The sequence below is a fragment of the Cupressus sempervirens genome, chromosome 4 (genome assembly GCF_028749045.1).
Source record: "Cupressus sempervirens isolate cs-2001-9-10 chromosome 4, ASM2874904v1, whole genome shotgun sequence".
Lineage (NCBI taxonomy): Eukaryota > Viridiplantae > Streptophyta > Pinopsida > Cupressales > Cupressaceae > Cupressus > Cupressus sempervirens.
This window is the reverse complement of record NC_143121.1, coordinates 488,159,238-488,447,595: the sequence shown is the minus strand read 5'-3', so window position 1 is coordinate 488,447,595 and position 288,358 is coordinate 488,159,238. Positions and strand designations below refer to the sequence as shown.

At 35.2% G+C, this 288,358-nt stretch overlaps 2 protein-coding genes across 3 annotated transcripts; both read left to right on the top strand.

The window, feature by feature from the left end:
• The first annotated feature begins 69,846 nt into the window (after nt 1-69,846).
• LOC149562077 (cactus-binding carboxy-terminal, cactin) lies at nt 69,847-273,633 on the top strand. 2 transcript variants are annotated; one of them, XM_089825616.1, is made up of 13 exons: nt 69,847-70,228; nt 70,294-70,385; nt 106,505-106,604; nt 175,345-175,416; nt 175,591-175,653; nt 175,924-176,064; nt 203,580-203,675; nt 252,721-253,005; nt 270,140-270,278; nt 270,520-270,665; nt 272,209-272,397; nt 272,564-272,830; nt 272,946-273,633. In XM_089825616.1, exons 1-13 carry the CDS (start codon nt 70,004-70,006, stop codon nt 273,063-273,065), a joined length of 1,935 nt encoding a protein of 644 aa, XP_089681742.1. In that variant the 5' UTR covers nt 69,847-70,003; the 3' UTR covers nt 273,066-273,633. The 2 variants fall into 2 exon arrangements, with proteins under 2 accessions (XP_089681742.1, XP_089681743.1); XM_089825617.1 differs by lacking the exons at nt 175,345-175,416; nt 175,591-175,653; nt 175,924-176,064.
• LOC149562078 (uncharacterized) lies at nt 177,409-180,899 on the top strand. Its single transcript, XM_089825615.1, has 6 exons — nt 177,409-178,261; nt 178,401-178,633; nt 178,749-178,901; nt 179,050-179,450; nt 179,588-179,993; nt 180,128-180,899. Exons 1-6 carry the CDS (start codon nt 177,588-177,590, stop codon nt 180,706-180,708), a joined length of 2,448 nt encoding a protein of 815 aa, XP_089681741.1. The 5' UTR covers nt 177,409-177,587; the 3' UTR covers nt 180,709-180,899.
• Nucleotides 273,634-288,358: the final 14,725 nt, after the last annotated feature.

Sequence of the window (288,358 nt, the reverse complement as noted above, 5' to 3'; positions counted from 1 at the left end):
ATTAATTTTATTTTTTCGGTATGTAAATAAATGTAGGCAATTTTTTTTTGAGTCATCAACATTTTTGTAATGTAAGAGGCGAATTAATTGTTTCATATACTGCAAAATATTAATATAGTTGGCTAATATGTTGGTTGCTATAGAGATATTTTTTAAATTTTTTTGGTGAATTTACAGAGTCACAAGTGGTCCATGACCCACATGCCAAGTGTACATGTTACATTGTACTTGTAGTCTGCCAATCCATTAAGATTCAATTAATAATGTATCATTTTTTATTGCCAACTTGGTCATCATCACTTTTCATGTTATCATTTTTATGGTGAAAGTAATTAATCTGAACCATTGATGTAAGATAGATCAATGGCCTTGGCTCTATTTTGAGCCTAATTTTAAAAACATTATAACATAAAATCTAATTCTTTTCGAAATAAAGGCATGTGCCCCAAAGCCCAAAATATAAAGTAGTTGGTTAAACGAGGGTAGTTGGAGACACACATCAGTAAAATGCTAGGCGATGCTCAACCCTGTGGAAAATATATTTTTATTCTAAGAGCGAAATATCATTGTCTAATAAGAAAAAATTAGGGAAAGGTTGGCGAAAAAAATTAAATAACTGTGTCCTAAATGTAGATTATATTGGCGATTGGACCAGGTTTTGGGACCAATCATGTGTAAACTAATGAGCGATTAGCTTGGGATTTGGACCCAAATTGTTTAATATCTTGGCAATGTGGTTGACCCCATATGAAGCTTTTATTCACCAAATTACGATTTCCCAAAGAGACAGAATCGCCAATTGGCAAATATTTGCCACTAAAAAAATCATTGTCACTAACCAAAGAAATAGTTTTATATCGACCAAAATGTCTAGCCAAACCTCCACCATGCTTCTCCTTGATGAGATTTTCCCTCATAGAACTCCTTAGAAGACACAAATGACTTCCTCTTAATGGCATTCCATCCTAGATGATGAGACACTTAGTTATTTCTAGGGTAACAAGTTATTGTAGGACTAGAAAATAGGTGGGATAACATACTATAAGCAACCACAAACTCAAACAAGAGACACAAGTGTCATAGTTCCTACCATTTAAATTTTTAGTTTAAACAAAATAAGAGCAATGTTCCCATTCAAGATATATTAAATGGTAACTTTCAAAAGAATTTTAGGTGCTCAAAAAGTACTGACTATCCAAAAGTCAACATTCATTACAACAGTACATGTCTATAATGTATGCAATCAAAATCTTAATTTAAATATTTTGTCAATGACATTGATAATTGTATGATACAATCTATGTTGAATCTTGATGTGTGTGACTTGCTATTGTTTGAACAATGTAAAACTGACTTACTTTGCATTGGATACAAAGTCTTATTGCAATTGGAATCTTAATTCATATATTTCGTCAATGGTATTGATAATTAAATGAGACGGTCTATGTTGAATCTTGATGTGAGTGACTTGCTATGGTTTGAACAGTGTAAAACTAGCTTATTTACATTAGATAGAAAATCTAGCTTCAGATAAGATGGTGCCCTGGTATATTAGCACCAAATTCACCTTATAATGTAAGAAATATAAAAGACAAATAAGTTAAAAGAAAATAATGCAAGAATAGAGAAAAATAGACAATTCACATAGTTCACAAATAATTGTAGGTGAATTAAAAGTCATCTTCAACATTCTTATTTACAAAATTTATTGTGTATGAATACAATGTGAGATTAATTAGATTATTCATTGATAATGAGTACGTAGAATGCTAAAAAAAAAAATGTATGCCTTTTATTTTGTGCACCCTTACAATATAACTATTAAAAAAAAATTAAAAATTAGAAAGTTAATAATATATTATTAAATCATTATTAAAAATAAAGAGATTATTTATTTACAAGTTTCTTGTGGATAGTTTATAGAGTATAAAAATAGGGATGCAGATAGAGGAAGAGAGAAAGAGAGAAGGTTAAAATTTTATATAAAATTCAATATTTAAGTAGAGATATTCCAAATTAATAAATATAAAAGACAAAAGACATTTGGAAGAACTCTTTATACAATCATTCTATATTCATAACAAAATATTTGAATTGTTGGTCTTTATATTGTTTAAAATTTACAAATATAATTTCAAATGTAAAAAATTGCTAAATTTTTATTTAAATTTCTTTGATTTTTTAGAATGTAAAAGTTTAATTCCTAAAGTTTTTATAATTTTCTTAAATAAACTTTAATAAATAAATGATTATAGATACAATAAAATCTAATAGATTTATATTAAATTATTGTCATTAAATATTTATATAAATATTCTAGTTCACAATCAATAATTGAAGAAGTAAAATTGAAAATTGAAAATAATAATATAAAATAATAAAATAAAAATAAAATAAAACTATATTGAAAAATATTAAGATTTAAGTTTTATTTCTTATATAAAGAAAATAGTCAACATGTCATGTCATTGATATATTACTATTTGATCCTTATGTTTCAAATAGTTCTAAAAATGATTTTCCATGGTAAAAGAAGATTTCTACAAAAGATGACATAAGCTACCATAATTAATGCATTAAAGTAGAGTGTACATTTGAAATATCTTATTTTTTTATGAAGAAAATTAATTTTATTCCTTACTATTATTGGTCTAAGCCAATCAGAGAAGAGATAAATTATTTTGTTTAAATTATTTAAATAGATGAAAAATTTAAAACTATAGTTTATAGACATATGTTTTAAAAATTCTTGACTTTGATTGGCTAGTTAAAAGTTACTATTGGATACTATTACATCTAATGGATGCAATAGTATCCTGCCCATGGCAAGAACTAACAAGGACGCAAAGCGTCAAAGTTCATGCCTTAGTATAGTTTTTGCATATGACATGTAGCAGTTTAGATAGTGTTTTATACATTGGATATGCAATAGGATAAAGCAAACTATGCAATTTTTATTGTATTTCAATAATAATTTACATTAGCAAAGCATGTACTCAATTATGCTATGCAACTTGATAGAGAAAAACTATGTCTTATAGCATATCAATGCATACACATTATTTCATTATACATATATGACACAGAGAGTGTACTTGGGTATGAGACTCATGTGTATACATTTTTTGATTGCACACCTTTCTTTGTATTGACTAGTGTCTTTTGTAACTACCATTAATTATAGCTTGATATGTCATTATAGCTATGCATGATACTTGCAAATTCCATTTTGTGCATGTTAGTATATTGTAACTATGTCTCATAATAAGTTGCTTTTAATATTTTAAATAAACGCTAATTTGTGACTAGTCATGTTTACCTTTTGTTCTGAGAAATTGTTCAATCTCCATTTGTCACAACATGAATGATGGCATTGTTCTGGTTTAATGTAAATTGACCTTTGACGGTGAAATCTCGAAGGATAAAGATGAACTTTGATTTGTCTTGTCTGTAGTCCTCAACTTTTGTGTCTTTTAGGCTTGGTAATAGTCGTTCAACAATGCACTTGTCTATTGAAGACTGGATAATTTATTTGTTTTCAGTTGTGATGATAGTCTTTAGGTATAATGAATATACATATGGAACCTCTTGATTGCATCTATTGAAATGAGCTATTTTGTCTTCTAACATTCCATAATCCTCAAATTTTAAGTTGCATTGGGAACAAAATGCATGAAATGGATTTGTGAATGCGTTGGCTACTTTGAGAACTCCATCAACCTGCAAGATATGTTTTGATATTAATGTAGCTTGTGTAAGAATTAATTAATAGTTGAAGTGTTGAATTGTTTAAGTTTGCTTACCTGTAGTGTTGTTTGTAGCAATGCATTCAAGGCATCCAATGTTCTCTTGTCTTTTAGTGTACAAATGTATGTAGCAACCCCTGTGCGAAATGTTCTATCCATGTCATTTCATCGTACAATGTTTCTAAACAACATTGTAGGAGTCTCACCTCTTTGTAATTGGATTGCTATTTGCATGGATTCTTGTTGGAATGCAGAGTTGATTTGTAGCTAGTAATTGACAAAACAATTTTATTTTCTACTTTTAGAACTCTGTACTTAATAAAAACATGACTACTATACATGTTGCATAAAAAGAAGAAGTATTTGGTGTGTTTTTTACCTGTACTTTGTCATCATCATTATTTCCGTCTTTTATGTCAACAACATATTGGGAGCCAGTCTGTCATCCTACAACTACTAATGCACCTATTGTACCAATGGCATAGGTACTTGTGCTTGTGAGTAGCTGTTTGATTATGGAGCTTGGTATGAATTTGTATTCTTGGCAAAGTTGCGGTATAGTTTCAATTGTGCTTGAATCTTGGAGCTTCAAGATGCAATCTGAATCTCCACGGTCAAAGGTTATTTTGTGTCCTAGTTGAAATCCTGACACTATAATGGATGTTCCTGGAACTATCTTGTGTTTGTACTCTTGTACTAAGTTCCCTGACACATTCAAAGTTATTGTCATTTCTCCTTTAGAGTCTGTCAAGTTTGTACGTAGCACCTCTCGTGTTTTTTTTCTCTATCCAGTGTTGTTGTATATATGACAAGTATGTCTCCTTCGAAAATGTTTCCTGCTTTTCTTGCAGTCAAGTCTTGAATTGATATTGCATTGGGGTTTCCTAGTTTTGACCTACACAAAGTATTATGGTGTTAGTCTAGTATTGTAGTGGTTTGATATTTAACATTTCTTCAAATACTGGAAATTCATGTATTGATTTGTTATTTTTCATGTGAGGATTCATGTTATTGGAAATGAGAAAATCTCAGTACCTTTTTGTTGTTTGCTCTTGCTTGACATGTGTTCCCTTTCCTGTTCTTTTGCTTCCTTCCATTATTGTGCTACACAAAAATGTATAACATTGAAATATATACCATTATATTAGAGTTATTGTGTTTGATACATAAAAATCTTAGGTGTAAGATGTATTTGCATTCTTGTATGTGTTCTTCTATTTAATTTTGTGTTTGGTTGTCTATGTATTAGCAATCTAGAGTGGAGTATGGAACCTTATGAATGTAGCAAGGTGATCAGTCCAGTATGCTTCTACTTTGTAACAACAACATATATTACTTGAGTTTGTCTAGATGTGATCAATTGATGGATTGTATACATTTTGTGTTTTTTCTGTGATGTAATTCATGTTGTGGTATTGCATATATTTTTGAAGATTTTCTTTCTTAGCATTTCTTGTTGACTTATCAATATTGAAATCACCTACAATGTATAGATTAGTCATTGGTTTGACATATGCAGTGACTTGTTGAATAATAGAGGCATATTCTTCAATGGGTGTGTTAGGTCTTGCATAAACATTACATATATTTAGTTCATTGCTTTTGATCAAAGTTGTTATTGTAATAGATTCTATATTTGTTGTGTTATATTGCTTTATCTTTGAAATGACTAGGGTTTTCTTGGCTAGTGTCATTATACCATGTATGTGGTAGGCGTTGAAGTTGTTGAAATGTTGGAATTCATCATTTATTTTAGGGATTTGCATGTGTACTTTTTGAATGCACATGATGTCAGATGACATTAAATCATAGTCATTAGTTATATCATTTATGTGAGGCTTTAAACTATGTGTGTTTAGTGTGCATAATAGCATGGATGGTGTGTTATGACAACATGTATCATCATTCTCGAATTGCCATTTTGCACTTGATTCTAGGCGGGACATTTCGAGATGTATTCTCTCTTTGATTTTAAAATTTTTTGGCGTTAGAGGTTTTAAAAGGAATAATGAGTCAATTGTTTTAGTTCGTGATAGTGTTGTGTATGTTAATTCATGTTGTCTAACACCTGTGGGGTCGAAAGCCATTGCCTCCATTGTAATTCCTTGTGACCTATGTATTGTTCTTGCACATGCTATCTGTATAGGGAATTGTTTTCGTACAATAATTTTATTTTTTACTGATGCCTTTTGGATAGGTCAAATAATGCGTAGTATCGGTACCCAGTCATTTTCAATTTTTTCTGTATAGCATTGTATGAGTTTCTTGCGTTGTTGTTGTCCAATTGTATTGTCGTTAAATCTTATCCAAACTATGTCAAAATCATTAAATATTCCATCTGATCCATTTACTAGACCATCTTTTGTGTTGTAGTTTCCTGCATATAGTTCTACCAAAATATTTGGTTTGAGATGAATTTGATGTGGGAGTGAAATTGTTCGTGTGTGTAGGCGTAATGCATTGTTATTTTCATCATGTTCATCAATGGCATTGAGGACAATCATTTCACTAGGAACTATTGCAAGCATTTTTGTATTATGAGCATCGACATCGATTCTTCTATAGAAAAGGAATGGCAGTGTTGGGTCCAATGGTGGTTTTCTCATGCATTGCTCATTGATATAGTGCAAATCTTCATTTGTTTGCATGCCTATTCGTATTTTGTTGAGAACATTAATGAATTTTTCATCATTTTGGCTTACTGTACGTGTTAACGAATAACATTTAACATTGTCTACCCAAAAATTGTAAGGCATCAATTCTGACGTAGTTGCTTTATTTTCAAATACGACTGCATCAAGTACTGGTTGTTCTTGGTACAAGTCTCCACAAAAAATTATATTGACGTTTCCAAAGTGTACGGTAGGCATTTGCGTTATCTCATGCAATCGTTTGTCAATGTAACGTAGGAATGTTGCACCAACTAATGATATCTCATCAATAAGAAGTACACGTAACTGATCATAGTGCTTTGACATTGCATCTAGTATGTCGCTATTGAGTGGCAAGAAGTCAAATGTGATAAAAGGTATGTGGAATGCTGAATGTAATGTGACTCCACCTACATTGTGTGTCGCCTTTCCTGTGTAAGCTGTTATTAGGCCTTTTGGTTTGTTGGGATCACTGTCGATGTACTTATTGTAGATCCGAAGGAGAGCTTGGTATATAACTTTTGCAGTGAAAGTCTTTCCAGTTCCAGCTCCGCCTGTCAAGAATAGATGCAATGGGTTCTTGTTGTTTTTAAATTATTTTTTAACAATATCTTTGATGATTGCTTGTTGTTCTCTATTTAGCATTTGCCTCAATTTGTAGTACTCATCGTTGTCCATAATTTGTGGATGGTGGCTTATTTCGAAAGTGTTATAACGTATGTTGCTTTGTATCTTCTGTACCTTGTGTTGGATGTCTTTTTGTATGTCATATTGCTCAATTTTCTCGTGTTTGTTGACTGTGAGGGTTTGGCTATCCATTTTTTCATTTTCAGTATCTAGATCCTTGATTGCTTTTTCCATGTCACCCCATGCAGGAGCTGTGTTATGGTTAAACTTTGCTTGATTTGTTATGATTATTTGCTGATAGTATAAATGTGCTTGTTCCCATGATGTAAAACTTTGTTTCAATGTGCTCTCATTGATTATAAATGGAACATAGAGTATTAATTGTTCTCTACAATAATTTTCTAGGTCCATGTGTTTGCTGAAGTTGATAAATCATATTATACTCAGTTTTTTTTTTGGTGTGTATTTTGTGCCCTTTTTGCTATACTTGGAGACAAATTTTGCAAGGCATATGCTATGAAGGATTGGAGATCAACTTAAATAGTAGTCCACTAAGGATTTTGAGAGGATATTTTTTGACTCATCAGGTTCTTTAAGAAATTTTTTATTTCTTTTCAGTATAAATGTGTGATTGTGATCATCTCTTGTGTCTATGAATATGCACTTTCTTGAGCTATGATTTAGTGGCAGTGATAGAACTATGTGTACTGCTGCTTGTGATGACATTTGTTGTAAATTTAGTAGCACATTTCCTAGCTTTGTTATCATTCGTATTGCATCAATACTATCTTGTTTGTGGTCATTACGTATTCTTTTAAATGTATTTGTCATTGTTTTGTCCACTTTTTTCATGTATGAGCTACAATACATTGTTGCAGCATATGTGTTCAGTACAAATTGTGCATCAGTATTGGCTCTCCATAGTTGTGGAATTCTCTTCGCAAAGTTGTTGTTCCAAATTTTTGATGGCTTTCGTCGCAAAAAGAGTGTTGATCATTGTAGAGTTGATCTTAGAGCCAAGATATATTCTTCTTCATTCATTCCAATTTCATCTAAGAACATTTGAAATGTGTATGACAGGTCATAGTTTGTCTTTTCTAATATTGCAAAGATACTTGTTGCTTTTGAACTTATTGCTTCATTCTTCTCTGACAATGGTTCAAGTATTTTTGTCCTTTGGAGGGGTGGAAAAGGAAAATTATATCTACATGAAATCTTTCTTAGTCTTCTACATCGCTTTGTGTGGTGGTGCTTGTGAATTGTACGAAGACTAGGCTTTATATGTTCAATTGCACAAGTAATGTACTTGTCAATAAAGTCTATGATGGATGTATTGCTATCTGTTCCATATGTTGGTGCATTTTTTACCCAGAGTAGGAAACGATCATGTTCATTTCCTCGATTTTGGAATTCAGTTACAGAGAAGTAATCCACAACATTTCCAAAGAATGATTCATCAGTTAAAATTAATTTCTTCATTGCATCTATTCTATGCCTATAGTATCGTGCACAAGTCACTGGGTCTTTCTTTATCAGATTGAATTTGTCACCTTTTGTTTCATACTCTTTTTGTTGTTCAATTTTTTACTGATGCACATTGTGCAATTATTCGAGTGCAGTTAATAGTGGATCCCAATTTTGTTCTACACTAGTAAAAGTAACAAAAAAATTTGGAGGCCCTAGTTGGCGTATCATTGCAAAAACATTCTTCTTAAGTTGGTGTACGTAGCTTGGTGATATTCTTATTCTTTTGAAGTCAATGTATCCAATGTCTAATTTGAGAATTCTTTCCAAGTTGGGTTTTTTCTTAACATCTTTTGCTTGTAATTTGTGTCCTTTCAATTGTCCCTTTCGTATTCTTATCCACATTGTAGAGAGTACCTGTTGCACCAATATCTTGATAGTCTTGAAGAATATATTTGTCGTGTGCTATGCAAAGTACCTTTTTGATTGTAGGAGTTCCCATCATGCAATCTTTTGGTAAGAAAATCTTTGAATAATGTCTTCGTCACGTGGTTTACCAAAGAATAATGTGGGAAAATTCATTTCTTCAGCATATTTGTCTTTGAATATTCCAATTGGGTGGTGCTCTTGTGCAAGTGCAACATCAATTATCTTGTCTTTCATTTTATGTATCGATCTAGATTCAGTGAATCCATGTACCAAGGTTTCTGAAGGCTCATTATGTTCTTCATCATCATCCGACTGTGTTGCATTTTCACTGAATGGAGAGGATGTTTCATCTTCGCAACTTGCATATGTCCTTTCATTCTCAACATTAATCTCAAGAGCTTCTTTCCAATCTTCTTTTATTTTAACATTTTCCATTATGTATAGTGGTGTACTTGTGAGTTTTGAGAGCGCTTGCATCACTACATTTGGCCGCACCATTCCTATTTGAAATGCATTTTTGTATTCTAGTCACCTTTTGAGAGCAACAACAATAGTTGTTGTGCTATTGGTTGTTTGTGGTAGTGCATTTTGTATGATATTCATGTTCACAGGAACATTGATAATAGAACCTGTCAATCCCACTTGTGATCTTTTGTATCCTAATTCCCATATTTGAGCAAATGCAATTCTCACTAACACTAGTCGTTCTTCTAGTTGTGACAATATTTGCACATCTTCTATTGGTTCATTAATTCTAATATTTTTTGGTGTACTATATGTTGGGAGCTTGAAGTGTTTCAATGCAAACAAGCATGTTCGACAAATGAAATTATTTGGCGCTTCATATTTTATTTGCATCAGAGTATAATAGTTGTTCTTTTCCTTTTGTTTCATTGGTTTGATGTCTTTCATGAAACATAATAGTTGACAAATTGAGCATGTTTGTTTTGGTGTATCCTGGACTGTTGTTTCAAATATCTCTATTGGTGACAATCCATTTTTATTTTTTTTACCAGATGACACTGTCCTATCTCTTTTTTTTATTCTTTGGATTCTAGATGTGCATGTTGACTTATTTTGAGTGTTCTTGCTCCGATTTGCATTATTCGTTGTATTATTTTGCGTATCTCTAATAAATTTCTTAAGATGACATAGTCGAAGTGCATTTGTTGTATTTTTTCTAGTATTACTTGGAGAATCTCTGATAAATCTCTTGAGGTGACATAGTTGAAGTACATGCTTTCTATTAGGGCTCTCTAGTTTGATATTTTTAATGTGCACCTTGTCATGTCCTATATTATTTTTGTTTGCAACTTCTACAATGTGTTGTGCGTTATGCTCTTTTATAAATCTCTTCAGTTTGTTGTACCGCATTTGTGCTCGATGAATGACTCTTCTAACTGTAATCTTAGTAGTGGTTCAAAGTGACCAGCAGTAGGATTTGTATCATGAAAGAGGATTGAGTATGCTTCTTCTTATGTTGATTCATTGAAGTGTAAGTACTTTCTTCTTGTTGTTGTTGACCAAATAACCACTTCGATAACCAATGAATGCAAAATATATCTCCTCATAGTCTGACTTCTCCATTGTGTATGTTTTGCTTTGCAGAAAGTCGCATTCTATGCAAATATGTTTCTGGATCATGTACTCGGTGCAATTCGTATAGAGTTTGTGGATGAAGTTATGTACTATACGAATGCAATGCTTCTAATTCACCTTCTCGTTTGCATTGTAAGAAGTAATCAATGGTTCCATTTCTTAGCTCAAGTGATGTATATCTATAATTTAGTAGGAATTCCAAGGCGTCAAATAAGCAATCTCCTATGTTGTACTTGAATGTTGGTACTCTGCATAGTCCTTCATTCTCTAGTGCAATGTCAATATTGCAAGTTCTATCTTGATGTGTTGGCTTGTAATGCTCTAGGTCTATAATTTCTATTTGATTTTGTATCATTTTATGTTTCAAGAAGGACTAGTACCACCTTGGTTTTCGTGTCACTTGTATACTTACACTATGTTTCTTTTCTACATGCGGATATTGCTTTCCTGCATGACAAAATGCATCTTTTCAATATACTATTTTTAGTTATCTTGGATTATTTACTTTGATTTTTCTATTCTTTAAAATTACACTTGCCATAAGAAATTATACTATAGATTGTAATATGTAGTCCCATTTTTTCAAAAGTATCTAGTATGGAACAATTCAACTTTCATAGAATGATTTAGATTTGCACTATGGTTGTCATGACAAGAAAGTGTGCTTCCACATTGATATTTTTATAGAGGAATAATTTCATACACTATCTCACAATGATAAATTTAACTTGAAGACATGTAGGGCATACAAAAACTTGTACTTCTTTCTACTATTGCATAGTAAAAAAAGATTTTTATGATACTAGAACAGAAAACACATAACATGTTGCATCATTAGAATTCCTTAATGAAATATTCAAAAAAAAACATGCTAATTATTTTATAGAGGAATAATTACATGCACTATTTCACAATGATAAATGTAACCTGAAGACTAGGCAATACAAAAACTTATAGTTCTTATATCTTCTACTATAGCATATTAGAAAAAGATATATTATGATACTAGACTAAAACACACATAACATATTGCATCATTAGAATTCCTTGATGAAATATTCAAAAAACATAATGCTAATAGAAAATACAAGTAGAAAATACACACATTGATACTCCTCTTGTTTTTTGGTCATGTCTCCATGTTATCTTTATGTTTTTTTTCATGTTTCCTCTTCACATTGCCACCTCAATATTAAACAGTCATTGATGAAGTAAAGAAAAATGCTAATACAAAACACAAGTAGCGAATACACAAATTGCTACTATGCTTTTCTTCAATCATGCCTCCATATTATCTTTTTGCTTTTTCCACCTTCTCTTCACATCTCCACATCAAATATGATATGTTGACTATGTCATCAAGCAATAGAAATAATGTTGAGATTGCTCTATGTCTGTACCATTTGAATCATAAGTTCAATGGTGAAGCTCAATGACATTATTCTCTGATGTCACATGGAAACTGGAGAAGTCAAATGTGTCATGGTTAACACCGCACATGTCTATATTGTTAGGATTGGCAGCAAGATTGTTTAGAAATGAAGGAACATTTTCACTGGGAACATTACTATCATATTTTTCTATAATTGGATCCATGTTGAGAATTGCAAAATTCCATTTTTCATGAGACAGGTGCATGGGGGAAACAACTTGTTCTAGTTGTTGCATTGGGCATGAGTTTATCAAATTTGAGGGATGTATATTCTGATAACTTGTTTCAAAATTGGGTAGTCGAATTGCAGTGGGATAGGTTGATTCAAATAATTGATAGTGAATTTTTGTGTCACTTTCTAAAGAATACATGCTATCTATGCTAGTAGCATATATGGAATTGATATGTTCTTTCGATGGAAGATCTTGTACTAGATTTCTATGAAAACTTTCAAGAATGTTAGGTTTCATGTGCATCATGGTTAGATAGTCCTAGTTCTCAGTGATGGGTATTGTTTGACCAAAATGATCATTTGTATAGACCATTGACATTGGACCATTTTTACCTATTTCTATTGGACATCGTTCAACTTGAAGGGTCAATTGAAGTTGATCTTTCTCTAAGTGAGAGATACTTTTTGTTTCATGTATCTCTATATCTGGATGCACAATATTTGTAATAGCTTTGTATCCTTTGAAGGATATTGCAGCCAGATCATATGTGATAGCAGCTTCCTCTTTGGTATCAAATGTTCCTAGCCATTTTTGCTTTTTTTGTATAGGATTCCACACTTGTGCAACATAACGGCCACTTGAACGTTTCCATACACCTCGATATGACTTTTCTTTTGAACAGATTTTAGATCCATTGCAAAATGACTTATGTCCTTTTTTTTCTTCAACTTTTTCAGAATGTTCTTGCAATTCAGACAATTTCATGTATTTAGTTTTCTTCCTGTTTGATCTCATTACATTTGAGATCTAAGTGCTCTACACATTGGAAGATTGATTATGAGGTGTATAGTTGACATGGCAAAAGTTGGTGTATGCATTATTGCCTCTCATTGACATGCTGGCCATATCATAGGCAAAGGCTGCTTGTTCTGCTATGTCAAATGTTCCTAGCCATTTTTGTCTTCATAGCTTGGGCAATGTTATCTCTGTTGAAAATCGACTAGATGCTTTCTTGCGAATGCCCCTATATGTCTTCTCCATTTCTTTTTTTGTGTTTCTATGGCACAATTAAACTTTTGTTAAGACATGTCTCAATACACACATGTTTACATTACACTACAAATGACCAATCCTCTTAAACAACAATTTCAATTATAAAGAAATGAAAACGATATGCAATTCCAGAAAATAGTAGGTCAAAAATGACTGTTGTCATATTGTTCATAATCATCTTTTGTCAGTAGTTACTTGTAGCTTATCTCCATTATAAACATTATTTCCATACTATGATCAATTAGAACACTACTAGCCAATAAATACTAATTGTCATTACTACTATCATGACTAGTGACATTACTATTATTGTATGTTGCTTGGTTACATACCAAATGCATACAATATGGCTACCGCACACAGTACAATTAACGTTACAAACCATGGAGTATTGTCCATTGTGAAGAATAGTGTAAAACCTACTAATGTTATCAAGATTAGTGTCATCCATGCTTTTATTGCAAGTTCTTCATAGGTAGGCACATGCTCAATTTTGTTCTCAGCCAACTTAGTCATCATGTTCTGTGGATATGCTCCATTCACTGCAAGGGGGTCAACAATCCAGAGACATTGTTCAAAAAGTGGAAAACAAATTGTTTGACTGTGGGTGGTCTCGAGTTACAAATGTATATATGCATTTTAATCTATTCTATGAGGTTCTGATTATAGATTTTGTAGTCAAGAAGACAATACAATTAGTAATTTTGCATCTTTGAGATCTATTCAAGCACACTGTGTCTTTGACTTCTTTTGTTGGCAATCATTACTTTGAAGACAGAAACTTATGCCAATAGAGATCTTATGAAATGCTAACATGGATTTTAAGGGAATAATACACAAAGAAACAAGCAAATTTTGGAAACTTGTAACTTTGAAATTTCTAGATTCTAATCAAATGTATAACTTTACTTACTATTTTTTCTTCACTCAACTGCCAAGCTTGTGTATTTGGTCCTTGTTGATTTTCCTACTTTGCAATCAAAATTTCGTATTAAGAAAAGCATAATCAAACCTTCACAACATTAGATGTAATTAATTAGGTCACTAGTTCTTATTCTACATATGTGAAAAATAATGTATTGTGTGGCATAATCATTGTCCACAAATTAAACATAGTAGATCAAACTTTTACTAGTTCGTAGTCAACTTTGCAAAAAATTGATTAGCTAAATAAAGCTATCTGCATGTTTGCAACAATCAAAGTTGAAAACAACTTCTAATATATTATAAAGTGAGATGGAAGTTACTAGATACATATTGTAATATATTTTTTGAAGCCTCAAGGGATACTTCACTAAGAAGCAAATGACATTGAAATGACCAGATACATATTATACTATATCATAGTAAAAAAAATTATAGCTTTTACATGCAAGTTGTGAACTTTCATTCATAGTATGCATAAACTTATACATATTCACTATATTCTTGTGGTAATTGTCATCTTGTAATCATTAGTTCATCAATAAAGAAAGTGCCATCTCCCAATATCTGCTACAAGATGAATGCCAAGTGGCTCAAAACTATTCTCAAATACAAACAAAAAATGACATGACTAATGATGCTTTATGGTCTTAGCTGCCAACGCTCTTGTATCATTATCATACCATTGCCCAATAATTTCTGTGTTGTCATGTCTTATAATCCATTCAAGTGAAAACATTGGATATGTTACCATAAGGTTTATTATGGAAAAAAGTGTTTCATCTTCAGCAACCGTGCTAAATGGTGATAGTTCGCAAAATAGTGTCTTGCATGCTGGATTGAAAATGGTTGTTAATTCTTGTGCAGTGTGATTTCCAGGAGGGAAATGTCTTATGATATCTTCACAATGAACTATGATATGAGCTTCCCTATATTGCCGCACCAAATGTTTTAAGTAAATCAATTCACCATTAGTCATGAATGGAGATAGAACACGAATTTGATTAGTGTGTGGTATTGGCTGAATGTCTCCCCATCCATCATATCTGAACATGACAACATGCTTATCATAAAAATATCTTTCCAATATTTTCCTTTGGCATTCCTCTGGAAGTTCTAGAATTTTTTCAAGAATACTAGATACTGGACTTTCAGAGAGGTGATATGTATCACGTTCCAATGAAAAAAATGCATCAAGAAAATCCATTCTTGTGTAATATGGAGATGAAAAACCTGTTTTCAATGAGGAACATTTCTTAGAATTTATCGAGCATCAGTTAGTTCTAAGATATATGTTGCACTTAGTGTCATTCTTTCATGGATATACTTTTTATGGCAATAATCATACAAATATCATTAATATAAATGATTCCATACATATTATTGAATAAATGTGCAACAGATGACTATCAATTACAATGTTTCATTTTTCATCAATGGTTTCCACTATTCATTGCATGTTAACAATATGCTTTTCAATAAATGTGCAACTGATGACTATCAATTACAATGTTTAATTTTGCATCAATAAATTCCACTATTCATTGCATCTTAATAGTATAATTAGTATTCAAGTTCTAAACTTCGCTATAGTAATAATAGTATCATAAGTTTACAACCAATTATATTCATAACAAAGCTCGAAGAGACATTACTTTAATAATCTTTTTATTCATATATCAATATAATATTCACATTACTTGTACATACTTGTTCATTCATAGCATAAAGTACCTAGATAGAGCACCTAGTCTCTGCACTATTCTCCATACTTTGTAGATACATGTAACAATACGCAAAGCACAATAGTCTATGTGTTATTTTTCACACTTCATACATACATGTAACCATAGGAAAAGGACGATGTGGTAATTGAACTTTGACATTAGTACTTCCAATTTATGAGCAAAAGTCAGTTTATAGTACTACTAGAAAATCAAACAGTTCATGAAGAGCTTGCAGTTGAAGGAGTTGGAGCAGTCAAATCTATAGTTGGAGCAGTTAGATTTGCTTCAGTTGGGAGTTGTTTGTCACTTGGATGCTTCTGTTCACATTGAACACTAGTTTCCTTGGGTAGATTTGTGTATAAAGACATGAATGCATTGTACAAGTTTGTCACTCTTGTCACAAGACGTTCACCCAAATGAGTAGCGTGTGCATTTAATGCATGAACTAGAACAAGGTCACATTCATTAGTAATAGCTAAATGCACAGCACTATAAATGCATGATGCAACCTCACACTCTTCAACTGCTTTATGAGAAAAGACGCTGCCAACGATAGATGCATGTGGAGTTCCTCGATATGCACAAATTGCTTCATGGTATCCTGTCGGTGGTACAAAGTACTCTCGTACATAAGCATTTGCTAGTTTCTCAACGATTGTTGCTTCTTGTACGAAGTCCATACAATTCGACAAGAATCGTGAAACAATATCAGCATAGAAAAATTTTCCTGAAGCATTTTTCAGAAAGTCCTCGCCTATCAGTGTCCTTAGAGATTCCTCGACACATGAACAATCAAATATGAAGACATGTCGCATTGTGGTTGATTCAATTGGTCCTATAATAGGACAGTCCCACTGCGGCCTTGGAATACATACTGGCTTATCCATTTTCAAGTTGTAAAGTCTGTTATCAACTTTTCAATTGTTAGATTCTATAGTGCTTTGAATTTCTAAAGCTAGTTATATTAGTCACTAGTATAATTCTCCTAGTAGAGAAAGTAATTGCTCAAGATTTTGAAAAACATGTTGCAAGTACTGTCTATAGCACAAGTTTTTTTTATTTAAAAGAAAAATCAACAAGATGCACAATAATACTATTTATTTTTCTGTTATTTTGCTATGTTTTATTTATTATAGCAATCAATTAACATAGAAACATAGAAACAAATTATAACATTTCAAAAAATTTGATATAAAAATCCAAAAACAATACTTGAAAACTTATTTAATTTTCTTTGTTTTTAGTGAATCATTATTATTAAAACATCTTAAATAGGTATCATAATGAAATGTAGTTATATATATAATAATAATAATATATTATACATAGTGCAATTAAAATAAAACAACACAAATATCTAATAATAATAATAATAATATATAAGTTTCACTACTACAAATTGCCACTCTTCTATGAGTGCTATTTCAAGCTCTCCTGTGGGGCCTTTTACATCATTATTAGCTCAAATGAATAGTATATCTTTATTACTACATGATTATATTTAACTGATAAATGAGTAATTGAAGAGAATACCAAGTTAACGTATGAATTATTGTACAATATTAAATCAATTTATATCATATATGTTATTGATTAATAATTTAAACATGATATAAATATATTGTGAAAATAATAAACATGATTTACTATGGTACTGTGAAAAATTATCAACAAAAAGAAATTCTACAAACAAAAAAGTTTAACATTAGCCAAATTGTTTCCTCATCTCAAAGAGGCAAAACAAAACGATTATAAAGAGGCATAAGCACTCAAAACACGATGATGGTGAAAGTGCTTAAGATTAATGCATCCTTTGATTTCCTCTTACATATCTGCAGTGGGTTAATTACTGCTTTTTCTTTTCTTTCTGACAGATTCAATATTGAATAGATAATTCCTCACAAAACCAAGGCTATTATAGAGCCTATAAGTGACATGTAAAATATGTATTGGCCAATGTATCTACTGAAGGGAATATGATAACTTATTCTAATATTTCATCCATTCATCATAAGATGAAGTATACTCTCAACTATCAACTCTCAAGTAAAAAAGCATTTGGTAGAATCTACTGAAGAACTTGAGTGTTTATATGAAAGATATTAAACTAGTACAAAACCAGCACATTGTTAGTCAGAACCATCTAGAACAAACTTTTTTCATCATGGCATGTATAGAATGGAATTCAAGTGTAGGTCAAAATGGTGTAGTATACATGCGAGTGACTTGGAGTTTTATATCCTCCTATTAATATAAAGATCAAGATCACTTGTTTTTTCCAGTCTCGTTTATGGTTTAATGAACGTGTTATGCAAAGGGTTGCATTTCAATTATGGTTGAAATCGAATCTATCAGATCTAAAAGGGCTTTCAATCTCATAGTCTTTGCCATTTACATTTCACTTATGTCAACTGACATAGTTCATATTAGAATGTTTCAGATTCTAACTATTTGTATAATATTTTTAATCATCACAATGAAACAAGGGAGATGCCATTCTTTATAAGTTTACACCTGACATAATACTTTGAACTCAGATACTCGAGAATCACTAAAATAATTACTTTTCAACAAACCTTCAACCATTATATAAGACAAGTTTTCCATATATGTTGTGCAAATATTATAAAGAAAACCTCTGAAGCTCATTTATATCATAAAATTTGAAGAGAACATTATTAAACAAAATGCTTCATTAAAACATTGATAATATTAGAAAACCATCTCGAACCTACAAGTACAATACTCAGCCAGGCACACAGGAGACAACACTCGTAATAAAACAAAATAATGAATAAAGATAACTTCTTGAAAAGCTCCAAAAAAGCAATCACTAAAAACATAAAATACTTAACAGATAAGGACTGTGATGGTGAGTATAGTTCTATATCTGCACATCCCTCATGTAGAAGTTATTTATTTAAGATCTCAGCAAGCTAGAGGTATTAATCCACACTAAATCTAACACATGGATAATCTACAAGCTGAATCAGATGTTCCTTTGTTGTTGTCTGATACAGGAATGCATACTCATATGGCGATAGGGCTTGGACCAGCATTCATAAGAGCAGGAAAATGAATGTAGGAGTAAAGATGCAAGAAGTTGATGTGTAAGATCAGATATGCTACCACAATCATTGATATGGTCTATGATAGATGCTACTGAGGACCACCTGCTCCATTGCTAAGGTGCACAATCATAATTGCATACAATCAGAGAAATACTGGCAGCCCATATAGGAATCGCTGATATAAGATTTACTCTTTTAAAGTATAACAAATGTTTTACCATCAAAATAAATAGTCAAAATTACTGATTCGTTATAGTCTCTTCAATTAAAAGAATAAGTTTTCAATATTTTATAAGTTCAATGTAATAAAAAGTCATTTTCATTTATCATTCTTCAAACTTAATATAAAATACTTTACTCATCTTCATGAATATATAATATAATTTTACAAAAAAATTCAAAGCGGTGAAATTAAAACAAAAATTAAGTTATGATGAAAAGGAATCCATTTTAATGAAAAACTAAAAGAAAGTTTACTTTCTGAACATGAATATATCTTGAGGTAAAAATTAAAGAGAGGTTTTCCACAGCAGATACAACTAGTCAAATAAGATTGCTAACAGATTCAATTCTAGATTTATCAAAAGATTAAAAAAGCATCCAAGTGTAAAGCATATGCCAAACACTAACAAAACAGAAGCATAATACACCTATCATTATGTAAAAATTACTGATATCCATAAAATTACTCACCACAAGTATATTTAAACCCTATAAACCCTTTGCTAAACAAACTCCCCAAAGTCTTATACACCTAAAAATTTCTAACCTCAAAACAAAGAACCTCCACTCAATCTATACTTCAAGCTTTTCCCAACTATCAAAGAAACAAAAGCAATAACTAAATTTATTTTGAAAGCAAAAAAAGTTATGGACTTACAAGAAATATTAGAGAGGCAAATAAAGAAAGGAGAACTTGTTGGGAAGGACTCAATAAGCAACGTATAAGGTTTTCAATTGCATAAAGCCCTCTTTTAAAGGTGATCTTCATTATAGGTCACACTTAAGGCGCATTACTCTTCTAGTCATGATGTATTTAGAACCATTGTAAAGCCCTCTTTTAAAAGTGATCTTCATTATAGGTCACACTTGTGGAGCACTACTCTTCTAGTCATGATGTATCCACAACCATTGGTTCTCATTTGTTTGCTATACTAGTAGTGGAATGTAGAATCTGTCTATTCTCAAGTCAACATATTTTAATGGAACTAACATTAAGTAGTGGAATGTAGAATCTTACTATTGGATATTGGAAACATATTTTAATGGAACAAACATTAAGTAGTGGAATGTAGAATGTTACTATTGGCAAGTCACAGCTTGGTTCTTTTGCTATAATTATGATGTCATCAACAATAATAGATTAAATATATGAATCTAATAAAACATTGGAAAATCTTAATGAGTAATCGCACTACTCTTCTAGTCATGATGTATTCACAACCATTGGTTCTCATTTATTTGTTATACTAGTAGTGGAATGTAGCATCTGTCTATTCTCAAGTCAACATATTTTAATGAAACAAACATTAAGTAGTGGAATGTAGAATGTTACTATTGGCAAGTCATAGCTTGGTTCTTTTGCTATCATTGTGATGTCATCAACAATAATAGATTAAATATATGAATCTAATAAAACATTAGAAAATCTTAATGAGTAATTGAAAGTAATACTATATTAAATAATATAATATATTATTATCACCTTTTATTTGAAAATCTCTTATTTGAATCAAAATAAAAGTAATAATATATTACATAATATAAAATATTATTATCACCTTTTACTTGAAAATCTCTTATTTGAATCAAAATAAAAATTCATACTTCAAAATAAATAATCCAAATTCTTTTTTAAACAAATAGAACATTATGTCATATTTAAACCATTTTATGTTTAAAGGTACTAAAATTCATTTCTAATTTCAATTGTATTCCTCATTTTTCATTTATTTATGTATTTTATATGAAAAAACATGTATTTCATATTTATTTGAGTACAAAACTCTATAGACATGCCTGTATCACTTCTCTATCCTCTACAAAATGATCTACTCTATGAACATTCAAAGGATAATATCATTAAACTTTTGACCTAGCTTATCTAGTATACCTGTCGAACATTTAATTACTTGCATCTACTTACCAAATTTGGTTGCCTTCTGCTCTAAAGTCGATGATATATTTTATACGCTTCCTATCACAATGGGTCAGGACCGTGGCTCCCTATCAATGTGCAGAGCACATTGATACACAATTGTTTTAATTGTGCAAACATATCAAGCAGTTGAACAAGTGGAACAATAATTGAAATTGAAAATGGAGGATTCAATTGGGATCCTTTCTCGCCAGCATCTAATTTATCTGTAAGTAGGTTGCAGGTGAAAGCTGGGATGAAAGTTGGAATCACAATAAACTTCTAGTGATGCTATATTAGTTCATTGAGTTTGGCTTTACACCCTTTCTCAGGGGACTTTCCCCAACAACTTGACAAGATCCATGTTTTATGATTGTGTTTTGGTAAACTCCTAAACCATTTTGTAGATTAAATTATAGAAATTATTGGGAATATGCATCTGAAGATTACCAAGGTTCATTCTATAGTAGCCAAGCTCATATATTTCAACAGCTTCAAGGCTTTTTCTACCAACACAACAAAGTTACAAAAAAACCATCAAACATAAAAAAAAAATCTAATAACATTTCATGCACAAAAGTATTTTGATCTAACATATCTGCACAGATCTTCGCAAAAAAAAACTCAAATTTTTACAACAAATTTGATTCTACACAATAGATCATCGATTTCAAATTTTGACCAATGGATCTCAAATTTTCAAACAAAAAACTCAATTATTTTACAAAAATCTAATTCTAAACAATAGACTAGGACAAGCTTCCATAGATAGATTTCATATAAATATGATGATCAAAAAAAACAATACAACTACAACACAATATGTTCTAAACAATAGATTTGGACAAGATTCCATGTAAACATGATCATCACATAAAACAATACAACTAGAACAAAATATAATCTCAAATAAAAAAGAATAGAGAAATCTCTAACATACCTTGTACTCTAGTAGAAAGAGACGAAAGCCAAGCCTTTAGAAATGTGAATTAAAAGTAATCAACCAATGCTATAAATAAGCAAATAACAATTCTAGAATTTCCATAATCAATGCTCACACATGAAAAATGTTGACTTAAAAATCATTTATAAGCCACAACTATAAAGAAATATATTCCCTGACATCCATAATCAATGCCCACAGGACAAATGTTGACCGAAAAATAATTTATAAGCCACAACTATAAAGAAACATCTTTTCCAAGGAAACTTATGTATAAGCCACAACTATAAAGAAATATATTCCCTGACATCCATAATCAATGCTCACAGGACAAATGTTGACCTACAAATAATTTATAAGCCACAACTATAAAGAAACATCTTTTCCAAAGAAACTTATGCAACACTACAATCATAAACGACAAGATATGTCATCTCTCTAATTGCTTGTCATGTCGTATTGTTTTGTTTGTTTGTGTTGATTTCTTAGAAATGGAATACAACTATAACCACAACAATAATAAACGACAAGAAATGTCATCTCTATAAATCCTTATCATGTTGTCTTGTTTTGTTTGTTTCTATTGATTTTTGAGAAATTAGATACAACTGTAACCACAATCTATAAATATTTGACAATACTAGTATTGATATCTAAAGTTTGGAAAAATAAAAAATTATTTTGTGTGCATAAAACAATAATGAAAAAAAAAACTTTCAAACTCATGACTGTAGCACACATAGACCAATCAAATTGCATGTAAATAAGCTTGACTAAGTTTGCAAAAGTGTCAAGAAAAAGATATGTCTATAGTGGAAAATGGATAAAAATAAATAAAGGCTCCTAATTGGACAAACTAATAAGATCATTCGCTTTTAACGAATGCATAAGTTTCCTGCCATGGCAGGAACTAATAACATATGTTAACTATTATAATCTACCATGAAAATCATTGAAAACAAAGAGACTGAAAACACTCAAACTCCTCTTTCAAATATAGTTTCCATGTTCTTCTTTCTTCTACATTGTTGATGTTGACGTAGCTTCAATTGCCTATAGTATCCTATAATTGAAAGCAAAATAAAATGACAAGATGATGTGATGGTGTGATGATGTGATGAATGATGGAGACAATACTAGAAGTGTGGTTAAGAGAGTGTCATTAGGAGTGGTTGAAGAGGCAAAAGAGTGCAAAATGGCATAATTTACAAAATGCAAGAAGTTGGACATAAATGAGGAGATGGACATTTGTCAATTTCAAGTGTGCAACTTGCCACAATATTCCTTGGAATATCTATGAAAAAATGACATAATATGCCATATGTAATATTCTATGACACATATGAGTCAACACAACTAAAAGTAAAAGAGAATCTATGACAAGATTATGACACATCATAGCCATGTGTAGACAAAAATCTATGATAAGTGTGGCTTATTATAGTCAGGTATATGAAAGAATGTATGCCAAACATCACACATATTAGCCATGTGTAGAAAGAGAAACTATGATGCATTATGGCCATGTGTCATGACTGGGTGGAATTTTGAAATAAAAACTCATAATTCCACACAAATGGAAATTAGTAAATTAGAAATTAGAAATGGGGAAAATAGGAATTGAGAAATTAAGAATTCCCATAATTCACAAAATGGATCAATCAATTAATAAATATTAATTAATTGAGAACATTGGTTAATAATAATAATTAGTAAAGTGGGATGAACAAAATGATTGAAATGACATAGGAACGGATTATGACATAGTAAATGATTAGCCAATTTGATTAAATAAATACATGAATGCACTTTTGATGAATTGTGATGATTATGCAGATCCACTACAATGATGGTGGTAGATCAAAGCCATGGTCAAATTGATTGGATGATTGGGATTGATGACATGTCAAGGACATATTACATTTAATAGACATTGTAAATGCCACAGGATTGAAGTTGATTTTTAAGATTGATCATAATAATATTAACAAACATCATCAATGTTATTAAATTGATTGGATAAGACCACGATCTAACACTGAGGGACTCGACAATGTCAATGATCAAATGATAAAAATGATAGGTTGACCTAGCGTTGAGGGACATGGAAGTGCTAAGGTCTAATTTGATAGATTTGATAGATTGACAAGACACTGAGGAATACAACAATGCACAAGATTGGATAAATAATGATTGATAAGGTATATCTGACATGTTTCAAATTTATTAGGGTTGACTCGAAACAGTTTAGGCTTGATTTAGGATGGTTTAGGGTTAATTTGGGATAGTTTAGGGTTGATTAGAAGGGATTCTAATGACATTGAAATGATTTAGAGTTGATCAAACGAGATTCTAATGATGTTGAAATGATTTAGAGTCAATTCTGAAAAGTTTAGGTAAAATAGGAACCGATTCTGAAATGATCTGCAATTGATTTGAGAAGGGGGTGTGAATAATGAAGAACATGTCAAAAATATACTTGAATGATGATCAAGGTTGCCAAAGGATCGAAATGATAATGGGATGTGTTAGTATGAAAGTGTGATTAAATAGTAGACGTGAACCATTATTGCGCATCTATAGTTATGTACAATCTTTTCAAGCTTCACCAAAATCAAGATCCTTTAGATACAAACTCTTGAGTTCTTTAAACCCAACCACCTCAATTAGCATCTTTTTCAGCAAAAGTTGTCTCCTACTAAGAACATATGCAACTCTGTTAGACTTCCCACTTCTATGATTCAAAAGGGTATGCGCAGGATCATGGGGTCCAAAAAATGGCGATGTGAAAAAAATTCACTTTTGGAATGTCCAAAAGCACTTCAAAATCTGACTTTTTCCTCATCATATCATCGTAGAAAATTTTAAGCATCTTGACCTTATTGGATACCCGATATATCGGGTATCCAATTTATAATTGGATACCTAAAATATCAAGTATCTGATTATTGATTGGATACACGAAATATCAGGTACCTGATACTTATGGTAATATATGAAACCTGTAGGCTCATTTTTCACAAGTCATAATAGTGATTTTGTTGTGTTTTTACTAGCACTTTTTGGTATGTGATTTTATTTTTGGTATCAAATAATGTCTCCCATTTGGCATCTCCGAGTAAGTATTTTTTTGTCATTTGTATACTTTTTTTTCAATCAAATTTGGTTTTTTTTGTCAATAGAGTTTATTTAATTTTTTATTGAATACATTTGTAATTTGAATTGCATTTCCAATCTAAAAGGCATGGCTAATAGAATTAATCCTAAAAACCCCCACCCATGAAACAACAAGCCTTAAAATGAACCACAATTACCTTCACCCAAACCACAACCATGGCTAAATGATCCACTAGTCCCTCAAAACCCTCTTCATTTGGAAGATTTGGCTCAATAGAATCTAAAAGAACTATGGGGGCTTCAAACCATATATCAAAGCATTTATGTATTATCTCTCATGCTATCCACTTTAAACTCCATTTTACAAAATATTGAGACACTTGTTGGGCAACATAATGTCACTCGTCATTGGTACGATGAGATGCATGTGCAGTTTGATGATGGGTTGGATTATGATGAGGTTGCAACCCTTAACATAGTAAAGATGACTTGAGAAACCTATTTGTAAACTCAAAAATTGTCATCAAAGTCAAAAGTACAAAACCAAAATTGTCAATAAAATGGTGCACAAATGAGGCAATGTGTGCCAACTTTTTATATCATTGGTGGATGGTTTTTGACAAACCACCACACAAAAATTTGGAGGTGCCCTTTTTTTTTTGACAAAATTGTATGTTGAATTTGTGCTTGGGAAGAAAGTGAACTATTGGAGCATGACATCCAACTAGTATGCAGGATTAGGAGTGCCCTAAGATAGATTGTTTGGATAGATGAAGAAAGTGGTCACCTATGCCCCCCACCCCCACTGATGTCTCCCCCCTCCTCCAGTGCAACATCCCGATGTGATCACAAAAGATACTTTGAAAGCTATTAGAGACATTCACTCATTGATTTCTTTATTGATTTCCCATAGTAGGTCAATTTTGCCTCTCTGTGTTGATAATGTTGGCACAAGTTCACTAGCGAACAACTCACATGTTTATGTGCCCCACACTTGCATTGAATGCAAGAATTTATGCCTAGGTCCCCTGATTAATTTTGATGCATATTAGTATGTATTTGGGGAAAGGATGCAACAATATTGGGTACATATGCTAGAGTGTCTCATGATGAGGTGTCTCACGTAAGAGGTGGGGAGGGGCAAGGTGAGTCATGGTCTTCTTGTGTCTGGTAAGCATATATGTTTTATTTGTCACAACATAGTTATTTTAAAATGATTTTTTTATTAGACTAATTTTAACAATTGTGTACTAACATGTACATTTTAATGTGATTTAAATGTTCATCTGATGACCAAGGAGGAGATGACATCGGTGGAAGATTCCATGCTCTTAGCCATTTCATTTAGCCTTGAGACCTCCATAATATAATTTTTTTTATATACGTTTATTAATTTCCTTATTTATATTAAATTCTATATGGCTTCTCATCTTATTTTTGTCTTGCAAGGTTCATCTATTGTTGGGAGACAATCTAGGGGGGTGAGGCATGTTGCATTGACAAGGGAAAGGTAATGAGGTCTTTTAAAGAGATTATTTTTAGATGCACACTTTTAGCTTTTGTGTACTAACAAAATGTTATTAAATTATTTATTGTAGAGGGTCTGACCATTAATGATGACTCCACATGGATTTAGCACCACATACGCTCAGACATTTCTATTTGTGGTTAGAGCCCTGTTGTATGTATATTTATCATTTTTTTTCAATTATATTAAATTATATTAAACTAATTGTCATGATTGTAAAAATTATGCTTTTGACCCTCGTGGGAAACACCCATGGTGATGGAGGGAGGGCGTCAGAGTTTTGTTTGCTAATGCAGCCGATACTTCCAAAGGAAACATCACCACAACTAAGTTTAATTTTAATTCTTGATTATGTTATAAATTTATTATGCTATCAGTAATTTAATGTTATACGATAACTCTTACATAAATATCACAAACTTGTATATATATATATATAGGTCAGAGTTGACAATGTTCATCCCTTGGTGAGGACATATGTAAGGATTCTTGATCACCCGAGGAAGACATGGAGAGAGGTATGTATAAGAGTTTCCAGTTGAAAATTCCATTAAATAATTTATCAATATATATTTGAGTAAATTTATGTTTGATATATGCACAAATCATATAAATTAACTAGTCTAACTTGGGGTTTGACTTTTTCATGTAGGACTTATCGAACCCAAAGAGCACATCAAAATGATGTTGTAGTATTTTTGAGATGCCTCCTGGTACTTTTTTAGATGACATACATGCCATGTTGTATCAAGAAACTAATATTGCAAACATATTTTGATGGCATGTGTCACATTTTGTAGTTTTGTTCGAGATGGAATATGCACCATATTTGGATATGGAGGTATTTTTATAGATAGTTGTGTATATATGACATATCTATAATATATTATTTTTGTTATATTATAAATTATTTTCATTTGTTGTGCATGTGTACATTATTCATGTTTATGGAATCTTGTCTCAAATTTAACTTTATATTGGATAATTGAATGTATGTTTAGTATTTTCATTTAAGTTATTTTAATTTGTTCATTGTAAACTAGAAGAAGCATTGGATTTGGAAAGCTACTATGGGGGTCACTTGGATGAATTAGACCAAATGAAGGTCAGAAGGACCTAAAAGGTTTTAAATCAATGTACTTTGGGTCATTAGTGCCTAACAAATGTAAATGGAGTCATGAAAAGTCTATGTATGCAGTGTTGACATGATGAGACAAATGACCCTATGAGGGTCACTATGTAATAGGATGAGGGGATGTAGTTTTTGAAAGGTTTAGATGGAGTTAAAGTATTTAATAAGGCCATTCTTGGTCATGCAAGGATGTAACAAATATCATTTATTCTATAATGGGCTCAATAATGTATAGTTATCAATAAGGCCTATGAGGGCTAGGGCGTAAGTTAGCAGTGATTCAATTGCTTTAAAGGAACATGAAATAAGGCCATCAAAAAATGTCTTAGTAAATTAGAAGGGTGAATAGGATCATACTTGTTGAGGCTGCCAACTTGACAATATTATATGTTTTAGTTATTCAACAGTTAATAGGAAGTTAAGAGACCACAGTCAGTCCAAGTAGGGAATGGACATTTTGTCAACTCGGTGACTAGAATAAGGTCATCACTAGGGTTCATTTGCCCATTTGAAGATAAGGGAGATGATAAATTGATCCGACAATGCATGGTTTGAAAGATATGCACTGCAATACCATTCATTTGACCTCTAGTGCAATTTTTGGCATCAATCAAGCAAGATTGTTGTGCCAAATGTAAACAGATTTGAATCTCCCAAAATTGCAAGAGGTTATTTTAGAACTTAAAAAAATGGTCTTGTAGCATCTGATAGTTTGTCAATACCCCTCATGAGCTTCAAGCTATGGCCCTCTGAATATCATTTCCCAATATTGTTTAGGGCACCTTGGGTACACTTTGGTCCAAGGTGGGCACAAACGTTCCATCAAATTATTGGTCAAAATAGGGTTGTCACAAAGGTTCACCCACCCATTTGGAGCTAATGGAGTAGAAAAATTGATGCCATGATGCATGTTTGAAAGATATGCACTATACCACCATTCAACTAACCTCTACTACAAGTTTTGGCATCAAGCAAGATTATTGTGCCAAATGTAAACAAAATTGAATCTCCCAAAACTGAGAGAGGTTATTGTAGAACTCAACAACACAGACTTGTAGCATCTAGTAGTTTTTCAATACCCCTCATGAGCTCTACGCTATGACCCTCTAAAAATGGCTGCCCAATATTGCTTAGGACACCTTGGGAATTGGTGCAGGAGCATGTAGGATTTAGGTTATCCAGGTTGTTAGCAAGCAAGAATATTTGAAAGACTTAGGAGTAGTCATTTCTTAGTTTGAGGTCCTTATGCATGTGGGGAAGCAATATAGTGCATTCTAGATAACTTCTTGTCAAAATATTGTCAACTAGGACAATTATTGCCAAAAGTTGTTGTAGAGGGCTAGTTTAGAGTAGGAGGGTAGCTAGTGGTCAAATGGCCTAATCATCGTCTAAATAACTTCCATTTTTTATTTGGATTCAAGATGATTAGCTTCATCATAAAGGTTAAAGTGTTAAAATGCCAAAATTGTTAATGTTGCAAAAACTACAAAATGACAATTTTGTAATTTTGCAATTTTTCTTGTCCAAGAAGTTGCAAAAGTGGTTGGAGAGGACAAATAGGTTGGCAAAGAGAAAGATTTGGTTGGGGTAGTTGCAAAATGATATGTTAAATCCCTCCAAATCAAATTGGAAAGGTTGGAAGTTGTAGAGAGTACAGATGTCAGTTGATCAATAAAGAAATATTAATAGATTTATGGGGAAAAGAACGGATTTGATGGAAATGATGTTCAACTAGTCTATTGTGTTTTTGACACTACAACATTTGGGGTCAAATTGAAATGGAAAATTGCGACAACAATCTAATTTGTGGTGGTTTTCATATTTTTTTGCAATTTTCCCTGATGTTGTCGTAATATCGACATGATTGTCGTAATTGCAACGCCCATATAAGTATTAAAAAAATATGTCATAAATCATTCCCAATTTGTTTTTATTGTGGAAAGTTATGCATGAAATAAAGTGGAGAGCTCTGAACATCATTGTGCCCTTGTGCTTAGTGCATTTTGTTCTTGTGATATATCTCTGTATTTCTTTGTCGTTCCCTTGCTCTGCGATTTGGTTGTCATGCCCTTGTCATCTCTATGTTTTGTTGTCATGCCCTTGCTCTATGATTTTGGTGTCATGCCCTTGCTCTGCGAATTTTTTGCCATGTTCTGCCCTTGCTTTGCGGTTTCGTTGTCATGCCCTAGCTCTGCGATTTTCTTCAAGGGTATGTAAATGTTGGTTTATTTTTCTTCTAAATAGGTATATCATTATATCTCCTTCTAAACTTGTATATTTAGAGATCTTTTTTAAGGTGCTTATTACATCTTAGCTACACAACAGAAAAATTGATCCAGCTACATACATATTCTAGAATCCAAATAATAATAAAATAGAACTCACTCAACCTGTGCTAACTGACTTATCTCAAGATCCTCCACAAAAAATAATGCAGACCAAGAAAAATGGGCAGAGTTCGCAAGAAATTTTACAAAAACATATGATAACAGATATTTTTAGAAAAAAACAAGCTATAACCAGTTAAATGGGTGTAGTTGTTGATTAGCTGGGTTGATATATATATATATATATATATATATATATATATATATATATATATATATATATATATATATATATATGTATGTATGTATATGTATGTATATGTATGTATATGTATGTATATTTAACTAGGTTATGGCTTCTGCAAGGGAATGAGCCTCGTGATTATGCATATGTGCTTCGTGCATTTTGTTCCTATGATATATCTCTGCATTTCATTGTTGTGCCCTTGCTCTGCGATTTTAGTGTCATGCCCTTGCTCTTTGATTTTGTTGTCATGTTGTGCCCTTGCTCTACAATTTTGTTGTCATGTTGTGCCCTTGCTCTACAGTTTTGTTGTCATGCCCTAGCTTTAAGATTTTCTTCAAGGGTATGTAAATGTTGGTTTCTTTTCCTTCTAAACAGGTATCTCTTTATATCTCCTTCTGAACATGTATATTTAGAGATATTTTTTAAGGTGCTTATTACATCACAAAAGAAAAATTGATCTAGTTGCATACATATTCAGAATCCAAATTTTTTAATTAATAAAAAAACTCACTCAACCCATGCTAAGTGACTTACATCAAGATCCACCACAAAAATAATGCTGACCAGGAAAAATGGGCAAAGTTTGCAAGAAATTTTACAAAAACATATCATAGCATATATTTTTAGAAAGAAAATAGCCATAACCAGTTAAATGGATCTAGTTGTTGATTAGTTGGGTTGACACGAATTCATGTAGAACTTTCATCAGATTAGGTAGAATAAAATGAATAGTTAACTATTCCCAGCTAGCAGGATCAAATACAGTTTTACAAGGTGATAAAATTGCATATGCATAGAATCGAAGAATAAGTTCAGTGAAGAGTTGAGTGTAAGGAGTTGAAGAAGCAAGTTATGGTTCTATGTAAATGCCATAAATATGATGCTCATTCCCTTTTATAAGCCTCTACCACAATGAAGTTACCTCTAAACCATGCAAAGGATGTTGAAACATTGTTATAAGCATTTGATATTTGGACTGTAAATTCTTAAAGACACTTGCAAATGATTCCAATGTCATAGTACCTACAACAACACTTTACTAGATTATATCCAGTGGCTCCCATAATATCCTCTATGTTTTCTAGATGTTGTTTCGATCATGTAGTCTCTTTCTAAAGCCACTCCTTATTCTCTTTCTAAAGCCACTCATTCTTCTTTGCTCTTGTGCCTTAAATTTTGATAATCAAACTTCTGAATATTTACCTCTACCTTATCTAAAATCAATTTCATAGTGTGTTGTAACTCTGGCATAGGTGTTTGATCATCGATAGCTTTCATTTCAACATTAAATTTTTCAAGATTGGTCAACACCCTCACTTGTGGACCTCTCATGTCAAGCACTTTTTGTACTATTTCAACACCATGTTCTTGCTTCTAAGCTAATAGTTTTTCAAATGCATTTTCTTGTAAAACATTAATTTTGTTGAGTAATTGTAAACTCTTAGAAAGTGCATTGTTTTTTTCATGTATGTATGTATATATGTATGTATGTATGTATGTATGTATGTATACAGAGAGATATTGTGGATTGTGGATTGTGGATTATAAACAAAAAAGAAAAGAAAACATGACATTAATCATTCTCCATTTGTTTTGACTTATTGTGGAGAGTTGCACGTGAAAGAGGCTGGAAATCTCCAAACGAGGGTGGAGAGCTCTGAACGTTGGTGGAGATCAGTGGAGATCTAGGATCTTGTTGTCATTCCCTTGTGATATTTGTGCCCTTGCTCTACGATTTTCTTCAAGGGGAGAAGAGGTACCTATGTAAATGTTCTTTTCTTTTCCTTGTAAACATGTATCACTTGTTCATATATAATAGTTTTGGTCAGATTCAAGGATAACTGATTATGTTGATTGTATGCATATGTGCATGTATGTACGTAAATCAGTTCACTATGTGAATTGCTTTACATGCATACATATACACCTACATAGTACTTGTGTTAAATTAAATTAATCATTCATGTCTTGAATTCATACAAGCAATTATCCTTGCATTCAATATAATTTATTCATACCAAACTAAGTTTGCAAAAATCTATACTTACAAATTATATTATCTCTTGGTGATTGAGTAAAGATCTCATGCATAATATCATCCACGTAAAGATCGGATGCATTCACATTAAGTCACAATAAGATCGAGTAGATGATCCATTTATGTTACTTCATACTTGTTTTATTGAACATTTTGTTTAACTTAATCAGTAATACTAGAATTATACAGTGACAACTGGTACTCTTGTTTATTTTATTTTATCATATGCATTTAAGACTATCATTTTTCTTTAAATTAGATTGTATATTTTTTATCACTAAAACACAAATATAGATCTCTTATAGTTATCTTTTATAATTTCAAGATCTTCATATTGAACATGGAGAGTTTCCACTATTTGACAATGAAATAGCCACAATGTGGAGCCACATAGCTCATGGCTTTTTCCACCAAATTATATTTTTATTATATTTTTGTCCTTCAAAAATATTATAGGCGAATGTTCTTCTGATTTTCCATATATTTAATAATTTTTCACTTGTCGTTTGAGGTAGTTTTCTTTATGAGATAGAGACATCTATCATAAGGATGGACATGCCAATTTTGATCATCCCACTTTCAAAGCTAATTCCCTTATCAAATTAATGAAACTACTTGCAACTGACACCCTAATTTTTTGCAACTTGCTTGATCATCCATTCACACAACCATCTTCCTCCTACCCCACCATAGCATGCAACCCTTGTTTAAGGTTTATATCTTAGTCCCACCATTTTAGAAGACCACGTCCAATGATTTGTATCTAGCAAATTGATGATATAGAAATTCAATATGGACGAGGATATATTGGCATCACAAACAAATCGTCCCATATCCATAAACAACATCTAATCTTATGTAAGTCTTTCTCCTCTAAAGACCCAATATATGGAGCCATTATCATCATGAGTAGGATCACTCTCCTCAAATGAATTCAATCGAAACTGTTCATACCAAACTAGGTATGCAAAAATCTGTACTTACAAATTATATTATCTCTTGGTAATTGAGTAAAGATCAAATATAGTTTTCCAAGGTGATAAAATTGCATATGCAGATGTATGTATGTATGTATGTGTATATGTATGTATGTATGTATGCATATATGTATGTATGCATATATGTATGTATGTATATATGTATCTCTACATTTTTTGTCATGCCCTTGTAATCTCTGTATAAGTATGTTTGTATGTATGTATGTATGTATATATGTGTGTGTGTGTGTGTGTGTGTGTGTGTGTGTGTGTATAAATAGAGAGATCACCATATATATACATATATACATACATACACACACATATGTGTGTGTATGTATGTATATAGACACATACATATAAATAAAGATAAGCTTCTCTATATATACATACATACATACATAGACACACACATATGTGTGTGTATGTATGCATATATACACATACATACACATAAAGAGAAGCTTCTCTAATCACATGTTGGGAGAAATATAAAGAGATACATGTATAGAAGGAAAAGAAAAGAACATTTACATAGGTAACTCTTCTCCCCTTGAAGAAAATTGCAAAGCAAGCACTACTACTTTTGAGCTCGAACACTGCAAATTACACCACCATCGCAAATTGTCATCACAATTTGACCCCAAATGTTGTAGTGTTGCAAAGGGCACAGAGATCACAAGGGCACCACATGGCAAGGAAATCACAAAGTAAGGCTATGATAATGAAATGCAGAGATCACAAGGGCATGACAACGAAATCCTAGATCTCCACTGATCTCCACCAAGGTCACGACAATGAAATGCAGAGATCATAAGGGCATGACAAAAAAATGCAATGATCACAAGGGAACAACAATGAAATCTCCACTAGAGCTCTCTACCCTCTTTCGCACACAGCTCTCCACAATCAAAACAAATGGGGAATGATTTATGTCATGATTTTTCTTTTCTTTTTTTCTTTAATATCTAAAATCAACTTCACATTGTGTTGTAACTCTACCATAGGTGTTTGATCCTCGATAGCTTTCATTTCAACATTTCAACATTCAAGTTTTCAAGTTTCCTCTTCATTGTATAGTCCTTTCCACCCTAAAAATCACTTTTTTACTTCATTAAAATCATGACTTGAACAAAACCAATGATAAAACAAAGCCCATATTCTAAAATCCAAATAATAAAACAATAAAACTCACTCAACCCGTGCTAAGTGACTTAACTCAAGATCTTGCACAAAAATAATGTAGACTAGGAAAAATGGGCAAGAAATTTTAGAAAAACATATCATATCAAATGTTTTTAGAAAGAATTAAGCTATAACCTAGTTAAATCAGTCTAGTTGCTAATTAGATGGGTTGATTATAAATTCCTATAGAATTGTGATCAGATTTGATACAATAAAATGAACAATCAGTTGTTCCTAGCCAAAAGGATCAAATACAGTTTTCCAAGGTGATAAAATTGCATATGTAGATGTATGTATGTGTTTATGTATATATGTATGTATGTATGTGTTGGCCAAATTTGCCTTCCAACCAAAATTACCATATTTGAATTCAAATGCTAAATGGTCACTCCTAATATTTAAATATTTAAATGCCATCGAAATACGAGATAAATAAATGAAATAAACTTTAATGTATTTCCTATTTTCCTAAGTTTGTTTTTCCCGGCCTCGCAACTTTTTGGACCGTTAGATATTGCGTAGATCCATGGTGGGCACTTTCTTGCATTATGAAAGTGCTCTATGTTTATGTGATGCAGGCAAGTGCCTTGCTACCATGTGGCGTATATGTCCTGTTTCATATGGGCCATAGACAAAGTAAAGATGTCAAGCTGAGGTGGCAGGTGTGCATTGGCATACAGATGGATTTTCATTGGTTATCACTTTCCCACATTCTATTTCTTGTCAAAATATTATACGATGCAAGAAAGTGACCTTCTGTCATGTAGATCTGTGGGTCAAGCTTTATTGCATGGGTCGCAACATGAAAAGGCGATGAGTCAAACTGAGTTGGCATACGGCAAGCATTTCATTGGCTGAAGCCTTTGACATGGTTAGTTCGATGGGCTCCATTCTCCAGATCAGAAAGGGTGAAAGTCAAGGCTATGATTATACGACTGTGTTTTGTGCTATGATCTTATGATCCAGGGTAAGATCGTAGAGTCAATTATCAAGGTCATCAATATTACAATATGTAGTTATCATAACATTGTAGAAGTGGATGGTTGTGACAGGTGATAAAGAAGGGTTATGATCTTACAACGTATGGTTGTCGTAAGATCGTAAGTGTAGCCGTAGAGGTCTTACGAAGGCACGAAGATAAAGGGATTGTCGTAGCATCGTGAAGATCATAGGATTGTAGATAAACTTTAAAGGGAGCTCGATGTTACAATAAGTTAATGATCATAAGATTGTAGAGATTATTGAGGGTGCCTCTAACCATAAGATAGGTTGACAATCAAATGATTGTAGAACCTAGATCAACTTGATAAGATGTTTCACTTGTCTGAACTGGAAAGGTAAAGGGTCTCCGACCAATAAAATTACAAGAAAGGTATAGGGTGAGCATTGAATATAATTGACTTGTTGATATATTTGACTTGGCGTGCTAATAACGAAGACAAAATGACTCTTTAATGGCAAATCAAATTTGTGATCATCTATTGATCACTTTCAGCATCTTCATGCCTAATAAATGCAAAATAAGCATGTGTGTATCATCTGGTTATCCATCTACCCAACTATGCATTGATTGGTGTCATTTTTATCACTTCAGGATTTACTCTAGTCAGGGTTTTTTTATGATTTTCGTGCCTCTGCAAGTGTACACAAATCAAATCTATTATTTGGATTGTCTTTATTATTCATTGAGCACTTAATGGCAGTGGTTGTAGAGTAACCTTAGTTAAAAATATCTATGTTATGTCTGAGCTATAAAGGAAGATTTTGTAATCGTTGTAAGGTTGATCTTTCTCTGATTCGCTAGTATTGCTTCTATGCATACTATTGTAATTTCTCATGCCTCTAAGCCATTTAATCCTCTGTCATGTCTCTTTTAGCCATTAACCCACTGTACAAGATCTCTTTGCCCCTAGTTAATGTTTTTTCTATATTCTACAATTTGCATGATTGTATCTACTTTTGGAATTTGAATGATGTTAAGTGAAGTCACTTCCTATAGCATTCTTTTGTTGTCTGATCTACATGTGATTGTTGAGTTAAACAAAGTTGAATTTGTATTCTTTGAGGACGTTATAACTGGTTAGTTGTGCATTTATGGGTAGAGGTAAGGTCAGACACTCTATTTTGGTGCATCACTGCTATAGATTAGATTAGGTAGTTTGTTTTTATGCATTCCTTCTCTCTTTTCCTCTCCAAGTGTAGTTAGGTGCACCCTGATAGTAAAGGAAGTCAGCCTTCTCTAGAGACTCAACCTCATAGTTCAAGTCCCACAGCTTGGAGGTTGTTTCCATGTTTCACAATGTTGTCCTTAGGTAAAAACATTGGATAAGGGTGCAAACTTTTGTGACAACAGCTTTTGGCACACCCGGTGGGAGCATATTCAGAAGATTTCAAAGCCTACTAGTGTCAAAAGAGAAGAATTCCAAGTTGACACTGAGGAGATAGTGTTGTTCTCAGTATTCCAAGCCTTCAAGAGGCTCATTTCCACAAAGCACTTGGCAACTCTACACCCTCCATATATGGTTCCAAACCAAAGTTGCTATGATTCATGCCTAAAGCTGAAACAAGAGCATCTTCTAGAGGTAAATTTTAGTATCAAGAGCTTTCATTTTCAAATCCTAGAAAGAAGAAGACTAGATTGTCTTTATCACCAGTTAGGAGTACTGAGGAAATACATACCCTTGCAAGATTAGTCTCCACTCCTCCTATTGTGTGATCTCAACCCAAAAAGCCATTAGCTCATATTAATAGACTACTTGCTTATATGGCTAGAGCTCATGCTTTTGCCACCTTTAATGGTAGAAGTCCTCTTTTATTAGCTCGGAGACATGACATATCAATGTTGCACTTAAAAGCACACCTGAATTTACTAGTGAAACTTCTATCTCTCCCTTATAACACATTCAAGAGGTTGCAAATGTTTGTAATATCATGGTATTATAGAAGATGATGTGGTCGTTAGACTCCTAGCTTCATCTTTGAAAGGGAAAGCCTGCAATGGTACAAGGGTCAATCGCATGGTTCTATAACGGATTGAGATGGATTAGTAGTAGGACTATGTAAATACTTTGAGGACAAAAGTGACTACTTGTCACTTTTAGAACAACTAACTACCATAAAAAGAGCCCCCCATGAATGTATGACTGATTTCAACAACAAATTTTAGAAGACATGGGACATAATACCTAGTTCAATGAAGCCTACCCCTGGTAATGCCTTCTTGCATTACCTCAGAGCTTTTAACAGTGACATTGCTACCACAATCCAAACCATGGGAGGAGATACCTTACCTAATGCTTATGAAATAGCAATAAGGGAAGAAAACATATTGACATAAGGAGGAAAGTTAGCTCTAAGGTGTCCTATGTGTTTCTTCCTCGATGTCCCAAATCACTGACCAAAAATGGCCCCTATTCCCACAACTTCCACATCACAATCCCTTGTTCAAGTCCCTCAAACCTCCACATCTTCAAATGGAATGGATGAAATCAAGGAGATGATGCAGTCTATGATGTTGAAAATAGATAAAAGCTTGCAAGGCCAAGAGAAGAAGTTGGAAGATAGCTTCTCTGTGATGCAAAAGGTGAGCAACAAAGTGGTAACTTTGGAAAGACAACAAGCTCAAGGTAATAAGGCTCATCAATTGCAATATCAAACTCCAAACAATGGTAGGCCTCCAAATCATAATTATGGGAATAATTCTTTTGATCAAAGGCAGAATAGTCACGCTTCTACCTCAAATGAAAATCAAAGTAGGGCCATAGTCCCTCAAAACAATATGGCTCAAGATCAAGATCTGTGTCCCTCCTACAACTACTCCTATGCATATTGCCTATGTCAAAAGGTTGAATCCTATTCAGCCCTCGCCACCCAAGAGCCTGCAATAGGATAGTTATATAATGAGAACCAACCCAAAGATGCCTCACATATGCAAAGACAAGGTGATTGCTCCTTTATGAATCATCAGATGGAGGAACATTGTAATGTAAACCAAGACTTCATTGCTCACAATACTAGGAGCAAAAGAAGAGTTGTTGAAGATGCTACCCACCTCCTCCTAATCAAGCTTCAACATCAAATGCAATACCTCATGTATAAGTGGTGAATGACCAATCCAATGCCTCTCAACAACAAAGACAAAATAATAATAGAGGAGATATGAATAGTCCCCAAGTTATCCCATCTCAATCTCCTACACATGCAGTTCCCAAGGCTTCTACCAAAGCACCGAATGCCTCATTCAGTGTGGTAGAATAGATGAAGTAGATAAACGTGAATATTTGCATGTGGGATGTTTTTGCTACTATACCCATGCAAAAGAGGCTGCTGCAATAGGAATTGGAGAGTATTGAACCAAAGCATCAGTAACCTAGCATAGAAAGTGCCACAAGCCTAGTACAGCCATCAAGGGAGGTAGAAACAAGTAAAAGGGTTAGACCTCCTCCATTTTATGTTTATCTAATTATAGGGGATAAACTAGTCCATAATTACATGGTCGATTCAGGGGCTAGTAGTTCAATGATGCCTAGGTGTGTTGCTAATGCTTTAGAGATGAAATATGAGCCCATTGTTAGGGATGTATTACAATTGGATGGTAGTACTATCAAGACTATAGGGATCCTTAGGAATGTTGAAATGGCCCTACATGCATGCCTTGGTTGTAATGTAACTCAAGATATATCAGTTGCTAAGGTCAAGCCACACTTTTCCATTTGTCTATCAAGAGACTTCACTACCCAAATAGGTGGTTACATATCTTCTAATTGGTCATAAATGTTTTTTAGAACAAGATATGGAACCAAGGCTTCAATCAGAGCAGAGCCTCTAGCCCTCCATCATATTGAGCCCTACACCCCTAATCTCATCAACATGAATTGCGCTATCCTAGAGATGGATGAGAATGACATAGTAAATGAGCCTACCACTTCTCTAAAAGAGTTACCTAATTTTCTCTTAGATGAATGGGCTAATGTATATAAATTTGATCCCATATTGGAAACCCTTGAGATAGGTCTTGGTACATACTGTGTGTTAGAGAAGGATGCTCTTGTCCCCAACCTTATGAGAACCAAAGAAGATATGAGTGGGATACAAAGTATGTATTTTGACGGGTCAAGGAATAAGAATGGGTTAGGGGTTGGTGTGATGTTGATTTCTCCTACACAAGTAAGGTACTACTTCTCTTTTAGGCTCCAATTCAATTGAACCAATAATGTGATTGAGTATGAGTCCTTGATCCAAGGTCTTCTACTTGCTCTAAAAAGAGGAATTCAATCATTAAGTGTATATGGAGACAATGAGTTGGTGGTCAATCAGCTAAGAAATCAGAATATCACCAAGAATGGCTTACTCAAGTCTTATAAACATAGAGTATGGGATTTTCTTGAAAGTTTCAATGCATTTAATATTCAGAGCATCCCTAGAGAAGAGAATATACATGCTAATAGACTTGTAGTAGTAGGTGCATCTTATGATATCCTAGAGAAACTTGAAGCTGAGAAGAAGCAACAAATCAAAATGGTAGTAAGGCCTGTTATTCTTGACAATAACACCAATTGTCAAGTGTTTGAATCTGATGCACAAATTGTAAGTTTCTTACAGAATGAGGCAGAATTCTTAGAGAGAAACTAATCTAGGTTGCATGACCAATATGGAGATTAGATCATCAACCTCAATTCCAACAAATTGCCTAAGGGTCTCATTACCTTAGAGAGTGTCTTCACCCCTAGTGACCAAGCAAGAGGAAGAGGCATGAACTTAGCTGCTGATAAAGGTGATCATACACCAGTTGTATTTGTTGATGGAAAGTCCTTAAACATGGGAAAGGTATGTTCTAAAATTGAGCAATAAAGTTTTATTGATCCATGGCAAGAATTTAATGATATATTTGCTTGGACATATGATGATTTAAAGGGTTTTTATGCAAGCCTATTTCAACATACCATAGATTTAGTAGAAAACGTCAAACCAATAAGACAAAAGTAGAGGTCAGTGAATCCTAAGATTAAACCACTAATGAGAAAAGAGCTATCCAAGTTGATTGAGACTAATATAACTTTCCCTATCAAGCACTCATCATGGGTAGCAAACCTTGTCCCTGTAAGGAAGAAGAATGGATAAATTAGATTATGTGTCGATTTCAGGGATCTTAACCAAGCTTCCCTTAAAGATCATCATCCCCTCCCTTCTATGGAGTAGATATTGTCTAAGGTCAGTGGTTCAGAGAGGTTCCCATTTCATGATGGATTCTCTGGTTACAATCAAGTACTGGTCAAAGAGTGATAAATACAAGATTGCATTCACCACCAAATGGGGCACCTATGCTTATAGTAAAAATTCCTTTTGGGCTAACAAATGCAGGTGCCACATTTCAGAAGGCAATGGAGATGGCCTTCAATAAATTGATTGAAAGGTTTTTATTAGTTTACCTTGATGATATCACAGTGTATCCAAAGAATATAGAAGATCATTTGGGTCATCTTAGGCAAGTGTTCATAAGGTGTATAGAGTTTGGGGTATCCCTTAACCTAAGAAAGTGTGTCTTTGCCACCAATAAAGGAAAATTATTAGCACACATTGTATCAAAGGATGGTTTAACCATTGATCTAGAAAGAACAAAGGAAATACTTGCTCCCTCCCTTCCTAGTCATAAGAAAGGTCTGCAATGTTTTCTTGGTAGAATAAATTTTGTGAGGAGGTTTATCCCTAATTTAGCTACTATGGCGAAACCTCTTACATCTATGCGTAAAAGGAATATGGTCTTTTCATGGACCAATGAAGGGAAGGTAAGTTTTGAAGAGATTAAAGCAACCATAGCCTCAGCCCCTACTCTCATCAACCCAAATATTGATAAGGATTTCATTCTTTATGCCTTAGGTGGTGAGTCGAGTATTTCTGCTATCTTGACTCAAACAAATGATAAGAATGAAGAGCAACCTATTGCTTTCCTTAGTGAATGGCTTAAGGAATATGAAGACAAATATAGTTATGTGGAGAAGGAAGCCCTTGCAGTCATAAGAGCTCTAAAGAAGTTCATGCACCTTCTATCACACAACAAGATCCATTTGCTAGTGCCTCATGCAAGTGTGAAGGACTTTATTTTAAGCAAAGATATTAGTGAGAAGAGAGCAAGTTGGATCACTAAGGTAATGGAGTATGATGTGGACATTCAGATTACCAAGTTGGTAAGAGGGAAGAGATTGTGCAAACAGATGATCTCATCTTAAGAGTCAAATGAGGAAGTCGCTATGGTATTAACAGAACAACAAGAAGCAAGAAATGATAGTCCAAGGAATTGGATGGATGACATGAAGACCTTCTTGTTAGGAAATGGATATCCTCAAGGATTGGATAGAACTAAAAGGAGACAGTATAAGTTGCAGTCAATTTTTTATGCCATAGTTGATGGTATCCTTTTTAGGAGGGATTTCAATGGAGCCCTATTGAGATGTGTTGATATAGACCAAGCTAAAAGAATGATCAAAGAGCTTAATGATGGTCCTAACGGTGGTCACTTTTCAGCAAGGACAACTACAATGAAGATTATGAGAGCTAGTTACTTTTGGCCATCCTTGTTCCATAATTGTCATAAGTATGTGAGGAAGTGTGAAAAATGTGCCTTCTTCTTTGGTAAGAAAAGAATTGCAGCTCTTCCTCTTAACCCCATTTAGGTAGATCAACCTTTCACTCAATGGGGGTTGGATTTCATAGGCCCTATCAATCCTCCTTCCAGCTTTGGTCACAAATGGATGTTAGTTGTTGTAGATTACTTCACCAAATGGATAGAGTCAATTGCAAGGAAGGATGATGTAGAATCTTCAGTTGTTGAATTCCTTGGTGGAATTATTACCAGGTTTGGTACCCCTTCAAAAGTTATTTCAGATAATGCAAAATCTTTTGTAGGAGCTCATATTTTTGCATGGGCAGTTGATCACAATATCTACTTAAGCACATCCTCAAACTACTATCCTCAAGGTAATGGATTAGCATAGAGGATAACTAGAGGTGTTGGCATCAAAAGTTGAAAACGACACTATGGACTAACATAATAACACCTAAGAGGGAAATTGGAAATTCACCCTTTATGTTGGTATATGGCAGGGAAGCAAGGCTTCCAATTTCATTAGAATTCTCATCTCTAGAACTGGCTCATTAGCTAGAGCTAATAGAAAGTGATACCATGAGAGTAAGACTGGCAGAGCTGATGGAGCTAGAAGAGAAAAGAAACTGGGCCAAGCAGACCCTAGAAACACATCACCAATAAGTGAAAAAGAATTTTGATAGGAAGGCTAGGGCCAAAATCGTTAGAGAGGGTGATCTGGTATTAAAATGGGATGCAGATAGAGTAAAACCAAGAAGGCACTCAAAATTTGAAACATTGTGGAGTGGTCCCTACGTGGTTGCTAGTTGCAAATAGGCTAATGCCTTCCAGTTAAGTAGGCCTAATGGTGAGATTCTGCCCATTCCAATCAATGTGATATATCTCAAACCCTATTTTTGAGATACACTGATGTTTCCTATGCATAATTAGGTTAGTTTCCTTCTGCTGGTTTCCTATTTTTCAAGAAGTACATGGGCACATGTGTTTTGCAGAGGTTGTAGAGGATTTTGGTTCCTGGTTGTAGTTGCAGAGAGGCAGTTTTGGGGTTTCCTGGGTATGTTTTCTATTATTTTAGGGTTTTTTTTTTCAAGTAGATCTTCATGATTTCTATGAATTTTTTGCCCAATGGATGCATAGGCTATTGGTCTATTCATAGATGGCTTCCATCCCCCTTAAGTTGCCAAAATTGTTGGCCAAATTTGCCTTCCCACCAAAATTGCCATATTTGAATTCAAATGCTAAATGATCACTCCTAATATTTAAATATTTAAATGCCATGGAAATACGAAATAATTAAATGAAATAATATTTATTGTATTTCCTATTTTCCTAAGTTTATTTTTCCTGGTCCCGCAACTTTTCAGACTGCTAGATCTTGCATAGATCCACGATGGGTGCTTTCTTGCATTATGAAAGTGCTCTATCTTTATGTGATGCAGGCAAGCACCTTGTTTCCATGTGGCATGCGGGTCTTGTTTTGTATGGGTCAAAGACAAAGTAAACATGTTAGGTTGAGGTGGAAAGTGTGTGTTAGCATACAAATGGATTTTCATTGGCTATCGTTTTCCCACTTTCCATTTCTTGTCATAATATTGTACGATGCGGGAAAGTGACCTTCTGCCATGTGGATTTGTGGGCTAGGCTTTATTGCATGGATCGCAACATGACAAGGTGATGATTCAGACTGAGCTGGCATATGGTGGGCATTTCATTGGTTGAAGCCTATAACATGATTAGTTTGGCAGGGTCCATTCTCTAGATCACAAAGGGTGAAAGTAAAGGCTATGATTATACAAGTATATTTCATGCTATGATCTTATGATCTAGCATAAGATTGTGGAGTCAATTATGAAGGTTGTTGATGTTATGGTATGCAGTTATTATAACATCGTAGAAGCGGATGGTCATGGCAGGTGATAAAGAAGGGTTACAATCTTATGATATATGGTTGTTGTAAGATCGTAAGTGTAGCCGTAGAGGTCTTTCAAAGGCACAAAGATAAAGGGATTGTTGTAGCATCGTGATGAACGTAGGATCATAAATAAATGTTAAAGAGAGCTCGATGTTACTATAAGTTAACAATCATAAGATCATTGAGATTATTGAGGGTGCCTTTGACCATAAGATAGATTGACGATCAAATGATTGTATAATTTGGGTTGACCTGATAAGATGTTTCACTTGTTTGAGTTGGAAAGGTAAAGGGTCTCTGACCAATAAAATTACAAGAAAGGTATAGGGTGAGCATTGAGTATAATTGACTTGCTAATATATTCGACTTGGTGTGCTAAAAGTGAAGATAAAATGACTCTTTAATGGTGGATCAAATTTATAATCATCTACAAATTGCTTTCAACATCCCCATGCCTAGTAAATGCAAAAGAAGCATGCACGCATCATTCGATTATTCATCTACCCAACTATGCATTAATTGGCACCATTTCTATCACTTCAGGATTTACTCCAATCAGGGTTTTCCATGATTTCCATGCCTCTGCAAGTGTACCCAAATCAAATATATTGTTTGGATCATCTTGACTGTTTGTTGAGCACTTAATTGGTAGTGGTTGTGGAGTAACCTTAGTTAGAAATATCTTAGTTATGCCTGATCTATAAAGGTAGATTTTGTAATCTTTGTAAGGGTTGATCTTTCTCTAATTCTCTAGTATTGCTTCTATGCATACTACTGTAATTTCTCATGCCTTTGAGCCATTGTAATCCTCTGTCAAGTCTCTTTTATCCATTAACCCACTACGCAAGATCTCTTTGCCTCTGGTTAATGGTTTTTCTATATTCTGCAATTTGCATGATTGTATCTACTTTTGGAATTTGAATGATATTAAGTGAAGTTGCTTCCTCTAGAATTCTTTTGTTGTCTGATCTACATGTGATTGTTGAGTTAAGCAAAGTTGAATATGTATTATTTGAGGTTATAACTAGTTAGTTGTGCATTTATGGGTAGAGGTAAGGTCAGACACTCTATTTTGGTGCATCACCCCCTTAGATTAGATTAGGTAGTTTTCTTTTATGCATTCCTTCTCCCTTTTCCTCTCCAAGTGTAGTTAGGTGCACCCTAATAGTAAAGGGAGTCGGCCTTCTTTGAAGACTCAACCTCACACTTCAAGTCCCATAGCTTGGAGGTTGTTTCCATGTTTCACAAGGTTGTCCTTAGGTAAAAACTTTGGACAAGGGTGCAAACTTTTGTGACAACGGTATGTATGTATGTGTCTATATGTATGTATGTATATGTATGTATGTATGTATGTGTGTGTGTGTGTATGTATGTATATATGTATGTATGTATGTGTATATGTATGTATTTATATATAGAGAGAGAAATCTTGTGGATTGTGGAGATCAATGGAGATTTAGGATTTCATTGTCATGCCCTTATGATTGTTGCATTTCATTGTTGTGCCCTTGTGATCTATGCATCTCATTGTCATGCCCTTGTGGTCTCTGTATATGTATATATGTATGTATATAGATATACATACATATGTATATGTATATAGATATACATACATATGTATATGTATATATATATACATATGTATATGTATATATATACATATGTATATGTATATGTATATATGTGTGTGTGTGTGTGTGTATGTATGTATGTATATAAAAAAAGAGAACTTGGCACAATAGAAAAACAATAAAACTCACTCAATAGGTAGCATGGACATGGGTATTGTCACAAGCTTTTAAACATAACTATATAAGGAGTGAGTTAGGACATATATAGGTTAACCTTACATTAACTATAAACTACAACACAAAGGTTGCACCAGGGTATCATAGTATTGTAATTATAGAAAACTGCCTGATTTGCCCGAGTGGGTGTATGATGGCAAAGAGTTGTATTAGGTGAGTAAAGCTCATCATTGGTTATAGGAATACAGCTACATCAAAACAATTAGAAACCATAATTACATATTCATTAGAGTGAGTAGTTCAAGGGTCTTGATCCCATGGATATAAGTATGTAGGCAACTTGGTAGGTGGAGTATGCCTCCAATGTGCAGATGCCTTGGACATAATTAGGTAGCACTTAACTATTTTAAGACATTATATGTTAACTCACAAGGCTTATATTTTAAGACATTATATGTACCTAGTGTACCTGGCTTCTGAAAATAGAAGGCTAAACTCTATGTTTTAGCATTGACTTGACTGGTCTATTTAAACCCATTAATTATTGTCACAAGCTTTTAAATATAACTATATAAGGAGTGAGTTAGGATGTATATAGGTTAACCTTACATTAATTGTAAACTACAACACAAAGGTTGCAGTATTGTAATTATAGAAAATCACATGATTCGCCCAAGTGGGTGTATGATGGCAAAGAGTTGTATTAGGTGAGTAAAGCTCACCAGTGGTTATAGGAATATAGCTACATCAAAAAAATTAGAAACTAGAACTACATATTCATTAGAGTGAGTAGTTCAAGGATCTTGATCCTATAGATATGAGTATGTATGTAGCCTAGTACGCAGAGTATGCCTCTAGTGTGCAGATGCCTTGAACATATTTAGGTAGCCTTGGACATAGTTAGGTATCACTTAACCATGTATGTATGTATGTATGTATGGATATGGATGGATGTAACTATTCTCTACTTAACAATGACATCCATAAGGGGGGGGGGCGGGGGTGCGGTGGCAGTTGATCTTGCACTTTTTGCAATATGCCATTTCCATTATTTGCGCTCTTGGAATCAAAGGTATATAACTTTATCACTTGTAATTATAATTTTCAAATAGTACAAATCACAATAGTTTCTTATAATTCTATGGTTCTCTTTGTAAGTTTATAAAATTAAAGTTTAAAAATTAATTGCTTTTATGTACATTTTTTTCAAGTTTGATATTTCTATTTTTCCTTACTCACAATCCAAGAATAATTTTTCAAAACACATACTGACTAGTTGGAGATTGAGCCAAAAAATTGTAAGAACAATTGTGCCAAAAGAGCTAAAAAACATGATTGGTGCACGATAATAATCTTTTTATGCTCTTTTTGGTACAATTGTTCTTACATTTTATGATTTTTGGTGAGTACAAAATTCCAAACTAATCAAGTAGGTGATCCAAAATTAAATCATAATTGGTTGAGGCATCTTTAAATACCTTATTTCACATGTTATTGAATGTTATGTGTTTATGTGCTACTGTTAATGAATGTTAAAGGATGAACTAATGTTAGATGTTAGCTTTAGACGTTATGAGATTATTTTATGGATGCTCATATATTTTTTTTACTTCATGTCATAATGAATGAATGCTATATTTTATTAATGGATAAATGTGAGATCCATCTCTTCTTATCTACTCTTTCTAAGTTGTTGTACTAGTTCTTAAGCCCACAATAGATAAATCATGATTTGAAATGCAAACTTGGGTGCAAAGACCTTGTGTGATGAAGGATTATATGATTTTCTACATATTTCACCACATAGTAGTGCATTGCAGGTTCTCATACATTCTTAAGCAAACATTTGTGAGCACTAGGTGTGTGAATGTGGAAAATGGTCATGATGAACATTTTCGATGACATGTTTGCCAAGAGTATACACAAGTTCCTCAAGTTGACTTCGCATTATTAAATTTTCATGTTTTCCAACACCACTACTCTTCCTCCATATCCTGCACAAATAAAAAATGTTGCCTCCAACATTGCAACCATATGATAAATGGGAATAACACATGCCCAAGCCATAACCTAGTTAAATTGGTCTAGTTGTTGATTGGCTAGATTGATTACAAATTCGTGTAGAACTATCATTAGATTAGGTACAATAAAATGAACAATCAATTGTTCCTAGCTAGCAAGATCTTGAGCTAAGTTTGCCCATTACCTAGCATTATTTTTGTGTAGGATCTTGAGCTAAGTCACTTAGCATAGGTTGAGAGAGTTTTATTGTTTTATTATTTGGATTTTGGAATATGTATGCAACTGATCAATTTTTCTTATTGTGTAGCTAAGATGTAAAAAGTACCTTAAAAAAGATCTCTCTGTATACATACATACATACATACATACATACATGTATATGTATGTATGTATATATGTATGTATGTATGTGTGTATGTATGTGGATGTATGTATGTATGTATGTATCATGTGCATATCTAGGATTTCATTGTCATGCCCTTGTGATCTTTGCATCTCGTTGTTGTCCTCTTTTGATCTCTACATCTCATTTATTTTGTTGTACCTAATATGATGACAGTTCTATAGGAATTTGTTGTCATGTCCTTGTGATCTCTGCATCCCAAGTATCTACTACTGTTGTTAATTTGGGCATCACTATATGATCCAAAATGTTATGAAGTACTAAAGCTGGTAGTAACTTCTCCCATGTCTCCAGAAAATGTAGCATAGGTTTAGGGTCACTTGGCTCCCAGGAATTTGTAGTAGCTATTCTCACTACTAGAAGAATAACTTTAGTGAAGAGTTGAGAGTAAGGAATTGAAGAAACAATTTTTGCTTCTATGTAAATGCCATAATCACAAGGCTCATTCACTTGAAGAAGCCATAACCCAATTAAATATATGTAACCTAACTAATCAGCAACTAGACCCATTTAATTGGGTTATTGATTGTTTCTTTCTAAACATATCTACTATGATATATTTTTGTAAAATTTCTTGCAAATTCTACCCATTTTTCTTGGTCTGCATTATTTTTGTGGAGGATCTTGAGGTAAGTCACTTAGCACCTTAAAAAAGGTCTCTCTCTATACATATACATACATACATACATATAGTATGTATATATGTATGTATGTGTGTATGTATGCATATATATATGTATTTATGTGCCCTTGTGATCACTACATTTCATTGTCATGCCCTTGTGATCTCTGCATCTTGTTGTTGTGCCCTTGTGATCTTTGTGTGTGTGTGTATATATGTGTGTGTGTGTGTGTGTGTGTGTGTGTGTGTGTGTGTGTGTGTGTGTGTGAATATGTATATGTATATGTATATGTATATGTATATGTATGTATGTATGTATGTAATGTAAGTATATGTGTGTATGTATGTATGTATATATGTATATAAATAAAGAGATCTTAGCACAACATAAAAACAATAAAACTCACTCAACAAGTAGCATGGCCACAAATGCGATGGCAACGCCTATTGGTAAGTAGATTCCTCTTTCTCTCTCTCTCTCATTTTTCATGTGTTTATTTCACTTGAACTATTATTTCTTAGGGGGCATTTTCTAATAATGGATTCATTTTATGCAGGACGCGATGAGGACATTCTTAAATATACCTATGTGATGAATTACTCATAAGCAATGAAGATGGACTTCCCCTACGAATAGCAGGCTAAGGTGATGAGGACATTCTAGATACTTTAAAGATTTATCCTTTCTTAAAGATTGTAGATTTCAAAGGGGAATTTAGATGTTGGGGGGAGGGGGCAAATGAGCTTCCACCTTTACATGCTTTACCCTGATTACTAGAGAATATTAAACTATTCTAGAAATCAAGTGAAGCTCAACATTAACCTGTGATTATATGACAACTAATTGTGTGAATCTCTTAGTTTTAGGCAATGCAAAAGGACACCATAGTTCAATATGCAATGTCAATTCATATGCATACAACATCAAGCGGAGCAAAAAAACACAATTGGTTTTCATTTTTGTTAGAGCTCTTTAATTAGGTATTTTAAGTTATAGACCATCATGAACATTGTTCATGATGGTCTATAATTTCAAAAACTTAATAGACCTATTAAATAAATATAATCATGTTGTGTTTTATCAGCTCTACATGTTGTCCATGCATTTGAACGTAGTTGCATGTGCATTCTCAATTTAGAGTGGCAGAATATTATTTTTGGATGCAACGGAAAAATGACATGCACCAAATGAGCTTCCACCTTCACATGGTTGGCCCTGATTAGTAGAGAATATTAAACTATTCTTGAAACCAAGTGAAGCTCAATATTAACCTATTATTCCATGATAATATTAATCTATGACTACATTATAGCTATACAATATTTGCCGCCAATTTTTTTTTATTAAAATAGCACATTGTCATAATTGTGATGGCTAGTCATAAATCCCATAGCATTCCTACCACATGACCATCACACTTGTGACAGATATTTATGACGGCTTGTCGTGGGGCCCATAACATTTCTGTCGCAAAAATGTCGCAATTGTGATGATGTCTTAGACATATTTTTTTTGCACTTGTGACGTTGAAAATTGAGACAATAGCCCTTGCTATCACAACTTGTGATAAAAAAATTCTGACGCCTAATTGATGGGAGCCAATTCCTCTTGATGTCGGTTGGGCAATGGGTTACCATCGTAATTGTGACAACCTGTCATTGTAATTTGGGCCCAAATATAGTAGTGTGATTTAATTTATGCATTCTTAAGCTTTACTTCTTGCATTAGTTTTAGTCTTTTAGTAATCTTTTTGGTGCTTTTAATAAACATTTTTGTGAATTGCTTGCTCATTGGCCAAAATAGGGAAGACTTCACAAAATGGTGTCTACCAACATTCTCCATGGTTGGAAACTTTTGAAACCCTAATAAATGTTAGTAGACACCTTGTATATTGTAGTATAGCGGGAATGGAGCAAGAAAGGTAGTTCTGGGATTTTTCCCTAGAAGCCTAAGGCTAGATTGGGCAGTTCTTAGCTATAAATTGAACCAAGGCTGGCTGATAACTTGCAAGGGTAATCCATTTTGAAGGAGCTGGTGTATTGGGTGGTGAGAGAAGATGGAGAAGGTGTTGTGGTTGCAAGGAGAAGTGATCCAAGTCATAGGCAAGTGAGTGAAGACAAGTTTTCCTCTTGACTGTCAGGAAATGTTGCAAAACCCTAGCAAACCCTTGAAATTTGGGTTAAGGCATCTGATGAACCTTAGAGGAACAAAAACTCAGAAATATAAAAGTATTTGAAAAGGGTATCCAAAACTAATATTATTTTGGAGCCTTTTTAAGGAAAATTTGGTGTAAATCCAATTTTAGTCTAGCAGGAGGGCTAATTGAGGGTTATTAGGCCTAGAAGAGATTTCTCTTGTTTTGGAGAGATCGAATAGGAGTTATTGAATGAAATTTTGAAGATGGATGAAATTCTATCTAATACACCCTAGGAAGAGCCTCCAGCCCTTGCAAGACAAGTTAAATCATAGTGAAGCCTAAAAGAAGTGTATGCTAGTAAAGCAAGCCTTATAATGGTGGGTTAGTCTAGTTGAAAATTATCTCCCAATGATTAGAGATAAACTTTTGGACAGGTAGAGTATATTCAAGGAGTGTGCATCACCTAACTAAATCTTAGACATTTTCTATCAAATTGGTATTAGAGAAATTTTGATTTTGGGAGCTATAAGTGTATGTCTGACTTTGAAGTAGATTCCTCCACATGATCCACCATGGTAACAAATGCAGAGTTAGCAGAGAAGGTTCAAGAACAAGATGAGGAAAACCTAGAGTTAAAGGAAAAGATAGAAGCCTTGGAATCAATGATTGAAGAAACAACCCTCAAGATTGAAGCAGTTACTAGCAAAGTCACTAAGCAAGAGGAGTGTGACAAGCAGAATCAGTTTGTGTTTGATTAAGAGTAGGCACCCACACTTGATCCTGAAATAACTGAGGAACCATTCCTTAGAGAAATCAAGGAACTAAACCAAAAAGCCTTGGAAGGAATGCCACTATTTAGTGGAAAGTTGGATTTTTATCATGTCATAGAATGGTTTGAAGGCATGGAAAACTATTTTGAGTTTAAGAATGTGTTAGAAGCACATAAGATCAAGGTAGAAAAAGAAAGAATGAGAGGAGCAGCTCTCACATGGTGGATGTTCACTCAAGATGAAAGGGTGAAAGAGGGAAATAAACCCTTTGCAAACTGGAAGAGTATGGTGAATCAAATTCAACAAACCTATCTTCTTGAAGACTTTGAGGTATAGTTGCACACAAAGAGGCAAAATCTCAAACAAAGAGATAATGATGTGGCAAGTTATAGTAAGGAGTTTTAGAAACTTTGCCTAAGATCCTAAGTGCAAGAAGTTGAAAGCATTAAAGTTGTAAGATATATAAATGGCTTGAGGTGGAATATCCAAGAAGAAATTCACTTGTGGAGTCCTAATATAGTGTAAAAGTGTTACCAATTAGCCCTTAAAATAGAAGAGAAATTGAAGAAGAAGAAAGACTTCAGTAATAGGAACAAAGGCAAAGGAAGAGAGCAGAGCAATCAAAGAGGCAATTTTGGTGGTGGAAGAGGTCAAGTAAATAGGCTCCATAGGGATAATAAGCCAAGTGAACAAAGTGGCTCAATTAGTCCAAAGGGTGGTTTTAGTCAAAGGGGCAGAGGTAATGGTGGTTCTAGGGGCAGATCTAGCAACTAAGATAGAGGTCCCTCATATTTTTCCACAATGAAGTGTTACGATTTTAACCAACTAGGGCATCCATCATATAGATGTCTAGAGAAGAATTCTACCTCAGGAGAGAGGAAAGTGGTCTATGCCCAAGAAGAAAGTTGTAGCAAGAAAAAAACTGATCACCCATTGGATTTAGAAGAGGGGGAAAACTTAATGTTCAAAAGAACACTCATTAGGGAGCCCATGAAGGAGGATCCAAACCAAAGGAGAATCTTGTTTAGGGTCAAATGCAAGGTACAAAAATATGTATGTAAAGTCATCATTGATTTGGGATCTATTGATAACATAGTTTCAAAAGAGGCAGTAGAAAAACTAAAGCTAAATATACTTGCTCATACCAATCCATATAGAGTCACATGGTTAAATAAGGGTCAGAATGTAGTGGTAAAGGAATAAGCATGGGTTGATTTCAGTATTGGTAGGTAGAAGGATAAGGTTCTTTGTGATATACTACCAATTGATGCATGCCGTGTCCTTTTAAGGAGGCCATGGGAATATGATAGGGAAGCCCAATATGATGGCAGGAAGAATGATTACAAATTTAGGAAGGGAGAGGAGTCTTATACTATTCAGTCCTTGTTAGATGGAGAAGACACACAGTTGGTGGGACTCAATGTCCTAATGGTAGGTGAGAAAGAATTCTTAAACACTATGAAAGAAGAAGAGGGCATAGGGTATGCCATCATTATAAAGCCACATAATGCACAAAGCACAATTAGATCTAAGTTGCCTAAGGAGTTACATAAACTATTGGATTAGTTTGAAGATATTGTGAGTGATGGGAAGCCTACATTGCCACCTAAGAGATTTGTTGGCCATTAGATAGATTTCATCCCTGGAGCATCTTTTCCTAATAAGGCAGCATATAAGATGACACTTAGTCAACATGAAGAGATATCCAAGCAAGTGCGAGAATTGTTAGATCATGGGTTGATAAGGAAGAGTGTGAGCCCATGTGCAGTTCCAACTATTCTAGTGCCAAACAAGGGAGGTACTTGGTGGATGTGCACAAATTTAAGGGAAATCAATAAGATAATAATTAGGTATAGATTCCCAATCCCAAGAATTGAAGATTTGCTTGATTGTTTGGGAAATGCAAAGTACTTCACTAAAATTGACTTAAAAAGTGGATATCATCAAATAAGAATTAAGTACAGAGATGAATGGGAGATAAATTTTAAGACCACTGAAGTGTTGTATGAGTGGCTAGTGATGCCCTTTGGGTTGTCAAATGCCCCCTCCATATTCATGAGGCTCATGAATGTAGTTTTCTTTGATAAACTAGGTAAGTTTGTTGTCATTTATCTGATTTTTAGTACTTAGCACTAGAGAAGAACACATAAGACATTTGGGTCTTGTCCTGGAAAGATTGTTTGATGCCAAGCTCACCATAAATCTTGAAAAGTGTGATTTTATGAAGGAAGAATTGGTCTACTTGGGTTTTGTCATCTCATAGGGGTGGATCAAGATGGACCCTAGAAAGGTAGAGGCCCTACTTAGTTGGCCAACACCTAAGACTACCTCAAAGGTAAGGAGCTTACATGGTTTAGCTCAATTTTATAGAAAATTTATTAAACAATTCAGTCATATATGTGCACCTTTATTGGAAACTATTAAAGGTGGGGTTAGGGAAAAGTTGAAATGGACTGAACAAGCTACTAGGAATTTTGAAGTATTGTAACAACAGATTTCCACTCAACTAATCTTGGTCTTACCTAGCTTTGAGAAAATTTTCACTATTAAACGTGATGCCAATAACCTTGCAATTGGAGTAGTCCTTAACCAAGAGGGTAAACCAATTACCTTCCATAGTGAGAAATTAAATGAAGTAAAGAGAAAATATATACTTCCTATGACTTTAAAATGTATGCCTTGGTCCAAGCCTTGAGAAAGTGGAGGCACTATTTATTTCCTAAGGAATTTGTTGTTCATTTAGATAATCAGGCTTTGAGTTTTCTCAATTCCCAAGAAAAATTAAGCCACACACATATAAAGTGGGTGGAGTATATACAGGCCTATACATTCACCATAAAGCATAATAAAGGCATTGCAAACAAAGTTGTAGATGCACTTAGCTGTAGATTATTGACTATTCAAGAAGTGTAGATTAGGAGTGTGGGGGAAAACTTCAAAGAACTATACCCTGATGATCCAGATTTTGCCAAACCCTATCAAGTTTGTAATGATTTTACTAACCACTTTCACCATGAATTTTTTGATTTTACTCTGTAGGAAGGTCTCTTGTTCAAAGGTGATCAGTTGTGTATCCCTAGGGGATCCATCAGAGAAAATCTAATCCAAGAAAAGGATAATGGTGCTTTAAGTGGTCATTTTGGTGTGCATAAAATAATGGACCTAGTTCAAAGGTTTTATCACTAGCCTACTTTGAGCAGAGATGTGAAGATGTATGTTGAATGTTGCATGGTCTGTCAAAAGGCTAAGGGAGTTGGGCACTAATGTAGGTCATTTCTAGTCATTTCCTAGTCCTCAAAGACCTTGGGAGTGTCTAAGTATGGATTTTGTGGTGGGGCTGCCTAATACTAGGAAGGGTTTTGATAGTGTATGTGTCATTGTTGATAGGTTCAGTAAAATGGCTCACTTTGTGCCATGCAAAACCACTCATGATGCATATGCCATTGCAAATTTGTTCTTTAGGGATGTAGTAAGGATACATGGACTTCCTCTCAGCATTGTGTTTGATAGAGACTCTAAGTTTATGAGTCAATTTTGGAAGACTCTTTGGCACAAGTTGGGTGCCAATCTATCCTTTAGATTTGCTTACCATCCTCAGACAGATGGGCAAATAGAAGTGGTGAATAGGAGCCTTGGAAACCCCTTCAAGTGTTTGAACAAGGAGTATGGTTAGAGTTGGGATCACATTATTACTCAAGCAGAGTATGCCTAAAATGATACTATAAACAGGACTATTGGGAAAAGTCCTTTTGAAGTGGTCTATGGATTGCATCCTAGAGGCATTCTTGAACTAAGAGATATGAAGGCAGGTGTAGAGGTCATTAGAGTAGCTAAAGATTTTTCTCTTTCCATGAAGGAAATTCATGACATGGTAAAGCATACATTAGAATAGAACACAACAAAGATGAACCAATGGGATGATGCCAAGAAAATAGATGTGTAATTTGTAGTTGGAGACTATGTCATGGTTCACCTTAACAAGTATAGGTTATCCAAAGGGGAATCTCACAAGTTACAAATGAGGAATGTGGGCCCCATGCAAAATTTTGGCCAAATATGGAGCCAATGCATATAAAGTTGACTTATCAACAGTTATGGATTTATCCACTACTTTTAATGTTGCTGACTTGGTATCTTATAAGGGTCCTATTCCCACTCCCATTCCAAGAGGGGATGTAGATTTTCAAGACCTTGTAGCTACCTTGCCAAAGCCATCTGTAGATAGATTGCAAGCAGAGAATATCTTGAGTTCTAAAGTGGATAAGGTGACTAGAAAAAAAACCAACATGAAGCATCTTGTGAAATGGATTGGAAAGACAGACAGTGAAGCCACTTAGATTGCAGAAGGGGACTTCAAGAAGTATGGAATTGATTATTCTCTAATTCCCTGTTAGAGTCCTAGAAGGACTTTGAACTCATTAGGGGAGTATGGTGTAGGAGCACCTAGGATTTAGGTCATCTACGTTGTTATAGCAAGAAAATAAGAGTCTTTGAAAGACTTAGGAGTTGTCCTTTCTTATTTTGAGCTCTTTATGCATGTGAGGAAGCAATGTAGTGCATTCTAGACAACTTCTTGTCAAAATATTATCAACTAGGACAATTATTGCCAAAAGTTATCTTAGAGGGCCAGTTTAGAGTAGGAGGGTAGCTAGTGGTGGAAATGGCCTAATAATGGTCTAAATAACTACCATGTTTGATTTGTAGTCAAGATGATTAGCTTCATAAAGGGTTAAAGTGTTAAAATGCCAAAATTGTCAATGTTGCAAAAACTGCAAAATGACAATTTTGCAATATTGCAATTTTTCTTACCCAAGAAGTTACAAAACTAGTTGGAGAGGACAAATAGGTTGGAAAAGAGAAAGATTTTTTTGGGGTACTTTCAAAATGAGATGTTAAAGCCCTCTAAATAAAATTGGAAAGGTTGGAATTTGTAGAGAGTACAGATGCTAGATTATCAATAAAAAAATGTTGACAGATTTGTAGGAAAAATGAGGGATTTGATGAAAATATTGTTCAACTAGTTTGTTGTGTTTTTAATTAAGTTTTTGAATTCTTAGGATTTAATTCTTGCATTGGTTTTAGTCTTTTTTTAGTAATCATGTTGGTGCTTTCAATAAATGTTTTTGAATTGGGTAGACTCCACAAAATGGTGTCTACCAACATTCCCCATGGTTGGAAACTTATGAAACCATGAGAAATGTTAGTAGAAACCTTTTACATTGTAATTTAGTGGGAATGGAGCAAGAAAGGCAATTCAAGGATTTTTCCTTCGAAGCCCTAAGCAAGACTAGGTAGTTCTCGGCTAGAAATTGAACCAAGGCTGATAACTTGCAAGGATAATCCATTTTGAAGGAGTTGGTGTATTGGGTGGTGAGAGCATAGGGAGAAGGTGTTGTAGTTTCAAGGAGAAGTGATCCAAGTCACAGATGAGTGAGTGAAGACAAGTTTTTATCTTGATTGTTAGGAAATGCTGCAAAACCCTAACAAACCCTTGTTATTTGGGTTAGGGCATCTGGTAAAACTTGGAGGAAAAAGACCTCATAAATCTACAAGGTCTTTGAAAAGGGTCTTCGAAACTAATATTAGTTTGGAGCATTGTTAAGGAAAATTTGGTGTAAATCCAATTTTAGTCCATTAGGCTATTAGGCCTAGAGGAGATTTCTCTTGTTGTGGAGAGATCGAATAAGAGTTATTTAATGAAATTTTGAAGATGGATGAAAACCTATCTAATACACCCTAGGAAGAGCCTCCAACCCTTGCAAGACAAGTTAAATCATAGGGAGGCCTAAAAGAAGTGTATGTTAGTAAAGAAATCCTTATAATGGTGGGTTAGTCTAGTTGAAAATCATCTCCTGGTGATTAGAGATAATCTTTTGGGTAGGTAGAGTATATTCAAGGAGTGTGCATCACCTAACTAAATCTTAGACTTTTCCTATCAAGAACACTTCAGTTTAGGGTGGGCATGAACATTCTATTGGCTCAATGAATGAAAAGGGGTTATCACTAGGGTTCACCCACTCATCTGGAGCTAACAGAGTAGATGACTTGATGCCATGATGCATGATTTGAAAGATATGCACTACGACACCATTAAACTGGCCTCCATTGTAAGTTTTGGCATCAACCAAGATTGTTGTGCCAAATGTAAATGAATTTGAATCTCCCAAAATAAAGAGTGGTTATTATAGACCTCAAAAACATGATCATGGAGCATCTAACAGTTTTTTAATACCCTTATGAGCTCTGAGATATGGCCCTTTGGAAATATCTATGTAATATTGCTTAAGGCACCTTGGGTACACTTCAGTCCAGGATGGCCATAGACATTCTATCGACTCAGTGGCCAAAATGGGGTTGTCACTAGGGTTCACCCACCCATATAGAGCTAAAAAAGCAAATGAAATGATGTCATGATGCATGATTTGAGAGATATGCACTGTGATACCATTCAACTAAACTTCACTGCAAGTTTTGGCATTGAGCGAGATTGTTGTGCTAAATATAAATGAATTTTAATCTCCCAAAACTAAGAGAGGTTATTGTAGACCTCAACAACATAGTCTTGTAGCATTTAAGATTTTGTCAATACCCCTCATGAGCTTTGAGTTATGACCCTTTGAACATTGGTGCACAATATTACTTAAGGCACCAAGGGTACACTTCAATTTAGGTGGGCGTGGGTGTTCTATCAACTCAGTGGCCAAAATAGGGTTGTCACCAGGGTTCACCCACCCATTTGGAGCTAATGGATAATATGAATTTATGACATGTATTGTGACACCATTCAACTGACCTTCCACTACAAATTTTGGCATCAAGCAAGATTGTTTTGACAAATGTAAACAAATTTAAATCTCCCAAAATTAAGAGACATTATTGTTGATTTTGACATCATGGTTATATTGTAGCATCTAACATTTTGTCAATGCCCCTCATGATCTCTGAGCTATGGCCTCTGAATATCGTTGCCCAATATTGCTAAGGGCACCTTGTATACACTTTGGTCCAGGTTGAGTGTGATGTTCTATCAATTTAGTGGATGAAATGGGGTTGTCACTAGGGTTCACCCACCCATATGGAGCTAACAAAGTAGATGAATTTATTCCACAATGCATGGTTTGAAAGTCATGCACTGTGATACTGTTTAATTGACCTCCACTGTAAGTTTTGGCATCAGGAAAGATTTTTGTGCCAAATGTAAATAAATTTTAATCTCCCAAAAATAAGAGATCTTATTGTATACCTCAACAACAGGGTCCTATAGCATTAGACAACTTGTCAATACCCCTCACGAGCTCTAAGTTATGGCACTCTAAAAATTGTTTCCCAATATTACTTAGGACATCTTGGGTACACTTTGGTCTAGGGTGGGCATGGATGTTCTATCAACTCATTGGCAAAAATGGGGTAGTCACTAAGTTCATCCACCCCTCTGGAGCTAACAGAGCAGATGAATCAATGCCATGATGCATGGTTTGAAAGATATGCACTACGACACCCATTCAACTAGCCTCCACTACAAGTTTTGGCATCAAGTGAGATTTTTGTGCCAAATGTAAAAAAAATTGAATCTCCCAAAACTAAGAGGGGTTATTATAGACCTTGACAACATAGTCATGTAGCATATGATATTTTTTCAATGCCCCTGATGAGCTCTAAGATATGGCCTTTTGACGATCGCTACCTAATATTGCTTAGGGCACCTTGGGTACACTTCCATCTAGGGTGGGCACAAATGTTCTATCGACTGAACAACCAAAGTGGGGTTGTCATTAGGATTCACCCACCCATCTGGAGCTAAAAGAGTAGAAAAATTGATGTCACGCCACACCATTTAGGTACAATTGACAACTTTGATGCTCCCTCTAGTTTATTTAATAACTTTTACCACTTTGATTAACCTTTGACCAATTTAGGGACTAAGAGGCCGAATGGTTACATAGATATTAATAGGATTTTAAAATTAAAATCTACTTTTTTCATATGCTTCATCATTGTAAGTATTCAAACAAACAAATTACGGATGTATCTTCACCATGTACAAACATGTTCATAAAAGAAAAGATACTTGTACATGTACATCCTTGTACAACTCAAGTCATCACATAAATAAATCATTCATTTGCAACCTTATTATATACAGTTACATCAACGATAAGGACTTTAAACCTATTACATAGCTACCAAAAAGCCTAGACTCAAAACTAGTATAATTGTATCTGCTTCGCTCCTAAAATATATCTATCTCCATGCATTGTTACTCTTGATGAAATCTACATTATAATAGTATTTAAAATATTAGTAATATAGGCCCATTATAATAAATAAATAGTGATCAATACCAAAAAAAGAAAGATATACTCCAAAGTATGATAGATGAATTTCATACATCCACAATATTTGTAACCCTTGCATTTGGAATGTGCAAAAATAAGATCAGTTAATCAGATTTTTTTTTGGGTTCATTTGATCATTACGAACATAACAAACTAAATGAAGCTAAAATCATAATGGAAGAATGCACTCTAGACTTTACTGTCAATTTGTTTGCACTAATCAAGTGTACTTGAATCATCTATATCTATCATATGTGTATCCAACCACATTCACAATCCATATATTTACAAAATTAAATATTTCGACTCAAAAAAAAGAGAGGCAAAAGTACAAAGGATGAATTCAATTTAAGCATAATAAACATGGGAAACCTTGTTGTGAGTTACTATTACCTAGTAAAGTCTTCCTATAGGGTCATCTCTCTACTTCAAGGTCTCCAATAGGGCTTTGTGATCAGTAGTACTAATAATAAAAAGTTCTTTTGTCTTTGATCTTCCTTGATGCTTCAATAACTTGGAATTTGTTGCTATAATAAGGTGTGAATATATTAGAATGGTTTTGTGCTTCTCATAGTCTTCGAATGCAGGAAATCCATTCTTTCTAAACAAGTACGTTTCCAATCATATTCCCCCAACAACAACTAAACCAATAGGATATGTGAATCAATCATCATCTATCATCGGTTATGCAACCTTTTTTTTTACCTCTTACACAACATGCTAACCAATAATTTGATTTCTCATCATTCTCCTATGGTGCAACCAATGCAAATACATGTCTTGACTAAAGAAGATCTGATAGATGGTCACACTCAACTAAACTTTCCATGTCATCATTTTTTATAGAGAGTGTAAGACATGATGGAGTAATATAATGTGGAACCCATGCATCTACCCTCTCAGTCATCTCATAATGATCCCAATCACACTGAAAAAAAACTCAAACACAAACAGGCTAGATATCATGTCGAAATGGTCCATGTACTACAATCAAAGCTTCTTAATGAATGCATTTTTGAAGAATCTCTAATAGTAGCACAATCCAATCTATCACCTATGGACACCCCCCACCCTACAAAAGAACTTGTGTCTCGCATCCCCTTGTAGGGGAGAACTTTGAGACTTTAGTTTAAGGGGAAATTGATGACTCCAAACCTCCATCTTTTGTACCAATGTATCCATGTCCAATTTTGTGTCCCGCCTATAAAAAAGAATCAAAGTGGTAGCCAAAGGGATCATAATTGTTTGGAGAACATAGTCAAAACCATAGCTACACTCAAGAATTTTAATGTCCCTTTGGATATGTGAGGTAAATTTTAACATCCTTTAACTATAATATGGAACATTATCTTGCTCATTTTTATGATCTCTATATATTAATTTCAACCCAGTTCTCTTTAACCACCTCTCCTTACACAATACTTTATTTGCACTGTTTATAAGCCCCATTGCCAACTTTCTTTGAACAAAGAATAAAAATCCCTTTTACACAAATATTCAACTCTAGAGGATGTACTTAGATCTTCACAACTTTGAAATACAACTCATATTTCTCAAACTATGTAATGATGGTAGCTAGTTGTCAAATTTGCACAATTGAATATATCAACACACATCACAAATTTGTATAGACAAGATTATTTTGCATAAAAATGAATCAAAAATAAATATTTCATCATTAAACACATTCTATACCTAATCCACTAGCTATAAGATCCTTTAATTGGCCTTTCTTGTTTGAAACAAATTCATTGCGACACTCTAAAAGTTATGAAGACAAGGCTAATAATTTCATGGCCTATATTGATTATTAGAGCCTTGCAATGTTCCATTAGACATCACATCATTTTCCAAATCCTACTTATCACCTCCATCTCTTTCAATGCATCGTCAAAGGCATTAACCAATTTCACTTGACATCGTCTTGCCTTCATGGTGCCACATGACATTTTAATATTTTACTAGCCCCCTTGAATTGAACCATATAAAACTTTCATAGTAAAAAACAAAAATCTCTTCTCTATAAACTGATGCTACATATGTCAGCAAGTAGCAAGTCTACAAACTACAAAAATATTAACCACAACAATAACAACAAAATTGCAATTGACATTATCATCATTACGAAAAGTTATAAACACAAGGTCATGACCTTAAACTATTTTAACTTCATGTTATTGTGAAGAAGTGAGAGAATTTTTTTAAGAAATGTGTCAAAATATCACATAGTTACAAGGTATTGACCTACCATCTATTTAGAGCTTCAAGGATGCATTCATGTAAAAGATTTATAGCACCACAAGATGAAATGGGGATCCACATAATTTGGTTGCAAAGCTACAAGCATTAAGTAAACTGGCATTCTCTACTTCATCACAACTTCACAATTTGGTAAGGTTATCCTCGTTAATCACTACAAAGCAACAAACATATTAGATGTAGCCCTCCAATCATCCTTTTCTCAACTTTATGATAAATTTTTACCTCTTTGACAAACTAATGTGAGGCTATGGTAAAAAAAATTCATCTATCAAATCAACACATGGAAAACATTCACACCATCACATCTTGACATTATTTGACATCATTGCTCCTTGTAAAAATCTAAGATCCATTGATTATGTCCTATGAAGTCTCAGTGACATACAATGTCATCTCACCACTCTATAAAGAGATAATTAAATTATTACCTCAAGGTGTGAAGTTGCAAAATAAAATCTTCTTCAATTGTTTGATGTTCACAACTTCATAACCCTTAATGGACAGAGTCACAAATTGTTGCAAACTTGTAGAAGATACCTAGTTCAACTACTAGCAATCATCTATAGATTTGCAACACTAAAGGTTAGCTTCACAAGCTGATTACAAAGGTGTAAAGACACATAAGGGGCAAATAACTATATGTGCACAAAGACATGGTTTGAAATGGGGTCATTCATTAGGTCTTAAGACAATGATAAACAAAGACCAAGGCATATCTTGACCCTTAGATTTTTTGTTTTTCTATAACGAGGGAAACTACAAGGCCTACTCAATAAAATAGTAACCAAAAAAAGGGACGATGACAATCAAGACCAATGAAACATAAATAAAGCAACATAAAATAAGAAATGAGCTAAACAAGTCAACTAAAAATTAGAACACAAGAACATGCTTGGGGTATAACACCTAATGATTCCAAAAAGACAGTACAACAAAATACACATCAAAGAAGCATAATTCTCATTAGAGGATGTGCATTTTGTGGATCCAACACACTACTAGAAACCTATTCATAAGCACTTTGGCTAGAACCATGTTGCTAGTGTATGCACCATAAATATTGTCATACACTTTTTTCCATGTTAAAGAAGCCTCTTTCAAGTAAGTAAATGCATCTAAGGTACAAATAAATTCCCTTCATTACAATTCTCTATTGAGGATCATGAAATGAGATGAATGATAGATAAATATGGTTCATTGAGTGAAGGATAAGTTTGATCATAGTATGTGGCTGTGAAGGTAAGTGTATAAGTCATGATAAACAACTTATTGGGGCCACCAAATTTATAAATGAGCTTCAACTCAAGGATGACATACATGGGACTAACCTATCTTTGATGAAGAATTCGCAACATGATTATTTTAACACACATCCATAATAATTCTACTAGAAGCCATGTTGCCTATGATAGTCATAACCTATTTGTTAGAAGTTTTTAGCCAAGCCCTTATCGGTAGTTTTTACACCATAGGTACTACCATACACCTCTTTTTAGTCTTGAGGAGTATCTTTCAAGCTAAGGCATTTGAGTAAGGTGCAATTAATCTCCTTCAGTATAATAATCCATGGAGGATGGTGAAATGAGATGAATGATGGATAAATATGTTTCACTGAGTGCAAGATATGTTTGATCCCAGGATGTGACTATGAAAGTAAGGTCGTGACACCCTTTTGAGATCAACAGGTTTGCAAATAAGCATCAACTCAAGCATGCCACACATAGGGCCAATATATTTTTGATTAGGGATTCAAAAATTTGAACTATTTCATGGCACACCCATATGGAAAAATTTGAAGTATTTCATGACACACCCATATGGATTTTGATAGTAGCCATAAAAACAAATCCTTTCTTATTGATCTATGTGCTTGTTCAAGTTGAATGGAGGTGAAGCACTACTTGAAGGTTTTTTTCCATCCATTTGTAAGGAATTAATTTATCATCCTTTGCTTGACATGCATTGTTGACTTGGATTGTTATGAGTTACAACCAGAGTTTTGCACAAAGTTATAATAGTAACTTAAATATTATTTTTAATTCTATTTGTTTTGTTCCAAATTCTAATCATTCACCATTATAATAAGAATCAAACTATTTTATATCATCTTCTACCATAATCATTTACAACAAGTCAAGTCTTGTGGTACTACGAAACTCAAGCCAAGACGTGTAATTGAGAACCACTTCTGATGTAGAACATGGGTACAAATAAGGATGGATTCTTGTTAAAGAAATAAAAAAAATTGTTTAGGGACACCCAAGATATATGATGCTTTTTTACCAACCGAGATCCTCTTAAATCAACAAAATTGGATGAGTTTGTGATCAACAAATTAACCCCCATAATCACATAATTGACCTAGCATAGACTAATAGTTAGATCCCCATAAGAAATAGATAACTAGAGGTAGATATTTAAGTGAGTGCGATATATTAATAAGTATAATGAATACTTAGAATATATTATTTAAAGACAAACTAACAATAATTATATAGAAATACATGTATTGATATTTATGAATGAATAAGAAATTAGAAAAATTTATTCAACTTTATATAAATAATATCATTTAATTAAGCTGATAGGCTTCTCCTATAGAACGAACGCTCCAAATTAAATACATTGTGAGTCTCATGCATAGTCACCTGTCTCATTTATTGGTCTCATGCAATAAATAAGATGCAATGAGAAACACCTGTTTGTTCTTGTTTCCTTTTGTCACTTAATAGGTTACAAAAATTTACATCGAGCCACCAAAGTAGTAGCACTACAAGACACATGTAGTTTTAAATGAGAGAAAAATGACGTTGAAGATGGGTTTGGAGGGAGAGGAATGAACAAAGGACTAGTTAACTGCCCCACGTCACACATTACCAGTCAATGTTTGTTTGAGATCAGCAGCAATTCCGAGTGTGCATAGCAGAATATAATGCATTCTTTTGGAATGACGTATGGCAGACAAGGATTTGCGATAATTTATTGGCTAGCGAGAGCGTTGGCTTAAATTCAAGATTCAAGATGGGTGCATAAATACAGATGGAGAATAGATGAAGAATATAACCCTTGAAGATTGACCATTAGAAAAATACACTTCTCAAACTACATGTATTTGAAGGCTTTAAATATTGGCCATTCCATACAAATAAGACTGTTCAAGCATCATTAGACCATCTACAGTGAGGAACATGTGACTTATGAAGGCAAATTCAACTTGATTGGTAGCATCAAAACTGATCTCACCACATTTGCAAACTAATGAAATCTCCAAAAGGAAGAATGTGTATAAAGTACTACATCAAATCTGATCTCACCTAGCGAAAAGAGCGTAGAGTTGTAATAGATAACATTGACCTCATATTTGGTATGATCTAGGTAGTCATCTATCAATTTTTTATACAGTCCTAGAAAGCCACAACCACCATAATCCTCATTATCCATCAATTTCTCCTCTCAATTCTTCCACGATTCCCCCATTTCCTCCACACTTCTACAAAGGGGAGATATGATAATACCACTAAGAGAAACCTTGCGACTCTTCACTTAACAACCACATCTCTTCATTTAACACTCGCATCTCTTTGGCTAATTTCTACAGATTGTAGCTTGCCCTCTAATCACTGCATTAGTCTAAATATAATTAAGCTAATCTTTACTTGAGCGACAAGTAAGATAGTGTTATGAATTGTCATATGAACGTGACAATCAAATGCAGAGTGGTTCAGATCCCATATGGTTATCTTCATAGTCATATAGAAATTGTCAAGATTCTCCTCAATTTCTTAAAGGTTACGCAATTCATAGAAGATATTGAATATCAAATTAACATCTCTGATATTTTCTTTGCGAATCAATTCCTTTGTTTGTACTCCTTATTCTTCTCTTGTGGTGAATCATGTTTGTTGTAGATGCTCCCATGATTTCCTTCATTCTTCTTATATCTCCGATATGAATTGCTCATTGTGGTTTAAAGAAATAATATTCTAAGAGTATTGTTCAGAAATGTTCAATATAACTCATCTATTCATTCAATAGTATGAATCATCATAGAGAGTGCTCACACTTAAAAGTGAAAGTCGTGTCTCTCCTCTATATCCATGGAAACTCTTAAGAGTCGCCAACTGTAATTTTTCTTAACTTTGTCTGTTATTTATGCACTAGAATAATAATCATACACATCCTGTTTATTTATTCTGCTTCATGTATTAGGGATTCTATCCATAGGTAATCACCCCTCGATATTCGGATAAGAGCTTCTTGTTTGCAAAATCTGTGTCAGATGTATATATACCTTCAACCCATTTTCAGAGATGACGAGGGGGATAAAAAAATTAATAATGATTTTTGTTCTATAAATGATAATATCAATTTAATGTATTATTATACTAGTATTAAAAATTTCTTGTATGTGTTAATGTAAATATTAATTTTAAGAATGGATCAATATTATAAAATCAATTGATATTTAACTAATAAATAATGTATTCAATCATTATATGTTATATCATATTATAATTATAATTTCTTTAGTTCCTTATTTATTATTAAATTTTATTTGATAAAAATGGGGACATGACACTTCGGGCAGGCCAAGCTTTGCAAAAATCCATGGCTGCTTGTGCTCTGAACAACCAGGGAGAATAGGATACCCAATTAAGACGAACTCTTTTTCTTAGTAGCGTAGATCAAGTTCTCGAGGGTGGGTTTATTCCTTATGCGAATTTGAAAATTTACTTGTCATTGAAATTATTTGCCTTTAGAGTTATGTGTATTCCATGGTAGAAAAGTTCGGATAGAAAATTGTAGCATATTTCTTGCTCGGATTGCAATAGTCTCAACAGGTTGGGGATTTTAAGCAAAGACCTACTTTCAAATAATCTTCCACAATTTTTCTTCAATCTTGAATTATAACACGTGGTACTTGGATCGAAATAATTAGGCATTGGTAAGTTTTACCCATACAAAAATATTGTACTATCAAATTTGGCACACTTACTTTTACTTACATACATTGCATCTATCAAACATTATGCATGTAATGACAATTTACAATAATATTGATAAACTACTATTCACCTTCAAAAATACCTTTGTTGTTAAGCACTTTTGGACCACCCTAGCATTATTGTTTCATGACCAACAATCCTATATATTATAAGAAAATTATGTTGAACCTTTAGTGATCTATGCAATTTCATACAATGATAATATTCATAAAATACACTATTGACTTATCCCTTGAACCTCTTACAGGTACAAGTGCTAGTTATTATTAATATTTACAAATATGAGAGCTAGTTATTAATATTTACATATACGAGAACATTTCTTTAGAACAAGACAAATTAGATTACAATAGAAATGGATCATCTAAATTTCACCATATAATAAGGAACAGATTTACTTTTAATAAACAAGAGACACAATGCATCATAGTTCTTGCCTAATGCATAATGGTTGTAGCGGTGTAGATGAGTGAGAATCTAAATTAACATTATGAATGTATTAATTTTTGCCTTGAAATGCACTTGTGATCTGATAGGATTCTCATATTTTGTTGTTAAATTCTTGTCCTAGAAATGCGCTTGTGATTTGATAGGATGGCTCATATTTTGTTATTAAGTTCTCATGCTATATTATTATATCTTTGGACATTTAAGCCCAAGAATAAGAGGCTAAAGTCCCCAATATGGCACTAAGTACTTAATATCATACTATGATCAATACATATGCTTTAGATAAATTTGCACCTTCTCCATTGACAACTTAAATTATGTGCAATGAGGAAAGATATCCATACCAATATTTGAATTATAGAACTTGAAGAAGTGATGAAGCATTTGGAGTATCACATTATATGTTTAAGCATACCATGCATGCTACTAGACAACCATAAGTAGTTGGAATAACTCCCCCAACAATGTATTATTCTCATCTTGATTATCAAATGGAACTCACACTATTTTTATTTAATCATTAGCATTGGACAAAAACTAGGATAGAGATATAGATAGAGATAAATAACAGTATACAACAATAACAACATAAACATATATGCAGAAGAAAAAAGGATAGATAATATAAAGGAAGAGGAAGAGAGATAAAATAATAAGATAGAGTGATACCAACATAAGTTGTGTGCGAGAGAGAAAGAATTAAATATAATTATTTTTTTTAATAAAATAAATAGTCAAAATAAAATAAATTAAAATATATTATATTTTAATTAATGAAACTAATAATTTAATTTTTATATTAAAACTCACATTTCTATAAGAAAAAATGAAATGTATTGGATTATAAAAATATTTTATAAGTAAAACTAATTGTTTACTATTTAAACAATTAGAGAAGGTTTACTATTTAATAAGTAAATATTTTATATTTTATAAGTAAATATTTTAAACAATTAGAGAAGATTTACTATTTAATGTTTTGTATTTACAAATTTTTCCTAAAATTCAGTAATTTTTAATTATGAAATAATATCTATATAATTTAATATTTACATTTGTAAATAATAAATAGATGTAATACATATAAATTTGATGTTAATGAATAAATATGATATAATAAATAAGAAATAAAATATAACTATTTTATTTTAATACATTGTTTATAAAAATCTAACAATAATTTATATATCTTTTTAAATTGAATTATTTCTATTTTGTGGTTATTTCTTTAATATTTTTTGATATAAAATATAATTATTAATTTAATATTAAAAAATATATTTAAATTTTAAATGTATTTAAACTAAATGATAAATTGTTTAAATAAAAAATATTAATAATAAAAAATAATATAATTTAAAAATTGTAACACTGAACACTATTATAAAATATACTTAAAAAATAATATTGTTTAATTTATTTTTATAAAAGTAAAATAATAGTAATAATTTAACTACTTTTAATTAAAAAACAAAATTTAAAAAAAATTAGAAATTCAAATACAAAGATATAACATATTAAAATTATATTAAAAAGACATTATATATATATATATATAAAATTTGAAAAAGTTATATCAAATAGTAAAAAATAAATATCAATGTAAAACTAATAATAAATATATTTAAAATAAGAAATTAAAAATATTTAATAGATTGTGATAATTAATATTGATTAGACATATTGTGTGAGGTGGAAGATAAAATAATTGGAAAAAAAAATCTTATCAATTTGTCACAAATGTGAAAAAGATTTGTATTTTTTTTTGAAGAAAATTAATTTTCTCCCCCACCACAGTATGGATTGAAAAATATGATTTATAAATTAATGAAAAATTAGAAAAAAATATAAACATTTGAAATCTCATATAATTTTTTAAAATTCTTGGATTTGATTGGTGAGTGTTAATGTCATATTTGGATGCACTAATATTCGTGCGAACGCAGGAACTAATAAATAAAAAATAAATATTAGAGGCTAGTAAGAAAACGTTTTAAACAATAGAACGGCGAAAGCTTGTTACCCCGGCAAGGAAGCTCTATCCCAACCCGTCTGTAACAATTTGACCGCTACACTGTCCGTCCAGAGGCTCTCCAGAAAAGTTGTGTAGGGAACAAAGCCGAAGCTGCATTGGTAACGGAGAGAGAATCCCCCAAAATAAATAATTCACCTTCACACTTACTGTTGATCCGCCGTAGTTGCCTGACATGGCCCGCAAAGAAGAGGAGGAAGAGGATAGGAGAAGGAAAAAATCAAGGTCTTCTCGCTCCAGCAGAAGAAATCGCAGTAGTAGTTCCAGTCCTTCCGCTAACGAAAGTGAAGAGGATGTTATGGAGAAGAAAAAGGAAAAAAAGGATAGAGAGAGTAGTTCCAGCAGAAAGTTTACAGAAGAAGAAATAATGGAGTATTTGGCCAAGAAGGCCCAGAAGAAGGTATGTACCCTTCACTACACTCCTCCTTACAATTTATCTTCTACGCTAAGTTGAGGTTATTGCAGGCTGCCAAAGTTGCCAAGAAGCTGAAGACACAAAAAGTTTCGGGCTATTCAAACGATTCCAATCCTTTTGGCGATTCGAACTTGAACGAGAAGTAAGTATATTGTAATGTTTTTATCGTTTTCCGTATACTGTTAAGATTTTCTTGTTTTTTCCTTAGCATTTATCTGCTGGTAGGCACAGGTTGTACAAGTAATCCACTTCCTATTTATTTTACCTAAATTAAGGGGAATTTAATACCGTTCTGATTCTTTATATGTTTTGGCCCTATAGTCTGCAGTACTTAATTCTTCGTTGGGTTTTGTGACGTCATCAGCAGACTAAATACTACATGACATTTTTTCATATTTTTCTTTTCTAATTGCATCTGCCTAATTGACATAAGCTCTTCAATGAACAAGAGGAGTTCCTAGATGGCTTAATCATATATATTATTCATGGTTACTTTCATGAAGGCCATTATGTCAGCTACTTGTTTGAGCCTTTCTTGCTTTGAAATGTATCTGTGATTGATTGCATTAGTTTGAAGGTTATGATTTAAAAGACCGTGGAACATATAATAGGCAGTTTAGATCAAATAACAAGTATTTTAGATAATGACGTGAAAACAAGGATCACACAGCAATCACAATGTATTGATTTCTGAAATAAAATTATAAATGCTGGAGATGTAATGTTTGAGTGGGAAAAAGTAAATGCCACTATCAGTCGTTTTTACTGTAAAGTACATAACACATCAAACTATGCATAGGTTGAGTCTTCTTTTTTTCTGTTTCCAACATGTGTAGAATTGTGAGATACCCATGACTTTACTAATGGCATCAGCTTACACGTACTTGAATTTTTTACATTATAAAATGCTTCCTCTTTTGTAAACTGGTGAGAAGGCTTCTTCATACAACACTAATGTCTGTTGTCTGAATATACTCACACTATAATCTTGACCTACACGTCAATTGGTCTGAAATTATATGGAGTATGTGTTGAATTGGACTTTATATTCTCAGTGATTCAATCAGACATGGCTTTTATACAAACAAAGTAAACTGATAGTGAAACGATAGCTGCCCATAAAATAGTAGGGGCCTCGTTGAATCTGCGCCTGCTTCAACACTCTGCCACTGGGGCTCGGTCAAAAGGATCTACAATAGAAACTCTATAACTGATATGCACATTTATAATACCGTGACCTGCACGTGTTCTACTGAACTGAAATATAAGTTTTCTTTTTTGATTGGAGAGGATCTCGACTTACTCATATGTCCTTTGCACTCTTGATAAGTTATAACACTGGCTGCCTTATTTAATCTAGGGTACTGTACTTGTTAAGATTTGAACCTGGGCCATATTGGTGATAAATGAATTGTAACTTAACAACATCATAAATAGATGATAGCGGCTGAACTGACATGTCTTTGGCAGATTCATCTAGAAATTTAGCCTCTGGATCCAGCTACACAGATATGATAATCAATATTCTTGGAATAAAATGTTTTTGCTGGCAGTTTGACTAATCCATTTAAACATCTCAACAGGGCCTATGCATATTCTTATCTCGACTTGCAAGTCATAATAAATCAGTTTTAGTTTCAATACTGTTCCAATCCAATAAGTAGACTATAAAATGACAATGAAATTGATCTAAAATAATATAAACATGTTATGTTATGGCGGTGTACTTTCTCTCTATATGTAAGTGACCTAATTATTAGATGTAAACATGGCTTCCTAACAAATATTAAAAAGCATTGCAGAATCCTTTCAAAAATCAGCATTTCATATGACCAGTTTGGACTGCTGTAAATTTGAATGTTTAGTGTGAGCTTGCTAATAGTTGATATGTATAACGTCTTCAGGTCTAGCGAAGCAGCATGGCAGCATTTTTTTACACCTTGAAAGATTTGGCCTCTTGAATTCAGAAAACTCACATGTAGAGGTGGTTGAAAGTAACCTTAAATTTTAATGTAGATCCTACATATAAAGTTTATATTTCATTTATATGGACACTATTTTAATGTAGTTTTCTTCTTTTTCCAAACCACCTTCAAACAATCCTCTTGTGATGCAACTAGACGACTTTCACTTAGTCTCACACTTCTATTATATAATTGCTTCCAAATGAATTTTTTGATATGTATTTATCCCTCCAATTCTGGTGTCTAGTTCACTAGCACAAATCTATTTTAGTCTGTTACTTTATTGAATTTGCCTATTTGCTGATTTAATATTATGCCTATACACATCCATTCATATAGTTGCTCATACTTGAAGAATCACTTGAAGGAACAAAAAGTGGAACATGAAAATGGAAAAATGGCATGTAAAACCACACACAATTGTCAATACAGAAGATTTAAGCTGGAGAGCTCCAGCATGGGAAAACTCCTGCAAGTGGGATTGTGCCATCAGTCCATTATCTCTTAGAATGCAAGTCTGTGAACTCACAAGGCTATGGTATACAAACAGCACCTTCTTCCTCTTACGTCTTGCAATCTCTATTCTCTCCTGTTTCTTCTTCTCTTGTGCTGTATGATTTTGACATCAAAATCTAGATGACTCTTGAGCTCCCTGCCAAGGTTCTCTTTGAATTGAAGCATTTGAAAGCTCCAAATAAGGTACTGACCAATGTAAGACAAATCAGTTGTTTTATCATTTAAGCTGGGTGATTGGTTCTAACTTTTTTTTATTCAGGATGTTTTTGGTCCTAAGAAAAACCCTTTGCAGTGTATGGGTGGCAAGTTTGTTCATGTACAAACCTGTTTGATGCTTGGCTGTTTCAGGGATGGTTTTGGACCCTAGACACAACCAAATCTATTATGTCACAAGGACAGATGTTCATCTTTCACAAAAATGTTTTTACAGGGGCAGATGTCAATCTTTCACAGATGCGTTTCAACAGGGACAGATGTCAATCTTTCACAAACATGTTTATGAGATCTTTAAAAAGATTCAAAGTATGAAGGAACCCTTCTTAGACCTCCCTACGCCTTCCTAGATACTTTGCAACTTGTTCCATGACCTTCTAGATAGCTGTATATTTCTACTTTAGTCTATTACAAGTACAAGGGAGATTAAACTATATAAAATAATGCTTTAAAGGTCACATAGATGTCTTAGTATATACAACAGAAGGAACAAAATAATGATGATTTGGATACAATTTATTCACACCTCCCCACTTAGAAGGTTCTTTTTGTCTCCGAAGGCCTATTTTTCTACAACATGAGTGAACAACTCCCCCATCTTCTTTTTGAAGTACTATTTGGTTTTGGTTAACAGCTGTGCTTCCTGTCCAGTCTGTCAATATTCTTGCTTTCTTCTCCTGGTCTTCTTCACTTCTGCTGCAACTCAAGTGTAAGTAGCATGAGTGTTATTATTCTACCTGTAATATGGAAGGCTTAAAGAGATTTACATTCAGTCTCATGGTGCTCATGCTTTGTAGTATACCTTGCTTGTCACTCCTTGGACTTGTCTTGCACATGCAAGTGGATTTTCTGTAAAATTCCAAGAATTTGCTGAAGGAAAACAATCTGATCTTTGTTGTTCAAAGAGAATAAATTTTTTAATTGATTTCATTCAAAATTAAAATATCATCCTTTTGTTTGACAATGTCAAACTAGTTTACTGACAAACAATTTCTTTCCAAATTACTGCAACTATAAGAAGGATGCAACGTGCAGAGATATTCATTAATCTACTGGCAATTTGATTTCTTCATTAAACTATTACAAAGTTTGAAAGGTAATGCACCTGTACAGGGATATTGACGTTACTCATTCCAGCTGTATCCTGCCACCACCCAAGAGTCTTCTGTGTAAAGGTATTGATTTGAATCATCTAGTACTCTGTTTGAATAATTCTGTGTAAATTTCTACCGTATTTCTATGCTCAGGATGTCGTCACGATGAATTCAGTATATCCCTGTGCTATACGTCTGCCCGACAATATGTATTTACACCATTCATGTCGTTGTAAATCCTGTCTCCTCCACTTTGCCATATAAGACAGAATATAGGCCCGTTCAGATGCAAATAATACTTTATTCCTCAGTGTTCGATTTGATTTTTCCATTGGTGCCGTAGCAAATTCTCCCACATCGAATACCCATTACATTATGTAGCCCTCACTGTCAGAATTTGTCTTTTCTACCTTCAGAAATAATATTTGTTTATTCTCCTACAGCACTTGAACACCTGGGAATTTCCACCTACACCAACTGTGTGCCAATAATCTAATTTGGCTTTTCTCCACTAGGTCAGCCTCGGTCTGACGAAAGGAGAGAGATTAATAATGACTTCTTCACTTGAAGATTCAACGATTCAATTTCCAACCCCGTCTCTCTTTCCATGATGGGCTTATTTAACATGGATTATTCAAGTAAAGAGTCCTGTAGAAGTCCCATAGAACAAACTTCCAAACCGATTGTATTATTATTTGTTAATCAAGTATTATTTGTCAACTTCCTACTTTATTAATTAATTTATATTAGTCCATAGAATTGAAACTAATATAAACTTTTATATATATTAATTGTCTTTACAAAGACAAATATGGAGAGACATTACAAATCTCCCCTCCCTCATGTTGCTTGCCCACAAGCAACTGTAAACTAGGATGTTGGAGCACCTGTTCTTCTTCCCATGTTGCATCATCTATTGGCAAATTCTTCCATTGTACTAGATATTCCTTGATACACCGATTATGTAAATGCCTTTTGCGTATATCTAGAATCTTTTTGGGTATGGTTTCCATTTTTCCTCTGAATCCAAGAGTGGTAATTATACTATTACCTATTTGCCGAGTGTGTTCTTGAGGCAAGAAACGTGAAAAATATTATAGATATGACTGCCCTCTGGTAAATCTAGTTCATAAGCAATTTCACCAATTTGGTAAGGTCCATAGAAGAGGGGCTTCAATTTTTCAATGCCACTGCATTTGAGTGAAGATTGACGATATGGCTGCAACCAGAGGTATACCAACTCACCTTCTTCAAAATTGTGCTCTGCACGTTTCCTATTTGCATAATTTTTTTGTTGATTCTGTGCAGATTGCAAGTTCTCCTTGAGTGCTTTTAAAACATCTTGGCACTCCTGAAGCCAATTTTGTGATTTGGGCACATGACTGTGATCAAAGGCAAGTTCAGTAAAAGATAAAGCATCATACCCATACAAAGCTTTAAATGGAGTCATACCAATGGAATATGATAGGTTGTATTATAACAATATTCACCCAAATGTACCCATCAAACCCAGGCTTTTTAGTGTTCAATAACATAATTATGAAGACACCCTTCAATCCATTTGTTGACAATTTCGATCTGACCATCTATTTGTGGGTGTTAGCTAGTACTATGATTCAACTTTGTACCTGTTAACCTGAACAATTCCTCCCAAAAGATGCTTAGAAATCTACTGTCTCGATCACTAATTATATTCTTCGGTAAGCCATGTAAGCAAAAAACTTCCTTGAAAGATAGTTCTACGATCTAGACAACTGCAAACTCTGTAGTGATTGCAAAGAAATGTGCAAATTTTGTTAGTTTTGTTGGTAGCATGAATGCTGATGATATTTCTATGGGAGAGTATTGTAGATATGCCACTATGATGATATGTTAGATTCATGACTGTGTTTATCATTGATGTCAACATAGTAGTTTTTTGTGGTATCTGACAGAAGAACAATGGAAAGATCAAGTTAGTACGGACGACTAGTTGAGTATTTTCACTATCCGAGGTTATGAGAGATATTTATGAGTATCTAGTATATGCAGTTAACGTCGGATGAAGAAATGTTAAGTCTGGAAGAAGTTATGCAAGTTTTGGTGATGTTTGTTCTAAGATAGAGTTTACAGAGCCATGTCTGGTAAACTTGTTATATCTCTTAGCAGAATTGTTATTCTGAGAATCAAGGTTAAGGATGTGAAGAAGAGATGTTGATGATGACGTGGCTAAGCTCGCTCGTCATAATATTATGTGTACGGGAAGTTATTCAAGTTGCAAGGCAGAAGATTAATGTTATCGCTAAGTGTAACGTGTTCTTAATGTGGTCCTATAATGATTAATTGAGAAGTTCTAACAGCCAACCTCAAGAATTGTTTTATGGACTCGATATAAAGGAAGGACATTTTCCTTTATCATGACATATGTGTGGATGAGATAAAAACGTGATTGTAAGCAGCAGAGAATGCAGAATGCGAAGTTGAGCAGAGCAGAGTGGAAGTGAAGGAAACTTCATTGTTGAGGTTTTGCTGAGTGTTGGATCCGAGGTTCGTGACCTGGTCTACAAGGTCTGACAGTGATTGGTTCGGTTGATAGAACAAAGGAAAGAAGAACATAATAGTAAATTACATGTTTGAGTAGTAAGCTCTTCTTGTAGTTGAAATTGCATGTTTGGGCAATGGGTTCTTCTTGTATAAATTGTACTACAACTCCTAACAGGGATTCAAAGTCTCCTAACAGGGACTCTATGTAGTAAATGTTGTAATAGACTCCTAACAGGGTCCATCCTCTAACAAGGAATATTTATATTAGTACATCATTTGTGGGCATCATTCCCACCAGGGCTTTCCCTCTGATCAAGGGTTTCCCTAGTTAACATTTTGGTGTGTCTATGTGCATTTTATTATGGTTGCTGTTTACTTTGGTTGAATGGTTAAAGTTTGTTAAAGAATATACATGTTTTAATTATTGGATAATTGATTCACCCCCCCTTGACCCCCCTCTCAATTAGCTTGGTAGACTATTGTTTCTAACAAGTTTATCAACTACTACACAAAAACAATCTTTACCATGTGCTCGAGGTAATTTAGTAATGAAATCCATGGATATACTCTTCCACTTCTATTCTGGAATGGGTAATGGCTGGAGTAATCTTGCTGGTTATTAATGCTCGACTTTATTTTGCTGACATGTAATGCATTCTTTCACATAGCACAACACATTATTCTTGAGCCCTTTCCATGTGAACCATTCATAGATTTGCTTGTAAGTTTTGAAATAACCTCGATGTCCGGCCAAAGGTAAATCATAAACTACCTGCATAATTCTCAATTTTAATTTAGAGCCAGGTACTAAAAAGATTCTATCCTTGTAGTAAATAACATCATTCACAATCTTGTATCTATCATTCTGAACATTCCCATCTAGTAAATCACACACAAATGCATTCTTAGAATATGCCACTAATAAAAGAGACTTCCAATCAGTTGTTACTCCTAATATAACATTTATTTCAGGTTTCCTGGATAATGCATCAACAATCACATTGTTCTTTCCTTTAACATATTCAATTTCAAAACCATAAGCTTGAATTTTATTGATCCACTTCTGCTATGTATCATTCAAATCTTTTTGGCCTAAGAAATATTTCAAACTATTACGATCAGTTCTAACCACAAATTTACCATCAACTAAATATTGTCGAAATTTAGCCAATGCATGCATAATTGTCAACATTTCTTTATCATATATTGAATACAATCTTTCAGCGCTACTGAGCTTCCTTCTTTCATAAGCTATAGAATGTTTATTCTGCATTAAAACTGCTCCTATTCTTTCACCAAAAGCATCACATTTTAATACAAAAGGTTGATTGAAATCTGGAAGTGCAAGAACTGGACAAGAGCTCATTAACTCTTTGAGTTTATCAAATACCCGTTGTGCTTCTTTAGTCCGCCTGAATGCTCTATTTTTGGTAAGATCTATCAATGGTGCTCCAAGCTGTGAAAATTCTCTAACGAATCTCCTATAATAATTGCATAAGCCAAAGAAACCTCTTAAATCTAAAAGATTCTGTGGAGTTGGCCAATCCAAATTGGCTCTAATCTTCTCCTGATGTACCTGCAGACCTTTAGCACTGATCATGTGACCCAAATATAAAATTTCTGTCATACCAAATTCACATTTAGAGGTGATGGAACCCAAATTTTCACAAAATTTAGGGTCTCTATTTAAGCAATAATGTTGGAGATCTGATGGAGCCTTGTCATGGGTCCATGTCGAGATGCTAAAGCACATTGAGAGATGCTTCAAAGAGTATATGATTGTAAACATAATGGATCATTTTAATCAATTTCATTGTCTCATCTTAGTCAGTTGAACCTTAAGATTCAAAAGGGAACATAGGCTGCACGTTAACAAGGAGGCCAGGAATTCACATCTCACTTTTTAATCATTAAGGAGACTATGCATTTCAAACACAACATTAAATATCTCTTGCATTGATATGAATCAAATTCTGAAAATGCACGGCTCATAGTGAATGTTTCATGTATCACAACTTGATAATTGAGAGTCTGAGCAAGGGAGTATGCAGTTAGATGCAACCATGAAATCATATTGGGAAAATGGTTTTCAAAAGAGTTAAGTACACATATCAACTGGAAGAATTTGCAGATCTGATATATTAACAAGAAGTATGGGATGCTTTCGTTAGGATGAAGCGAGGGACATATGGACCTGAGAGTGCAATTGATTTTCCTCACAGCTTGCCCAGCTAAAGCATGTCTTCACTTAGTATTCTCTTGGATTCCCGTCTCATGAATGGTAATCCATTTTGCACTCAGTAATGATATATATTCAGCTTTCAAGCATGAAAAACGATGAGTTTTAAGCTTCCGGACCCACAATGGAGATAGTGCAGCAGTAAGGCATTTTTCTGAAGGAAATGTATGATAGAATCAATGATTTGGTATCCACAACAGTCTTATGTAGCAGGAATCCCGGCTGAAGAAGCCCAGGCAGATTTGGAGTGTGGTGACTGTGAGGAGATTTTGTTTGTTTGTTACAGGCTGATTGTATGATGACACACAGAAATAACTGAACAGAACTGTTAATCATAACATGATGATCATATCCGATAAAGGAATGACATGCATACTGAAAGTCCCAGGATTCTATGTGATTATATAACATTCTAACCAGTATTTGTGAATGATGGAAAACATCTGCAATTAGGAGGCTGTAAAGAAACAGAGATGAGCAGATTTATACATGATATAAATACAATTAAAAAGGTAAGGAACTGAAGTTAAACATCACAGTAAAGAAGATAGGACTGGAGAGTTATGAAGGCGTCTGAAGATGATATGAACATATAATGTAACCACAGTAAGCACAGACATTGGAGAGTTTCCTGATTCATCTGAGTATTGCAGATTTCACATATACAAAACCTCATGAAATAAGCATATTGCTTCTGTACATCACCCTCTGTACATTTACTGGTGACAAATTGAAGAAAGATGTTATTGAGAGCTTCATAGCAACAACAATTAAACAGGAGACTATATTGCATATGAAGAATCATTCATCGAAATGTACAGGTTCAATTATCAGATGAGGCGAAGGAGTCACTAATGGGCAGATATTTTGCTATCCTGAGTGTTGACGTTGGATAATCAAGCAAATCTCTAGCCCTCGTATCCTGCATCTGCACTGAAGTTTTAATTTTTATTGATTGATAACTTAACATATTCTTTTTGCTGTAGGTATATGAAGGAGCGGAAGCACTTGGTGTAAGGCGAGTAATCGGATGTTTCAGATCGAAATATCTCTATGGTTGCAGATTTGAATAAGCTTTGTGAGGATATTTGAAGGCCCACGAGACAAGGATTAAGACGCCTGTAGATTCCGAAGCTTCCGGAGGCTCATGAGCATTCAGGGAACAAAGGTTGGGATTTTTGAATGAAAATATTACAAAATCAAAGTGTGGAGGAGAAACGATCTGTGCAGATGAAGAAATTAAGGTGGAATCCCTGTCCAGATTCAAGCACACATACAACATCCAAATAGATGTGTCTTTGAAGCGATTAGGAATATAGTTGCTGAGATCATCCAAAGGAAAATAGAAGCTTGTGCAGATATGGAGGCAGAAATATATTTCGAATGAACCTTTCAAGATTGATCTTAATCATCGCTGAAGGATAAATAGGAGATTAGATTATCCGGATATCAATAATTTTAGTAAAATTATGTTAATATCTAATGTTTAGTTATTTGTTATGGAAGGGTGTGATGCTTGGAAAGCAACCAACATCGCTTGCCCTTTTATAAATAAGAGAGACTGATGATGTTATTATCATTCATACTTTAAAATTTCTGCCTTGCGATGATATATCATATTCTTTTAATTGGCAAAGGAAATGACCTTTTAGTTGGCAAAGGAAATGACCTTTTGACCTTTTTATATTATATTCTTTTAATTAGCTTCTGGATGGTGAATTATGGAATAAATTCTTCTGCGATTCTGGAGTTGAATTATATTGGATAGATCACCTATAGGAATGTCTCTAGTACGATTTTATTTCCGGATCAGTAAGAAGTATTTATTTAATTTATTTGCATTAGAGTTTTAAATTATTATTAAGTTGTGTCCTTTATAAACATTTTTATTATTTTCTATAAATATTTTAATATTCGGATAAGTGGATCGGATCGTTATTGCATTTTAAATTTGATATACGTAAATATTGTGAAATATTTTATTGTTTCCATATTTATGTCTAATTTGTCTCCACAGCAGTTAAAGTGCATTTTAGACTAATTTAAATTACTTTTATATAATTGATTCGTCGCATCCGAATTATTAAATTTGTTTATAGTTAAAATATATTAAACTTTATAAAGTTGTACGTTTCAACTAATAATGTTGACTCTATTGCCCATTTAATTAGGCACTGGTCTTTTATTCTTAATTCATAATCCACACGTTGGCAAATGTTTCATTTCTTACCTTTGAAGAATAAATATATTCATCTGTTGCATTAATCTATATTTATTTTTAACACTATTTCAATCATTTATCTTCGCTCTCAATTCATAAATCACAAGTTTGAAGTTTTCAATAATTCTTGCCATTTCGAAAGCTTTTGTTGTATTTGCATTCTAACTGATCTGCTTTGAGCATCGTGGATCTAAGCATTTCGTCCAGGATTAGGTACACCCGCCTCGGTCTTGCAGAGCCGGAAGCGCAGGGGATTTAGATCTCATCGATCAATCCCGTCAAGTTGGCCTTAACCAGTTGGATATCCCAGCATCGAGCAGGCAAGGCTTGTAGGATTTCAATCTGCAGTTTTGGGAACCAACAAGAGGCTTTTGCATAAAGAGACCGTGATTCCATTATACCCAAAATCTCATCAATATGTCTCAAGTGTTCCTCCCAAGTCTTGCTGTAAATCAGTATATCATCAAAGAAAACTAGCGAAAATTTCATCACTTGTTTATTAAAAATATGATTCATTCAAGACTAAAATGTTGTAGGAGCATTTGTCAATCCAAAAGGCATGACTAAAAATTGATAATGACCATAATGACAATGGAAAACAGTTTTATGAATATTGCATTCCCTTAACTTAGTCTGATGATATCCTGAGCTCAAATCAATTTTAGAAAAATACACAACACCATGTAATTCATCTAACAATTCATCGATTCAGGGAATCAGATACCTATTTTTTATGGTCTTTTTATTGAGGGCACATTAATCTATACACATGCGTAGAGTCCCAGCTTTCTTTTTGACCAGCACTATTGATGAGGCAAAGTGGCTCGAACTGGGCTTGATGTGACCCATATCCAACAACTCCTAAATAACTTTTTCTATTTTTTCCCTGAATGTTTTAGGATGTCTGTAAGGAGTAGTGATGACTCCCTTCACTCCTTCCAATTCAATACTATGTTCAAAACTTCTATCCAAAGTTACTCTTAGAGGTATATCACTGAAAACCACACTATGTGAATCTAAAATCTGCAACAAATCATCTTGATAATGTTTAGATTTAAAACTTGTTACCTTAGTGGAGATAACACATTGTGCTGACCAAGCAACATCACCACGACGGAAAGGAGCCTCCATCCTCTTAGCAGAGACAATTTTGGGTCCACCATTTGTCATTCCCTTGAGAATTACCTTTTTCCCATCAATTTTGAAAGAATACTCCATGCGCTTGAAACTTTGCGAGTATTTATCCAATGTCTCCATCCATTGAATTCCCAAAATAACATTAGTGTTAGCCAAATCAATCACATAAAAATCATTTGTTACTATATAATTACCAAGAGCAATACTTAGTTGAGGAACCTTTATGTGTGCTTACTAAAGAAGTACCACCTGCTACTTGGACATCAAATCCTTCATGCTTCTCTGTATGTAAGCCACAAATTTTAACAAGAGTAGTATCAATGAAATTATGTATGGCATCACTATTTATCATAACAATAACTCTTTTTCTTGTAAAACTCCTCTTACTCGGAAAATATTGTAATGCAAAGTCCTTGTCATAGATGCTATTTCAACTTTCCCTTGTTTATGTTCCTAAATTTGTTCTGCAACTTTATACCTTTGTTCTGAGGTTGGATCTATATTTTCCTCATCTTCACCTCTAATACCACTTCAATGTAATTAATTTTCCCTTTTCCCAAACCTCTGTGATCCTGTGCCCATGCCTCTTTACAACTGAAAAATAACTTTTTCCTTCTAAGTTCATTACACTCCTCTTAATCCAACATGACTCTAGGAGGTATGTCTTTACTAAAAGGTTTTTTATCGTTATCTAGTTTTGGTGATGGTTCTTTAAAGGTTTCCCTTTTGAAGAAGGTTCCAATTCCCTTGCCTTTTTAGTGTTTGTCTATAAAGGAGGATTTAGGGATTTGACCCTATCTTTAAGTGCATTTGACAACCCATCAATGAATATAACAGTTTCTTGTCTTTCAGTAATCTCAGTTACTAGGACTACTAACTTCTCAAATTAAAAAATGTACTGTTCCTGTCTGTTTGAGTTGAGTTAAATCCTTAAGATGAAGTTCATGATCCTTAGAATCAAACCTGTCTATGAGTCTCTTAGTGAAAGTGGCATATGTGCTAATCTGATCATGACCCAAAGTTATTTGCCCATGATGCCACCCCTTCTAAATGTAAAGCTGCATATTTGATTGCTTCGTCTTCCATCATAGGATTCAATTAGAAATATGTGTCAAGTTTTTGCACCCAAGCTCTATTTGTTGTTTTTCCCGATCCATCAAAATAAGGGATAGATATCTTACCAAATTTTCTCTGGAATTCATTGTTGTAACCCCGCTGTCCTTTAGGCCTATGTTTCATCCTGACGTCCAAGTATTCTCTATAAGTCATTGACGATCTAAATTCGTCCCCTAACTGTAACTAATCCTGATATATTTCTTCTTGTAATTCTATAATAGAAGGTTCTCTTTCAGGCTGGATTCCTAGGTGTGAAGCGTGGGCATGGAAAGTCTTGAGGTTGTAGAACCCTCATGCTAGTTTATTACTGAATGATCTTCCAGAGCACCATTTCTCCCTGCATTATTCTGATTTTGATTAAGATTATGGGCCATAAACTGAGTCATCAAATTAGTCATATGATTCACATTGTTCTGCATATCCTGTTGGCTCCTAAGCAATGCTGCTATAAGATCCCAAGTATCATATGCTTCCCCCATGTTATTGTTTTGTTCAAAGATTATTTCTTCGTTTGTTTTTGTATGACTATCTTCAATATCACTATGTATGGATGAACTGTTATGGTAAATCGATGTTGTTGTAGTTGTATTAAACAAAGGAGATGAAAGCTCCTTATATAGATTTACAAAGACGATGTTTCTAAAAGAAACAATCGTGAACTAAAGACAGAAATAGAAACTACTTAATAAACTAAAGATTTAACTAAGATGACCATTAAAGAAACATTATAATATTCTAATACCCTCCCTTAATGGTCATTGTCTAATTGATGTCCTTTTGTCACAAATTCTTCAAAACATTTTGTTGTTGCTGAGACCCTCCTTGGATCTACAGAATTTTAATGACCAAGAAGCCAAAATTCCTCCCTAAAAGAATAGAGAAGGGTGCCCCCTTCTTCAAAATGCTTTGCAACAAGAGATAAGAGCCAACCATTGACTTTGTCATTGAGATGAGTCTGTCACTGACCCTCTCAAAATCAACAAAACATCTGACTATAAATCATCATAAAATATCCAACTTGATGTTGGATAATGAAGCTGCTCTTCCCTAGAGATAGAGACAAATACTGAGAACAACTAGCATGATGTTTAGGAAAAATCGACCAACCCTCTAAACTTTGCAGACGAGCATGATGCTTGAAAACAGATTGCAAAAAGCCATGATTTTTTAGTAGGAAAAAACCCAACACAATTTTTCAGGTGAAAAACTGATCAAAACCCAACATGATTTTTGAGGTGAAAAATCAATCAAAATCAGACAATACAAAGCTTCATTTTTGAGGAAAAACGGTAAAACCCAACGGATAATTTTGGAGGAAAAAATTATAAACCCACAAAGGAATCCCACGCAACTTTGTGAATTACATTTGAAAATTTTAAGGGAAAAATTATAGAAACCCATCAGAAATTTTTAAGGGTGGCAAAACGTTAAACTTCACATGTTAAACCAGCACATGCAACAAACATGCAAGTACATGTAACAAACATGGAAGTACATGCAACAAACATGTATGTACACGCAACCCTAAAAAATCAAAGACTTTTGCTGCAACCAAGAAGTCATGGGATCGAAACCCCTAACCAAGCTTGCAATTTCCAGCAAAAATCCTCGAAGACGAACCGCAAAAGTTTCATAAAATTCCTCTAATGATATTTATTTATAAAAATCGAAAAGCAAATTTCTGGGAAAAATTCCAGATCAAAATAGGCTCAATTTTTTCCTTAAAAGTTTACCGAATTTTATGAAATCCCATCAACCTGCTCTAATACCATGTTATGGTAAATTGATGTTATTATAGTTGTATTAAACAAAGGAGATGGAAGCTCCTTATATAGATTTACGAAGACGATGTTTTCTAAAAGAAACAATCGTGAACTAAAGATAGAAATAGAAACTACTTAATAAACTAAAGACTTAACTAAGATGACCATTAAAGAAACATTATAATATTCTAATATGAACTAGAATACTCTACTGAAGTGTTAGGATCCCTGCTTTGTCTGACTTAGGACCCTTGCTTTGTTTGACTCAGGTATTATGGAAGTTATAATGTCCTCTTTGCATATGTTTGGACTATGTGATTTTCTCCACAAGTTGGCAGGAATGAAAGCTCTGATACCAATGTAAAATTCCAAGAATTTGCTGAAGGAAAATAGTCCGATCTTTGTTTTTCGCAGAGAATAATTTATAATTGATTTCATTCAAAATTAAAATATCATCTTTTTGTTTGGCAATGCCAAACTAGTTTAATGACAAACAATTTCTTTCCAAATTACTGCAACTATAAGAAGGATGCAATGTGCAAAGATATTCATTCATCTACTTGTAATATGATTTCTTCATTAAACTATTACAAAGTTTGAAAGATAATGCACTTGTACAGGGATATTTATGTTACTCATTCCAACTGTATCTTGCCACCACCAAAGAGTCTTTTGTGTAAAGGTATTGATTTGAATCATCTAGTACTTTGTTTGATTAATTTTGTGTAGATTTCTACCATATTTCTATGCTTAGTATGTTGTCATGATGAATTCACTATATCCTTGTGCTATACATCTGCCCGACAATACGTATTTACACCATTCACGAGGATGTACATCCCGTCTCCTCCACTTTGCCGTATAAGGAAGAATATAGGCCGCAATGTCTTCAGATGCAAATAATACTTTATTCCTTAGTGTTCGATTCGATTTTTCAATTGGTGCCGTAGCAAATTCTCCTGTTGAATACCCATTACCACAATTCTGTAGCCCTCAAGTTCCGTTAGATTTTGTCTTTTCTACCTTCAAAAGTAATATTTGTTTATTCTCCTACAACACTCAAACATCCACGTGCACCAACTGTGTGCCAATAATCTAATTTGGCGTTTTTCCACTAGGTCAGCCTGAGTTTGACGAAAGGAGAGAGATAAATAATGACGTCTTCACTTGAAGAAACAACGATTCAATTTCCAACCCCCTCTCTCTTTCCATGATGGACTAAATAACATGGATTATTCAGGTAAAGAGTCTTGTGGAAGTCCTGTTGAACAAACTTCCAAATTGATTGTATTATTATTTGTTAATCAAGTATTATTATTTGTCAACTTCCTACTTTATTAATTAATTTATATTAGTCCATAGAATTGAAACATATATATATATATATATATATATATATATATATATATATATATATATATATATATATATATATATATATATATATATATATATATATATATATATATATATATATATAGTCTTTATAAAGACAAAATCTAGAGGGACATTACATTTTCCATCTATAAATAATTAGCTTTGGATGGGCTAGATGCTCGATAATATTAATTTATTTGCCATCTAATAATATTTATAGCTGCTTCTATTGAATTTAATATTTGGGCCAGAACTAAGATCCTATGTGATTGTTTATTCTTAGATGCATATATGGAAGTGTGTAATAGATACAACAAGGAAAGTCTTCATAATATCTTTGCTTCATTGTTTCAGGATTACAATGCAACTTACTGCTAGATTTACATGCAGAATTATATACATCAGCATGCCTGTGATCTATATGCATTTCAATTTTGTAATATAAAGTTATCTGTATGCCTTTGGTCTGTTGCAATTAGCCATGCTAGGGGGAAATCAGGTAGTCATAGTTGGAGAATGGCGACAAGTTCATCTTCTAACCCTGTCACCTCATGGTTTTGACAAGGAGTCCCTGTGGAGCCAAAGGGGGGGACAAAGTGGACTCTCCTCCATGGTCAACAAGATCCCATGTGGGTCCTTACCTATCTTAGTTGGAAGTTCAGATAAGAAGTAGCTTGTTCTTGAAGGGAATTCACACACAAAATCTGTCATGGGCCCCATCCCTTGCTAATGTTGCATGGCAATTCCCAGCCTATTAGACATCCTGATAGACATCTTAGGAGTAGACTAAGGGATGACGTTGGAGTCCAGTCTTACATTTGGCAAAGTGGTTAACGTGGACTCTAGGTGATCGTATGTTTCAATAATGAACCTCACTGTTATTTGTTAGCTTCCAGAATATCTTGCCTGGCGTGCATTTTTTTTGTAACTCCTTCCTGCTTGTGTCTTGGTAATGTTTGCATTTTTGGGTGAGTCTAGATAAAAGGCAATGGTTTTGGCTTTGTGCGGGTTATTGTGAATTTTTTGAACATCGTCTTGTTAAGGTAAACATGTTTTTTTGAAGGACGAAGCCCCTTCTAAAATCTCAAAATAGGATGACGTCCCTATTCCCTAATTACAGTTTTCAATTATGATACTTGAGTGTTTACACAACATGTTCAATCACAAGTAGGAGTTGGTGTGGAAGTTGTCGAATGCTAGGAATTTCATCTCACAGTTCAAACATAATTAGAGCTAGTGATAAGGAAGATTGACTCATAAGCTTGTGTTAGAGTGTGAAGACAAGGAGAAGAAGAGCCGGTTGGTTGATGCCTTCCTTCTCAAAAGCATGCGCTGATTGCAAAGATGAGGTGTAACTTGTGTCAGTTGATCGAACTGTAGGTGATTTGGAAGCCAACTTGACCATTCATGTTGTGCCCTGAGAGTAAATGCAAATCCCAGATTGTTTACCACCAACATTGGAGGGTATATGTTAGTTTCCTCTATCCCAACTGTGTATTTGGTTATTCATACGATCTCTATATAATTGCATGCTGAAGATCGTTGATGTTTGATGAAATGTAGTTGGTTTTTTTTTGGTTCTGAAATTATATGAATTGTTAAACTGATGTTGTTTAATGAGTGTATCTTTGAATTTTGGGTAATACATAGTGTTGTGTCCCTTGTTTGCCATTAGTCTCACATCTCTTATCAAGATTTTCTCCTACGGTGATAATAAGAAATATTTAGTTTGCCGATAATTAGATACAAGGATATCTTAGTGGTATTAGAGCAGTGAGCGTGTTGCCTAGTGGACTTTCATTTTGATTGCATCAATACAACAGAGAACCCTGTAAAATTTGGAGACCCCCACAAATTCCCGAAGGTAAAAACAACTTCAGAGATTATTGGAGTGCATTCAATTGCTGAAAGGGTTCCAAATGCCGTTGACGAAGCAGATAGGCAAGCTAGGGAAACCTTGAGGGCTCTTAGAGATGGTCAAAATCATATTGCTTATGTTTTGCAGCAACTCACACAAGCTATACGAAAATGAATACTGGGCCTAGAAGACAACAAAGCCATCACAATGAGGGTGGTATTGCAGTTGGACCACCATGAGGTGTGAGAGGACCCACTCGAACTGCAATTAAGCCTTTAATGCCATTTTTTGCTGAACATGATGATGAGGCCGAGGTTGTTAATGCTGGAGCTGTAGGAGACATTCCTGATGATGTCATGGCTACACATGTTGAATGGGATTTGTTTCCAGACAGTGTTAAGGCAGTTTTAGGCTTTGTTCAATATCTGAACCGACAAAGGGAATTAGTGAGATTTGGATAGGATAGGAGGCCAAGGGCCTTGAAGAGGGATTTAAAACATGCTATGAACAAGCTTTCCTTACCAATATTTGATGGTAGTGGAAAAACTACAGCCAGGGCATGGATACAAAAACTGGATACTTTTCTCACACTAAAATCCATGTTTGAAATTGATGTAATCAAGTTTGCTACTATAAATGTGGATGGACCAACTTGTGATTGGTGGCACCATGGTTTAGTCACTCAAGATCGTGGCATGATTAATTTGTATGAGGAGTTTAGTAATAAATTGATAAGTAGGTTTGATAGGAAAGACATAGAAGTTTACTACAAGGAGTTAGCTCAACTCAAGTACAGTGGAGCTTTGGATACTTATATTGATGAATTTCAATTGATATCTATCATGATCTCAAATATGATAGAAAACAAGAAGGTAATGTTGTTAGTGGAAGGCTTGAGTGAGAGGTTCAAGGGATTTGTCAAAGTGTTGAAACCAAGTACTTTACAGGATGTGATCAAGGTGACACTTGATTTGGATAGCTTATCTTCAGCAGTGCACTGTCCCAAAAATCCTTTTAAGGGACCTAAGACCAATATGAAATCTTCAAATTAGAATAAGAGTAATCCACCTAAGACTGATTTTGAGTCAAGAAATGAACTAAGGAGGAGGAATTTATGTTTTACATGCAAAAAAACCTTGGTCACCGAATCATAGATGCCTTGGGAAAGGAAAGGTTCATCATATTGAAGTAGTTTCAGATGATGAAAATGATGGTAACTAGTCTAATGACAGCAATGAGGATAGTTTTCATGAGCAGCCCCAGTTGGAGAAGCTAGAGAAACAAGTCTCAGTTCAGCCACCTACAATTGCTACCCTCTCATTTGTTCCTACATGTAGTCTCATTCGTCTTAAGGTAGTGGTTAAAGGGTAGCAAATGGTTTGTTTGGTGGATAAAGAGGCCACACATAACTTCATTAGGACTTCAATAGCAGCAAGAAGAAAGTTTAAGGTGGATGTAGTTCCACACTTTGATGTTAAGGTTGCTGGTGGATATCTTTTTAATTGTTCAAGGATGGTTTCTTAGCTTGAGGTCCAGCTGAATAGTTATACTCTCACGATAGATTTTTATGTGATTGAGTTAGGTGGGATGAATGCTATTTTGGGTCTGCAATGATTCCAGACTCTTGGTAGATACACCATTGATCATGATCAGAAACAGATTGAGCATATGAGAGGAGATCAACAAGTCATTTTTAGAGCTATGAATGATAGGGGTCCTAGAATTGTTTCAGCTTATGGGATGGAATCCATTTTGAGACACGAGGGTACAGACTGGGTAGTGCATTGTTTTATCTCCACTAAGTTTGTTTCAGATTTAGGACAACAACATCATATCGATATTCAATCAATGTTAGATAAGCACAAAGTAGTCTTTGCTGATATCCCTCCTAGAATACCTCTTGATCGTGGATTTGAGCATGTGATAGAGCTGGAAGAGGGTGCAAAGCTAGTCATTACAACACCTTATTGTCACCGTAGACACTATAAAGAGGATCATCCGAGAGTTACTTGAAATGGGTGACATAAGGACGAGTTCTAGTCTGTTTGCTTCATCGGTGGTTTTGGTCAAGAAAAAAGATGAAACTCTACAAATGTGTATTGAGTACAGAGGACTAAATAAGAGAACTATTAAGAACAGGCATCCTATAGTCCGTATTGATGAGTTGTTAGATGAATTGTATGGGGCTGTCTACTTTTCTAAGATTGATCTCCGTTTTGGGTACCATTAGATTAAGGTCCGTAAGGAGGATGTGCATAAGATTGCATTTAGATGCCACTATGGCCACTACGAGTTTTTGGTGATGCCTTTTGAACTCACCAACACCTGCTACATTCCACTCATGCATGAACCATATATTTAATAAGCGGCTGAGTAAGTTTCATCTCGTGTTCTTTGATGACATTTTGATTTTTAGCAAGACATGAGAGGAACATTTGCAACATTTGGATGAGGTTCTGGGGATCATGGAATAACACTCACTATTTGGTAAAGAATCCAAATGTGAGATTGGTTTGACAATGATCTTGTACTTGGGACTTGTAATTGATGACAATAGCGTCAAGGTTCATTAGGAAAAGATACAGGCTATACTAGACTAGCCGCTACCAAAGAATGTTTTAGATTTGAGAGGATTCCTTGGATTATGTTTGTATTATAGGAGGTTTATGAAGGGGTCCTCCCAACTTGCGGCACCGCTTACAAATCTCACGAAGCCCTTTCAAATGGTCCTTAGATATGTAAGTGACATTTGATAAGGTCAAGAGAGTGATGAGTACGTGCTTTGTACTAGCTGTACTAGATTTCACTAGAACATTTATCTTGGATGATGCTTTAGATGATGTGATTGAAACAGTATTTATGTAGGGTAGACATCCTATTGCATAGGAGAGCAAGAAATTGAAAGATACACTAAAAGATGTATTTCAGCTATGATAAGGAAACTCTAGCTATCATGCATGTGCTATCTAAATTCAAAGAGTACTTGGTGGGTGGACGCTTTGTAGTAAGGACTGATCATAATGGCTTATGCTTCTCCTTGGCCCAAAAGGAGCTAAATGAAAGGCAACAAAAGTGGATCAACAAGATTCAGACTTATGACTTTGACATTGAGTACATTAAGGAAAGTAACAATGTAGTAACAAATGCGCTTTCCCGAAGAGCAGCTAAAGCTACTTGTTGTGCCATGTTAGAGATTTCAGCTGATTGGAAGTCTCAACTATTGGTTGAGTACTCTAAGAATATCTTTGTATGTGACGTTATGAATGGGCGAATTTAGGATTAGAGTTACAGGGTCGTAGATGATATTATCTATTATCAGAACAAGATCTATTTGGTTCCAGAATCCAAGTTGAAGGAGCAAATCATGCGATCCATTCATGATAGTCTAGTAGCTGGTCACCCTGAATACTTCAAGACTTACAAACAAATTAGGGAGAGGTTCACATGAAAGGGCCTCAAGAGTGATGGCCTACAACTTGTTAGGTCCTGTATGACTTGTCAACATGATAAGACAGAGCATACACATCCTGCTCATTTGTTGGAACCACTACCCATTCTTGAGCATAAATAGGAAAGTATCACTATGGATTTTATCACGAGGCTTCTAATGGTGCAAGGTAAAGACAATATATTCGTAGTTGTGGATAGATTGACAATATATGCCCATTTTTTTTCGCCGTAGCAGTTGACTGGACAACCTCACAAGTGGCAGCATTGTTCTTTAAGATATTTTTAGATTACATGGTCTACCGAAGACCATTGTTAATGACAGGGACAACAAGTTTCTCAGCATATTTTGGTAGGAGTTATTCAAGCTCGCAAGGACACAACTAACTCCTAGCACTAGTTACCATCCTCAGACGGATGGACAAACAAAGATAGTGAATAAATGATTATACAGGTACCTTTGCAATTATGTTTCTGGATAGCAACGAGCATGGCTCAAATGGCTTTACTTAGGTGAATATTGCTCCAACTCTACCTACCACATGTCGATAGGCATGCCCCCTTTCAAGGTCTTGTATTATTATGTTCCATTATCTTTCTTGGATTTAGCTTTGGCGGACAGCAAGGCTCCCTTGGCAAAAGATTGGCTACAAGAGTAAAAATATATCCTTGCTGCTCGGAAGGAGAATTTACAGCAGGCTTAGAACCAGCAAAAGATTTATGTTGATCGACATAGGATAGAAAGAACCTTTGAAGTAGGAGATATGGTATTTTTACATCTTCATCCCTACAAGCAGAGTTCCTTGAAGAAGAATGGAAAAGAAAAACTTAAGCCAAGATCTTTAGGACTATACCAGGTAACAAGAAGAATTGGTGAGGTGGCCTATAAATTGGAGGGTATGGAAATCTGTAATGTATTTCACGTCAAAAGCCTTTGTGGGTTGCTCCCATTGGATGAAGGACACTTAGAGCTGGTCCTTGTAGAGGTGATTAAGGAAACAGAAAAGCGATTGAGGAACATAACTATCAAAAAATTTCTAGTGTGATGGGAAGCTCTTCTCATTGAGGATGCTTCATGGGAAGGCAGTCATATTCTACAACACCCTACATTCTGATTGCTTGAGGACAAGCAATCGTGGGAAGGGAGCACTGTCATGCCCCCCACCCCTTGTTGATGTTGCATGGCAACTCTTAGCCTATTAGACATCCCAATACGCATCTCAGAAGTGGAATAAGGGATGACGTGGGAGTCCAATCTTACATTTGGCAGAGTGGTCACTCTAGGTGATCGTATGTTTCAATAATGAACCTCACCGTTATTTTTTGGCTTGCGGAATGTTCAGCCTGGGCATTATGATTCTTGGCGTGCATTCATTGTGTAACTCCTTGCTCGTATCTTTGTATCGTTTGCATTTTTGGGTTGCGTTTGGAGAAAAGGCAGTGGTTTTGGCCTTGTAAGGGTCATTGTGAATTTTTTGAGCATCGTCTTGTTAAGGTAAACATATTGTTTTGAAGGATGAAGCTCCCTTCTAAAATCTCAAAATAGGATGTTGCCCCTATTCCCTCATTACAATTTTCAATTATGATACTCATGTGTTTACACATGTTCAATCGCAGGTAGGATTTGTTGCGAAAGTTATCGAATGTTAGGAATTTCATCTCAGAGTTCGAACGTAATTAGAGCCAATGATGAGGATTGACTCACAAGTTTGTGTTGGAATGTGAAGACAAGGAGAAAAAGAGTCGCATGGTTGATGCCTTCTCAGAAGCACAGGCTGATTGCAAATATGAGGTGTAACCGTACCAGTTGGATTGAACCGCATGTGATTTGGAAGCCAACTTGGCCATTCATGCTGCACCTTGAGAGTAAATGCAAATCTCAGATTGTTCACCACCAGCATTGGAGGGTATTTGTTAGTTTCCTATATCCCAACCAGAGTAACAAGACTCGTCGAGTCAGCCTCGGACTCTGTGAGTCTGAGGCAGAGTCCACCTTTCCGAGGCAAACTGCCTCTAGACTCAGACTCTGCCGAGTCCTGGCAGAGTCGGCGAGTCCATGGACTCGCCAGACTCGGCAAGCCCTGATGCTAGGACTCTCGCCTACGGGTGAGATGGAAAAGACCAAAAAAACATAAAAATGCTTTGTTTAATAGGACTTTTTTGGTTTGTATAACATGTTATTGACCTAAAAAGGTCATTCCACCATTTGCTTGTGCTCACAAGAGAGAGAAAAGAGTTAGAGAAGAATATTGGGGTTTTGAGAGAGAAATCAACAAACCGGTTTGCTCTCCCGTATTGATTGCTAATGGTTTGTGCATCTTTCTAGCTTGCATTAAAGCATTGAGAGGAGCTTAAGGGAGCATTTGGAGGAGGTTTCTACAAACTTGCATTTCCATTGCTTGTGCAAATTTGAAGAGGTAAGCTAAAAGTTGTTGTTGCATTTCTTTGTGTTGTTTTATACTATGTTTTAAACTTTTACATTCGTATTTTTTTAGTATTTTTACTTCTCATTTTGTTTAAATTTGTTTGGTCTCTACTCTCTACTACTAGTCTACTATTTTTTTACTTCTCATCTTGTTTACATTCATATTGCAGCAGGCTGGCAGCAAACAGTAACTTATTGAAATTTGATATAATGTCTCAACAACAAGGTGAGGGAAGTGGAAATAGGCCTCCATTTAACCCTAATGCAGACCCAAGTGCAATAGCAAGGGATAGGGCTTGGAAACATGCCATCCCGGGGCACAAAAAGAGAGTTGTTACATGTTGGCATTGTGGTGTGGTATATAATGGGGGAGGAATAAATAGATTGAAGTATCACCTAGCACATATACCTAGACGTGATGCTAAAAAATGCAAAGATGTACCGCAAGATGTTATGCGAGACATGCAAACTTTTCTAGAGGAAAAAATAGAGCAAAAAGAATTGAAAAAGAAGCAACATGAAGAAATGGCACAACTAGCTGGAGCCCAATAGGGGTCTTCTAGTGTTCGCTCTCCATTATCCCCTACTCCACGTACGGATACCACTGCTTCTACAAGTGTGAGCATTGGGCCTCGCATTTGTAAGCAAAAATCGACACTTGATTCTATGTTTGCTCCATGCACAGCTCCAGGTTCACAGCCATTGCTTGAGGGCATGGGTTGGAACAAGGATAAACATGATTATGCAAAATTGGCACTTGGGGACTTCTTCATCTACAACAACATTTCATTCAATGCAGCAAGGTAATTATTTATGTAAATTTAAATTTAAGTCTTCTCTTGCTTTCAAAGTTACAAGTTTCAGCTTTCAACTTTCAGCTTTCAATAATATGTTTCTTTTGTTTATTTTAATTTGTATTTTGTTTTCAAATTTATTTATAATATATTAATTTGTTTAACTTTAAATTTTATTCTATTTGTTTTAGGTCCCCTTATTGGCAAATTGGAATCGATGCTGTTGCTGTTTGTGGTTCGGGTTCAAAGCCCCTAGTGCCAAAGAGCTAGGAGGCCCTATTTTGAACCAAAGGGTGGCCGATGTACAAGTTGAAATCACGGAGCAGCGTGAGGTGTGGAAGAAAAAAAGGTTGCACCATCATGATTGATGGTTGGACTGATAGGAGTAGCATACTCTTCAACTTTCTTGTTTCTTCATCAAGTAAACTGTAACTGTACTTAGAGTCTTAGACATTAAAAATTTAGAAGTAGAACTTGTACTTAAGTGATTAAGTTTATAAATTTTGAATTTATAAATTATGATTCATCATTAATCATTATACTAATTTGTTTCTTTTTCTTCAAGTGCTACGGTTTTTTTGAAATCCATTGATGCCTCAGGAAAAACAAAGAATGCTGAATATCTTTGTGGGATAATGGATGAAGTGATAAAGGATGTGGGTGAGGAGAATGTGGTGTAAATAGTTACTGATAATGCAACAAATTATGTTGCTGCAGGAAAGCTTCTTATGGAGAGACACCCTTACCTATTTTGGACCCCTTGTGCTGCTCACTGCATTGACCTCATGTTAGAGGATCTTGGTAAACTCCCTTGGATCAAAACAGTTATAGAGCGAGGAAGGAGTGTATGCAAATTCATATATAATCATACATGGGTCCTCAACCTCATGAGGAAACACAATGAGCAAAGGGAGTTGTCTCATCCAGGGGTCATTAGATTTCAAACCAACTTTCTCACATTGAAATCCTTGCTTGATTCAAAGGGAGGTTTGAGACGCATGTTTGTCAGTGAGGAGTGATTTGCATCATCACATGCAAAGACCACTGCAGGGATTGTTGCAGCTGATCATATTTTTGACGAGCCTTATTTTTGGACACCGATTGCTGATATTGTGACGGTAATTTTTCTTTTTGTCCTCATTTCAACTTTATTTTGTTTATGAAATTATGTTATAAATTATTGTTCATTTAAAAAAAAAAACTTAAAGCTGATTATTTCTTTTCCAACTTTCATAATGATTACAGTTTGTAAAGCCACTTATTGTTCTCTTACGAACTGCTGATGGAGAGAAGCCCTCAATGGGCTACATTTATGAGGGCACAGATAGGGTGAAGGAGGCCATTCGCTCTTTTTTTGCAGGGAAGCGAGATAGGTGTGGGCCTATATGGGATGTCATTGATAGAGGATGGCACAATCTACTTCACAAACTTATATATGCAGCGGCCTACTTCCTTAATCCAGCATACCAATTCAGCTCACATTTCAAGACTGATGATGAGGTGTGGAGTGGCCTCTACGATGTTGTAGAGAGAATGTCACCTGATTCAGCAGTTAGCACAGATATAGTCTGTGAGATTGAGCTATTTAAGAAAGCTCAAAGGGACTTATTTGCACGAGAGTTGTGCAAGAAAAATAGGACAGCATTGATGCTTGGTAAACACTAAAAATCTTTGATTCTATATCCTAATTTCTAATAGTAATTCTATTACCATCTTAGTTTGATAAATTCAAAGTGATTGATATGATTCAAAAATTTCTTGTTTCAGATGCATAGTGGGAGATGTTTGGCACAAAGGTGCCAAATTTACAGAGGATTGCGATTCGCATTTTGAGCCAACCATCTAGTGCATCAGGATGTGAATGTAATTGGAGTCTTTTTGAGCACATACACTCAAAGAAGTGCAATAGGTTGGCAGTGCAAAAATTAAATGATCTTGTCTTTGTTCACTACAACCTTTGCCTTCGCCATAGACAGATCCTTGGCATCGATACAACACCAATTGTATTAGAGAATGTTGATTCTCATGCAGAGTGGAACACAGAGGTGGATGATCCTGTCTTCAATGATGAAGATGTGGAGTGGGTAGATCAGGTGGATCGAGAGGCTGAGGCAGTAGCGATGGCAGTTGAGGAGGCTAGAGCACGAGGAGACAGAGTGGAGGACCTTGAGGCTAGGAGTGATGGATCCCAGGCTGATGACGAGGATTATGTGCGTGAGGAGGATGATGATGATGAGGATGAGGAGGAGGTTCAGGGTCAGCCTCAGACACAGGCAGAGAGGATGGCTCTAGAGTCTTCCATGACTTATCTTAGGCGCACTCGTAGGAGGACATAGAGGATGGCTCTAGTTGTTATTTTGATATATGTTTTGAACATTTGAATTTGATACCATGGGTTTTGTAATCCATGAATGTTGTAGACATTTGAGTCTTTGATACTGGAGTGACACTATGTTTATTACTTTATAGTTTATAACTTTATATTATGTTATTTAGTTTTTTTTCTTCAAAAATTCGCTTTTATACTTATGTGATCTATGCAAAATTGTGTGTGTATTAAGTAGCTTCTATTTATCTCAATTATTGTGTATTTGATGTTAATTGACTAAAAGATGCATGAAACAATCTTAAAATCCTTAAAAATCTTTGAATTTCATGAGTTTTTCAATTTTTCGAGTCCTTGTCGAGTCCTTGCCGAGTCCGAGTCAGATTTTGACTTTCTGAGTCAGAGGCGAGTTTGAGTCCCGTAACATTGATCCCAACTGTGTATGTGGTTATTCATCCGATCTCTATATAATTGCATGCTGAAAAATGTTGATGTCTGATGAAGTGTAGTTGGTTTTTTTTGGTCCTGAAATTATATGAATTGTTAAATTGATGTTGTTCAATGAGTGTATCTTTGGATTTTGGGTAATACACAGTGTTGTATCCCTTGTTTGCCATCAGTCTCACATCTCTTATCAAGATTTTCTCCTGAGGTGATAATAAGAAATATTCAATTTATCAGTAGTTTAGATATCTCAAAATCTTGGGTAGACTTACTCAAATCCACCATGCCTCCTTTAGCTTTTGATGCAAGGGTCACATTAAAATCTTTGAAGGATGGCGTTTCTTTGAAAATTGTTGATTCAACAATTGGCAACCTGATAACCAAGATGGATTGTGGACTTATAGGAAGTTGTTTGGTTGGTGCCCTAACATCAACCTAATTCACAAGTGCATGATGAGTATTACCAAAGGTAGAATAAAATGAAGTTGGACTTGGATGCTCTCCTAACTTGGATGCTCTCCTCAATTGCCTTTTTCTCTTCTCCTTTTCCCTTGAAGATGACTGCATTAGGACTGTAGTTGATGTCCTTGGTTTATGGGGATGTCTAGTGTTTCTCTATGTAAGTGGAAACTAGGCTTCGTTCAACCTTGATGGAAATCTCTGTTCAATGGTCCCTACTTGGATTTCCCTGGGCTTTCTTCTAGAATATTGGGATGAGGAACTAATAGCAGGAATAGAACTTATTCAGGTAGTTCTAGACATTGATAGTATTACTATGAACAAGATTATAATGGTGTTTGCAAAGTGCTGAGTGAATATAGCAATAAATGAGGCACTTCCTGCTTCTATTTCTCTTGAATTTAAGTTAGATCATTGGATACAATGCATCCAATTTGAAAATGCTTCTCTTTTCTATTAAAAAAGCTCAAAATTCGTTCACAAGATACATGTGTGCCTGGATATGGCAAAAGAAAAAAGGGTTAGTGATATGTTGGTGGTTCAACAGAGAGAAAAAAAACATCATCTGATGACAAAAACAGTGGGCTCCTTAAATGAAGTTGAAGAAGTGATCCACAGTCAAAACTTAATAGCAGATTCTTTTCAAGCGTCCTTCAAATGAAATTAAGGATTCTTTGGTACAAGTTGAGAACAATTTTCATCTCATGCCATGAAAGGTTTCTACAACAGTTGTATGGTTGGACTAATAGGTAAAGGAGTTTGTAGACCATGATCAATAAGGAAGCCTCCTCTCCACACTTTTTCATCTAATGGGTAAATGGGAATGTCCTCAGCATAACAAAAGAATGGAGAAATATATCAGCAAGAGGTGCCAACAGAAAGAGGAGCTGAATTTAAGATTGGGAGGCCTTCTCCTAGAGAATTAAGACCAAGGAATTGTGTGTGAAGTTGTTAATGGTAGGTAGAAAACCCAGAGATGTCAGCGTCTGAGAAATCTAGAAAATGAAGAACATCCTCTAGAATATAAGGGGGTTGAACAGCCTCCACAATCAGAATTTTCTTTGAAACTCTCTGAAGAAATTACTCCGGACAGCTCTCCTATTGTAATGTCCCCATTTGTTGCCAGCATCATAATTTCAGGGATTAGCCTAATATTGGATCCTCGTAGGCTAATGAGGATGGTTAGAGGGTCTTTTGAGGATTGATTCATCTCCAACATTCAACGATTTATGGGTTTGGCCTTTGTTCGATATCATTTGGACTCCATTTGCCATACTTACTATATATAGTAAGTCAGGAGTAATAGAGATGGACCCTTTCTATTTTTAGAAAGTGTATTTGGTCAAATGGGGAATTATGAGGAGAGATTCCTATTTCAGACGGCATGGCAATTAGACAAGTATTTCAAGAGATATTAAAGTTCAAGTGACTTAAGTGATCTATTTAAATATTTTAATGTTATTATAAAGTTATAAAGTAACTTAAGTGACTAAAAGACGAAATTGGCTTTTAATCCCACATTGCCTAGTTGTGTGTGTCTTCCCTCATATCGAGGTTATAAAAGCGTGGAGCTACATTGGGATTGACACCATGAATATATTTTATTATTCAAATCCTGAATGGTTGCTTAAATGTGACTGATTGCCTAAGGACGAAACCTAGAAGGCATTAGAGTAGTGGGACGTAGCCCCCAGCTGCTCTTGGAATTGACCTTGCAGATTGAGATAATACTGGAAAGGCATATCTGAGTTTTACCAGCTTGCTGAGAAGTCTGACTTCACCATCAGACGTGTTTAGAAGGAGGAACGAAGTGCAGCCCGTAGTAGCTAGACTGCCGTAGTGGAGAAGAACACCATAGCCGCAGTACAGAGCTTCCACAAGTCACACCTCCAGGGGTCATTTGAGTAACAGGGAGAAGAGGTGCCGGCTCCACAGTCCAGTATTGGTTGGCTTGTTATTTGGGACGAGTATGGTGTGCGGGTGATTCACTAAGAAACACGGGAGAATATCTGAAATTTGCGGGCAGGAGTATTGATCACATCAACACTGGTATAACGTATTCATCAGCAGTAGATGGTTTCCCTATGTGAGACATGACAGTCCAGATGCTTGGGTTGACAACTCTACTTTGAACTCCTGTGTGCGTGAGCTTCTACAGCAACCTTACTCCACGAGATAGCAACTCAGATTAGCCTGCGCCATACGAGGTTCTTGAACTGTTACTGCATTTTGTATTTAAATATTAAATGTGAGTGAACTATATTGCGTCCAAACTGATGTATGCTATATGATTTGTTCATTAATGAAAATCTATATGTAATGAGCAGTAGAGGAGAAGTCTGAGAATTTGATTGTATGTTTGATGTTAAAGTTCAATTTTAAATTTGTACTGTATTCTGGAAAGCTTCGTTATGTCAGTGGTATCATAACTTAACATCTGGGTTACACGCCAACTGTTTGACAAAATCCCACTAGTCCAAGTTTGAATTTTCTGATTAGACCCAGCAGGGATTATTACACCTATTTTATTTGTTGATCTATTAGTAAAAAAATTATGCTTTTGTAAAGTTGTTGGTTGTGCCTACAAAAGGTACCTTTGGTGGTATTGACACTTAGGAGTTTTATATTGGCTTTGCTATTTTAAGGCACTGTCATTTCGATGCACATGTTTTTGTCATAAAATAAGAACTGGATCTTGGATCTTGACCAATGTTTATGCTCCTAACTCTAAGTCTCTTAGAAGACAACTCGGGGACGAGTTGGCTAACTTTGAAAAAGATTGAACATTGCTGGATGGTGGTGGGCAATTATGATTCTTCCCTTTAGTCTTCTGAAAATATGGAGGAGTTACCAAATTTTCTAGCAATGGTGGATTTGGTAAATTTTCTTTCAGCGGGGAGTCCTATGGATATTGAATGTGTGTGGCTTTTCTTACACTTGGTCTAATAGAAGTGCTGGCCATAATGAACTCATTCAAGTCAAATTGGATAGGCTCCTTGTTTCCTCCAATAGGTTTAGTTTGGCTAGATACCGTCTTTTAGCCCTTGTAATGACTCAAATCATTATCTTCCCCTATCTGATTCAGACATGGGCATCAAGAAAGGTAAGCATCCTTTTATTTTGAAACTATGTGACCCTTCACCCTGATATCAAAAGTACCTCAAGAATTGGTATTCAATCGAGCTTTAAGGGATGACCATGCTTGGGTGGTCAGGAAACTTAAAAAATGTCAAGCGGAACATCAAATACTAAATGAAGCATTTTTTTTTGGTAAAATCCTTGCTGAGAATGCAGAGATCTAGGAAAAATTTCAGGCAATTCAACAAGAGATGGACATGAATGTTGCTTTTGAAGAGATTAGTTTTGAGGAGAACGAGATTTTTTATCAGCTTCACAATATTATTAATAAAGAGGAAATTTATTTGAAACAAAAATCTAGAGTTCCATGGTTGAAAGTGGGTTATAAAATATTAGGAACACTAATTTCGTCCACCAGTTTGTTCTCAAGCTTAGAAGAAATAATAAAATACCAGAATTAATAAGAGAAAATTGCTCTAAAAAATGAAGGAAGAGGAAATCCAATAGGAGAAAGGGATAAGGTTTTTTCTTTCCTTAAATCAATCCCTAATATGAACTATTCTAGAGTAGAGAATCTACTAGCTGCCATTCCTTATTCTCTCATTCAATGACAGTAAGAGATGAGTCATGGAATATTACTATTAGAGGCTGTTAAGGCTGCAACCAAATCTGCTCAAGAGTTCTTTGCTAGTGGAAACATATTGAGGGAGCTTAAAGATAATTTTTTTTGGTTCTTACCCCAAGAAGATTACTGTCATGTCCCCTTTTCTAGCCAGCGAGTTTTGTTGCGCCTTGAGCCCGTTTTGCCTTGGTTCCATGGGAAAACCAAGGTTTCTATATGATCAGAGTAGCTTTTGGTCTAGGCGATTTCAGTTGTTGGCTAATCAGGATTGTTTCAGTGGGTTTCCAGACACTTACTATTTTTAGAAAGTCAATAGGCTTAGCATTCTTGGCATTGTAGGGTTGGACTAGGAGTGTCTTGCCAAGACTTTTTTGGCGAGCCATCACACATGGATAGTGGAGTCAGTCTAGTTAGAGATTTTAATGCTTGAAGATTTAATTGATTTAGTATATAGTGACTATAATTTATCATTCATATTGATAATGTCACTTTATTATCTATGGGCACTATTTCCTTAAGTGGGGAAAAAGTATTATTTTAAAAAGGAAATAAAGGAAACATAAATGGGAATCCGAAGAGTCACATGTTTGTTCTTAAAAGGGAAGATGGAGCTCATTTTGAGGATACATGGTATGTGATTTGGATCTCATTTTCTCTCTAGGAGAGTTATTTTCGAAAGCTTCAGCTTTCAGCAGATGAGAGGACAAAAACCATCAAGCTTGGGCAGTGGATGAAAACCCATTGTTGGTTGGAGACATCACTCAAGTGTTTCACATTGTATTCTAGGCTCATCTCTTCTATTATCCAATTTTTCTATAGTTACTGTATCTACGATTGGATTTTTTGGTCTTTTTCCTGAAGAGCTTCAATGAAATATTAGTTTTGAAAATGTATTCTTGCTGGAGATTGATTGTAATAACTGTTTGAGACTCATTTTTTTCTGCTATTTTCTAGGGCTTTGTTGATGATCTGAAATGCATTACATGAAATTATTTGTTTAATTTTTTTTGAGATTCATTCAAGGGTTTTGAGATAATATTTGGATAGGGATATTACAGTGGTATTAGAGCATTGAACCTGCAATCCTGTTGGGTATAATCGTAAATTTTATCATAAGTATATTTACAGAAGGGTTTCTCAGAAATAAAATTACAACAAATTCAGTTATCAAAGTTATCAATGTGTTGGCTGAATAGTGCATTTAGGATATCGGGGAAATAATCTTTGTTGTCGTGATTTCATATGACCAGTGCCAGGTTATAGTGGTAGACTAATATTATTGCCAATGGTTTATGAAATATCAATATTAATGGAGTCGTAAGATTATTCGTAGAAGCACAATATATTCACGGAAACAATCAAAGACTTGAGACATTTTATAGTAAAGGCGGATATTGAATATAGTAGATTGCCATGAATATGAATATGAAGTGGGCCAAGTGGTAAATAATTAATGTGGAGATGTTCCCTTTTGGCGGAGCAGATTAATGTCTTTGAAAACCATTTTATTATGGTCAAGCCTTACATTTTTAAATGTAATGGAAACTTGGTCAAGTTAAATATCTCCATGTGATTTTGCTCGATACTTTTAAAAACTTTATTGTATTTTCAACAAGTATTATTAGATTTTGATAGCCAAACATTATATTGGGTTTGATTTATAAAAATATATTACCAGTTTCCATGGTTGAATGACGGTTATTATTAATTTAAAATGGTATGTCATGAGTATTGATGTATGTCTATCATTTAACTATAGTCGTGGGTGACAATTGGTTCCTTTTCAGAGAGTCAGTCAGAGAAAGACGAGACATAGAAATTGCCAGCCATTAGGATTGAACAAATGCATTTCTGGAGCTGTTTTTGGTGTAGACAACACATTTAGGGGAGTTGAGCTGGGAAGTGCTGAAGGAAATTTTGACTTAGGGAATTCCATCAGGTTCAAGAGTGAAGCAGGTTCCATCTTCCAACTATCATATCTAGCAAATGCAGAGGGTGTGAGTTGAAGTGTTCGATGTCATGGCGTCATCCAAGAGTTGACGTAACGAAACAGCATTACTGGGAATTGATATCTTACAGCAGATAAGAAGAAGCATAAATTGTTATGGTGGCTTTACTGTGCATTGTCTAGGCATCAGGGAGGAATACAAACCATCACCACGTGTTTATAAGACAACAGAGTTTAATCCACAGGAATAGATGGTGTGTTTTGATGCTAGTCAGTTTGTTCAATCCTAGTCGTTCAAGTTTCTTATATTTGTCTCTGTGAGCTTTCACTCATGAGTGAACTTATGACACCATTTCAAACTGTTGTAACCTGAGCATTTGTAAAAGGCTTGGACACAGAGTAGTTTATTTGTGTTTGTGATGAAGTTTTTGCAAGACCATAGTGTTAGTGTTTCCTGAAGGCAACAGATATTCATTGGGAATCATTATCTATATGTCCGGAGTGATAGAAGAATCAAACTGATAGTGTTTTTTTGTGCCTGACTGCTGGAAAATACTTGAGAATGTCCAGAAACCCTGTACTGTGATTGGAAAGCAAAGTTAAGCTACTACAGTTTCAACCCATGACTTTGTAACAGTCCAGTAACTTTCAGATAGTTGAAGACTATCGTAAACAGAGCATTGTAAATTGTGCTAATTACATTTATCCCTTGATCCACGCAAGGAAGGTCAAGAAATTAAATCAGATTTTGTAGTTTGCTGCAGTAGTTGGTTTGGAGCAGATCTAGTACACAAACTATTTAGTGAAATGTCTTTAAGGAATCCATAATCATTATGAAAATTATAAGCAGTCCAATGTGCGGTTGAATGCATAAGCAAAAAAGGTAGTGTTTGTATTGAAATATTGCAATCATAAGTAGTAAAGGTTCTTGCAGACATATCAGAGTTCTGTTTGTTTGTGCTTAAGCTGCAATTGGCGATTACTAAATCATAATGCAGATGTCGTTCCAATTGGACAGAGATCATTCCAGGCAGCAGTGAGGTACTCCTTTTTCAACATATATACAACTCCATTCTGTTCTGAGGTGTATTTCTTGAGATTATTGCTGATAGTCATATTGCACACCTGAAGTTGTATGCAAACTTGATTTGTTATCTCTATTTGATGAATTGTACAAGGATATAAACTAAAAACAGTGACTGAATCTGGTTGGGCGAGTTCATAGATTGATATTATTGCGAGTGTCACTTAAGCTGTCGTGGGAAAGGTACACCACTTGGAAAAAATCAGGAAAGATATTTTTAAAATACATCAACAGTCCTGAATTTCCCAATCGATGCAAGAACTGAAATACTTGGCATATGTGAAGGATATAACAAACTCCCACCAAAGGTTCTGAAAGACTCACTTTTTATTGATCATGTGGACTTCCTTCCAAAGCTTCAAAACAAGAATGGTATGGCAAAATAAATAAATTATGAATTGGTCCAGGATCTCCTTGCAAAAGATAGGTGCAGAAATTTCTTCGAGGAAGACAATAATCAGCTTACTGTTGGCCTTGAAAAAGAAGAGCAGCCAACTATCACTAATTCACAGCCTTCTCATGATCATGTTGAAGATGCTGAACATGGTATAGGTCTATTGATTGGTAGTATGGAGGTCAAGGTTTCCTGCAGGACTGCCTGCACTAGTATTCTTGATGACATTGATGATATGGATATGCATGACAAAACACTTTCTCCCACTTCATGTGCATTTGACTTATCTCATACACGTACTAGTTCACCTTATTTGTAGAGTCAAATGAAAGTAACTGAAAACAAGATTATTGCAGCTTTATCACGCTTTGATGATATACATTGTCAATACACAATTCTTAGATTTAGATCTCTTAAATTATCCTTGATTATGGGAAGACTTCAGAGTTTAGATATGGAGTTTGTTTTATTGACTTAAACATTTTCTTGTTTTATCAATACATAGTACCTGTAATATTACATACATTGTTAATAGACAATAATTAGATTTAGATCTCCTAAATTATCCTTAATTATAGGGAGAATTCAGAGGTTAGATATTGAGTTCGTTTTATTGACTTAAACATTTTCTTTTTTTATCAATAAACAGTACCTTTATCCAAGTATGTATTTTTCCTAAGTGGCCTTGATCTTGGGGAAACTCTCTGGTTGACTATGCTTGAGTTGAAGTAGCATTGAAATGGGTGAATTCCCAGGAAGTTTCAGTGCTAAACAAACCATTCATTCTCACAAGAGATGAATTTGTGTGAACTGCCACTCATGAAATGTGGATCAGTGAGTTTGACTCAAAATCTACATAGTTAAATGTATTTTTTATTTAATCGAATTTATTGGCTTTTTTCTGATTTTTTTTTTGTTTGTTTGTCAAATGCATCAATTCTATGATAGTATGTAATTTTTATTCTATTCTTGCTTCAGGCTTTTTTAATCAAAGTGAAGTGCAATATCAGAGCTCAAATTTGTGACTTGGTCTCAGGATATTCAAACCTAATTTAATGAATGCACTTTAATTGCTTCTTATTGGTGTATAAAGAATGTAAAATTTTTCTTCAAGCACAAAATCATGAAGTGAATTAGAATTTATAGATTGTGCTACTGCTAAAAAATTAGATTTGCATGCTATCTTTTAATGTGCATCAATTTCTCTGTACTTTTGCAGATTTGTTTGGAGGAAGAAGATAGAACGAGATGTCCAACAAGGCATGCCATTGGAGGATTTGTCTGTAAAGGCTGAGAAAAAACGCCAAAGAGAAAGAATGGTAGGCAATTAACAAGTTTAACCATCAAATAGAAGATTGCACGCTGTTTATTGTTTTTATTATTAACTTGTGTGCATTATATAATATTAGCACAGTGCACAGCTGGACTTTAAATGAGGAAAAAATTGAGCCCTATTGGTAGTGAATGCAAACATTGATATACTTGACTTGTACATGATTTTCTCTTTCAATTCAACCTATAGAATCTGTTTAGGATTCATAATCAATATAAACTTGTCTTTGTTGGAGAGGATTTTATAGTTTGTTGAGAGAAAATAAAATGAAATTGTGGTTTTCTCTTGCATAAACATATCTTGAAACTTTATTGTTTGTTATGAATTACCACTTCTATCTGTAGCTAATGTGGTAAATAAATTTAGTATATACTATTTGGTGATGCAGTCTAATCTGCCTTGCTTGATATGCAACTAGTAAATATCATTCAAATACTGATAAGAGCCTGTTCTAAGTAATGTCAAAGCAGTACAATGTTCAGTGCTTTTCCCAATCAATTCTGATTTTCAGTATCATTTTCCTTGTTATGTTTCAGTCCCCATTTTCACTGTTATGTTTTGATTTCCATTTTCCGTTATATCTTGTATTTACACATCATATTATAACTCCACCATCTTATACTTTGCCACTTTTCTTTAGGTCACAGCCCATCTCATTTCCTCCCAATTTGCTTGTGTAGGGTAAGCTTAATCCTGTTAATGTTTTAGCTGAGATTGTCACTTATTACTGCATTGATTTTTATACATATCCACTTTTTGTCTCTTTTTGGCTTTACACATCATATTATACCTCGACCATCTTATACTTTGCCACTTTTCTTTAGTTCACAGCCCATCTCATTTGCTCCCAATTTGCTTGTGTATGGTAAGCTTAATCCCGTTAATATTTTAGCTGAGATTGTTAGTTATTGCTGCATTGATTTTTATACATATCCACTTTTTGTCTCGGTTTGGCCATGTTATAACATTATATCCCATTGTAAACTGAATACTTTAGGCACTTGAATGTCCTCCTTTTGGTTTTGTTTCATTCTGTTTACTTGGGGTTTCTTGTATTACCAAGTCTTTTTTAAAATCTACAAAGTCAAAAAATTATAATGGTGTTTTTCTTGTCATCCTAATTAGTTCCTTATTTGTTGTATTCCAATTTTCTGCATTATGCCCCGTGCTTACCATGACATTCAGATTGCTTTTGTATTTCCATATATGACCGTGACCTTTTAATTTGCTATTGCAAGTCCCAACACCCTACTGTCTATCAAAGAATCAAACAGCTATGCTAGAACAAAATACTAGACAGCTGACATCTAGTAAAACTTTGCGCTTTTAATTTGCTATTATGAATCCTGATGCTTAATTGTCTTTCAAAGATGCAAACAGATATGCTAGAAAACAATGTCAGACAGTTGACAACTAGAACTCTAGCATGGATGAATCCTTGCATTATGCTCATGGTTGCTGTGTGCCTTAGCTGAAATCACAAGCCACAATTCTCACCTTGCTTTTCCTTTCTTCCAGCCATATACTTTCTTCTTTGTATCTTTGATTTGGGTCGTCTTTATTGTTCATTCCTCCTTTTTTTCTATCCCATACTGTCCTGACATTGAAGTTCCTCTCATGCAAAACATATTTGGAAAAAATCAGGGCAGATTTTGGCACCTATAAAGAGCTGTACAAACCACGGGGCCAGATATCTTTAAAATATGCCAGTATATTCCATAATACCCCACCCATCAGGGACAGTGGGATGGGGGGATAGGATGAGTTTCGGAGACTGGGGGACAAAGGGCCTAAGTTTAGGGATGAGAGGGCAATGATGGCAGGGAAGCGGGGGAGGGGAGGAGTCGTGTACTATACATATAGTGCTTGAAATTCTAGTCATGAAAAGCTGTATAAGATATTAAGAAGTAAAATAGCAAAATTGCAACTTCATACAATACTGTAATACTAAAAGTACACGCTTGAACATTGAACATCGAATATCGATAGAATTAGAATACTAAATAAAATTTCAATTTGACAAATGAAATTGTTGAATTGGTGAATGAAAGATTTCTATTATATGAATACGATAAGTATCTTAAAAATGATTACAATGAGTAGCACGATAACAAAACAAATACGCAATGTCAAAATTTTGTGAAGGGAGGCCTCTAATCATCCCTCAGGGTCCATTTGGATTGCAGAGTTGAGCAGGAATTAGAATTCAGAATTCTCAAAAAATCCTAATCCACTGTTTGGGTCTGCAAAATGGGAATTGAAATTTGGGGAAAGGTGGATTTGGTATCCCCATTTGACCCCCAAAACAAGAATTCCATCTCCCCTCAAAATACTTGTTATTCAGAATCCACGTTTTAAATCCCATTTTTGAAAATGAGGATTTCAAATAATGCTCATTGTTGTTCACTTGTTGCTTTTGTGTGGATGTTTTTTTTCTTATCTTTTTTCCTTGAATAGATAAGAAGGGGTCTTCATCAAATAGATTCTACACATTGCCGAAATGGTAGCTAATGTTTGAATAGGTTTGACGAGGTTGTATCCCCAGTTGTAGGCAGGGACTTAACATCTTCCGCCGCAAAGAATGACACTCAAAGCTTCACAATCATAGAATGCATTTCGAGTGGAAGATATTGAACCTGAGACATTCATTGTTACGAATCTTTCATCAAATTGGATGTGTTAAATGAATGGAAACGTAAATATTGTATTTTCCGATCGTTTGCCAAGTTAGACTGCCAAATAACCATTTGAGAAAACCTTGCCGAAGCTCTCAGGACAAGACTTAATTAAATTTCAAACCTATAATTTCTGCTCGGGAGCAATGCGGAGAAGCTCTCCATTCAGTTTCATTTATCACGGGCTACAAAATCAGCAGCAATTTCAACTAAGATATCTGGTTTTCTGTTGTTGGCATTTTCGACATGGGTAGAGTTGGAAGCACCATGAATAGGTCCCTGAAAAAGTTGGAGATATGAACCGCCTCTATCATTTTAACTTTTATGTTCATTTTCTGAATCACATATTCGTATTTTGAACCAAAAAGGCTTGGGATATTTCAAATATCAAATATTTTTGGGTTTGAACCAAACAGTCCCAAAATAAATTCTGGAAATTTTAATCTGTATTTCAAGTTCCAGAATCCCAAATCCAGAATTCTGAATGCCAATTCCCAAATCATATTCCAACAACAAAACGGGCCCTTAAGGCAAACTCCTCATCACTGGATCTCAGTAAAGTGTGTACATAAACATTAACTTGATTTGACACAATTTCTCCATCAATTTCTTCTTTTGTATTTAAATTCAAAAGCGGGGTGGGGGGTGGGTCAAGGGGCAATTCCCCTTTCAGGCCAATCACCTTTTCCCTCTTGCATGACCCCTGGAAATGCAACCTTTTTAATGGTTTTGCATGCAAATCAAATAGAACCTAAAATAAAATAAAAAAGCATGCAACTTTTTAAAACCTTTTTAAAATTCACCTTTAGTCGGGGAATGCGCATGCATCCCTGGAATGGTCATGGAATGCTCGTGTGTCTCCTTGCCATTTTAGGAACCTCAGGAAGTTCCAACTTTTAGATAACAAATGGGTGGTGGTGTGGAAACTTGAGAGCATCGTCCCCACGTACAAGGGAAGCCCTCATCTTGGGACTCGGTTTAGGGTCAAGGACGTGTCCTCGGTTTTCACTAGTATATTTTGAAATGTATTTTTTGAGCAGGGTTCTAGTATATTTTGACATGTATTTTCTGGGGTATTTTGAAATGTGTTTTTTGAGTAGGGTTCTAGTATATTTTGACATGTATTTTTCAGGTATATTTTGAAATTTTTCTGAGCAGGTTTCTGAGTGAAAAAGTATCATCGACAAGCATCTCCATTTGTTGGGTCCCACAAAAGTTTTGTTAAGAATTGAGGCTTCGACAAAACATAAAAGTGTTGTCAACGACAAACTCAACTTTATCCAAGTACAAATGGAAGATCACGGTCCCACTAGGATTGAGGTTAATGAATGACTCATCACGTGGATTGCAGGTCCCAAGTAAAGGTGTTGATAACTGACACACTAAACTTCATCAAAAGATAGTAAAGACATTGAAGAAACAATTTAAATGAAACAATATAGCTCAGTGAGATCAAGTGGCCACTACATCAGTATGTTACATCTTATTGAATAGAAAGCAGATAAAGTCAAGTCAAAAGTTTTTTGTTGAGAATTGAAGTTTCGATGAGATGAAAAATCATAAATTTGATCTTAACAGATTCCAATGGTCCAAACTCCTCTTGACCTTTGGATCACAAATTTGAAGTTTCGATGAGATAAAAATTTTAGTTTTGGAATCCATTTTATTATACAATTTCTCTGCTAATTCTTTACCCAATTCTATAGGCGTGTGCTTAAAGTTAACCATCATATCCAAAACTGCTTGTTCAACTTTTTCTTTATCTCCTTTATCTAATGAATCATATTTAACACGCTTAAATCCAGTAAGGCTTGCTGAATGTCGAATATTTTCACATACCTTTTCTATGTCCTGAGAAGGTTTCCTTGGCACAATCTAGAATTTACTCAGATCATCAGATTCTCTCCTCTCTCCTTCATCATCATCCTCGTCATCATCAGGCTTCACAATAAGCTTCCTCCTCAGCCTCTTCTTTTGACCTTGCTCGGTCTCTTTTGCCTTTGATTTTCTCTTGTTGGGAGATTTTCCCTTTGTTGGCTTGGTAATCTTTACTGTTCCTTTCTTCGGCTTGACAGCTACAGGAGATGCTGCCTTTGATCCGTGTCTTGTCACTCCTTTGAGGTGTAGAGGAGGGCGGTGTAACCAATTTTCTTCAAACTCCTCTTGACCTTTGGATCAACAATTACAACCTTCTTGCCTTTAGGTGCCTAAGGCTCGGTAACCAATAACTCTTTGCCTTTTGATTCATCTTCTTCATCATCTTCATCACTCTCATGATCTTCCCCTTTACCTTCTGTAATTTGTAGGGGTGCCTCTCCAAGTTTTCCTTCTAAGTCTTCAATCATTTTCTCTCTTCCTTTCCATCTTAAGGACTTTTGTTTTCATCAACATCTTGATCTTCGCAGTTTCATATGTGCCGCATGGCTCGACATTCTTATCAATTTGTTCTAATGTTATGCTGTCACTGTTGTAGATAATTCATCAATATTTACTTCAGATAGCATCAGCCTCAACCATGCAACCCTCGACATAATAGCTTGAGCATAGGTGTAGTCAGTATCCACCATGAAATAAATGTGATCATAATAATGATCAACGATCGACTTAGGGATTCTTATCCTATTCTTCATTTTTCCTTTAAACTCATCAAAATACGCATCCAAAATTGTCTCAAAATTGTCTCAAAATTGTCTCCTAATTGCTCAATGTAACCATTTATCTGTTCGGTTATGAATTTTGTACATAAAAGAATGTGCACAATATGAGTGAGCGAAACTTACATGAAGTTTTCTTTGCTTTTCTGATGGCTCCCGACTCTTAGCTAGTTCGATCAACTTCAACTTGGTTAAATCATAGCTTTGGTCCTTCTTGACAATCTTGTAACCCAAATCCACTGCTACGCAAGGCATGCTATTTAGTCGGCGTGACTGATAGAATTTGTGAGCAATCACTCGGATTGCAAGTTCAATGACAGGATCATCAATTGCATCAATTGACATCCCGTGACCATTCTATTTTACCTTGGTAAGTTCTTCAATCACATTTTTGGCTTGGCATTGCACAATCTTCACTCGGTCTAGGGTAGGGTATTCAGTGACTTGGTGGATGATCGATTTGGTGATCTTCTCCGATCCATTTTCCAGCCACAACTTCATGTCGTGCACCTTGCTCTAAACAATCTTGATTCACTCGTCTTTGAAAACCGTTGGAAAAGCTAGGGCATGGGTAAGCCCTTTCTCGGCAACTACTTTGTTTTCTTCCTTCAAAACTCCATTGTCACATAGCCTGTCGTAGGCATTTCTCAACTCAAAATCTCTAATCTCACCAATCTTGCACAAATAGCAAGATCGCACGTGTACTATAATGACTCGTGGTGGAATTGATGATAACGCACCAGATGCATCTCCAGTCATTGTGATTTCAGGATATGCCCTGAATTTCGACGGAGGGCACGTGCCATTATGCACAATTTGGGCATTACTATCCTTCAATATTTCCTTTCGAGATCTAGACGCAAAAGATGCCATTGCGAACTAGGGTTTCTAAACTTCAAATGATTTTACAGAGTAACAAACTCAGTTCCAATAAGCCTTGCAAACTTACTTTTGCCAATGACACGCACAAGATCTCTGCTAACTACGCACAAATCGCTTTGGAATCGCCTTTGAATGACTTTGCAAACTCTAAGTCGTTGGGTGAATAAAGAAATGAACATAAAATCCACTATATACCCTCAAACGGTCGAAATACCCTTGCATTTTATGTTTCGTACATATAGTGGGCAGATTCAAAAGGCATGACAATTATCTCGGCATCCGTAAGCCAACTCGGCATTCATACTCCATTCACTATTTCGGTCATGACACCAACTCAGTCACAACAACATACCAACTCTAAATCACAACTCGGTCAAGTATATCAACTCGGTCCACACAGGAGCTCGATCAACATTGTAACTCGACCACTATTGCCATCTATACTGATGCTCGGCATCAGCTATGTGCCAACTCGGTATATGTTTACTTTACTCAACTCACACTTCATAACTGTCCTAATGTATCTCATTTCATGCTGATATGGACTTTACTACATCACATGTTAGGAATTGATGTAAGATATAGCATTTGAAATACAGTTCCTCACATACCTGCTTTGCTTAATTTGAGGTAGTGTGATCACTTGATCCATTGGATTGGGTGATCTCAGCTTCACTATTTCCACTGCTGTTGCCTTCATCCTTACTGTTGTTGCCTTCATCCTTCTTTCTCCATGTTTGATTCATCTCATTTCATTTCATGCTGATATGGACTTTACTACATCACATGTTAGGAATTGATGTAAGATATAGCATTTGAAATACAGTTCCTCACATACCTTCTTTGCTTAATTTGAGGTAGTGTGATCACCTGATCCATTGGATTGGGTGATCTCAGGTTCACTATTTCCACTGCCGTTGCCTTCATCCTTACTGTTGTTGCCTTCATTCTTCTTCCTCCATGTTTGATTCATCTCATTTCTTGTCTGTTCTACATCAACTTTGCCTTTTCCTTTGTTCTCTTCATTGCTTGGTGTTGGTGCTCGAGTCTTCCGGTTTCTTCTCAAATGTCCAATCTTATGACAACTATAGCAAACTATATTGCCATTCATCCAACTCTTGGATATACCTCTGAAATGAGTTCTAATGCAATTTTCTGCAATATGACCATATTCGCCACAGTAATGACAATTGTACCTTGTGTTGTAATTCCAATTGTAGGAGTTACCTTGCTTAGGTGCATTTCCTTGCTTCTTGGTTGTCCAATTAGGTTTTGCCTTTGATCTACACTCTTGAGCTCTATATCCATACTTATGACAATTGTAGCAACAACCTTCAAATCTAGGTGCAATTGGTGTATTGCTGACTTTGGATCTACACTCATGTGCTTGATGTCCTTGCTTCTTACAATTAAAACAATATCCATTGAATTTAGGCTTAGGATTTTGCTCACCAATTTTGCTTCTATAGATGTTTGTTGTATGACCTGGTTTCCCACAGTGATAACATGTAGGCTTGCTGTTCTTTGGCTTTGCATTCCTTTGTTCTCCACTATTTGATGATTCTCTTTTCTCGGTAGATGATAGGTGCTCGGCATAGCCTAGTCCAGATGTATCATGGGGTCTTCTTTGTGATCTCATCAACTCTTCATGGTATCTCATAGCTTGTTTGGGTTTGTTCAACCTTTCAACGAATTCCTTTCCAGACCTTAACTCATTCTTTAGATGATCATTCTCAGATTTCAGATTTGCAATCTCCATATCTTTCCTATTGAGTTCTTGATTTGCACTTAGCAATTGATTGGGCATATCAAATTGCTCATGAGTGAGTTTCTACACATTAGATATTCTTTCATCAAGCCTTGTGGCCATTTGTCTCTTGTCTTCATTAGCCGTTGTCTTGTCTTCCTCGACTTTCTTTTTCTGTTCAATTACTTCCCATAGTCTTACTGATTGGATTTCATGCTCTCTTTTTAATCCTCTTATCTCATCGCTCAGTGTATTGTCCCTTTCCAATAAATCTGCTATTGCTGCATCACTTTCACTGAAATTTCCATCATCAAGTAGTCCTTCAGTGTTGTCTTCTTGATATTGAGTGTCATTTTGCTAGATTGCCAACTCCATCCTTTTCTTTAAGGATTTATTCAATTCCTCTCTTGCTGCTTCAAGCTGCTACAGTGCAAGCTGTATATCAAGCTTTTGGTTTTCAATGATCTTTCCCAACTTCTAAGCCTCTATCTCCAAAATCTTGACTCTCAAGTGGGTAGACTTCTACTAAGAGAACAATCCCCTAATACCAATTGTTGGAAGTCTTTTGGGAAAACAAGATACTGAGAGGGGGGAGTGTGAATCATGATCTATAAAACTTTTGTCCTTGAAATTATCAAACTAATATCTATCACCACTAATCCTTATCTCAACAATATAATAAATCATATAAACATATTTTGCAATGATTTATCAGATCTAATCTATTGATCACAACCATAAAAATGAAAGTAAATGATTAACACATAACACAAAGATTTGGTAACCCAGAAACAACTAGGGTGGGGATGACACCAACAAGTCTTAACTACTGCAGCAATAAATCTCGCCTGTTAGGGCTACAAGTTTGATCACTTTTGGTGATCTACCCTGTGAGGGGCTCTGTCGTGTTAAGAGCTACAAGACTTATTTATTCTACCTTGATTAAAGAATTTGAAACTTACAACAAAGTAAGCACTCTATTAGGAGATTTACATGGGCCTGTTAATACCACTCTCTTAAGAGATTTACCTTGATTCACTTTGCTAGAATGTATCAGTACCTGATCCTTCAGTTAGCACTCTAATGCTTGATTACAAATCTCCTCTTTCCAAACTCTGATTTGATATAACTCTGCTCTGTGCTTCACTGCTCTGCTCGGCCGCTCTGTCTGATTCTCTTTTAGAAACTTCACTTCAAGCATCCAAACTTCCCTTCTTGTACATACACACTCACCATAAGAAAATAGGGTTTAGATCCTTCTTTATAACCAACTAGAGAAGGTTCTAGATCAAGATGAACGATCTAGATTTCTCCCTTTTGCTGCTTAAACCTTCCATTTTTTTGATTGATTAAACACCTTATATAGAGATTAATGATCCTTGCCAAAACGCGTAATCATCTCCTTAAATTACTCCTCGATCATTAAAACATGCATCAAGTCAACCAAAAATGGTTTACCTCAATGTTTGTGCAATTCCAAACAAATATGTTAATATTGACTTGCTTGGCATATGAACACTCTAATGCTTAGTCACGACTAATCTTCATGTTGTCCTTTGCATACATCTGAGTTCTAGTTTGAGTTCACTAGGGAGTATTGCAGCATGTACATGGTGTGGGTTACTAACAGTTTCACCTTTGATTTTCATGTATGTGCACATTTATGATACAGATGGGTTGTTTATTTTTGTGTAGTTGTAGTTATTTTGGTACTGTACTTGTGTTTCAGTGTGGGACATGTCAAATTCTTTGTTTAAACTTTTACTGTAGTGAAATTTCTTTGCAGATGTGATTGCTTGAAGACAAGCAATCTTAGTTTGGGTGAACTGTAATGTCTCTTTTGTCACGAGCAATATAGTTTTTTAGTTTAGCTGACCATTGTTCCTCGTAGGCTAAGTATGGTAGATAGAGGGTCTCATTTTGTCAAGCTAGAGGCTATATTTCTAGTCCACGCGGTCATGGTTGTTTAGGATTGCTCTTTGTTTGAGTCATATTGGCACACTTACTGTTTATAGTGTTTATTTTGGGAAGTCAAGGTTAGTATCTTTAGCAGGGTCCCTGAAAAGCTTGGTGGCAGTGTTGAGATTCAATATCATTGATTGGAGTAGTTATTCGTAGACTTATTGTTTATAGTAAGTCATTGTTGAGGAGCTTCTATATCTGGTAGAGGCACCTGGTTTCATGATATGCATGGTGATTGACTCATTTGTTAGTTGATTCAATTTCAGAGGCTTACCATTTATAGTATGCCACTTTATGGTCAGTGCTATTTTCGGTAGGGCACCTTCGTGTCTAAGTCAGGCTATGATGCTATGATAACCTAGATATGGAGTGAGTCCTTTAAAGAATTAAATGAGCTATTAAAGTCCTTATGAATCATTAATTAAATTCCATTTAATTAATGATTAAATATTATTTTTTTAATATAAAGTGCACTCAAGTGCATTAAATGTTTATTTTAATTATAAAGCGACTTGGTACTTATATTTTGAGGAAATATAATAAACTATTATATTCTAAACATGGGAACAAAAGCAAATATTCTTTAAATGCCTTTGTCACATTTTAAGTTAGGAAAAGTGTGACCAAGAATCCTTAAGCTGATTTGGATTCGTGAATTACAAATGCATTCAGTGCAAGGATCAAAGGCACAATGAGGAGTGTGCCAAGGGTTTCAGATATTGAGAGCTGAAAGAATTGAGATTTCTTCCTAGTGTTTTTGCATTCTAACTGGTGAAACTATCCAGTGAAATTGTGCTTGAGGATGGTTTAAATCAGAGCCATCATTGTGCTTATATGGTGATGAAATTGAGAGGAAGTTTCTGCATTTTATTTCAGCAAGTACAGCAAAGTCTGGAGGACAAACTGAATGCAGATCGCAGCCTTTTAGTGGTCTGTGCTTGTGAATTTAAGCAACCACCAATTAACTATGGGCAGCTGCCCAGGTTTGTGAGGCCGTGTTCTTATTTGCTGGGCAGTGTTTGATGGTTAACGGGAACATTTTGGAATAAGAGTACCTTCGTTATTTGATTCAAGGCTTCAGCATCAATCTTAGATTGATTCCAAGGTCAGTGTCATCAATTTGGAGTTGATTTGGTGCATGTAAACAGCTGCAGGTTTCCTTTATCAGACTTTAATTAAATCCTTATTCATAGTATTTGTTATTGTAATCTTGTTTGAATTAGATGTGAAGGAATAAGAAGCACACCAAATGTTTGATGTAATATCTTATCTAAAATGCTCATCATCATCATACTATTTTCATACCAAGTGCTAGATGAATTGTCTCTACGGTATAAGTGGTAGCTTTAGCATGTTATTGTTGGACTAACTGCCGACGTTCCCCTTCGGGATTCATGACATGGCTTAACCGCCTACTGTTCTATAAGTCTAGCTGTTGTATTGAGCATTGATAGGTTTATCTTTTGATGGAATGGCAACCCTAGCTTGTAACAAGTGGTATCAGAGCTTGGTCACAATTTTGAATCTCCTCGGGTAACGATGAGGGGGAGGATTGTCTAAATAACTGCCAACGTTTCTCTCTGAGATTCGTGACATGAACTGCCCATTGTGTTCTCTAAGTCTAGTGGTTGTATCGGGCATTGACAGGTCGATCTTTTGGTGCAATGACAACCCTAGCTTGCAATAGTTATGACTCATGACCAAATAAATGTTGGCAGAATTTTTATGCATAGCACTTGTAATTTGTATGGTATTTGTGATTCAAGAACATAGAGAAGTTAAGATCATACATTGCATACTAACTGTTTGATGAAATGATAGAGTCAGACCAGCAAAATACAGTTAGAACTCGCAGAGGTTCCTACAACCTTTTTGTTCTCAATCCACAGATTATTGTTTATTTATTTTGTTCTCTCTCGCTCTTGTTTGCTTTGGAACTGTTACCTACTACACACGTCTCCTTTTGCACAACACAAGAGGTTGTGTCTGAAAGTGTTGTAAGGCAGTGTGTCTTTTAACAGTCTCATTTCATGTCTTGGTCTTATGTGCATCAATGTCCATGTTTGGTCTCATTTTTTGGCAGAGACTGTCTACCTATGTACAGGTGCACTTTAGTTGGCTTTTGCCAGCATATTTGCACAAATGGTGTAGTTAGTCCTGATAAGAGGTATTATTTAAATTAAATTCACTGATAAGTATGGCTGTTTCTTCTTCTGCCACAAAGACAACATTTTACCCTTTATGCAATAAACTTTTTACAATTATGAGCTAGCCTTGTTGTTTTTCCAGTTTATTTGTAGCTACAGTAATATTTGCTAGGAACAATAATCTTTATTCTAGTGTTAAAGCAATGAAATCAATAGATGTGTTTGTTACAGTCAATGTGAGCTAGTTTTTCAACAACGTGACCCTGATATTATTGAAGTACTAATATGATTTGTACTTTTAAATACAAGTATGTTCATTTGGTGTTCATTCATTTCCTTTCTGTCTTGCTGCCTGAATATATATGTTTTCATGGTGCTGTACTCTGACTTGCAACCCAGATTTTTTTAAATCAACTGCAGTTTGGGCATGCCATCTGTAGACTCATCATTTATTGATACAATGCTTTCTTTTAAAAATTATTGGCAAAATAGTACAAATATGGTTCAATAGAACGACAAAATATCATGTCACCTAGTGAGCACAACCACAAAGCAAAAAATTACCAACCTGAGTGCATCAAAATATAAACCCCCAGCTAGACAAATGTGGGCTTAATTGATTAGATGATTGCACACTCAGAGCATTGGAGAGATACACATCAGTTATTGCACATTGGTTAGTCCACAATGGACTGCAGTGAACACCAATGTTTACTCCTACATTAATTGCAGATTACTGGTTCTCATGTTATATTTATAAATTTCTCTTCAAAAAAAAAGTGTTTTAAACTTTATCCCCTCATCCCCTTTTTACATGTCAAAACATGGCAACAGGACAATGTTCAACAATATTGAAGAAGACAGGAAAGGAAAAGTCGTTTTATTTGTGCAACACATTGTTCCCTGCCATTTCTGGTAAACATTTTTGTGTAGAATATTGCTTCATGTGCCTTTCTATACTTAAGAATATGGGTTTGCACTCAGCGTACCTTAAGATTCATACCAATGCCTTCCCATTCAAACAGAATATCTAAATCATCATGGCAACCCAGTTGTGCTCATTGGTTTTCTAGGAAGATGATCTGGGTATGTGTTTTTGTTGTCATTTACTTAAAGCAACTATGCTTGTTTGTTTTCCACCTCTGGTAGATATGAAACCATGTAATGTCTTCTTTTCTGGATTATATGGACACTACGTGAATTATGAGATTCCTTTCTTCAATGTCTACTTAACACAATGGAAATGCAGATATAATGATGAATGTTATATGAGTTATTTATAGTCTGATTGTAGTAACAATGAATATCTAAGTATATATGACTGGTAGTTCTAAATGCTACAATAATGGAATATGAATGTAATTATAATGAATAGTATGTATGACTGGTAATTCCAAAATTTACAATGCAAGTATGAATGTAATGTCCCAGTATATATATAGTATGAATGACTGGTAATTCCAAATGCACTCCTGCAATTTAGGAGTGCATTTGTAATTCAATAGCTGTTTCTGATATATCAATACATATTATGCATGATACCCTGTATGGCTGTATTTGGTCTTTCTTATTCGGTATCTGCTGCAATCTACAGGATAACGATGTTCTCAGGCAGCAATATGCCATCTCTGATATTCTGATGTTATATATGCAATTAGCTCTGATAGGAGCCATCTCTGATGTATATCTGATGTTATATGCACTTTAATGATGCCGCCTCTGATATGCGATTGAGATGTTTGCACCGAAGGGTTGCTATCACAACTTGCCATGCTCTTATTATGGAGCAGATTCCACAAAGTGTTATTAAGTAATATAATTTCAATTCTCTTATCTTTATTTGGTGAGCTGATTGGCTTGAATGTATATGTGCTTTGAAGCATGAAGAGGCAGGAGTGGAAAGTCATCACCTTGCATAACAACTGGTAATTAATCAGTATACCCGATCTGCATATTTTTTAAGTCTCATGATAATGAATGGTTGTATCTTTAGTTACCAGACAGTTGGATTATGTGTAATTTTTTTTATTGATAACCTTTCATACAAATAATTAGTTGGGTTTTACTAACATCTTTGTTGATGTTGTTGATGTTTTGTAGCTTCTGTCATATAAATCCTTTGAGATATATATAAATAATCAATTATTATTATTATATTAATTTCACCATAATGAATAGACATGTCCTGTGAAGGGACATGTGTCTCTCTATGCCTCATTACCAAATATAAATGCAAAAGATATTGCTGCATTTCAAACATACAGAAATCACAGGCAGTATTATTACATTTGCAGCAATCCTCTAACTCTAACATGGTACCAGAACAGGTGTTAATCCTAGATGGACTTAGGAGGGATTTCGCTGTGATGACTGGATTTGCTTTGTTAGCAAATTGATTTACATAACTTGTATCATTGGCAGTGGGATTATTATGACTGCCCCATTCCTTCATTAGCAGACTAGTCTATTCTCCAGCAAGCCTGTGTCTAGAAGTCTGTGGTTGGTGTAAGAGAATTTCTAGATCAGCCGAAAACTTTTTAAAGAAGTTTGTCAAGTCTTCCATTATAAATACACGTGGGCTCATGTGCATTGCCTTTGGTGCATATGTAAGCATATTGTTGATCCTCCTTGAGGTGTGAACTGGAAATTACAAACCACCCAAATCTAATTGCTCAATCTCTAGCGATAGAAGCATCAGAAAATCCTTCCTTCTTGTCCGCACCAAGCTTCCTTGTCAATGTGTCCTTAATAAATTGCCATCGGCAGAAACAATTTATTTCAAGGAATTGCCAATACTAAGGACGAGTTCTAGGGGAGGATGTCGAATATATATTCAATATTCAGGAATACGCAGTGAACATCCACAATTATCCAGTAATCATGCTATTATCCTCAACGATTATGGAGACCAATGTAATATTTCAATATATCAAAGTTTCAATGGTTCGATATGTCAAGAGTTTGATGGCGGCTTGTCTCAGACAGTTGACTGTATCCAACACAATTCAAATCCTCAAAGTATCGCAATAATTAAATACTCAATCCCATTACTATATATCACAGTGATAAAACAAGGCATCTGTAATAAAGAAGCGGCACTAGACAATTAATTTTTTGTCCAAATATCAACAGACTTGTCCTTTTAATGTACGACTCACCGATGCTTAGCTTGCAACTCAATACAATCTTAAAGCGATAAGGCCTACTCTTTGCAAGTATCTGTCAAAGAATTACATTGGGATAGGAAATGATAGCAGCGAGCTTATATGAACATGCATGGATAAGCGCACACACTGGATATAAAATCAACATTTTGGGTTTTTGACTGCTAGCTTCCTCTGAATGAACACATTGCAGAAGTCATACATAGCTTTCAAATGCATGGCCATGTTGCAGGACACACCCTGAGGATCCAGCAATCACAGAAACGGAATACAATTCACCAAAGACCTCCATTGTATCAGAGAGTGTCTTTGATCCCCGATGAAGAAGAAGATGAAAAATTGATGGAAAGAAAAGACAAAGAGGGATTGGAAGAGGAGTTTAAACCTTGAAGAACAAATTTTGAGCAAATGTGGAGATGCATATATCGTTTTCAGATAGGAAAAGCTCAGGGAAGTTATTTCAAAACAGAATGTGTGAAGTAATGTTGGAGAGAAGATACAAACTAAGAAATGTTTTATGAGTGCATTGTAAGAGTTCAAAGCATAGATTATCACCTTTTTGAAGGAGTTGTACTTTGGAGTCGCATGCACTTAGAGGACTAAAAAGAAGTCGTATGCTTCACATAGACCAAAAATGTCCACCAATTAAAATCTGTTATATAAATATTGGGAATCTATATTATTGTAAAATAATGGATGTGTTATTAAACAAAGATCTTGAATGATCTATATATACAAGATACAAGACAATGTTTCTATAACAAACAAGGGAGAGGAAATAGAAACATTCTTGTAGATTGGAAAAAGAAAGTTTCCATAACGAACAAAAGGAGTTTATGGAAACGTTACAAAAAGAGTGACCATTAGAAAATAATGAAAGAGAGAGAAAATAAGAACTATCTAATATTGTAATACCCTCCCTTAATGGTCAATCTATCTTCAAAAAACAGAAATCTGCATGTTCTCAAAAAGTGTAAAAGGAAGCCTCAGCTTGATTAGAGAGGTTTGCATGTTTTGCAATGTTGGCTTGGGGCTGAGACCCTCCTTGCCTCCGTTGGTCAGAAGCAATGCGAGTCTTGAATCACATGACCAAATTTGTGGCAATAGTTGCATTGGATTTGCTTCTTCTTGGAGCTATTTTGAGACTGAGCAGATGACTGAGATGGGCCTTTATCCTTGTTAAAGGTTTGGGCTGAAAATGCTTGTTTAGAGGAGGACGAAAACTACTACCAAACTATTGTTTCCAACGATCCTGTTGCAAAAGTTTGGTGCAGAGATCTGAGAACTTCAGGTTAACATTAGTTGTAGTAATGTTGAGCGTCTCAATAAAGTGCTCATTGGACAGTGGTAGGCTTTACAGAGTTATGATCACCATATCCTCTTCCTCCATAGTATGGCCAATGGCCTCAAGTTGATCTCTGATGCCCTTAATCTTTAGAAGATGTTCCTGTAAGGACATGTGCTCATCCATAATAATAGAGAATAGCTAATTCTTCAGAAAGAAGACTCTTTTTTTATTTGATGTCTTGTGGAGATCCTTCAGGGTTGTCCAGATCTCTGTAGTTGTCTTGCTAGACGACACTTGAGGCAACTGATCATTAGTAATTGAAAGCTTAATAAGCATAGCTACTTCATGATTATGCTCATCAAACTTATCTTGAGTAGCATCAACTGTGTTAGGATGAGTGTCGGTACCCAAAACAAGTGCCTCAAGGTGACGGTACTCAAAGGTCATCATCATTCTCCGTTTCCATGTGTTGTAGTTCTTTTTGTTGAAACGTTGACTGCCTTCCAACATGAGACTGGCGAGAGATGAAATTGCACGTTTTCTAGTGAAAAAGCGTGAAAAATTTGAGATGACATGAACTCGAGATAGATTGATAGAAGACCCAAAAAATTTGAAGACACCCAAATAAGAGCTCGAAAAACTCACAAAGAATCTGGATAAGATTTTGTATCTGCTGGCTTGAAATTTGAGGTAGGAAAAACAATGCACCTAGAAAAAAGTGAGACTAACCCAGTTGAGATCTGCAAAAACCCACTAGGAATATACAAATTTTTGTTAATCTGAGATAGGAATCAAGGGTTTTCAAAAAAACTGTAGTCGGATTAAAAAACTTGAAAAAATTTACGGATTTCTTGAATAGAGTGCAAATTTGTAAAAAAAAGGTAGATTTTAAACCATGCAACACAACAAAAATTGCAAAAAAAATTGGACACGAAATTCGTACTGTGGTTTGGAGGAAAAAAATGCAAATTTTGAACACACTCAGGCAAATATTTTGAAAATTTTGAACTAATAATTTGAAAAAAGAAATTAAATTTTTTCGAAGAGGCGAGGAATTTGCTCTGATACCATATTATGGTAAAATAATGAATGTGTTGTTAAACAAAGATCTTGAATGATCTATATATGCAAGATACAAGAGAATGTTTCTATAACGAACAAGAGAGAGGAAATAGAAACATTCTTGTAGAGTGAAAAAGAAAGTTTCATAACAAACATAAGGAGTTTATGGAAACATTACAAAAAGAGTGACCATTAGGAAAATACGGAAGAGAGAGAGAAAATAGAAACTATCTTATATCGTAATAGGTTAAACGAGAAGATTAATAGAGGAGTGATTGACTAGGAAGAAACTTAGTGGGAAGATTAACAAAGGATTATTTGTCCATTAGTCTAAAGTCTCTTTATTCTCAATGACTTCTCTATTTGTGCGGATTGTAAACAGTCATGCTGAAGAGCATGCTGCCCAACACATTCAGTGTTGTGTAGAGTGCCAAATTCACGATATGCCCAACACATGCACGCACGAACGGATATATATTGATGGTAAACTTTTGGGAAGATAAGGGAACATACAAATCTGTAGGAAGCATTTCAAATGGGGCTTGCGAATAAATGATACTTAAGTTATAAGGCATCTTGTTGGTTCCCAAAACCACAGTTTGGAAATACAAGAGCTTGCCAATTCTCCAATAGGATTTCACAATCAGTTCTGGCCAACAAACGAGAATGACTTTAATTCCCCTGCACTTCAAACTTTGCTACACTTAGGTGGGTAAACCTTCACTCCAAACCTGATCACTTGATTCGAAGCTTTTCTATAGCGAATTTAAGGTTTGCGAGTTCTTTGGCTGGCAGAATCCTTAAACTTGATCAAAATAAAGTTGAGTGCTTGATTGAAATAATATGGTTCTTAACAATTGGTTTGGTGCTTGTAAGAAGGAAAATATAGATTTTATGACTTCAAATATAAACCCAATTATAATACTTCAATGATTCAAAGGACCAGTGCCTTTGCTTATTCGGGGAAAAGAGTCAACTACAATGAAGACTTTTACGTACAACTTTATAATGTTCTATGCACTTATATTGTCAACTATTTAATAATCAAGATGTGACAAATCAAATATATGTGCAATCTTAAAGTAGTCCAAATTGAACTTTAACTCCTATGGTAGGGTGACAAACTGGAAACAATTTGATACTTCACTATATCTATGACGATCACATTTAAGATGCTAAATGACCGTGTCCACTTATCTAACATTTAAATTGTTTACGAAATTTAAACATGATTATAAAGGACAAATCAACAACAGTTTAAATCTCCATGCCTTTTAAATAAACAAAAAGCAAAAAAGGCTTTTATTTATCATTTGAATATAATAAATAAGTTTATATTACAAAGTCATCTTTCTTACTTCTTATCCCTCCATACAAATAGATATATGAATACTTTTTCTTGTCGAATGCTTTATGGGGAATATGTCTCCTTCTATTCTTTTTCAAATAATATAACTCCTAGTTATATCTTATGCAAGTGAAGGGTATGACTTTTGAAAAATGAGAAGTCATATCTTTTTTGGAAATAAATTACACCTCTTAATCGTAATAACACCCCTTTTTTAATTTGATCGATTAGTTTGTAGAAGATAAATTTTTATTAATGTAATTGGCTTTATGAATCTCTCTAGCATTTTCACCACTACGCATATCGTTTTGTGCCAAATTCGTTGCAAACTTAATTGCAGTTGGGCTTCCATTTATATAGTTTCATATGAATTTTCTGCCATCTGATCGAATCGCACAGGTCTTGATGCTTTCATAATTCTCAGTTTATATGATATCCATTGTGAAGATTTATTGTATTAACCGATGCAATCTTTTTATCCACAATACCATTTGTATCAGACTTTTCTCATATTGCTCAGTATACATTCAAACCTTGACTTCTCCTTTTATTTTCCACAGAGCTTGTGATTCTTATTGCCGCTTCTGAATAATTACGAACTCCATGACTCATCTCTCTCCTAACTGGCAGGGAAGTCTTCCTATGCAAGTTCATTGTCTTCAGCCTGAGCGCATACAATCCCATAAATATGTTTTAATGACAGTCCTTCATTGCTTGACTCCATTGTTACACAATACCACTTGATTGATTTCCCATAGCTTTTGCTCCTGTTCACGATATTACTAAATCTCTTATCGTGCTTAGCCAAATTATCCTTCATATAGTCTTTAATTTATTGGTGCTTTATTTAATCTTCATGTATTGTGTCTTTAAGCACCACATGATACCATTTCATACTGCCAATCCTTATTGCTATAAATCTCTGTGGAATCAATGATACAAGCTTCTGTTGTTATTTGACCGGATGAAGTTTGCTATTGCAGGTAGCTTCATTAAGTTGTTGTGTTATATGACCGAATGAATATAGGCTGCGGTTGGCCTTAGTCACTATTTTAGTATAATTAGCCGCTGTGAGAGTATATGTAGTTCTGCAATAGACTTCTTCATTAAACAAATCCCTTGCTTGTAGTTTGTACAGATTAGTTCTCATGGGCATATTTGGAGGAGATGCAGTTGGAAAAACAGAAGGCTCTTTCAGATCGAGCTTATTTCGCAGGGGTTAATATTTAGCAATTGGTACCACTTCTGGTGCTTTTAGCTTCTCCATTGGGCATTCATATGGAAACAGATTTGGAGGAGAAGAAATAAACATAGAATGCATTGCAACTGGTGCTTGCTTGTTCTCTCTATTCTTTGGCAGTGCTGTGCTGGGAAGATACTCTGTCATGTATCACAGAAAACTTTAGATTTCTTCTGTATATTCGGCCTGTTTGGTATCTATCACGTCTTAGGAAGACTGATGTAAATGCATGTAATATTTATATTTTGTGACTGCAAGCCTATACTCAAACTGTTAATTCTGTAACTCTGGTAATCATAACTGATCTGATCGTACACATCCAGTAAAGCATGGATATCCTTATGTAGGATTTGCCTCTTTTATAACCTTATATAATTAACCTTATTGGGGGCTTATGTTGGAGCATTTAATAATGTTCATTTTGCATAGTTGTTAGTATAATTACTATCTAATTATAATTTCTAAGAGACACTGATCTTGGAAGATTATCATTTATTTATTCATAAGGGCCGACCTAGAAGAGTCATGTCCTTTGTAAGGACATGCCTCTTGGGTGCAGTATAAACATAAGGTAAGTATGAGGATAGAGAATACATAATATACATTTAAGTCTGCTTCTTTACATTACTGCCTTATACGATTTACTGCAGGGATAAGAACATTTCCAGAATAGCTATTATACTCCACGTAACACTTCCATATACAGGTCTGTATATTCAAGACCATCCTCAACACAAAGAAAAGGCATTATATCAGTCTGATTTAGAGAAGAATTCGCAAAAACTTTACATGGTATTAGAGCTTTGGTAGTCGAACCCAGGCTCTGCAAATTGACAATTAGATTTAAAATATCCAACAATTCCTACCTTCAATGGCTAGCACAATCAGACCCGAAGATAGGTTTGATGGAAAATAACACTTTGTTGCTTGGAAATTCAGAATTATGATGATTCTTGAAGACAATGATGTAATACAGTTTGTTGATAAAGAATCCAAGCGACTTGATGTTGATCCTCATAAAACTATCTGGATTGAAGCAAATAGGAAAGCCATGCAAATCATATTAGATGGGGTTAAAAATGAAATAGTACCTATGCTAATAAGACATTAGATAACAATTAATATAATGAGTGCATTATTAAATGCATGTGAGGTTAACAATGCAACTAGAACGCTTCCACTAAAAAGACAACTAAATCATATACAGATAAAGAAGGGAGAATCTATGAATTCATACTTCTTAAGGGTGGCTAGTCTAAGAGATGAACTTGCAAGTATAGGGACCATAATTGAAGACAAAGCGCTAACACTTATGGCTATAGATGGGTTACCGGACTCATGGGAAACATTCTCACAAGGAGTAAGTGCTAGAGACAATCTTCCAAAGTTCAATAGACTTAAAGGAGATTACCTTCAAGAAAAATCTAGTAAACTTAAGAAAGGAGGAAAATTGAAAACTGAAGATGAAGAACTTCATGTTCTCAACAGAAATTCCTATAAAGGTAAGAAGAAACAATTCAAGAAGAAGAAGGGTAATAAAAAATTGACAAACTTAAGAAAGATTTATCCAAAATGAAATTCTTCAATTGTGAAAAATTTGGACACTATAGATCTAATTGCCCTGAGAATTCAAAGCAGCAAGTAAATTGTACAAACGTTACTAGGAAATAAGAAAACTATGATCCTGAGAAATGTGTATTGTATTATGCACTATCAAATGAATTATCAAGCACAACATGGGTAATTGATAGTGGATCATCTCGACACATTATAGGATACGAAGATGTACTAGACTCAATATCAGAAGAAGTTAATGGTGAAGTTGCCATAGGTGATAACTCCAATCATTCAGTCAAAGGAATTGAGAATTGCACCTTGAAACTGAAGTCAGGTATTTCTCTCCATCTCAAAAGAGTACTCTATCTACCAAGAATAAAGAGGAATCTAATCTCTGTTACAACACTTGAAGATGATGGACATAATGTTGCATTCATAGACGGTAAAGTGATGACTTGCTCTAAGAACTCTTCATTTAAGAAACCAAAGTTGATCGGTCAAAGAAAAGGATACTTGTATGAATTAAACATAGAACCTATTCAAGCCTTAATTCATGAAGCTGTTGATATAAACAAAATGTGGCATGGAAGGTTATGACATCTAAACTTCAAAGCCTTATCAACTATGGAGAAGATGGTTAATGGTTTATCTAAGTTGAATAAAGATCATTCAAGCATATGCAAAGGATGCGCTTTGGATAAGAACACCAAAAATCCATTTCATGATAGCACAAGAAAAACTAACAATGTTTTGGAATTAGTCCACTCAGATTTATGTGGACCTATGTTTGTTCCTTCTCTTCGAGGATTCTGGTACTATATACTTTTTATAGGTGATTTCTCTAGGACAACATGAATTTACTTCTTAAAATGTAAAGAATTAGAAGAAATCCTTAAGAGATTTGAAGAATTCAAAACCTTAACTGAAAACTTATTAGGACACAAAATTAAAACTCTTACGACTGATAATGGAGGGGAATATACTTCAGACTTGTTTAAAGATTTTTGTAAAGCGGGAATTAAGAGGGAGTATATTGTTCTTTATAGCCCACAACAAAATGGGGTAACAAAAAGAAAGAATAGAACAATTATAGAAGCAACAAGATCTATGATATTTGATCAAAATTTAGAATATTATCTTTGGGCAAAAGCCTGTTGTATTGTTGTCTATATTTAAAACAGAAGTCCTCACTCCCTTTTTAGAGATAAAACTCCTGAAGAAATCTTTTCTAAGGTTAAACTAAATATAAGCCATCTTAGGATATTTGGATGCCCAATATGCATACATGTTCAAAAAGAAAAGAGAATTAAGTTAGAACCCTCCGGGAGGAAAGGTATTTTTGTCGGGTATAGTGGAACATCTAAGGCATATAGAATTTTCATACATGGTTAGAAAAACATTGAACTTAGTAGGGATGTAATATTTGAAGAAGATTTAGCATTCAAAAGAGCCCTTAGTTCTGAAGATCCTACATATATACCTAGTTTTGAAGGAAATCATGAATCTGAGTTTCAAAGGGAGAACATTGAAAAAATTGAAGATGAAATTCAAAATTTTAATCTTGAGGAAACTGAAAATCCTAAGAAAAGACCACTTTGGGCTATTAAGACTGTAGAGGAAGCACAAGACTTCGCTGCACCATCTGGAAATTTCAAAGAAAGCAAAAGACCCAAAAGATTTTCTAGTTATGCAACAAACATGAGTGATTTATCTAAATCAGAACCAACCAATGTTTCAAATGCTACTAAACATACAACTTGGAAGGATGCTATGACGGAAGAATGCCAATTCATTATTAAGAATGATGTTTGGGAAATTGTTCCAAGGCCTGAAGGAAAATCTGTTGTTTTGTCTAAGTGGATTTGAAACTCATAATCCTAAAGTCTTTGTTTGCAAGCTCAAGAAAGCTCTTTATGGGCTTAAATGGGCTCCAAGGGCATGGTATGAAAGAATTGATAAATATCTCTCCAGTTTAGGATTCTCCAAGAATGAAGCTGATCCAAATCTCTATTATAAAAAGGATTAAGATGATATGATAATTTTGATACTATATGTTGATGATTTACTAATAATAGGTGATGATCATCTTATAGATCAATGCAAGAAGGATCTAATCAGAGAATTTGAAATGAAAGATTTAGGATTCCTTTATTACTTCCTAGGACTGGAAGTATGGCAGAAGTCTGACAACATCATACTTAATCAAGGAAAGTATACATTAGGCATCTTGAAGATATTTGGATTGTGGAATTGCAGACCTATGTTATCTCCAATGGAGACTAATCTACACAAACTTAAGGAAGCAACTGCAGAACCACCCTCCATAGATTCTACTCTTTACATACAGATGATTGGGTCTCTTATGTACCTGGTAAATACAAGACCTGATATTTGCTATGCCGTTAATGTCTTAAGTCAGCTTATGTGTGAGCCAAAGGAGATCCACCTAGTTGCAATCAAATACATTATGAGATACTTACAAGGCACTCTTAACCTTGGGCTCAAATACAAGAAAGTTGACTTGGACTTTACATGGATTCACAGACTCATATTGTGTAATGGATACCCCCAAAAAAATACAGAAAAGAGCACAAGACACCAAGATTTAATGTGATTCACCCAAAACCTGGGCTATGTCTACCAAACAACAAATCCAATATTATTATGATCCAGTGATTAAAACCTGATTACAATCCATAATCCCTTACAACTCAATACTATCGCAAGAAGCAATTTTCGCATCACACATATGAAAGATACCTAACCCTAAGCCCTTTTATACAAGTATTTTTGCCACTTTAGGGTTACAACATGTTGGCCATAATTTGGCCATGCGTCGGCCTCAAACCTCAAAGAATTATGATGTACAATACTTCCTTGATTAAGCACCACAAACTAACAATCTCCCACTTGGGGATTGATCAGGCTCCACACTAAACAACAATCTCCCACTTGGAGACTGATCTTGTAGTAATATCGCTACCACATGGGGCTCCCACTAGATCAAACCACCCTGATCAAACAATAATCTTCAAATTCATGACTGCAGTACTCACCACCATTATCAGATTTGAGACAATTTAATTTCTTACCAGTCTCATTTTCAACCAAGCATTTCCATTTCTTAAAAGTTTGAAATACATCAGATTTCTGTCTAAAGAAATAAATCCATACTTTTCTAGTTGCATCATCAATAAATGTAACATAATAATGAGAGCCACCAAGGGAAGATACCTGAGTTGGTCCCCATACATCTGTATGCACAAGCACTAATTTCTCATTTTTCTTTTCCTTCCCACTCTTTACAAAACTCACTCTCTTTTGTTTTCCATGCACACAACTTTCACATAAATCCATATTAACACATTTCAGACTTGGTAAAATTTTTTTTGAATGAAGTAATTTCATACCTTTCTCGTGCATGTGCCCAAGTTTGTTGTTTCATAGCGTTGTATCGGAATCTACAACAACTGTTTGTTCTCCTTGCTCAACTGCAACAATTGTTCCTGAACATTTAATTTTATTTGAAACAATCAAAGTAGAAGGAACAATATGATCTGTACAAAGATATAAGGTGCCTACTTTCACACCTTTTGCTACTACAAAGGAACCTTTTGAAACCTTCCAATTTTTATCATTAAAAGTAACTACACAACCCTCATCATTTAGTTGCCCTGCTGAGATTAAATTCCTACTTAGCCTTGGAATATATCTTACCTCATGTAGTAGCCAATGATTTCCATTCTGCAACTTAATCTTAACTTTTCCCTTTCCAAAAATCTGACAGGGTTCATTATCCCCCAAATAAACAAGCCCAAAATCCCCTTGGACATAATCAATAAACTAACCTCTATGAGGTGTAGCTTGAAATGAAGCACCAAAATCTAAAACCCATGAATCATTAACACTTTCTAAAGAAAGAAGTAAAACATCTCTTCAGATTTGTTACTTACCACATTTGCCTCCTTGTTCCCTTCTGGTTTATCTCTTTTATTATTCTTTCGAGTCCAACAATCTTTCTTCTTAGGCCCTGGTTTACCACAGTACCAACAATCTCTTGGTTCTCTGAATTGAGACCTCTTTCCCTTTGACTTTCCTCTTGATTTTCCATGATCTCCAAAATTGTTTCCTCTCTTAGTCGTTTTGCCTCTGCGTTGTGCGTTTAAAGCACTTCCTGATGTAGATCCATCGGAGGTTTTCCTATGAGTTTCTTCACTCAAAATAATACCAATCACATCATCATATTTTAGGGTATTAGATCCAAAAACAAAATTACTAACAACCATTACCAAGCCATTCCAGCTTTCAGGCAAAGAACACAAAATCAAGAGAGCCCTATTTTCTTCATCAAAATTAATACCCATAGAAGATAACTGACTAGTAACAGCATTAAATTCATTTAAATGATCTGCAACAGATCCACCCTCTGCCATTTTCATATTAAATAAATGCTTCATGAGAAATACCTTATTTGAAGCAGAGGGCTTTTCATACAATTTTGCTAGGGTTTCCATCAACTCTTCCGTCGTCTTCGCTTTTGTAATGTTAAATGTCACTGATGGTGCCAAGCATAATCAAATGTTTCAATGTGCCTTTCTGTCTAAAATCTCCCACTCCTCATATGTCACAGTTCCTTGTTTCTTGGATTTTCCTTCCGAAGGCTTCCATAAATCCTTCTGATAAAGATAGTCTTCCATTTGCATCTTCTATAACTGAAAGTTTTTCCCATTAAACTTATCAACCTTCAGCTTACCCTCATCTGCCATCGCTCCCACTCAACCGTGAGACTTTCCTGCAAAGGATAACTAGAAACATCTAGGCTTTGATACCGCTTGTTAGGATTAAACCACAGACAAAAATAACAATTACATGCAAATATAAACATTATCAGAGAATACTAAATCGCACAGAAAAGAACACAAGACACCAAGATTTAACGTGGTTCACCCAAACCCTGGGCTACGCCCATCGAACAACAAGTCTAATATTATTATGATCCAATTACAACATGATGATAATCCGTAATCTCTTACAGCTCAATACTGCCGCAAGAAGCAATTTTCGCATCACACATATAAAAGATACCTAACCCTAAGCCCTTCTATACAAGTATTTTTGGCACTTTAGGGTTACAGCATGTCGGCCATACGTCGGTCATGACCCAAAGAATTATGAAGTATGTACAGTACTTCCCCGATTAGTCACCACAAACTAACAAAATCCTACTATTATTCATTGTGATAATCAATCAGAGTTCCATCAAGTTTTTTGTGAATCTAGTTTTTTATCATAGGTCCAAGCATATTAAAATTCCTTACCATTATGTAAGAGATATGGTAGACAGGAATACTGTAAAATTTGAATACATTTGCACTGCAGACCAGACAATAGATATTCTTATCAAACCTCTCTCTCTAGTGAAGATAGATCACTTTAGGAAAATACTTGGTATGGTTGAATTATGATACATTTTTATTATTTAATTATTAATGAAATAAATTTTATGTTAAAATTATTATTGTTAGGCTATTGACTATTATGGGCTTCACCATTTGTATTCATTATCTAAGAGGTGACAATCTTTGAGATAATAAACACTTGTATAAAAGACATTATGAGAGATGACAATCTCTTAGATAATGTGCTAAACAGTAGAGAATTACTATTAGATCTGGATGAGTTCAAGATCATATTGTGATGTAGACATTTCTGTGCCTATGAGTCACAACTTGGATAAATGAAGAATTTAATTATTCTCTGGAGTTTATCCTGTGTACTGGTAGATCTTAACTCAGGATTATATTGTGATATAGGCCTGCCAATACCTATGAGTCACAACTTGGATAAAAGAAGAATTTAATCATTCTCCGATTTTTATCCTGTATATTGCATTCCATGCAATACTGTTATCACAAGTATAAGTGATAAGTCATATCACAGGTGTAATAATATGACAGTGTATCATGTGTTCAATGATACCACATGCTTGGAAGATTCAGATAGATATAGAGTATCAATCTATACTTATTCATCTTAATTGATGATGCTAGATATGTTATCTCTCAGTATGATTATCAAGTTAAGAGGGAGTGTTAATTCTGTAACTTAGTAATCATAACTGATTTGGTCATACAGATCCAGTAAAGCATGGATATCCTTATGTAGGATTTGCCTCTTTTATAACCTTATATAATTAACCTTATCGGCAGCTTATGTAGGAGCATTTAATAATGCTCATTTTGCATAGTGTTAGTATAATTACTATCTAATTATAATTTCTAAGAGATGCCGATCTTAGAAGATTATCATTTGTTTATTCATAAGGGCCGACCTAATAGAGTCATGTCCTTTGTAAGGACATGCCTCTTGGGTGCAGTATAAACATAAAGTAAGTATGAGAATAGAGAACACACAATATACATTTAATTCTGTAAAGTAAGTATGAGGATAGAGAACCCACTATATACATTTAATTCTGCTTCTCTACAGTACTGCTTTATATGATTTACTACAGGGATAAGAACATTTCCGGAATAGCTATTATACTCCAAGTAACACTTCCATATACAGGTCTGTATATTCAAGACCATCTTCAGCACAAAGAAAAGGCATTATATCAGTCTGATTTGGTAAAGAATTTGCAGAAACTTTACACAAACAGCACCAGCTGCCACATATATTTCTGTTATGATGCGTCTTTGTTCTTTTCTTTGCTTTTCATTCATGTTGCATATGTTAAACATTGTTACCGAACCACTGGACCAATGCTTTCATTCATGATCTTAGTAACTACTGTTCTACTAGTTGTAGCATTAATTCTTTTCAAGTTATAGCTGTCATTTACATCTCTGCCACTCTTTTAAATGCTTTATAGCATCTTGAGGATAGTCTATAATAATATCAAATAGTTATGAATTCGCAAATCTTGCGAAGTTTTTTATCTAAGGTAGGACAAAAATATTAATCATAGAGTGAAAATATCAAGGACAATGCACAAATGAAGGCCCTGGTTTTTGGCAAAAAATTGGGCTCCATCACATCCAAAGAGAAATTAAAATATTTCCAACCAAGACACAATTAATCAATTTGAGTGTTGCGATCATTAAGAATTGACATATTTATATAATATAATTTTTTTGATTAGCAAGAAAACATGAGAAGATTAATATTGGTACCAAAGGCTTCATTATATAAGGGACCCAAAATTATTGTCGCTCCAAATTACCTACAAGAGTAGTAACTATTTCCTCTGTGAACCATCCTAGTTCAGGCTAGCAAAGAGAATATTCATCTCAATGACTTCTGCTCAAACGAGAAGTACTTTAATTCATCAGATGGCATTTTGATCTAGAACAGGAAGAATATTTATCCATAGTTATGTGATTATTGTACCAACAAAATGGAGTTCAAGCATATTGCAAATATTAATGTGACTAATCAGCCCCGCAATTGAGACATGTACTGGCCATGGTGGTTTGGGAATGGTACAACTTAGTTAAGTGACTTATCTAGAGAGGAAGGCAAACAAGCTCATGTCTGTTGACATATTACCCATGGTGCAGTTAGTGCTTGAGTCAATCTAGAAGCATAGAAAATATGAAAGAGACGGATGCTTATTATTTAGTTTTGGCGTAGTGGATTTAGTGGGAATTGTCCCACATTGAAGGTGTAAATGCTTTCTAGATTTTAATCAGTCTTCTAGATCTTGGATGACAAATTTTTTTTGCTGTCTATACTCAAGCCGCTCAACTTTTGACAGCGATATCGTTGGCATACATTTTGAGTTTGACAAACTTATTGCTTGGTATAATAAATAATGTGAATCACAATGTGAAATCTAGAGCTTTAGGAGGGAACCACTTTAATATGAATGTTTGAAGTAATCAAATTTGGGGATAAACCCACAACTTACTAGTATGAAACTGTCCACCCTTGTGTAGCTTGGAGAGGGGAGACAATTTGTATATTTAGAACATAGATGGTCTAAGTGATGGTCAATAGAAGATCTCATTATCTAACATAAAAAAGGACGACCCAAGAAGTCTAAAGATTGCATTCAAGGAAAGATCTTGATGTGCATAGTCATGGGAGTAAATAGTCACTGAAAATTCTATAAAATAGAGTAAGTGGGAATTTTACATTGTGGAGGGAAATAATAACCAATGTTCCATTTCCACTGTTTGACAAATACTTAAATGGAGATGTTTTGTGATTTGTTGCATATGGATCCTCATTGAAGCAACTTGTATCATGGACCTTTATGTGCCGATAAGCATTTCTTATCCTTAAGTATTACATTTATCTACTTATTGTAGTGTCTCTCCTACATACTATAAGAGCTATTTGCCTCCTCAATCTTTTTCCTTTGTCTCTGGAGATGTTCTTGCAAGAAAAGGAGGATGGTACTTTAATGTGCTACCAAATACTATGCAGAACTCAATCTTATGTCTGAAGAAGTATTGATCTTGAATTCATTAGTCATCTAATGATCATGCTAGATAGAGTGAGGCTCTTGAAGTGAATATCTTTGATGATTGAGATTATGAGTATCCATATCAAGAGGGAGCATGACAGTTCATTAAAGGCAATCTTGAACAAAGGGAGGGAGCAGATAGAGGACAGGTTTCAGTTAACTTGAGGGAGTTTGACATTTGACACTTCATCATGTTGAGTGACTAAGATCGTTTCTGCAAATGTAATTATATTGCCATTGTTATAGACATGTTTCAAATGCAGATTTGGATCTCATATAAGTATGAGAGAAGGGACATGTCTTTTGAAGGGACATGTCTCCAAGGTTTAAACATCATTAGTTAGTATAAAATAATAGAACTAACCATATGCATAATATATACATTATTATATATATATAATATTATATCATATATGTAATATATATACTATATATTATGTATATAATATATATAAAAAGAATATTTATATTAGCATCAATAATGAAACTCATGATCTTATCAATCTGATTGTAACTACAAACTTAACACTCCCTCTTAGTTAGGAAGGATTGATACAAAACATATTATGTTCTTGAGTGTACGAAGAGATATCATCTCGGTATGATATTCCTAGAATGACATATTTAAGGATATCAACATAAATCCATCAACATACACATATATTATACATGGAATTCGCTACAATTCATAATGAGACTAAATTTCTCAACACTTTTCCTTTTAGCAAGGAGGGAAATTAAGCAATTACTATAACTTTAATATGAATTTGAATACCACCTTAAGTGTGGTCTATAATAGATTTAAGTTACGGCGTCTGACAATATCTGGCCTAATAGCAATGACACCAATAATTTTCATTGTGTTCTACAAGATCCGACCTAATAACCATGATGGATATCAATGTGTGGCAAAATCCAGCCTAATAATAATGACACCAATAATTTCCATGGTGTCCAGCAAGATCCGACCTAATAACCATGATGGATATCAATGTGTCCGGCAAAATCCGGCCTAATAGCAATTGACACTTTTGGTGTTAGAAGGTTGGTCATCTATAAATAAGATTGTCATCTTACAATAGTTACCTTCTGTTTGTTATCATAACTTCCGGCACACTGGGACAACTTAATGTAGCTTGTTGTGATAACAAGTCCAGTTATTGATAAGATCGTCACCTTTCAATAACTCTCCTCTAAATATATACATCAATAAAAGATCGTCATCTTTCATGACATAATTACAACAACATCAAGTAGTAGCTTCCATGATATCCACCATGAACCAAGGCAGAGGGTGGACCCACCATAGCTGCTACTAGAGGGTGGAACAAAGGGTTTTTACCTCATACTTCTCTCTCATAGAGAATAGTGCATTACAAAAATTTTCTTTTAGAACTTCACCTCATAGAAAAAATATCATCTATGAAGGATTGCATCTCAAAATTTCTCCCTTTGAACATTGATCTTGGGAAATCAGGTCCTCTAGTTACTTCCTCAAAAACTCTCTTCACCTAAGGATGCTTGTCGAACTCACTCTAAATCTGATATCAATCTTTAGATTTGTTAGTGATAAGTCAATACTTCTTCATAATATACATAGGAGTAGGTCCATCAACATCATGCAGTCACCCGCATGTATTTCTAGACTCTCTCTGAGTATCAATCTTCTAAGCTCCTGTGTTGTCTTCAAAGAAGTGCCATACTCCCTCTTAATGTAGAAAACTCTCATAATCTTAATCACCAAAGATGAGAGCCTCATTTTATCCATCTTGATCATCGGGGTCTTTGAAGCTACTATCATTAGGTTGAGTTTGCACAATGTTTGGCAACATGTGTAAAGTACCAACTTTCTTTTCCTGTAAGAACATCCTCAACCATAAAGGAAAAAATCAAGGCAAATAAACTTTACAGTATATATAGAAATTACAAATAAGAGAGAGATAAATGCCATAAATAAGAATACTTATTTGCACATGAAGATTCAAAATTTTCTTCTTAGATTATTTGAGAATGGAACATCTCCCCTCTAAAATTGGGAATGGAACATTGACTATTATTCCCCCCACAATGTAAAATTTTCAGTTATTCTTATAATGTTGAACAATTTTGTATAAGAAATGATAACTTCTTTCTAAGTTCTAACTTGCTCTTTTTATCCATTGAAAGTCCAAACATTCATTTCTCTTAGTAGTAGAAGCAAACACAAACTCATCCTCAATATGCCAATATCTTGATTGAGTATGATTGTGCCACTTGAATGACTCTACAACTCATAAATCAAGTTTCATTTATCAAAGAGAGACTCGTAGGTGGTTCAATTGAAGTAATCACTTTCTCATGATGTACACAAGGGTAGGCCCATCAAAATCATAAAGTGACACCCATGTATTTTTCCAACTCTCTCTGAGTATTAATCTTCAAAGCTCCTCCGTTGCTTTATCCAACTTGATCATCAGATGATTAATGAATTCTTGATCACAACTTCTATGGAGCTACTGTCATGAGATTGAGTCTGCACAATATACCTAATATACCATTCTTCTTTTCCTACAAGATCATCATTAGATACAAAGGAAAAGATCAAGGGAAATAGCTCATATAGTACATATGGAAATATGAATAAGAGAGAGACTATAATGAATAGATAAATGTAATAATTAAGAATAATAAATACTTATCTGTACATCAATATCCTTGATATAAATGCTCCATTAAGGTCTATATGCATCAAATCAGAAAATGCCTCTAATGGGAATGAAACATTGAGTTAAGGTAATTATTCATCCCCCACAATGTAAAATCCCTACATACTTCATTTTATAGATTTCTCAATCAATATCAAGTTTAATGAGAGACAATCATCCATGAATGATATCAACCTCTGTTAGTAAATTCTTCTTTCTTCTTTCCGAGTATTCATCTTCTTTCTAGTTTGGTCTTTTTATCCAATGAAGATCCAAACATTCATTAAGCTTATCAATAGAAGTAAATGAGAATTGACATTTCTCTAAAATCATCCACCATATACCAATATCTTGACTTAGAGTGTTCATGACACAAGGATCTATTACTCATACTTAGAGCTTTGTTCATCAAAAGGATAACCATAGGTAGTTCAAATGCTTTGGCGACCATAACCATACGTTTTTGATAGTTTGCCCATTCTAATTTTAATTAATGTTATCTATCATATAAAAACATAATGATACTAGATCTTTGATTGACATTTACGTAGACTTCTTGTCCTTGATCCCTGATAATAATCATAAACTCTTATTTGGTTGTTCAAAAATGGACAATATAATGAAAAAAAGAAGATGATTCTTTCATACCTCGATGTTCATAAAACTTTAGGTCACCATTTAAGAATCTTCTTCAGAGTTTCTAAAGAACGTTCAATAATTTAATTGTATGTATATCCTTTAATTTATGTACAATATAGATGTCACCAATACTGGCTCCTTGCATATGATGGCATGGCTAAAGAAAATCAATGCCTCTTAAGGCATATATCTCACCTCGCCTCTTCAGGATATTAATATCACTTCTTTTATTTAATAATTGCCTTGCAAATTATCAGATCAACAAACAAGGACATCTGTTCCAATAGAAAAATAGAAATAGAAATAGAAATCTCCAACAATATATAATTCTTTGACTTCCGGTTATGAATGTGTATCACTTATTTTACTGCCTCTTAATGAATTCTTTGATTGTATCTGGATTGTATCTTTCTTAGTTCCTCCTTCTATGGATATGGGGGATACATATTGGATGGTTGATGGTTATGTTTCTAAATTCAAAACTTATGACTCTCATATTCAGTAATCTGCTACATAAGACATGGGTCGAATGAGGTGAGTTGCGTATATTATGTGAGGTTGCGTTTTTAATACATTTCTCCTTTTGGGCAGCCCGTTGGTGGGGTCTGTTGTTTTGTGTGGACCATGATATCCAAGTAGGTGCACATTGAATCTAAATATTAAATTAACCTCACTATATATTTAAGTGTCAAGCCGCTGACTTGTACAGACCCGAGCACTATTTATATTTTACAGGAAGCTGCAATGATTCTTGGGGTTCAAAACTTTGTTTTTACTTCCCATATTGTATTTTTTTAATTGTTACTTTCCACTGACGAGTACCTGCAGGGCTTTGCTAATAAGAAAGTTGAGGCTAAATATGACTTGTTTTTCATATTTTTTGATGCATTATTATTTGCATTTGAATTTAGGATAGCCGTATATGTAGTAGGAAAGTCACGGGCACTCTCATGGTCATGGCCTTTAGTCAGACTTTAATTTAGTTTATTTTATATTATCTCTAATATCGTCGTCGTGTTGGCTTAGATTTGCTATGAAGTAGCACGCCTAACTTCCACATTGAGCCGCACACTCCATTCATTGTACAATCGCATACTTTAGAGTAGTGGTGATCTAGTCAAACTCCTGCAGTTTTATATAATCTCTGATTGGCAGTTCTAGCAGTGTAGATCGTTCTTCCTCTCATACAACAATGAGTGAGTCTCAAATCATCTTGGAGGCCCATCTTGGTCCATCTCACACGGTGGAGATTACATACATAGCTCTTAGATTTTGACAGTCAAGGTTCCAATAGTAGAACCAAGAAGCTTATCTCAATAAAGAGAATATCAATGAAGATGACCTTATCGAATGTCTAATAAGTGCATAGAATCCAATCTATGCCCTTTCCCATGGATCTCTGATGAAGACTCCTGTGGTCCCAGCTTGTGCTCCATTGGTTTGACCATCCATTTCACATTAATTGGCAATGATCAATCTTGCAGGCTTATCTTGGCAGAACACAGGTTCCCTTGATATGCACCCACCATTTGAAGAGTCTTTAATGTCAAGTTGATAATAATTTAAAAAATATGTCTTTTTACATTTGCAAATCTAGCTCTGATACCATGTTGAGTAACTAAGACTGTTTCTGCAAATGTAATTATATTGCTATTGTTATAGATATGTTTCAAATGCAGATTTAGATTTCATATAAGTATGAGAGATGGAGACATGTCTTTTGGAGGGACATGTCTCCAAGGTTTAAACATCATTAGTTAGTATAAAATAATATAACTAACCATATATATATATATATATATATATATATATATAATCATCAATAATGAAAATCATGATCATATCAATTTGACTGTAACTACAAACTTAACACATTAGAGGCAAGTTTGAATGAGGATCTCAAAATTTAATATCAGATTTAGAGGGAGTTTTGACACTTATTGGAAGTAACCTTGACAAGGAGGTCAAAAAGTTAGTGTTTCTTCATGAAGAAGAAGTTCCAAGTGCAATCTGTAATGTCCCCATTTTTTGGGACATTATAATTCTATGTACAGACTCGCTTCGCCTAGGTTTCAGGGGTGGAAAGGTTCTTTACAGGGTTCAGTTCAAGGTTTGGCTTAGGCATTTCCAGTTTCAGACCCATCGGAGCAATTTGATAGGTTGTCTAGATACTCATTATTTTTAGTAAGTAAACAGAGCACAGTATTTTCAGTACCTCAGTATTGGTTTGGAAGCGTCTCGCCGAGAGTTTTCCAACGAGCTATTGCATGTGATTATCTGAATTCATTTGGTCAGCTATTTTAATGCCTGATGATTATATGGTTTCCTGCCTAAGTGACTATTAAAGTCATTTAACTTGTCACTTTATTTTAAAAAGTTACTATGTTCACTTAAGTGACTAAAGTACAAAATAGGTGCTTTATCCCACATTGCTTAAAAGAGCATGCATCACATTGGGAAAAGTAATAAAGGTACAACAAACTCCACATTGTATATATGAAAGATTATAATATTCAAACAAATATTAATCTGGGAGCTGAAAACAGTTGCTGGTTATTTCTTCTAGGATGCAAACCCTTGAAGAAGCATTTGAAGGTTGGACGCAAACCTAGCGTTCTTATAGGTTTTATCTACATTTATCAATCTGACTGTTATTTTTGTTTATAAGATTGGATTTTTTAGATTATTGACTGTTATTGTATTGCTGTTGTATAATACAATAACATAATTGGCGGTTATTTGTGTTAATTCTTGGTGCATGTATGTATTTCTGAATATTGGAGGAAATAAACAAACTTTTTTGAGTTTTCTTGTATTCAGCTCTACTGGTTATAAATCTATTAAAGTTTTGAAAATTGTATCAAGTATTGGTTTTCTGTTCGCTTTTGAAAACTACACATTTATATCGAGGGTTTTTTTGGTAAAATATTTGGAAAGGGATATTACAGTGTTATTAGAGCCAAGAATCCTGCCATCTTGTGGAATTATTCAACACAAGAAGTTGATGAAAACAAGGCATTCCATGTTCTGGTTACTAAAAAGTGACTGGTTTGAAAAACTCAGAGGACGAAACCCCTCAAGTTATTTGTGAGAGGTTTGGTCGTCACCCCAAGTCTCTTTCTGAATTTGATAGTGTGGGCAGAAGTCGGCAAGGGTGGATAAAGATGCATTAAGGTAAGATATCATTGTCATAATAACAGTTGCAGGATTTTGTTATCAGAACTTTAGTTGTAGACTTAGACGTCCAAGAGATGAAAGTTTGATAAGTGGGAGTTTGAGCTCATGTTTGTAGAGAAAAGTTTATGGTCTTCAAATTTCGTGGTTTGCATACTACCTTTCAAAGCTTTGGTCGATAGGATTGGGAAGCCGGAATAACCAGGTTTTCAGAGCTGGACACATACGAAACTCACTTAGCGGCATGTTAGGATGGGTTGGTGAGAAGTTAGCACCTTGAGACGACATAGTATAATTACCAGTGTGAAGGCCGATAAGACTTAACTGGTAGCGTGTTTGCTCATCGAAGTGCAGGTGATACCAAGTTAAAAAAATTCCCACGCGGATCTGGCATTGCCGATGGTGAATCTCAAACAAGCGGCCGATAGTAATACAGGCGCATGGACCATAACAGGTTATCGGCCTTGGCATATCAGACGTTAATCTTCCTTTGTCCAGCGGCTACGGGTCTGTAGTAGGGAGTTTTAGCCACGGCCAAAAATCCTAGTTGGAGGTACAATCAACATGAATGGAGAGTGGTTGGGCTACGTAATACCAGTCAGGGTTGGAACAAGCGACTTGGCACCAATAGTCGGCAGTCGGGATTAGAGACGGCAACAATTCCACACTCGGGCTAGCTGCGACTTCATTTTTTTCCCTACGGCGTGATTGGAATTAGCACCGTCGGCATGTGGAAGGGGGTCGGCCCCTGTATCAGACTGAACCTATGAGACACGCGGGTGCTTAGAAACACTTCTGCAGCTCCTCGGGTTTGTTTCCAACACCATACTGTATTTAAATACTGTTACGTGGGTGATTAAAATCGATAACTGTTGTTTCCAGCACCTGTATGGATTTTATTTACGTTTGGTCATGGAGACATTTTATGATGCCAAGTTCGTAGATCTAAAATGAAGGTGTGTGAGTTGGGTTATTGTTATTAGATTTCATAATTTTGCTTCAGTAAACAGTGAACTCTACTGGAATTGTTAATTCAAATGTGAGAAATTGAGTTCTTAATGAACGATTATCAAATACATCAATATAACTTGGAAATTCCTTTTTTATGCACAAGATTAGTAAACGACCCTTATAGTGGTTTTAAGATTGTCTCAGAGGGTTTGTCAACTGTTTGACAAAATTCATGAAAAGTAATGAAGGAAATTGCACAGTAAGTGCTAAATGGGCATGTTGAAAGGAGTCAAGGAAAATTCAAGAAAAGGTAGTTTGCAAATGGCATAATACCAGATGCTCCACCTTATTGCCCATGTAAAAGGGAACCTTTAAATGAATGCACCCAAGTGGTTTAAAGATAGATTCTATGCTGATATTTTCAGTGAATGCCAAAATGACGAATTTGAGACAAATTTGAGTTTGCAGAGAGGTGACAGCATGGTGACATGTGAAATGGTTTTAAAAGAATGAACAAAATTGTATGGCAGGATAGTACTGCTTAATCTCCATCAAAATGAGGTGAAAGCCAAACAAGACAAAGCACTAAATGTTTGAACAAACAACTCGAGCAATTGTAGGCAAAATAACGTGAATCGGAATCAAATCGGAATCGGCAAGGCCGAATCAAATCGTGAATCGGTAATGAATCGGCGATGAATCGGAAAATTAAAAAAAACCTTTTAAATTTAAATATTTTAACAATTGAAAACTTATTTCATGCACCCTTTACTCAATATAACTTAAACACACTATAACACCGTCAAATAGAAGTTAAAACTTAACATACATAAACATGGAAGTTTGGAATATAGAATCCATCACATACATAACTATGTTATCTAAAATGTAAATTGTAGGCTAGCTGAAGTAAATAGAAATCAAATGATCATAATGATTTAAATCATAGAATGTATGTAAGATGATCCATAAGACATCAAATCATAAATGTATGTAAGAATCTAAGATGAAGATTCATGAAAGTTTGAAACGTATGTCTATCAATGATTCAGTATCAATATCTGTAAACAAAATATAAAAACAAGGCTTCAGCTCAAGCCTCAGGCTTCAGTCATCATCATCCTCAATATCATCCTCAAACTCGGCTGTAGCCTCAGCCTCAGCCTCTGAGTATCCAGTCTGCCTAGTAGCAAGGCGTCTAATGTAGGTCCTAGAGGACTGCTGAGCCATATCTCCTGCATGTAAGATGGGCTCACGAACGTCGCTAGGGCTTGCGTCTGTGCGTGCACGTGTGTGTCTACCAATGCTTGAAAAATGTGCTCTAGTTGCCTCAGCCTCTATATCCACTTGGTCAACCCACGCACGGTCTTCCTCAGTGAAGACTAGATCCACAACCTCTGTGAGCCACTCTGATTCTGGATCAATCTCTTCCAGAATGATCAAAGAGGAGTCAGTGCCCAAAATCTGTTTGATCCTAAGACGGAGGTTGTAATGAACAAAGACAAGATCATTCAACCTCTGCACTGTCAAGCTATTTCGCCTCTTGGAGTGGATGTGCTCGAACATGGACCAACTGCGCTCACATCCAAAAGTGTTGCTTGGCTGACTCAGAATACAGATGGCAATTTTTTGAAGTTTTGGGGTTGTGGCCCCAAACATTTGCCACCATCTATCTGAAATAAGGGAAAATAAAAACAATTAGTCTCATTTACAAATTACAAATTACAAGTTAACTCTAAAATTACATAATCAACTTTAAGTTTAGAATCTAGATTCATGAACATTGAATATATTATTTAATTTTTACTTGGCTGTATTGTTTCCCAAGCATCTATGGCCATCCTGCTAGAGAAAAGTGGCCCTTCTTTATTATTGAACTTATTGAGCTCAATAATTACAACACTGCTATCCTCATCAATACTCAACCTGTGGATCGCTGTATATAATCCGGTGAGAACCTCCTCATCCACCTTGAAGTCAAGATGGAAACGAAATGCTGGATTCAAAAAGTAAGCTGCTGCATGGATGGGTCTGTGGATCTGATTTTGCCATCTCCTATCAATGATGTCCCAAATAGGGGCATACTTTTCCTGCACTCCTGCATATTGGGCTCTAATGGCCTCCTTGGCCTTATCCATGCCCTCATATATGTAGCCCATAGAGGGCTTCTCCCCATCAACAGTTCGTAGGAGAGATACAAGGGGCTCAGTGGCCTACATATAAAGTAAAACAAAAATTTGAGTCAAACTTAAATATAGAATAATTCAATAATATAACTTAAGGTAAAACTAAATCATTAAACAATTAGCATAGTAAACTGTAAAATTTTAAATGTTAAATTGCAATAAATTTACTTTAAGGATTTCTCTAACAAGTTTCCAAAAACCATCATCATCAAATATGCAATCCACCACATCTATCCCTGTAGTGGTCGCAGCATAGGAAGATGAAATCCACTCCCACCCAACAAACATGCTCCTCAAATCATCCCTTGATGTCAACAAGGACTGCAAGGTGATGAAATTCGAGGCAAACCTCGTGATCCCTGGACGAGCTAACTCTGTCTCCTGTGTACTTCCTCATTGTGCTAAGGACAAATGAATGATTATAAATGAACTTGAATATGTTTTTTGCCCTTTCCACACATGACTTGACCCACTCAAGTTTGCCAATTTCCTCCAACATGAGGTCAATGCAGTGTGCCGCACAAGGGGACCAAAATATGGTGGGGTGCCTCTCCATCAAAAGTTTACTTACAACAATTTTAAGTTAATTAGAAATTCAAATTTCAAACATGTTAAACTTAGGAAACTTAGAAATTCTAAGTTAGAATTAGAAAAAGTTCAAAATTCAAATAAATTTATTTTCAAAATTTGAAAAGTTAAAAGTTTACACCACATGTTGTTCCCCCACTATAACATCTGGATTTTCCAGGTCTAAATTAACATCTAACATATGCATAGAATATGGTTATAACTTCGATTTCATAAGAAGGCAGTTGCATCATTCATGTTCATGTGAATAAGATTTCCCGTTAAAAATTTAGATAAACAAAATTTCTTAACTAAATACTTGAAATATCATTAAATGAAATTACTTCAGAAATTGAAATCACATACCTCGGAAAAATTGAGACTGAAAAATCATTTAAGTATGCTTCTGCAACCACCTGGGTTAGTTCATTATAACAATTTCTCAAATCAACTGCTATCTCAAAAAATCATTTGATGAATACCACTAAAATACCAATATAGCTTAAATTAGGGCATCACATATCATCTTACCATTTAGGGCATCAATTACCATCAGTTTATTTAGGGCTTCTGGTACTGCTTCACCACTTAGGGCTTCCGTGACCACGGATTCAATTTAGGGCTTCCATGACACTGAATTTTATCTAGGTTTTCCGCGACGACGGATTCAAATTAGGGCTTCCGCAACCACGGATTCAACTAGGGTTTTTGATACCACGGATTCAGTTAGGGCTTCCAATACCACCATATCAATTAAGGTTCTAGCCATCACACAATCAATTAGAGCTTCGGATTTCTTTTCCTTCCGATTGCTTATCTGTGACAATTTCTCAAGATTAGAGAATTACTTATATTCAATATTCATTTATATGAAATAAAATGATAATAGCAATGAATACTTCAATTTAATCTTACCTTTTCATAATAAAAATGATAATACATGTTTCTGATAAACAATTGAATGCATAGCTTACTTTTGTCTGACTCATATTTGACATCTTGAGAGAGGTGAAACATTGTCAAGGGCTTTACCACCCAACCTCGGACCACAATATATCCCCGCACGATCTCCAATGAGAAAGGCCCTCCCTACTCGGAATTGACAGGGAACATCCTACCATCCACTGGGCTTCTTGGTAATTAACTCATCGTACAACTTGGCAGTAGAAGTTCTCCATAATAGGAATATGCATGAGTTATTAATTGATTCATATTAAATTGATAAATAATGAAATGTCATAGCTATTACGGATTTAATTATTGTAGATTCCTCTTTTTCACCTCACCACCCTTTTTTCTTGGTTACACAGCCGGTGAGTTCCAGGTATTATGAAATTTTAGATTAATTGGTTCTGTCAATTTTACATGCATTCAACCATTCGCAAACTATGATCGTTAAATTATGTTCTTTAAAGGTGTAATTAATTATCTCCACCTCTTCACCGTATGGCCTGGTGAGTTTTCCATGGTGTATGGAGTCTTGTTAATGTTTTTAACTGTGTATGGTTAAATGAATGAATTACATTTCTAAACCAGTTTTAATTGCTTACAGCTTCCATTGCATCTCTATCTCTTGTATGCATGATTGATTCAATCTTATGAAATAAGAATCATCTATGATTTAAGAACAGTTTTCTAGGAACTTGAAATCTTTTACTGCCAAACATGATTTAATCTGCAGTTATTATTAGTGCCAAAACATTGGTCTTGCTTTACATTTCTTTACCTCAACAAGCATCATTGCTAATGAATTGGTGTCCTGATTTTCAAAATCTCCATTGCAAGTATATAACGGAAAGTATTTGGTTCTAAACTAAGATGGTTAATATTATATAAAATATCATGTCATGGATTTCTTCAAACTACAGAATGAATCTATTTACTATCCCTTGGAAGAAACAAATATATCATGATATGGGTTCAGTACCTCTATCAACACACTGCTGACGTTATACTAAGAAAGGTAGTAACAAGGAACCAGTAGTGTATGAGTTGTTAGAATTTAAACTAGCAAATAAAGAACATATAACATACTTGGCTATTGGTAGATGTCTTACATGACCTCCACAATGAATCTTGAATAGAGCATTCTACTCGTGATTTTGGTTTGACTTTCCTATTAAGGTTCCATGGTTGGTGATGTTCTACGGTAATCTAACGATCATGAATAGAGACATGTCGGCTCCAGATCAACTCACAAGAACAGACTTCCCATGCTCTTCTTAAAGGAGCTGCCATTCCGTGCACAGGGACTGAACACGACCTTAGACGAATGAATGGGCCTTTTAGGGTCGTGGGCCATGATATTGGCGACTATTTTGTTGTTAACTGAGCTATTACTTCCACTCCATAGAAAATCATAGCAAGGAGTTTTGATGAAATATCCATCCTCGCACTTAGGGATTCCTTCAACTAACTTATTCTCAGGGTCAAAACTATATTTATATGAAGTCGAATCCTTATAACGAGATTTAATAGCTTCTTGCAAGCATAATATAAGAAAGACGAAAAAGAAAGATGAAAACAACTGAAGAAACAAAGAAAGCTTATTCTGTCATGAAAGAAGTGCATTTTTCTTCATCAACTCTGCGAATTGCTGGCGAAATAGCCCAAACCCTTTTTCTCAAATCAATACTCTGATGATTCTCCATATCTTATGCAACATTGCGGCGAGTTCATAGGTTTTGGACGTTGCAAGGATCAGGAAGCTATAATAGTTAGAAGTCAATTGCAATTTGGTGTGACATTTTCTGTCTTCGAGTTCACATCTTCTTAGAAACACCTCAGCAAAATACAAAAAAGACAAATGAAAAATAAGTAATACGGTTTTGCACACCAAGCCCCAATATACAATCGAAGAAACCGTTAAATGAGATGCTTGGCTCTTCAAGTACCTAACAGTTACCAAGAAAAACCATTCAAATTTCCCTCAACTCGATTTTTAAAAGGAAAAGAAAGGAGAAAGGAAAGGAAGAAAGAAAAAAATAGGAAGTTATAATAAGTATTAAAATCTAATATGAATAAGAAACCATTACTTAATTGATAATTAAATTATATTGGGCTAAAATGATTTTATAATTAGATGTATGAAATAAATAATTATTAAACATAATATATTGAAAGATAAATTAAAAATCCTTTAAGATAATTTTTTTAAGATACATTTTATATTTAATCCTAACTATTTTAATTAAATTATTAAATAACTCATATAAGTCCCGCAGATGTATTCTGGCTAGGTCTTTTACCCGTCTGCCCAATGATGGTGATGCCTTGCCTAATTCTTTTCTGACAATGCTTTCACCCCTTCGATATGCTCCCTTAATTTCATGAATTCGCGATCAACGATCAACTAACATGTCATCTTCACTTGAAATCATAACGACCAACTATCTTACCGTTTTGCCAGATTATATCAAATCAAACTGCCAACTGACTTCATGCGAACCTCAACGGCTATATTTCAAGCTAGGTCAAAAATTGGGATGTAACACCCACCTCTGCTATGACTTCCTCAATAACCTCACATAAGTATGTGGTGTTTTTTACATGAGTAGAAGCATCAATGGATTTGAGGAACATGGTATATCCTACAAGTAACAAAACAACGAATTATAATTAGCAATCAACAAATCAAAATTTTAAATAGTGAATCACAATTCAAAATTATATATGTAGGAAAGTAGAATGATCAATCACCTCCATAGGATACAAAAAAATTGAGGAGTGTTCTTCCCCTCCTATCTGTCCAACCATCAGTCATGATGGTGCAACCCTTTTCGATCCACTCCTTTCAGTTGTCCTCAAGCTCAACCCTCATATCCTCTACCATTTCATCCAGGAGGTATCCACTCAATTCAACCTTCGTTGGGGCTTTAAACCCCGGACTACAAATAACAACTGCATCTATCATGTTCTGCCAATAAGGAGCCCTGTCACAAATAAATAATGATATTGATTTAGATGTCAAAAACTCAAATCATAAAACAAGTAGATATAATTAAAGTTTTACTTTTACTTTTAACTTTAACTTAAAGGAAAACAAAGAAAAAAGAATCAAGTACTTGGCTGCAATAAATGGAATGTTGCAAAAGTACCAAAATTTGCAAATCTCTTTTTTGGCAGCATCATGAATCTCCTTGTTTAAACCCATGTCCTCAAGCATGGGTTGGGAGCCACGAGTAGTGCGGGGCACAAAGTAATTGTCCATTCTGTTTTTTTGCACTCTAGGCCGCAATAGGTTAGTGTTGGACTCTGTCTCAATATAAGACTGACTACCACTAACACTCGCATGAGCACTAGAACTAGGACGAAAAGGAGGCTTTAAAGAACCCTCTCCAACACAACCTACAGATGCGGAAGCTGATGCAGATGCAGATGTAGATGTGGCCACGGATGCGAGAGCACGGGAGCCAATACCTCTTAACCCTCCAAGTTGAATTTTCCTATTCAACTTGTCTTGTTCAATTTTTTATAATGCCACTAAACAAGTGCGTTTTGCCTCAGCAGTTTGATGAGTGCAAACTGTGACATCATGGCTAGGTATGCCAGCAATGTGGTATTTCAATCTATAGATACCTCCGGAATTTATTTTTTCTTTACAAAATATACATTTTGTTTGATATTTGGTTCTTCCAAGAAACTCTTCATTATATTTCCAGCATTCATCTTTTTTACCCATTGTGGAAATTGGAAAATGAAAGCAAAGGGCTGCTGCAATAAAAAAATTCATGTAAAATATCAAAGTTTGCAACTAATAAACAAAAGCTACAAAACAACAAACCCTAGTTTGCAATTTAATAAAAGTAAAAAACATTCAAGATTTGCAAATGAAAACTAAAAAAATTTAACAAAAAATGCATAATACACTAACATGCAAAAAAAAAACCAGCACTTACCTCTTGCAAATGAGTTGAGGAGTGTTGATATTGACTCCTTAATGCTCCCAATGCAATTTATGGCCTCCCCAGATGGATTTCTGATCTCTTTGGTGCTCTTCCTTCTTTCCAGTTGGCAACCTATGGGTTTTCTTTTCTTTTCTTCTCTCTCACTCTTCCTCTCTTTTACTCATGCTAAGCAAATAGAAGGCTCTTTAGGGTTATAACAAAGAGGAAAGACAAATAAGAAAGCAAATAAAACATGTGTTTTTTTTTAAAGTCCAACTTTACATGCTTGCTGTTGCGACCGATTTTTGGCGATACACTTGGGCAATTTTTGCCATGAATCACCAATATTGGCGATTCAGGCAATTCACTTGAAAAAATCACCGCCGGCGATTTTCGATCCAAAAAAAAATCGTGAGTCATGAATTTTATCGTCAAATCGGTGATTTTGGCGATTTAAGGCGATTTTTGGAACTATGATTGCAGGTAATTCTAAATGGATTATTCATGGCAACTGTTTGATGTAAATCTCCAGTTACAGATTTCAGAACTCTACTAGTGAATGCAGTTAAGATTATTACAGTGGTATCCCATAGTGTGCTTTTTAAATTTGTAGAATGCATTATTTTACGTGCAATTTAATATGTTTGAAAATCTGGACCTATGCAATTTAAGTATTGGGACATAAATTGTAAATGGGAGTTACTGCAAAGACATCCTAGTAGTCCAAACAACAACATACATTATTACTGCACAAATTGAAGCATTGTATCAGCAAGCTTGCAAACTGCTTAACAGGATTAAAATGGGAAAAATACCTGGCTATAAGTTGCAACAATAGTTAGCCCAAAATTTTCAATCTGATATGAGGGCTGAAATAATGAGCATATATGATGAGTACAACAAATTTCCTCCACAGATTCAGAAAGAATTACCCTTCATTAATTATGTGGACTTTCAGCTAGAACTGCAAAACAAGACGGATATGATGAGAAACAAATATTATGAATTGGCCTTGCAGAGGACAGTTACAGAGATTTGCATAGGGAAGATATCAATCAACCTGATAGTAGCACTAATGATGACACAAAGTATACTAACAGGTAATTAGGAGAAAAGTATCTTATGGAGCTATTTACACTAGTCCTTCTGATGAGCAGGTTAATGGCCCATGCAGTAGAGTTGACCAAACCGCCAATATTGGCAACTCCAACATCTTATTTGGTGACATGGAAATTAACTTGGATGAATTTTATAATGATACTAGGATGGAAATTATATCAAGTTTCAAGGAGGAGCAAATGGACCGCAATGTTGGCAGGATAGATGATCTAACACACGTTGAGTTAGAGGATATATTTGAAAATGTTGTTCCTCTAAGTGATGAAAAATCAGAAAATTCTGTGGAGAACAACCCACTTATGTTTGAAGGAGATAGTCAAAAAACATTATCACTCCTTGACTTATTGGATATGCTTTTGGTCAAAGAGGACAAGATTGTCCAAGTGTTGACGAGGATGGATGATTCTTTCAATTTGATTGAGGATCTCATATGGAAGATTGTGATAGAAGAGAGGCATGAGAATGCATGTGGTATCACAAGTCCCCTTTTACATACTATTTTTAAAACTTTGAAGATGATAAAATATGAGTACTTGCAACTATTAATGGATAGAGATCTAGCAATAAAATTTGGAAGGGACAAGGAGAGTGAGGTAGATGAGCTATGCGTTCAATTGAGCTTAACACATTATTCCATCCACAAAACTGAAAATCAAATGAGTGAGGCAGCCACTTATGAGAAAGATAACCAGGGTTCAAGGGCACAAGAAATCACGCAAATCATTGAAGGAATTCATAAAGTGGGTATATGTGAAGGCAAACAATGTGATTCAATCACATGTTTCCCATTTGAGACTTTTTATGGTGAGAAAAATTCTATGGATCAACAAGTTGATGAATCTGAAAATTTTGATTTTTATAACAACAGCTGTACATCTTCACATGAGCACATGGTTAGTGATACAACAAGTGAGGATAATTCAGAAATTTCAATTAATGGTGAACCATCCTCTTATGAAGACATTAGTGAGAGTACTTATGGTGGGGTAGGAAGCTCAGATTTATCCTTCACATGCGCTGAGGATTTTTTCAGCTTACCCAGAGATTTATCACTCAGCTCTTACGAGATGGCCACATCCTACTTGTTGATTGGTGATTTTTCTTGTTGGTATATTTCTACTATCAGTGATTTGCCTGTGTATGTTGGTAATATATTCGCTGATTCTATTTGGCCTTTCAGGGTCAACAAGTTATTTGCAGGTGAGTGGGGAGATCACACATTGCCCTACGTTCCACTTGAGGTGTCTACATTTTTATTTCAGCAAGGTATTGAAGATAGTGTTAGCACTCATGATGTTGGTGACTCACTCACCACTCTTTCATTTACTTAGGATCATGTTTCTTGGGTTGTCGGGAATCCAGGTGTTATTAGTATCTTACATCTGGCGGATTATGCTGTGTTGCTACACAGTCACATGATTATGATCTGTGTGTTTCAGCTTTCTGACATAGCAAAGTTCCAGAGATTAGGATTACTCCTTTTTCACCAGAGTGATATGATGGTGGAGTCGGATTGGCCGGATTTATCATTGACATTGGAACAGATATTACAGGAGTGGTATAGTAATACAGTGGTTCATGTATTTCGAGAACTGGTCAATGGTATTTTAGATAGCGCACGAGTTCTCACTTGAGATTTAGATGGAGTATCCCTAGGTATTGCTTTTCATCGGGGAGCTAGGAGGAGAGTTTGGTTGTTATCATCTTGTGGTGGATATTGGTATATTATTGAGCTCCCATCTTTACTTGACAGTCGAGACTCGCAGAATCACTCATGGAGTGGGGCCTTCATGTTGACTGAGGGTTTTGGCAGACAAGGCAGCAACACATGGCAGTTGGTGTCCCTTTATGGTGAGACTTGGGATCCTGACATTCAGTTATTTGGCCCATCGATTCCTATTGTACTGTTTTGCCATTCGGGATTTGGGATGATGCATGCCAGGTTACATTGACTGAGGAGTAGAATCTCCTTCTCAAGGCGACTATGGGATCTTGGCATTTGGTTTCTGCAGGTATGAGCGGATTGCTTGAGGGCAAACAATCTTTGAGAAGGGAGGCCTTGTAATGTCCCCTTTTTCTGGGACATTATAATTCTGTGTATTGGCTCGCTTGGCCTAGGTTTTAGGGGCGAAAAGGTTCTTTACAGGGTTCAATTCGAGGTTTGGCCTAGGCATTTCCGATTTCAAACGTATCAGAACAGTTTGGCAGGTTGTTCGGATACTTACTATTTTTAGTAAGTAAATAGAGCATAGTATTTTTGGTACTTCAGTGTTGGTTTGGAAGCGTCTGGCCGAGAGCTTTCCAACAAGCTATTGTATGTGATTATTTGAGTTCATTTGGTCAGCTATTTTAATGCTTGATGATTATATGGTTTCCTACCTAAGTCACTATTAAAGTCATTTAACTTGTCACTTTATTTTAAAAAGATACTATATTCACTTAATTGACTAAAGGACAAAAAAGGTGCTTTATCCCACATTGCCTAAAAGAGCATGCATCACATTGGGAAAAGTAATAAAGGTACAACAGACTCTACATGGGATATATGAAAGATTATAATATTCAAACAAATATTAATCTGGGAGCTGTAAACAATTGTTGGTTATTTCTTCTAGGATGCAAACCCTTGAAGAAGCATTTGAAGGTTGGACGCAAACCTAGCCTTCTTACAGGTTTTATCTACATTTGCCAATCTGACTATTATTTCTGTTTATAAGATTGGATTTTCTGGATTGTTGAGTGTTGTTTTATTGCTGTTGTACAATATAGTAACATAATTGGCGGTTATTTGTGTTAATTCCTGGTGCATGTATGTATTTTTGAATATTGGAGGAAATAAACAAACTTTTCTGAGTTTTCTTGTATTCAACTTTGCTGGTTATAAATCTATTAAAGTTTTAGAAATTGTATCAAGTATTGGTCTTCTATTCGCTTTTGAAAACTGCACATTTATATCAAGGGTTTTTTTGGTAAAATATCCGGAAAGGGATATTACACAATCCCACGTAATACATTCTATGAGAGATGAGTTTGAGATGAAAACCTTGTTCTCTGATATGGTTCATGGTGGATGTCACGACAGCACCACATGACAATATTTGTGGTGACTTTATGTAAACTTTTGATGTCACGTGGGTATGGGCCTGCCCCTTGTGCACATCATGAGGAAATGACAACTTCCAAATGATTATCACTTATATTTGCGGAAGTTATTGGAAGGTGACAATCGTACAATAACATAAATCATAATATACATTTTATATAAATGTTGAAACAGATCATGATGGATTATATCTTGTAAATCAACAACTAAGTGTTAGATGCCATTCAATTGATGCTCTATGAGTTGTTTGTATAGATATATCATAAGCACTTGGTGAACGTCATGTGACGTGATATTCAGGAGGCCAATACTTAGGATACCAATATTGATATCAAAATGGTGGAGATCTTCCGATCAAAGATATCCTTAAAATTTGCCATTCCTAATATTACCAATGGTGTAATATCTGTCTTGTGTTTATCCTCCCTAGCTAAGAGGGAGTGTTGATGTTTGTTGCTTCTGTCGAATAAATCCTATGAGACTAAAATATTGAATATATATCTTATGTGATAGATATATATATATATATATATAATGAATTATTATTATTATCATATAATTTTCACCATAACGAATAGACATGTCTCTCTCTTTGCCTCATTCCCAAACATAAATGCAAGAGAGATTGCTGCATTCAAACATACAAAAATCATAGGCAGTATTATTACATTTGCAGTAATCCTCCAACTTTAACAAATGTATCCTTCAATCTCATAGATTAGTTGTCTTCCCTTATAAGCATCGTTGTTACTATATTTGACTACCTCAATATATGTACGATCTATTATTGAGGTGGTTGTTGATGATTATCTCTCATGTAATAATTTCATCTTCACGTGGATTCCACTTGGCTCTTCATTGATATGTTTCACGAGTCCATGTCTCTATAAACCATGTTTGACTACTTTAGCGTTTATTTCTTTCCCTACCGACTCCCATATAGGTGGCTAGGTGTTTGTTTTCATTCATTTCTTTATCTTCTTTGCTTTGATGTGGTATAAGCCTTGATTGTCTTTGTTGATATGTAGTCATTTGTCGTGATCCTTGATTCCGTTGACCCTGTTGTTAACCATATCTCTCAACCATGTCACTATCTCTATTTTAGATTAGTTATTTCTATGTGAATAGCTTGTTGACTGTTGTTGCTATAGACCCATTCTGTATACTTGTGAATATGGTGAACGCTAATTTGGATAAGTTTCAATCTTTAATTAAAATTTATCACATCGTGTGTCTTAAAATTCAGGAACATTACAAGCCATGACTAATATATGGAGATAAAATTCGTCTTGGTGATGCAAGGTCACCTTGGTAGTGTTCCATAACAGGCAACCTATTCATTGCTCATTCGGAAAGCACCTTTCACAACTTCTTGGATCTTTTATTTGTCAATCTACATGTGACATTTCTTCTGAAGGAAGCTGTATTTTATAATTTTTCTTTCACATGTAACTTGGATGGAGTTGATGAATGCGTTGGTTTCCAAAACTACAGATTGGAAATCCAAGAGCCTGCCACTTCTCCGATAGGATTCCACAGTGAGATTTAGCCAGTGAACGAGAATCACCTTGATTCCCATGCACTTTAGGCTCCGCTACACCTAGGCGGGTAGGCCTTCTCCTCGAACTTGATTACTTGGTTTAGAGCTTTTCTAAAGCAAATTTAAGCTTTGAAGAGTTCTTCGGTTGGCAAAGTCCTTGAACTCAATTAAATTAAAACTGAATGCTAAATGTTTAAAATGTTTGGATGCTTTGTATAATGTTTGTCAATAATGGATTTGATGCTTGTAAGAAGGAAGGTATAAATTTTTTGACTTCAATAATAAAAGGACCAGTGCCTCTGCTCATCTTGGCACTAGAGTCAACTACAATGAAAATTTTCACGTACAACTTTATAAAATTCTATGCTCTTATACTGTCAACAATTAAATAATCAAGATGCGGCAGATCAAATTGCTCATCTTGGCACTAGAGTCAACTACAATGAAAATTTTCACATACAACTTTATAAAATTCTACGCTCTTATATTGTCAACAATTAAATAATCAAGATGTGACAGATCAAATATATATGCAATCTTAAATTAGTCCAAATTGAACTTTAACTCTTCTGGTAGGGAGACAAACTGGACATAGATACAAAAACAATTTGATATTTCACTATATCTATGATGATCACATTCAAGATGCTAAATGACCATGTCCACTTATCTTGTATTTAAATTGTATACAAAATTTGAAAAATGATTATAAAGGACAAATCATCTACAGTTTAATTCTCCATGCCTTTAATAATAAACAAACAACATTTTATTTTATTATTAAAATAAAATAATTGAAATCATATTACAGAGTCATATTAAGACTCACTTTCCTTCTGTACAAATAAATATATTACATCTTATAGTTGCTTGTTCGAATGATGTGTCTTTCATAAAAAATATTTTCTTTTTCTTTTGTTCCTTCAACAAAGACATATATATATATTTGGAAGGACGTATCTTTTCTGCAAAGTTTAAAAGATCTTTATTGGAGGAGACTAAACAAATGTGATTTCAGTTTTGAGATTACTTTGATCCTTGAGAACCTTGAGTTTCTAATTTGAATGCTTGACTTCTTCCTTTTATATGTGTCTAATAATGATCATTACTAAAGTATGTGATTAGATTTCTTGATATAATAATTCATGTAAATACAATATATATTCAATATATGAGTTGTAATATTCTGATTAACTTGAGATCGATATGCCACTGTTATTGATATGATCTGTAGATTGAATAGAGAAAGTATATATATGTTGAAACATAATCACGTAGGGGCATGACCCTATGTGATCATGCCTCAACATGTATTTAATTGCACCACCTCATAACTAAACACAAAACACCCGATACTAATTGGTGTAAGGCAAGACAAAACACTCAATTACTAATCGGTGTATAAGCCAAAGCAAAGACACCCGATACTCAATCGGTGTGTGCCAAAGCAAAGACACCTAATACTCAAATGTTGTGTGAGAATAAGAGTCTGATTTAGTTAATACAAACAATATTCATGATCCAAATACCTTATATTATATATGAATGACAAGTCATTAATAAATAAACTCTCATGGATAATCGGTATTCTGCAGTATAAGTTTATGATAGATTATATATATGTGTGTGTGTGTGTTTGTGTACACACACACACATACACACACACAAATACATATATATAGATAGATAGATAGATAGATATGACAATGAAAATGAATAATCATTTTATTTAGATGTTTTAATTCACTAAGAAGCTAACATTTTTAACAGTTTCAACGGAACCTTTCTTTCAATTAATCACATGTTTCCTTAAGTCTTCAATTTTCATTAATCATATATTCGAATAGATTAGTTTCTCTATCATCGGTTTACTAGACCATCTTCTATATTATTGTAATAATAATATTTTTTATTTGTAGCAATCATACAATCATTTTTTCAAATAGAACTCCTTATGGTCTTCTTGCACTTGGCATTTGATGTCTGCTAACTTATCTCTGCAACTGTATATATCACTTGTTTTCACATAACACCATCTTCGAGCATCGACTGTTAAGTAACATGGATCGTGTTTGCAAATGTAAAAATATTGCCATTGTTATAGATTTCTAAATGCATATTGAATGACTTATAAATATGAGAGGAAGAGACATGTCTCATGAAGAGACATGTTTCTTGTGGTTAATCATCATTAGATATAAATAACATATTAACAATAATATATAATATATATAATATAATATATAACCATATATATATAATATAATAAGTATATATATAATGTATAACTAAATGATGATTTACCAACAACAATGAATCTCATGATTAAATCAATCTGACTGAAACTACAAACATAAAACACTCCCTCTTAGGGAGGATTGATATATAACACATTATGCTCTTGAGTATATGAAGAGATATGCCTAGAATGACATATGTAATAACCTTGTCTGGTTATAGCTAAATCAAGTATCAATTTCTTTCACATTTTGATGGTTTGACATTTTGTCAAACACTTGGCAAGCAGCCCAATTACCACTGAATCTATGATGTCTTAAATTTTCAAACACAATATTAGGACGTACAACAAACTGATCACAAATTAACTTGGCCTTATAAGTTTTGCATAAATAAATGCCAAACGGCAATAAACAATTCTGAAATGATTCACACTAGCCTTTGAATTCATTCATCAACAAACCATTTAGCAATATAATGAAAAGGGAATTTAATTGTTGGCTGATTATAAATCAGAATTTGAAGCCAACCTGTTTACTTTCAAACTATGTAATATAAACTGAATTTTACAAATTAAGAACTTGGTCTTTGCCGTAAAATGTAATTGCAAAGTCAAACTGAAAGCCGCCTGGTCGAATTTCAATCTAGCCTTCACAGTCTACCCTTACAGATGTTGCCCAAAACTGATATAGAAATCACGCCAAATATAAGAACCCTTGGATTCAAGTTGTAAATCCAACATGCTAATTCTGATGCAAAACGAACAAATTGGGATATCCAGAATTACGAAACTCCAATCTGCAGACTAAACCCTCGTCCAACAATAGAAAAATTATAATATTCAATTGTATGAATGCTCCTCAGCCACATGTAATACATAAATATGAGACGATAATAAAATTCAAAAGTTCACAATACCTCAGTTATGGATTCTCAGAATTAAATCTACAATACTTCAGCTGTAGATCCCAAACTCTTATACTTCAGCAAGGGCACAAACTTCAGACTCATAAATGTCACAAAGACAACAAGAGCAAAATAAGATAATCAAATAATTGTATGCTTTATTCATCAAATGGGCTCATATTTATATTCTCCAAATGACACAAAGTTTCCCAAATGAACTTCACTTAAGAAGCTTCCCACACACAACATTAAAATATAATAAAGTGCCATTATAATCTGATTTATTAATTTCTTTTAGCTCCGAAAATGATCTTTTCCACCATAACTTAAAATTTTGACACGTAAGGCCACTGTTTCTTGTTCCCATGATTTAAAACTTTTCGTTCTGGTTCCAATGAGCTTATGATACTGAGGTGACCAACCAACAATACTGTCAAAAATAGCAACCTCAATGTATTTATATGAATAATAATAATAATTCACTCATTTTGCGAAAACAACTAAAGAGGCATCAGAATCAAAATCTGACAACATCAAATTGCTCCTGATGATGAAAGATGACGAATGAACTTGACGGGGTGACTTACTATAAATAGATGCTCCCTCCAAGATTCTTGGAGCTCAAACTGGAAGTCGAAAATAAAAACTGAGAGCATTCTCCAACTCCTCTAACTCAACTGAGCTCATCGGAACCAACAGATTGACTTACTATAAATAGTAAGTCCCTCAAACAGAGCCAAAACACACCGTAGGCTGCTGGAAAGCCTATAACCACACAACTGAGACCCTCAAATCCCATTGTCAGCTCACGAGGGTCGTGTTGGTGACCTGATTTGGCCAGATGGTGAACTGACCTGGCCAGCTGTAGGAACTTGCTAAAAATGGAGACATTACAGTCCTCCCTCCCTAAGATTGCTTGTCCCCCAGCAATCCCGAAGCAAAATGAACATCACAATTCCCTTGGATCCCAAAGGTAGAACTGCGTACTATCGTTGCTGTGTACAAGAAACTCTTGTAGATAATTGATACGAATGACAGAATCATCTAGAAATTGACTGTAGATGCTGATGGTGATGACTACCTATCAGAACTCAATCCAACTCTGTCCACACCCGAGTCCCCATTAAACTAATACTCACACCCAATTGCATTGTGGAGATGGTAACAACCATAGGTAATTGAAACACTACCACCAACTCCAACCTCTGCCAAATTGTCCCGGGTGTGTAGATACTACAAGGGGTCTAACTTGCAGCTGTCAATCCCATCTGCAAAAGATGGTGCTAACCCATCCCATAATGGATGGTATGAAATTGAAGCCAACCCACATTGACATGAAGCCAAGTCCTCTACCTCTAACTAGTAACACGATCGCTCTAAGAGATTTTAATGCTAGGACAACGAGTAACCAGGCAATTCAACTGGACAACGATCTAACAGAGGACAATATTCCTTTTTGGCTAAAAGAAGATGATGACAATATCAACAAACAAACTTCTCAGGATGAAAAAGGTGGTGTCTCACTTTGGGGTTGAACTCTTAGGGCTATGCAACCTCCACGGGTTAGTTGTGTGTAATGGTATGAAGATGTGGCCTAAATCAAATAAATTTACTTGTAAAACGTATAACGAACAAAGTGTGGTAGACTATCTAATATGTTTGTAATCAATCATCACCAAAGTAGTTGATTTCAGAATTAAATAGTGTCCCATAGAACTAAATTCATACCATATGCCTCTCTGTATTAAATACAATATAAAGGTCAAAAGACTGAAAAGTGATTAGGTCCTAGATGAAAGCACAAAAGGACATAAAGAGGGCAAGATTCTTATAAACAACGATAATAAAAAGATATTTTGCACCGCTCTTGAACAATAGCTCCAAATGCATCATGACATCACGAATATCAAGGAAAACAGTGATAAGAAAATTCATATCAGTAGCAGTTTTCTAATCCCACTAATTAAGGAAGCACTAAAGGGTTGCAAGAGAACAAGGATAAAGAAGAGCATCTCAAACACCTTTTCGGCTAATCCATGGTAGGACGAAGAATGCAAGGCCGCAAAAAGGAAATTTAAAGGGAGAAATGAAAACAAAACAATCATTAGAGAAAACAAACAACTGATCAAATCCAAAAAAGAAGAATATGTGATTAATCAGAGGAAGGAGCTAATCATGTTAGGAAAGCACAATCTTAAAGATTTTGGGAGGAAGTTACAACAAGCTAGGAAACAGTTTGAAAATAAAATTACGGATTCTCAATGATTAGAGTATGTAAGGACTCTTTATGAGAGACCGGAGGACAAAGTTTCACTCCTCACAACCAACAATTCAGATGAACTATTTTCTGATGAAGACATTACTGTAGGGATAAGGAGATTAGTAAGTGGAAAAGCTCAGGATATTGATATGTTGTAGGCTGAATTTCTAAAGTGGGGGACAAATTTGTTGACTCCACACATTAGGAACATTTTTAATATGGTCACGCAAGGCTGCTTTCCCATGGAGTGGACCACCAGTGTAGTTATTCCTCTCCATAAGAGCAGGGATGTCAACAACCCTTTCAACTATCGCACCATCATGGTAAACCCACTATTAAGAAAACTCTACGAGAGTATGGTAGAGTGGAGAATTAGCGGATGGGTAGAAAAAGAAGGGAAAAGAGCTATGGGACAAGCCAAAACATTCCACCATTAATCACTGCATTACCCTAAGGTTCCTCATAGAAAAAACGTGGGATAAATAGGGGGATGAGGTTTTTTTCTGCTTTGTTGACTTTAAGAAAGCTTTCGACATTGTCCCTAGGGATAAGTTATGGAATAGGATAGAAGAATTAGAGGTCCCAACAGAGTATAGAGCTGCTGTTTATGAACTTTACAAATAGGTTAAAGCGAAAATCAGAACCAAAGTGGGCATGTTAGAATGCTTTGGCAGTGATATAGGGGTTAAATACGGATGCCCATTATTGCCTACCTTGTTTGGCCTCTATATTGACAAGTTAGAAGAGTGGCTAAACAAAGCCAATGGAGAGGGAATTCAGCTGGCTGAATATGTGATCAGATTGCTTTTATATGCCGATGACCTCATTTTCATTGCTAAAACAGCACAAGGGCTAAGAGAACATTTGAAGAACTTAGAAACCTTTTGCACAGAAGTAGGGATGGAGGTCAACACTTCTAAGACCAAGATCATGGTCTTTTCCTTGAGGAAGAGAAAACAACAATGCACTTTCATATTTGATGACAAAGCACTAAAAATTGTAGAAGAATACAAGTATTTGGGGATAGATTTCCATTACCAGCTCTGTTGGGAAATATGTAGATCAAAAAGGATACAAGGGGGATGGAAGGCATCTTATCTTCTTCAAAACAGGTGTAGGACAACAGAGTTATGGGATTGGAAGACTAAGAAAACCCTCTTTTGGTTGCTAGTGATACCAATTATTTTATATAGCAGTGAGGTATGGGGGAGCAACGTATCAAACCATAAATGGCGACAAATTGAAAGGATTCAGAAACACTGCATCACAACTAATTTCAAAATCAAATCTATACTCCCATACGAGATTATTTTAGCGAAGGCGGGCATGTTACCGGTGGAGGCCTCGACAATTGCTAAATTGCTCCGCTATTTAAAGGTGAGTAAAATGGATGCACATTGCTGGCCTAGTAGGGTGTTTGATGGAGCACTGGCTCGTCAGAAGAAGACATGGAAGAAACAAAACGATAAATGGTTCAATAAATGAAACATTGACTACCAAGAATGCCCAGAAAACAATTCTGAAATAAAAAAATGGGTGGCAAGAAAAGTCAGATTTGTCATGTGGGCAAACTAGTTAGGTAGAAAAAAAGCCTATTATGTCAAAGAATTTAATCCCACATGTGAACATGACGACAAAGAATATTTAGGAGCCGGGATCAAAGGAAAGGCAAAAATCCTAATCATTCAATTGAGATCTGGTTCCCACCGATTGAGATGTGAAATTGGTAGATGGAAGGTCCCTAAGGAAGAGTGGGAGGACATAATTTGTAGATTTTGCAATGAGGGTGTGGTGGAAACAGAGTGACACTATTTGAAGGATTGTATGGCATATGAAGACATTCGCAGCCAACACAAAGAAACGTTAAAAGTGAACAACATAAAAGACCTCTTTGAAGGACCAAGACTCCTCAAGGGGGCCATTTTACTTATGCAGATTCACAACAAAAGAGATAGGCTACAGAAATCACATCAGACTGACTAGGAGTTCTATGTGGGTCCCTTAGGCTTATGGCCTCGTGGACGTCATTAAAAATCTTTCATTCACAGTGTAATGCCGATAAAAATTCCCGATCTCTGTCAAGGGCTCATCATCATCAAACTGGGAATCAAGAGATAGCTCCAATCTCCGACTCTGAACTATTGGTCGAGAAGGATCCTGGATAACCCTCTCAACAAACCCAACCTCGAAATCCCTCTGGGGAAGCATAGTAGATAGAGTCTCTACAATCTCTCCCACCAACCTCTGAATAGCACGAGAGCCTCGGATGAGAGTACCCTCATACACTCTATATGAATCCTCCCTCACATCTAAACTCTCCAATAGATACTTCATGAAGGACTCTGTGCAATAGAAATTATGTGTGGAAGCATCAACCTACTCCCTTGCAACCCATAGTTGATCCCTCTGAAAATGTGTCACTGCCAATTGTCCAATGCTATTGGTTGTATGAGATGAAAAAATAGATTTGCTTCCAACAGAAACTCACTTCATCCATACCTACTGCACCATATCTGAAATGGATGTGTCTGCCACATCATCACGTCCATCATCCCCAACTATAGAAGCAAATTTACCACCAGCCACAATATGCAAATGAATTAGATCTGGGGTTGGTATGGTCCGAATATGCTCCAACTCTATGGTCACCTCTCCCAATCATGATTGTGACTCCTGAAGAGTCAACTGAGTAGACTGAAGAGAGTCCACAGTCACCTCAAGCTCTTGGGTGAGCTCCACCACCTCCTCTTTCTCTAACAATGTCCCATGATAGGTGTTACCCCACTCCAGGAGGTAATCCCGATTAGCAACTAGCTGTTTGTAATTATGCTTCAAGATCCTGACAGCTTCTCAAAGCGTATGAACCTCTGCTAGAGAAAGAGTACTATCATTGCGCTCATCAGACATAGGAGCACCCCAACCAGATGTAGCTAGCATCTAACGGACAACATCATGATGCCCGAGAGCTGAAGAAATGTCACTATCACTCACCTTCAACTGACTGGTCACATGATGTCTTTGTAACCCTTGACTTCTAAGCAATCTCTCTGTCTCAATAACTGCACTATGATAGGAAATTGAATTAGAATTGCCCACCACAAGATCACTCATACGTGTACCATCACCCTCACACATCTCCTCATTCGAAGAAATGGAAGCCCTCGCAATATCAATCTCCTCACATGTCTCAGCTTCCACCTCAAATGTAAGATCATTTAAACATCGATCTTGGGACCCATCCAAAACCTCCTCGGAGCCATCAGTTGGTACTTGGCAAGGAATATTGTACCTGGTGCAACTCATAGCATCATCAAATGTATCATCAGATGTGTCCATACTATCTGCATCACATCTCCTAATAAAGCCTCAATTGTTGATACCCGATACTGCACACATGACTCAATGCCGAGTTGTGAATCAATAACACTAGAGCATGAACCCACATCTACTGACTCCACTGTAACATTCAAATCACCAACATCACAGCTAGGTGGCTCCAAACATGCGTTGATCCCACCTAAGGAAGCAATTGCCTCTTGTATTGGAGTAGCACTATGATAACTCACATACAAATCTCCAATAATAATTCCCTCTTGGAGAGCCAGAAGTGTCAGTAGTAACAATTGCATCAACTGTCTTTGCACTAGCTACAACAACTCTGGGAGTCTCAACCTGCTGAAGCTCAATGCCGCTATCCACCAAGGGTACTGACACATCTATTGATCTCTGTGAAATGAGTCCATCATCAACATTGCAGATGGGGCTAGCAAGCGTCGTACTAAATATAGGTACATCAGCATCATGGACACTTGTCGGGAAAAACTCAAGCTTTTTTCCCTGCAACATTGATGTCAGCCTCCTAAAGGCGGAAACCATATACCTTGCTGCCCTCTCAACTGTTGCTGGATCCAACAAGCTCTCCGCCAACCTTTGTTGATGAAGCTTAAGTTTCTCCATACTCTCCTACAAAGCATTCATTTTTACGCTAACTTCTTATTACTCCATTGACTTGTAGAACTGCCAGTCCTATGTCTGTCCATAGCTGGAGAAAATAAACTACTGGTCACTCTAGAAATCAGATCTGAAAATTTTCAAAGTCAGCACTAAACAAAATAAAGACAGAGCCCAATTCGTGCAGGCTGGCAGGAAACCGCTCTGATACCACTGTAATAACCCTGTTTGGTTATAGCTAAATCAAGCATAAATTTCTTTCACATTTCGATGGTTTGACATTTTGTCAAACACTTTGCAAGTAGCTCAATTACCATTGAATCTATGATGTCTTAAATTTTCAAACACAATATTAGGATGTACGACAAACTGATAAGAAATTTACTTAATTTTGGACTTATAAGTTTTGCATAAATAAATACCAAACGCCAATTAACAATTCTAAAATGATTCACACCAGCCTCTAAATTCATTCATCAACAAACCATATAGCAATATAATGAAAAGGGAATTTAATTGTTGGCTGATTATAAATTTATAAATCAGAATTTGAAGCCAGCCTATTTACTTCCAAACTATGTAATATAAACTAAATTTTACAAATTAAGAACCTGATCTTTACCCTAGAATGTAATTGCAAAGTCAAACTGAAAGCCACCTGATCCAATTTCAATTTGGCGTTCACAATCTACCCTTACAAATGCTGCCTAAAACTGATATAGAAATCACACCAAATATAAGAACCCTTGGCATTCAAGTTGTAAATCCAGCACATGAATTTTGATGCAAAATGAACAAACTTGGATATCCAGAATTACGAAACTCCAATCTGTAGACTAGCCTTTGTCCAACAACAGAGAAATTATAATATTCAATTGTATAAATTCTCCTCAGCCACAAGTAATACAGAAAGAGGAGATGATAATAAAACTCAAAAGTTCACAATACCTCAGTTGTGGATTCTTAGAATTAAATCTACGATACTTCAGCTTTAGATCCCAAACCCTATACTTCAGCAAGGGCACAAACTTCAAACTCATAAATGTTAGAAAGACAATAAGAGAAAAATAAGATAATCAAATAATTAGATGCTTTACTCATCAAATGGGCTCATATTTATAATCTGCAATGACACAAAATTTCCTAAATGAACTTCGCTTAAGAAGCTTCCCACACACAACATTAAAATATAATAAAGTGCCATTAAAATTTGATTTATTAATTGCTTTTAGCTCTGAAAATGACCTTTTCCACAATAACTTAAAATTTTGACACGTAAGGCCACTGTTTCTTGTTCCCATGATTTAAAAATTTTCTTCTCGGTTCCAACGAGCTATGATACTGAGGTGACCAACCAACAACACTATAAAAAATAACAACCTCAATTTATTTATATGAATAATAATAATAATTCACTCGTCTTGCGAAAACAATTGAAGAGGCATCAAAATCAAAATCTGACAACATCAAAGTGGTCTTGATGATGAAAGATGATGAATGGACCTAACAGGGTGACTTACTATAAATAGATGCTCCCTCCAAGATTCTTGGAGCTCAAACTGGAAGCCCGAAATAAAAACTGAGAGTATCCTCCAACTCCTCTAACTCAACTGAGCTCATCGGAACCAATAGATTGACTTACTATAAATAATAATTCCCTCAAATAGAGCCAAAACACACCATAGGCTACTGGAAAGCCTATAACCACACAATCCCACTGTCAGCTAACAAGGGTCGCAATGGTGAACTAACCTGATCAATTGCAGGAATCTGCTAAAAATGAGGACATTACAACATATTAAGGATATCAACATGAATCCATCAACACATAGATATATTAGCATATTTAACATATGGAATTCACTTCAATTCATTATGAGGCTGAATTCCTCAACACCCCTCTTTAGTAAAGAGGGAATTGAAGCGAATACAATACAAGATTAAACGCTACCTTAAGTGTGGTCTAAGATAGATTTAAGTTATGGTGTCTGGCAAGATCCGACCTAAAGAATCATAACAAATGATTTTCATGGTGTCTAACAAGATCCGGCTTAAAAATCATAACAAATGATTTTCATGGTGTTCGGTAAAATCCGGCCTAATAACCATGATGAATATCAATGTGTCTGACAAAATCCGGCCTTATAACAATGACACCAATAATTTTCATGGTGTCCAGCAAGGTCTGGCCTAATAACCATGATGGATATCAATGTGTTTGGCAAAATTTGGCCTAATAACAATGACACCAATAATTTTCATGGTGTTCTTCAAAATCCGGCCTAATAACGATGATGGATATCAACGTGTCTGGCAAAATCCGGCCTAATAACAATGACACCAATAACCTTGTAACACTTTTGGTGTTAGAAGGTTGGTCATCTATTGATAAGATCTTCACCTTACAATAGTTACCTTCTGTTTGTTATCATAACTTCTAACACACCAAGACAACTTAATGTAGTCTGTTATGATAATAGGTCCAGTTATTGATAAGATTGTCACCTTTCAATAACTCCCCTCTAAATATATACATCAATGAAAGATCGTCATCTTTCATGACATAATTACAACAACATCATGTAGTAACTCACATGATATCCACCATGAACCAAGTCAGAGGGTGGACCCACCATAGTTGCTACTAGAGGGTGGAACAAAGGGTTTTCACCTCATACTTCTCTCTCATAGAGAAGAGCGCATTACAAAGAATTTCTCTTAGAACTTCACCTTATAGAAAAAATATCATCTACAAACAATTGCATCTTAAAATTTCTCCCTCTAAACATCAATCCTGGGAAATCAGGTCCTCTAGTTACTTCCTCAAAAAACTCTCTTCACTCAAGAATGCCTGTCGAACTCACTCTGAATTTGATATCAATCTTTAGATTTTCTAGTGATAAGTCAATACTTCCTCATAGTATACATTAGGAGTAGGCCCATCAACATCATGCAATCACCCACATGTATTTCTAGACTCACTCTGAGTGTCAATTTTCTAAGCTCCTGTGTTACCTTCAAAGAAATGTCATACTCCCTCTTAATGTAGAATAATCTCATAATCTTAATCACCAAAGATGACAGCCTCATTTTATCCATCTTGATCATTAGGGTCTTTGGAGCTACTATCATTAGGTTGAGTCTACACAATATCTAGCAACATGTTTAAAGTATCAACTTTCTTTTCCTGTAAGAACATCATCAGCCATAAAGGAAAAAATCAAGACAAATAAACTTTATAGTATATATAGAAGTTACAAATAAGAGAGAGATAAATGTCATAAATAATATTACTTATTTGTACATGAAGATTCAGAATTTTCTTCTTATTTATTTGAGAATGGAACATCTCCCCTCTAAAAATGGGAATGAAATTATCAAACTAATACGAATTTGAAAGCAAATTAATAATAGTCCTGAAATGGGACATTACAAGTGGTATCACAACAACGATTCTGCCATCCTATAAATGATAATGCAAACAATATATCTGATGCAAGGCTCACACTTGGGTGCACTAGAGAAGAAGGGAAACCTAGTAATCAAAAGGTGTTGGTCAAACATAAGCTATTGTATTATGATAGGAACCTTTATTACCATGGAGTAAGATATGAGAGCACACGAGCCAGTTGCTGTAAAAGAATGGATACTACATCAATAGTTATATGCATATTTAAAGAATAACTTCAAACCATTTTCTATTCCCAAATTGGGTATTCCCGCTTACGAACGATGCAAAAGAACTAGCGAAAAGGAAGAAAGGATGTAATAAATATGTTATTCGATGGACTTCCCACTATTTTTGAAATTGGACAACAAAGAGAGAGACTCATAGATGGTTCAATTTACGTCATCAATTTCTCATGATGTACACAAGAGGTAGGCCCATTAAAATCACATAGTTGCATGAATTACAGCCCTTTTGACTCTTACAATTTATCGATTACTAAAGATTCCATTACAACATGGTTTACTCCCTCTGAATCAATATGATTGAGATCACTAAAGATTGACTGAATCATATCCTCTTTATGTTACCTCTCTTTTAAGGTTGCCTCAATTGTCAGTCTCCCTTTGAATTTCAATCTTTCTCTTCTTGTAATAACATTCTTAGAGGAAAAGATCAATACAAAAGGTTTGTATAGTACAAATAGAAGAGTTTAACTACAAAAAGTAAATAAAGGTAGTTCTTAAGATGAAATTTTTTATTTTTTTATTTCTCTCTATATCTTGAGTTCCACTTAATATCCTTTAGAGGTAGTATCTCTAGAAATAGCTCCTCTTTATAAGGCACTTGATTACTCAGACTTTGGCTTCTTATAGAGACTTCAAAATATTTCCATTGCTGAGACTCTATGTCTCTCATTCTTTCCTAGCGTGTGTTGATGCTTTGCATGCTCTTGCAATGGACCACATTTTCTTCACACAATTTTATATTTATTACAATTGCATATAACTATATATCTTATTTCCACATTCTTATTTGCACCCACTCACTTTTTCAATTGACATAAATCTTATTTTAAGGATCTTCAAAAATAGATTACACTTCCTCTTGTGTAGTCCTCTCTATATCTCTTATATAAAAGTTTCTATTTGAATCATTCCTTATCTTTACAACCGAGAGTATTTAGTTTCTCCATGACAACTCTTACGGTTTCTTAATTTCTTGAACGAAGCACTCTTCTCCAATTTTGTATTCGATGATTTTTGTCAGACTTTCTTTTACTCATAAATATAACTTCCGTCATTTCCTTCCTTAATTGACGGTCACTCCATATACTTCTTAAGGCAGCAACGTTAATGATAAGTCATATCAAGCACAAGGTTTATTCTATCGCTCCCGAAGAAAACATATTTTCATCATTCCGAAGAGAAGACAATAGAATGTTTTGGTTCTTATCTATACCCGATACCTATGCGCTTGCCTTTGTAACCATCCTATTACAATGGCATGTGTAGTGTCAACATTGCCTATATTCCATCTTGAGAATTTGATGGCTTTCCACACAATTCTCATTTCGTATCTGTCCCTTCCATTTAAAAGATATAAATTATATACACCCCTCCTCTATTTCTGCAATCTCGAAACACAAGGGGCCCTCATCGTCTACGTTAACCCAATTTCCTTATATCTATGGCTTCAAACATCACGTCGGTTCCATGAGATATTAGAGATAGGAGTTTTGATTTGGTGACTTTGCATTCTCTTTTGTGGTGGGTCACCAATTTATTCATCACACCTAAGCTCCATGTCGGTGATCGTAGGAAGAGCTTTAAAATCCATATGCACTTTGTGCATCCCTTTATATATGGCTACCCCTTGGTTGGTGGCAGGTATCCATGTAATCTTGACGTTCTTATCATAGGACCCATGCAGATATGTTGACTGGGACAATGTGGAGGCTGTGACATTCACAATTCTGAAACTTATGCTGCAAAACCTGTGAATATTACCCTGATCACCATTGTATATTTGAGTATAGAACTCCACTTTTCATGACAACATTGGTAAAGATAGCATCTTCAATCAATCATTGTCATGATCAATTGAATAGTTGAGAGTAACCTTTTGCTATATTGATAATCTCATTCTCAGATAGAACATATCAACTTGTGATGCCTCTATTTTAATCAAAACACCAAATACTGATTTGGAATGATGTGACAAAATGCAAGTTATATGCTGAGTCGCTGTCTTCTTATTGATTTATTTCTCCCCTGTTAGTCTACATTAGAAAAGGTATACTCATGCCAGGCCAACACGATATCATTGTTCATGCACAAATAATTTACTTGGCCACAAATGCACATGATGCCAATCCTGTCTTCAACTCACACCACATTTGTCCTCCAACCGGCTTTGCATGTGCCTTCTTTCTTCATTGCAAGTTATTCATCATAGCATCTCTAGTCAATAGGAATGTTGTTTCTTGAATACCCCAAATTATATACATTCCAAAGTATCGAAATTGCTATACTCGGGTTCACCATTCATATGTTAAAGAAAACTTCATGCCAATAAATATTTGAATGTTTATGCGCTCGACATTAGAGAAAGCTTCTTAATATCTTGTCAATAAGTCAAATGTGCATATTTCTTCTTAAGCATTTAGATTACTTTTTTTTTCTACATTTGCAATTAGGCTCTGATACCATGTTGAGTAACATGGATCGTGTCTGCAAATGTAATAATATTTCCATTGTTATAGATATTTTCCAAATGCATATTGAATGACTTATAAATATGAGAGGAAGAGACATGTCTCATGAAGAGACATGTTTCTTGTGGTTAATCATCATTAGATATAAATAACATATTAACAATAATATATAATATAATATAATATATAGCCATATATATATAACATAATAATGATATATAAGTATGTATATAATATATAACTAAATGATGATATACTGACAACAACAAATCTCATGATCGAATCAATCTGACTGAAACTACAAACTTAAAACATCGACCACATTGATGATTATTTTATCGTGCCTTCGTTAAAACAAATATTGATTAACTTCATCATTCTAATGAATATTTCTTTCAACAGAGATTACCGGTGACATACTGCAATCTTGGGTGTAGTTTTTAATTGATATTGTTTTTATGCGATACAATCTGTTGTTGCTTGTTGAGCTTCACCATATGAAATGTAAATCCGCTGCTTCTAACCTTAATTTGATGGCATTGAATGATGATGTAGAAAGTTTCCCTCTGCCTGTTCATTGTTGACATTAGGCACAGAATTTTGGAGTATTTGCTTAGTATCATGGAGACCAATTTTGGTATCGCATCTGATATGTTGTGACACGAAGCTTCCTTTTATATGATTTTTGCCACTATTTGATTTTCCCGACGGCATCTGTATTTGATGGTCTTTATAAAATACTTGTAACTGACTTGGCTCCTACTTGATTGATTCATTTTCTAATTTAAGTGTTACATGGAACCTCTTTTTAATGATCTGAGCATACACTGCACAAGAGAATCTTGATGGCACTTTTCTGCGTGGGCTCCTATTTCCTTTTATTCATTGATGCGTGACAAGCCATATTTATTTAATTACTTGGTTTCAATGCGCTATCCTTGCCTTATTTTTGTGCATGTACCTGCTACATACTCATGCTTGAAGGGTGACTCCTAATTGGGATAATTGTCTTCCTATAATGTTTTATCATGTATGTTATATGCATCAACTCTTCTTTGGTACTAGGCAATATTGAGATCCTGTTATAGATCCAGTGATGAGTCTCCAGCCATGTGCTATTTTTTCATGTATCTAGTCTGCTCCAAATAATCTTTTGTGGTATGTCCTTCGTTGGACTCAGTGTATTTACTTTTCTTGCTATTTAACCAATAGCATGTGTTCTCTAATCCACAATGGTAGGAGTTCAATGATATTTCCATTAGTAATTCGTACAGAATCAAATCCACTGCCACCATCTTTTGTTGCCTGTGTATCTCAGATAGAAGAAATGTGCTCATCATTTGGTCACTGTTCAAGCCATGATGTATAGTTCTATTAATCGCCAACGTATTCATATAGTATTATTGTTTTGTATTATTTCCTTACTGACTGAAAACATTTCTTCATATCTGATTAAATGAATTGTTGTTGGCTTTGAGATTTGGGTGCTGCTTAGCAAAACCAAATAAATATGCTTCCTGCTATAGTCGTTTTCTCAAATCAATCTCAATACCTATTGCTAATAATTCAACAAGAACTTGATTCATTTAAATACAACAGTGTTGATATGCGAATGTTGTTGCCATACTATGCTGGTAGGTATGTTTGAATCCTCCATCTTTCATTATGCATAATGGTAATACAAGAACTGCATCTTTTCTAGTCGCCGTTTTGACATTGATGCTGACACTTGTGATTTGGGTCATTAATAGAAATATTTAATCATGAGTCTCCAACATTCTCTTGATCAGTATATTGTTTGAACATAAGTAGTGGGTAAGATCTGAAAATTCTCCCTTTGGCATGATATTTGGGACTCTAAAATTTGCCAAATTTTAGAGTTCCATCAGAGTGCAGGAATATTGAATACCCCACTAAAGGGGAAGTTTTCACAACAAAGTGATTGGACGTTGATAGAACTGAATACAGAAGATTAAGCTACATAACAAGAAGTTTTCTTTGACTGGCATGTCACATGATGAGCACACATGCACCCCCAATGCATGTATGCTTTTGCACACTTAGAAATTTGAGATGGGCTAAAACAGTATCTTGTAAGTTAGGTTCTTTTTAAATCAGAGGCCTTCAAAAATCTGTTTTTGTTGCTTTTTATATTATAGGAAGAAATCGAGAAGGTTAAAAAACGAAGGGAGGAAAGAGCAATTGAAAAAGCTCAGCATGAGGAGGAAATGGTAAGCATTCTATATATAATGGCATGCAATTATATTTAGATTATGTTTCTGTGGAAAAAGTTTTTGTGGCTTGGAGACAATTGATGCTTTGCATTTTATTGTCTAATTTGTTTATGCAATGAGAAGTATGATGTTGGTTTTTCAAAATTAGACCTTTCTTCCTATGAATGGCAGGCCATGTTGGCTAGAGAACGTGCTAGGGCTGAGTTCCAGGATTGGGAAAAGAAAGAGGAAGAGGTAGGAGAATGTTTTGCCATCATCTTTCTTGTTTTCCATCACGCTAAATATAATACTTTTTTAGTTATTCAAGTGGTATGTAGCCAGGGTTGAAAAAGAATTAGGAAAGAGTCTAAAGTTCTTGAGATTTAACGAAGGTGTTACTTTTCATGATAATGTGATTGAATGTAGTTGCATTTGAAGTTATTTTCTCAATATGGAATTTGAATGTATGAAGAATTATTTATTAGTATATTGATTCATTGAATTATACATTTTGACCTTTGCCAGTTCCATTTTGATCAAAGTAAAGTGCGGTCAGAGATTAGATTGCGGGAGGGCCGAGCCAGGCCTATTGATGTTCTTTCAAAGAACTTAAATCTTTCTGATGACTTTGACATTGAAATAAATGAGCCATACATTATATTCAAGGTAATATCGCTTTTGTTGCTATTGAATCTATATTTTCAAATACTTTTTTGGTTTTAAGATGATCTTGCTTTTTTGTTAGTGTAAATATTTAAAGAGGTGATTGTTAGATGGTGGCATATTACTTAAAATGTTTATGATGGCCATTCACCCTGGAAATTAAAAAAACTGTGATTGGAATATTTTGCCATGAAATATGTTTGATATTCTTGAATTTGATGTAATGTTTGGAAGAAAGGATTTTTTATTATCTACAATCTTTTCTTATAAAATACATGTAATGTGTGCTGTTTTGGTTTGGGCATGAGATCATGAAAATGTTGAAAGTTTTTACCATCTTTCCAAGTTAATCGCTTGGGAATATTATATCTATGTGGCATTTTTGTGTTTCAGTCAAGAAATTTGAAGTTAATCATTTGATCTTTTGAAAAATATACTATGAGTAGGGGACACATGTAAGTGTGTGTGAGTGCGCTCACACACATGTGCACATGCAGTCTTGTCTCCTCGTAAATGTATAATACATTTTTGTGCACATTAATTTCTGAGCATTCTTTTAGTATATCTAAAAGAATCTCTTTACTTCAGTTAAATAAAATGACAAGTTTGGAAAATGTGATATGAAGTACTATTCTAATTTTAATTTGTGAAGCCTCGAACATGCATACTTCTAAAACAGTTTGCCCTATGCCCTTGAATATCACTAGTATTGAAATATGGAAGCACAAATCAAACAATAGACATTTTGAACTAGCTATCCTAGTTTCCTTTCTAGACTTTTTGAATTTTTCTGCAAGAGCCCGACTCACAAAATACAAATTGAATACAGAAGTATGTTTATTTATTTCTTTTAATTGAGTCATATTCAGAATCATAGTTCCAAAAATCGCCATGAAATCGCCGAAATCGCCGAAATCGCGATAAGATTCATGGCTCCCGATTTTTTTGGAATCGGAAATCGCTGGTGGCGATTTTTTCGCATGAATCGCCTGAATCGCCAAAATCGGCGATTCATGGAAAAAATCGCCAGAATCGCCATCGGGTATCGCCAGAAATCGGCCGCGGCAGCAAGGATAGAAAGTTCAATTTTAAAAAAAAAACACATGTTTTATTTGCTTTCTAAGTTGACTTTCCTCTTTGTTATAACCCTAAAGAGCCTTCTATTTGCTTAGTATGAGTAGAAGAGAGGAAGAGTGAGAGAGAAGAAGAGAAAAGAGAATCCATAGGTTTCCAACCGGCAAGAAGGAAGAGCACCAAAGAGATCAGAAGTCCATTTGGGGAGGCCATAAATTGCATTGGGAGCATTAAGGAGTCAATATCAACACTCCTCAACTCATTTGCAAGAGGTAAGTGTTGGTTTTTTTTTTTGCATGTTAGTGTAGTATGCATTTTTTGTTAAATTTTTTTAGTGTTCATTTGCAAATCTTGAATGTTTTTTATTTTTAGTTTTAACTTTTACTAAATTGTAAACTAGGGTTTGTTGTTTTGTAGTTTTTGTTTATTAGTTGCAAACTTTGATTTTTTACATGAATTTTTTTATTGCAGCAGCCCTTTGCTTTCATTTTCTAATTTCCACAATGGGTAAAAAAGATGAATGCTGGAAATATAATGAAGAGTTTCCTGGGAGAACCAAATATCAAACAAAATGTATATTTTGCAAAGAAAAAATAAATTCGGGAGGTATCTATAGATTGAAATACCACATTGCTGGCATACCTGGCCATGATGTCACAGTTTGTACTCAACAAACCGCTGAGGCAAAACGCTCTTGTTTAGTGGCATTAGAAAAAATTGAACAAGACAAGTTGACTAAGAAAATGCAACTTGAAGGGTTAAGAGGTATTGGCTCCCGTGCTCCCACATCCGCAACCGCATCTACATCTGCAAGTGCATCTGCATCAGCTTCCGCATCCGTAGGTTGTGTTGGGGAGGGTTCTTCTAGGCCTCCTTTTCATCCTAGTGCTAGTGCTCATGTGAGTGTTAGTGGTAGTCGGTCTCATACTGAGACAGAGTCCAACACCAACCTATTGCGGCCTAGAGTGCGGAAAAGCAGAATGGATAGTTACTTTGTGCCCCGCACTACTCCTGGCTCCCAACCCACGCTTGAGGGCATGGGTTTGAACAAGGAGATTCATGATGCTGCCAGAAAAGAGATTTGCAAATTCTGGTACTTTTGCAACATTCCATTTATTGCAGCCAGGTAATTGATTCTTTTTTCTTTGTTATCTTCAAAGTTAAAGTTAAAAGTAAAAGTAAAACTTTAATTATATCTACTTGTTTTATGATTTTAGTTTTTGACATCTAAATTTCTAATCAATATCATTATCTATTTGTGACAGGACTCCTTATTGGCAGAACATGATAGATGCAGTTGCCATTTGTGGTCCGGGGTTTAAAGCCCCAACTGAGGCTGAGTTGAGTGGATACCTCCTGGAGGAAATGGTTGAGGATATGAGGCATGAGCTTGAGGACAACCGAAAGGAGTGGATCGAAAAGGGTTGCACCATCATGACTGATGGTTGGACAGATAGGAGGGGAAGAACACTCCTCAATTTTCTTGTATCCTGTGGAGGTGATTGATCATTCTACTTTCCTACATACATAATTTTGAATCGTGATTGACTATTTCAAATTTTGATTTGTTGATTGCTAATAGTAATTATAATTCGTTGTTTTGTTACTTGTAGGATATACCATGTTCCTCAAATCCATTGATGCTTCTGCTCATGAAAAAAACGCCACATACTTATGTGAGGTTATTGAGGAAGTTATAGCAGAGGTGGGGGAACAACATGTGGTGCAAGTGGTGACGGATAATGCAGCAAGTTATGTTGCTGCAGGTAAACTTTTAACTTTTTAAGTTTTGAAAATAAATTTATTTGAATTTTGAACTTTTTCTAATTCTAACTTAGAATTTCTAAGTTTCCTAAGTTCTAAGTTCTAACATGTTTGAAATTTGAATTTCTAATTATCTTAAAATTGTTGTAGGCAAACTTTTGATGGAGAGGCACCCCACCATATTTTGGTCCCCTTGTGCAGCACACTGCCTTGACCTCATGTTGGAGGAAATTGGCAAACTTGAGTGGGTCAAGTCATGTGTGGAAAGGGCAAAAAACATATGTAAGTTTATTTATAATCATTCATTTGTCCTTAGCACAATGAGGAAGTACACAGGAGACAAAGAGTTAGCTCATCCAGGGATCACGAGGTTTGCCTCGAATTTCATCACCTTGCAGTCCTTGTTGACATCAAGGGATGATTTGAGGAGCATGTTTGTTGGGCGGGAGTGGATTTCATCTTCCTATGCTACGACCACTGCAGGGATAGATGTGGTGGATTGCATATTTGATGATGATGGTTTTTGGAAACCTGCTAGAGAAATACTTAAGGTAATTTTATTGCAATTTAACATTTAATATTTTACAGTTTACTATGCTAATTGTTTAATGATTTAGTTTTACCTTATATTATTGAATTATTCTATGTTTAAGTTTTGACTCAAATTTTTGTTTTACTTTATATGTAGGCCACTGAGCCTCTTGTATCTCTCCTACGAACTGCTGATAGGGAGAAGCCCTCTATGGGCTACATATATGAGGGCATGGATAGGGCCAAGGAGGCCATTAAAGCTCAGTATGCAGGAGTGCAGGAGAAGTATGCCCCTATTTGGGACATCATTGATAGGAGATGGCAGAATCAGCTCCACAGACCCATCCATGCAGCAGCTTACTTTTTGAATTCGGCATTTCGTTTCCGTCCTGACTTCAAGGCGGATGAGGAGGTTCTCACCGGATTATATACAGTGATCCAGAGGTTGAGTACTGATGAGGATAGCAGTGCTGCAATTATTGAGCTTGATAAGTTCAATAATAAAGAAGGGCCACTTTTCTCTAGCAGGGTAGCCATAGATGCTCGGGAAACAATACAGCCAGGTAAAAATTAAATAATATATTCAATGTTCATGAATCTAGATTCTAAACTTAAAGTTGATTATGTAATTTTAGAGTTAACTTGTAATTTGTAATTTGTAAATGAGACTAATTATTTTTATTTTCCCTTATTTCAGATAGATGGTGGCAAATGTTTGGGGCCACAACCCCAAAACTTCAAAAAATTGCCATTCGTATTCTGAGTCAGCCAAGCAGCGCTTCTGGATGTGAGCGCAGTTGGTCCATGTTCGAGCACATCCACTCGAAGAGGAGAAACAGGTTGACAGTGCAGAGGTTGAATGATCTTGTCTTCGTTCATTACAACCTCCGTCTTAGGATCAGACAGATTTTGGGCACTGACTCCTCTCCGATCATTCTGGAGGAGATTGATCCAGAATCAGAGTGGCTCACAGAGGTTGTAGATCCAGTCTTCACTGAGGAAGACCGTGCGTGGATTGACCAGGTGGATATAGAGGCTGAGGCAGCTAGAGCACGTTCTTCAGGCATTGGTAGACGCACACGTGCACGCACAGACACAGGCCCTAGCGACATTCGTGAGCCCATCTTATATGCGGGAGATATGGCTCGACAGTCCTCTAGGACCTACATTAGACGCCTTGCTACTAGGCAGACTGGATACTCAGAGGCTGAGGCTGAGGCTGTAGCCGAGCTTGAGGATGATGTTGAGGATGATGATGACTATGAGCCTGAGGCTTGAGCTGGAGCCTTGTTTTTATATTTTGTTTACAGATATTGATACTGAATCATTGATAGACATATGTTTCAAAGTTTCAAACTTTCATGGATCTTCATCTTAGATTCTTACATAAATTTATGATTTGATGTCTTATGGATCATCTTACATACATTCTATGATTTAAATCATTATGATCATTTGATTTCTATTTACTTCAGCTAGCCTACAATTTACATTTTAGAATCTTAGATAACATAGTTACGTATGTGATGGATTTTATGTTTCATGTTTATGTATGTTAAGTTTTAACTTCTATTTGATGATGTTATAGTGTGCTTAAGTTATATTCAATAAAGGGTGCATGAAATAAGTTTTAAATTGTTAAAATCTTTAAATTTAACAGGTTTTTTCAAATTTGCCGATTCATCGCCGATTCATTGCCGATTCATTGCCGATTCACGATTCGATTCGACCTTGCCGATTCCGATCCGATTCCGATTCACGTTTCTTTGTTCAGAATAGTAAATGATGATTGCATAGAGGGGGGAGATAAGAAACTGCTCAAACTAATTTTCATAACAATAGAGGGGTCTATTTCTATTCTCCAACTAAATATTACTTATCATAACCTTAAATTTTAAGTTGTTACTGGCTTTGTAAATAACATCTCTAATAATTTAATAAACGTCTTCTATATAATTATTTTTTCAATATCATTACTGAAGTACATATGAATTACATTTTTGACTCTCATATTATTGTTTTGTCACATTATCTCGTTACATGGTAAAGAATGAATAGCTTATCCAAAAACTGTACAAACTTTTCGTGAATAAAGGCTAAGTAAGCACATCTGCAGTTTTCTCTTGTTTTCAACAAAAATCAAGCTGAATAATTCCTTGTTCAGCTAGCATATGAACCAAATTAAGAAAGTTGCATTTTTTATTTTGACACTTGTATAATAACAAACTATATTATTTACTACTTCTGGTTCTCTCTAATTGTCATGAAATATACCTGTAGGTGATTATGATGTAATTTTAAATCAGTAAGGATTCTTCACAGCCAAATTGTCTCACCCACGCCATAATGGAAGCTTAAATATTTTTCTTTGTAATGACAAAGTGACATGGTTATTTCTTTCATTTCCAAGGCATTGCACTTATGAGTAGGCTGAAAATATATCATTTTGTTTACCTGCAGTCATCAACGGAGCCACCCAATCTGAATCAGAATATACAACAGATTAAAAGCTATCCAAAACAATATATCGTAGTCCATAACCCAATGTACCTTTCATGTACCTCAGTTTTCTACTCATTGCCTTCACTGGTCCACATTGCTTTTGGTCAAATACTTGCAAACATGACTACAGTAAATGCATTGTCTGTTATAGTGTAAGATAAATTACTATGTTCTTGATTTTGGTTTGGCACTTGGTTTGGGTTAATGGATTTCAGAAAAATGTTTTTAGGGTTGAGTTTGTCTTAGGTCCATTCACAAAATAATAACTAAAAATCACGCATGCACACACACACACACACACACCCACACGCGCACACACACACACACACACATGCAGCCTAAAAGCGGGAAATAAGTTTTAGAATAGCATGTGTCTATAATAAAGAAAACTAACATAAAACTAAAATGCCAAATAAAACATAAGTGATAAATTTTACAAAATATTTATTCTTCAAACAAAAATATCCTATGTTACTTACCCGGGGACGCGTTTCCAGCCCTAAGCCTTGAGTTTCAGAAACCGTCCCTGTTTTGCGGACTTGGGGATGGCCGGAAACGTTTCCAAGCCATCTCCACCCAAGCAAGAAAATTGGAAGTCCGTCCCCGAAACTTTGGAAACAGTCAACACATTTCCAGAGGGTGTTGACCGTCCCGGGGACTCTATAGCCGTTTCCCATCTGTCCTGGGGACTGCTTGAAGTTTCCAATTTTAAAATAAAATTCAACTTTAAAAAAAATAAAAATAATAAATGATGATTTTCTGCCCATTCGCTGGCCCCACATTAAAATAATAAAATATGTTAATATAACCCATGTTGAAAGATTTTTTTTTTGGAAGCCATTACAAACTTAGCATCCAACTATGACTGAAAATTAAAACTTCAACTTTTGTTCAACAAACCAAACTTGAAAATGATTGTAAATCAAACTTCTATTTGATATTCATATTGCAGACCTGCAAATGAATGCTGCTGGATGGAGGAATACTTAGATTGTTTTCACCTTTGATAATGCTCTAATAGCAGCAATAATTGCCCAAAAATAAATTGTTGTAGCTGATTACTGCCCAAACAAGATGGCTGCTACCTGTCTAGGAATATTTGGTGCAACAAATTTGGTTTTCCTCCAGAAACCACAAGAAAGGGCTCTAAAGTCTAATCTATGGCAGATTGATTCTCTCATTTGATATCATCCAATGTTCCATTTTTTAGACGATGATTCAATTTGATGCTATGGTCTATGCTGATTTGATGAATGAAATTGATAATTTTAAACTATGTTGCTATGATGAATGTGACAAGGTTATGTAATTCTGAAATTCACACACACGCGCGCGCGCGCGCGCACACACACACACATAGCCGTCCCCTGCCGTCTCCTATTCCAGCCAAAAAAAAACCATCTCGGAAACCCGTTTCCTCGTCCCCCCGTCCCCTCGTCTTGGGAACTTAGGGTAACATAGAAAATATCTCATGTGGTGATTTAGGAATGTAAGGTAATTTATGAGCATTCAAAGAACCACCATTGTTGCCATTGCTACTCACATAAAAAATGTGCTTGCTATGTAGGCTGATATTTCACAACCTTGCATCTCCTTTGCTTGTAGCCATTTGTTTCGTGTGAAAAGAGTTACAAGTTGAAATGCATGTACATTAATTTCTTTGTACTTTTTGAATGTGATTGGTTGCATTTTATTGAGTGGATGGAGTATGAGCTTTAATTCTTTTCAAATGTAGATGAGCTAGCAACACATCAAGAGAAAAAAATAACTTTGATTGCAAGTGATTGTAGTTGTTAAATTTTAGCCCAGAAAAAAAGATAAATCAACAATACAAAACAAATTAGATACAAGAGGCACACGAGATAATCTTGGGAAAACCCTTCCACTTGAAGGGAAAAACCCAGCACACAACAAAAATATCACTTTTATTGATGAAGAAATGTTTGAGTACAAAGCTTTTCACTTGATACAATATATAATGAATAGAGAGACTCTTCATTACACAACTGAAGGTCTATTTAATTTCCAAATGTAAAACTCTTTATATTTCCATATGCATGCCTATTGCATGACGCATGACAATGTCTCTATATATAATGTTATCTCAAATATTATCATAAATGCCTCTTTCAGCTGAAGATGACCATAACGGCCATAACGATCATATTTCTAATTCATAAAATTAGAGATAAAGATCTCTATCGCAGCTACAATCTGCAATAGTAGGCATTGGAGTTTTTGACCATGGAAGTGCCACTAATTGCAATCATTCTTCTTGACCTTTCAATAAAGAGCCTCAATACTTTGATCATTGGAGTAGTCAAGAGAATTCCTTTTGAAAGTTTCCTACACCCTTTAACAACTTTCAAAAACCGATGCTGGACAATCATCCTTGGCCCACTCAATGCAAAGGCAAGAAGATGTAATGGGGTGATCATTATGTTCCATCTCTCTGGAATATGTAGATGTGCTTGTTTGAAGAAAGTTTCTTCAAGGTCCTGCTCTATCCCATTTATAATGATTCATGACATTTCAATTGTTGAGTTGATACCATGACGTCTCTCTCCCAAGCTAGGTTTGTTAGTGTTCATATAACAAATTAGACACAAAATGGGCCTGGTAAAACTAAGAAGATATCTCACTAAACCCTAGCAAAAGTCATGAAGGATCATCTACTTTATTTGTTATCTTGCCTTCATATTGAATACTTTTGGCTAATGATCATGCTATAAAGTGTTTCCCAAATCTTCACAATTCATCTCAAATTTATTGTGTTAGATTTTAAATAGGTCTTAATAACCTATTTAAAAAAAAATTAAAATTAAAAAAATCTTTAAAGAACGTGTAATCAAATTAAAACTTATGTTATATAATGTACAATTTTAAGTAATTAAGGTCAAACCAAAACATAATTTTTTATATTTTTCATTTACCTTAAACAACCCAAAATTTGAGAATAATCTGAATATTTTTATTACATATGGTGGTTGGTAATGAACATTTTTCCTAGGTCTTTGCAAATAACTTTTCAAATTTTGTTTCCAATCTTTTCTAGCAATAGATTGAGGGAGTGAACAAAACAAGGTGTTCAAAAGATGCATAAATAATGTTCCTCAACTAACAAACAAACAACTCTTCAATTCTTTGTATTGTCTTATGACTTGAACAACATCAAATGGCTCTATATTTGTTTGGCATCTATATTGATGAGCTTGAGGCTTTCCTCCAGGATTCCTCACTCCTCGGTGACGACTACTACTTACATCGGGTCATGATCTCTATTCTTCTCTTTGTCGATGATGTGATTCTTCTAGCCTCTTCTCCTGAGGGGTTTCAACAGCTTCTTGATAGGTTGGCCTCTTTTTGCAACCAATGTCAATTTGTTTTGAACCTAATTAAGACTTGAGTTATGGTCTTCAATTGCCTAAAGACTTCACACCTCCATTTTTGTTTACAGGGCCAAGATAGAGATCATTTCTTCGTACACTTACCTCGGGCTGAAGTTCTTTGGCCCTCGCTTAACTTGAGACCCGCTATTCTGCCTAGGATTTATAAAGGTTGGGTTCCCTTGCCATGCTAGAGAGACAATGCTTCAAACATCACTTTCAGGACACTTCCTCAAAATTGTCCTTCCTTGACTGTTTGGTCAGATCCACAGTCTTATATGGTTTAGTGGTTTGGGGCCCCTCCCTCATGGATTTTGACCAGTCCTTGGTTGAGCGGGTTTAGACATTTTTCCTTAGGCGTATCATCAGATGTCACCATTCCACTACCTACAGTGTTATTTTGGCTCAGTTTGGGGCTCACCCATTCAAACTTGCCATCATCTTCAATCTCATCTGGTTTCTTCATCGTCTCCCAGGCTTTGCAGATTCGATTGGTGGCCATGACAGATATTCCTACCTCGCTTATTGCTTTTTAGTCATTGTTGTTGGTTCTGATCCAGCCATCAGGGACTGGTGCTAGTATGCTCAAGCCACTACTCTACTGGGTTCGATTGGGATTGAGATTGATCGTCTCCCTCCCTATCAATTTTCTCTAGATGCTCTTGTTCACCTCCTCCCCTCTCGTTAGGAGTTGAATGGGCATTTTAGACTCGATATTCACAAACAATACATTATGACGACTTGGATCAAGCCTTTGGGAGGGTTGCATCCATGGCTGGCCTTTTATGTCAAGCACTTCTTAGATATATGTGATGGGATTATTAGGCATCTTGCATATTTGACCCGATTTTGGTGCCATGCCCTTCGTATCTCTCTTGGTTCCTTTAGAGTTGGATCCATCGGCTTAGATACCAAACTGACCATCACCTCGATTAAGAGGACCGTACTTGCCATTCGTGTACTCTTGCGGAGACAGAAACAAAAAATCACTTTATTTTTCATTGTCCCATCTACTATGAGATTAGAGGGAGGTTTTACTATCTTTTTAGAGATTGTAGGTGCTTATCAACTTTTTCCAGTCACATTGACCAGCATTGCTTGGTGCACTATCTCCTAGACCATACTTTGCAGCTCCTTTTTCCTCAGCACTAGGCTTGGATGAGTGTATCACCAACTTTAATGCGCCCATGTCCTCCTCTAGGGGCATGAAGTGACAGTTTTGTACTCTTGCTCCCAGCCACATTAGATCAATGAGACCTTGTTGTGGACTCACCAGACAACAAGACTCCTCATATGACAAAATTCAAAGATGGTCTGGGACCCTTGGTCGCCTTGCTGCTTATCCTTCTCTGCTGGACTTCTTCCTCATAAGGAAGGATCTCTAGTCCTTTCTTTGGTGGCTTCCTTTGCTTCTTTGTTGCTCTATTCTTCCGTGGGCTCCATTTGGTGTGCTTGCTATGGGTGGTTTCCCTTGTTTGTAAACTTTCAGTCCCTTAGACCCTTGTTGGTCTCTTGTTGGACATTAATAAATTTATCTTATGGTATCTTATCTATCCCTTCTTCACCTCCCTCACACAATCCATTGCTATAAAAAACATTGACTCTCTAGAAGCATTGCAATGACATTGGTTAAGGGCTAATTTTCAATAGTTTTTCATCCATTGAGATGAAATAAAGATTTTAATGATGTCCACGAGAGAAAATAGTCTACGGAAGCAAGACCAGGATCATGGACTGTGATGGCCGGTATTTTCACCATTCCAAATTTTTTGAAAACATTGTGAAAATTAGGTAAATATATGTAGATAGGGTTTCATGTATCTAATTGCAAAATTTTAGCAGAGAAACCCTTAAATAGATTAGCCCATGCCCTAGGTCGTTTTAAGATTTTATGTTATCTTTTATAACTTGAGATTATGTTAAGCGTTTTAACCATGTTGTTTACCTAGCCGAAAATATTTTATCCTATATTTGTCACTTTACCTTTCCTAAGTCTTATACTTGAGTGGGAAGTGGTAAATCAAAATCAGAATATTCCTTATTTTTCTTTGATCTCCCAACTAAGTGTTAAGCGTAGAATCGTAAAGGCTATTTCCCAAGTATTTCGACCTTACGCTTAGGCTTTGAGAAAATCACCGTAAGTCTGTTCTTTCAAAGGTCAAAATGTTTTTGGATCTTACGTTCCAAGGGTTGAGCGTAGGTTCGTAAGGCTGTATCCGTGCGTCTAAAAGTGAGTTTCGATGATACGGCTAGAGCTTGAGCCTAAATGCGTAAGTGATAATTTCTATAGGGCATCAAGTCTCTCGATGCTACGACTAAAGGTTAAGTGTAGAACCATAAGTTGTGTTGCAAGGGTCATCCGATGATATGACTATGGAGCGAAGATCGTAAGGTTTATTTAAAGGTCTTACGAAGCTACAACTGAAGTGAAACGTAAGACCGAAGGATCATTTCCAAGGGTAACATAAATAGATCCAATTCTGTAGTGAGATGATATTAACCGCCAAACGTAAGTTCACGGCTTCAAAGAGGATAGAGTAGTTAGGGTCTTCGACTGTATGAGAAATTGTGGAACATAAGATTGAAAGGTTATGGTATCAAGGTTCACGAGGTTACGATGAAAGTAAAATTCAATGGAATGTAAGATCAGAACCCTAATAGGACAAAAAATGCATAAAATGACTTCACTAAATTGAGAAAGGAGAAGGATTTCCAGCCAGTCAGAAATTTTGGCATAAAATCAGAAGGCTTAGTTAGCTGTTAACAACACCAAATTCTAAAGTGAATCTCATGCTGAAAATTTTGAATCCTCGTGCATGCGGACATTTAATGGAGTAAAGGATGTTGATGAAGTATGCGCATACAAAAAGACTTTCTCTAGTACTAGAGGCCAAAGTCAGGGAAAATATTGAATTGCTATCAAATTGCTGAATTGTTTCTTGCGAGTTTCAGGGTTGAAGGTATTGCTGAATTGTTTCTGCGAGTTTAAGGGTTGAAGGTTTATTTGCAAAAAACATGTTTGAGATTGGAGGTGAGGAGGGGCAATCCAAGGACACGAAGGTGGTCCAAACATCAACATCTAAAGCGGGCAAAACCAGGCAAAGAAAGCCGAACAAATATGCAGAAGAATGGGCTCGATTCTTACCTGGGCCATTGAATGCTATTTCAACAAATGACCATGATTTTAGAGACCCATATATGTATTACAGAGATGCCATATGCCCAGACACAAATGGGTATGAGCTTTTCATGTTCTCTACAACAATAGATTCAAGAACTTGCCAACCTCAAATCCATGGCAGAGAAATTTGGCAAAGCTCATATTCCCAGAGGTATATGTGGATGTAGAATTACTGAAGACCCTTATAGCTTCCTATAACCTTGCAACAAAATCCTTTCATAAGTAGTATAGGAGCGTATTGTGTACACTTGAGTGTGCCTCTTTCATTGAAGCTTCTGGGCTTGAAGGCTAGATGAGTGTAGAGATTGATATCTAAGATTTTCAAGAGAAATTTGAAAGAAATCTTAGGTTTTGTACTGGCAAGGTGATGATCCACCATATTCCATATGAGCTCAAATCAGTTGGAGATATACCAAAGAAGGTGGATAAGATGCTCCCATCGAATAAGTTCTGTAATTATTTGTAGAATACAATCTATGGCTTGCAAAAGGCACTCAAGACTGATGGTTTGGATGTGGTATATGGAGGACCTTACCTCATGGCTCTGAATATTCAAGACCCATTCACAAATGTTGAGTATGATTATGTGAAATATATTATTGAGAAAATATATGAACAAATTGCAGCTGCCTAGAGAGGAGAATTTGGAAATTTCAAATTCCACCATTATTTGCTGTTGATGCATTTGATTTTATACAAGAACATTGGTTACTTTAGCACAGACTTCATTGATCAAACTTCAGACCTTGAAGGAGATTTGCCAGTGCAGCTTTGGACCCGGGTATGGGATAGGCATTACCCTTATTCCAATTCTATGTCATTTTTTAATAATTTCAGTTCCGTTGTTATGAAAATGTGAGGTGCCCAACAAGATAGGATTCCAGAGATTTTAAAGAGAGTGTTGAGGCCTGCCTTATTAAAAGATGATGCTAAATTAGATCATAATTGGGGAGATGCATTTTTGTTTCAAAAGATTTCAGTTATGAGAGTTTATGCTTGCTTCCAACCCTCAGACATGTTGCCAAGGTATATACCTACTAGGCTAGGAATAATTGAATTCTTGTGGCAATTCATCATGATGGATAGGGAATATCTAGGCCCTAAGTTGCACAAAGGAACCTTTCTATGTAGATGTTTTAAGATTGGTGATTTTACAATTGGGAAGGAAGCCATTGACTAAATTCATGAATTTTTGAGACATTATAGAATATATGATCATGAGAATGTAGTCAGGAGTGCCTTAAAGGAAATAAGAATCTACACTCTCCCTAACAACAAAGAATTGCCCCAGGTAGACATAATTATAAATTATTTGATTGAAAGTGATGTAGAGGAGAGATTGAGCATCTTCATAGGGTAGAGAGGGAGTTGAAGAAGAGTGACCCTGATCTCAAGGGTTTTTGCTTGGAAATTGCCTATCCTTTCAAGTTGGAAAAGATTTTGCAAAATTATTATCACATTATGTCTTAGATGCCACAAGACCCATTAGGGGAAGAAGACAGAGTAAACCCAGATTCTGTTGAGCCAGATGCCATTCTGGAAGAAACAAATGATCAACTTGAGACATCTGCTTGGGTAGCAAAAGACAACAAGTGGCAAAAAATTGTTCATATGGTTGAGAAGATTAAGGAGAGAACATTGCAACTAATGCCTGGCAAGAGCCAATACTTTGATGATATGAGGCAAAATTTCCTACAAGAAAGAGTAAAGGCAGCTGAAAGTTCCTTGACAGACTTGCAATTGGTTGCAGCAAGACTAGATGATAGGATCATTCAGGCAGAAAAATACTTAGAAGATGATGAATTCATCAAATCGGAAGAATTTAGAAGTTTCCTGTACAAGGTTAAGCAAAGTGAATTGACACTTACATTAAAGCTAGGGGAGTTAGAGGAGAAAACCAAAGAGCTCATTGAGAAACTACTGGTGTATGACCTTGATAGTGAAACCATGACGGTGAACGAGGCAAGAGATCTTGTAAAAGGGACTGGTATGCTATTGCTGCTTGGATGGGATATGGGAACAACATTTGCGCTGGATCAAATAGGAAGCAAGAAAAATCAATTTTCTTTGAAGCTTTTGGTGCACAAGTCTACAAAGAGGCTTTGGCTATAAAATTGACACTAAGACATTAGCTGTGTGGAGCCTTGCTCCTGAAACAAATAAGCCCTGATTGATGGATGTACAAGATACAATTCAGGGTAGTGCAATAATATGGACATTGAACTCGACCACTGGTAGTGAGATCTCAAGTGCTTTGAAGCACTTCTCTTTCATGAATGAGGCCAAGGTTGTATGAAGAGGAGCTCAAGAAGAGCTATGTGCTAGAACAAAGGGTGAAGGAGCTAGAGGACAAGATACAAGAATTAGAAGGTGAAATCGCCTCTTTGAAGGAGCAACTCAAAGATCAAGAGGAAAGTAGAATTGAGATGAGGGCTATGGAGTTGGAAAGGACAAATGAACAAATTGCTCTAGTGACTGAAGACAAGGCATTTGGGACTAAACACGGAGTTGCTGTGGTGGAGGTTGAAGCTCCAAGTCAGAACAATCAACTGAAGGTGGATGCACTAAAGGGGATGCTATATCATAGATTAGAGGTATTACAAAGGATATCCCAACAAGTTCACAATGTTTTCATCTCCTTGTAAAGTGCAAAATATGTGTGCAATGAAACTCTGATATGGCTCTCCCCTATTTTTAATCAATGGGGCCCATACCTTCAATTCTTTGATAGGTTAATTATTTCGATGGCTAAAAAGCCAGAGTTACTTGACAAGATCTTTACAGCAAAAGAGGTTTTAGAAATGGTGAAAGAATTGATTGGTTTGTTTACAAGCGAATCACAGGTAATCCAAAGCAAAGTAAAGATAATGAATGAAGGTATTGATATTTTTATTCCCTCCATTGTTGATAATGAAAATAAGTTGAAGGATTGGCAAGAGTGGTCAACATCCTTTGATCATATCATGACGTTGGAAAAGGTTGTAACAATCTTTGATGGGGATGTTGATGACAACTTATTTTATGATCTGATTGATTCTTTGTTCAAGATAGAAGTGGACATGAACAGATTTGTAACAAAATCAAAGGTCATCATGGATGCCAGATGGAACAAATTTGTAAATGATCTAGAAGCTATTAGAGGTATTGAGTGGCCAACTAAGAGAGAAGTTTATGTTTGGGAAGCAGTTGGTGAAATCAAGGCCTTGCCCATGGGAAGTAGTTAGAAGACAGCTGATGAAGACAGATAAACACAAAATAGAGGAAGAATAGAAATCATATTAGGGTATCTTACTTTTACATTGGCTTGCTATGGATACACCTATATCATAAACAAAGACTAGACCTGAACATCAAGATGCCAGCTGTTGAATTTTGAGCTACTTCCCATATCTTTTTAGTTGCAGAGAATATTTGTAAAACAATTTTTTGTCTTCTTTGTAACTTGTTTTTGAAGTCATGTAATGACATGTGTCTTACCATAGCTGAAGAATGTTGCAATCCTTATTCTATAAAAGGATTTCGAAGATTGGGAAAAGGGGTCCGAAGTCTAATTATGTGATTGATATTATCATACGAGTCGGTCCTATTTTTCTGTTAAGTTTGGAGATGTTTTAGTTTGTTTCTTTTGAAAGTTTGATGTTAATGAAATGCTGGTTTTAGTCTTATATTTTGTTTCAAGTCTCATATCAGAAATATGTATAATGCTCAAGAAGATTTAATACAAGGAATGTTGCAGAGTATCTATATCTCAAAATTCTCTCCATTTTCATGGTTTTATGATTTTGAGAATGAATGAACAAGTTTTATTTTATTCAAATGCAATTTAAGTGAGTTGTATATCATTTCATTGTTGCTTTTAATTCAAGGAATTAAGTAAATGCTACTGTGGAATGACAGGGTTATTTTAAGTATGACAGGGATATTGTGAGTAGAGAATTTAGAGGTCAACAGTTGATACATTTAATTACAAGCCAATTAAATAGATATATTAATATTAGCTAGTATGACTCTATTGTGGCAATGGATTAAGGCACTGGTCATTTAGTTGAAGAATAAAGCAAAACAGTCTTGGCTTTGCATGAATTACATTTTACAAAATCAAAATTATTAAATATTGCTGTCAAAATGGGATATAAAGTTGGTCATCACTTGTTGCAATAATTTGTCAAGTTTGTTACTAGCTACTATAAATTTGTCATTAAAATTGCAATTACAAGAAGTTTCAAGGCCAAATCTGTTGTAATGGGTTTGTAATGCAAAGTAGTGTATAAGAAGTGTCAAATCCTTAGGTTGACCCACCTTGGTTTATCAGAGCCTAAAGAGTAGAAAGCATTATTGCTTTGTTAAGTTGGTCCAGACTCCAATAGGATGTACCAGGTATGGGAAGTAGCTAACCCCTGGGTGTCATCTTATTTGCTGCTTTATGGTATTATTAAATATGTTAAATCAGAAACCAACAGACCACTTCAAATTTGTGTGGTCTTGATGGCCAGGAGGCAAGCTGAGTACCTTAATAATTAAATAAAGGCTTCTTTGGGTAGGTCATTCAATAGGGGACACCATCAGCTTCTCTATTATCACCATAGTTTGAAAGTTACACTTGGTAATGCATTTTAAAAGTTTAAATGACTTGGATTTGTCAAAATATTGACAATTTTTTCTATCATTAAAAAAGACATAAATTTGTAAAAATATTCTTCAAAATCATACATATTACTGAATTAAGAGAATGTATTACTGATATGCCTCAACCCTTCATATATAGATCAAAACTGAAGCTCAATAGCTTATAGACATCATAGGTCAAAAAAAAGTTCAATGCATATTGTTTTCAAGTTCCAATACAAATAAAAACTACAAATTATAATTTCAATTCTCATAATGAGGGCTCTTTTCTTTGTTGAGTAACATGGATCATTTTCTGCAAATGTACTAAGATTGTTAATGTGATTGATGTCTTCCAAATGCAGATTTGAAGACTCATAAATATGAGAGAAGGAGACATGTCTCATGAAGAGACATATCTCTATAGTTAATCATCATTAGTTAATATATTAATAATATAAATAACCATGTATAACTCATCTTTAAGCATATATGTAATATTAATAATATATGTAATATATTATTATATTATTATATAATAATATATAATGTATAATATATATAATATATATTGTATATATAAGATATTTATCTTAAAGATGATTTACCATGAACAAGGTATCTCATAATAAAATCAATCCGACAAAAGCTACAACCTTAACATTCTTTGGCCAGATTAAGGGGCTGTGTGTGTCCTTGGACAAGATGGTAGTGCTGGAGCTTCTTGTTTAGGAATAATATCATTCTCAACAGATGCCTTAGGCTTAGGATCATGATATGAATGTAATAAGCATTACTAATGGCTTGCCTTTTGCATCTTCATATGCTGCTACCCCCTCCAAATCAGCTATAACATAAGCATTAAGCAACTGCTCAACTTCCTCAACTCCAATATTGTAATTTGTAATGAGTCCTGCTGGTTCTCACTCAAACTATGCTGAAGAATGGAGTTTTTTTTTGTGTTTTTGAAATATTTGCTTTTTCCAGAATATAAAATGTATGACAATGGATAGAAAATTTGAAATTGCAAATTCTCTCCTCTATCTTTTTTATGCAACAAATGCAATGTATGCAAGTGTATACAATGAAGACGCTTGATTATTGAAATGTATTGAACCTGATTTAGTAGAAGGTAAGACTGGTCTCCAGCTGAAAATAAAACACATAAATCCTCCTCTAATGTTGATGCCACCCTTCCAACAGCAACACGGGCTCTGTATATGCTAGCCCAGCCCTTGAAAATATCAATGTTGGTCCTTTGATTACTGATCACAGCATTTACCTAGGCCTGTATCCTCTCCACTTGTACAGACGGCAACCAAAACACCCTCCAATACCTCAGAATTCATTGTATTTGCAGCCATTCTTCCTCATATCAAACTCCAGCAGTTATGTTATCTTCCCAGAATGGATCGATTCAGCAATTCGATCCCAAATAGCAGCAGTAGAAGGCACAATTAATTGGCAATTGAAACCAATTCAAAGTGCTAGCAAAGTCTAAAAGAAATTCACAATTTCTTCAGCTCAGTCCGTCAAATCCTCAAATGACCAAAATATAAAATGTCATCAAGAATGCCTGAAATGAAGTCCGAAACCCCTTTTATGATATTCAATTTCCATTTGTCATCATCCCCCTTAATTTACTTTACTTATATTTCTCATAAAGCAACTTTATGTTATAATTTAAAGGCGACAAATAATAATAGTCACTGTATTGATTAAACTCCCCCATTACTCCAAAATTAGCCTTTTCACTGATATAATGGTATCTTGACACAGAAGGTTCTTGTTTCATGTGCCCTTGATTTAAAACTTTTAATCCTGATTCCAATTAGTGATAACACTAAGGTGCCCACTAAACAATCTCAATTGAAATAGCAACTTCAGTAAATATAATTAAACTGTAACAAATAGTGCACCCAACTTGTGAAAATGGCCTAACAGCACTGGAATCAAAATCTGATACCACAGGAGTGATTTTGATGATCAAAGATGATGAAAGGTCTTGACTAGTAACTTACTAAAAATAGACACTCCCTCCAAGAATCTTGCAGCCCAAACCAAAAGTCAAAAGCAACTTCTGAAAGCACCATATAACTCCTCTAAATCATCTGAGCTCATTGGAATCATCTATTGACTTACTTTAAATAGTAAGCCCTTCAAAATGGAGTCAAAATTCATGATTGGCCACTGGAAAGCAAAATAACTCCAGAACAAGGTCCTCTAATCAACAGTATCAGTCTACAAGGACCTAATGATAGGCTAAATCCATCAACTCTGATGCAATTAAAAAATGGGTACATTACAAATATGAGTGCTTGAAAAAAGAATTAATAAGAATGTTGATGTTTTTCTTTGTGACAATCTGTCTTCTTTCAACATTGGCTGAGTTTTCCAGTTGGACTTGCAATTCATTGGGTGATTTACTTTTTGCAGACTCCAACTGACTCAGGAGTTCTCACGAGTCATGCAAGTAAATGGCAATTTTCAAAACTTGATTTATGGCTTTATTGCAACTGTGGAGGGTACATGTTTTTCTTCTAGTGATATGGATTAGATACTGTTCATCTCTCATTCCAACATCCTTGGTTCTATCATCTTCAGTGACGAGTCCTGTTTCTTGGAATATTGGACTATTTATAGATTATTTATAGTTAATCCTGTTGGTGTCACAGTCTCAGAGGTTTTTTCTTTTCTGATAAGGTTCTTCTGTCTATTGATTACTTTTCAGCTTTATTTATTTAGTTTTGACATTCTTTGGTCCCTTGTGGACGTATATGTTTCTTTCAATTCCAGATACATCCCAGCAGCAAACTTTGTGGGATAAATGTTCTTCTTTTGCATGGAACTGGGGCAAGCTTCGCACTGGAATAATGGCCCTTTTCCGCCAAAATCAAGTTAAACTTGAGCCATTCTACGACTTTTGATGGAGTATTTCATTCTTTTAAAGCTGGCACTTGGATAAACAGAGATTTCATATTACAAGTTGAAACCCTTCAAATTCTCCTTTCAGTATTTTCCAAACAGTTGGGTCCAGTGATTTTTGCTTGGATATTCCAGCATGTCTTGATATCCTTGATGCCATCAATGTAAGTCAGTTCAATATGTCACAAGCATCTCATTGCAAAAGTTTTAAGTATTTGTCCCAAAGTTAGTATTGTCATGTCCCCATTTTGGAGGCAATTTGATTTAATTAATTTAATTAATTAGGTTGTCCAAAATAATGAATATTTTATGAGGATGACTAATTAATTATTTTAATTAAATAAATAAGTGGTATTAAGTTAATTATTTATAAAGTTATCAAATAAATAAATATTAAAAGGTAACTTTATATTTAATTAATTTAATAAAGTGACTTGAATTATAAAATATTTTATAAAGTCACTTAATAGATAAAATAAAATAATGTTTTAGAAGCTTCTGGAGAAAGTGGAGGAAAAAGAATAAATAGGCACCGCGGGCTTCATTCTAATCATCTAGATTTGTTGTTGTTGATGTTGATGTTTGTTGATGTGCATTGTGGAGCCTAGGGTTTCTGCAGTAGTCACAACTGGCCATTGAGAACGAAAACTCTCAATTGGTACGCAATTTTGAGGGTGTGAAATATCACTTGAATTATTGCAGCTGGGAGGAAGATACTTCAGTCTTCTATTTGTGCTACATTGAGAAAAAATATTTGAGTACAAAAAGCAGGCCGAAAAAGCAGTTCAAAAAAGCAGGCCGAAAAAGCAGTTCGAAAAAAGCAGGCCGGAAAAAAAGCAATCCAAAAAAAAAGCAATCTGAAAAAAGCAAATTCGAAAAAGCAAAGAAAATTATTACAGCCATCTACAGTCAGGGGCGGCAGCTAGAGAGGCACGACTTGGGCATTTGAGGAGGTTATTTTCTATTTAGTGGTATTGCAATACATCTATTCTCTAAGGCGACTTCATATGCCAGGTCTGAGGTGTATTTTCGTAGTTGGCTTTCACTATAGAGTGCTGTTGTAATTGTCATTTCGTATCAGACCTATCATTCATTAATAGATACATCATTCATTTTTACATTCCTCACAATGGTATCAGCAATCCATGGCTTTAGTTGTATTTAATCATGCATGTGATTAGCGTACTGCTGTAGGGGAGTTTTGAAGTTAGATATTTAGTGTTGCATTAGTTTTCATTGGCAGCTATAGGTGCATATTACTTTACCAGCAATCATCATATTTTGATATCTTTGTAAATGCCAAGAGTCTTGGCTAACTTAGTATGAATATTGTATTGGATACTCATTCTCAATCAAGGAGATACAATTGCTGGTCATTAATAGTTGTCTTTGAGCGTTAATATATCATTTCTTATTAGCCAGTTAGCTTGCATACCAACTGTTTGTTAAAATACCAGTTGGCTGTAGGTGATCATTTTCATGATTAGAACTCATATATGCATTCACTATTGCCAAAATTAGTTGCATATTTATGTTAGGTTATTGTTTAGACAATTTGGAGTCTTTTGTAAGCATTCTCTTTGAGGCAAATCCAAACAGGAATCACAACGGCAATCTGAAAAGTTATATCAGTCATATGACCCCTTGCTTGCAAAGTGTTTGACGAAATGTCAAACCACTGAACTATAAAGATTTTTGGTGTTTGAAGAAGTTATAACCTGTTGTGGTTATTACAGTGGTATCAAAGCTATTGACCTGTCATCCTGTTGGGTAGATTGGACATTGAATTAGTTAGTTAATCATGTTTACTTCAAGTACCCAGAAGTAGTGGGACAAGGATATGAAGAAGCTTAAACAAAATTTGATAAGGTTGGATGAAAGTCAGAAAAGGATGAATGAATTGATGGTTTCCATGTTTAAGAGGACTACGTCACACAACAAAGAGAAAGAGGAACAAGAGGTCTCTACAAGTGAGGTATCTAGAAACCTCTACAAGGAGTTTGTAGCAGTTGGTGACCAACATATAGCCGAATCTAGGGAGGACAAAAATCAGACTAGCTTGGAGGAAGATGTTGGGCACACAATACTTCAGAAGGTAGTGGGAATGGATATTACGCAGATTGATAGTAACGGTCAACTTGATACTCAAGTTGAGACAATTGTATATAGGTCGTCAGAGGGTGATGTCATAGGTACTCGAGATGGTTTAGTTCCAATAGGCAGTGACTACAGCGTAGTGGGTTCAGATGATGATTATGCAGATTTTGTTGTGCATGATGGTGAGATACCTGGTAGAGATGAGCAGACATTGAGCATTCATGACTTTGCTGAGAGAGAGTACCAGGTACAGATAGATGCTTCATCGCACGAGGTTGAGGCTGGTAGTACTTCACATGATTTGTCCAGCTAGCTCAAGGTGAGCGAAGATAGTATTGTGACTTCATTATCTCATCATGACAAAATGCGGGATATGATAGAGGATCACATCCGGATGATTCAGTTACAGGGTCAACATAAGGGAGTTCAGGCAAAGTCTTCTTGTGTTGACTTACAGGTGATTAGGGAAGGAATGGGAACGATGAAGTTGAGATATTTACATCTTCTATCAGATCGTGACTATCTTCTTAGCCTTGTCAGAGACTATTCAGATGCCTTGAGGAGAAAGGAGGAGGAAGTTGACAGGCTTTCTCGCGAGCTTGAGGACATTCGAGCTTCTTGGATGAATACTCCATTGGCATTACAGGACTGGAAGAGACATGGGAATGAGCATGGCATGGAGCTGAGCTTAGTTTCATCTTGCACTCCTGATACTCAATTTTCTGCGGCAGGCGGATCATATGTGGTCGTTGATAATGTTGTGAGTTCATCTTGCATTCACATTCAAGATACAGGGAAAATGTCAGACAAGTATGTGGAGTTAGTTGGTATTAGTCATATTACTCAGGTGAGGAGTTTGCTTGAGTTACCAGCTGATTCTAGTTTACGGATATGGATTCGAGATTGTTATATTGGCGTTTGGGATTCAGTTGACTGGAGATCTTTATCACTTTTTGGTAGCAGTGATTGTTTGGGTGCTATCATGGATTTGATTAGCAGATTGCACGGTGTTGTCTTTTCTTGTGCCAACAGCTTGTCCGATGTTGGTATTAGTTTTTATACACCGGTGTTGGGCTTTGTTCATATATCCAGTCGACCATTCTTGCTGGAATGTGTTAATGATCTTTCATATTTGGCAGTGTGTACAGATGAGTCCCAGGATCATATTGGCCTTGATGACATCTAGGAGGATGCAGTGGGTTGTTTTGAAGACTTAGCTTCCTTGGCAGTTTCTTTTGGTACAGAGGAGGTGGATAGCAGTGCTACAGTTTTTGATACTCCGTATGTTGATATGAGCTTTGGAGTTGATTCGCAGGATATGGTTGGTAATACTCTATAGACCAGTAACTTTAAGGATACTCCCTTAGACAGTGTGTCAGAGGAAGTTTGTAGGAGACAGTCTAGCCAGTGCCATCATGTGTCTAGTCAGTTGAGAGTTAGTGAGCGAGACATTGCTATCGCTTGCCAGCATTTCGATGCTGCTCGTTAGTTGTTAGCAGTTTATGGATGGGGTTCTCCTACTAGTGATGAGCGGGGAGGCAGTTATTTTTCCTTGACAGAGATCCACTCTTTATGGGAGGCTATTCGGATTCTGAGACAGAATTATATGCAGCTGGTAGCCGATAGAGATTATCTTATGGAGTGGGTGAGTACAACATACGATGCATTATTGGCCAGGGAAGATGAGGTGAGTGAGCTTACTCAGCAGCTTGAGGTGACTTCTGAGATTCTTGAAAGTACACAGTTGGCTTTCAAGGAGTCACAGCTTCATTTGGCTAAGGTGACCATGGAGTTAGAGCGATTGCAGTCTTTACCAGATTCTGTACAGTCACAAGTTGTGGTGTCTGGTGATTCGAGGATGTCCATGGTCGAAATTATCAGAGACAGTGGAGATGGGGATGCATCCATCGTTGATACTAACATTGGCATATCAGGTTCGTTCCCACTAGAGTCAGCTTCAGTTAAGTTGGGTGCTACAGCAGATTGTTGTATGCCTGACATGGTGGTGGCCTCTAGTACTAATGGCATAGAGACTAGAGATGTTGTATCAAAAATCATAGTATGATGTTGGTGAGCCGACAGTTGGCATGGTTCCTGCTAGTAATACTACTCCCTTGGCGATGTCTTCGGAGGTAGTAGTCAGTTCCAACTTGGTTAGTGATTGATTGCAGTTAGTTTCATCTGGATTGCAGTCTGAGCCACTGACTGAGATTGGCGCATTCTATCGGCATTACACTGTGAGGTATGCTCATCAATTTACCTTTGATGACCATGTTGATGAGATGATGATACAGAGATGTACTTTGGTTCCTAGTGCTTGTCATCAGTTATGGGACGGTTTGATGCCTCGGGATGAGAGTTGTGATGAGCATGACATGGCTATAGGTTTTGCGGTTGACAGCTTGATAATACACGACTTAGAGCAGGAGTTTGGGAGTGATGCTTCAGCAGTTGTTGTTATTGAATCTACTCCTTTGGCTATGACATCTCCTGACTTAGCTGGTGATCAGTCACAGTGGGTTGTAGCACTTGTTCATGGTGAGCTGTTGATTGAGGTTGGTTCTTTTTATCAGCATTATACTGCAGGGTATGTGCATCAGTTAGCATTTGATCCTTGTGCTGAAGAGTTGATAGCAGGAAAATTTGGTTTGGGTTCCATTTCTTGCTGTTTATCTTGTGATGACTTTTCACCATCAGCAGTCCATGGGAGTTATGGCTATGAGACAGTGGCCGGTGATCTGCAGAGTTGTGTTGACTGCAGGAGTTGTTCAGTGTGTGGATTCTCCACACTTGGTACAGTTTCATTTGGGAGCATTCACCATTGTTGTAGAGTTGGATTGTACATTTCGTATAGGCCAGTGGGATACGTTGATGGTATTTACTGTGTTGGCAGTTTGATTTGTCCACTTTACTTGGGTTTTGATTTTCTAAGAGTTTGTGTCTCGTGGGTTTCTGACTATGGCAGTTGTGATTTTGGAGTTTGGTTGAGCTGTAATTGTCAGTTTGATTATGGATTCCTCTTGGTTATATTGTAGAGGATATTACAGGAGCCTGTGTTGATTGATAGTAGTATAGTACATAACTACATTTGGGATCCAGGCGGATTGATTGGTTTATTGTTCAACCATTGCTTGGGGACAAGCAATTTCAGGAAGGGCGGACTGTCATGTCCCCATTTTGGAGGCAATTTGATTTAATTAATTTAATTAATTAGGTTGTCCAAAATAATGAATATTTTATGAGGATGACTAATTAATTATTTTAATTAAATAAATAAGTGGTATTAAGTTAATTATTTATAGAGTTATCAAGTAAATAAATATTAAAAGGTAACTTTATATTTAATTAATTTAATAAAGTGACTTGAATTATAAAATATTTTATAAAGTCACTTAATAGATAAAATAAAATAATGTTCTAGAAGCTTCTGGAGAAAGTGGAGGAAAAAGAATAAATAGGCACCCCGGGCTTCATTCTAATCATCCAGATTTGTTGTTGTTGATGTTGATGTTTGTTGATGTGCATTGTGGAGCCTAGGGTTTCTGCAGTAGTCACAACTGGCTATTGAGAATGAAAACTCTCAATTGGTACGCAATTTTGAGGGTGTGAAATATCACTTGAATTATTGCAGCTGAGGGGAAGATACTTCAGTATTCTATTTGTGCTACATTGAGAAAAAATATTTGAGTACAAAAAGCAGTTCGAAAAAGAAGGCCGAAAAAGCAGTTCGAAAAAGCAGGCCAAAAAAGCAGTTCGAAAAAGCAGTCCGAAAAAGCAGAACTGAAAAAGCAGGCCAAAAAAGCAAGTCCGGAAAAGCAATAAAAAAAAAAAAAAAAAGCAATCCGAAAAAAGCAAATTCGAAAAAGCAAAGAAAATTATTACAGCCATCTACAGTCAGGGGCGGCAGCTAGAGAGGCATGACTTGGGCATTTGAGGAGGTTATTTTCTGTTCAGTGGTATTGCAATACATCTATTCTCTAAGGCCACTTCATATGCCAGGTCTGATGTGTATTTTCATAGTTGGCTTTCACTATAGAGTGCTGTTGTAATTGTCATTTCGTATCAAACCTATCATTCATTAATAGATACATCATTCATTTTTACATTCCTCACAATGGTATCAGCAATCCATGGCTTTAGTTGTATTTAATCATGCATGTGATTAGCGTACTGCTGTAGGGGAGTTTTGAAGTTAGATATTTAGTGTTGCATTAGTTTTCATTGGCAGCTGTAGGTGCATATTACTTTACCAGTAATCATCATATTTTGATAGCTTTGTAAATGCCAAGAGTCTTGGCTAACTTAGTATGAATATTGTATTGGATACTCATTCTCAATCAAGGAGATACAATTGCTGGTCATTAATAGTTGTCTTTGAGCGTTAATATATCATTTCTTATTAGCCAGTTAGCTTGCATACCAACTGTTTGTTAAAATACCAGTTGGCTGTAGGTGATCATTTTCATGATTAGAACTCATATATGCATTCACTATTGCCAAAATTAGTTGCATATTTATGTTAGGTTATTGTTTAGACAATTTGGAGTCTTTTGTAAGCATTCTCTTTGAGGCAAATCCAAACAGGAATCACAGCGGCAATCTGAAAAGTTATATCAGTCATATGACCCCTTGCTTGCAAAGTGTTTGACGAAATGTCAAACCACTGAACTATAAAGATTTTTGGTGTTTGAAGAAGTTATAACCTGTTGGGGTTATTACAAGTATTCCATATATTTCAAGAATTGCTGCACAAGGATTATTTGCTTGATGTCTGGAATCACAATTGATTGAATGAAATAAACCCCAATACTTGATCAGCTGCAATGGCAAGACTGTTGATTCAGAGTGAATCGTTCTCCATATCTAAGCTTCTCCAATTGTAGTCAGAGGAGCCACCCTCTCATTGAAGAGGAAATAATGGATATCTATCCCTTGTAAATATATCTAGTTTTGTAGTTTGTTTATTACACTTTGCTTACAATTTTCCTTGGCCCGACAGCAAATAGTCTCATTTTTTCACATTATTCACATTATGCTTTTGAAAAGTATAAAGAAATAAGTTTTCGTAGCATTCTCTTATTTTTCTCTGCTTTTTGTGTTTTCTTATATCATTCTGGGGTGACAACTGAAAGAACATATAGCATATCGAGAATTGGAAATTGGAAGATTATGTTGTTATGTGTAGTTATCTGTCAGGGTGAATTTCTTTAAGTATGTAAAGTTTAAAAGTTAAATGTCAGGTGAAATTTATGTAAATGGTATATAAATTTAATCTTTTAAAGAAAGACACCATATCATCATCTGTCCAATGTCTCTTTGTCTGGATGGCTACAGCTATAAAATATGTTTGAAGAGTTGGAACATATTACAATGGTTTTATAACGTGCTATTTGTTGTAAATCATTTAGTTACTGAGTGGCTTGGTATTCATTAACTTGATATGGCCTAAACAGGGTCTTACAGTGAAGGAAATGGAAGAACTACATGATGACATAAAAATGCACTTGGAGTTGGATCGAGCAACTCCGACACATATTGAATATTGGGAGGTTTGTTTTCTCTCATCTGCCCCTACAAGTTTGAAAGATGTCTTTTGCAGACCATCTCGTATGTGTAGAAATCTTTCATATGTTATTTATTCAAGCTGATTTGGCTGGATATAATTTGACTATATCGAATTTGCTTAATTTTTGGAGTTGGTATGTGGATCTGTTTATTGTATTTTGCCTTAGAATTCAGATTTAATGCATTCACATTTGCTTCTGGTTTCAAGTCATTGCTAATCGGACTTGCAATTTCTTGAATACATTAGTCATTGTAGACTTATTTGCTTTCAATAATACCTGATTAAGGGATTTTCTTACATCTAGGCATGTCCTGCAAGCAGTTTGTTATGCAATATAATTTAATTTTGTTGTTTTTTCAAGGAGGAAGTTCAATGGTACTTTGAGTTTGCAAGTTCTTCATTTCTAAGTAGATTTATTAAAAAAGTATCCTTGCAAACTCAATGAGCTATAATTTGCTGAATTGGGCACACTGCGCTTTTCTAAGGTGTGCCATTTCTTAGGTTATTTGATGAGACATCAAGTTTCTGACATCTTTCTCTCATATGAGTAGTCCTATTCCTTGACTATACACTCCTGTACAAATGCTTCTATAAACGTGTTGTGTCTGTGTTGGTTATGCAACCAGAAATATATTGCAGACATAAGTATTTCTAGAAAATGATTATCATATGGAGAAACTCCCTCTAGATGAGCTCTTATCACCCAAAGGAATGTAATTAAGAACACCATTGAACATGTTATTGTTTTGAATTTTCTTATGCTGAAATGCATAAATGATAAAAGAGGCGACCTCTCTGTATCTCTTCCTGTTCATTTCTGCCTTGTCTCCCCTCATCAGATTTACAACTACCTTTTTCGGTTTATTAGAACACCCTACTAACCTTTGCCACGAGGGGAGGGTATGGTTTCCTCTCAAGAGAAGCTTTATCAAGAATTCACTTAATCTTCTAAGGATGATCTCAAGTATATATACCAAAATATACAAAATCCAGTAGAAACGTCTTAATTTTCCTTTGGTCAATATCAGTGGCTGTTACCTGATGATGAAATCCCAACATAAGCTTCATATGTCCTTTGAAGACAAGAAGTATATGCTGTGGAATGTAATGCCCCGCCAGGAAACCTGACAGGGGGTTTTATTGTAATTTTCTTTCTGCTAAGTACATTTATCCCAATAGGTTCCTAATGTTTTAGGTCTCAAATATTTTTCCTCAATTGCTTTCAATTGATTTTTCCAACCAAGATTTCATTTATCTCTTAAGTTACATTTACATCACAATAATCCCACAACATATTTACATACATAAGATAAATAGAGTACACTGAACAATACATTTCGAAATGAATTCCTTACATAATTCAGATTTAAAATCCATAAGTGTAACAATAACATTTTCTAGCATTACATCCATCAAGAGGGAAATTAAGATAAACATCTTTAGCATTTACATTATCATTATCCCTTTTTCCCCTTTTCCAAACTACCCTCCCTTTTACATTGCTCTCTTTTGAATACATCAATAATATCCTGCTTAGGGTTCATGTTTTACATCAATTAAAATGCATCAAGTAATTATCAAATTGAAACATCTTGAAATCATCTTTAGAATATTTTCAGAAGCATCAAGAAATCTTCAACTCTCTTTTTTCCAACTGAACCACGTACAAGACTCAAAAAGTCTTGCCACCCAACCATGTGGAGCCATAAAGGAACCAATCCCCCAAGCTAGGAGACAAAACCATGATCCAGATAGGTCTAGGACATAATCTAAGGCTTAACTCAAAAAATGTAAAAGTATAAAGCCAAACGGACCACCGAGGGCTAAGGCAAGAGTGAGGGGTTCAACTGTGTCTAGATGAGTGTCATTGTACATTCCCATATTGTTGGGATCATTCACATGAGCCAAAGACCATCCCACCGCACAAAATATCTTCTCCTTAAGAACTCCAACAAATTATGTATGAATCAGTAGTGTTGGGATCATTCACTTGAGTTAGGGACTAATAAGTTGCATAGGATGTCCCCTTTCCAAATACTTCAATACTACTTAATCTTGTTTAGTGTGAAAAACCGAAAACCATACCCATATGTTTTAATTATGTTAATCTCTTATTAACCAACTCACTTATAGAGCTAACCTGGCTAGGGCACTGGTCTCTAAGCATAGGATCCCTTTGCAGCCACTTCTGGGCACCAACACCAATGGTGAGCCACACACCTAGGTTTTCTACTCTACTTGAAAACCAAAACACATGTGTCAATGCAGAAAGTGACACATCTCAATGGGACAACATGCCCTGGGTCAAAATGCAAAGTAACAAGAAGTTGTACTGAAATCAGACTTGGGTGACTGACCAAAACATTCAAGAAGTAGGCAAAACTGACAAAAGCCCTTTAAATTGTACATCTGTTCTTAATTCCTGCATATACATCCTTTTTTGCTGTGCTTTTGCTATATCTGCGCATACATTAAGCAGATGGACGCATCTATATACTAAGGCTGTACATTTATGATTTTGACACTTATGTAAAGCAGTCCTGCCCATATATACATTAGGGCTGCGCTTTTGTTATATCTGCGCATACATTAAGAAGACCCGCACTTTTATTTAATATAAGGGCTGCACATATTTGTAGTATACCTGTGCATATATGCAGTATACTTGCGCATCAATTTCAGAAGACTTAAAAAAATATAAGGAATGCTATGAGTTGATTTTCCAGATTCAGTTTGGATATAGGAGAGTTTTCCATACATACTCCTTAGTTAAATCACTAGGCTGGAAACCCTACCGATATTCCATCTCTGGAAATTCAAACATAGAAAACCATCCATTGCCAATTGCAAACTTAAAATAAACAGCAAGACATTACAACTCACAGAGAAATGAAACACATAGACTCATATAGCGAGTACCAAACAATAAATTCATTTCATATATTGTGCATTAATAGATTTGTTTCCATTATTGTTTTCATAATATTGTCAAGATGTACAGAGAGAGAGAGAGAGAGAGAGAGAGAGAGAGAGAGAGAGAGAGAGAGAGAGAGAGAGAGAGGAGAAGTGGGATTTCTGGCCTAGTTCGTTTCCTGAGAATGTTGCAGGTGATGCCAAGCTTCCTAATATCTGCAGGTAACTCCCCTATGTTTACAAGCTTCCCTGGTTCTCTCCTTCCTCCTAGATTCTGGGATGTTTCCTTCGTGTAGAATTCCCACCAATGATAATTTTTTGACTACAGTTTTTGCATTAGTTTTTCCTATGTTTTCATTCCCAAGAAGGCTCCTATTTATAGGTAGCAGGATGTCGTCGCAAATAGTTGTGTCCGTTGCAACCTACATCTTAACAAGGTTTGATTATTTAAATCAACCTTATAATTATTGTTTATTATTTGTTGTCTAATTTTCCAACTAGTTGCTAGTTACCTATGTGATCCTGGAGTTTACGCTTAAGGATGTCTTATGGTGTAATGGCTAAGTCTCCCTCATTACACCCAAGAGGTCAAGGGTTCAACTCCTTGGCCTTTTACCAAACCTAGCTATAGCTTAATCATAGATTGAAATCCATTTCCTTCCTTATGGGTCATGACGAGTTGGGTGGTAGGTTTTATGTTCAAACCTCATAAATACTTTTAGTTAATTTTTATTTCCTTCTATTTATTTATTTGTTTCTTATTTTATATATTTATTTTTAAGACTTTTATAGACTCAATATACAAAAGCTTAAAATCACATGCATAAAACAGTCATATACTTATTTGGGTATATATGTGTGCACCCATATATACTCATATAAATATATTTAATAAACCATCATCATGAAATTAAAATCACCATTTAATCAGGAATGAAGATATCATTAAATCAATTAGTGATAAAATCCCAAATCCCCTGATATGGGTAGCTGACTCCCTAATAGGTCTTCTAAGCTCAGGGTGCCTACATGGACCATGGTTTCATCTCCGGATGAACAGATAATATCCGGTTTTCAGTACCTGTTCCCTCACACACCTGCATCACCAAGCAAACCAATATGTATACATACAAATACAACCGTGATCATATAGAAACATATCAAATAGTGATACAAGGACTAGATAGGTTAGTAAGGTTAGTTTTAGTAATCCATAGAAATCCATAATCCATAAATGAAAGCACATATAATAAATCACAGAAAATGCAGGTCAGTAACTCATCATGTGAAATATTATCTAGCCTCCTACAATCATAAAACATATGAAGCAAATCTAGTGAATCAAAATAAATTTCATATCATGTCACTAGGGTGGTATTACATGGATGATCAAGAAGAGCAGACTTATGTGCTGATTTGTGGGAGTTACTTGGGACCCACTAATCTTTGGCTCAAGAAATAGACACCCTTATGAGGCCCAAATGCACTTAATGTGCTATACTCTCTTACAAGTACAAGAGGATATTTTCATTTTAAGGAGTTTGATGGGCCCCAAAATTTCAGTTCCATGGTCCACTGCATCCAACCAACAACGGACTTTCCAAGGATAGTGTGATTTTGATATGCATAACACTCTTTTTCAGTGAGTGCTGGTTGGAGTCATTCTTGCAATGCCATAGTGAGCACATTACCTCTTTAGAGTATTTAATGCTGCTAGAAATTCTCAGTGATGCTAGAACATGTGTCAATATAGATTTTAGAGAGACCCTGTTAAACACATCTTCTTTAGAAATGGAGTCAAATAAAGTGGTAACAACTAATACACAATGAAATATCCAAATTAGGTGCCCAATTCAGCATTCATTTCTTCAATATTCTTTGCAGAATGGAAACTATTGGGAGCTAGTGTCATATCTTGATTCTAAGATGGAAACTACAGGAGCTAGTGTCATATCTCCATTCTAAGATAGAATTTAAATATAATAATATTATTAAATAAATAATGATAATAAATCATATAGTAATAAAACATTATTATAATATATAAAAATAATTAATAATATATTCTATTATCAATAAAATAAGATCTAAAAAGAACAAAATTATGATGTGGATGAATAAATAAATAAAAATTACTACAAGAGATAATATTGTAGGAGGTAAATAAGTAAATAAATAATATAAAATTAAATAATATAAGCTAACTAAATCTAATGAAAGTTTAAGAGATCTGTAATAAAGAGGTAAGACTTTTTCAAAATAAGATATAAAAGAAAGAAGAGTTCATTTCAAAAAGAAATAAGGAAGAAGAAAAGATGAGAGTAAATGAAGGAATAATGGTAGAGGAAAGTTATGCAAAGAAAATAAGGAAATTACTTTCTCAAAAAGTATCAATGGTATTGAAAGGATTTGACTCTTCAGAAGGGTCATAATTATGAATGGTTGTGACTCTTCAAAATGTTGTAATTATAAAGTATTGTGACTCTTTGAAAGGATTATAACTATTAAGGGTGTGACTTTTCACGTGGATTGTAATTATGAAGGGGTGTGACTTTTCAAATGTATTATGATTATAAAAGAGGATATAAATACAATGAGATTTCTATAAAAGGGGGAGGAATACGTAATCTTATATGATTCTAAGATATATTATGTCTATATGAATACATATTTTATATATGAATAATGATCATATATCGATAACAATTGTAGTATTAATATCATTTACAGTCATGAGATTGTAATATCAGCTATAGTAGCAAAATCAAAAATATATATCTACATTTCAATCCTACTACTATTTGGCTAGGGAAGGAAGATTATAGTGTTACCAAAGAGGAGCTTGTATAAATCCAATCTAATGAATCTTCTCCCAATTGAGAGTAGGGGTTAGTGTTCCGTAAACCTTCATGAAATGGACTTGGACCTGTAAACTTTGAGGGAGTCAATAGATGGTTTCTAGGCAACTTGGATAACATCTATATCCTCCGGTCGTAAATCCAAATAATAATATCATTTGATAACTGAAATGACTACTATGAACATTACGATTGATTAAATAATTATCAATCTTGACTAATCCAAAAAAAAGGACATTACAACAAGAGAAAGAAAGCAATCAACCCATTGAAGTGTAATATCCCCCTAGGATATTTGCTCTAGATTTTTCGAAATGTACCACAGAAATTTAAACAAACAATTTGCATACAACTGATTTCTTTAAATCAACAGATTACATGGATAAATATTATATAATATTTGACTGGAATAGAGATTTGAATTAAATATTAAGATAAATCTTTACAATCTTATTTTCCATATAGATATAAAATTCCTTTATCACAAAACTGCCCAGCTGTGAACTTCGTCGTGAATCCACCAAGAAGTGAATTGGGTTTCCTTCCAATCCGCCAAGAAATCTCGAAGGTTTCCGTTCCCAGGTTTCAAAATGGAAAACTGAAGCTTTCTAGATTTCTCCAAAAGAAAACAATAATCAAGCATGAATAAAACAAACATCGTTAGAGTGAACCTCTTCTTCTTTTAAAGCTCATTGCAGTGGCTGTTTGTTTTCCCTCTTTCTGTCTCTTCAGTTTCCTTTTTTTTATTCCCCCTTTTAATTTGATTTGAACTTTGGGAAATAATAATAAAATGTCTTCATTAAATTTCTAACTTTACTGTTAAAGTCATTTTAATACTCTGTTAAATAATTAAATTAAGTTGTCATTTAATTTATTATATTTTGACAACTTAAATTTAATTATTCAATTAATTTTTGATATTCAAATAAAGGGGACATTACAGTCCTCCCTTCCCAGAGATTGCTTTCCTTTAAGCAATTAGAGTCTATATGTCAATGCCAATATCCCATGTCAACCTCAAAAACACTGCTTCACAAATCCTCTGCACCACTTCGAAAATAACAGCACTATGCCTCGTGTTCTGAAGTGACTCATCATGATCCACAAGAAACAGAGCACTGATCCTGTGCATTTCCAGATCCCAAACCAATTTATCCATCTGGCCATGGAAGTATAAATAGATGCCTATCATTATATAATCTTCACTTGTCATCCATCTCAATTAGTCCACTGAAATATGCCAAAAGCAACTCTAATATGCTCATAGATCAAATCATTAAGATACCAGCTGCTGCTACGATTGATGCTAGCAATAAGAATGATGTCGAAGGTGTCACCTACCGATGTCTAGGGAAGATTTCATCTCATGTGCAATAACTAACACATAGTCATGTCTCTGCAAACTCCCTTGCAACTCACTAGCTGTAGTAATCCATGGCAAAACTGAAAGTGAAATGGAAGCCCAAGTAGGACAGCCACTAACAACTGAAGTATCTAATTAACAACTGCCATCTCATAAAACTGGGGACAAATCTGAAAATGAATTGTAGATGCTTTCATCACCCATGAAAAACAACTCTCGAGTGTCTGATTCACTATGCATGTTATCAACAAAATCTACTTCTCCATATAATTGATCATCATCAAGTGAAACTTCAGAACTAGTAAAACCTTGCTTATCATTGTTGTGATGTGAAAATGTTGTCACCTCATGATGATGAAGAGAAATATGACTGCTCGTACAAAAATCAGAATTGCTACCATACTTTTGTATTATGTCTTCAACCATTTTAAGCACCTCTTACCTGAAAATTTTATGGCCTATCCCTCTTCATTAGATTTCCCATGTGTAAAGGCTGGAAGTTCATTTGAATAAGTGAACTTCTGCTGCCCCAAATCAGAATTTTTTGGCTTCTGATCTATCACCAAATCTTGACCTTTTGCATGTCCTTTCCTAGTGGTCAGAGGTGGTGGTGTCTCAGATGATGCTTCTCACTTTATAGGATCTGCTGCCTATGTCCCCTCAAGGAGGCGGAGACCGAGACTCACTTTATTTTCCGTGGCCTCATCTATTATGAGATCAGGGGGAGGTTCCACTACTTGTTCTGAGAGTGCAGGTCTCTTTCTTCATTCTTTAGATATACTGACTAGTGGTATCTCTCACTTTACCTTCAAGAGACCTTGCGGCTTCGTGATCACACTCTACAACTTTAGTTCCCATCGAGATTGACTCCTGAGCAGCTCATCACCCCCTTCTTCACTCCCATGGCTCTTTCCCAGGGGACAAAGCGGTCTCTCTGCCCTATCTTGAGTCACACTAGATCTGTGAGACCCTGCAGAGATCACACTCGACAGTGCCACCCTACTTTCAGCAGGCCTCAGAGGCAGCATTCCAAAGCGCCTTCTCGCCCTAGAGCGCACCCTTCCATTCTAGACTACTTCCCGTTTTTGAGGAGTATTTAGTTCTTTCTTTCATTGTTATGTTCTTTTGCTTTCACGCTCTTTTTGTGGACACTGTTTTGTGCTCCCTTTGTTAGTGTTTGCCCTTTGTACTGTCTCCAGTCCCTTAGACCCTTGTTGGTTTTTTGTTGGACATTAATAAATTTTTGTCATATTATCTTATCTTATCTCCAAACAATGTCACAAGGCTGCAAGTACTTCTTTGTGGAATTCTTCGACATACTGGATATCCCTAGTTTGTAAATCCCTAGAATCATTTGTAAGACCTCTGACTTGATCGAACCCAAATTTTGCACAAGAGTTATTAAACAAATTGCATATTCCCTTGGAGGTATTTTTGACAAACCTTGTAAATATACAGTTTACAGTTTCAATTGGTTGGCAATGTTTCAATCAGGATTGAGCTATTCATATATATAAGCAAATGACAAAAATAGAGCTGCAAATAACAGTGATTTTCTATAATCAATTTCTGGTGCTATTTTTTTTAGAAGTCAGAGATGGATAATTACTTAAAGGTAATAATAAGACTCATTCAAATCTTTGGTAAAGTAGGACAACAAAGATAAATAAAATTGATAGATGATACCTTTATCTGGAATACATCATTGGTGCATATAAACCTTTATCTTTGGTGCATATAAACCGTCACCTGCATTTGGTTCCTGATTATATTCAAACAACAAGTAACTCTGACTCATGTTCATAGAATATCCTTGATGATGCTAAGCTATGCCTCAAACATTCATTTCTAGTAAGGAAGAACAAAGAGACTAATGAGGGAAGGAATCTGAACAAGGCCCAATACTTCTGAGAATACTAAGAAGATAAATCAAACATGTACACCATTCCCTTGATGATTCCATTACAAGACTCGCTGTTATATGCCTAAGCTGAGAGGGATTGCATAGTATATGCAGATTCAACAAGATAGTATAATACCAGAGATGAGTGAAATACAACAACAGCATAAATAACATAGAATCTCATTGCACCATAAATGAAAAAATGATGTATATTTCATAGCATAACAGTTCTGACATTAACCACACCCTCACTTGTTCTAGATTCCATATAAATAGACTCAACACGGTTGGTTAAGTCTCCAACCGTCACAAATTGATGACACAACTGACACCCCTTCGGAACAATGTTTTATTAACCAAGAAAAGTCTTATTCAACTATTCATGTCATAATCGCCGCCTACACTTGCTAGGGTACACAAATGTATATCCCAAATTGAATTTAGTATTTCCATGTTGAACAAATTGCTTTGCATTCTGAGGCTTGATAATTTGAAAATTGAAGGATGCATGGTAGATGAAGTCCCGTCCCTAGAATAGAGACCTTGAGCTGTGAATTATTGATGGCAAATATTGTTTCCAGAGTCCTGACATGTCTCTAACGACTTCCACTGCAATAGTCTCTTCATATTAATATCTCTTTGAAATTTAGTATCAGGCAGTTAATCTATCCAAAACTGAGCCACGACATAAGAAATCAACCACACCCATGCAATATTAATTTCAAATGCTATGACCAATGGAAGGATTTTTTTTGGAAATAGTATTTCCCAACCGTAGTCTCAAATTGTGTATTTCACGACAAACTGGAATGATTCTTCTCCATGGAAAACAAGATTATTTCATATTAAATGTTCCGCCTTTACTCACCCATCGCTGACTTCTTGGTTACACTGGGTACCAATAATGTTTGCTCTTCAAAGTCTTGATAATAATATTTTGTGCTTTAATCTTCAATGACTAACAATATGATATATTGCCTCTCATATGCAAAGTCTCAATCTTTTTTAGATTATTATGCACCTCCTTGATCTCTTACTTGTCTTCCATGCCTTCTTCTCATCTAGAATCTTGGTTTAAAATGAGGGCTTGCTCTAATGTCCCCTTTTTGGGACATTAGGAATTCTGAAGATGATTTCATAAAATACTAATTTTGGCTTAAGTGAGCTCCATGCAAAATTATTAATGAGTCAAATTAATATTATAAACTAGAGGTTAAAGGTGACAAGAAGGAAAAAAGACGAGAGGACAAGAGAAAGAAACTGAAGGGTCACCTATTTTTAACATAAAAGAAGGATGAGTTCATTTTGAGCAGACTTGGATATTGATTTGGTTTTAGATTTCTCTTGGAGAAATTAAGGAAGCTTTAGCTTCTATTCAGGATCCAAGGACGCAAACCCTTAGGTTCTTTGTGGATTGGACGTAGCCTCGATTCATCATCTGTGGTGAACTTGTGATGGAGTTCACAAGTGCTTTTCAGGTTCTTTTCTGGTTATCCAATCTGACTGTTATTACTATTTATATGATTGGATTGTTATTGTATTGCTGGTTTATAATGCAATAATGAATTCTGGATTATTTGCTAGTTATTCAGTGGTTAATGCTGCTAGTTATTTGCTGGTTATCATTGTGTAAATTCTTGTTTATGATTCTGAAAATTAATTGAGGAAAGTTGGAAAGGGATATCCGGGTAGGATATTATAGTGATATTAGAGCTGGTTTTTTCCAGCCTGTAGAGTTCATTTAAAAAGCAAATTTCAAGAAAAGTCTTATCTGAGTGTTTCTTATGCAGATTATTTATCACAATTTTATCAGAGGCAAGAAAACAATATACATATTTATGCATTGCTTCAATGTCCATAAATAAAGATTAAGTACCATATTCTGATGTAATTACTTCTTCAATATAACCATGGTTGATGGTTTCCTACGTAATTCCTGATTCGGTTCATTTCCTAGCTGACACTTGTATTTCATTTCAAAGGCAAAGCAGGTGGTAATGGCGTCGGGCCTACTCGTTGCGGGCAAATGTTTGATTCTAAGCCAAAGACTATAGTTCGGGAAAAATTGGTGCCGTAAACTTATTGAAGCCAATATTTTTGGAAACAATTTGAATTTATCAAGGTGCGACAAAATATTTAGCATTTGAGGTGGAACTATAACACTCTTGACTTTAGAAGGTGGAAAAATTTGTGTTGAACTTCCCAAAATGAACGCAGGAGAAAAGAAATTCACTCCCTCATCTGCGGTGACGTTTGGTATCATGGGCTTGTGTAAGCTTTGATTTGAACCAAGAGAAATTAGTTTTGTACTGATAGCAAACGGTGAACTAAGAGAAATAATTCCATATTCTAGACAAAAGTTGTTTTTTGGCAGGTTCACAAGTGTCCAATCATTTTCGCTAAACAGGTTCATTTCAAGAATTTCTATAGTTGTCAAAACTTCTAATGTCGAAGTTCATTCTCGTCACATACAGGGGCTAGTGAACCTGTTGTTTTTGAAGGCAATAGGAGTACCTTTGATCTTCGTCGAAGGCATATGAAGTGCAAAATAGTTGTTTGTGAGTGTGTTCCTTAAGCTAGCTGACATCACTACCAAAACTCCCAAGTACTAGTGCGACAAAAGCTTGGACTTCATCCTAACAGAGTGTCTCATTATGCGGAAGATCCTATGGAGACGCAGGGATGTGGAATAATAGAATTGTGAAGGAAGAGTTTTTATCCAATTTGCCGACTCCAAATTGCCAGTGATTCGAGGACAATATTGATGAAATATTTTGGGCTTTCGCATATATGGAGAAGTTAAAGACTTCATTATAAAATGCCATGAATATGATGTGTCGTGAAAATAAGTGTTTGCATCACTGAAGACCTTCTGCATTCTAGTGGAACAGATATGGTGCATGCCTTCAATTCTATATTAGTGGGAAATGCTGGGAGAATGAAAGCAGTATGCACTAATGGAGGGAGCCGTCACTTGTTGAATAGGAAAAACATATAAACAGAGCCGTTAATGACTTCATGAGCATCGAAGTTGGAGATCAAATTTTTGGAAGAATTGTGAGTAACACCAAAAAGAGAGCGGACGGTATTTGTTCGGGTGCCTTTCCAAATCTGAAGGTAGTGTTGAGATGACCATGTTAGACGTCAGTAGATGTTGGAAGGCATAAAAACTGAGAAAAACAGTGAAGCCTTTAACCGGCTGTATCGGTGATAGCCCAAGGAGACACCGATGGTGTTTAGGAGAATGGTTGTAACTGCCATATATCAAAAAAGGTAATTGTAACGATAATATGGTTGCTAAAGACATTACAAGAGGAACATTTGTTCGGTGTTTTCCATAATTATGTTGAACATTGAATGCTAGGTAATACTGACAGTGTTAAGAAATGTTAGAAGGTCATTAGTTTTGTGTCGTTTTGTTGCTCATAGTGAACGTTTTGTAACCTCATTCAACATCTAGCGTGTGAAGATCTTGTCCGTGAGTGGTACCTACAAATAATTTGGCATTGGTTGGTATATTGCCGCTTGCATATTGCAGGCATTGACATATTATACTGTATCAGGCTAATGCTTTGTTTAGAAATTTGGACAGATATTTTTGATAAAATAGATCTGTTTGGTGAAATCTATTGGGACCATTATATATACAGCCCAACTTGCAGATTGAGGCATTGAAAATTACATAGAGTAGTCAGTCGAGAGCATTTAGTGGGGAAGTTAGAGTGCACATCTTGAGAGGACCGACCAAGTGTGACTGGAGGCTGAACATAGTGATTTAGAGTGGAATTCAGTAAACTATATTCTAGAAAAAACTTGGCTTGATACTACAATTCTTCAAATCTGGGTTGATCGTAATTGGCTGAATGATGCTTATGTAGTTTGTAAACATCCTTCTTTGTGTATGATAATAAAAAATCGTTCTCGATAAAGAAAATCAGGATTAAATTCAGTCACTTGGACACTGGTGCCTTAAAACTATTGGACTGGTATTTGGAACGCTTGACAATTAAGAATTCCTATAGGTACATTCTAAGGCAAACTGTAGACAGGATAGTGTTGGTTTACAACAAATGTGTCAGAACTGGGCTAGTATCTGATAGTAGTGTGCATCAAACTGGGGAAAATCCAGTTGGAAAAACAAATATGGTAATGTCTGGGCAAAATTGAAAACTGTGCATTTAAAACCTGCAAGCAAACTATTTGCTAAAATCTCTCAAAGAGAAAAGCAAAGGTTTGGTAAAAATAAGTACTCTTACAGTGACAAATTGGAAACATTGGACAAGATGAAAAGTAACCTATTTTCAAAGGAATTTAATAACGGATTCAATGGTGCTCAGTTTTGAGAATTGCAAAAAGAAAGAGAAATGGGCAATTGGTTGTATGTGATTGGCCTACAATTGGAGTCCATGAAAATCCTAGATTGTGTCCTCTCCAAGCTAGAAGAATTAGAAACATATTTGTCTAAAGTAGACCAGGCAGATTGCAGACTTCTCAATTGGGCTTTACAACCTTCAATGATTGCTTTGGTTCAGCACAAGTTTATTAAACATTCAGATAAAAATGTTAGACTTGCACTAGTTTCATGTCTGAATGAAATCACACGGATAACAACGTCTACAACACCCTATAATGTTGATGTGTTAAAGAAAGTTTTGCAACTTATTGTTGGCAGCCTACAAGGGTTACATGGTGACAAGCACTCTACTTGTGGAAAGAAGGTAAAGATTCTAGAACTAATGGAAAAAACCAGATTTTTCATTTTCATGTTAGATTTCGGTTGTGAGGAGATGATTAGGTTGTTGTTTCAAAATTTCTTAAGAGAATTCAGGAAACATCATTCCGACAATGTGAGAGCTTGCATTAAAACTATCACATCATTAATCCTTGATGAGAATGCCGACATATGTAAGCAATTAAAGTCAGATTTGTTGGCTATGTGGAGAAGGGAGAACATTATCTCACCTACGGCTTACAAGCTTGTGGAGGAGCTAATCAAACCTAAGTTGGACATGTTCAAGGAATTCATGACTGAACCTGAGTTAATTTCAGCAGGCATACAAGTTGCGGGATCTCCAAAAATGAGCAAAAACCAAATGAGAAGGGATCAGATTTGTTTCCCATGCTAGCAAACATGGACACGTAATCACATTTGTAAGGGGTATAATGATGTTGAGTCAAAGAAAGAAATTCAGGCCAACAATGAAGAAGATAAATCTCACAGCCTTCCCCATACAAAATAACATAAGTATTGGTTATACACCCTCTACATTTGTGACTTGGAGTTGGTTATAGACAAACATCTTGAAGAGGATGGCCTAATTGAGGAAAGAGCGTGTTTGAGACTTCGTATGATGCAAATTTGCCTGAAAATGATAACATGACAGCCACCTTGTCATTACACACATCTCATTTAAACAGGGGGCTTTAAGCATGCGATGGCATTGATGACATCCTTGTGAGGAGTGATGAATCATGTATTTTTTATGACAACTCACGTTTACATGATAGTGATTTGGTGGAACAATCAGAAATAAAATTGCAAGATGACGATGTTATGGGTGACCAATTAGAGAAGGCATGCCAAAGTGACAACGACTCTTTGAAAAACCAGCTGAAAGTTGATGAAGAGATGATTGTTGCAGCCTTGGTGTGTTATGATGATACTCACAGGATTGTTGAAGATATCTACAGGAAGACACACACGGAGGAGAGGCAAAAGAGAATGGAAAGTGATTCTACTGTTGTTGATTTGCAAAGGGTTAAAGTAGCCTTAGAATATTTGAAATTAGATTATTTGTGTTTGTTTTCAGACAGGGATTATAGTTTAAAGCTTGCTGAGTTATATGCTGGTCAACTAAGGAAAAAAGAGGATGAGGTTAATAAGATCAATAGGGAGCTTAAGAATGCTTAGGAGGCATTGGCTAAATCAAAAGTTTCTCTTCATGAAGTAGAAAATTAGATTGTTGTCACCAAACACTCTAAGCAACAAGAGGATAAAAGAAGGCATGAGTGTTTTGAGGAAGTGATCAAAGAACTTGATAGCATTCAACAAACTTACAACTTGGATAGCTGCCCCAAGAGATCAAGAAATGAAGCTTTGGATCGTTTTCAGCTAATAGACAATTCCTTGTTTGAGGTGGATGCTGATTGGACATTTGATAATCCACTTTTTGAGCTGAATACAGAAAATCTTTCCGATTTCCGTGATGAGAATGATCTTGACTGGAGGATGTGGGACCTAGTTGCAGTTCCAAGCAGTGAGTTTGGTTCACAAGATTGGTGTGGTGATTTGATTTTTCAAATTTAACATAAATTCTCATTCTTTGATCAGCTTACACATTGTTTCAGTTTCTGACTTACACATGAGTTGGATAGACTCCTTGCTTCACCAAGTAGATCTTGGTTGAGGATTAATGGGAGTTATAATTTGATCATAGGGGATAGATTCTTAGTCTTTTCTCTACACCTATGGTACGGGTTTCAGCTATTGAGCAGTTTGATTCCTTCATTAGTAGTTCAAGATTGATAGTTATGATGGAGTTCAATATGCATTTCCACGGGAGATCACTCATAGATGGAGAGTTGTAAGGTACTAATAGCTCCTCGAGACATTTATATCTTCTCATATTTGACGGTCATGATAATATAATATTGTGGGATCCTAGTATTGGTATGATTGATGCTTTACTTTAGTAGTGTATTGATGGGTGACTTCACAATTTTGGACCCCATTATTTATATCAGATTAGCACAACATAATGTTGGAGCATTTTTTCCTAGGTTGGTTTGGGATCTGGGAGTTGATAGGAATGCTAGGACTTCCTCTTTGTTCGTTCTTGATTCGATGCTAATCAAATTCACTTTTGATTTTGATTTTGGGCACTTGGCATCTTCATGGTTTCTAGGACCACACCATCTGCATAACAATTGCAGTGTGTTCATTGTTGTACAGTTTCATGCAAAGTGGCCCCACAAGTTGCATGCTCGACATTGAACCATTCGTCGGTCGTTCGCATCATACTGAATTCAACTGCGGCCCCCATTATTATTGTTATTATTGTTGTTGTTGGTGTTGTTGTTTTGTCCTCTTTTGTTGTTTCTGTACCCCCCCGAGGTGGCACCGTCCTTGTTTGTGTTTCCGTTCCCTCTTGACGTGGATGCTTCCTGTGTCAAAAGCACTTGTTGATGCCCTCTTGTTTTCATATTGAACGGGCATTCCTTTGTGGAATGTCCCGCAATTTGATAGGTATCACAGAACTGGTTCTTCAGACAGGATCCCTTAGTGTGACTTTCTATCTTGCATTCTGTGCAACATAGCTCATTTTCTTTGGTCTGACTATTCCCTTTCTGCATATTCTTAAACTTTTTCATCATCCTGATCATATCCTTCTGGAGGGCTTGAACCTTCTTATTGCTCTTTTCATCACTATTGCTATCCTCAAAAGAGGATTCATCCGAGTCGGATGATCTGCTTTTCTTCTTTTTTGTTTTCTGTTCACTTTATAAGTCCATCGCTCGATTGTATGCTTCAGTGTACAACGATGGCAGTACAATCTTCATTTTCCTTTTTAACTCCGAGCGTAGTCCTTCTATGAACCATCTCTTTTTCAGCCCGTCTGTTGGCTTACTTTCCATTTTATTTACTAATTCTTTTAGTTTACTAGCATATACACGGATTGTTTCATTTCTTCCTTGTTTTGTGGTGTAGATTTCTGCTACTATCTCGTTGTTGTCTCGTAGCAGTTGAAACTCTGTAATAAATTCCTTTTTTATGTTTTCCCATGTGGTTAGCTTTGCCGGATCAGTGTCAGAAAACCAATTGATTGCTACACCTCGTAAGGTGGCTGGGAATAGCCTTGCCCATTCGTCCTAGTCATTTTCTCCATTCACTATCCAAATCGTTTCGCAAGTTTTGCAGTGTCTGATTGGGTCAGCCGTGCCATCCCTGTCGAACTTTAGTAAACTTTCCTTTGGACCGGCCATCGGTACCCTTTCTTTCTTTTGTTGTGCATTGTTGTCGGTACCCGTATTGTTCTGTACTTTTGTACCGCGTTAACACTTGTGTTACAGACACCTCCCTTCTCAAGTGGCGTGAAGGCTTCCTCAAGGACTTGGTTGTTTAGACCAAACTGTATTTGTTCGTTAGGTGTATCAGGGATGAAGAGTTCATCCCACGCTCGTGTTCCTTTTACACTCCGAGTCGCGCTGGCCCTTTCCCTTCTAACCAAATTCCCCCTTGGCGTATACCGGTTTGCCAATTCTTCCTTTGTTCCTTTGATCACCCTTCGCCTTTCTTGGGCTTCTTCTATCAACCTTTCCCTTGATCGACTTGGTGACTGCACTCCGTTCGTCAGTGCTTCTGTGGTACCATGGTCACCTCCTATGACACCACTGCCGTACCCTTCGGCGAGTTGTTGGAGTCTATGCCTCCGGTCGCTTTGCTGTGTGTAGTTTAATATTTCCCGTGCCACACTTATGCTGTCATCTTCTAGATTCTTATTTCTATCTTTATTCAGTCTGTTCAGTATTCATAGCACCTGGTCCTTATAGGCAACGACGCCAAATGTTTACTGTACAAGGTAAATGGTTTATTAATGCATTCAGACAATAGACAAGAACATGTAACACAATTTTATTATTCGCATTTATACAGAAGATACTACAATATTCGATATGATTGATTACAATGATGATCCAAAGTCCATTCTGGACGGTGTACATATACCTTTCCGAAGGGGTGACTCGACCGTCACACGCCCGTTCGGATACTATTCTACCTGTCAACTACAATATAGAATTTACCGACAACAATCTCTTGAGTATTATGATGAGTTGCTATATGATCCTGGGCTTGGTGTAGTTTTAATCAGAGTAGCGCAACAAATGGGTGTAGCAACAATTTTCAGATTGGGCTATAGGGCTACTTTTAGGTTTATATGGGATCTTGGTACCGATTGCTTGAGGACAAGCAATCTCGAGGAGGGAGGACTTGTAATGTGCCCTTTTTGGGACATTAGAAATTATGAAGATGAATTCATAAAATATTAATTTTGGCTAAAGGGAGCTCAATGCAAAATTATTAATGAGTCAAATTAATATTATAAAGTGGGTTAAAGGGGACAAGGAGGAAAAAAGACGAGAGGACAAGAGAAAGAAACATAAGGGTCACCTGTTTTTAGCATAAGAGAAGGATGAGGAGTTCATTTTGAGCAGGCTTGGATATTGATTTGGGTTCAGATTTCTCTTGGAGAAATTAAGGAAGCCTCAGCTTCTATTCAGGATCCGAGGACACAAACCCTCAGGTTCTTCTTGGTGGATTGGACATAGCCCCGATTCATCATTTGTGTTGAATTCGTGACGGAGTTCACAAGTGCTTTTTAGGTTCTTTGCTAGTTATCCAATCTAACTGTTATTACTGGTTATATGATTGGATTGTTATTGTATTGCTGGTTTATAATGCAATAACAAATTCTGGAGTATTTGCTAGTTATTTAGTGGTTAATGTTGCTAGTTATTTGCTGGTTATCATTGTGTAAATTCTTGTTTATGATTCTGACGATTATTTATGGAAAGTTGGAAAGGGATATGCGGGTAGAATATTATAGTTGCCTAAAAAATAGTAGGGCCCTTAACCATCATTTTGGTTTACTTGGGCCCCTACAATTCTAAGGTAGTTGGTATATGGTTGAAGGCTCCTATGATAGTCGCTCTTAATAAAATATGACAAATTCAGCTCAATAATTAAATTCCCCTTGAAGAATGGCCCCAACACCAATATTAATAAACTTCAAATTTATCAAATATTAGTAATTTAGGACCCGCCATGACTCATCATAAATCAGTTTAGATAACACATTTGACAATAAACTTACGCCATAGAAGTCCCATCATCAGAAAAAAAGATTATGACATCAAAACAAAAAACTTTATTATTGCCATGAATATTCAGTATACAATATTCTGCACAATACAAAATTATCTTTAATTTTCCATCATTAGAAATAATCCAGAATCTGCAAATCCCTTATTTATTCAAATTAAGAACAAGTGTGAATTCCATTATGAATCCACTCCAAGAAGAACTAGGATTTTGTCCAGCTCTCTTGTTAAGCCTTTGAAGGTTTTCATCTCAAGAAATTTTCTGCTAATGTCATAACATCAAGAATTTGATCAAATCCACTAAAATATCTGAACAAGATCTGAATAATCCACTCCTTCAGCTCTTATAGTATTCTCCAAGAAACTCTTGGCCTTCCATCAACTTATCTCTTGGCCTTCCATCTCTTGTCTTTTAAAGTGACTTTAATTTTGCATTTGGATCCCACAAGTGTTGTACACTTTCTTTTGCAATGAAATGATCACAAAGTTCACAGGAACTATTAAGCCCCAATAGTTACCTTGTGCACCATTAAATTATTATTATCTCCAATGACTATATTCCATGCTATTCCATCTATCTTTGTGCAATATATTGGCTTCCGATCCTTTATCCACAATGATATCCATCAAATTCTTCTGGATGTCGTCTATTTGAATGATAGTTTCTTCCCTACATTCATTGTTAGCACCATTATGTCTATGATTTGTTCCCCTTTGGTGGTGATTCTACTATCATCCTTTTTTTGGACCTTCCTATCACTAACTTTGGTGCTCATTGACCATGTTGGTAAGTGTCACTCTCAGTTGTAGCTTGGTTGAAGGTTTGTCACCTTGATTGGTATGGTTGTCTATAACATATGTCATACTTTGTTCTTCTCTCTCTTTGACCATAGTGAGGTATTTGCAATTTCATTGAATGTTCTTCTCTCTTTGACCATTGCTTTTTCTAGTTTTTCTTTAGCTTCTCTAAGTCATTCCTTTTCATTTGTGCTTTGGTATATGCTAGAGTTATTTCCTCTCATTCCTCCACATCTACCACATAAATACCTTTTTACTTTGTGCAATTATTGTCTTCGTGGTCACCTAGTCCACACCTTTTGTAGAACATTCCTCCTTTATTTTGATTGCTTTCAAATTCCTTGGCAAATTGGTCCCACTTGTTACATTTTCAACACTAGATAATCGTCTTCCCTTGGCATCATACTAATCTTGCTTCTTGGCTCACAATTGTTGAATCGATTGTTATTTCCTATCTGTTATGTTATCTACGAAGAGATAGCTATTGTTATTGTCTTGTGGTTTTGGAGTTGTGGTTGGTTGTTCTCCTTAAGTGAAGAGAACTTGTGTGCTTCTCTTCAAATTGCATGGGTATCCCTTGGTGGGATGTCCAATGTAATGTTCCGAAGGCAAACTTGGCTTGAGGGCAATTTTGACCCGAATGCAATATTGGTCCGAAGGGGATTTCCTCCCGAAGGGGATCTTGATCTGAAAGGAATCTCAGTCCAAAGGGGAACTTGATTCGAAGGGAAACTCAGTCCAAAGGGAATCTTGAACTGAAGGGGAACTCAACCGAAAGGGGATCTCAATCCGAAGGGAATCTCGATCTGAAGGGGAACTCGATCCGAAGGGAAACTTGGCCCGAAGAGAATCTCGACCTGAAGGGGAAATTGATTTGAAGGGAAACTTGGCCCAAAGGGAATCTCAACCCGAAGGGGAAATTGATCCGAAAGGGATTTGGTTCCGAGGGGAATCTTGATCTGAAGGGAAATTCGATCTGAAGGGAATCTTGGTTTGAAGGGAATCTTGATCCGAAGGGGATCTTGACCCGAAGGGGAACTTGATCCGAAGGGAAACTCAGTCCAAAGGGAATCTCAATCCGAAGGGGAACTTGATCCAAAGGGGAACTCAGTCCGTAGGGAATATCGATCCGAAAGGGAAAACCAATCCAACGGGTATCTCGACCCGAAGGCAATTGCTCTAATACCACTGTAATGTTCCAATCCCGTTTGTAGGCGAAGGTTCCGGACTCGAAAAGTCAGTTTGTATAGCCTGTGAAGTGGACACTGGAAGTCCGTACCGATGGAACTCTAAATTTTGGCAAATTTAGAGTCCCAAACACCATGTGAAGGGGCTAATTTTCACATCTTACCCACTACTTATATTCAAACAGTATGCTTCAAAACAATTAAAGATCTTTTCTTACATATCGGATGGTAAATGGTACAAGACAATGAATAAATCATCTCCAGCATGGATGATGTATTCATTGAAATATTGATACATGAAAATACTCAGCCAATGGGAAAATACACTGCAACATAAAAAAGCCACAAAAATAACTTACATAAAGTTTTGATTCCTACAAACTCCAAGATATGAAACTATGGAGACTTACAGAAGAACACAAGAAATCTAATGTGTTGGAATTACTCTCCAGCACCACATGAACACAATGATGAGGGCTGACCATCAACAAATAACCCATGAGTTATTTTTAGGAACAAATCCAGATTCCAACATTTTATGAAGAGGTCATAAGCTAAATGAACAAGATCGGATCTACACAAGAAGTTTATTAGAATGTTGAAAGAAACCATAACAGGATCAAAGCCTGCACTATGGATATCTTGAGAAATATATGCTCTGCTGCTTATATATATCGAGCTCTACAAAAGCCATCCATTAGAACTTTATAGCAGATTTTAACACCACTGTTGCACATCTGGTTATGTAATTCCTGGGCATCTGCAGGTCTCCCAGCCTCAGAAAAATCACAGATAATGACTGTGAAAGTAACAACATCAATAGAGTATTTGGATTCTAATGTCCTCTTCCAATAAGTTTCACTATCATGGAGCCACACTATCAGAAAGCTCTGCCAAATAAAAACACATGAAGTTAAATGAACAGGCCTTCTGACGTCTTGACCTGGTAATGATTAGCTTCAGCATTATCACCGCAGTACCAATATAGATGCAGCTAAGCAGCTAGGGAAGCCACGGGGACATTATTGATGAAGTTGAGATTTGGTCAGCGATATATATATATATATATATAAAGCAAAAACCATTAATCCACTAGCAAGAAAGAAACCCGATGGTAAAGGAAAGTGACTTGGTTTTCCAGTCATGTCAACATCAATGTTGTGTTCCAGCAAACAGTATTGATTAGTATTGGCAATCATTATTAAACATACAATATCCAGTAAATGAAAGGGAATTTCCAAATGTTTGAAGGTAGCCAACAATGATGAGTATTCTGGGATTGACAGCATGCTGTGAAGAAATAAAGGAAATTGAATTTGACGGGATTATTATGTGCGGAGTATATATATAAAGCAAAAACCATTAATCCACTAGCAAGAAAGAAACCTGATGGTAAAGGAAAGTGACTTGGTTTTCCAGTCATGTCAACATCAATGTTGTGTTCCAGCAAACAGTATTGATTAGTATTGGCAATCATTATTAAACGTACAATATCCAGTAAATGAAAGGGAATCTCCAAATGTTTGAAGATAGCCAGCAATGATGAGTATTCTGGAATTGACAGCATGCTGTGAAGAAATAAAGGAAATTGAATTTGATGGGATTATTATGTGTGGAGTTTGGATTAAACATGAAACAAAATAGATATTGCATGCCACCAATGCACACGATGAATACCAATGACCCCCGAGTTAGAAAAGTCAACATTGAGTTATACGGATGTCAAAATATCATCACAAGAGCATATTGGAATGCCTTAGATACAAAAGATTTAATTATGTGATAAGTTTTTTGTGAAAGCGGATGGTGTCGGGAGTTAGAAGGATGAAAGTAATCGGCCATATCAAAACCGCGCAAGAGATTCAATGGCAACATTAGGAGATTCATTTTATATAAATATAGAAGCCTCCAATTTGATGGGTATCGTCGTTCATAAAATCTCACAGGTCATGTATCAGAGAGCATATGGAGTTACGGTGGTTTTGGAAACATAAAATATAAATTGGGAGTATTAAAATACTTAAATAATATGTTTATTGCTTATTTGTATATTATTAATTCTTTGTTAAATATATTTTTAGGGACGTGGCTTTTTGAAGAGTCACTTTATTAGACGTAAGTAATGGGAAGTCAAGAAGACAGATTCAATATCCAAAAAAAACCATTGATATTTTGAAGAAGCATTTTATATTATTTGTATGGAGGAATAAGGAGTTTAATATGACTTTGTAATATAAAATCAATTATTTTATTTTTATAATAAAATAAAATGTATTTTTTTTTTTAAAAATGGCGTGGAGATTTGAACTGCAGATGAATCGTCCTTTTTAATTATTTGTAATTTTGTATGCAATTTAAATGTCAGATAAATTGACAATGTCATTTAGCATTTAAATTCGATCATCACAGATAGTGTGAAATATTAAATTAGTGTGAAATATTAAATTGTTTCTGTATCTATGTTCAGTTTGTCTCCCTACTAGAGGATGTTAAGTATATAACATGATAATCACCAGGTCTAGAAGTGCAGATCGCACTTGATCTTCTCATTCTAAATGTCTACGAATGGCTTTATATATATTCCTTGTTTTCCTCTTGTGAGGCGATGACTTTCTAAATTGATTTGGTATTAAACACTAACCTAACACATTGTGTGTGTTAGTGATTGATTGCAATTAAACTTGAAATCGCCGATTTATGAGAAGTCATAATAAGCCGACTAAGGAAAGGGACATGTCCTTTGAATGTCATGCCTTTTAGTCAAGATATTTAGAAGGATGGTATTGCAGTTTGAAGGACACACAATTACACTTTCAGTCTGCTCCTTCAAGCAATATCATCCAAGCGATTTATTGCAGAATATAAAAGATCTCATATACAATCAGAAATTCAACAAGGCAATCTTCATAAAGGGAAATATATTAGATCAAAGGTTGTTGCAGATTTTACTGAATATTTCCATCAGAATTTGGAGAATCTTTACATGGTATTAGAGCTCTGGTAGTCGAACCTAGGCTCTGCAAAATTCAGTTATCAGACTTCATATATATCTAGCACACTATCTTCTATTTTCAATGGCATACACAATCAGACCCGAGGACAGGTTTGATGGGAAAGAACACTTTGAAGCCTGGAAGTTCAAAATCATGATGATTCTTGAAAAGAATGATGTAAAACAGTTTGTTGATGGAGCATCCAAACAACCTCCAGTTGAACCCCACAAATCTATCTAGAGCAAAGGAAATAGAAAAGCCATTCAAATCATTTTAGAGGGAGTAAAAAATGATATCGAACCTATGCTTACAAAACATCAAACTGCCTTTGATATGATGAATGCATTATGAAATGGATATAAAGTAAACAATGCAACTAGGGTTCTTGCACTAAAAAGACAACTAAATCACATTTAGATAAAGAAAGGAGAATCGATAAATTCTTACTTCCTAAGGGTTGCCAGCATTAGAGATGAACTATCAAGTATAGGAACCACTATTAGTGACACATAATTAACACTAATGGCTATAGATGGATTGCCAGATTCATGGGAGACATTTGCACAAGGAATAAGTGCTAGAGATAATCTTTCAGACTTTAACAGACTTAAGAACGATTGCCTTCAAGAGCAATCCAAAAAACTAAAGAAAGGAGGGAAACCAAAAACAGAAGATGGAAAACTACATGTTCTTAATACAAACTCCTATAAGGGCAAGAAGAAGCATTTCAGGAAGAAAAAAGGAAATCAAAAGAATTGAAAACCCAAGAAAGATCTATCTAAAATAAAGTGTTTCAAATGTGAAAAATTTGGACACTACAGATCTAATTGTCCTGAAAATTCCAAACAAGCAGCAAATTGTGCAAATGTTATTAGGGAAGAAGATACTAATGATCTTGAGAACCGTGTTTTGTATTCCTCACTATCAAATGAAATTTCAAATAAAGCATGAGTAATTGATAGTGGGTCTTCTAGACATATAACGGGATACAAAGAAACACTAGACTCTTTATCAGAGAAGGTTAATGGTGAAGTTACCATTGGTGATAATTCAGCACACTCCGTTGAAGGAATTGGAAATTGTACTTTGAAACTAAAATCAAATACTCTTCTTCTTAAAGGTGTACTCTATGTACCAGGAATTAAAAGAAACCTAATCTCATTTACAACACTTGAAGATGATGGGCATAATGTTGCGTTCGTGGATGACAAAGTATTAACTCTGGCAAAGAGCTCCTCCATCAAGAAAGAAAAGTTAATTGGTTAGAGAAAAGGATATTTGTATGAATTGAACATAGAATCTAGTCGATCTATTCAAGCCTTAGTTCATGAAGCCGCAGATATAAATGAAATATGGCACAAGATTAGGACATCTAAATTTCAAAACTCTATCAACTATGGAGAAGATGGTTACTGGATTACCTAAACTAAATAAAGACCACTCAAGTATTTGCAAAGGGTGTGCTCTGGGTAAGAACACCAGAAGTCTTTTTCATGATAGTACTAGAAAAACAAATAATGTACTAGAATTAATTCATTTAAATTTATGTGGACCTATGTCTGTTCCTTCTCTTGGAGGATCCTAGTATTACATTTTGTTCATAGATGACTTCTCTAGGAAAACATGGATTTACTTCTTAAAATGTAAAGAATCAAAAGAAATCCTAATGAGGTTTAAAGAATTCAAAACATTAATTGAAAATCCTTCAGGACATAAAATTAGAACCCTTAGAACTGATAATGGAGGAGAATATACCTCAGACTTGTTTAAAAGGTTTTGCAAAGAATCAAGGATTAAGAGGGAGTGCACTATTCCTTATAATCCAGAACAAAACAGGGTAGCAGAAAGAAAGAATAAGACAATTATAGAAGCTGCTAGAGTTATGATTTTTGATCAAAATCTAGAATATTATCTTTGGGCAGAAACCTCTTGTACTGTTGTACATATTCAAAACAAAAGCCCTCACTCCTATCTTAAAGATAAAACTCCTGAAGAAATATTTAGTAAAATAAAACCCAATATAAGTCATCTTAGAATTTTTGGATGTCCTGTATATATCTATGTTCCAAAAGAAAAGAGAACCAAGTTAGAACCCTCTGGGAAGAAACATATTTTTGTATGGTATAGTGAAACATCTAAGGCATATAGGATTTTCATACCTTATAATCCAAAACAAAACGGGGGTAGCAAAAAGAAAGAATAAGACAATTATAGAAGCTACTAGAGTTACGAGTTTTGATCAAAATCTAGAATATTATCTTTGGGCAGAAGCCTCTTGTACTGCTGTATATATTCAAAACATAAGCCCTCACTCCTATCTTAAAGATAAAACTCTTGAAGAAGTATTTACTAAAGTAAAATCCAATATAAGTCATCTTAGAATTTTTGGATGTCCTGTATATATTCATGTTCCAAAAGAAAAGAGAACCAAGTTAGAAACCTGTGGGACGAAAGGTATTTTTGTACGGTATAGTGAAACATCTAAGGCATATAGGATTTTCATACTTGGATAGAAAAGTATTGAACTTAGTAGGGATGTAATCTTTGAAGAAGATCTTGCATTCAAAAGAGCCATAAGTTCTGATGAACCTTCTCCTTTATCTAGTTCTGAAAGAAATAGTGAAACTGGGTCCCAGAGGGAGAAACTAGAAGATATCAAAGATGAAATTCAAAATATGAACCTTGAAGAAAATTCAAAGAAAAGACCACTTTGGGCCATCAAAACAGTTGAAGCAGTTCAAGACTTTGTTGCACCTTCTGGAACAGTCAGAGAAAGCAAAAGACCTAAAAGATTCTCTAGTTATACAACAAACATTGGTGATTTATCCAAAATAGAACCAACCAATCCTTTTGATGCTATTAAACATACAGCTTGGATAGAAGCTATGGCAGAAGAATACTAATCTATTATGAAAAATGATGTTTGGAAAATTGTTTCAAGACTTAAAGGAAAATTTGTTGTTTCTTCTAAGTGGATATTTAAAATAAAGCATGTTGCTGACAGTAGTATTGAGAAGTATAAAGCTAGATTTGTAGCCAGAGGATTTTCTCAGAAAGAAGGAATTGATTATGAAGAAACCTTTGCTCCTGTTGCCAAATATACCTTCGTAAGAGCAGTCTTAACAAGTGTCGCATCAAACGGATGGTAGGTACATCTGATGGATGTAAAAACAACATTCCTAAATGGAAAGACTTCAGAAGAAGTATATCTGGAGCAACTTGAAGGATTTGAAACTTATGATTGTAACACTTTTGTTTGCAGGCTCAAGAAAGCTCTCTATGGGCTTAAACAGGCTACCAGGGCCTGGTATGAAACAATTGATAAGTATCTCATCGGCTTAGGATTCTCCAAGAATAAAGCCGATCTAAATTTATACTATAAACGAGATAAAAATGATATGGTAATTCTGATACCGTATGTTGATGATTTACTAATAATAAGTGATGATCATCTCATAGATCAGTGCAAGAAAGATCTAACTAGAGAATTCGAGATGAAAGATTTGGGACTCCTTCATTTCTTCCTAGGACTGGAAGTATGACAGAATTCTGACAATATCATACTTAATCAAGGGAAGTATACATCAGACATTTTAAAAAAATCACTGATAGTGGAAATATACCAACAAGAAAAATCACCAATCAACAAGTAGGCCGTGGCCACTCGTAAGAGCTAGGTGATAGATCTTTGGGTAAGCTGAAAAATTCTTTAGCGCATGTGAAGGATAAATTTGAACTTCCTACCTCACCATAAGTACTCTTGCTTATGTCTAAGTCTTTGTAAGAGGATGGTTCACCATTAATTGAAATCTCTAAATTATCCTCACTTCTTGTATCACTAACCATGTGCTCATGTGAAGATGTGCAGCTGCTGTCATAAAAATCAGAATTTTCAGACTCATCAACTTGTTGATCCATAGAATTTTTCTCACCATAGGAAGTCTCAAATGGGGAACACGTGATTGCATCACATTGTTTGTCTTCACATCTTCCCACTTTATGAATTCCTTCAATGATTTGCATGATTTCTTGTGCTCTTGAACCTTGGTTATCTTTTTCATAAGTGGCTGCCTTAGTTGTTTGATTTTCAGCTTTGTGGATGGAATAATGTGTTAAGCTCAATCAAAGGCATAGCTCATCTACCTCGCTTTCTTTGTCCCTTCCAAATTTTATTGCTAGATCTCTATCCATTAATAGTTGCAAGTACTCATATTTTATCATTTTTAAAATTTCAAAAATAGTATGTAGAAGAGTACCCATGCCTCTCCTCTATCACAATCTTCCACATGAGATCCTCAATCAACTTGGAAGAATCATCTAGCCTCGTCAACACTTAAACAATTTTGTCCTCTTTGACCAAAAACATATCCAATAAGTCAAGGAATGATAATGGTTTTTGACCGTCTCCTGCAAACACAAGTGGGCTGTTCTCCATAGAATTTTTTGATTTTTCATCACTTAAGGGAACAACATTTTCAAATATATCCTTGAATTCATTGTGTGCTAGATCATCTATCCTGCCAACATTGCGGTCCATTTGCTCCTCAAAATTTGATATAATTTCCAGCCTGGTGTCACCATAAAATTCATCCAAGTTAATTTCCATGTCACCAAATAAGATGCTGGAGTTGCCAACGTTGGAGGTTTGGTCAACTCTACTACCTGGGCCATTAACCTGCTCATCAGAAGGACTGGTGTAAACAACCCCATAAGATACTTCTGTCTCCCAATTACCTGTTAGTGTACTTGTCACATTATTAGTACTACTGTTAGTTTGATTGATATCTTCCCTATGCAAATCTTTGTAACTGTCCTCTGCAAGGAGATCTCGAACCAATTCATAATATTTGTTTTTTATCATGTCCGTCTTGTTCTGTGAAAGATCCCTGATGGATCTCTTCCACTGATCTACTGTAATTTTATATTTTTAAATTTGTTTTTCCTGTTTATTAAAATTTTCTTGCAAAGCTAGACAAAAGTTGCAGAAGGGTTTGATTGTTTTATATTTTTGATAATTTTTCAATAAGTAATAACAAAAGTACAATAACATGAGTCAGTTCTGAAAATATATTCCAAATAAATTTAAAGCGAAGTCACTTCAAGCAGATTTTTTTGAATATACGCCTAATATGTAACTAGATGAAGATTCACAATAATATGTAGATGATTACAACCGAGAATAAAGCCAAGCTAAATGCGTGAAGGTGAAATATGAGCCAAGAAGGAAGCTACGGCTAGAATCCAGCTCTCAAATGTTGTACGTGGAAAAGTAGATGGTTGCCAGGCATGGCCGTACAGTTGCAAAGTGGCCACACATGGGTAAAATACCCAAACCCCAGCTAAAACTCTGACTCAGTACTGCGTTCCCCAGAAGAAACAATGCACAATCTCCAAGATGCTTCTGACTACAAGAATTCAGACCACTGTTTTGGGGGCTATGTCCCAAACAGGCAAAGCAAGTGGGTTTGGCGTCCCAAATGCTGAAAGCTCAATTAGAGCCCAAAACACAAATCCAAGATGTAATATGTCAATAATGTCTTCGAACTTTGTCTTTACCTCCTTATAACCCACCAAATTCAGCTCGAACCCTAAAAGTGTTCCCATGTGGTGTTGGGTTATAAAATAATATATTTCTCATTTTAAAAGTGGTCAAGTATCCAGAAAATAACCTTTTTCCCAATAGAAAGTAATTCGTTCACTGAAATGCATTGAGTCAAAAGAGAAATATTTAGAAAAGTTCAAGACCTTTCCAATGAGCTATTACACTAAGGGATATTCACCCAAATGAGGCCAAAAAACCCCTTATTACTCCAAAATGGCTATAACTTAGCCTTATTTAAATTATTAAAATGCTAACTTAGGAGAATATTTAAATATATTAAAATATTTTCCAAATAGCGAACTGATAACCAAAACACCTCTACAAGGTGAAATTGAACTTGTCACCTCCTATGATTGATGCTAGATAATCTGAAATAACTGATAATCTCATCCCTCAAAATTAGGGATACTCCTAAAAAATAGGAACGTCTCCAAATCTCCTGAAACTAAAACCATAGAATGATCTCGTAGAGACTCAAGACTATAACCCATCTCCACCTCCTGAAATGTAGGAAACTCCTACAATTATGGAACTGCTCTCAACTGCCCTCCTACTATCTGAAACTCTAGATTTGAACACTGTATACCCTGACTGAATCTCTAAACACCACTGCTAGCCTATGAGACTCCTTGATAGGCTAACTCTATTGTCTTTGATGTCCACTCTAGAAAGGGGACATGACATTCTGTAGCTCTAGCTGAAGGTCCACATAATCAATGAAAGAAAATTCTTTTTGAAGCTTTGGTGGGAATTTGTTATAATCATCATACAGTCTCCTTACTTCCGTTTTACATTCATAAGGATTTTTGACTTGCCCATCACGAGTGTACCTTGAATTTTTATTTTTTTGAAGGTCTATTGTAATCATGTTTTGTGTCTTTCAACAACTTCCTGTCTTCTATACTTGTATCAAAGAACTAAACAAGACTTGCTTTGTACTGCTGCTTGTATGAAATAGCTACTGAACTGACACCTGTGGATAACTTGCACTGAGATATGCCCCTATGAAAAATAGATGGCGCCGTCCTACTTCCTAAATTTGATTCCGACTTAATGGCAACCACTGAAATAAACTTCACAAATTTTGACCAAAGAGTTATGATCTAGGCTTAAGGTGTTTCGTTAAACATTTACCATGAAATCTCAGTCCCATCAGTAGGTACGTAAACCGTGATGTTGTGGGACAACTGGGGCGAGTTTTACCATTGATAAAACCTTCGAACCATCGTTAGTCCTGTATTTTAACCACCTATTGCCCTGCTACGTTCTACTGTTGTTCCGGCTGAGTGAAGAAGCCTTCTCAACCTCTGTAATAATTCTCTGTAGTTTATAACGGAATACACTGATTTTGTGCTTAAGGTAATTTTGTCAAACACTTGTCAGGAAACCCAATCCTTAAATAAGTGGTTACTGAGTTTTCTACAGAAGTGGTAACATTTACATGGTAATCCCAAACATGATGAGTTGGAAAGTTTCCAAATCTTGCATATATGTCCAAAGATATCGTAGAATATGTTATAAGCTTAATAGCTATGACTCCTCCAGCTGCACCACGAGGCACTTCAAATAGAAAAAAATGTCCAAATGTCTTGATTGGCTTCAACTGTGGAAGACTTATTGAAAAAGTTTTCAATAGGAAAATTGTCAGACTTGGTAGATTCCTCTTGATTGAGTGGCAGATGATGAGATTCTAGTTGAAGATTGTCTCCTACTTGTTTGACTCTCCGAGTATAATGTTGTACAAGATGTCAATGATGACTCTTTGCTCAAGGGAAATATTATTCTTAAGTGTATTAAAATCCCATCTGTAACCATCACTGGCCTTTCCAAGGCTGTAGGAGTATATACTCCATTTCAACACAAAGAAAAGTGTTTCCTCTTCCTTTTCCTATCACTTTTGATTTTGAGATTGCCGTTATGTGTATATACTAGTATCTGCGGTAGGAATAAGCTCCTCCAAGTTGGGTGGGTGTATTACTTGACTGGCCAATATTGATGACAGTCCCTCAAAGAATAAGCTGTAAGCTAGCTTGGAATCACGTATCCTGCTGTCAGACGACTGTTCCCTGTATGCTGCGTATGAGGGGAAATCAAAGCCGGTGGAGGAGACACTACCTAACCATACTCTAGGTTATGTAAAAACACCAACTTCACGTGTTTCAACCTGCTGGTTATGAAGAGATTAAGACACGAATGCTTCCGACCCATCCTAGGTAATAGCAAATTTCCATGTACCAATACCACTCGACCTGTAGCTATTTCGTGACTTGTTATAACCTATTCATTTATTGTGCCTTACCTCAGACTGTAAATCATTATAAAAAAACACTTCAGACCCGATGGTTGTCCGTATTTGTCTTGCATAATATACATGCTCGGGAGTTAAGAAAAAAGAAAAAAAGAAACACTTGTTCTTGGTATATCATTCCTTCATGAAGAGTTTGGTCACACTGCAATATGGAAGCCACAATGAATCGAAAACACAGACATTTTTAGAATGATATGCTTGCTTCAGATGTCTCTATGAGACACGGTGTGGAAGTCTCTACTATTGAGCATATTATATTGGCTCCTCCTTACGCTGAAGCTCAGACTTTAGTTGTTCTTCTGCTTTCTCATGAAATAACCTTAAAGTGGCAGCTACTTTTGCTTTTTCCTTGTTCAATTCCTTTTCTAGTCTATCTGCCTCCTCTGCATTCATAAGTTCCCTTGCCTTAGCATCCCTCAACGCATTTTCATATTTTTTCTTCGGGGTTCGCTTGTACTCCTCATAGATGCGGGCGTCTAATTCAGCTTGTCTTTGTTTAGCTGCATGAATTGCTTCAAGAAAATTGAGAACCAAAAGACCATCTTTCCCTTTGCATCCTCTTTTTGCTTGAAGGCGGAATCTGAATCATGATCTTCATTCAACAATCTTTGCGAAGTATGTTCCTTTTCCTTCTGCAGAAGATGATTATCAGACAAGGTGTTCTTTAGTTTTTCATCTTCAGAATCTTCAGCCTGTATGTGTTCTTCACTCTTAAATGTCCCTGTTTCTGCATATTGCTGTAGGTTTCTAATGATGTATTCATTCACTACCTGCATTAACAAATACTTATAAGATGACCAGTAGGGAAAAGGCAAGGAAGCTTTGAGTTCAGATTTGATTTCTCCATGCCATTTGTTGCCAGGTAATATTCAAGAGATGCTTTCCAATCATGGAAACGATTCAATACCAAGTTCTAACAGACACCAAATGACTGGTAGCTTTTGACTCTGAGGAATACGTCATTCGTCTACTATCAAATGGTATCTAAATTAAACTTCACAGGCTGGCAGGAAAACCAGCTCTGATACCACTATAATATCCCTTTCCAGATATTTTACCAAAAAACCCGTGATATAGAAGTGCAGATTTAAATCCAAACAGTAAACCAATATTCAATATAAATTCCAGAATTTAAATTGATTTCTAATCAGCAGATTTACATACAATAAAACTCAGAAAAACTTGTTTATTTCTCCAATATTCAGAAAGTACATATATAAAGCGGGAGTTAACTCAGATAACCATCAAATGCGTTACTGTATTATACAACAACTATACAATAACATGCAAATATCCAAATGATCCAATCTTACAAACAGAAAAAAAAAAAAGTTAGATTGGCAAATGTAGATAAAACCTATAAGAAGGCTAGGTTTGCATCCAACCTCCAAAGCTTCTTCAAGGGTTTGCGTCTTTGAAAAGATAACCAGTAACTGTTTCCAACTCGCAGATTAATATTTGTTTTAAATATTATAATCTTCATATCTTCCCATGTGGAGCTTGTTTTACCTTTACCACTTTTCCCAATGTGATGCATGCTCTTTTAAGTAATGTGGGATAAAACTCCTTTTTGTCATTTAGTCACTTAAGTGAACATAGTATTTTTTAAAAATAAAGTGACAAGTTAAATGAACTTTAAAAGTCACTTAGCCAGTAAACCATATAATTGTCAGGCATTAAAATAATTGACCAAACGAACTCGGATAAGCACGTGCAATAGCTCGTTGGAAAGCTTTCGGTAAGACGCTTCCAAACCAGCACTGAGATATCAAGAATACTGAGCTCTGTTTACTCACTAAAAATAGTAAACATCTAGACAACCTGCCAAAACTGCTCTAATGGGTCTAAAATTGGAAATGTCTAGGTCAAATCTTGAACAGAACCCCGTAAAGAACCTTCTCGCCCCTAAAACTTAGGCAAAGTGAGCTAGCAACACTGAATTATAATGTCCCAGAAAAAAGGGGACATTACATACGAACATTTTATACCAAACATTATATTTCACAGCCTATAGCTTTGCAGTAGTCATGTGCTGTACAGGTCAAGCTGAGCTTCTAATGTTCACAGAGACTTAAGAAATCTATTCAGGGTTTGTCGTGGCCAAGGAGTTTCAAAGTTGGTCGATAAGCTGTTGGAAAGAAGAAAGGTTTGATAAGTAGAATGAGAGGAGACGATACCAAGAACAAAACTCATTGGAGACGTTCTCTATGGTCTGACAGAACCAAGCTAGAACATTGACAAAAGATCTGAAGCCGTTAATATGAGCGTTGGGTGTGTAGAACCATTACCGTGAGTGTTATATTGGAGGTTGCTTGTGAAGTCCACACAGAGACAATGAAGATCACTATTGAAGCTAGCTCAGGACAGCATTCCATTCAACCTTGCAATGACATTGGTAATTATAATCAGCTGGAATAGAGTGCATTGCGTATCTTCACTGTGACTCCCACACATTACCTTGCATCTTCACAGGTAGCTTGAATCTGAATCTGTTTCTGGAGTATTCCAAGCAAAGGGAGCAGACATTAATTAGATTCCACAAACATTTTGGAGAACTTTGCAGATGTAAAATCTGGAATGGTAATATGAAGCTGGATGTCTGAACGTTGTGCTCTCAGTGATCTAAATAAAAAGGTCAGACTTTTATTTAACTTTCTATTGGCTTCTGCATATAACACAAGCTGGGCACTTGATCCAAGAATACTCAATGTATATTCATGTTTTACATTTTGACTATAGCATATGATATAACTGGTCAAGCTATCTATGAAAATTAATCCAAGATAGCTTGCTTTAAATATTTGCATTTATCAATGTTATTTCAGCAGTTCTAAACCCTACAATTGAATTTTCATGCAAACTGTTTGTTAAAATGTCCCAAGCGGAATATGTCATCTACTTAACAAAATTGCAGTAGAATTTGGAAAAGGGGGATTTGAAACTGTCCACTGTTGGACAAAATACATGTAATAATCTTTGCAAGGTGGCTGAGATTTCCAGTACAAGCATCTCCTTATTGGTTCCAAAGTTGGTGGGAATCAGATGTTATCCTAACTGCTGTAGAGTGCATAAGAGGGATGAAGTCTTAGTTTGAAATGTTAAGGGATGTCTGTGCATGAGAAAACAAAATCTGCTGAGTGTTAATTCATCTGCAGTTCAATCAACAGTTGATATTTGTGCTACATGTCAGTTGTACACATTGGTGGGAAATGTATTGGCTAAGCATTCCTTTTCAGCAGCACGATATACACACCTGATAGGCAGAGACGTTGAATTAGTTTGAAGATAGCGAAAACACAATGGTTGTTATCCTTTACTGTCATTGAGAGGTTGAACCAGTGAAAGTAGTACAAAATTACCAAGAGAGGAAAGGTGAAAGTTTGAATTGGATATAGGAAAGATGCATAGTATGGGACAAATCATAAAAGACCTTGCTAAAATACAACATCAGTTAGCCCAGAATTTCCAACTCGATAAAAGAACTGAAATACTCAGCATATATGATGAGTATGACAAACTTCCTCCACATGTTCAAAAAGACTTACTTACCCTTCATTGATCATATGTAGTTTCATCCCAAGCTACAAAACACGACTGATATGGCAAAAAAGAAGTATTATGAATTGGCCTAAGATCTTGCAAAAGATAGGTGCAAAATTTGTACGAGTTTTCAGGAGACCAAAATCAGCTTATAGGTGACCTTGAAAAGGAAGAGCAACCAACTACCACTGATTTGCAGCCTTCTCATGATCATGTAGAAAATGTTACACATGATGCAAGTCTGTTGATTGGTAGTATGGAGGTAGAGGTCTCTTGCGGGGATGCTGACTCTAGCACTATTGAGGAACATCATGATAATGCATTGGTGAAGACTATTCAATCAACCAATGATGAGGACTCAACCTCTTTTGTGAATGCTGATGCTGATTATGATTCAGACTAGAGTGTCTCCACCAATAGTATGGATTCTCCTCATGATGAATTCATTTGTGAACACAGTGCTGTCTCTAATTCTTTTTCACACCTGGGTATGAAGGATGACATTGATGATGTGGATATGTATGATGTGTTAAATTTCTAACATCGATGTTCATACTGGCCTGAGTGTGCAGACCTTACATTACTCTTCTCTCCTTGTAAACCATTCTAAAGGCATTAAATACATCACACTTGGCTAAGGAATGAGCGGCGATCCTTGGAAATGATTTTTGTTATGCACTAAACTATAACTAAATTGTTATGTTAGTTAACCATTAGTCATCCTCCTTGAGCGCCGATTTCTAGAAGGTAGTGTGGGCCGACCTAAAGAGGGTCATGTCCCTTTAGGGGACATCCCCTTTGATCATGGTATAAGAGGTGGGTGTAATTGAAGTTTAAGGATGCACAACACATTGAAGTCTACTCCTTAAGTCAATACTGCCCTAAGACGAATTGCAGGAATTATAAGCATTTCCAGAATTATATTATTTCATTCAAACAAGATTGTTTATTGAAGATCATCTACAACAAACTAAGAAAGGTACAATCTAAGTTTGATTCACTTTAGAATTTGCAAAAACTTTACATGGTATCAAAGCTCTGGTAGTTGAACCTAGGCTCTGCAAATTAAATAATCAGACTTGATATATATCTAACATCATTCTCCTATCTCTAATGGCACGCATAATCAGACCTGAGGATAGGTTTGATGGGAAAGAACACTTTGATGCTTGGAAATTCAGAATCATGATGATTTTTGAAGAAAATGATGTAAAACAATTTGTTGATTCAGCATCCAGACAACCTATTGTTGAACCTCATAAAACTATCTAGAGTAAAAGGAATAGGAAAGCCATTTAGATCATATTACATGGAGTGAAAAATGATATAGTACCCATGCTAACGAAACATCAAGCAACATTTGATATGATGAATGCATTACTAAATGCATATGAGGTTAACAATGCAACTAGAGTTCTTGCACTAAAAAGCCAACTAAATCACATACAAATAAAGAAGGGAGAATTGATGAATTCTTACTTCCTAAGGGTTGCCAGCCTAAGAGATCGACTTGCAAGTATAGGAACCATCATTAATGACACGGAACTAACATTGATGGTGTCATCGGTAGAAATTGTGTATCAGCCGACGAGTCCCTTCGGAAAGAAAATTGTGTATCAGCCGACGGGTCCCTTCGGTAGAAATTGTGTATCAGCCGACGGGTCCCTTCGGAAAGGAAATTGTGTATCAGCCGACGGGTCCTTTCGGAAAGGAAATTGTGTATCAGTCGACAGGTCCCTTCGGAAAGGAAATTGTGTATTAGCCGTCGGGTCCCTTCGGAAAGATTCTTGTTATGTAGCCGACGGGTCCCTTCGGAAAGGTTTTTGGTATGTAGCGACATGTTGTATGTGGCCGATGGACTCCTTCGGGAAAGTTCTTCGGAAAGTATTTATAACCCCTTCGGGAAGCATTGTAATCATGAAACCTTATCATTCAAGCATAATGTAATGTTTTGGCATATGCGAATAATAATAAGAAGAGGCCTGCTGTTCGTGTTCGTGTTCATTGTCTGTATGCAATTCTTAATTAACTTATGCGATAAACATTTGGCACTGTTGCCCGATGGACTTGGTACGCAGGCAGGCGGATATGAATTAAATGCCGAATCAGTTGAACAAAGATAAGAATAAGCTGAAGGAAAAGGATGACATACGCATTGCGCAGGAAAATTTAATTTTGGCTCAACAGAGAGAGCATCGAAGGAGATTTTAGAAGATAGCCGACGGAAACAAGAGCGCGGAAGGGTTGTTGAAGGAGACTCGACAGCGACTCGTTTTGGTGAAGAAGCGAGGGAGGAGTTTTTTAACCTGCATTTGCCACGGGAAGAGAATCTTGACGGAAGGAGATCGACTTGCACGGCTCGAAGTGCCGAAGGAGCACGAGCGTGGAGTGACCTCTTTGTCCGAGATATACTTTCGGAACAAACAGCTTCGGTTGACGAACCCTCTTCTTCACAAAACAGCGCGGAAGTCGAAAACAGTGCGAGTGTTGAAAACAGCGCGGAAGTCGAAAATAGCGTGGGTGTTGAAAATAGCGCGGGTGTTGCAAACAACGCGGGTGTTGAAAACAACGCGGAAGCTGAAAATAGCGCGGGTGTAGAAAACAGCACGGGTGTGCGAAACAGCACGGGTGTGCAAAACAACGCGGGTGTGCAGAACAGCGCGGGTGTTCAAAACAACATGGGAGCTCAGAACAACGCTAGTGCTCAAAACAGCTCGGGAGTGCAAAACAACGCAGGTACACAACAAAACCCTCAACATACAGTAATAATGGCAGGTCCAAAAGAAAAGTTGCCTAAATTTGATGGTGAAGGAACCGCCAATCCGATTCGACATTGTAAAACATGTGAAACGATCTGGAGGGCAAATGGCATAACAGATACAAACGAATGGATCCGACAATTTCCCGCTACCCTACGGGGTGTTGCGATTGATTGGTTTACTAATACTGATCCACAAAAGTTAAATAGTTGGGATAACATTAAGAAGGAGTTCATCGTAGAATTTCAACTCCTGCGCGACGATAATGAAATTGTAGTGGAGATATTCAATACCAAACAAAAGAAGAATGAAACAGTACGGGTCTTCGCCATGAGGTTGAAGGACTTAATCAGTAAAATGGAGAATAAACCGACAGATGGGCTCCAGAAAAGATGGTTCATTGAAGACCTTCACCCGAAGCTGCAGAAAAAGATGAAGATCGTGCCACCATCAACATATACTGAAGCGTACAATCGGGCAATGAACTTCGAAAGTGACCAGAAGACAAAAAAGAAGAAGACTAGCTCATCCGATTCAGATGCCGACGAGCCTTCAGGAGAAGATAGCAGCGACGATGAAGGCAGCAGCAAGAAAGTCCGTTCTCTTCAAAAGGACATGCTTCGGATGATGAAAGAGTTCAAAAACATGAACAAGGAGACTAAGGGCAATGACCTATGGTGTACGAAGTGCAAGAAAGAAGGCCATACGAAGGGATCTTGCGCAAAAGATCAATTTTGTGAGATTTGCCAGATTATGGGACACTCGATAAAGGAATGTCCTTTCAATTTGAAAACAAGAACACCGCAGCAAGTGTTCCTGATGCAGGAGGCATCGCCGTTAGGAGGGAACGGGAACACCAGTACGGAAGGTGCCACATCGGGAGGATATAGAAACAATTAACGCGGTCAAAACAACAACAATAATGGCGGGAGGAGTCGAATCTAGTACGATGCCAATGGTCGGCCGATTGTTCAATGCCGCGCATGCAATCTGTGGGGTCACTTCGGTCGAGAGTGTACAACGGCGAACACACCAATGTTATGCAGATGGTGTGGACCTGGTGATCATGAAGATGCTAGGTGTCCGAAGTCGGGAGTAAACTTGATCACCGTCGGGACGGACGAAGAAGAGGTTTTGGCCATCACACAGCAGCAAGCGAAAGTGTACCCCGACCTGGCGGAAGAAAAGAAGAGACTGGAGGAAGCACGGGCAGAGATCCAGAGAGCAACGTAGATAGAAATGGCACACATGAAGGACAGGGCGAGTACCTCCGTACGGAACTGCTCAGAACAGAACATTGTACGAAAAATATTGCAAGCCGAGATACCCGTCAGGATAAGTGATCTGTTGCTCACTATGCCTCAGCTCCGATCGACACTCACAAACATCGTTCCCACTGCTAAACTACCAGGAGAACATGGAAGGGAGCAGGAGAGTGGAGCAAGTATAGCAGACAAAAAGGGGAAGGAAAGTGGTGCAAGTGCAGAAGATCCGATGCTATTAGCCCTCTCATCCAGACGCCATCCGACAGTCATTGAAATGGGAATTCTTGGGACTGTATTGATGGAAACGATTGTGGAGGGAGGGTCCGGTGTCAATGTGTTCCCTGAAGACACCTGGGAAAAGTTGGGACAACCGACATTATGGCCACCTACCTTCCAATTGTTAACAGCCAATCAACATGGAATCAAGCCATTGGGAGTACTCACAGCGCAACCAGTGACGATTGGAACACAACCGTTCCTGTTGGACTTTGTCGTGATCCCACTGAAGCGGAGAGAATACGATGCCATTCTGGGCCGGGGGTGGCTGATACAAGCCAAGGCAAAGCACAATTGGAAGAAAAATACTTTATCACTCGAAAGCAAAGGCCGGAAGTATGTCATCGATCTACACTCTCAGATGGTTGGAGAAGAAGCTCTATCGTCGGATTCTGAAGGAGAAGATGATGAGAGGAGGCCGAGTATGGAACCTGATTAGGAGGGAGTCCTACGATTGGAAGGAGATGACGATCTGGATTCAGTAAATGGTCTTTACCACTGGCAGATAGAGGATTACGAGCTCTTTCCAAGTTGTAATATGCTAAGGATCGACGAAGGTAAGAAAGAAGGAGGAAAGGAATGTCCGAAGGAACACAGAGAAGCCGATGGAGGAAATGAATGTCCGAAGGAACATAGAGAAGCCGAAGGAGGAAATGAATGTCCGAAGGAACACAGAGAAGCCGATGGAGGAAATGAATGTCTGAAGGAACATGGAGAAGCCGAAGGAGGAAATGAATGTTCGAAGCAACACAGAAAAGCCAAAGAAGGAAACGCGGGTATGATTGATGCTGAAGGACAGATCATACAGTACGAACCCAAAAGAAGGAAAGATTCTACTGTACGACTGCGCCAGAAGAAAGTATTATGTCGAACCACAAATATAGCAGAAAGGTACCGGCAGCAAGGAAGACACACAATACGGTTTGCACAGGCGACAAAGAGGAAGGGTTCAATAAAAGTTGTAGCAGTACAGAGTGAGTGTGTTATTGACAGACAGAAGGGGCAGCTGACGGAGTCCATGGTAGCGAGCTTCGGGAACAAACTAGGCAATATGGAGATGACAAGAACAGGCGTAGCAAGTTTCAACTCAGACAGTGGGTGTTGAAGTACGACGACCGGAATGAGATCAAACCAGGCAAGTTCAAAGTTAAGTGGGTCGGGCCGTATGAGATCCGGGAAGTAGGGGACAATGGAGCAATAAAATTATGGACTTTGGATGGACACGAAGTGCTTCAGGCGATGAATGGCTTGAAGCTGAAGGTATAACACGGCCGAAATACTTCTGCGTCAAGGAATGGCCTTCGGGCGACCCCTTCGTCGTTGCAGACCGATGATGCCGACGGTCGAAGGGAAAACTAACTTTGCTATTGAAAAAATAATAATAATAAAAAAAAATGGAAAAAAAAATGAAAAAAAGATTTAAAAAAGAAAAAAAGTAAAAAATATAAAAATAAAATAAAGTGATGAAAAAGCTATTGTACGGATTTTTGGAAACAAAGCACCGTACGGATTCTTAAATGTTCACCGTACGGTTTTGAAGGAAGTGTATGGATTTTCCAGTCCAGTGTACGAATTTTTGTGCTGTACGAATTTCGCCAGGCTTTGCATCTTGTTAGGGATTTTTTGGAGGTTTTGAGCAGTGTACGGAAAGCATCAAGTCTGATATGTACCGTATGGATTTTAAAATGATGATGCAGTGTACGGTTTTTAAGTAAAGGTTGTACGGATTTTCCAGTTTGGCAAGAGCGTACGGATTGGCATAAAATTGTACGGTTTCCTTCACACATGAATGTACGATTTTTAAAGCTATTTTAACCATGCACCATACGGACTTTATTGAAATCACCGTACGGTATCCTAGTATAGATTTTCAACAAAAGTTATGGTACGGATTTCTAGTATAGTGACCGTATGGATTTTGGGGGGGGGGGTGATCAGTACGGATTTCTACATGCGCTGTACGGATTTTTGAGTAAAGCCATTGCCACTGCGGGTTTTGGCCATACGGCGTACGAAATTTGGAAGTAAAGAAAACGTACGGAAATTATAATTTGGAATTCGAGGTAATTGTACGTATTTTTCAAGCATATCATGTGTACGGATTTGGATTGCAAGATTACAAATTCTGAAGAGTGGGGTTTTGGCGTACGGCTTCTACTTGCTATTTAGTAGCACAGAAGGGTGACAGGAGGTTTTCTAAAAAAAAAAAGGTCGACAAATCAAGAATGCTCAAAATGAGTATCAGATGATGCCACAAGGTAGAGGAAGAACCAACGATTGCCAGAAAGAGTGTAGAATCGACAGAAAATGACAGAAATGGTGTGTTTCGTGTAGTTTTGTGTGGGTTTCAGAGTGCTAATTTGGTCTTGGGAGCGCACCTGGGGCGTTGCCCCAGGACCCCGCGGGGGCGCTGCCTCTCGACCCCGCTGGGGGCGTTGCCCCTTGGACCCCCAATCGTTGCGGATATCAGTCGTGGGAGTCTGGCCAGTTGAGAAAACTTGGAGCTGCTGCAGGCATGGAGTGTCTGTGTACCAGAGGCACTGAGAGTAGGTGTTGGCCGTGAGGTTGTCTTGGTGGATGCGTAGAGAGCTCGGGAGGAGCTGATCATCTAGTTGGAGGCAGTGCAGCAACACTTGGTTCAGTGTACTCGGAATTGGAAGGCAGAAAGCGACAAAAGTGGCTATTAGGGTCAGATGTCAGATTGGCTAAGGTGACAGTGTTGAAGATCAGTTAGTCAGTCAATGTATTTTGGTTGTTGATTTGTCTTAGAGATTTTGTAATAGTCGTCAGGAGACTACTTTTCTTTTTGGGGGGGATGATGTCGGTAGAAATTGTGTATTAGCCGACAGGTCCCTTCGGAAAGGAAATTGTGTATTAGTCGACGGGTCCCTTCGGTAGAAATTGTGTATCAGCTGACGGGTCCCTTCGGAAAGGAAATTGTGTATCAGTCGACGGGTCCCTTCGGAAAGGAAATTGTGTATCAGTCGATGGGTCCCTTCGGAAAGGAAATTGTGTGTTAGCCGACGGGTCCCTTCGGAAAGGAAATTATGTATCAGCCGACGGGTCCCTTCGGAAAGATTCTTGTTATGTAGCCGATGGGTCCCTTTGGAAAGGTTTTTGTTATGTAGTGACATGTTGTATGTAGCCAACGGACTTCTTCAGGAAAGTTCTTCGGAAAGTATTTATAACCCCTTCGGGAAGCATTGTAATCATGAGATCTTATCATTCAAGCATAATGTAATGTTCTTGCATATGCGAATAATAATAAGAAGAGGCTTGCTATTCGTGTTCATGTTCGTGTTCATTGTCTGTATGCGTTGATTAATTTACCAGTACGGTAAACAGATGGCTATAGATGGATTACCAAATTCATGGGAAACATTCGCACAAGGAGTAAGTGCCAGAGATAATCTTTTTGACTTCAATAGACTTAAGGGAGATTGTCTCCAAGAAGAATCCAAAAAACTTAGGAGGAAAATTGAAAACGGAAATGAAGAACTTCGATGTTCTTAATACAAATTGCTATAAAGGCGAGAAGAAGCATTTCAAGAAGAAAATGGGCAATCAAAAGAATGACAAACCTAAGAAAGATCTATCCAAAATTAGAGGCTTCAGATGCGAAAAGTTTGGACACTATAGATCTAATTTCCTTGAGAATTGTAAACAGCAAGTGAACTGTACAAGCATTACTAGGGAAGAAGATAACTATGATCCTGAGAATTGTGTATTGTATTCGACGCTATCAAATGAAGTCTCAAGTAAAGCATGGGTAATTGATAGTGGATTATCTCAACATATTACGAGATACAAAGAAGCACTAGACTCTAGATCAGAAAAGGTTAATGGCAAAGTCACCATCGGTGATAATTCAGCACATTTTGTCAAAAGAATTGAAAATTGCACCTTGAAACTAAAGTCAGGTAGTTCTCATCTTCTCAAAGGAATACTCTATGTACCAGGAATAAAAAGGAATCTAATCTTGGTTACAACATGTGAAGATGATGGACATAATGCTGCATTCATGGACAATAAAGTCATAACTTGGGCTAAGAACTCCTCAATTAAGAAAGCAAAACTGATTGGTCAAAGAAAAGGGTATTTGTATGAATTAAATTCAAAACCTAGTCGACCTATTCGAGCCTTAATTCATGAAGCTGCGGATATAAATGAAATATGGCACAGAAGGTTAGGACCTCCAAATTTCAAAACTTTATCAACTACAAAGAAGATGGTTACTGGTTTACTTATCACTCAAGCATATGCAAAGGATGCGCTCTAGGTAAGAACACCAAAAGTCCATTTCATGATAGCACTAGAAAAACTAACAATTTTTTGGAATTAATCCACTCAGATTTATGTGGACCTATGTCTATTCCTTCTCTTGGAGGATTCTGGTACTATATACTTTTTATAGATGACTTCTCTAGGAAAACTTGGATTTACTTCTTAAAATGTAAAGAATCGGAATAAATCTTGAAGAGATTTAAAGAATTTAAAATCTTAACTGAAAACTATTTCAGGATATAAAATGGAAACTCTTAGGATTGATAATGGGGGGGAATACACCTCAGATTTGTTTAAAAGGTTTTGTAAAGAAATAGGAATTAAGAGGGAGTATACCGTTCTTTATAACTTGCAACAAAATGGGGTAGTAGAAAGGAAGAATATAACAATTATAGAAGCTACAAAACCTATGATATTTGATCAAAATCTAGAATATTATCTTTGGGTAGAAGCCTCTTGTACTGCTATCTATATTCAAAATAGATCCTCACTCCTACCTTAGAGATAAAACTCTTGAAGAAGTCTTTACTAATGTTAAACCCAATATAAGTCATCTTAGGATTTTTGGGTGCCTAGTTTATATACATGTTCCCAAAGAAAAGAGAACTATTTTAGAACCCTCCAAGAGGAAAGGTATTTTTGTAGGGTTTAGTGAAACATCTAAAGCATATAGGATTTTCATACCTAGTCAAAAAAATATTGAACTTAGTAGGGATGTAATTTTTGAAAAAGATTTAGCATTCAAAAGAGCCCTAAGTTCTGAAGAACCCTCTCCTTTACCTAGTTCTGAAAGAAATACTGAATCTGAGTCTTAGAGGGAGAACATTGAAGAAATTGAAGATGAAATTCAAAATCTTAATTTTGAAGAAACTCAAAATTCTAAGAAAAGACCACTTTGGGCCATTAAGACAATAGAGGAAGCACAAGACTTCGTTGCACCATCCAAAACAATCAGAGAAAGCAAAAGACCCAAAATATTTTCTAGTTATACAACATGGATGATTTGTCTAAATCAGAACGAACCAATGTTTCAGATGCTATTAAACATATAGCTTGGAAGGGTGTTATGATGGAAGAATACCAATCCATTATGAAGAATGATGTATGGGAAATTGTTCCTAGACTTGAAGGAAAATCAGTTGTCTCTTCGAAGTGGATATTTAAAATAAAGCATGCTATTGACAGTAGCATTGAAAAATATAAATCTAGATTTGTAGCCATGGGATTCTCTCAGAAAGAAGGGATTGATTATGAAGAAACCTTTGCTCCAGTTGCCAGATACACCTCTGTAAGAGCAGTCCTAGCTATTGCAGTATTAAAGGTATGGAAAGAACATCAGATGAATGTAAAAAACAACATTCCTGAATGGAAAGATTACAGAAGAGGTATATTTGGAGCAACTTGAAGGATTTGAAACTCATGATCCTAAAGTTTTTGTTTGTAGGCTCAAGAAAGCTCTATGGTTTTAAACAGGCTCCAAGGGCTGGGTACGAAAGAATTGACAAGTATCTCACCGACTTAGGATTCTCCAAGAACGAAGCTGATCCAAATCTATATTATAAAAGGGATAAAGATAATATGGTAATTTTGATAGTGTATGTTGATGATTTACTAATAACAGGTGATGATCATCTCATAGATCAATGCAAGAAAGATCTAATTAGAGAATTCGAGATGAAAGATTTGGGACTCCTTTATTACTTCCTAGGACTGGAAGTAAGGTAGAATTCTGATAGCATTATACTTAATCAAGGGAAGTATACATTAGATATCTTGAATAGATTTGGAATGTGGAACTGCAAGTCTATGTCTTCTCCAATGGAGACTAATTTACATAAACTTAAAGAAGTGGCAACAAAATCACCTTCCATAGATTCTACTCTCTATAGACAGATGATTGGGTCCCTTATGTACTTGGTAAATATAAGACCTGATATTTGTTATGCTATTAACGCTTTAAGTCAGTTTATGTGTGAGCCAAAGGAGATTCACCTAGTTGCAGTCAAACACATTATGAGATACTTACAAGGCAATCTTGGGCTCAAATATGAGAAAGTTGACTTGGATTTACATGGATTCGCAGACTCAGATTGGGGTGGAAGTGTTAAGGATAGAAAAAGTACTTCTGGATGTTGTTTTAGTTTAGGATCAGCAATGATATCATGGATGTGTAGAAAACAGTCTCCAGTATCACAAAGTTCCACAAAAGCCGAATACATTGCAGTAGCGATGGCTTCTCGGGAAGCAGTTTGACTTAGGAAGTTACTTGTTGGACTACTTGGTCAAGTCATGAATCCTACGATTATTCATTGTGATAACCAGAGTTCCATTAAGCTTTCCGTGAATTCAATTTTTCATGACAGGTCCAAGCATATTGAAATTCCTTACCATTATGCACGAAATATGGTAGACAAGAATACTGTAACATTAGAATACATTTGCATTGTAGATCAGACAATAGATATTCTTACCATACCTCTCTCGAGTGAAGATAGATCACTTCAGGAAAAGACTTGGTATGATTGAATTATAAAACTTGGTATTCTTTAAATTATTAATAGAATAATTTTATTGCCAAGCTATTGATTGTTATGGGCTCCACCATCTGTATTCATTGTTTAGGAGGTGACAATCTCTGAGATAATGAATACTTGTATAAAAGACATTATGAGAGATGACAATTCTCAGATAATGTGTTGAAAAGAAGAGAACTACTGTTAGATCTAGATGAGTTCAAGATCATTTGTGACATAGGCATTTCTATGCCTATGAATCACAACTTGGATAAAGGAAGAATTTATTCCTTAGACTTCATCCTTTGTTCTGGTAGATCTTAACTTAGGATCAAGTTGTGATATAGGATCGCCATTACCTATGAGTCATAACTTGGATAAATGAAGAATTTAATCATTCTTTAGACTTTATCCTGTGTGTATTGCATTACATGCAATACTGACATCACTAGTATAAGTGATAAGTCATATCACAATCATGTGTTCCATGATACCACTTGCTCAGAAGATTAAGATAGATATAGAGTATTAGTCAATGCTTATTCATCGTAATTGATGATGCTAGATATGTTATCTCTCAGTATGATTATCAAGTTAAGAGGGAGTGTAAAACTTCTAACATTGATATTCATATTGGTCTGAGTGTGCAGACTGCACATTACTCTTCTCTCCTTGTATACCATTCTAAAGGCATTAAATACAATACACTTGGCTAAGGAATGAGCGGCGATCCTTGGAAATGATTTTTATTATGCATTAAACTATAACTAAATTATTATGTTAGTTAACCATTAGTCATCCTCCTTGAGTCATGTCCCTTTAGGGTCATGAAGGTAGTGTGGACTGACCTAGAGAGGGTCATGTCCCTTTAGGGGACATGCCCTTTGGTCATGGTATAAGAGGTGGGTGTGATCGAAGTTTAAGGACACAACACATTGAAGTCTGCTCTTTAAATCAATACTGCCCTAAGACGAATTGCAGGAATTATAAGCATTTCCAGAATTATATTATTTCATTCAAACAAGAGTGTTTATTGAAGATCATCTACAACAGACTAAGAAAGGTGCAATCTAAGTTTGATTCACTTCAGAATTTGCAGAAACTTTACATGATAAAACACTTTCTCCCATCTCATGTGCATTTGACTCATCTCATATGCTTACTAGTTCACCTTATTTGGAGAGTCAAATGAAAGTAACTGAAGACAAGATCATCACAGCTTTATCACGCTTTGATGAGATATATGGGATGTTTGAAAAACACATTTGGAAGGAACAAATGGAGGGGAAACAAATCGGATTTAAAGAGGAATTTTCATAGCTGTTAATAATATAGGAAGGGCTGAAAACTATCATATTAGATTACCCACACCTTTCAGATCGTGATAATCTCTTTGACCTTGCAGTAATTTACTTAGAAGCACTGAGGAAAAAGGAAGCAGAAGTAGATGTATGTACATATGAGCTCGTTAATGCCAAGGAGACCCTTGAGGCTACCTTCAGAGGCATTTCATGAAGCAGAAAGTTAGATTGCTGAATTAAATAAAAAACTAGATTTGACACACTCCAATATAGCCCAACATTCACACGTGACCATTGAGGTAGTTTTTAGTGATGATAGCGCGAGAGCTGATCAGGTTGAGCTGGATTCATCCACTTTCAGTGCACAGATTGTACTGTATGATGAGCCATTGACAGAGATTGGAGTTATTTATTGTGACTATAAATTGAGGAGTGTTCATCACTTTTTGTTTGATCCACATGTAGAGGATTTGATGAGGTGTAGGTATGGGTTGACTCTAGGATTTTATCATCCATTATGGGATGAAGGTCTGCCATCTTTGGAAGATAGTATTACAGGATACAAACAAGTTGTGGCCTTTTGCAGTTATTGTATATATTATAATGTAATCAATTCTGAAAAACAAAATATCTGTATATGCTTTATTGTCCATGTTTGTCAATGCTGCCATTTTCTTTTAATGACAATGTTAAGCACTAGTGAACCATTCGGGAAGGGTCACACATACCTAACACAAATTACATTAGCATGTCTAGAATGTTTTGCAAATGTAAAGCTATGCTATATAGGAGTAGTTTTTATTTTTTTCAAGGTATGATCTGTTCAACTGTCTTCATGCAAATAATTTTCTGTTGTAAATGCTCAAATTTTCTAGTTGATCAGTTTGGTTATGTTGGTTGATTGTTTCCCCTCGCCTTCTTTTTGTGAGGAAATTTGATAACATTTGGCATGCCCTATTTATATTGTCTGAATATCATTCTGCATTTTGTTTTTCTTTGTTAGTAGTGCATTTTGGGTACAAGTATCAAGACTCTTATACCTTGGCCAAAAAATCTTTGTTATTATTATGCTTCTTATATCTTTTACAATCTTCAGCATTTCTCATTTTGGTGCTTTAAAGTGGCCAGCCTATCATTTGAAATTTGTGAGATACTGTATGAACTTTGGTCTTGATTGGAGTTTTTGATGTTGTATGTTTTCATATGTACCACCACGTTATATTGGGCAATAGAAATGGAAAACAAATTGCTATTACTGATTTTTCTTGTGGGCTTTCTTGGAATAGGCTTTAATGCTTGTCTGTAATTGGGAGATTGCCGAGGCTCGTAAAAGGGATGCACTTGATCGAGCTAGGGTGCGTGGAGAGGAACCGCCTGCTGAACTTCTTGCAGAGGAGAGAGGCTTACATGCTAGTATTGATGAAGAAGTTAGGAGTCTGTTGGAAGGTAAAGGCTACTCTGAGCTACATGACCTGCAGCGTCAAATTGAGTCTCAAATGCTTTCAGGAACTGCAAAAGTTGTGGAATATTGGGAGGCTGTTTTGAAACGGCTTCACATCTACAAAGCAAAGGTATTGTTCTTTCAGAGTGTTATTTAAAATTGAGATTCTTTGTCCACAGAAGTCTCTGAAAATATTGTTTAAGAAATTTATGGATCTTGTTTAAGCATTCTAGATAAATAGATCTTGCTTGAGGTACTTAAGAATGGGAATTGATGGCTGAAATTCACTAAATGTATTGCAAGAAAGGTATTTTATTAATGTAAATAAATAACCAATATGAATGAGCATATTGATTGTAAATATTGTATCCCATATTTCTTTTGAAACTTTGAAGTAAATATCGTTGTTTCCCTGTACGTCATTTTTAATGACACTGGATAATTTGATTTTATATGCAGTAACACTTCAAACATTAGTCACCAAAAAATTACAGTATAGGGACAAGATTCCTGTCTCTGCAAGAAAAATGTGATGGTTTTGGTTTAACCTATCATTTCGTTTTCTCAGGAATAAAGAAAACTAAGATATACTATGGTTAATCTTTTTCTCCAACCATAGCTTTCTCTACATTCTTTACCAAAAGGAATTATTGGCATGTTAGCTTGTTTCTGAAATGAGTTATGTAATTCGTTGCACATATTTTTTTGACTTTGAATTCAAAGAAGCAATTCTGACAAGAAAGAAATGGTATGCTCATAAGTAGACACTGCCCATCCAATAACTGTACATGTCATTCCACTTATTATTGTCTCATTTAACCAATCTCTACCACACCTTTCTGAATTCCATAAGAGACTACTGGCTTGTTATTTAGAGATTGAGATTAACAGAATTTATTGATGGAGCTGAAATGGGCGCCAGAGGCCATGCAAACATTTCCTTAATAGAAGTCCTATGTTTTTTTCCTGGAGATAGCCCTAGTTGATTTTGAATGCAATCATAGGAAAGTGTGGTTTGTAATCAGTCCAATTCTAACTTTTGATGACAAATAATGGTTTGTCATCAGGGTTGAGGTGGCAAGATCCAGGCAGTGTATTTTGTTTCAATCCTAGTAGCCCATTGTAATCTAAGACCTATATAAAGGGCTCACATCTCATCTATAAAAGAGAAAATTTTAAGATTGCTGCTAAAAGTTACGACAATAATAAAGTTCTCATTGTTGGTTTAATGGTGATTACTTGATGTATTTTGGGCTTGCATGGTTTCATTGTTCCCTCACTTAGAGTAGATTTGCTAGATATAGTGCTTTGATTTCAATGGAGAAATGTAATGATGTCTGATGAATTTCCTTAGCTCATACTCATGGCAGTTTTCTGATTGTAAGTTGTCATGTAGAGCTAGCCTAAGCCCCTTTTTATGGATGCTTATTTACTATCATTAAATGGGCATTGTTCATTATGATGGTGTTCATTGTGATATGCAATTCTTCGCATAACCTTTAGAAGATTACATGAGTTCTTGTGTTGTTGTAGTTGACTTGTCGAAGTAGAGCTTAGTTATTGGGAGTTTCTCCACTAGAGCATTGTCCATTGAAATCATTGTCCTTAGCAGTAGACTGAGATCCTCCTAACCCTTTCCCCTTTCATTTCAATTCATTGCAGTTGTGTCTATTCAAAGAGGAAGCATCACAAGATTCGAATATTCGATGAAGGAGTTCCAACTAGTAGAGGTGAAGAACAATTGAGCTTATCCATAGTCAATAACTGAGGTAAAAGAACCTTGGAGTCAATTGTATGATCTCTTGGAATCTTAGCATACACACGATTTTGATCAAGAGAGAATAAGATATCTTAAGATTCAATTCTATTGTTGGTACGGTCATAAAACACACATATCACATCAACCAGTGAGCTTATCAATAGTCGATATCTGACATAACAGAACCTTATAGTCAATTGTATAATTGCTCGCAATCTTAGCATACACATGATTTTGATTGGGAGAGTAGGATATCTTAATATTTTATTCTAGGGTTGCTACGGTCATAAAAGTTTAAAACACACATCAAAACAATGTTGATATGAGATCTTGCTACATAGATCAACATACATGGGCAAATGGCATTTAATTTGCTATGTAGATGCAAATTGCTTGAGGGCAACTGATTTTCTGGAGGGGCAGATTGTAATGTCCCCATACCAAGCATCAGTTATTTTTAGAGGTTAGCCTATCATTAGTGATCCTGGTAGGCTATTGTGGTGATTAGGGGGGCCTTGGACAGTGATTCAGTGATATTCATCTGACCATTTGGGCATCTATTTTAGTACTTTCCATCTCAGTGCATTGGTTTATTTGTGGTTTGCCTTCCAAGGGTCTTTCAAACTCTGTTTATGCTATTTTTAGTAAGTCACTTGGACATTTGGGTCCATACTATTTATGGTAAGTCATCTGGATGGTCAGAGGGTACCATGGTTATATCTGAAAAGTTAGCAGGAAAAGTTGTTGGTTTGGTATTTGGCATTTAATGGAGTTTAAATGATTAAATTAAATTAATTGAAGTCTGATCTGGCATTGAATTGAATATAGTTAATTAACTAATTAATTACCTAAACAACTTTACGATTAAAGGGAATATAAGGGGTCAAGTGTATATTTAATATATGAATATCATAAAGTACTTAATAGTTATGCCAAATGGGGTGGCAAATTATGTAGTTATATGTATTGATAAATAAATTATGTGAAGGGGTCACTTAATTAGTACTTCTCATATGCAAAGTTAAATATGAAATTATGAAAAGTGCGAAGTTTAAATAGGGTTTTGGGAAATTGCATGAGGACTAAAAAGGGATTTAACGAAGTCATTTGATATACTTGGCGTGTTTTATTCTCTCTCTAACAAGTTTGGGAGCCTGCCTTTCAATGCAAGAAATTTGAAGATGAGAACCCTAGGAGTTTCTTAATGGTTTGGATGGAAACCCAAATCCATCTTTTGTGTGGATTCATTCAAAATTCACCATTGCGCTCTTTGTCAGATTGCTGGAAATCTCTTTGGAGGATTTGACAGGAAGAGCTAGAAATATTATTTATTTGCAGATCTACAGTTGCTAGGGTTTGGAGGAAATTTTGGGAGTTTGGCATTACCAGGAGGAAATCAACATTATGTTTCAAACTTTCCAGTTATCTACAGAAATTTCAGACTTGTTAGAGTCCAGATTTGAGTTTGTTTCATCATAATATGGTCTTCTATAGTGCTCATATCATTTCTATTGAGTTATGCATTATCCTTGATTTATTTGTAACCAGATATCATATTTCATCAATAAAGGGTTCCATTGGTATTGTCAAGTTCTTTTTATGCTCTCCCTTATTTAGTACATGTAATTGTAACACATCAATAAAAAATTCAAACAACAAAACTCAAAAATTCATATCAAACCCTGAAAATTAAAATTTAAAAGTTTACATAACAAGTGTTTGACAGAATGTTAAACACCCAAAATTTAAAAAAATAGGGCAGAATTAGTGAGGGTTCTTACAAGATCCTTGCTTCACAGTCCGAGTGCATAACAAAATTCTTTTTCAAAGCTCACTGAAAATCTTGAACTGGTGTGCAATTTATTTGTCACAAGAATACACCAGCAAATGTATACCATTCTTGACCAGGCCTGAAAACTATTAATGCCTCTTGCATTTGTCTCCCAACTCTTGTTTTAAGCTTTCATTCATACCAAGGGCAAGAGAATCATAGTCTGGAGGCAATTGTTATACTCTTGAAGTGCCTAATCACCAGTGGGAATTCTACATTACAAAAAATTAGCAGAAATATATCTGCTATTGCTCTCATATGGATATTTTGAGCACTCAGGATATCATTATCTATCTGAAATTCAATATTATTGCACCCAAATCTGCTCAACAATAGCAGGATGTATCCCTAGGATGGAGTTGTCACAAGTAAGCTTGGATACCGATTCATCGGCAGTAGTCGTGGAAGCGGAAGCTAATGCTGGCCGAAGCGGAGGCGGGAACTGATGTGAGGGGAAGCTGGCTGGAAGCCATTTCCGGCCAGTTGGGATTGTTATGTCTGAGTTTGAGCACCATTGCCTTAGTCGACATTGGTGGTTGAATATTGTGTGAGCCAAGTCGGCACAGGATGGAAGCACTAAGACACACCTCTTAATATAGTATGACCAAAGCTTATTTAACGACTTGACTCCCATGAAGGCTACCAGGTCGGAAGATAAAGACACCACAGTTCAAGTGGCATGCTGCGGGAAACATATCCACCAAATGGAGCATATACACACAACAATATAAGGGCTGGTTTTGCAAATATATCGAAGAAATTGGATTGGGTTCTCATCTCCCACGATTGGATGATGGAACTCCCAATATGTAATGCTCGTATCTGTGTGGTCTTAATTTTGGACCATTTCCAGTACAAGTAACCATTGATGAAGCTGTGGAGTCATTCTGCTCACAATTCCGTTATGAAAAGATGTGGTTAAGATGTCTGGATATAATGGAAAAATGGTGGGCGGACTGAGATATCTTCATAGGAACTCAAATGTTCCAATTTAGTAAGAAACTACACATGCTGAGGGAAATTTTGAATAGATGGAGCAAGATACATACGCATCCGCATCCCTCTCCCCCCAAAAAATCGTGCATCCCACACTTGCTTCCTGCATCCGCTTCTGGATCTGCATCCGAATCGGTAACTAAGCAAGATACTTAGTCAAGTCTGAAAATAATTTCAGCAGTATCTATCTATACAGCAGGTTTTATGTGTTGATCAATAAATGATGTGGACTTACTACCATGTCTAAGTATTAATAATTTCCTAAGTTACTAATCCTAGTTCTGATACGAGTTTTGATTCAGTTTCAGGTTCGCAGGTTTGGATTTGTTTTTGGGGCGGGTTTCAATTCTGCAGATATATATGTATGTGTGTGTGTGTGTGTGTATACATACATACATATATATGTACATCATAGATTCATACTGTAATATGTTCAATATTCTTCAAACTATACTAATAATAAGTTAGAAGTGTGATAATCATAAATCCATAATTGCTAATAAAATTATAAATATAATACATCATGTCATATTCATAATATGCTCAGAATTTCATTACGTAATGAAAATTCACGCTTTTAGGTCAAAATTAGGGTTTTGGAAGGTTTTTAAATTTTCTAAAAAATGACACGTGGGGCTCGTTTTTGGGGGGCCAATAGCCTGGGGTGCCTGTGGGTTCCCCGAGTCTGCCCAGGAAGGACCCAGCCAGAACCCAGGAGGACCAAGGACCAGCAAACTTGCAAAGAACCAGAGTCAGATTCAGGACCATTTCTGAATAATCTGGTATCAGAGATAATCTCCATGCCAGATTCTTCTAAAGCCACACCTATGCTTCATGGAATTTTGTTTCTTTTGCCTTGTCCTTTCTGGATTTTGTCTTGTTCCTTTTTTCTTTGTTCTGAGAACATACTGTGATTTCTTTTAGGCCTAAAAGTTTGTTCTTTAGCAGAGAATTGTAATTTTCTGAGTTTTGTCTTCATATGTTGGTCATATCTGCGCTAAATACACATTGTCTTTTTCCCAGTATTTGTCCTTAGTGCGTAAGAATTATTGCAGATTAAACGCATGCCATATCCTACTGGGATAATTTTAATCTGATTCCTTTTCTCTTTTAACACATGCGCTAGCCTTCAAAAATGCCATGACAGCTCACTCAAATTTCCAAATCACACCAAAATAAGCTCTCCATTCAAATATTTCAATTGGACAAGAAAGCTCCTCCCGTAATGATATCAATCACTTTATTAAAATTAAATGGACTGCGCAGTTTAGAGATTGACACCTATTCAAACATTGACAAGGAGGTTTTTCACATCAAATATTAGTCCATTCTTCAATATAAAATAATCCCTTCAAACCTTTTGACTTGTAAAATATATTAGAGTATAGTTTGCAGACTCGGGATCGGAGAGTACTCAGCAAGTCCAAAATTTTCAACTCGGCAACTAGAAAGAGCTAAAAACTAAAATCTCTTAAAGTAGCACATGTATATTTGTAAACTCCAATTACAAAATGTATTAAATTAAAAATTGACATCTTGAAAGAGAAAATGCATGGTTTTATAGCAAAAATGCCAAGTGAAAGACACATTTTAACAGTGTTTTACCTGCATCAACATTTCTACCCATGTTTTTTTGTGTTTGTAAAAAACGTACTCACCTGACAAAATAAAATAGAGAGTACTCGACAACTTAGAGAGTACTTGCAAACTATGTTAGAGAGAACCTAAAAAATCAATAGTCCTGAAAATTGTATTTGTATACTTTTAACCAGAAATTATGGAATGCCTCAGAAGATTAGATTTAAAAGAATAGTTCACCATTTTTTGCTTTTAAAAGCCCAATTGTGATTCATAAAACAAATCCACCTCCAAGATGAATTAAGTTTCCATCCAAGTTTCCAACTCACCAAATAATCGTAAGGGTTTCTGTTCTCAGGAAATTGAAATTGAAACAAGAATCTCTCAGAGCTCTTCCAAAAGAAATTAATAAACCAAGCATAAGTAGAATAAGCCTCTAGTTCTTCTTTTCTAACTAATTGCAGAGACTTTTGGCCTTCCCCTACTTGCCTTTTCATTTTCCTTTTTCTTGTCTTATTATTTCCCTCTTTTGATTTGATTTGAACTTAGGGAGATAGTAATATAGTGACTTAATTAACTTTTCACATAACTCATCATTAAGTCACTTTAGTACTTCATTAAATTAATAAAATAGCATTTTATCCTTATGATTTACTTTTAGGGGACAGCATCAAATAATTAAATTAATTACTTTCATGATTTTATTAAATATTTATATTCCAAGGTCTCATTAGAAGGGGGCATTGCAGGGTGCTTCCTTCAAATTTATTTAGAGATGTTGAAATGAAATATTCTGCACCAAAGAAAGATTTAAACTTCAATGATAGAATAATTCCTATTTATTCGTCACTGACTTCCTTCAATGCTGTTCTTTGTGATTTTTCTGCTGAAGGTCCTTTCAAGTTTTCAACAAATTTTAACTTACAACCTACAGGTGTATTTGGTAAATAATTTGAGAATGATGCTTCTATATTGATTCTCTATACCCTTAAGTTCAATATGGGCAATAAGAAACTATAAGTTATAGTATGGTAGAAAAGTAAAACCTAAGTTACTCTCCTGTGTGGCATACTCTAATTCTAGAGTTACTGCAAAATACAAATGTAAATCCTTAGCTTAGTTGTCTTAATATGAATCACAATTTCACTGGAGATGTGATGATTAATGCTTTCCATATTGAGTCTTTTGCTCCATTATTGGTCCACAATATGCCATATATTCTGTTAAAAGGTTTTGACATTGGCTGCAACAGAAGACTAATTTATCACAATATCAGGATAACAAATGCAAACTCAAAGATGTGTCAAATTTTCTGAAAATACTAAGAGAATAATGGAGAACCACATAAAACAAACTATCATGTATCAATTGTCAAAAAGAATTTACAACTTCAGTAATCATGCTCAAGAACAAAATTTGACATGTTGGCACTGGTGGATATGTACTTACAACAACAATAGATGAAAATTTTCAAGAGGATGTCCCTAAATATTAAGAGGGTGATGCTATCTCAGTAGGACTCACACAACTTCACTCCATTTCAAGAATATGGATGTCTTGTTAAAATTTGTTGCAACAAACTGCCTAGAAACTGTTAAAAACTAAAAAGATGCTTCATTCCTTTCCTCGAAGAGAAATTTAAAATATTGCAAACTTCTTGTTTGAACTTTACTTACTTTATTTGGATGCCATTTGCTTTGTTAGCCATACTTGAAAAGATTAGCCAAAGCTTCCGTCTTTTCATTGAATTTTAATGTGCCTGATGGCCTTTCAAATTTAATAGCTTCAAGCATGTAATTTGATTTGTGTGAGCTAGAAAATACAACATTGCTTTTATCTTTCATACACTAGCTTACAACTTTATACAAACTCTGCGTAAATAGTGCCCTGCCTCATTTGCTTTCTTCATTAGAAATTCAAAACAATACAATGCTGGGAATTTGAATTCTATCCTTAACCAACTTCAAGATCTATGCTCCAATAGATCTGTTGTCATTGAAATGCACACTATTTTGATCTTCTCATGTGCTACAAGCGGTCAAATTATGACAGCATTCAAATATTACATCAATTGCAATCAATGTGTAGTATCCTAAATTGGATATTAACTGATTTCCCTTCTAGCAATATAATCAGAAATAAAACTTTGCAGATAATTTCCAGCACATTCGAAAACCCGTAGAAATTCCAATAGAAATTAAATCAACTTTTCTCAAATACAACATTCAAACTTAGATGTAGGCAAAAATGGAATACAACGCTATAATAAGACCAGAAGATTCTCTAGATGAATATAACCCATTATTTCACAATAGCATCCAAGATGTCGAACATATAACCATGAATTGCAAACTAATAAGGTAAAACCAGCAACAACCAACAACTCTTATAACTCCCTAAATTATGTTATTGTATTATACAACAGCAATACAATAACCAACACTATGAATCCAATCCTAAATACAAATTAACAGTCAGATTGGAACACTAGAATAAGAACCTGTAAGCGCATGTGAAACATCTGAATTGATGTCTCTTGGGACAATGGATTTGTCGAATGTCTGCTAGGATGAGGGGCTACATCCTCAAACTAGCTGAAAGCTGAAGCTTTTTGAAAATTTTCACAAGAGAGAAAACTGAACTAAATCATAAAATCAAGCATGACTAGCAATGAGTCTCTTTCCCTTTTTAAAACACAAACTGAGACGCTTCGACTCCACTCTGGCCTTCGTCCTATTCCTTGCGACTCTTCAACTTCTCTCTGATAAATTGTTTTATTCCTCCTTGTCCTCTTGTGACCACATGGAAAATTAATTTGACTTTTAATAATAAATCTCTAGCTTACATAGTCAAATTTAATAATTTAAATTCATTCATTCTTAATAATTCCAATGTCCCCAAACAAGGGACATTACAAATCTCCCCTCCTTGAGATTGTTTGCCCTCAAAGCAATATGTACTAGAATCCCATATAAATATGTAGTTAATCCAGTAGCTTAAACTGACAACAAACTTGACCAAATTGTGAAGTACGGTACCACCTTGCAAAACACCTGTCAACCGAATTCTTGGATCACTATTACTCTTCGAAGAAACATTGTGCCTATAAATTGATCAACACGGATCATCACCATAATCAGCCTCAAACTGAATAGGACCACAATAAAATCCTTGTCCAACCATAGATACAATCTGCCAACACTTGGATCCCAAACTCTATTATGTTGCCTCACTGCTATGATGATATAGAAATATATCTAGGGTCCATGTATAATCCAGTAGTGTGAAGACCTGACTTAAATGGCTTATGTAAGAAATGAGCTGCTCAAAAGTTGAAACCACCATCCCATGACATCAGAATTCATACTATTGGCATAAACGTGGAGAATTCCCCAGTGCATAGGAGTTATGAATATGAAAGATGCTGAGAATCTAACCACAAACCTCACATAAATACTCCACCGAAGACTGTTCAAAGGCTGATGGAGAAAATTCACCTAACTCCTGAATGGGGTGAAATTGGAACATATCTTGGGGCTGATCAAATGATAAACAACAAAAGTTGATTTGTCATTCCCATGCTGAGATCCAGATTCACTGCTAGGATCTGAGCCAGGATCCCAAAGTCTGAAATCAAACTCTTCCTCTTCGTGGCAAATAAGAGATGACCCCTCTTTTAACACAAAAAGAGGATTGTCGGACGTCCAATCAGCAACAACTTCAAACAAAGGGTTGCCAACAAACTGAAAGTGTTATGAAGTTTTGCTACTTAACTGTTTAGGGCAGCTATCCAAGTTATACATCTGTTGAATGCTCTCAAGTTCATCAATGACTTCCTAGAAGAACTCCTACCTCATTCTATTATCATGTTCCCGAGAGTGTTCCATGAATTTGATTTAATTTTCTGCTCCTTGTAGAGATAATTGAGTTTCACTCAGTGCCTCCCGAACATACTTAAGCGTCCTGTTGAGATCCTCAATCTCATCCTTTTCCCTATTTGACTGTACCATGTTGCTACCATTGTAATAATCTCTACTAGATAAGGATTAAAAATATCATACTAAAACTGATAGGAATTTCGTCAAACAGTTGGTGGATAACCAAAAACTTGTGAAACAATATGATTGATTCAGGTAGTCATTATTCATGAAGTTACTTCCGTCTTAGATGGACATCACTCAAAATCCAGATAATCTGACCACCCACTTCAGTCAATGCTCAACTCGACTGCCAACAGCAATGAGCTTGCAAATGCTGAAGGAGCCGGACTCTTGCCGTGGCCGTGGATGATGCCAACAAGTTGTTAAGAAGTACTCCTTCCTGTGGATAACTTCCAACGCTGATATTCTCTTCCGCCCAAACTATAACTCCCAATCTCGACTGTGGAAATTATAATAATGCCACTACCCTATTGCCAATCCGTCCTTAAGATCTACGGTTTGGAGTTCACCTATAGAGTATGTATGGAACTGGTTTTTCTGCCAACTATCTGATACTTCTCTGTGGTATTACACCGCTTCTTAATGGTATGTCAATGCCAGTATATACTCTACGAATAATCTCAAAATCCGACTTGGAAAGATTGTATAGGATTCATTGATAGCTGAATTTGCAACTCTTCTAAATACTGCACGTAATTTGGAAGGTGAAAAGATCTTGGCTTTGAACATGAAATTCGGGGGGCAGAATTATAATTGCATATTTATCATGATCCAAATATTTCTCGAATTCGTATGTAATGGCAACAAAGGCTTCAATGCCGGCATTACAACTGGTGGCTATGATTGGTAATGTCATATCACAATGAAGTCTTCCGATAATTGAAAATCCGACTCCCGTTACAACTGCATATTAATAGTTAATTGTAACTATTTCTAGCATGTATTCTGTTTTATCACTAAAAGAAATTTCTCTCCTGCAGAAGTTTGATACTTCTCAGTTTTTTCCCTAACGCATCTTTATCCATCCACGTACAAAAACTCAATGTTTTGCCTTTTGTAAATTCTTAATGGCAAGTGTACTCTTTTGTGATGTTTCTCCTACATACAATATCATTACCAAATCTTCGTACCTTTGCGTTTCATGTAATTATGTAACTCCCACTACATCTACGGTTACGTCCAAGCTGGACCTAACACCTCACTGGTTTAGTTTTAATGCGTGAAATAACTTATTTCACTTTCAATTGTCGACTCCATGTGTTGTATGGGACATAACTTATTAATAATTCTAATGTCCCGTGGTCTTCTCTAGAGTGAATTTCGTGCTTGGAGAGGTCCGTGCTATCCTGGGTACTTGCTGTCGAGGATACTGATCACCGGCCCCTTGAGTGTATGCCTAGGGTGTGTTGGACGGTTGACTTCCAGTGCCATATTAATTAAACTGTTGCCTATCCTGGACAATCAACTTCGGTCTGGTTAGCCCTACTACCCTCCATCTTCCCTTGCATGTGTTCAGACTTCCCTCCTAACTATACTGGTGTCGTCTACTGATTTCACAGTTAGCCAGATGTGATTGTACCATCATCTTGTGAATGGCTGATACCGCAAGCTGCCTCCATTCGTCTTGATTTGAACTAACTTTAATTGTCAATCAACTTCCGCTATCAATATCTTCTCTATTGAAATGGTTCGACTGGAGCTATTTACTAACCTTCACCTTTCGCACCTGGTTGAGATAATACTTGAAGTGAAACTAGTCACTATTTTTCCCACTCATTGACAGCTTTTATAAACCACGATGAGAGAGTAACTCAAGGCATCCACTTAGTTCTCTTGCCTCCACACCAGAGACTTTCATCGGTTTCTTTATTGCTAAGGAATCATTGAAGTCTAATATCTTCACACCAATCACTGTCTGTCCTCACAGTACAGGTACCCACGTAACTAAGGTGATAAATGATGGGTCTGTTCTACCAACTGAGAACGAGTATACTTGATGCTGACTCCTATTGTTACTAGAATCTCATCAACTGTTAATAGTTGTTCGATGCACTACTTTCTTGGGTTACGGATAGCTAAGACTCTTCAGTCACTATTCTTCTTCCTGATGTGGAACTCCCACCTTCTACAGAGCAATGTATCAATCTGAATCTCAGTTCTGAAAGTGCAAATGTGAGCACTAGGTTTTTCCAGATTTGATAAACTCAGTAACCTCACGGGATGGAAGGTTCGAGGCTCTGATACCACTGTAGTATCTTGAACCGGATATTAACTGATTTCCCTTTTAGCAATATAATCATAAATAATACATTGCAGATAATTTCTAGCACATTCGAAAACTTGTAGAAATTCAAATAAAAATTAAATCAACTTTTCTCAAATACAACATTCAAACTCAGATGTAGGCAAAAAATGGAATACAATGCTATAATAAGACTAGAAGATTTTTCAAATGAATATAACCCGTTATTTCACAATAGCATCCAAGATGTTGAACATATAACCATGAATTACAAACTAATAAGGTAAAACCAGCAACTCTTATAATTCCCTAAATTACATTATTGTATTATACAACAACAATACAATAACTAACACTATGGATCCAATCCTAAATACAGATTAACAGTCAAATTGGAATACTAGAATAAGAACTTGTAAGCGCATGTGAAACATCTGAATTGATGTCTCTCGAGACAATGGGTTTGCGTCCATTGTCTTCCAACACGAGGGGCTACATCCTCAAACTAGCTGAAAGCTGAAGCTTTCTAAAAACTCTCACAAAAGAGGAAACTGAACTGAATCATAAAATCAAACATGACCAGCAATGAGTCTCTTTCCCTTTTTAAAACACAAACTGAGACTCTTTGACTCCCCTCTGGCCTTCGTCCTATTCCTTGTGAGTCTTCAACTTCTCTCTGATAAATTATCTTATTCCTCTTAGTCCTCTTGTGACCACATGGAATATTAATTTGACCTTTAATAATAAATCTCCATCTTACATAGTCAAATTTAATATTGTAAATTCGTTCCTTCTTAATAATTCCAATGTCCCCAAAGAAGGGACATTACACAATGGCCAATTTGGAATATTTTTGGATCTCAAAGATGCCTGATGTTCTGAGTTATCAATAATTAACAAGATTGTGACATATTGCTGTAGATAACCACGGCTCACATTACCTTCAAAATGTCTATCAAGCTTGCCAATAGATATAACAGGCCTGCCACTTGCATTGCCGCTAGACTCTACATGGCATCATCTCTTTGATTCCTTTAGAATTATGCCTTTATGGAAGTCTTATGTAGTCATCTTGTGGCCCAAAGGAACTAGTCATTGAATGCTAGATGTCCATCCAATGACCTCCATATCTGCCACTTTAATGTGCTATGTTTGTTAAACAATGTCCATAGTAAATCTGTAGATTGCAAAGGTGTTGGATTGCTTCATCTACCAATCCATCATGATTTATAAGGCTTAGCCTTGTGTCTTTGGAAAAAATTAAAATCATTGATCACCCTTCTCAATGCATTCTAATTCTAACTCTATTGGATCAACAGTCCCAAATAACTTGCCTTTAACGTCAATAGTTGAGAAAAGTTTGAATGCCTGAGATGAAAATACGGAATGCGCTAATCAAAACATACCCCACACTTTATGTTGATATTTCACTATATTACATTTGATTTATCAAGGCTTTGTCTCAATCAATGGTCCAAATTCTCAGAAGTTAAATGGTAAATTGATAAACTGCTAGAAGTGCAGGCATTTTGATCCATCTATCCATCACAGTCAACAGGACCATGACATGCATCCTCACTGCGACCAATTGATTCCACAATTAATTTCAAAGTTCAATTGATATTCTTCAAGCTCACTTTAATTGATGATTTATAATAACACACCTTAAAGATCGTCAACTTTGATGGATTGTCAAAGTATTAATTTACTTGATCTATTGATACATCATATCTGATCAAAAGATGCCACAAGTACACCTTATTAATTGCAATCAATGACGAAGATGCACTTGGATAAAGATTGACAGCTTTGACAGATCCTTAGATTTCCAAGTTGTGGGGTAGCTTGATTCCCTAATCTAGAGAAGTTAAATTACAACATGTTCTTACAGAAGCATTTTACATTTTTGAATGTACACACAGAAAATTTGTATTCTTTTTTTAAAAATGCATTATTACTAGGAGATACATCTCCTACCCCCTGAAACATGCCTCCGGTATTGGAGAGATCCCCGGAAATGTTCCAATGCATAGGGCTCCTCTGGCCATTGTCTGCAAAGGTTCTTTATCAAAACATGATATGCCAGGAAATTTAGGGCATAATGTGTTATAAGAAAAAAACATGATTCTTATCCCCTATCATCACCCATGCAAAATCATTATTACTTGTATGTTAGCAATTATAATGACAGATAGTATAGTCTTCTAATTAATCTACTTAATTACCTCTCTAGAAAGACTCATCAATAATTTACAATCATTCACTTTTCTTGTAGTGTCATGATTTTCTAATCACTCTTTGTTTAAAGAGGTCACAAAAATGGTAATAAGAGATCTTTGTGTAACATCAGTTCAACTATTGGAAATAATGGAAGTCACAGTCTATCTCCATCCTTCTCAAATATCTTATAGGGACACATCCATGCATGTCTTCTCCGCTTTTAGAAGAACAGTACAAAATTTCTCATAAGTAGGTATCTCATATCCTTTGGCATGTGTATCAGCATCAAACTATCGATAGTTTTGAATTGCAATATGTAATGATAATCTAATTTGAAATATGTAGTGCGAGTAACTCTTTGAACAATGGCATTTGACAATTGTGTATTTAAACTCTAAAGTTAATGTTAAACTTAACCACTGTTCTTGATTCCAAACTTCCATGTCATGATATTTCCTTGAAATTATTAAATTATTTAAAAAAACATGGCAAGTCCAAGTATCCTGTCTCCTATTTTTGAAAATTAGTGGTTTCGGTATGGGTACTTATCTCAAGAGCCTTCAACTATACCATCTCTTGGTAACCTTGAAGCAATGTATAAGAATAATGATACAAAAACTGAAGATTTTCAATTTGGGTTGATTTTTTCTTGGAATTCGAAATGTGTAGCACAAATCTAAGGCCCTATTTCAGGTCCTCCTTGGCACAAAACCACTATCAATCCAACCAATCTGTAATAACCTTACTCTAGGCAAATTCTTGTAAGCACAAAGTTTCTACCTTGTTTATGTTGTTTTGGTGAATGAATGTGGTATATTTGCAATGTGTGATATGACAATGTAATGCAGCAAATAAAAGATATTGAAATACATTTTTCCAACTCAAAACTGAAATTGCGTTGAGAATACACAGCTGAAAATTCCTGATTTCTATGCCATCTTGAATACTCAATTTTCACAACTTAATGATGACACGGTTCATTAAATAAACCCTATTATCTAAAACAAGAATACTAGAAAATCTAGGAGTTACAATTAATGAACTCATAGGTAACACATGCCTCAGAGCCCTTCGAAAGGCTGACCATCAGTTTTAGATGAATTCTCCAGCAAACTAATGCTTGTAATCCGATTTATTAATGCATCAATAATATATTTAGGATCTCCAGCTGATAAACCTTCAAACACATCTTCAAACCCTCGTCTAAAATCATGAAAACTTCACCAATTAAGCTCAAATATTACCACTGTATGTACTCAACCTTTTAAACAATCTTCAGCTGATTTCCTACAAGTTTTGATAGCTGGAATCAATGAAAGTTATCATTCCCAATGATCAAATACGGCTGAAACCCTAGCTGGTTCCTTTTCCAAAAAAGCATAAGTCAAATATCATCAAGAATGAATTCTCTTTGCTTTTTGAAACCTTTTATAAACTCATAAAGAGGTCAATCATCTTAAGTATCTTTAAATTGATTTTGAAGTCCACTTTGGGGTTTTAATAAATACTTTATATTATCTCCTCAACTTGGGCTCTGAATTTATGCACTTTATAACGTACTTTATGTGGCATTTAATTGATGGTTATGGCCCCATTGCGCAAAGTGATTTTTAATGTCTTATATCATAATTGCACATTATTTATAAAATATCAGTTTATTAATAATTACATAACTCCATAAATAATCATTATTTCTCAGTGCCGTCAGAACTTGGAAATCAACCACTGTCCACTTTGCATCCAACTACCTTATTAAAAATATTGAGGGTCCCTCTCTAACAAGCACCGACTTGTTTTAAATAGTAAGTGCATCAAATTGAGCCCAAAAATCATTGACGTGGCAAAATCTAAAACCTGGCAAAGCACTGGAGTGGAGTAATGTCACCAAATGTCCAAGCATCTGCCTCTGAAGACCACTTATCCATAACAGTTGGCTTACAAGGGTCAAGGCAATTGGGTAATCCAATCATAAACCATATTATCCCAAGAAGCGGACATTACACTGTCAGATTGTTGCACAAGAATGCTCATATGCTTGGAAAGCAAAAATGAGATCCAAGTGTAAACAGTTTGAAAGTAAACGAGCAAGTGAAAATGGGTGAAAGTGAAACAAAATGTGTTTGAATGTCTCAGGAGCTTGTTAGGTTTACATTTGATTTGTTGTACTTTTATTTTTTTATTTGAAGGCAAAAAAAACCAAAGACATTCAAGTGTTTTCAAAGTGTGATGCAAGCCCCACAGCAGGACTTGAGAGTCTCAGAAAACCCTGTGAGTCTAGAAACAAGACTTGGCAGGTCTGCATGTTGCGGCATACTTGCTGAGGGTACCTCACGGACTTGTGATTCAAGTGAGAACCTGGCAAGTTCCAGTACAGTGGTTTGGAATAATCAAATTATTTCATTAGATGCCTTTTAAACATTAGAAAGAATAATGGCTGGAAAAATCACACATTACTTTTAATAGCTAGAGTGACTAAGAAGCATGACTTTTAAAAGCTAACTATTGGAAAGAATGACCTTTTATTCTTCTTCTTTTCCTCATTAGTGATTTTTCTAAACATATTCCTTCATAAATCTATATCCTCTCTTCTTATTTGTATTCAGTTTGATTTTCATGGAATAGTTTGTATGACTTCAGTTTCTCAGGGTTTCATTGTCCTTGCTATATACTGTCACAAGATTATGTTTTCTGTTTTAGGCCCGCCTTAGGGAAATCCATGCAGATCTTTTGCATCATCATTTGCAACGGCTACAAGAGTCAGATGGCAATCAGCAGAAAGCTAAAGAAGAGAGTGATGCAGAACTTGAAATTGAGTACAGTGAGAGAGCAATAGAAGGTAGGATTTGAGATGTTGGTCAGGGCATACTTCTTTCATGATAATTTGCAACAGTACTGTTTAGTGATGATGTTCATGTAATTATATTGGTACTGTTATATTTTCCATGTCATAGCAACTTTATTTTGTTTTTAAAGCTTTCCGTATATGATGATTGTGCAATTTTTTCTCTTTTTAATATAAGTGTGTTTATTTATTTAAACAAAAGACAGAAACTAAAAGTCTGGTTGAAATATTTTAGATTATGGACCTCACAGCCCTGAAGTGATCTCAGTGGAGGAAGCAGCCAAGGAACTTGATGAAGAGCCTGGATCATTTTCACCAGAGCTGCTGCATGTTTATGAAGGAGAAGAAGGCTTGGATCCGGAAGCTGACAAGGCAGAACTGGTAAGGCCTATTTATTTAATTATTTTTGTTTTCTTCATAATTTTATCTCTTTATATTAATTTATGTTTGAATGTCGACCTAAATGAATGTGCTTCTTTAACATTTGGAAGTATCTTTATTTAAATTGTAAAAGAAAACAGATATTACTTGTCCATTAGTTTTATCCTTTTTCATTTGTGTAAACTTAAGGCCACAGTGTGTATCACCATGCTGTTCACAAGCAAGCAAGTGGTCTATGGGAAGTAATTGAACCATGCATTCATTTGGTTTGGAACCTAGTTTTCCTGAAACAGAAACTATCTTTAAATGTCTACTCTACCATTGTGGGAGTTAGGTCTATTTTGCATCTTGCGTTCATTATAACATTTTTGTACATCTTTTATTTTTATCTTATTTCAAATTTTGCATGTCTGTCCTGCTTCTCTTCCCAGTAAAAGTTATTATCTATGTTACCAAGTTCTGCAGTATTAGCCACCATACCAGTTCTTGACCCTACTCAGGTCTGGCATGGCCTGGGGTTTGCCCAAGGTTTGACCCAGGCACCCCAGGTATGTAGTCAGTCCTTCTGTTGCACAGTGTACCCAGGATTTCTGGGGCAGACTCTAGGTGTGCCCAATTGGAGGCTCATGCATCATTAGATATTTTGGTGCATTAATCTGAGATACCTTTATCTATCCATGTTTTGTTAATATTTGCTGAACTGTCCTGTGTTGTTCCATATGTGTAGTTGCGATTCTGGTCATATTTGAAGGTGAAATGTTCTTTTTTGTTTTTCTCTGTATTTACTTCCTGCGAAGGGTAACCTGTCTAATCTTTTCAAGAGATTTCCTTGTCAAATCTACACTTATCTGAAACTCGGCAGACAACTGCTTTCCAAGTCGCTAGTGTTTTCATTTTTCTGATCTTTACTTTGCATACCATAAATCAATGCCAATATGCTCCATTTCAAACTCAAATGGAAGTGTAATATGCTTTTGCATCCTTCTGATTTTTTCCCTCCCTCAAAAATTGATGAAGGGAGCTTGACAAATCAGAAAGAGAGTCGAGAGACCATTATGGATAAATCCTTTCAATACTGAAAGTGTTGATTGAGGGATCAATAGAATATTGTATGTCAAAATTATATGAAGTTTTGACATATTGCATTTATGTCATAATAAAATATGAAAGTTCAAGCCTGCAGGTCATTTAAGTTATATAGAGTTATTATTTCTATAAATACATACATACATATATGCATATGTATACTATATTATATTGTGTAAACTAATGAACCTGTACCCGTCCCTGTACAAGGACTGAGAAGCTAGGTTATTATTTCACATGTTAAACTCTTCAAAATTGACAAATTCCATTTATAAGGAAGCTTTTTTGTCAACTTCCAAGTAACACACAAAGTAATGCCTGCCTCTGAAGTGTATCAGTGTCACAATCAGCCAGAATGGTGTTTGAAGTATTTTCTTTATAGCAGACCCAGTGAATTTTTAAAGTTATTTCTATGAGAAACTTGAGTTGCTAATGATGCTTGAAATAAATTTAACAGGAAAGAAGACGGGCTGCTGTATTGGAAGAGCAGCAGCGTAGGTTGCAGGAGGCTGCTGTGAGACCCAGTGTAATTGATGACATTGAACTGACAAACCAAGAAAGAACACTTGCTATAAAAGCAATGGGAATCATGGAAGATGGAGATGCTATTTTGGGTTCTGGTTCTGAAGTGAATCTTGAATCACAGGTTTATTGAGATATCATTTTCTAACCTATTTATTTTAGGTCTCTTTTGGTTTCAATATTGACATGAGTCGTATTTATTTTATTTTGTCAAAAATATATTTAAGTTATTTCTTATTTTGTGATGCTTGTATTTAAATTTATCAAGTACTGATAGCCTTGATATTCAGGTTTATTGGTGGCATGATAAATATCGTCCTCGAAAGCCCAAGTACTTCAACCGAGTGCACACTGGATATGAATGGAACAAATATAATCAAACACATTATGACCATGATAATCCTCCTCCAAAGATTGTACAGGGTTATAAGTTTAACATATTTTATCCAGATCTTGTTGATAAAATAAGGGCTCCCACATATACAATTGAGAAGGATGGGAGCAATGGTGAAACCTGCCTGATAAGATTTCACGCTGGACCTCCATATGAAGACATTGTAAGCTTTTACAAGGCATCACATACATGAGATTTTCTGATATTTCTAGGGTTTTCTTGTTCCACTGGCTTTAATGCATAGATATTTTGTTTAATATTTCTTCTCATTGTTACAGGCTTTCCGCATTGTGAATAAGGAATGGGAATATTCACATAAGAAAGGATTCAAGTGTACATTTGAACGAGGGATTCTGCATGTCTATTTCAATTTCAAACGGTACAGATATCGCCGATAGAGATTGATTACTCTAGTATTTAATTGTCTTTTGCTGGTGAATCCCAGATAACTTTATTTCAGAAAGAGCTTCAAACATGAACCAGAGATTAAATGGAAAGCAAGATGTATTAATCCAATAAGTCCTAGCATATTCTCTTGTAATGTATGCTTTGATTGAGGTGAAGTAATTGTGCTTAATAATGATTGAGTGCATCTTGGGATGCATTGTTTAGATTTTTATGATCTCCTTCTTTCTTGAGTTGGACTGGAATAACAAGAGAAGGGAAACAAAATTCCACTCGTGAACATTGCATGCTGACTTATATTAGGTTGTGTAATTTGTAAACCTGTCAAGTCTTGTAAAAGATCTTGTTCAGAGATGTAAGCTAGCAATTGTTTACAGTTTCACAAACATATAAACTTGCCTTTACTGGGTCAAAGTCAACTCATGAAAAAGTCTCTGGTCCTTTGGTAAATGGTTAAGTTGAAACACCTTTCCTTAATGATCATGTAGAGGAACTAAGCTTTTCATCATTTCAGATGTGAATATTTAATAAAATCAGGTGCCTTTGTGGACCTAAGATATCTTTTTGGGTGTCATGAATAGAGTAAGCAAATCACATGTTTTATGTTACGGAGGTTAAACAAATAAAGCCCATCTTTTAATAGACAGGAATCTATGCAAGGTAGGTGGGAAAACAATGTGGTTATTGAATCATGGCTATAAACATGATTATTGAATTAATGTCATGTTGAGCCATTGTGTTAGTTGCTTAACTTAGTGGCATGCCTTGTTGTATATGATATAGCATCTGTATTGGGGAAAGCAAGATGGTACTGATTTAGAGGAAACTAAAAAATTCAGTAGTGTATTGACGTTGACCTGATCATGAACCATATCTTGCATTGTCAGCTTGAGTGGTCCCAAGGTCTTTCAGTATCTTATTTGTCGAGCCCTTAGCAGTATCATGTCATCAACATTCTATTTATGTTCAAAACTTGCCTACAAAACATTATTGAAAAAAACAATAAGATGCAAACAAAAAAAACAAAAAAAACTTACCTATAAACCATTATTAAAAAAAGGAATAAGATGCAAAAAATGAAGAGTTGTAAATATGTTTAGTCGGCGGGAAAACAATGTGGTTACTGAATCATGGCTATAAACATGATTATTGAATTAATGTCATGTTGAGCCATTGTGTTAGTTGCTTAACTTAGTGGCACGCCTTGTTTTATATGATGTAGCATCTGTATTGGGGAAAGCAAGATGTTACTGATTTGGAGGAAACTAAAAAATTCAGTAGTGTATTGACGTTGACCTGATCATGAACCATATCTTGCATTGCCAGCTTGAGTGGTCCCAAGGTCTTTTAGTATCTTATTTGTCGAGCCCTTAGCAATAATCATGTCATCAACATTCTATTTATGTTCAAAACTTGCCTACAAAACATTATTGAAAAAAGCAATAAGATGGAAAAAAACAGAAAAAACTTCCCTACAAACCATTATTAAAAAAAGAAATACGATGCAAAAAATGAAGGTATGTGCACCTTGATAAGTAGGAGATATTTGCCACCACAATTTAAATTCTGATATTTCTATCAAGATTGAACTATGTAGTGATTTGAGTGAAACTCATTGCCCATGTTTAATGAGTAGTGGTTCACAAGAACGCATCTCTTATGAGATTGAATGAAATACTTAGCACTCATTGGATCTATATGATGCACATAGAGGTGAAATACTTGGATTTTACATGAGGTAACCTATTCTAGAACTATTCCATCTCGAGTATGTTTAACTATGAAGTTTCCTCCATGGTTAAGCCCACCCAGCTTGCAACCCCACTTTCAAAACCTTCAACAAGTGTTGTACCTTATGAATCATTCATTAGAAATCCCCTTAAGCTCATCAATTGATAAGTAGTAGATATTTTTCATAATAAGTCAATTGTGATGTTTTCTAGAGTTGATTGATAGAAATATCATAATAGATAAGCCTTGTTCATAGCATAGTTGGGGGTTTCCTGCAAGTACAAGATTGCCCCATAGACAGTCCCAAAAAATAGATGGCTGATATTGGACCCGAGTCAAATTTATTAAATAATTTAAAAGTCATACAACTACTATTATGTGATTTAAAAAAAAAATTAATAAATTTAGAAAACAATCATTCCAGGTGCACTTTTTCTGCCCTTTATCCATCTGTGATGATATCATGAACTACAAAAACACTTTTCATTTCCTTTCCTTTTATGTGAATTTAAAACAAGCATCACACGACTCTAAAATACTTCTGTATGTAATATAATCTCTTTACACTATTGCAGCTTTATCCGATACACATAGTATAAGTTCACACAATGTAACAGTAACTAAATAACTAAAATATGCTTAGTACAATGTTTAAACTAAGGTTAGGATGCAAGGGTTTTAACATATTATATCCCTTTGGAATGTCTTATTTCTAAGGCATGCATTTGTTGGGAAACTACTCCCTATTGCAGATGATCAATAATTTGAGATATTGGATGAACTTATAATTATGTGATTAACTATTACATTTTTTCTTGTAGTAATTCATTTAGCAACTTTAATGTAAGAACATGAAATTTGTAACCACATACACATGAGATAGATTTACATGAAAAAAATGTTTAGGAGGAAAGTCAACCACATATTTGACAATCGCATTAGGCAAGGAGAAAATTTGAAATATAATACCATACTGTTATACTTTTAATTTGTAAACTATGACATATAACCTCCACACAATACTATAACACTTTTAGCCAACTATGCACTATCATCATTAATAGGTCCATTCCATTTGCGCTAAGAAAAAACAGCTTGAGACTTAGAATCTCAAACCAACACTTTCTTATAACCACTCATGGAATCCTAACTATGATAAGACTTTACAATAATGTCAACATGTCATACATAACATGACATATCCACGTTATTAATCACCAAATATGATTAGAAATTGTAAAAGAAATATAGTCAAATGTGGTCATTTCAAGCATTGTGAATGTGAATGTGTTAATGTATCACAACCAAAGCTTAAATATGTAGTGAGAGATAAGATGATTACTTATGGTGTCTTTGAGCACCATTCAATTTTTTTATTTTGTCAAACTATCATTTTATGCACTCACACAATGATGCATGTGCATACATTGTTCTACAAGCTCCAACAACTACTTAGACTAAGATGTGGTTGTGAACTATTCTTCAAACACCATTTTTTTAATTACTATCACAACATTTGGGCTACAATAAATGTCCATGTCATCCCATTTCTAACTTTAAGGACTCATAACCTATTTCTTTATAATTATTGCAAAAACATGATTTGCACTAAGAAGATAATGTATATATACGAGAAATTGTTATATATATGCTCATAGCATCTTCACACTACAAAACTCTACAGTACTTATAGATTTTGTTAAAGAAGCATGAATGAGACATTTGAATTTTCCCTCGTCTCAAACATCTCTTACAAAATAATATTGTATATACCACATTTTTAGTCTTAACAGTATAAATAAGATTATTGGTCAAACAAATTGCATTCTTGCTCTATGAATTCAATACTTCCCTTAAAATCATATTCCTAAAAACAACAGGGTTACACAATGCCACTTTTTTTTTATAGGTGGGACACTGTATCAATGCGGTAAAATGTACACCCCAAATTTGATTCCCTTAATTGTAATTAATTAAGTACTTATTTAAGCATCATCTGTCCTTATGTTTGATTAAACAATTTATTTAATTAATCATTCTCATTCCCATAATTAATTAAAATATATATTTCACTAATTATTTTCATTCATGTAATCAACTTAATCATATTTAATTGATTATATCTTCATGCTAAATACAACTTTAGCTCTCAAATCAATTAATTCTTCTAATCATGACCACTTAATTAAACCATGATTAATAAATCCTCCAATCTATCTTTGACCTCTATTAAGATTTTTTCAATTTAAAATTCTTTCAACTACAAAATCGTACTCATACATGCCTTATCCCCCTCTTATATCCTTGTACACACATGCCACTCTCACCCTTCTTCCTCACCTTTTGGCTACCCTTTTTCTGGATGCTCACATGTGTGAAATCCTCTGCTCAATAGAGCCACTTTACACTTTCTTTTTCCTTCATTTGTCATTAATAATGGTCTATCCTTCTTAGACATTACCAGTTATCCTCTCTTTGGATTGTGCAAGATGTGCTCACACTTGTGAGTACAATTTGTTCTATTTTTCATGTCAAATGCCAATTTTCCGTCCCCAATTTCCCACGAGTCCAAGCTTTTCTTTCTCCTTCAATCCCTATTGTCCATTTTGTTGGTTCTCAAATCAACAAATTGTTAAATACTATGAGTATGCCTTAATCAATACTCAAATCCTCTAATTAATCTAGCTAACTAATTGGATCAACCAAATTATGGTTGGATTCCCCCACTTTCTCGGCTTTGGAGAACCTAGGTAGGTGAACCTATTCACCAACTATTTCTTTGAGTTAATGATTTTTATAGCAAATAATATTTTGTATAAATTTTGAGTTCTATTTTGTGTGTGTGTGTGTGTGTGTGTGTGTGTGTGCGCGCGCGCGCGTGTGTGTATCTATGTATATATATGTATGTATGTATATGTATATATATATACATATGTGTGTGTGTGTATACATATCTATGTGCATATATATGCATACATATATATACATGTATATATATATATATATGACAATTTGCTTATTCATTTGTTTGACTTTCTTTCAATTCTTCACACACACACACACACACACACACACACACACGAGCGCGCGCACACACACACACATGTGAAAATTTGCTTATTTATTTGTATGACTTTCTTTTAATTCTTTATTATTCTTGTATCAATTTTTTGCACAACTTTAGTTGATTCCTTTATGTTTACTCTCAAAGTTTGATTTATTCTTAAATGTTATGAATGGTGTTCTTTCTATGGACTAACCAATGCCTTTTGATTCCTTGGGCAGTGAGTCACCCCTCTTCTAACCATACCTATAACTCTAAAACACTAATTTTAACCCCCTCCTTGGTGGTCTATCAATTATCTAACCCTTAGTGTTACTATTATAAATCTACAATTACAATTAGTCTGATTGAATTTAAGTCTCCTAGAAAGACCAATCAGAATAGAACAAAAGTAGTTGCCTTTTGTTTGAGATGTAACAAATGCAACTACAACTTACAATATTCACTCGTGGATATAAGGTCATAACCACTTATTGTAAGCAATTATAATAAAGAATTGATCAAAAGATAAAAATCTCAACAATTGACAAAAAAATGAAAAGTACTAATTATATTCATGTAATAGAAGCCATACTCTAGACTAGAGTATTTTAGATATACAAAAGGAGCCCAAAAGTGGCATCTCTTCATAAAGTCTTTTAAACAATAATTAAACACAATTAAAACTAAGGAAACAAAGTAATCCTCATTTAATATAGAAACAATGACCTAAAGATGATCCTTATAACTTTGTGATGCATATGTGTCTGCATGGTGAATGGTATTGTTGACCTTGTATTCCAATCTTATCATCTGATCCATATGTTAGCAAGTTTCTTCAAGTGACAATCCCTCTACTCTAACAATATCCAAGGCATCAAGTAGTATCTTATTGCATTCATTGAACTAGGTGTCCTTATTTCTCCAAAGATCCATCTTCATTATACAATTGATGTAGCCCCACCTTCATTGTGGCCTCAAAATTCTTGTATTCTAATTCCAAATCCTCTATGAACTTATGCTAGTTTGTTAATTGTGGTAATGAAATTTTTGTCAAAACCTTTAAGTTGCATATCATGCATTTTTATATCCAATTTGTTCTTTATTCTTTTATGTTCAATATTTTTAATGAATCTCTTCTTATGCACACTCCATAAACCATCCAAAGATATTTTAAAATTTGTGAATCTTTTGTGTAGCATCGAAGATGTAGTGTCAAATTTGAAACACCTTCATTTTCACCAATATTTTTTGGTGTCTTCTTTTAAATCTTCATATATGTTCTGTAACTCAATATCATTTCTAGTTGTAATCCTCACGTTTGTATCTTTTATTGAAGTAATGAATATGAATAACATTGGGCCTTTTATGCAGTGGATATATAGACCACATCAAAATGGAATCATTCTCAAGGTTAAACCTTGATCCAATACACTCCCTTATATGGAAACTTATACTATTTATCCTTATCATGCAAGAAAGTGTCAAAAAAAAGATATGCACAAAGATCCCAATTAGGAAACACCGTGACAACTACCTCAACAAGTAGTTTCCTTCCCCTTTGAGGGGTCACATTCTAGACTTCATGCTCTATGTTAGCCATCAACCTACTCAATAATTTCTATTTATTGCCTAGGTTAATATCAGGGAAAGATTCCTATTATCTTCTAACTTTAAATTGTATAAGAACAATTTTAATTATTTTGATTTCACGAATTCATTATTTGAAACAAATGATTCATAGGTTGTAAGTCTCAACTTTATCAACATGTAATTCCTTAGCCACTTGGAAATCTCTGTTAGGAAACTTCATACAATCATCCATCATTGGATGATGACCCATTTTCAAATGGGATTATACTTGATTATCTTGAGCAAAATTTTCTCTAGATGACAAACTTTCTATCTCTTGTAATTCACATCATCTCTATTCTAGTTATGTAGTAAAATTCTCTTTAACCTTCTCAACTTTCTCGTCTTTATTCTTGAAAACATCCTCTTATGGTATAGGGATATGAGGATAAACACTGAGATTTCACCTTTCTATGTAAAAACATATAAAACTTTCTAGATTATAACCTACCCTTGGGGTGTATTCTTTGAGCTTGAATTAAGTCAATAATTTATCCCTTATCAAATCATAGTATTTAGTGGAAGCAATAGTTAAATCATTGAAATTGGGTATTCTTGAAATAAACAATTGCTTATGGTGTGCAACAAGGTTTAGGCAACTGGAGTACTCCATTTGTCTTCAAATTTCTAGATAGGCCACCCCATTAGGTACTATTTTTGGTAGTTTATAGGGTGTCCCTTCAAAATCAAAGACCTTAAACAATGAAATCATTATACACACACCAATCACCGAAATTGTGATAAAAAATATGATCTCATCAAAATCCTTTGGCCTATAAATTTTTTTAATCTCCATTGAGATTGCATAATCATATGGGTAATTATACATTTTGTAAATTGTTCCTACAATCAATTCCTCAAAATGAACATAATGAGATTCTTCATACCTCGAATCCCAGGTAGAAGTCCACAATTGGATTGGAAACTCTTCTCCATATTTACCTTTATGCATGAGTTTTAACCCTAATGACCACATTCCTCCTAGTCACCCTTAAAATAATATTATATGCATCAAATATGAGTAGTGTTTTGAAACATTTATGATCAAGGTCATCCTTAACAAGAATCAACCATGAATCAATTGTCTCTGATATGTATTCTATGTAATCAAAGGCTTAGGTTTGTGCATTTGAACATCAGCTACCATCAACATAGGTCCATTTGACATGAATTATGGTGCCTTTGTCCCTACAAACTGCCCTGCTAAATAGCAGGTGGATTTTAAATAATTCATGAATAGATCAACACTGAATAGTGGTCCATTGTCATTTAAAATAGTTATAAGGGGCCACAACCTTTTATGTTTTTGGTTCAATGCAGTGGAAGTGTCCACTCATTATATGCGGTGTCCATCTTTTCATATTTTGCCTCCATATCCTTCAACAATAATGGGTAATCATGTGAGTAATATGAATTGAACACTTCCACTATGTATCTCTTGACACATATACTGATACTTTTCTATTAGGATGATAGATTGTACTTTTCTGCAAATTGTAATTATTTTCTAGACATTAAAGCAATTATGTGATAGACATTAGGTGGATCATCAACCTCCCTAAATTCATCCCCTAAGACCCCTTATATATATGCATACGTCACTGACATCCCTATACCTATCTTATATCCTTTCATCCTTGGGGATATGTTCTTTTGAATTCAATACCTAGTTCAAGATCCTTCTATCTGATCCAACATATCCTAGATTAGTTTTTTGGCTAAGGTTTTGTCTCCTTTTTAGGTTTCTTTCCCCCTTTGTCATCATCTTTTTTTTGCCTCTTCCTTTCATATCCAATAGGGTTCTCCAATGCTTAAACTCAAAGAAATCATTAAAAAATTTGAACATAGAAGTGATAAATCCCTACTTGAACCTAATCACTTTTAGTTGTCATTTACTTCTTGAAAAACCTCTACTATTCCTCTTCTTTGTTGAATTTTATTTCTGCAATATTGTAATATAGTTTCTGAATTTGATTAATCTCATTGACACAATTTATTGTGTGAATTATTTATGATAAGTCCAAATAGACATTGAATGCTCTATTTTGAGATTCAAAATGTTTGACATGACTCTTGTTACTATGGTTGGAGCTTGTTTTGTGATACAATGATGTAATGTCATATTTGCATCATTTATAGGCTATTTTGTTTGATCGGTGAGTCATTTCATGTCTTTTTGATATGTCTCACGTTGCTTTCATACCTTTCGTTATTGGGAGAATCTCCTTTGATAAAATATACAATCTATTTACCTATCTCACTCGAGTTAATGTCTTTTGATAAACACTCAAGAAATATAAGTTTTCATTTAGACTATATCGGTTGGTAAAAGAAAGAAGGAGTCTACTTTTTGTGGAACTTTTACACAACTAATTTCGTGAAAAAAGATTTTGCGAAATATGGTCACACTTCTAAAAAATGGGGTGACACTATGCTTCATAATCCTAAACTAAAATTCAAACACGATCTTGCAAGGCATGGGATACAAGGCCTCTTTGTCCCACTCCAAACATCACCTCATTTTGAAACATGGTGACATTTAAAACAAGGCTGTATTTCAAAGCAGGGCCCCATTTTTGAAGTCTATATTTTTCATTTATTTTATTGCTAACAACTTTCATTTTATTTTTTTATTTTTTTTCCATTTTTACTATTATTCTTTTGTTTTTTTAGTAGTATTTGTCAAATTTCTATTAGGATTTTTTTAATTACAAGAAATAAATTTTTATGTTCAATTATTTTACTTTTATTGTTGAAATGTCAAAAAAAAGGGTTTTTCATACATTTCATGCTTTCATGTATTTTTATTGTAGAAATGTATAACAAATAGGCTTTTCATGTATATAGATGTAATTATTATTTTTTCTTGAAATGTAATAGATGCATGTGTACACACATGATGAAACAAATTTCAAAAACTAACAACCTAAAATGCAAACCTTAAACTAGTAACTTGGAATCATAGCCCTAAATAAATAACTCACAATCTAAACCCTTAACAAATAACTCCCAATAGAAATCCTAAATGAATAACTTTGAACATAGAAACTAGAAACCAATAACTTACATTAACAATAGTATAGAAACCTAGAATAATTTTTTAATATACATCAATTGCACACAAAAGTAAAAAAATAACATTTAGAACAAAAGCCATTAAACTAACCATTAGATCTTATGATAAAAAGTTTGTATATCCTATATTTTTACACATGTTCATAATTACTATTTGTTAAGACCTATTATGCATTTGAGTCCCCTTATGACCTATTATGCATCCTAAGACCCATGTTTATACTCCTTATGAAAACCATGAACCTTTAGAACCCATTAACATATTCATCCCTTATTCCCCCTTTTATGACCCATAATGTATTCTAGAACCTACCATTAATGACATTTAATATCCATTAGCACCTCTTAGTACCCCTTACGGTCCCTTACTACACATTAGGACCCCTTAGTACCCATTATGTATAATAAGGGGTTTGAAGGTGTCCTAAGGGGTTGTAGGACACATTAATGAGTATTGGAACCATTTAGGACCCTTTATGACCCATTGATATCTTTTAGAACCCCTTAGTATCCATTAGGACCCCTTAGGATGCATAATGCATCATAAGGGATCCTAAGTCTTATTGATTGGTCTTACGACCCTTAAGACTCCTTAGTACACATTAAGACCTCTTAGGACACACCATGCATCGTAAGGGGTCCTAATTGGTCATTCAACCATTGAGAAATTGTATAACCCCTTAATGTGTATTATGACCCCTTAGGACAATTTAGGATCCCTTAGGACTCATTAATGTTTCCTATGAACCCTTAATACCCATTAGGACACTTTTGCAAAACCCCTAAATTTTGATAAATTGACATTAGAGCTTCATTTTTTCTATTTTGGAAAAGTGTGTATAAAGGACATGCAAAACAACAAAAATTGGGATGTCATAGGCATGATCCAAAAGGTGTTCTATTTCATCAAATTGCAAGGGGAAGGTTTAACATAGTCTGAAATTGCGATTAATTGCTATTTTGGACTAAAATCTCAATAGACCTTGTGAAATCATATTATTTTGAGTAATGAGGAGAAGAAACAATGTGAAGTAGTGAGATTTTAGAATTTCACAAAGTGTGTTGATGTGACCTTGCGAAATAGTGATTTTTTAGAATTCAGGGAGCATATGATGTGGATGATGCAAAATGGTGATTTTTGCAAAATCATGGGCCTTGCTTAAACTATGCCTTGAAATAGAACAAATGATCTTTCAGTACATTAATGATTATTGTAGTTTCAGAAAAATGATTTGGATAAGCATGTGGAAAGGCGGAATGACCATTGTCAGAAAAATCTTGAGAAGTACATAGCAAATTTTGAAATATTTTAATTGGAAATGACTTAAATGTTGTACATAAGCAACCAAATGTGTAAAATTTCATCGATGGAATTTTTGAGTTAATGGGTTAATAAATGCTACTATTTTATTTAAAGGATCACATTGCATGCTGGATTTACAAGAAAAATTTCATTGTTTGTTCTCTAGCAAATCTCTTTAAGGTGCAAAATTTTGGATTGTAAGTAAAGAATGGGGTTGCCAATTTAGGAACACTCAACTAGTTAGGAACCTAAACCAATGACACAGCATGACCTTTCAATCGAGGAAGAGGACTAGTTCGATAATATCAACATCTATCAAGCAACATGGGATCTTTGAAAGAATTACGCCACTTATGCAACTAATTTTCATGAACTAGCTCAAGGAGGATAGGGCTGCAATTGTGTGCATATGCTGGCAGAGAGAGAAGAGAAATCATGTGAATGAGTCTACATCAATGAAATGCTCAACATGTTTCATGGTCTTCTCCCCTGATGATTGTGAAGATTTTATTTTTTATTAACATCATAAATATTAATGAATGGTTGTAATTAGTTTAAGTTTTTTTTTTTTGAAAGGGTCCAAAGCTTTGTTGAACCTCTGGATTTATTATAAGGAGAGATACCAAGACCCAAATAAAAATATAACATATATACCTATCAATAATACACAGTAGAATATAAAAAATTAGGGAAGAGCACATGATCAAACTATTTGTGCATTTTTTTGAGTTGATATCACAAGCACTCACCGCTCTATTGTACCCCTTTTGAAGTTAATAAAATATTCCATTTCTCTCAAAAATTGTGTGTAATCATCTTTTATTTTTACGGATTGTCCTCTTGGATTTATATTGGCATTGATAGATTGAAATTCAATACATTCCTTCGATAAGTTAAAATTCACAAACTTTGTATTGTTATTCAATTGTTCTTCCAAGGTTAAAGTTAAAATTAATTGAACTAGGGTTTGTATTCAGGTCCCCTATCTGGTGATTGATGGTTGGCGCACACCATCTCTTAAGAGTTTCGATAATCTTCAAACAATTTTGAATTGACTCTATTACTCCCAAGTAGAGTAAGGAACTGGTCTAAATTAATTTTAATCAAGCACATTATCAATTGAAGTTGGTGGAGATTTTTTATCATACTCAAATGCTTTGCATTTCCTAAAACCATGTTTATCAAAGCACCTTCAAAATATTTATTCAATAAAGTGTAAACCCATAAAACATTGATTTCTCCTTGGAAATTACTTGCTATCCCAAGAGTATCAAGCAACAAAATATGCATAAGTCATAAAAAATAGTTTCGTTAGGTATACCCACCTAGATTAGAAGATCCTAAAGTGAAAATGGTTTTGTCTTTTAGTTCAAACCCTAGTTGTTGGCCAAATTGCATTGGATTTCCCAACATTGAGCAAGAAAGGCTCATAGGTTTTCCAACCAACAATTTGGGAAACCAATAGATTGGTGACTCTATTGGGGAAATTTTCTCACAATCCATATTATGAAGTTACCCAGGGATTCAAGTTTCGTAGATCAGACTAGAGAATTTTTATTTTACTTTGTTCAGGAAGGGATAGAATTTCTAGAGTGGACCCCAAAGGAAAGGACTAGGAGAAAAAAGAAATAATCATGAGACATGTATACTAGATATAAAAAATTTGTTGATAGGGAAAATGAGACCTTTACTAAAGAAGGAGAATCCTTTGGAGATAAAACCTCAAAAAGGGATAAACCCCCTTTTACAATATCAGAACTTTTGATAATGAGAATCAACCTAAAGTATACCAGATTGATGATGAAGATGAGGAAAATAATAATGAAGAGAATGAGGAATATGCTCACAAATTAGATGCATATTTTCAAATATTGAGTACTATTGCACCCAAGAAGGTAGCCAAGGCTTTAAGATAGATCCCTAGTGAGACACTTGACAGAATTAGTATAAAATGAGATCAAATTGTCACTCCTAAGAAGTCTGATGATGATATGAATTAAGAAACCAACAAAGCTCCTAAATATAATCCACCTCATAATAGAGATCCCATTTACAATAACTCACATAGAAATCCTCTATATTAAAGGAGTAAGAGAGAAGAAGTTAATGGACATTGGAGACATAATCAAAACAATAGAAATTATTATCAAGAAAATGGTATTATAATGGAGGAAAAAAAACAATAATGGAAATAATTTTCAGAATAATTAGCAGAATGTGGAAAATAATCAAAGGGGGAAAAATCAAAACTATTTAAATACAAGACATAGGGCTAGAGCCCCTATGGTAATTGCAAGATATAGACAACTTGATTTCACAGGAATTGTGAGATATCCAAATCCTATAACAAATGAATTGAGACCTACAATCCCAAAATTGTCTAGAGAGGAGACCAAGTATGCTAAATAAAATGCAATTAATTCTAAAAATACTATGGAAGAATTGGAAGAAAATAATGAAGATGTATTTGTGAACTTATTTGTGCAATCCCTCACCGATGTAATTGAATGGTACAAAGACTTACCTGGAAGTTTCATTTTGAGTAAGCATGAATTTGTGAAGTTATTTATTGAGTAGTTTGGAGATCATAGTGATACATATTTTGAATCACATGAATTGAAAAGCATAAAAAAAAACTCAAATAAATTAGTAGCAAAATTCAATAAGAGATTCAACAAAGTTTTCAATCAGATACAAAGAGATATTTGACCAGTAGACTCCTTCCTGATAAATTTATACTTGAGTGCTTTTGATAGAAAAACTCATAATGAGATAAGATCTCATAGGCCTAACATATTGTAAGAAGCCTTCAAATTTGTAGCCACTATTGAGAATGATGGAAAAGCAGCTGGTAAGATTGGAAAAAGAGAAGAACCTAAACTATTCAATCCTAAAGCTCCAAAACAAAACAAAGATGAAGATAAGATTGATAGTTGTTTAATATGATTAAGGATTTAGAAAGAAAACAAAAAAAAATAGTGAGTCCTACAAATCTTACATAAATGATAGACCCTAAAGTATAGATTGAAAGATATTCCATACAATACCAATTGGAAAGATAACAAGTTTGTAAGGAACAATGAAAATCCAAATCCCCTGAAGGGAAATAATAACTGTGTTTAAGATGGCTTTTGGTGCAAAATTTGTAAGTTGCTACATGCCCCTAATCTATGCTTGATTTCTCATAGTGTCTTGGACAAAGAAGTTGAAAGGGAAGAAAAACCTACTATTAACACCTTGTCATCAAAACCACTTTGGGAGATGATGATTCCTCAAAGGATGAACACATCTATGATGTTAACATGATGAGGGAAAAGAAGCAATGTTCACAACATATTTTCTCTTATGAAGAAGATAGCCCAAGAATAAGATAGTCAACTAAAGAGGAAAATAGAGCATACACCATTGCAACAATTAAACAAGGTAGAAGCAATTATAAATTAAGAAATAAGGTTATAAATCCTACGAATGAAAAGTCACCTAGAGAAAATAATAACATGCCTCAAATTGATTTGCATAAAAGAGATAGTGCAAAGAAGATATTGAATCAATAGAAAATAAATGAGGTTCAACCAAAGGAGGGGTTAAATAAACAGATAATAAATGCTAGATCATTCTTTTCAAATGATTTGTCTCAAATAAAAAATCTAGTCCCATTCTTTGAAATTGTTAAAATCTCAGAATATGGAAGGGAGGTGGTAGACCTGCTATAAAAAACAAAAAAAAAAAGATAATGATGCAACAATTAATTACTTAGGGACAAATATCAATGAGAATTCACCTCATGTAGACCCCTTTTATTTAACTTTATTAATCAACAATAAGTTGTTGAGAAATTGCATGATAGACCCAAGTGTTGTAGTAAATGCTATGCCTACTAATGTTATGAAATAGTTGGGTTTGAAAGTGGAAACTCCTTATGCAAAATGTCATGTAATGGACAATTGATTTGTACCATTAGTGGGGATCATGAAAGATATTGAATTTAGATTTCCCTCATGCCTAGATATATCATTCAAGATGGATGTTACTGACTTGGTCAAGAGTTTCATTCTTGACTATAGAGTTAACTTTTGTCAAATAGATTTGGAAAATTTCAAGGTGAATTTGAGTAAATACATCCAATATATTTATGGGCCAAAGGAAATATATACATGGGAGGAGAGAAATAGACTATGGTAGATAAATTTTGATGGAGCATCTAGTAAGGAAGGTAATGATGCATGATTAATTCTTCTATCTTCTCCTAAGGAAATATTTAGATATTCCTTTTTATTGAATTTGGAATGCACCACCAACATTATTGAATATGAAGCTTTAATATTGGGGATAATTATGGATAAAATGCATAAGATTAAGATCCTATCAGTTTTGGGAGATTTTGAATTAATTGTATCTCAGGTTAGAATCCAATTCACCATTAAGAATTCAAGATTTAAGAAATACATGAATTATGTGTGGAAGTATTGAAAATTTTGATGCATTTTCAATAAAATGGTTTG

What these genes read in the sequence shown, in the direction of transcription:
- LOC149562077 (XM_089825616.1), top strand. Translation starts at nt 70,004, where the DNA reads ATGGCCCGCAAAGAAGAGGAGGAAGAGGATAGGAGAAGGAAAAAATCA. An exon ending in AGCCATACATTATATTCAAG is followed by an intron (nt 176,065 to 203,579) that starts GTAATATCGCTT and finishes TGGCCTAAACAG; the next exon opens with GGTCTTACAGTGAAGGAAAT. An exon ending in CAGTGAGAGAGCAATAGAAG is followed by an intron (nt 270,279 to 270,519) that starts GTAGGATTTGAG and finishes GAAATATTTTAG; the next exon opens with ATTATGGACCTCACAGCCCT.
- LOC149562078 (XM_089825615.1), top strand. Translation starts at nt 177,588, where the DNA reads ATGAATTTTTTTATTGCAGCAGCCCTTTGCTTTCATTTTCTAATTTCC. An exon ending in ATTCCATTTATTGCAGCCAG is followed by an intron (nt 178,262 to 178,400) that starts GTAATTGATTCT and finishes TATTTGTGACAG; the next exon opens with GACTCCTTATTGGCAGAACA. An exon ending in CTGCTAGAGAAATACTTAAG is followed by an intron (nt 179,451 to 179,587) that starts GTAATTTTATTG and finishes CTTTATATGTAG; the next exon opens with GCCACTGAGCCTCTTGTATC.